Genomic DNA, 288,358 nt, shown 5'->3' on the forward strand with positions numbered 1-288,358 from the left:
TGCAACTTAAAATTTAGATTTTTTATTTTTGTTAAAGATTACTCAATTCAGGGTTATGTGCTCTGAAATTGAAATCAATATCAGAGATTCTGTTTAGGTTATAATTTTTTTATTATAATTGAATACAGTTCACAGGTGTTTGAAACACCTACAACATACAACACCACTGCCAGAGATTAGACTTTTGACTCAAAATCAGATAGTTATAGATATAACCCTTGTGAAAGTGTCCCCATGTGACACATTTTCCTCCACTTTTAAGAAAAAGTCCTCAGTTTCTGTCTGAGGCAGCTGGATTTTGGTTTGTGTTTGTATGGCTGAAGCATTTTGAATTAATCTGATGACACCAAAAAATTGTTTTTCATTGTAATGCATTATGGGATTATTATTAGTATCATGCAAAAACTTCAAAGGCCAACAGTGGCCTATTTATACTCTGATTATTCAAGAAGGTCTTATGAAAAGTAGCACTGAAGGAGGACAGGACTTATTGCCATGACCTGATTACAGATAGCAGCAGATGCAGATTTCATAGACTTTTAATTAAAGTCACATATTTTGGTGCAGACAGATGTTGAATCATACAAGGGATTGGAAATGGATGCACACTTGCTCATGGTGTTCAAAACAGAGGCAAGAGTTTGATGTATTGTTCATTTACATGCAGTGCAGACAACCACAAAAATAAAGTGATGACACTAACAGGATTCAGCACATGCTTAGTAAAATTATCTTTCTCCGCCAAGTTGCAGAAGCAATTGTTGCACTTTTTAAGATGGTAAAAAAGTTATTAAGTAAAAGTTATAATACATTATGAACATTATTTCAATACAGTATCTGCTTGAATGTTCTTCTTACAGTATGAGCTGATCAATATATTTTAATAAGAAGTGTTTAACAATTGTCAAATAATTTGGTCACACTTAGTCTTTGATTTAAACACAAATTATTCCTGACAGGTAAAATAATTAGTTCCATATAAAAAGTATATACCATATAAATATATTTTTTTATATTATATAACAAATCAGTAGAATTAAAAAGTAATGATGTCATCAATTTGAGGTGTGCTCTTGTAATCAAGTTTTCCATGATGTAAATATTACCAAATTATTACCAAAAGATGTCTGTAAGTAGTCTGTAAATTATGAATTAATATGTAAAAAAATATATATATATATTTCTGTCTGCCATCGACTGACTATTTTATGATCTGAAGATTCAGGACAAAGTTCTCTTTGTCATGATTAATTCATCATGGCTTCAGTTACAAGGCACTCAAGTTTAGCAACAAAATTTAGGTCAGACAAGAAGGAAATGTCTAAAAACCAAATGACCACATGTTCCCAAACCTTCTTTAGAACATGGAGGTGTCATTTAATTATTCATAAACGCTTTGAAACTTTAAAACAATCCATTAATCCATTCATACATTTTCAAAACTCAAAACAGCCAGTGTGAGTTCAACTGGAAATGTAGATGCCAATAAGCTTTCTTTTATGACAATATCTCAACAAAAGTAGGGTAAACCACAAGCCTCTGCTCGACCCTTCTCTGGTTTTAGCCTTTAGACTGAGAAGTTAAAACCCTACGTCACCAGGGAGAACGTTGTAAATCTGCAAGCTTTCTACTGCTGCAGAATACCCATAACTCAGGGTAAGTGTTCATTCATCAAACCGTTCAATTAATAACCTTCACTGAGAGCATAGCAGGGATTAATCAAGATCCCTTGCTGCCAAATGATCTTACCACTCTCACGCAAAACACTGGAGGAATTTCAAAGATATTCCAATTTGAAATTGGGAATATCACTCTTTATCTGTGGATTTTCCCATGCACTCAATCTTTCTGGCATGTGGTCTTGCTGGAATCCATGGTGATGAAAAATTGGAAGTCTACACCATAGTCTCAGGCTCAGAGGCTGTGATGGTACTAGGTCATCTTTGCATTTTCTCTTGATTCAATCTGAAAGCACAATCAGGACACAGCTAGAGTGGCTGCCTGGACGATCTGAGGGAATCAAAGCTTTTATGGACCACTCTTGAAAGGAATGATTCCTAAAAGACTGCTTGGGGACAATGCAACCGTAATATCTTCTGGAACACCATATAAATGAAAGGAAAGCCAAAAAGTCCAAGGCTTTGAGATTCAATTACCTTCAAAGATGGAGTCTATTTCCTCAAAGGCCATTTTCAAGGCCTCTGAGAGAGATGGAGAGAAAGAGATAACAAGGCAAGGGATTGCCCCTACTCTAAAGCCCAGTGAGCTGCTATGCTACATAGGCAAGAATAAATGGGGGTTCACACTGACAGCAATTTGCAGCAGCAGAGCAATCTGAAGTCAATTATTTTCAGTGAGTGTTTACATCATTACCAGCAACATAATGGACACCCACTCTAAGTGATGCAACAGAACAGGTTTTTCACAGTCATGGAATCCTGGAAATATCAAGAAATATCAATATATTTTTAAATTGTGATTTTTTTTATTCTACTTCTGATAAAGTCACGGAAAAGGCATTGGAATTTCTGTACCGAATATACATTTTTCTGTTTTTGCTCAGGTCTAAAATATTGAATGCAAAATAAAAATATTTAAGGGCAAATAAAAATATATATTTATTAAAAAAAATTATAAATCCTTATAGCAAATTGATGCAAAAGTCATAGATATTTATTGGTTAAAGGCAATGGCGATTTCTTTAACCTCCTGAGACCCGAGCGTGACTGCTGGGTGAATTTCCGATTTTCCTTTTTGATTTGTAGCAAGTAGCACTAAATAAACATGCAAAAAAAAACAACAATTCTAGATCAAATCGTTTTCCTAAAATTGGTGGCAACATATGTGGACAGCAGGACTAAGTTGTGAAAGTTTTAATAAAACCAAGCTATAGAAAGTCAGAAATGTTAAGATCAAATTGTTTATTATGTTTCCAGGAGTGTTTTTTATTATTCATTTTTTTAGACATTACAGACATTACATTATAAATTAGCATAATTAATTCTGATTCAAAGTAATGGCCATCCATCACTGCCAAGTAAAGCATGTTAAAATAAAATTATACATTATAAATTCTGAATCTAAGGACTGATTATCATTGTCCCATGTCTTAAGTGGTCCAAACATTGTTGAGTGGTCCAAACATCATCTGCAGCCTGAAACTGAACTTATGATAGGAAATTTGGATTTAATGCACATTGCTGCATTGAGAGCTATAGGATGCTCCTATGCTCCCTATTTAGTGTATAACTTAACCTCCATTATGCTGTCTGTCTGCACTGGTCTCAGAACAGATCGAAATGCACCTTAGTTTCATCATAGCGCCATATAAAGCCTCTGAAAGTAAAAGTTTTCAGCTTTTGGGTGAACCCATTGATTTTCAATGGATTTTTAATGATAATGCATAGTAAAATTAGGATTTCTAAGAAAAAAATATGCTACAGTACACATCAGTGTACATTGTGTTTAAATGGACATTGTATTTACATTATAGCGTTTTGCTATAAATTGCTTGAATAAAAAATCAGATGAAGAGACTAACCTTTTGACTCAAACAGGTTTTGGTGTAAAAACATATTTATGTTTCTTACGAGATGTAGTTTTGTTGGTGTTTCTCCCAAACACAAACTCTGCTGTGGTTGGTGCAATGTTGTTTTGTCACATGACCCTTTACTGACGATACAGAGTCTCCTGAACTGAGATCATTCAGTTTAAATTAATTTAAATTATACGTTGCATAAAGTGAATCCAAAATACAATGTTCACGCATCTGTACGTGGATTTGCACAAGGTTAAGACTGCACGGGAAGCACAGCTTCCCCTAAAAAAAATTATCATATATGGCATAATTATCTCAATATTTTAGCAAATAAAAGTCTAAAATAACACACATCGCATTTATGCTATTTCTTTAGGTAATGTAATCCACATTTTTCTACATGAATATCTTCTTCTGTGTTTGAAATGTAAAAGCTCTGCGTACTTCGGCAGGTGGAAATATCAGATGCAGATGCAATTATTCACTATCTGTTGTAACATATTTTGTATAGCTTTCTAATCTTAATTTATGTCCAACTGGCATTTAAAATTTCTGGACAAAGTTGTGCAGTGCTTAACTTACTTCATCAGCCGTCTTAGATGGATTTTTTTCACTGTCGCAATGTATAAAGTGATTGATTTCTTTGCACAGGATACAATGGATGTTGCTTTAGATTTTGGGCAAAACATGGTATAAGATGGTAAACATGATCTTAGAAGCAGCCATTCAAGCTGCCTTCCATTTGGGCCAGCCTTCAAGTTGGGAGAGCTCCTATGATGCTTTTAAATGCTGTCTTCATAGGCAGATCACTAGGTTTTGGAACAAAGCAATTGTCTGCCAGCACACTAACCCCATCCTCTTTTTCTCAGAAACATATAAATGTCAGTCAGCTTTTGAGTGCAGATATGAAAACATTATCTGAGAGTGAACAGAGCCCATTCCAAACATATCAGTGGATTACTGCATGGGTCTGTTTATGTGGTCACCACACATACAGTACATTGTTGTGCTTGGCACTTTAATTAAACTGATTGCTTTCGGGGAAAACTGGAGTTTTTTTCTGCAACTGACATGTACTAAATCAGACAAATTTACTGTTAGCGGCAAACGTGAGCTCATCAAACTGAGTGGACACAGATGCTGAACATGTGACCGGATATTAAGAAAGTCATTCATTTCATTTAGAAAGAAGAGAGCCATGACAGCTTTCACACAAACACACTGACAGGAAACCATGCATGAAAATTACACAAACACAAGAAATGAACAAAAAATGAAATTCATTGTATTGAAATCCACCTCGTTATCTCAAAGTCTCAAGAAACAAGGGGTCCGCTAAATTTTATAGAATGTGATTGCATTAATATTTAGGATTTGAAAGATAGGAAATAAATGTTATATATAACATAATTAAATGTAGGCTAATAATATTTCATATTAATACTAAATTCCCAATACTAATACAATACTGATATGCATACTCAAACTCTACCAGACAGTACCACTTTTAAAATTTCGATTAATTTCTAAACTAAAAATGCACCTTATGTAGTAACATCTAAATTAACATGTTGTATTACAAAGCTCTTTTGAAAACTTCATTCTGATTTGTCTATTGTAGCATGCTGAGATCAAATATTTTAATATAATGACTACTATATGGCATAACTGACCATTTTTCTGGACACCCTATTTATTAGTGGCATTTTCATGTCTCTTGTATAACACTGCAGTCTAATTTTTTTTACAGAGTGATGATTTGCAATAGGAGTAAATAGCATATGCCACACAGTGTGGCTATTTGCTCTCAAATAGTCTGGTTGAAAAAGAAATTGAAGACAAAACCGACCACTTAGTGTTTCACCAATGTTGTTGTGTTTAAAGAAGGTATAAACGTGCTTTTGGTAACACTTTCTATGAAGTCATATTTATAATGAATTTTAAAGGCATTATAATGCATCAATAATGTCTCATAATACTCATTATAATATGTTATAACTTCTCATAAATAACTGTAACCACAATTATAATATATAATAATAATAAATATAGCTGCAAGTAGCAATCATCAGGGTCCAAGCACATGTGAAGAAATAACCAAAATTATCCAGTCCATGGCAAATTATTTATGTATTTTAATGTTACTAGGGTGTCTGTGGTGCTCTCTGTGGTGGTGTATGTTAGTATTTCAATACAGTGCAAACAGCATCTAACACTATTTGCACTTAGTACAAAGAAGAGGCTTTTTGTTTCTACGTCTGTATAATTATTTTCTTTACTTGCTAAGTAGCCATTTAATTAGCAGGACAATTTACTGTCATCTGGTCATTAGTGCAAAATAAAACCCTGGCTGTACATGATCCCTTACTTACTCGTCAAAATCTTTTTTTGTTACTTATTCTTCACTGTCCCTTATTCAAAAAGTGAAAATGTTACTTAGTATGACTGAATCAACCTCACTTACTTTGGTTACACCAACAAAATCATTTTTAAAAGTAAGGTAGAAATTGCTCTAAGTTTACAGCTGCACATTTTAAAATGTTTTACACTGTAATCTCAAGTTTTTAAGTGTACAGATTCATCACCCCATGCTTTCTGATGTTTTATTAACCTGTTTTTTCCAGCTTGAATTTGGATGACAGCGGGACTCATAATAATGAGCAAACATCAGTTTGGAAGCCAAACAGCTGAGGGTCTGACAGGATTATTTCCAAATGGCAAACTAGGTTTTGCACTAATTATCCTTGAGAGATTAGAAGGTGTGCATGGTGCATTTATTTTAATGTCAGATGAGTAACAACCAAACCTCTCTTTACTGCACCCACCCCCAGCAGTGCAGTTTGGGAACTAAAGTGAGTTCCGACACCATCAGACATACCTGCCATAACCAACGGGCACATCAATCATCCGGCACACACATGTCATTGTTTAAATTGGGTTATTTAAATTCATTAAATACTGCAAAAACGTGAACTGCCAACATTATTAGACTTGCAGAAGATGTTGCTGCAGTGGTCTGTTTCTAATGGCAATGGATTTCAAATTTTTTAAAGCAGTGCAAGGAAATTCTGCTCACACGCTGTTTGTGTCCACTAACTGAATGAGTGATGAGTTAGTTGAGAAGGAAATTAAAGAATAATATTTGAAGAGATCATAGTTTTGTGTGCACAGGACTTAATTAAGTCCAAGCAAACAGTTGGCTACAGCCATTGTGATGTAGAGGTGAGTTTTCAAACATGTAATTCTTTGTAGTGTGTTATAAACATATTACCCAAAGATTAAAAATGGGACTGTGTGAAATAAGGATTGTAAAAATTATTTTAAACAACATTTTGAAACAGAGATCAAACAGTCAGACCACATCCACACTAATCCATTTTCATGAACTCTGTTTTTAGTTTCCTAACGTTGTTGTTTTCTGAAGTGTGCAATAATACAGAGCTTTTACGAAAGTCTCCTTATTCGTTGGAGGAAAACGCATCAACTGCATGAACCAATGTCACTGATTTAAGAAGCATGAAATGACTTTTACAATTCGTATTCTTAAGTATTTTTAACTGTAAACAAAAGTAAAATAATTATAAGCAAATATTTCTTTGACATGTTAACGTTAAGACCATCATGAGAGAAATGTCTGCTGGGATTTTGTACAGAGAAATCGTATTACTTTCCGACCTCTCGTGCCATTCTTCTGTTGTACGTTTCTCTGGATGTAAGACGCTGGTTAAAGAGGACAATAAACTGCTGACCCAAATTTCCAGCAAAAATAGCTCAGAATCTCTAGCGAAGCCACGCATGGGACTCCTGGATTGCATTAGTGTTTGAAGCATGTTACAGTTATCAAATGACTCAGTACAACAGAGAGTAATACTGCCAGGCACTGTGCAATTAAATGTTCTGTTCATTTGAAAAACCCTGCTGTTTAAGAGAAGCTAAATTAACTTTGGAGAATAATATTTTTTATAATTTGTCCACACAATGATTGTTATGTAAAAACAGATATGTAGAGTTAGCTCTTTCCATTTAATAACAAAACTGATTATTATTCAGGTTCAAATACAATTCATGGCTATTTTTGAAATGGAATACTAGTGTACTGCTTGCTTACCACACTGTATATGCCATTCAATGCACTATTATAGTTTTAGCATGTCAAGGGGTTGCTAGGTTGTTCTGGGTTGTTGTTTCCTGTCACAAGTAAAAGAGCCCACGCCCAAGTCGCTACGGTACTTTGATCTCTAGATATGGTTCTTTGCCTTTTAAAATATATTTGTTTGGCTGTCATAAGTCCATTAGTGTTAATAGGTGTTAATAGCACACCTCTCCTCAACAAGCTGCACAAAATAACATATCAAAGCCTAACCCTAACCCTAACACTAACCCTGTCCCAACCCTTACCATAATCTCAGTAGCAGCAAATGTGAATCTTTTGAGAATTTTGCAAATCAACATGTAGATACACAATAATTACATTGTATTGTATGCATTTTAATGCTAGTACATAGTAGTTAAAGACACCAAATATAAAGTGGAACCAGTAATATTAATTGTGACGTTTACATTAGCAAGGACCACTAATTACACCAAAAAGAGCTGACAAATGAAACCACACAATGGGGTATGAGTACACAGACTAATTGAAAAACAAGGAACAGGTGTTGATTATCAGATGATGTATGCAACAAGAAAAATACACTGTTGTGATGCAAACATATTACAAAACCAAAACACATTCTGGACTACTCCTGACTCCAGTTAATTATTAAAAGCATTTCAGAGAAAATAATTCACAGTTTAAGTTTCAGCATGAACTTTTCATCCTCTTAAGGCATACAGCTCCTTCAGCTGTTGCCGACCACAATTCACTTCAAACATATCTGCAGTTTGCTCCAATGTTGCTAACACCAGCTCTCATCTTACTGCACTGACACGTCCAGCTCTTTCACACAGATGCGATCCCAGAATATAACTCTGCTCCATCCAGGACACACTACAGCACTTGCATACTGACACCAAACACAGACAGGGAGACCAAAGTGCTGCTACATGAGTCTGATTTTACCTCATTCCTCTCTGAGACAGAATATATATATATATATATTTTACAAGAGCATTAAGATCCTAATGGATGCCAACAATGTTTCACCCTTTCATCTGTCATGTACAGAAATGTCCATGACTTGTCTAACACCATGTCCACACTGCAATTGAGCAACGCAACAAATCCATGATTTGTAACACTGCTGACAATCAATGGAGCTGACATTTTTTTATGGCACACAACATTTTAGCAGACTGTGTTGCCTGTCCAGACTGAAAGTTAAAATTATGTGTGATGCGAAGACATTGCAGCCAAACAGAATATATTCAATATTTAATATATAGATATTTGTAGTGGGATTTTTATCCAATGGCATTTCATTTTGGTAGTGCTTACCTGCATGAGCAATACAAATAAATGAACAAAGTGACCGACAAAATGTATTTTTGCTCGTCATTTCTCTCTGAGGCAGCTGGTTAGGATACACATTAAAGGAATGTTCCAGGTTCAATACAAGTTATGCTCAATCAACAGCATTGGTGGCAGAATGTTGATTATGACCAAAAATAGACTTGACCCTCATTTGTTTATGAGGGGAGTGGTGGTGGCGTAGTGGGCTAAAGCACATAACTGTTAATCAGAAGGTCGCTAGTTCAATCCCCACAGCCACCACCATTGTGTCCTTGAGCAAGGCACTTAACTCCAGGTTGCTCCGGGGGGATTGTCCCTGTAAGTCGCTTTGGATAAATGTAAATATAAAAAGCAAAAACACACTTACTAAACTTATCTGTGTAAAGTTATATTCAATATAACAATTTTGTTGTCATGACAACATAAAGCATGTCATCTGTAATCTGGTAAAAGCCATAACACCAGTAAATCTCTGATTTGATCATACTAAAATCATGTTAACATGTATAACGTACACATCTTGTGACTTTACTAGTGAAACGGTGTGTATTTTAATGTTTAGGATTGGCCCCATTCACTTCAATTGCAAGTGTGATTTTTGCTTCATTAAAACGTAAACAAGGAACAATTCAAAATAATTTTAAGTGGTAATCAACATTATGCCACAATTGTTGTCGATTGAGTTTAACTTGTATTGAAACTGTAATATTCCTTTAACAGTGTAAATAGCATGGTTGATTATAATGGGACAATTCTAGTTTTGTTGTCCAATTTTCTCTCAATGTAGACGGGGAGCAAGAATCTGTCCAGTGGATAATTGTGATATGAGAGACATGAAACTAGCATAGCTATGATGTAAATCAGTTGCCTGGGACAACAGTCAATTACAAAATGTAACAGTCATTAAATTGCAATTGACAAATCAGAACCAATTATTACAGAGAGCCATATAATAATAATTGTTTTTATACAATATACAAATACAATAATTCTTCATGCACCAATTATGTAGCATCACACATGATATTAACCATTTTTGAGGTTGACATGAGCATCATGACATGAACATTGCTTAGTGGTCTAACCGTTGGGAAAGAGAGAGAAAGACAACGAGAGGTCCAGACTAGATAGTGTGATTGAGTGCCGAATTTGTCACCCTGTAACTGATCTGTCTCAGACACATTGAGAGGGTCTGGCTCCAGCACAGGACAAGAAGTCACCTTGAGTTTCCAGCACAGCTGCACTGGAGAACGAACTGTGAACAAAAGACTGAGACAATGGAACATATGATTATCCATAATACAAACCAGACAAAGTATTGATAAATGAATCAGTAAAATTCTTCTTTTGCATTGCAACAACCGTGCTGCATCACTCTACAACAATCCTAATCAATAAATGCAATTATACTGTCTGATGTTCAGGATGTTTGGGCACCTCTGAGAGCTTTGCATTTTTAAAGAGTATTGTAGGTGTTTTGAGTGGGTAAGAGTAGATATTGACTTGTGTAGGGTGTGTTGAATTGGCGCTGACTTAAAGGAGTGCTCCCTGAATGACAAACACTGTAAAGTAGATGGTCAGCAAAAATGCACTGATTCAGTTGGACACACACACACACACATACATACATACACACACACACACTGGTGCGGCTATCCTTATGAGGACTCTCCATAGACATAATGATTTTTATACTGTACGAACTATAGATTCTATCCCCTAAACCTAACACAACCCCAAACCTAACCCTCACAGAAAACATTCTGCATTTTGACATTTTCAAAAAACACTGTTTAGTAAGTTTTTAAGAGATTTGAATTATTGGGACACTATAAATTTCCTCATAAAACACATTTATAGCATAATACCCTTGTTATTACCAAATTGTAATCTAAACAATTGTCCTCGTAAACCACCCAAACCTGCCCACACACACAAATACACACACACACACAAACACACACTGCTGGTATGAGGCAGTCCTTCAAAAGCACATGACCAAGAACACAGACCAATCACAGCGAGCTGGAGAGAGCGGGGCGGAGTTAGAGAGAAATTCTGCCCTTTTTTACTTATAAGTTCAGAAGTTGTAGTTACAAGATTATGTGCATTCAAAGGTTTTTCAGCTTGATTTCAAGAAGATTATAAGACAGCGGTAGGCATGTCATAAAATATCGATATATCGATTACTGATAGGCACATCATTTTATCAATATATTTTTGAGGCATCACTATTTAAACATTAGCTGGCATTTAAATTAGAAGCCTCATTTGCATGCTCTCCAGTTCACTCAGTTGGGCTTCTGTTTAACAGTCTGGCATAATAGTTTTGGGAGACCACAAGAGGGTGATATAACATTTAATGAAGCAGATTGCAAGAACTGCTGAATTTCACGACACAAGCTCTTTGCACGAGACACATGCAAGGGTTCCTAGGTTTTGTACTAAGAATGAAGATGTGATGGGTTTTGAGTTAGTGCTTGTGACTAGATTGTAACACAAACTGAACCAGTAAACGGTATGAACTTTGAACTGTCTTCTTGGCATGACACAATGAGTAACGTTTGGGCCTGAACGACCTCTTGCTGGTACCGATATGAAGAACTTGACCTAAGGGCTGCCTCATTTGGAACGTTTTTGATCAAACTACCAGGACTCATTGGCGTGAAGCAACATATAATAGGCTGCCACTGGTGATAGACACTGGTACAGTTTGGGCCTGACTTCACCAGAAACTGGAGTCGTATTTCCGAATTCATAAAATAGGCACGTAGTATAACACTGTTCATGACTGGAGGTTTTATGGAAACGATAGGTAAAGAATTTTGTTATTTTCTATTTTTTAACGAATGAAAACTTTTGGTATCATCATCAAAATGTTAGGTATTTGATGTATCAAGTCATACAAGCTTCAAACTGAGAGTAAACAACCAAAAACCTAATCTAATAAGTTGTTGATATTTAACCGGTCTGACTTTCTGGTGCCAGTAAATGAGTAGAACTCTTCATAAGAACAAAACAATCTGATCAGTGGGGAACAGATCGGGTGTCCGGTCAAATTCGACCTTCGAAACTTGGGTGGGACACGTTTTGTACTTTTATTGTAAGAACCATAAATGGTTTAGGTAGACTGCACTTTGTTGGGCAGCCATGGCTCAAGATTGGTAAAAATGAAGTGTAGGATACAGCAGACAATAGCGTTGTGGTTTATGCAGGAGTCTTCAATTCAACAGAGCTGAAACTTTTGGTATAAAGCTAATATTTCAAAACTATTCCCACAAAACTATGTTACTTCAGTGGAAATCACTTCTAAAAGCATCTCCAACTTCCAAATGCACCTGAGAAGCTCTTTGATTTTCATCAAAATAGAAGGAATAGCATCGAAAATGCAAGAATATCCATCAGGTTTTCGGATGAAACGGTGCGTAGATCATCGAAAACAATGGTGGAATGTTTGAATCGATCGATACGGAATCGAATTCGGCATTCTATCAAAGCTATAATGGAATCATCAAAATGGACTACTCGATATACATCTGATGACTGATAGCGGTATAAACATATGTACGTGAACTAATGACTAACATTTCTATGCATGTGCAGACACAGGAATAGATTCAGGGGCCGAGCTCTGGCTTACAAAGGCCGGCAGTCCACAGTTATGAACAAGTTCTGGAACTGAGCCCAGAGCTATACCTTTTTGAAGCCTCCTAGTATCGAAATGGACTCAGAGATCATGGGCTGCATTTTTAAAAAGCCCTCTTTCCAGACTCGCTTCGTAACACTGACCTATTCCATACTGTTTTAACATTAGCTATTGTTCCCCAACATTTTCATGCAAGAGTGTTGGTATAAGCAAGGTTTTATCTTTCACTGAGAAAATCCGGTCTGGTCAGCTGGTGCAGAAATCTCCAGCGCGTTGTGGGAAAGATACACTCGATGGCTTTACAGGCGCTCCGTATTGAACCAGTTGACCGATACGAAATCTTTGCTATGAACCACGAAGATAATGAACCGTTTCGGGCTGCTGCGGGGCCACGGCTTTTCTTTGCCAAGGGCGCCGCGGCAGCTGTTAAACTGAAACCGATTGACGCTTCCTTTTCCCAACTGGACAATGAAATCCTTCGACCACCTGCTCATTGCTTTGCCCGCCGTTTTAAGCAGCCGTAGATACGCTGCCACATCGCTGGCGGTATGTAGGCCGATGGTACCACCGCGCATACCTCTGCCTTTGAATATCGACCTGTAGATATATTTGATACAGGCGTTCAGGCCTCCGTCATCATCCCGAAACGGTATCAATGATTTGTTTGACCTGGTTTCAAGCTGTACCAAAAAAACAAAACGCTGTTTGCATCAAAGCAATACAGTACATCCACCAGGGCTTACAGAGCTGGCATTGCCACTACCACCGCCAGTATGCCGGAACGCAAACGCGCTGCGGGGCAAATTCCGTATCGCAGCCGGGCAGCTGGGCAGCCTAACTTAATAAGGATGAATACTACATTATCCATAAAACTTCCAGCCGCGCCAACGACCGTATTCCAGGCACCATTCCCAGGCCTGCAAACCGGCTTTGTTCTCTACGGTATTTTTTAGTAATTTCTTCGAGCGAACTGCCTCCTCTTTATCGCGCGCACCCATCTCCGGGCTTACCAGCCGTACCCTGCGTTCGCAACGACACCAGCCTCCAGCGGCGCTGGCCAGCAGCGCACCATGCATTTCTTTTTAAAACGCTCTGTTGCCGAAACACGAACAACACTGACTTCCGTAATGCGGTGGCAAAATGATGCATTTCAACGATAAGGCCAGGGGCGACCCGCGCTTTTATGCATCAAAACACGGCAAAATTGTATATTTTCAGGAGAACTCTCATGTTTCGCCACTTTCAAAGTAAACATGACTCCTTCAACACCCGCGGGCTGACAACATTTTAGCTACATTTTTGCGCTTTCCTGCTGCGCATTCGCATTTTTGTGCCGCTTCCTTCGTCACCACAATTTCGCTTCGCATACAGCAGGCCTCAGCGCTTCGTATACTTTGGGCTCGAACAGTCACATGGAATAGAAAATCAAATAGCATCTTTCCTTTCCTGCACTCCCTACTTGGCTTTTCTGAATCTTGGTATCCTTTCCACAGGCTTTGCTCCTTTAGTCAAATTAGATTTTATTTTCATCTCTAAAGTTGAGATAAATAAGAAAGTATTCATTGCAAGCTCTTCGTAACTTTGGATATGAAGTCATCAAGCTTGCTGCTCTATGTGTCCTAAGCCTATTCAACTTCATCCCACTTCATCCACTTCAACTTCTAATTCTTAGTAATTTTCCTTTAAATCCATCTTATTGATCCATAAACTAAATTCCTTTTCTTTAAAAGCCTTTAATCTCCTTCTTCTCCCTAAAAGTACTTCCTTCATCAGTAACATTTAATAAGGTTTCATTTATTATATGTTTATTTCATCACAATTTTCACTCAAATTTTAGATTCCTTTTGTTTAAAATTCTTCATTTCTTCATTGTAATGTTTATGGTAAACTTGGTTGTATTCCATTATAATATTCTAGTTCTATTCCACTACAAAATGCATTTCGTTTGCATGAAACAACAACTTTTAAAATAATTTTACTTTTCTATATCGACTACCAACCTCTTTAGATCTGAAATAGAATGAAACTGTATCCGATATAACTCCTTTAACATTCGAATCTAATTTTCTTCGCACTTCATTTGTTTCGTTAGATAGCTCAGAACAAACTAATCTTGGGTGATAAACAGAAGCTATAGATGGCTGTTTTATCATCAACTAGTCAAAAACATATTTTGTTCTTTGTTAACTTGGATGTTTGTTCGGACAAAAGTGGTAATTGGTATGGAATAAGCTTTAACTGTCAGAAGGTCATGGACATTTTATTTTCACCATTATTCGTAGAATAGAATATCGGACATTCTGAAGTTGTCTGTATTAAGTGCAAATTTTTGGATAAAAGATGCTATGATATATTAAATAACATTGGTGTTAGAAACTCTGTTCAAGTAGCATTTTTTAATACATAAAATAGAACAAAACAAATCTAAATTTTACAAGCAAATGGCCTTATAAAAAGACATTTCCTTATTGTCAGTACAAAATGTAAACCTTTCATGGTTCCAACTTTAAATTTTCAAGCATAACCGAACATCAGCTTACTATAATCATAAGAAACTTCGTTTGATAAATGAGCCAAGTATGGCTGAGGAGCTTGCTGGGGAACATGAAGAACATAAAATGTTTCGGAGGGGGAGCCTTATTTTGTTGTTTTATGTCAAGTAAATGTGAGAAAGTTCAGGAGTATTTTCTAAGAAAAAGATCAAGAATTCCAAAGCTTTCAAATGAGTACCTCCTGCTCTGACTGTATTTGTGACTTTGCTATCTATTTGTAACGGACTTGTGGTGGGTCATAAGGAATCATTAAAACATGACTTTTAATCTTGGATTTAATGTTAATTTCGATATGTTTTCAAATCAATGGACATGAACTTTGTTATCATTTAGTTAATGAACCTTATTGAATGGTGTATTGTAATTATCCCAAGCATTAACAAGATTCTTCGTACTTTCTTAAACGTATGTTGTTCGTTGTGTGCGGTTTGTGTTTAATGGGCTAGATTTGTATAGTTAACGATATCCTCGATGACTAAAACAACTCTAATCAACAAAAGAAAAAGCATATTGAAAATCCCTGATTTTCTCCATAAGATATTTTATTTCAAATTGTTTGGTGCTGTGACATATGACATTCAAACATGTTTGCAACATTTAAAACAGTGCTGTTTGGAATGCATTTGTAGGTTTGGTGCATAAGTATTTTTCTGTCTTTGTGCAATTGGGCATTTGTCTGATGATCTAAACATTTCAACTTTCAATTCAAATCTGACCATCTAAAAAGAATCTGTTGTTCAAGATTTGTTCTAGTAAAAGTTCAAGATTTTAGATAAAGGTCTGCCAGTATAAAATTCAGCAAGTTAGGTCAGGATTTATCAAAGCATGGCTAAAAGACTCAAGAATGTTTATTTCTTTATTCTATTTGAAGCTTCTCTATTCTTTCGACTGTTATTCAGAGGCATTTCTATTAAGAGCAAAAGTAAAAGTAGCAGCTTCGCTTTAGAAGGTATTCATTTTGTCACTCAGACTTTAAACTTTTTATTCAAAATGTCCTACTTTTACAATTCTACTGTTTTCTGTTTATTTTCGACTTCCTTCATTAGTGTTTTTTATTTTATGACAAACTGGACTAATTCTTGAGAAATACTTATTCGACTCGCCTTCATGGCTTCTCTTATCAATCCTGTATTTCGTGAACTGTTTCGAGCTTCATTCGTTTTTGTATACTGGTTTTCTTTCTTTTCTGTGTTTTAGGTATAAGAAGGTTAGTTTGGTTTGGTAGCGTTTCTTGCTTTGTTATGAAATTGTGGCATCATATGTTTAAATTGGCTAATAAAGTCCTAAATAGCTATTTTCTCAACAACTCACTACTATTTTCCAATTCTCAAACAAAATACTCAAAGACATATTTCATACCTGGTTTCTTTTACGTACTAATACCTTCAAATAGACTTTGCTTTTCTTTTATCAGGGTTGTTAAAGTCAAAGAGACAGTGATCATTTTCTAGATAAATCTCCACTAAAGTCTAGACACAAGAACAGGACTGGAGAACATTCTTGGCATCCAGCGTTTATGCGACATTATAATGGAAGCAATACTTGTGCTAAACTTTCATTTATTTGAAAACAATGATTTATTTTTTATTCCATAGATTCATAAAATTCATTGTCAGTTATTCATTCAATATACCAAAACTTGCTCAAATTTTCATTTTCATCATAGCCTCGTGAGTCCACCTTTCCCCTGTATACCTGTATATCCCAGAACTCAATTTACTTCTTGTTGAGTAAAAATGTTCTAGCATTTTCCATTCTTTTGTCAAACTGATTCAAACGTAGTTATTCAAATAAATTAGCATATTCTTGCAGTGAAGTATACGTACTTTTATATTGAGTATCCTTTACTAGTAAAGCCGCTATTACTGTTGTTTGATGATTGCATCCTCAAGGTTTGCGTTTGGGGTTGGGGTGTGGACGAAGGATGTTCAAACGAATGATGCACTCAAATGGAATCTTTTCTTCCACCTCATGCACTATCATTTGTGGACATGGACATTCATGGACTTCATCGTTGTGGTATTTGGCTGGGTTGGACCATGGACATGAATTCGATCCATTCGTAGATTCAAGAATACCTGGTTTGGGTTGGGGTTTGGATGGGGTTTAAGGGACATGATCTAGGTTAAGCAGATATGAGAATAGATACAGAATGTGATAAAATCTATCTTGTTGTATCGGTTAGGTGATTTGGAACACCTAATATAAAGTCGTTCGAATGTTTTGCATTTGTCGCATTCATAGAACGCTATGAGATTGCCTGTTTGAGGTGCGCCTCAATCATCCAGTCGATTTGATCGAGTTTAGTACCGATGAAAGAGTATTTAATAATGGTTTCTTCAGAACTTTAGTACTGGTTTCGGATGGATCTGTTTTATAGACTTTGGACAAAGACAATAACAATGCCTTTGAAATCTGCAAGGTATAAAGGCGCGTAACAGATATAGCACCAGGCGTTGATTTAAACTACCGTCTTTTCAAATCAACTGGTGACTGGCATCTTTTTGAAACCGACTTTCGTAGAACTGTAGGATAAAGTGATCGACAGAACTTGTAAATGATACTCTTGACTCTCTCTTCGTTCGGTTCTCAATTCGTGGTTGATCTCTTTTCCTCCTCATCGTTCAATGCTCTGCCTTTCTCCTTTGTACCGTGATGTCTTTGAACCGGGAATATCGCATCAATAAAAGCACAATTTTACCGGCGAAATATTCCTGATGACATCATTCGACATGGAATAAACGATATAGAACACTATTGCAGGATCACGATACAAAGTCGATCACGGAACTGATATCTTTCCTCAATCAACGAAATAGTTTGGGGCGGTGCCTTGTTGATCGAGCTTTTCAAATCATTTGCATAATCGATGATGACTTCGATGACCTCATCGAAACGATATCGCGCGAAATAGAATTGATCGAGCGACAATCATGACAGAACGGAATCTTTCGTCCTCGAACGTGGGAGAAGTACTGAAACCTTCACGATGTTTGACAGAGAACGCGGGACATCATGGATCTGAATGGAATGGAATGCTGGAACTTTCTTCGTAAAATCACTGCATGAGGACTAGCATTTGCTAGGATGGAGCTTTATTGATACGTAGAAGGTTTTCTGGACAGGATATTAAGTTAGAATGGTATGGAATGAGCATTCAGGCTTTCGGACATCCTTGGTAGTTTTATCCGTTCAGGGGACTGCAGGACTGGGGATAGGGTGGGGCATAGCAAGCCTCCGGACAGAACATATCAAGGTTAAAAGAACTTTAAAATATAAAAATGCACCTAAAGACACCTGCATTTTGTTTTAGCTATTCATTGTGCTGCGTTTAGCATTTGTAGTGCAAGTACGCGTTCGGTTTGTACGCCCCATAACTTGTTTTAAAAACTTAAGGTTTGCGAAATGTTTCAAAGCATAATAAAAACAGATGGAGGCAAGGTCGTGTCCCGTATGAACGGCCCCTTATGCATCTAATGCAATTTCTGTTTAATTCCATTATGCCCCATCTAGTTTTTTTTAACTCAAGTCTATTTAATGTGTGATATAGGCAACCTTTGGGGTGTAAAATCTGCTACCATCTACAGAAAATGTTTCAAAGGGTAAATAAAAGTATACTAAAAAAAAATTATTAACATAAACCGTCCCACTAGTTGCTTATTTAAAAGGATAAATCACACAAAAATTTTAATTATTTTATCATTTACTCACGCTATCCCAGATGTGTGTGACTTACTTTTTTTCTGCAGAACACAAAGAATTTTAGAAAAAAATATCTCAGCTCTGTTGGTCCATACAATGCAGTGAATGGTGGCCAGAAATTTGAATGTCCAAAAAGCACATAAAGGCAGCATAAAAGTAATCCAGAGGTGTTCCATGGTTAAATCCATGTCTTCTGAAGCGATATGACAGATGTGTGTGTGAAACAGATCAATACAACAGTCTTTTTTTTACTATAAATCTCAACTTCCACATTCTTTTGTTTCTGGTGATTCACATTCTTTGTGCATATCGCCACACATATCATAAAGCTTCTTATGATATGGATGTAACTACTGGAGTCATATGGATTACTTTTATGTTTCCTTTATTTGCTTTTTGGACCTCTGAATTTCTGGCAAGCATTCACTTGCATTGTATGGACCTACAGAGCAGAGATATTCTTTTAAAAATCCTTGTTTTTGTTCTGCAGAAGAAAGTAAGTCATATACATCTGGGATGGGATGAGGGAGAGTAAATGAGAGATTTTTAATTTTGGGGTGAACTATCCATTTAAATACGCTCCAGATATTACTTTACATTATACCGCTATCTCCTGGCTGATTCAGGTTACTACAGGTATTTCAGTCCACAGAAATATACGATGGCATGGAAACATTACATTTTAGCAGTCACAGTGAAGGTCCTCAGAAATGGCAACAAATGTTTTTATTAAAAAAAAATAAAAAAAAAAAGGTGTGATGTTAATCTGACAGAAACACCTATTACATACACACTTTTGATTCTTAACAGCACACCAACATGACCCAAAAATCAAGCAACAAATTAGATTCCTAGAGTGGAACTAAAAGCATCAAAGTAACTTCAAAACAATGACATATTTGCATAACTTGGAACCTTTTAGATTTTTTTATTTCTAAACTAAACTACTCTCAAAGATGACAAATAAAACAGAAAATGAACAGGGTGGTCATCAACATGGAACTTTGCTCTCTCAAGTTACCATGTAAGTTTCAACCAGACATTAGAATTCCACATCAGATCTTAAAACCACTCCAGTTCAGCTTCTCTTGTTTAGCTCACAGTTTTCTTATCACCGTTTTCAACTATTTTTCGTTTCTTCTCATCTACTTGAGGTTTGAAAACATTTGCTCTGTAAAACTTCAGTTCTTTTATGCTCTCCTGGATGTCTTCCAGTGCTCTGAAAATTCAAATAGACGCGTTATTCTTGCAGTAGACAAAACAGCACTTTGTTATGTTTAAATATTTTGGTGTTTCTTCAACTATGGGTACTTCTAGTCCCAGCGGTTGACTTTAAAACATTAAAACTGTCTTGAAACATTTTAAACGGCCTTCATCTTTTATAAGTGCTACTTTTAGAAATGCTTTTTGTGTGTAGATGTTTTTGTTTTGTCCATGTCCCAGACTTTTGATCTTAAAATATGAAACTCCATCATAAAAATATAAGTGATTACATTTAAAAGTTATGATAATCCAGACAAAGTGTGAAATAATAATGAAACCATTTCAAAATTTAGGGGTTTCAAAATTACCCTTTTCAATAGTGCAAAAAAAAAAAAAGAAAAAAAGAAAGAAATAATAATAATAAAAAAAACTTTAAATGTATCTGTTTCTCACTACACCTATTATATCACTTCTGAAAATATAGATTTAACCACTGGAGTCTAATTGATTACTTTTGTGCTGACTTTGTGCTTTTTGGACATTCAAAGTTCTGAACACCATTAACTTGCATTGAAAATACCTACAGTGTGGAGATATTCCTCAAAAAATCTGTTTGTATTCAGCAGAAGAAAGAAAGTCAAACACATCTGGAATGGCATGAGGGTGAGTAAATGATGAGAACATTTTCATTTTGGGTGAACCATCCCTTTAAAGGATATATATGTTTACAATGTGGTGGCTTTTACGTAAAAATGTCATAAATAAAATAAAGACAGAACTCTCTTGTGATACATGTATGTATAATTTTGGACAAATTAAATAAAATTATTGGGAGCATAAAAAGTGTGAATTGATTTCCCTCAAAGGCTACAAGGCCAGATGTGCCCATATAGTTGACGAAACACCCATTTACATTAAAATAACTATTTCAATGCTTAATTTGGTAGCATTTAATACAGCAGGAAAACCAAAGTTCTGACCTGTGTGATGCTTTTTTCTGTGGCGCGAGCTTGTACTCTTCTGGAAACCATCGTCTAGGCAACGAAAAGAAAAAAAAACATGAATAATTACCATTAAAAATGACAGGTTGAGTAATCATTTTAATGAACTGAAGACCTGGAGTGCTGGATAAGTCACAGTGTGACTAGCCTATTTAAGTTTAAGCTCTGTTCTGCTGAAAACAGTCACAGTGCTGCATGGTGAGGCATGTCTACAGACTTCCATGCAAGAACAGCGGTCATTCAGTCATCTGATTAAACTCGAAAGGATAATATTTAGCATCCACACCACTGACCCCAGCGGCAATCCTGCATAACGAACCTGCACAGCTCTTTAATGGTGCTCACGTCTATGATGCGATAGTGCAGGTGGCGCATGAACTGTGGCATGTACTTATCCAGAAACTTCTTATCAGCGTGAACGGAGTTTCCTGTGGATGAAGCAGCACACAAACTCTCTGAGCTCTGTTTTACACAACATGCATTTGAATTAAAAATGTTAATCTTTCATCATTTACTCACCCTCATGCAATCCCAGATGTGTATGACTTTTTTCTTCTGCTGAACACAAATGAAGATTTTTTTTAAATAATATCTCAGCTCTGTAGGTCCATACGATGCAAGTGAATGCTGGCCAGAACTTCAAAGGTCAAAAAAGTATATAATGGCAGGATAAAAGTAATCCATAAGATTCCAGGGGTTACATCCATATCTTCAGATGTGATATGATAGGTGTGGGTAAGAAACAGATCAACATTTAAGTTATGTTTACTATAAATCTCCACTTTCACTTTCTTCTTTTGTTTTTGGCAATTCACATTCTTTGTGCATATCACCACCTACTGGGCAAAGAGGAGAATTCATAGTAAAAAAAAAATAAATATTGATCTGTTTCTCACCCACACCTATCATATAGTTTCCGAAAATATAGTTTTTTAAAAATGTAACCACTGGATTCTTATGGATTAATTTATATGCTGCCTTTATGTGCTTTTTGGAACTTCAAAGTTCTGGCCACCGTTCACTTGCATTGTATGGACCTACAGAGCACAGATATTCTTCAAAGAAACTTTGTTTGTGTTCAGCAGAATGAAGAAACTCAAACACATCTGGGATGGCATGAGGGTGAGCGAATCAGAGAATTTTCATCTTTAGGTGAACTATCCCTTTAATACCGGCCATAAATTATAACAATAAATTACATAAAGATGGTTATAGGGAGTGGGCCAATGAAAATCCTTACAAACTTGATAGTCAGAATAAATTTACATCCAAATGGTAATTTTGCAGCCAAACAGAATTACAAAAATAAACACTGTTGCACATGCATTACAGATGCAAGACTTGTGAAACAGACCTGCGTTATGGTACAGATAGCGTTACCTGCAAGAGGACACTGTCCTGGTGGCATGTGCTGTCTGATAAAAGACAGGAACTCATACTCTGCCTGCTGCAGGGTGATGGTACTGTCCCGCACAGCCTTAGTCAACCCTGACTGACACAACACAGAAAAATAATCAGACAATACCTATTCATCCATGGGCTTGTACAATAAACACACAGCATGTGTGTCAATCTGTGCTGTTCTGGACTCACCTCTCCATGATGCTCTTTGCACCAGTCTGACATGCTGTCAAGCAGCTCGTCTGGTTGATTGATTATCAGATTTGGCCCCTTAACAACAACAACAACAACATGCATACAGCAATGTTAACAAGATATTTCACCCAAAAATGATTTTCTTTCCTTTCCAAATTGTATTCACTGACATAACGTTGTTGCAAACTCGCCCACCTCTGCGATGATGTTCAGATCAGAATCTGTGATGATGCAGGCCATCTCAATAATCTCATCCTTCTCAATGTCCAGCCCTGTCATCTAAAATAGGAAGATTAGTAAAGACATGCCATGTCAGTCCCAGAACTGCACAATCACTGTGTGCAGACATCAGCTCTCAGAGGGGGTGTGAAATGACTGATGGAACCTTTCCCCAAATATTTATTTGCTAAGTGTTTCTGGATAAAATACCTGTGTTGGATAGATCCAAGGTCTCACATGTTATAAATGCCAAATATTTAACAAACTAGGCTGTGAGCACAAGTGCAAAAGCTTGTAAACAAGCAAGTCAGCTGGACATGAACTAGTGTAATCCAAAGTAGATTTGATTAACACATAAAATATTCCAAAATCGAATTATCTCAGAACTAACCCTAAATCAGTATGATATATTTTTAGATATGTGAACAAATGCTAACTCATCTAGCAGGATACAAAACTGCAGTAAACCACCGTTCTCTATCATATAAGGCTGTTGATGTTTGTCTCCCCCCCCCCCTTTTTTTGTCATATAACTACTGGAGTTCTTTTAAAACAACAGCTTGCTTTTAATGTACTAGAAACGTTAGCAGTTAAACATGTAAAAATGACAAATGTGTCACCCTCCTTTCTGACATCAGAAGTGTAACTTGCGTTGGCGATGTTGTTTACCTCCAAATCCACCCAGACCATCCGCTGCGCCATGGGCTCAGACATTTTCCTGCTGTCTGATCGTTTTGACATTAAACCCCTGACGAGCACAGAGGTACATGAACTGAAAAAAGACGAGCTGTGGGCTGCGGACACAAGTGGGTGTAGTTTCGTCAACTGTGATGACACGCCGACTCGACTCAGGACTCTGAATCCAATAATACACGCCGAACTCCACATGTGTGCCCGCATACTGCCGTCTTCCGAGCATAAGTGTCGTAAATACCAGTAAGGGGTGACAGTGGCGGCAGGTGAGCGGTAGAATTATTCAAGCAGTACAAGAAAAGTCTTTTTTTTTTTTTTTTAAATGTTTATTACAAACTCTCGTGGAGACAACAACAACAAAAACAGGCAAGGCGTCAACACAATGCAGATTGACAATGAAAAAATAAATAAATAAAAATAAATAAACAAAAATAAGGCATTGTTCTCAAATAAATAATGTGTTACAGGATCAAAAAACATTTCAGCAGCATAACAAATAGCTTCTACAGTCTTTGGAACGCTCCCGTGAGGCTATTTCCAGTCATGCCAGTACAGCTCTTATCTACTTGAAAAACGAAATCTCAAAAAAGGTTGGTCAAGATTACAATAAAAGAACATATTCCAAATCAGAAATAAATACTGGACAATTCTGGACTCATAAATTGTTATTCTTTACCTCATATTACACTAAAAAACTATTTTTTTCCCGGCTTGTATAACTAATGCGCATGCGCGTTCTAGTGTTGATTAATAGGTGATGTCTGTATCTAAAAGGTGACTGGCTCTTTAACCTGTAAGGCGGGACTTCATTTCCAGAGGTTCCCGGTTGAGCGTTCCAGTTTTTTCCCCTTCGTTTTAATAGAAGTGGCCCGTCTCTGCTTAATCGCTTTATCGGATTAAAACGTCATGATTTTACCACAGTAACCATATTTCAGCTACAGTATTTGTAGTAAAACCACAGTAACCACAATTTTTTTTTTTTATAGTAACCATTTTGTATCCTGCACATATATATATAGGTAATAATAATAGGTTTGGGGGGTTTTAATATATATATATATCTATATATATATATATACACACACATATGTGGTTACTTTTTGGTTATGGTTACATTTTGTGGTTACCATGGCTTTACTACAAATATCATAGTATGCAGACGTCCCAAGTCTCCCGGAAGTTCCGGGAGTCTCCCGCGTATTGATAGCGGCTCCCTGATGCCCGCAAATTAGTTAAAATCTCCCGGAATCAAGAGCGAGCGAGAAAGAGCGGTTAGACTGTGCTCCAAACCGTGTAGCGCGCACGGCAGAGAGGGAGAGAGCGAGAGACCTTGCGTGTGTGTGTGCTTGTGTGCATCAAGAAGTGAAGACAGAGAGCATCCTGATTGGCCTGTTTCGGGATACCTCCCTGAAATGACTTTTTGCAGGTTGGGATGCCTGAGTATGTAAACCCTGAATTTTTGCAAGGGATGGATATTTCTATTGCGAGGGGATGCAGTGCAATGCTTTGACAGTTCTTTATTTCAATATGCATGCCAATAGCTTGAATTGAAACAATTATAATAATTTTGTTTGTGTGTGTGTGTGTGATCATTATATTTGTATTATTAATTATGATTTTTTTTCCACACAGCATACGGACAAAATATCTGCTATCAACAGATAAAAGTGTCTGCAATATGCATAAATCTACATGTTTACAGCTTGAATGCAGTGACATTCATAGGTCAGGAGATGGCGTAGATGGACCATCACTGGCGTTGAGGAACTCCTGTAACCCAATTGTTAAATTAGAGTCTCAAACATGTAGATGTGTATTTTATTTGAAACATCGAAATAAAAAGGTCTAAAGTTTAGCCTTCGGTCTAATTTACTATTTAATGAGCTTATCTTCATATACAATGTTGTCATTGTGGGATATCGCTTCATGTTTATGCACAGCAATATAGTCCCAAATAATTAAATAGAATGTTTATCTTAATGCCTGGTGTATATCATTTGGAGTGCAGTTCAACTTTCATGTTCAAATCAAGCGAAATAGTGACCTAATCAATTCTGTAGTGGCTATTGAGTATGTTGTGGATATGAAATCTCAATTCTAACACTAATAGCAAGACAGGACCGTAAACATCATATTTCAGGCGTGACACAGATAAGAATTTAATGGCTTACATTCACCCTGTGAAGTAATCTGTGTGATAAAAGCCAGCAGAATCCTTCAGACCAGACCCTGACGGGAAATAAGGGCTCGATACAGCTAAATAGAGAGAGATGGAGAGAGAACAAGGCTGGAGATGTTTTCTTGCCCCTAACTCTCTTGATGGCTGAAGTCTAATAAAGGCAGGAGAGTAATTAGTACTGATGCAACACCGCTGATCACCTCCCTTACCATCTGATGGCACTGGAGTAATGCAGCAGGGGAAAGGGCTTATGACAGGCTTCATTATTATTATTTTTTATTATCAATTATTAAGTGCAATTAATACTGTACTCTTAAAAATACTGTACTGTCTTCAAGGGCGTAGATTTGTCTTGAAAATTGTGGGGGGGTTGCCTGTTGGTTTTTATGATTGGGGTGTTACCTACCCCCATCCCCCTGGAATCTACACCCGACTGTCTTTATAAGTGAGCTAAGTTAAATATACTTTGAAACAAAAAAAATGATGAAATTGTGAGTAACCGGTGTTCAGGGTGAGATAGTCCCTCCACCCTCTGGATATTGACATCTTTTATTCAATTGAAGAACATTAACGTCCTGAACTCACATTTGAACGCTGTACAAACACCTCTTTGAATATCTCTAATATGATAAAGAGATTTGCTCTATAACCAACACTTTTAAGAAGTCAGAGGAATGTGTTCTTTTGTAAAGTCACAACAACACACATATTTCTAAAGTCTGTGAGGCAGTTTACAGTTTGTACACATCTGGGAGTTTATTCTGCAAGTCGATTTCGTTGAACCTCTATTGAATGTGTTTTTAATCAGTTAAAAGTTACATTAGATTAGTTCAAGGAACAGTCCTTTTATTATTTTGTCAAGGATTGCTTAAATTCTGTGATTAATTATGCACCCTCATGTCTTTTAAAGTGATTACTTCATTACTTCTGCTAAACCCAAACTAAGATTTTTCAAATATTATTTCAGCTCTGTAGGTCCATTCAATGCAAGTTGATGGTGGTCAGAACTTTGAAGGTCCAAAAAGCATAAAAGTAATCCATATGACATTGGTTAAATCTGTCTTTAGAAGCGTGTGGGTGAGATATGTAACATTCAAGTTCCTTTTTAGTGTAAATCTTTACTTTCACTTTCTCATTCTTAAAGTGAAAGTGTAGATTTATATATGTTTTTATATATAAAATTGATCTGTTTCTCACAAAAAAAGTGATCGCATCGCTTCAGAAGACAACATTTAAACAACAGAGTTGCATGGATTACTTTTATGCTAAATTTTACATTTTGTTGTCATGTGATAAAATAGAAAATAAAAAGAGGACCCTTTCTAAACCCAATAATGCAATTATTTTAAAAAATCAGATATTATGACATTTTTATTAAAAGGCACATTTTGTTAAGGTTAAATTGAGAAATCGTCTTGATAGTTATGATTAAAAAAAAACTTTAAAAGCATTTTTTTTTGTTTGTTTGTTTTTTTTTTTAATTAATGATTAAGTTGTGCAAACTCATGAATTAAAGGTGCAAGAAAAAACTAGATTTTAATTAAAAAAAGATTTAGCCAAACTTATTTCTCAATGACCCATAAATACATACAAATTATAATTGCAGAATTAATGTTTTGGTTAGTATTAAGTTTCATTTACAATAAGTTTGTATTGTTTAACATTAGTTAACTAGTTAACATGAACTAATAATGAACAGCACTTATTAATCTTGGTTAATGTTACTTTTAACATAGCGTAATATGTTATTATAATTCAAAGTTGTACATGTTAGCATAAGCTAATGCATACTAAACTAACATTAATTAACAATGAACAATTACATTTTTATAAATGAACACAAACCAATGTTGTGGTGGAGGTGGGGGGTTGCTTGGTTTTCATTTTCATGGCCAAAGATTGTTGAATGGGGGTCGCTATACTGGATCAATGGCTCATGTGCACTGTCCCCATTGGCCAAGTCGGTAATCCATCCCTGTGGGCACAAGAAGAAAAGATTAATAAATGCTGTAAAAGTATTGTTTATTGTTAGTTCATGTTAACTAATGTAGGTAATGTTAATGAATACAACCCTTTTGTTAAGTGTTACAGAAATAATGGTTGAAAATTATTATTATAAAAACATGAAATATACAGTAGGAAATATGCCCTTGACAAAGTTTAAGGCAGCACCAAAGCAGCATCAGAGCCAGCATATTTTGCTCTTTACAAAGAATTTGGAGCCTGTTCAGAGCAGCCTTTACTCAGATGCCTCTATTTCTTTAAACCCCATCTGCTTAATGAAAAATGCAAATGTTAGCAGTGTTCGCGATTCTACAAGAGTCGTGAAAGCCATGTTGAAAAAATGACCTGACCCATGTCCGACATCCTTGGAAGATGTCTGGGGTTGAGCCATGTCATTACACTCAAAGTGTACAGAGCTCAAAGTGATAATACAGCAAATGGATTTAAGCACTTGAAAGCTACTAGTGCATGTCCTAATGCATCCGTCACTTGTGAACTTCCACCAGATAAGAGGAAAGAACTGCTCGCTCCAGCCATAAAGTGGACAGACTAATGCAGCTGGGCGTCTGATATCATCCACAGCACAGATCAGCTCAACCACAAACTGCTACTGTCGCGAGCCACACAAGCGTTTATCAAAACTACAAAGAATTTAGTTTAAAAGCATTTTTTTCCTTTTGGATAAATACCTTAAGTTCTTGATTTTGAACTTTTCATTGAGAGGTCTCTGTTGACCCTGATGATTCGACCACAACTTATTTCTAAAATTGGAAATATTCGACAGGTCTGAAGTCTGAAGTGCTTTCCGCTTCAACAAATACAAGGTGCAAGGTCACTGAAACCCATTAAAACTGTAAGAAAACAACCTGAAATGATTGATTTTCAGAGCATCAGATCCCTGCACCTTACTGTAAGGTGTAATTGCAAGAGTGTTTGTGTGAGCCGAGTCTTACAAGGAGGGCATGTGTGTCATGTTATGTTTTTGAGGTTATTGGTTGATCTTTTATCTTTAAAGGGTTTTGCAGGAATAGTATTTATGCTGCATTTCAGGTGTATCTTTTTATATATGAGTCAGTTGAGTTTCTTCACTTTCATTAAAAGGGATAGTTCACCTGTACTTGTCGGTAATTCCGCAGAATGTTGTTGGTTTCAGGGAACATGAACATTCAGAAGCAACATGTCTATCTTCTGCAGTGTAATTAGATTACTGTACTAATTACTCCATCTGAAAAGTAATTGCATTACTTATTACTAAACTTTCTAAAACCCTTATCAATCTCGACCAGATGAAAAATATAAGGATAGACATGTAACTGTTCTTTAATTCTTTCAAAGAAATAATATAAAATTGAATAAATTATTCGTGAACTGGCCAAAGAATTTAAGGGGGCTGCATTTAATTAGAAAACATGTATTTTAACTAGGGCTGTCAGTCGATACATTTTTTTAATCAAATTAATTACATGGTGTCCCCATGAATTAATCGCATATACAAATATTTGCTGAGAAACCCCCTCATATAACAATAACTCAATATATAATGATTATACATATTTATATCAATATATAATTATACATAGCTATCTTTAAATATTGTAAAAATGATATATATATATATATATATAAATAAAAAAAATCAGATAATTAAAATGCTTTACATTCCTGTAGCAGACGAGTTAATCATTGATAAGACAATATAAAAAGTGGCTTTAGAATACAATGTATTGTTTACTACCATATTATTGATCATAAGTCAATCATTGTCATACAGTTCACAGCAATCCATTTCACAAGTGAATTTGTCAATCAGTTGGAGATTTATTATGAGGGCTTGTTTAAGGACCCGTCAATTTACACCTTCATCAGACATCGAGTGTGTTGCGTTATAAACATAAAATGGTTAGGTCACTGTGTCAAGTTAAATATAGTTTAATACTCAATCTTTAAACACATCTTGAGATCCCTTAGTTCTTGAGATCCCTCAGCTGAAATTTCACTTACTGCCCTCTGGAGTAAACAGGTGGTACTACAAGCTTGCATTCTCAGGAATCTTCCTTATTGTGGTCTGGGGGCAAGCGATTAATTGCGTACATTTTTTAACGCGTTATTTAAAAAACAAATTAATCACACTGAATTAATGTATTAATTCAACAGCCCTAATTTTAACATAAGACATTACATTTTGATTTTAAATTCACTATTGTTTTATATAGAATTGTTCTGAAACTGTACTTAAATTACTGAAAAATTAAGAGTAATCATGTACTTTACTTTTTCAATGGAAAAAGTTATTTAATTACAGTAATTAATTACTTAGTAATGCATTACACCCAACACTGTTGTGGTGACATTTTTGCAAAATGAGATTGCATGGTTCATGACAAATTTCGCAGAAGTTCTGATGTGAAATGTCCTCTCTGTGGCGCTAAAAGCAAGTTAAATATTCCAAACGGAGGATGTTTTTAAAGTTAATGCTCTATCAAGTTTTAAAGCTGAAGCACTGTATGTCATTTCTGCGACACTAGCATCTGCGACACTGAATGGAACTGTGAAAAATAAACAATGTTTGCAAAACAGCTTCCTGAATGCGCCTTTTGTCTGCAGTTGTTCAAAAAGTTAGAAAGCCCCGGCCCCAACAACGAATGCCATTGGTTGCATAATGTTGTTGGAGCAGGTCAGTCAAAACAAACAGGAATTTTTATAGCGCCACAGAGACACAGTGCTTACCGTTTGTGAGAAAATGTACTTATGAATGGCTTACTTATACGTAGTTGTCTATGCATATTAAACTGGGATAAAATTATTTTAACACTGAAAAATTTACATGAGCTTTAAATTAACAAAACATACCTCCCTACGCTAAACCTAAACATAAACCTAACCAATAGTGCATTAACATTAAATGTGAGATGAAAAACAGAATAGCTAAATTGACCACATTCATTTTGAGGTGATTCTACAGTATGACATTTTTGACTCACATGTTGACCTTTGCAGTGCAAGTGAGCTATCACGCAATGTAGCGCCTTACGAGTCATGCACTGTTGTAAAAGTGTTTTATTGTCATAAAATTGCATTTTATAAGAATCAGGACGAAAAGTACGTGTTTATGAACTGAAAATCTGCCGTCTATTGTGATTTGTGTGAATGTGAATAAAAGACGTTGTTGTAGCACCTCTAGTGTTCATTTCACCTGGAAACTGATGCATTACATACAATTAGACAAGTAAAAATCATTTTGCAAAAATGTTGGTATAGTAATGTGATTCTATAAGACCAGGTTGCAAAATTGTATTGCAGACTTAGTCAATCTAAGGACAGTGACAGACATTGTTGAGATGTTTTCTGAAACTCTAGAGGAAGCAGATCTTTTTCTCAAGAGAAAAAGCTGAAAAGATGGAGACTTTTTGCTGTCTGAGTGAAACAACTGAAAACTAAAGAGATCTCAATTGGGATTTATTTTTCTCTTTTATGGGTTTGCTTAGTTTATTTAGTACTCTATAATATCTATGGCTCCAAATCTCACAGACATGGACTAAAAGCAACCAAACTCAAATTTTGATGGGGTCTTTAAAAATAAATAGATATGAAACCTTATGAAAGGATTCCTGATAAGCTGTTTTCTATTCAGAGGGAGTGAATCTATTGTGCCCAGGGAATCCTAAACGAAACTGTGTTATTTTCCGAACCGAGATAAGGAGAGGGATCAAGAGATCATGTCACGCTTAGTTTTTTTTTTTGGTCTTGAAGGTCAAATCATATTCTGTCTAATCACTCATCCGGTAGTCATCCGCTCTGATTGCTGTCCCAGAGGTAAGGGCAGGTCTTCTCACGAAATCTGCACATTCCCAAATATCAGAGCGGAATTATGTGTTTGGTTTAGCTGGATGCCATCACCTGAATGGAAATGAGCTCTTTTGATTGGAGGAAAAATGCTTGAAGGGGAAAACAAATGGAATTAACTTTGAACACATACACACCCACACCTTTACAAATGTGAACTGTGATATGCATATCTTAAATAAAAGTTATGTCAATCGATTACAAACAATTACATGATATACTCATTACGTAACAAAATTAATCAAAATGAATCACACAGAGTGAACACTTGCTGAGAAAAGCCCTGAAAAGAAGATTTCACTGTGAACACTTCACTCTGCGAACACAGGGGGCAGTGGTTAAAACATCAATCCACTGCCCCAGTGGCTGGAGCAGGTAACGGTTTTTAACAAATGGGCATGTGTGAGCTACAGTTTCTGGGTGAAATGACAACAGAGGGGCACCAAAAGCGAGTTGTAGAGCAAGTTGTTTTAAGCTGTAACTTGTTTAATATAGTGAAGAGGAATGCATATTTTATTAACTCTACCCTCCTACCCAAACCCTAAACCTAACCCTAACCGTCAGTGGAGTACAAATGTAATCTTATTGGGAAAACTTCCGAATCACGCTCATCATCGATTATGCAAACACGATTGCTTGACCGTGGTAACCGACAAAATGTGCTATGAGTAACACCACAGGAAAAGGTAAAATCATTTGAATTCATGCAAAGACGTCTAATGGGAGATGACACTTGTGAGTAACTCGGCAGAATGGGGTCGATGCATAATTGTACTAAATTATGTATTTACATTAAATTAGAGCAGAACACTTGACATCGATTATACCTCTGTGTTGTCTGGAAATAATTCCTCTCTTCCTCACAGCAGTATGGTTATAAAGGCCATTGTGAAAACAGTAGATGCAGGTTTATGTTGCTCATCTTCATCTGAGCAAGTCTGTGGTGTTTCCTGGGAAACACAAATATCCAGTCTGATAAATTGCTCATTGGCCCTGTGTGAGACCTGTCAATGCAAAAATACCTGACTGAATATTGCTTAAAGACAGCGTACAAGCGTGAAGTTTTCTTCTTCAATGAAATGGTCTTGGAGCATTTTGGGAATTGGTTCATAACCAAAACATCCTATTCAAGACGGTTTAATCCAGAAAAAAATAAATTATAATATTAATTCAACAATTTTGTTTTGTTTTGTTTTATGATCTTTCGATTCGACCCCTGCATCTGCTACATTTTCCATTAAAGAACAAACCGTATACCTGGGGAAATGTTATAGTAAAAAATAGTACTTAAAAATGTTGTTTGCCTAAAAATGTTTTGCCTTCAGATGTCTAAAAGTTTGGAATGAATAATAAAATACACTGTTAGTAAGTAATAAGAGGCCCCACACAACTCAGAACCACAGATTTCCACAGAATTCAAGCAATAACAATAAAACTGGTCTTACTATACCTACATTTTTGTGATATTTTGCAGTAGTTTTCTGGTGAAATGAACACTAGAGGTGCTGACATTTATTCCCTTTACACAAATCAAGAGTAAAATGGCAGATTATAAAGTTAATAAAATACATACTTTACGCTTTGTTCCTCACATAATACTGTCGTATGTCACCTAAAGTGCCACATTTGCTTTTATGACACTATCAGTTAGGTTTAGATATAAGGTTTATTGTAGGGGGTCGGTTTTGTTGATCTACAACTCGATAGCGCATTAGACTTAAAAACCTCTGTGTGGGTGACAATTTAAAGCATGTTTAGCATCTCACAGTGGACATTTCACCTTGGAACTGCCACAATACCTGTAAGGAACCATGCAATGTCATTTTGCAAACATATCGCCACAGTAGCATCATTTTAATGAGATTAGACCCCTTTTGTTTTTGTTTATTACATTTTGTGGTTAATTTTATATTGATTTCCATTACCAAAAAGTGGTACTCTAAGCTCTGTTTAATGGTTTTAATATTTTAAAATATTTTAATTACTGCTGTCAGTTGATCATTTTTTTAAATTGCAGTTAAGCACGATTAATCGCAGGTTTTGCAAGTGCTGAAATTTGACTCTATACTTCTTTTCCTGTCAAAATGCATTTATTTCCTTCTTAGGAAAGAAAACAAAACAAATGTAATGATTATTCTTTATTAAAAATGTTCAAACAAAGTCTTCTACAGTATAAAGATAGAAATGCACTACAATAGTGCCAATGGATGTAACATTAAATGTTTCCCAAAGTGTAAAGAACTAGTCCCTTATAGGTTGTGTATTCATTGCAATGCACATTAAATCTCTTAAACCCTCGTTCTCCACAATATTAATTGACTAGCAGGCTGTGGCTACCATTTTGGATATAGAATTCACAAGATTTGCATCAGGGAGTCAGGTGCCAATTTTAACTCCACATGAAAAGCGCTGCACAAAGTGGTCGTGTCAGGAATGGCATACTACCCATACTACTCTCTGCTTCTGTTATATCTATGAATAACGAGTAGTGTGGCAGTATGCCATTCCAAAAACAACCAACGGCTTTGTTCTGCTTTAAGCGCTGGCTCTGCCCACGTAATGATACTTCATCTGAATTGTCCTGTAATCATTAGCTGACTCTTCGAAAGCTCAGAAGCAACAGGCAGAAAGTTGTAATGATATGAACTTTGATCGGGGCGTCAACAGATCCTCTACGGGAGAACTCCAACAATATGCGCAGCGTTCCCTTTTCAGTGCCATAGATTGTGTTTCGATTGTAGATTATTTGAAGGTTTGATGTGCTTCTATGGTAAAATTCAGATACCAAGGACACCAAGTACTTTATTTTGGTCACAATTCCCATTTCGGTTTGTTTTGTAAAAGGTCCTTTCTCCATAACTTGATCATTGGCACAGATTCGCTGTTGTGTTTCATCAGGTTATATCAGTGTAATGTCCTTGCCGGACACATTGCAAATGTTCTGCCCTATTCCAACCAGTGTTCAGGACATACACAGAGCTGAATAAAATGTCAGAATCTAATGTGAAAATTGGGAAATGCGTTAATTGCATTTAAATGAATGTGTTATTTGCATGCGTTTACACATTCATTTTGACAGCTCAAATTTTACATTCTAATTCCCCAAACATAGCATTGACAATGTGTGGAAAAGTCTGCAGATTCCATCTGGGTCTTGTAATTTGCAAATGCATTTATCCATGACTCACTTCATACAGAGTACATGGCTCGAACCAGCAACCTTCCAGTTGCCAGCCCTCTGCTTTGGCCAACGTTTAGTCGTATTACACACTTTAATGCACAGGACATGCTAACAATGCCATCATGGGTTTGGTTCCCAGGGAACACACACTAACATGTACTGTGAATGCATTCCTAATCTTGAATGTGTCTCCTTAATTCATAATCATATTTGTAATACAGAAACAACAGTATTTAGTCCAACTAAATATTTTATATTGGAATGCTCGCAGGGACCCTTAGAAACACTTATAAAAGATACTGATGACTGTCATCAGTGTCAATCAGTGGTTAATTTTAACAGGTTAACTGAAACAAGCCACATATACAAACAAATTGAATCTGGATCAGGCTTCTGAACTCTATTATACTGGGTAATTTTATCAATTACCTCAAACTGCAGTCATCAATTTGCAGCCTTGATAACGAGTTTGATTAATTTTGTGCTTCCAAATATCTGATTAAAAATCAATTTGAGACTTATTATTTTATATGCCTTTTTTAGAAGTGCTGTAGCTATTTGCACAGTGTGGCAACCGTTCAACCAATATTTGGCAATAAATGCTGGCAGCCTGAATAATTATCTTTTTCAAAGAATTCAGTTTGAAGCCAAGAGTTCATCTTTGCGGACAATGAGGACATTTTCACCTCAGTCCATTAAAAAAAATATAACCCATGAATAAACCTCTCATTCTTAGAGGCATTCCTCTCACCCTATGCTTTTAAAAGCTAAACTGTCAATTTAAAAGGCTCCTTACCCTTCACTTTGATTATAATGGATAATATATATATATATATATATATATATATAAACTGCAAATGCACAGAATAAATTGAGATTTTTTTTAAAGACAGTGTGATTTGATGCTCTGTGTCTATCATGTCGGGGTTTATATTTGCAGTTATAGACATCTATGTTTCAGTTTGACAACTTCAAAATAGTCCATGTAAATCCCTCATCAGAAATGCAACTTTTTAACATGCTGAAGAACTGGATTAGCATGCAAAGATCTTTGTATGCCACCCATGTGCGGTTGTGTTCGGTCAACGCCGGCCTTTTCCAAATGTCAATAAGCATGCAGTGGTTTATCTTTAAATCTAGATTTCAAGAGCCCTCTGCCAATAACAGCTGTTGATGGAGCGCCTGCACGTGTACTTTCTCAATGGCTTATAATTTACGCAGAACATAAAACAGAAAAACAGACTTTGGCTGATCTGTGGGTCAGCAGTATCAGAGCACATGTCAGAGATGTAATTGAGACCTTAAAGAATGAGATCAATGTCTTATATAATTTCCCATATACAAAAGCCAGTGTATTTCTCCACCCAGTGTTAAGTGTAATCCAATTTCAAAGTAATTAGTTACTGTAACCTAATTACTTTGTAGTAAACAGGTAGTGTAATGCATTCAATCTGTTATTCTTGTAAGAGTAACAAGTCATTGTGAAGGAGAAATGTGAGGTGCTGAGTGTATGACTTGTGTGAGAGATGAACAAGGAAGAAATATAAACATTATTTTGAATTTGTCGAGCTGAAAAGTGTTTTAGAAAGTAACATAAAAGTAAAGTAATTAGAAATGTGATTACTTTTCAATGAAGTAATTAGTCAAATAAACTGATTACAATTTTAGATAAATAATCTGTAGTGGATTACTATTTTTAAGTAATTTACCCAAAACCGTCTCCACGTTTGCATTTTTTTTTTCTTCTAATTTTAGCCAGCTCAAAGCTGTGTAATAATATTCATATTTATATCACTATTACTATTGCTGATACTTTTTAAAAGAATGAGTAAACCCCTAACCTGGAGTATTAAACTGCTTCAGACACAAATGAGAGCATTTCCACCTCACATTTTCTTCCAAAATGGAAATGTCAAAACCTAGTTTGTTACGCTGTTGCTCAATTTGTTATTATGAGTTATTTAACTTTAGAAGGTGAAGGCAAAAACACACTTATTCTCTCTCTCTCTCTTTCTCCTTTTTGAAAATGCTAATAAAGTCAACCTAATTAGTCTGTGATTGTGCAATCATGAACAATTATTGGACCATCCTCATGTGCATAATACAAATGACAATTAATTACAGATGGTAATTGTCAGCGTTTGGTTATCAAGCAGGTTTCATGCTGCGAGGTACATCAGACCTCATCATGAGAGAAAGTTGGGGATTTGTAGCTCAGCCACTTGCATAACATGCGATCTAGCCGTTCGTTAAGGGGGTGTTTAGTTGTGTGAGCTCTTTAAACTTCCTTTGTTTTTGTCGTTGAAATTTGTGGTTCTATTTAATAATACTTTTTTAATATTTGACTCGTATGCTAGTATTAGGTTTGTCCCAAGGGAAAGAAAATTTGAATTTAAATCTCATAATAGGAATTATATAGTCAAAGAAACACCAGCAGAAAAAGTGGAGATGTTTAGCAAAAGATTTATGTAAAGAGGAAAAAGGCAGTAAAACACTTCTTTAAAGGAATAGTTCACCTAAAAATGAAAATTCTCTCATCATTTATTCACTCTTATGCCATCCCAGATGTGTATGACTTTCTTTCTTCTGCAGAACACAAATTAAGATTCTTAGAAGAATATTTCAGCTCTGTTGGGCTTTTTAATTCAAGTAAATGTTAGCTAAAACTTTGAGGGTCCAAAAAGCACAAAGGCAGCATAATAGTAATCCATACGACTCAAGTGATAAAATGAATATCTTCTGATGCGATATTATAGGTGTGGGTGAGAAACAGATTCATATTTTAGTCCCTTTTTTACCATAAATCTCCACTTTCACTTTTACATTCTTCTTTTGTTGTTGGCAATTCGCATTCTTTGTGCATATTGCCAACTACTGGGCAGGAAGGAGAATTTATAAGTAAAAAGGACTTAAATATTGATCCGTTTTCTCACCCACACCTATCATATCAGTTCCGAAGACATGCATTTAACAACTGGACTTGGATGAAATACTTCTATGCTGCCTTTATGTGCTTTTTCAAACTTCAAAGTTCTGGCCAACATTTGCTTGCATTGTATGGATCTACAGAGCTGAGACAGATTTTAGATGATTTTTTTTTTGTGTTCAGCAGAAGAAAGAACGTCATACACATCGGGGATGGCGTGATAATGAGTACACTATTCCTTAGAAAAGAGAGGAAAAAACATTCATATTTTTCAAGTTCAATTAGTTGATCCACATCTGATGGAGTGAATCAACCCATAAAACAATCACCACACCAGCAGAACTTTGGTTAAACCTGCTTTGAAGCATCAATGACGCAGGTCTGAGATTGAGAGAAACAGATATTTTATTGATCATAAAGACAAAACAAAAAAGAGAACACAGGATTCCCAATACTTAGAATGGCATCATAGAAAGACAAACCCTCTTAAAAGCCTATGAAATGAAGTTCTTCAGGAAAGTGAACCAATTAATAGCCAGTTGTACAAAAACATCTGTGTATACACCATTATGTTCATTATCTGAATAATGATCAATCCATGAAAGATGCTTTATGCTGAAATGAATAACTCAATTATGAGCAATTTTTGCTGTGTAGAAAGGCTGGACGGGGGATATGTGTGATTCTTCAGGTCGAGAGAACAATGAGAGCTGAAAGAGAAAAATTGACGTGCATATTGATTTGCGAGGGACCCCTGGAGACCTCCGAGACAAAATGTCAGAAGTTAGTTTGCCATCGACCAGTTCAACTGGCTCTCATATTAATTACAAAAGGCAAATAGTTAAAGCAATACTGAGCGTGTCCATCATCCTAAATGTCCCGGTAAAAGCAGGAGCAAAATTATTAGCCCATGTACTGTCTGTATGTGTTTCCTTGTCTTTGCATGACGTACAAAATGTGGAACATTCCAATTACCCAAAAGTACATCGCGAGGTAACTTCACAGTATATTCATACAATTTATGATATGAAATTCCACATCATAGAGACTGCATGTGTTATCTCCCTTTGATGTCCAAAGGGCGCTTCAAACAGCATATGGAACAAGTGTACATCAATATATCATTTCACAGGAAGTGGACAGGTAAATGCAAACATCAGCCATTGTGCACTACATGAGTACTACACATAGTTTGGCTAAAATAAACATGGTGAAAAGAGTAAGAACCTCAGGTCTTACATTTATATTCAGTTTAATTAACTTCAGGAGTGGTTATTCCTGATTAATGACTAATAAGACATTAGTCATTAATCTTATAGTTACAGGCCCTTAACATTTACTTAGTTGAATCATTTTAAACCATGTCTTGCACTGCACACAAATAAGTAATATTTCCATTATATTCATGCTGTTAGCCAGAGGGGAACTGGCCCCCACAGTGAGTCTGGTTTCTCCCAAGGTTATTTTTCTCCATTATCAACATCTTATGGAGTTTTGTGTTCCTTGCCACAGTCGCCTTCAGCTAAATACAATTATTATTTAATTACTTATTTTTATACACAATTAACAATAGTTTTTTAGCAAACTACACAATGATGACTCAATACAAATGACTTGACCTTACTTACTAGGCATATGTGACCATATGTGCCTGTTGCAATGCCATTCGCATGACCATGGGTTACAATTCCACTCCACAGATGGCCACCTTTTCCCATTCTTTTGGATAATCCAAAGACTGAATTCTGTGTTCTACTGAATGCTCTCTTGATTCTAGATCATGCCGTGTTTTAGTGGCGATAATGCAAATTATTCGCATTTTATATGTAACACCGAGAATCCTTTATTGAATGGACACATACTTACACCGATCAGCCACAACATTAAAACCACCTGCCTAATATTGTGCAGGTCCCCCTCGTGCTGCCAAAACAGCACCAACCCGCATCTTAGAACAGCAATCTGAGATGATATTCTTCTCACCACAATTGTACAGAATGGTTATCTGAGTTACCGTAGACGTTGTGCGGATGTTGTTGGATGCCTTGTTCATGAGAGAGGTCAACAGAGAACGGCCAGACTGGTTCGAACTGACAAAGTCTCCAGTAATTCAGATAACCGCTCTGTATAATTGTGGTGAGAAGAATATCATCTCAGAATGCTGTTCTAAGATGCGGGTTGGTGCTGTTTTGGTGGCACAAGGGGGACCTACACAATATTAGGCAGGTGGTTTTAATGTTGTGGCTGATCGGTGTATAAGCAAAGGCCCCGCTTCTTTGCTCATCCTTTATTTTATTTTATTTTTTACGGAAATGATGAATGAACTGAGCAAAGTGCTTCTGTCAACTGATCTGTCTCTTTTTTCCCCTGTTCTTTCAGAGCTCCACAATGTTTCTATTTGCCAGCTCTCAAAAGGTTAAGCAGGAAAGTCAAGCATTCTCGTTTGACAGCTCCTACGCTACCAGCGGCTCAGAGGTCCCTTAACCTCGTTCAGTGCGGTTTAGTGCAGTGATGATCTTGAAGAAATCAGCTTATTCTACTGTCATGTGATGCTTTCTAGCACTCCTCAGAACTAAAGGTTGCATTGTGAATAATTTTTTCTTTCCAAATCGCAACTTCCTCTCACCATATGTGTTGCTCAGAAAAACAACATGTCTGTCGACGTGAGCAATTTCATATCTATTCTTTCTTAATATGTTTTTTTTTTTGTGCTTATAATTACGTTGTGCTATTTTTGAGCAGCAGGTTAATTCTAAATGACAGTTTATTGGTTCATTAGATGCAGAAAAAATTAAACGTTTTGTACTTAATCTTCAAGATGTTCTTGAAAATGAACAATCAGGCAGACAAACAATACATCCCAAATTTCATTTCCTGTATGGTGAGGCCCCCAGACACAGCACATCGTTCATATGAAGAGTGCAGATAAATGTCTCACGCAGCGTCTGGATGAAGCAGAGGTTTGGATAGATGTTTCATCATGCATTCAGAGGCTTGAATCATTTTCCTGCAGGTGTTTCTTTCGAGCGCAGAATGAGGAATGATGACGTTTATTTAGGGCTTCATATGTCATATATCCGAGCCTTGCCGCATGCTGTGATCATCAGTTTCGGAGTGATATAAATGTGTATAGTTTTATTTTAATTTACATAAACATCTCAGTCTCTGCTGTAAACTTTGTCATCATGAGTGCTCCCATAGATCTGAACTGCCTGGTTGAGTAGCATATTCAGTTTTGTAGATACAGTTGGCAACGTGTCATATACTGAAGGCGTGGTTTAATTTTGGGGAATACAAAACTTGGTTTACATAGTTACCCACTAATGTTAATGGCATAAAATGAAGAGAATTATCCAATAGATTTGCCAGTTAAAAATAATAAAAAAAACAAAAAACAAAACTATTTCAAATAAAAGAAACCCAGGATCTTTTTTTAAGCAATTATACAATAGAATTGGCAGTTTTTAAGAAAAAATAATACAAAACAAAACAAACAAAAACCACACCCTCCCAAAAACAAAATCAATTTAAATAAATAAATAAATCCCGAACCAATAAACAAAACAAAATACCCCCCCCCCCCCCAAAAAAAAGCCCTACATATATATATATAAGAAGGCAATTTAGCAACAAGATGATAATAGACACAAGTCTTAAGCAAGTCCAAAGTGCAAAAAAAAACACACACTTTTTTTTAATATATTTTGCTAAATCTATTGGGTATTTTTCTTTGTTTCCCCCCAAAACTGAATGGATATATACAGAATGGAGTAGAACAAAAATGTATGTTGTTATTCTATCACGCAATATTAGAGACTATTTTAAAGTACGGTATTATAAGCTGGTATGGTAACCTGACAGTACAATCAAAATCACAGATCGCTCGTCAAGTAAAGACAGCTATGAAGATTATGGGGTTAAAAACGACCTGCCCCCCCAGAAAATCTATGAGCAGTCGGTTATCAGACAGGCACAAAAAATAGTTTCTGACTCGACTCATATCCTCCATCTAGAATTTCAGCTTTTACACTCTGGCAGAAGATTTAGAGTTCCTAAATGTAGGTTAAACCGTTATAAAAATTATTTCGTACCTTTGTCCATTAAGCTTATTAACGCTAATATGTAGTGTGAGTAATATGTAAATTGTGTATTTTGTAGGCTAGATAGAGTGTGCAACACATAAGTTGTGTATATTAGGGGTGCTAATAGTGTGCAGTATGACAATTGTGTATCATATAGGCCATGTGGAATATATCAGTTGTGTATTTTATGGGGACTATAGAGTGTGCAGTATGACAATTGCGCATTTTATGGGCCTTGTGCCAATGGAAGGGTTAATGTGTTTACTACTATACATATGTACCTACTAAATGTATATGAGAGAACGTTCGGGAGAAGTATGTGTTGAGGAAATGTTGTGAACTGTCTTGTGTTGTCTCTGTAAAGCTACGGAATGGACAGTGTCCAAAACAAATTTCCCTTCGGGGACAATAAAGTATATCTTAATCTTAATCTTAAGAAGCTGGGTAAAATGGGTGGGTAACCTATGAAATCCGGGTAAAATAGGTGGGTGGGGAGACTGTATCTATGACCACCAATGCTGACAAGCAGAAGAATCAACCCTATGTTGGCAGTGTCGATATAAAGTTATAGGGGCCAGCTAAAATGTTGCATGTTGTGTGGATTGGTGTAAATTGAAGCATTAAGCTGCCATCACTTCTGGTCCTGTGCAAAATCAATAGATGCATCCTGAAAGTGGCTGCAGAAGTAATTTACTCACCGCTGGTCACAACAGATAGGCAAATTGTGTTTCAGCACTCTGAGCTCCACCGAACGCAGGCAACTGAGGAATGTGCTGATGAAGCTTTTTCCAAATAGCTGCACTTACGAAGTGTGTGACTCGACTTTCGATTAAGATGGCAAAGCTGGAAGCAACAGGGACTGTAATTTAATCCAGTGCAAACACGAGGCTCTGTACCTAAAGTAAGATCATCCTTTGAAGTCCATTTAGTTTCAAGATGAAGCCGTCGCGGTCGGACCAACCTTTAAAAGCCAAGATGATGGATTAAACCCACAGTATATCTCATTTGTATAAAGATGCTTGGAGGGTTTGTGAAATATCACTAATGCTATTGCGGGGAGATTATATCAGAGTAGGTTTGCATTTCCCTGAACCTGTATGCAGTTTTATTCAAGGGTGGTTTATTCAGGAAATTACACTCAAAATAGGGGATGAACTTAGCAGCTATGTGTGGTGTATTTATTATGTTTTAATGAGACAAGCATTTTACATTTTGCAAGTCCACTTAAAGTATTAATGTCAAGGTTTGTTCCACCAAAGACAAATTATCGTAATTTAGTTTTACATCACCATTTTTTCACATTTATAATCAGTCGGTATGTTAACACGGACAATCATACTGCTTTCAGATTTCTGAAAAGACTGTTTTGTAGCTTTGTTTCTTTAAATGGAGGGGAGATGTGTTGTCAATGGTACACAGGGTCCTAAATGTCAGACAATAAAGTGACAAACAACTACCATGTATATCTGAGCTTTTGTTCTTACCTATCGTGACTGCGTTGAACAAAATGAGATTTTGCTGATCACTTGGTTTCTATTTCTGTGGCGTTGTGCTGTGTACAGGTAGCACCACTCACAGTGAAATCCAGTTAGTCCAGAATCCCACTCCACATAGCTGTTTTTTTAAACAACAAATGTGTTCACAGTGACTGTAACTGTATTATATTGTGCAGGATTGTTGATTTTTCAATGTCCACAAACAAATGACATGTCACTGGAAACTTGCCACCTCGTAAAGAGACATTGTTAGAGCATGTCCACATAGTACAAACAAGCCAGATCATGTTTTCCAAGATATGTCCCCCTTCAAAGGGGTATTTCATCCAAAAATTTAAATTATGTCATAATTTACTTACCCTAATGTCATTCCGAACAATGTTCTTGCATGAACGATGTGCCACTATGAACAAGCTTTTCTCATAGCACTCATGATCATGCAATTAGGAGTGCATTAATGTACCTAGGAGCCCATGGGCTAACCTTTCTGGGGAGCCCCATGCCAGTCGTCCAATGGTAGGGTGGAACTCTTATTCTATGAACATGCTCTACATGGACGGTTTTCATTGCTGAGAACCATCTCAGTGTTTACAACGGCATCTCCTGCTGGGCGCGTTCAGATGCGTTACTCGCACAAACGTCGACGGGGGATAATGGGGTGGTGGATGCTGTGAAAGGGGCCGCCCCGGGCTCATAACAAGTATTAATGCGCCCCTGCATGTAATATACGTCAATATTTTCATTGAAAAATCAAAACCTTCTGCCATAAGAAGACTTTGTAATATTACGAACAGATTACTTTTATGATACTTTTGGGAACTTTTTTAAGCTTTAAAGTGAGTTAACAGGGTATTCATAAAAAAAAAAATATTCAGCATGATAAAATAAGTTATTCAGGTTTGGACCGACATGAGGGTGAGTATGATAGAATTTTCACTTTGGGGTGAACTATTCCTTTAAATAAAGCATTAGTAAAACTTACATAACATATTCATCTTCAAGCATTAATGTTTCATCATCAGTTTGGTTAGTGGGTGTGTTTAAAATGACGAGTGATCTGGTTTGACAGGAAGTCCTGAATGAAAAAGCACACAAAGGAACAAACAGAGGTGCTGCCTCAGCTTTAATGACCAAAGAAGCTCATTCCCACACACTGTTTTATTCAACACTTATTTTGTAATCATGATTATTTGATCAGTGTAATTGCTCTGATGCACTGCTAAAGTTAAATGTTTCACTCGAAAATTCTGCAGGCTCAGACACCAACGAGAGGCACTTCCTGCAGCAATTAAAGGTGTAAACGTTTACGCCAGACATTCGGGGGTGGGGTTGCCGGAAAGAGAAGCTTACTTAAAACAGTAAGCATACACATATGGTAGCTTCAAAATGAACATGCCATCAGAAAGAAGAGGAAAAAAATTACGAATACTCTTCAACAAACATTCATTCTCCCACCAGAATGTGGGATTGATGAGCACAGATGTATAGAAAAACAACAACAACAACAACAACATCATATAGCTGGAGGTAAAAGGTCGCTTATTAACCGCATTACATACAAAACTCATTTATTAACCATGGGGAGTTGGAATGACAAGATCACATTTAATAAGCATTAAATAAGTGAAAATCAAATAAAACATTCAGATCTACATTCTGGTCTCTGTCATGTAAACACTATGCTGTCCATGTTAGCAAAGCTTATAAAGAGCTTTCCACACATGCAGTTTGGCTGTGTGTGATTTTACACACTCACAATGCATAACAAAAATGACAAAGCATGAAATCGGAATGACGAGTGATATCATAAGGAAAGAGATGTAATTAAAAAAAACAGTTTAGAGCACACAAGTGAAATATATCTTACAGAGTCTTTAGAAAAATCACAGAATGATCATTTTCCGCAGCGGCCTCCAGAGCATAATTCATCCTCGTTAAAATCTTTTTATCAGCAGAGAAACACTGCGGTTGGCATTGAACAGACACCATTGTGCTTTGGGCCACAGTAGAAGAACTACAAGAAGGCCCAAGTTTGGCTCCTCATAAAAAATGTATATAACCCTCAAGTTTGTCATCGAATCTGAGTGCCAGGTGCTGTATCCCAGAGAGCATTCTGGCTGCGTGGAAAAGATTAGATCAGCTCACTGTGATAGTCCATGGCAATTGTGTGGACGGACTTCAGATTGTCATGTTATGAAACAACATACAAGATCTTTTTCCTTTTTTTCTGTTTTCCATTTTTCAAGCTTTCAAAAGTTCTTTCACAAAGTTACTTATCAAAATATACAGAAAAATGGTTGATTGTGTGTTGAGATTTTGGCGTTGTCTTTCCAAGTTTAGGACGCTTGAATTTCAACAGTGTACATAGAACAGAGCACGAATGAAGCATAAAGCATAGATGACTCACCGTAAGTGTTTGTCCAAATGTATGTACGACTTTCAAAAAAGTGGTTGGCATTCATTCCTAACCCTCTGTGGGGTTAAACATGTGTCTGCATTCGTTTCTGCAGCGGTCGGGTCAGGTCCGAATTCTGCAACGATGATTGCGAATAGTGGGATGAAGAAGATGCCGAGGCTTTGCTGGCTTTGTCGAACTGCACGTATCCATCAGGCTTGCTACAGCTGCTGATGCTGCTGTCACACTGCGTGTCCTGGAATGAGCTGGAATCACTGAGCGATCCTCTCTGGAATTCTCTCTCGCACAGCTCGATGGAGCTACTGCCCATTCCCAGCACGAAACGTTGGCTGTAGTCATAGAGGCGGTTGGGTCCTGCACCCAAGGTGTTGTAAAGGTTGGTGTAAGACATGCCGGTGGGTACGCGATGTTTTCCGAGGGTCGCCGTGGCGGGGTTCCGGACCTCAGCATTCTGATTGGCTGTCAGAGATATGGTTGGGGTTTGCTGTTCCTTGAAGGAGTTGACGCTGTAGTATCCGTTGGTTGGATCCTTTGAGGCATAAGAGACATAATTAAGACATTAAATTTGTAAACACAGCCTGTAAACAAATAAAATAATTAAAAACACAATAATTAACATAACAGAACCTAGGTCACTGTCAGAAGTGTATAGAAACAATGTACAAATTCTTTGTTAAAGCTACAATATTTAACTTTTGGCCCTCTAGCAGTTTAAAAATAAAACTGCATGGGTCTTGCGGAAGAACAGTGTTTTGGTAATGACGTAAGTTGTGTTTTGGATCTGCTCCTTTGCGTAGATGAATGTGGTTTGAGGCACCGGTGTACACATGGCTCACACATCGTCCAATAAGAGGCAACACCTCGCAACAACACAATGATGAGCCAAGCAGCAGGATTTTAATACATATGGCATGCAGTTAGTGTATTTTACAGTTAGTGGTGGTTCGGGACAATATTTAATGAAAATGAAGATACATTTGCATAGCGATCCCAAGTCTAATTCTAGCTGAAGGCTGTAGGATACAGAAGATGGGTGTAACCATAACAACGGGGAAAGATGACCAATCAGATGAAAGGGGAATTTCAGTGCCACTCAAATGTGCGTATCAAATATTCAAAGTGTAAATAAATTTTTTAAACACTGAAGGAAAACAAAAATGTACCACTTTAAGTCAATAAAATGTGATTACCATTTATATTAAACCAAGGTTCCATGTCTATGAATCAGTAATGACCAGATATTTTTATAAAAATGAAATACTGCACAATAAACTGTTAGTTTAGTAATAGTGAATTCATCTCCCAAAGAGGTCATTTAATCATTTAACACATCAAATGAATCTCTCTTTTTGTTCCTTATTGTTTCTGGACATTTTCCTGCATGTATTTACAAAGCTTTTGTCACCTAATTAATCTGTTTATCTGAAGTCTGTTAGCACTATAATTCAAACAAGCACCATTTGCATAACAACGATTATCACTTTTAAAATATTACCGGACAGCTTTAAACATCGTGAGCTTTGATTTAAAAGCAAAAAGATAGGGAAAAAGAGAAAGGAAACAGATTTTTTTCTCATGCATTTGTAAGCTCTAAAAAGCCAAGGTCAAGTTCAGCTCACACTAATTATAGGCAGCGTGACATGGAAATTAGGGAACAGACTGATAACTGTCCCACGCTAAGAAGATTACATGGTTTAGCAGTGTGAAACAGTCATCTCCAGCATAAACATTCAAATCCTGTTATCAGCTAATTAAATGGGCCTTGACGATTCATGTCGGCATTAAATATACGAAATAATCGCCATAAAATTCACTCACATTTTATTTTTGGCCAATATATATATATATATATATATATATATATATATATATATATAAAACATCTCTCTTTTTTCCAATCCTAGCATCCTTGTAGGAGCATTGAGGTGAAATAACTCAAGGATTTCAGAAAAAAGAGCAGCGCAGTGTTTGCTTTCACTGCTGTCAGAGTCAAGGCCGCTCCTCTCTGAATCATAAATGTGGACCAAATGGATTAATCATACAAGATGGAATTGAATATTTCAAGTTTGACAGACACTGGAAGTTCGTCTCATGAGATTTATCATTGCAGGTATGGTTGACTGGAGAAAACACAATGTTAGGGTGGTGCATGGTGATGCTATTTTGGTCACCAAGTTTCTTTGATGTTCTGATATGTAGATATGGCTTGGGACCCGTCTTCAATGTCTTCAAAGTCTATGGGATTTTTTCATCCGCTAGGCCAAAAATTCCTTAGAAAAGAACAGTAGACCTCTCCTCAACAATCTGAACGATTTGAGGTTTGAGTTTTAAGATGAGTTACACACCACGTTTATCGAAAATTATCTAATCCTAAATATGAACAATAGTAGCTAATAGTGATGTTTTCCTTGGCAAGCACCACTCATGATAGATGGCGCTTTTTGCCTAAAACCTGCAATTTATAACAAATGATCCTAATGAGTCCTTAAAACATTGTGCTTTTAAAATGATCTAAAATGCTGCAGTAGTAATTTTTCCCTTGAAAGATCAGATTTTACAAGTACTTGAAAAGTTTGAATATTTCTGAGACAAAATGTCTAGACTGAAGTCTAGCCAAATGGTTTTCATTAAACGAATAAGCATGCATATTCAACCAAAGCGAGCCCATTACTTCTCAATTACTAGGGAATATAATGAAAACTTGGACTCTGTGGATCTGACATGCAGTCAGTCAGTTTGACAACATGTCCATTTATGAGCATTTCTATAATGGACTCTGTGTAAAAAAAAAAATCAAAGGATCGCAAATGAAAGGAATTCCTTAAAACTCACGTCCGAGAGTAAGTGTTCCCACAACTCTGGATTATTAGATTTTCTTGGATTACGCGGCTGTTCTATCAAATCTGTTTTTTATGAGTGTGATGGAGAAATTACTCTCTGGGGTTCTTTAATGGTGACAGATGCAAGTCCTGCAGAGCCCCCCCACCCCCATCTCTCTGTTCATCACCTTAATGTGTTGTAGCTCTCTTTCCTCCTCCTGCAGGACCTCCAACTGTTTCAGCACCGACTCCTGCTGAAATTCTCCTCTCTCCATCTAAGAAGAAAGAGATGACGAGATGATACAGTAGGCTTTTGTGGACCACAAGTGAGTGTTATTGATTTCAGCCTATATACATGTAGAATTCAGCGTCAATTAAACATAAACTCCCTGTAAGATCAGATCTGATCTGAACCTTGTCAGAGTTCAAGGATGCAACAATGCTGCAGTGTGCTTTGAGTGCAGCAAGCAGAGATGGAAAGGAAGAGAGAAAGATGGAGAGATACTGCCATGTCTTGCGTCTTTAGGAGTATTTCATTGTAACATCCTTCCCTACCACAGCACTGCAACCTCAAGTGAGAGACCCTGTTTACACTTGACATTAGATGGACAGTTCACTCAAAATAAAAAGTCTGTCATTATTTACTCACCCTCAAGTCATTCATACCTGTATGACTTACAGTCAGGTCCATAAATATTGGGACATCGACACAATTCTAATCTTTTTGGCTCTATACACCACCACAATGGATTTGAAATGAAACGAACAAGATGTGCTTTAACTGCAGACTTTCAGCTTTAATTTGAGGGTATTTACATCCAAATCAGGTGAACAGTGTAGGAATTACAACAGATTATATATGTGCCTCCCAGTTTTTAAGGGACCAAAAGTAAGTGAGTTGATATCAGGCCTACTGAGAATCTTCTGTTAAATCTTTGGATAAAAATTCATGTTTGGCTAACTAAGTTGTAACCATTGTGCCCTAAAAAATGTTTGCATGTTATTTGAATAGGCGCTCCTTCAATGTAGTCTGGGATGCATCAGGATGCATTAGTGTTTACACAACAAATGCAATGTGGCCATTTGAGTCCCTGTCCAAAGCTAAAGGTGGTTTGAGTGATCGGACCACAATGCATCTCCAAGATGCTTTGGATCCCATTTACACCTATATTTAGGGCAGTCCACTTGGGATCAGAGCACTCAAGATGGATGTTAATACAAAATGTAAAAGGGGTTAGAGACGGGGTGGTCAAGAGTGCAAACTCACCATCATTTGCTTCATATTGCTGTGATCTTCTGGTTCTCTGGCTGTGTTATGGTCCTTATGGACAATCTCCACTCGGATGTCGTTTTTAGCTGCTGTGACCCCTTTGAGATCTGCTGAAAAATTTCTGATTAGCTATGGTCACAGTGTACCCATTCACACACACACATAAACGGAAACCTTGCTTTGGCCGAACGCAACACGCATGTCCACTTTTCCAGATTCTGGCTGCTAATTTGAAAGGGGTGAGATAAGTGCACAAGGGGCTTACTTTCACTTTTTAACGTGCCAGAGAGCTCTCGCTGCCGAGAAGAGAGGGACACAGGAAGTGATGACATCACCAGGTGCATGTCCTCTGTGGTGCACGGTCACAACATGCAAAGAAAGAAGTATCAATGGTTAAAAATGAGGTCTTTATAGTCTTGACCAGTTAAGTCTTGCTAAATGGCTGCTTCTGGTAAAGAGCAGAAGCTCACAGTTAATGGGGCCAATCATTTCTGTTTGATATTTGCAAAGCAAAGATAAGAGAATAAAGACCTCAGATAAACTCCCTCAGATGTGTGTGAGGTGCTAATGTGCTTTTATCATACAGTGTTGGGAAAGAAACTACATGTAATTTGAAAGTGGTTCAGCTACAGTCAAGTTACAAAAAAAACAAAAATCTATTATAAATTTACATTAATTTCTAACTAAACTATTAAAACTAAATTCACATAACATAATCGGAAACATTGTGATAAATAGCAGTATTTAGCTATTATTATTAATTTCTTAAAAATATATACATATTTTAAAATGTTGCGCAAGGACTTCTGGGAACACTTATTAAACCTACCCCTAACCTAACAGTAACCCTAACTGACTTTTCGGAACACTAATATTTACACAAACAGTGAATTGTGTGTGTGTGTGTGTGTGTGTGTGTGTGTGTTTGTGTTTTTTAAACTGGCATATTTAAATCAACCATCCAAACTGATTTGCTAAAACCAATTTGACTTCTAAATGCTACTTGAGAGAGAGACATTCTAGGAGAGTAATGTAAACAATGCCTGTGTTTATACATGCATTGTCATTTTTAAATAATTTTGATGAGGAAAATAAATTAATAAATAAAAACATCACATCCAAACCACATCCACTATTTGTTTCAAACACCCTTCGACTAGCCGAGTTTTACCAGGTACTGGTAGAAGTACCTGGAAGTACCTAGAAGTACCTGGTAGACATGTCTCCTGTCACTAAAAGAATACTTTAACGTAACAAAAATGTCAGTACATTTTGTCATAATTGTTAAGCAAACTAAAAAAAGCCTGATCACCCAGTAAATATCAATTAGCCTTTAATAGCGCCACCACTTTTAGTTAGTTACTCCCCAACACAGCTAAAGTTGTGTTGCATAGCGCAATACAGAATTACAAGTTTAGTGTAAAATCAGCGGGTGTCTCTGTGGACATGCGGGGTGAGTTGCTTCTGTGGTTTGTCTCTGTTGAAACAACTAGCTCTCTTACTTCTCTGCAGTCGAGCACAGCAAAAAGCCCCCAGGGTCCCAATGAGGACGATGAGAGCCAGAAAAGCTCCCACTGCAATCCCGATGATGACGGCCAAGCGCAAAGACCCTGAGGAAAACACAGAACCAATGGGATCATCACACATTTGGTGACAGTACGTAGAACCTGTGCAACATTCAGAGTGCAGATGTGGAGCCTGTTTGTCACTTGAGGAGACATAATGAAGTCATGTTCTGAGAGCCTTCAATTAAATCCTACGGGGATGTGCTGACCTCTTTGTATAACTCAGCTTTGCACATTGGGAGTCAGCTTTACTAGAGGAAAATGGGCCAGTATTTGAATAAAAAATATCATCTAACTTCATTTAAATATTTCAAAGAAACCATAAAGGCAAGTAAAAGGATTAAGGGCTGTTTAAATTAGATTACAAATGGAAGTTCTGAAATATGTCGGAATACCATTACAGTTTTTCTGAATTGCTAAAACACTAAACCTCATTCTCTGAACCAAATCCTCAGTGGCCTAAACCCTTTTGTCTAATCAATCATTCTTTTTGCAAAACTCGTAACATTGTTACTCACTAAAACTGTGATGCATTGTGATGCACTTGTGTTGCAAAACGGTAAACATGGGCAGCAAAAGTTAAACACAACTACAACACAATTGTCATTGTTTACACACAATGACTCAAAATTGTTCACACTTGTTTATAATTATGTGAAAACGAGATGTTGAGGCAGAATGAATCTCTCATTGACTTTTATTTTGCAGTTGAACATAATTTTTTAGTTTACTGTAATATGTTTTTCATTTAGAGTGTTCTTTGGGGTTTTGCAGTTGGACTACTACATTTATACAGTATGAAAGTGCTGAATATACAGACATTTAATACTGTATTACTTGTAGTACTTACAGTGTACAATATATTCACTGTACCTCTGTAAATTGTGATTACTATACTTTCTTTTGACAGTAATAGCAAAATGCGCTTACTATATACAATACAGTTTTTACCAATTGTTTACACACTAAAATTGGAACTTGAAACGCAACCACCAAAATCAGAAACTCATGTACCAAATCTCTAAACCAAGTCTGCAAAATTGCAAGCACAATTCCTTCTTTACACTCAGTTTTCAATACTATATCACACTTTTGCAAAATACTACACATAGTTCTCTATATTGGGCACAACATTCAGAATTAAAATCTCTTTAGTACCTTTGGAAAGCAATGTAAATCACAATGCCAAGCTCTATACACCAATTGGCAACACCCACTCCTCACAGAAATCAGAGCTTTAGCACTATAAAAGGCCACAGATGAGCTCTCCTGTTTTGGATGAAAATGGAAGTCAATGGTGACGCAAGAGCTAGAGCTGCAGGAGTGAGAGTAAGATGAGGACGATGAAGGACAGTTGTCTCAGATGAGATCAGGGCCACATTGGTTGACCATGTACTCAACCATGCATTGAGTATGAGGGAGGGCTGGTCAGAGAGTTCAGCCCAACCTGAGCCGCTACACGGTTGCATCTATCATACCTACATTCAGAAATAAGAAACGGTAAGTTACCTACCATCTACACTATGCTCTTTATGTATGCATACTGTAGTATACTGCAGTCTGACATATCAGTAGGCCTATGTTACTAAGTGACTGTTGGCCAATGTTACAGTAATTTCATTTTATATTGAAATAAAAGAGATTATTTTAGCTTACTGCAACCAATCATATCATATTTGTGGAATTTGTGGAATATTTGGAGGAAGACCAGCTATTCACACTAGAACAGAAGACCGCTATTGTGAAAATGGTGGTGGCAAACAATACCATTAGACAACGAGAAATTCAGAACCACATAATTTCAGACAACACAATATTCAATAACATTAACCAGCTGGGCTTGTCTATACATGACCGGGTATTACAGCGCAACCAAATCTGGATGAAACAGGTCTACAGGGTGCCATTTGAGTGAAACTCAGGGAGGGTTTAAGATCAGTGCAATGAATATGTACAAGTAAGTACTATACTATACTTTACTATCATATAAGCACTGTATAGACGCATTATAGTACTGTACTCCAGTGTATTGTGCCTAGCTATATTCACTGCACTAAATCTATTTCACATATTGTCTTGTTCTAGTCTTGGAGCTGGATGCTACTGCAATTCAGCACACTGATGAGGCTGGCTTCAACCTAGCCAAAATAAGGGGACAGGGATGGAACATTATTGGCCACCATGCCATTGTGAATGTCCCTGGACAGCGTGGTGGGAATATCACCATGTGTGCAGCCTTTAGCCAGCAAGGCGTCCTCCATCACCATGCCAACCTTGGTCCCTACAACACCGCCCTTCTCATCACATTCCTCGACACACTAAATGGCATCCTCATTCCAGCCGAGCAGAGGGGTGGACCAGAGCAGCCCGGGTATGATGTAATCTGGGACAACGTGAGTTTCCACTGGGCTGCTCTGGTCCACAACTGGTTTATCGACCACCCACAATTTATTGTTCTATACCTCCCACCATATTACCCATTCCTAAACCCAATTTAATATTTGTTTTTGGCATGGCGATGGAAGGTGTATGACCGCCATCCCCTTGCATGCATGTTTCTTCTCTATGCAATGGAGGATGCATGTGGTGAAGTTGATGTGAGGGCTTTCGGCTGCTGGATCCATCACATCCGCCAGAATATTCTTTCCCCACTGTTTAGCCAGGAAGAACATCGATTATGATGTAGATGAGTTGCTGTGTACCAAAATAGGAGGCAGGATGCAGCCTAATTTCTCTTTTCTTACATTTTGCATGTGCTTTTGTTCTGAGTTTTGAGAGCCACTTTCATTTTTATTTTGTACAGAAAACCCTATCTTAATGAATGTGTTATGTTCAAAAATACTGCATTTTGGAAATAAATGACAATGTTTTTGTTACCGTATTGCATTTGTGTGTGTTTATGGATATATGTGTAGGTATACATTACTGTAACAATTTTTACAACCAGCTACAGTGTAACACTGACAATGCAAAAGGCATAAACCTACTGTGATATTCTTTGTTCTTAGTTTTGTGTATAGCACATCAGTGTGTTGTTGGTTGGTAGACAGATCTATTCATACGACACATGTGTGTGTCATTTTGATGCAAAAAAAACATTTTAGAAAGAGATTTATCGATTGCTAACACATAACAATTGGTAGTGCAAGCCACTCATGAAACCATTTTGCTAATTCCCAGCAGAGACCATGCATCCCAGTCCATAAACAATATTTACCCTTTTTGCCACATTTCTCTTGTCCATTCGCATTTCTTTGCATAAGTATAAACACATCTCTCACTTTAAGACACAATTTTCACCATGTTGTCATTTAGAAAACACTACCTTTCAATAAGTAAACTCAAACCATCGCAACTCAAACACCCTTAACAAACAATTGTCCATGTATAAGCACTAACGACCAAAATTACTCAAGCAATCAGGAGATTGGAATGAATAAAAAGGGCAACAGGTAAGCTCACCTGTGTTTTGGAATCATGGATGCAAACATCAGAGAACGAGGCAGGGGAATGGTAAGAATGAGAGGATGTGGACAAGGGTGAGGCAGGGGAAGAGGAAGAAGAACAACAATCTCAAATGAGATCCGTGCTACTCTAGTGGACCATGTTGTTGTACAGTACATGGTATGACAATGAGGGATGCTGGGCTGAGAGTACAGCCAAACCTGAGCCGTTTCAGACTGAAAACAGGGATGAAAACAGGTACAGTACAATAATATGAAGTAGTACCTTTCTGTACTACACATACCATGAAAATATGCATTACAGCAGCAGAAGCAGACAATACAAGAAAATTACATTTAGTTGAGGATTCATATGGTCAATAATGTTCGACAATGTCAAATACTGTTTGAAGAATTGAAAGATGTTGATGTTGGTGGTAGACCAAGCATTTTTTCTGAGGCCCAAGTCAACGCTATCGTGAACATGGTTGTGGTAAACAACCTCATATGCCTCAGAGAAATCCAGGCAAGGATTATTGAAGACAATGACATTTTCCAAAATATAGAGAGAGTCAGCATTTCAACAATTGATCGCATCCTTCGACTCACCATATGTGCACGAAACAAGTGTACTGAGTTCCATTTGAGAGGAACACAGACAGCGTAAAAGATCTGTGTTTACAACATGTCCAGGTATGTGTTTACTTGTATTCCATAATTTGTGTGTAAATATCAACTATTGTACTGTGTAGGTAGATAACTTGCATGTTGTTTTCTTGGCTTACTGTAACAATACTGGATTGGCTGAAATTTCATAAAGTCAATACTCCAGCTTGATGCCAGTGACACCTTACATGAGTTCATCTTTGTGGATGAGGCAGGATACAACCAAAAATGCAAAGATGAAGAGGGTGCAACATTATTGGCCAATGTGCTCTTGTGGATGTCCCTAGCCAGCGTGTGGGTAATGCTACACTTTGTGCAATCATGGACTCCTTCACCGCCATGCTAATCTTGGCCCATATAACACACAACATCTTCTGACTTTTCTGGATGGCCAATGGGAAGCTCTTTCCAACATGCCCAGAGAGAAGTGCAGCCTTGTTATGTTGTTGTTTGGGACAATGTACGTTTCCACCATGCTGTTCTGGTACGGAACTTGTTCACGAATGATCCAAGATTCACAAATGTGTTCCTCCCACCATACTCCTCTTTCCTCAATCCGATAGAGGAGTTCTTCTCAGCATGGCGGTGTAAGGTCTAGGACAAAAATGCCTATGTACAGAACAACCTTCTCCAAGCCATGGAGGAAGCTTGTGGGGACATTGATGTGTAGACCAGTCAGGGATGGTTCAGGGCATTCCAGGGCATTTTCCCTCTGCTGTTTGGCTAGGGAAAACAGAGCCTGATGATAAATCTCAGGCCTGACCCTGGTCGGAGACAGGATGCTGACCCAGAATGCACTGTTATTGCTATTACAGTACTGTAGCATACTCTAAACCTCTTACCTAAGTGAAAATGCTCTGTTTCTTTCCTTGTTTTCTTAGACTTCTTTGTTTTCCTCAAATTCCATTTTGGCGAATTTGTGTTTGTGACTTATTGTACATTACTGTGACCACTAAAGTGACAAGCATGATTGTTCAACAAGCAATCGCAGTACTGTACTGCAGAATGTTTGAATGGAAAATAAACATCCTGTAAGAAGTACATTTGTAGTATTTGTGTGATTGTATGATTCACATCGTGTCAAACTCATGTTTCGAGTAGAACATATCTGAAATTCAAGGACACGTTATAATGATTGGTTCATGAAAACCTTTTTATAATAGTTTTTTCAATTCCTCCCAGAAGTGTGTAAAGGGTATTAAGAAGGTTGATTGTATTTGATGGTTTTGTGTAATTTGAATGCAAAGTTTGGTTTCTATGAAAGATAAGTTTGATTTTGTCAGAAGGGTCAGGGGTTTTGTGAATGCAATTTGAAGATGTGGTTTTGTGTTTACATTTGTGAGAAAATGGGTGTTTTTCTTGGTTATTTGGAGGATATGATGTTCCAAGCTTCTTGGAGAACTTGCCACAGTTCTTCTATCTATTTAGGCTGTCTCAATTGTCTCTTCATGTAATCCCAGACTGACTCAATGATGTCAAGATACAGGCTCTGTGGGGGCCACATTAACTGCTCCATGTTCTTCTTCTATCGAATTCCATTTGGAATGGGAATACTGAAATCTTAAATTGATATTTCCTACTCATACATGAAAAGCAGAATATATAAAATTACTGTTTGAAGACAAATGTTTTTTGTGAAAAATATAAAGCACATAAGACTTTTGTGCTTTAAGGACTGCTTTACATTATTTACATGTGAGAGTGATGAACAAATATGGAGTAATGTGAAACTTAACTTAATATAACTTACATAAAATAATAACATTTCTCATAACATAAGATTTTGTTAATTCACAAGACATTAGTAAAAAAAAACAAGCACCCACTCCAGGCACACATGCATAACTTGAGTTTTTACCTTGTTCCTTGAGGCGAATGATCTCTGTGTCGGAGCCGAAACTGTTCCATGCGGTGCAGTTGTAGATGGTTTGGAAATCAGTAGGGACGATGTTGCTCATTGTGAGGGTTGAGATGACACCTTCTTCTGTGCTCACAGTCTCCACTGTATAACGGCCTGATGTTCCTGATTCCAGCACGGTCTCCTTCCATGACCATGCCTGCAGAACACACACAGAGTGAATCAATCCACAGAAAATAAACCCAAATACACAAACGACAAATTCTGTTTTAATAGAGCTTTAATGATTTAGAAGATATGTTCAATGCTTTTAATTCTAAACACATTAAACCTGTCTCGTGGCTCTTTGCAGAGTCAAATATTTGCACATTTTAACGGTTTGTTATTAATCACCTAAATAGATAGACGGTTGTCTCGTGTAGCTAGAAATTAAGTGTGGTCTACATTATCTGGTCCATTTAAAAAAGGAAGGGACAATTTGACCAACATGTACAGTGACCAGACACATGTATGTTTTTACATAACAAAGCCAAATAAACAGTTTTATTATGTTGCTCTCTAGAATACTTTATAATAATAGGTTAATCGTGACATTGTGTGGTCAAACCTTTTACTGTATTTTGGTATTACGACCACTAAACAGTATAATCGCTTGTAGTCCCAGTCTGCAGTCTCTTCTCACATAATAAAATAATAGTATTAAAACTAATAAATTAAACTCAAATCAATATTTCATCTCCATTTATATATTTATTTAGTAAGCCGCTGTGTAATAAGTAAGATGTACAGGCAACCATCATTACTGCAAAGCATACACCTTCAGGGTGATATAAGACCCCTCTGCTTCATGTCAGGGTCCTGATCACCCTGTCTAGTTTTTTATTTTGCAAAAATAAGCGACTGACTGTATCTTATCCCTTACATATTCAAAATATAGCCCAATATAGCCTACAGTTATATTCAACAATATACTGTTTACTTGCCGCTAAGCGTCTCACACAAAACTCATGAATATCTTTCTAAGATTCAATGCCATAAACCTTTGAAAACTTGGCAAATCCAACCATTTGGAAGTGCTTGCTTTAGCAGCCTGGTGCCTTGTAAACATGACTTTGATTTCCAGCAGATTGACAAACACCCTGACCCCTGTAAACTGTATAAAGACTGCCAATCAAATTAAAGATTGCAATTTTTAGCTTATTACATGTTTCTGTGCAATATGACCTAGATAGTCTATAGTCTAACAGACAGATAGATATGGACTCACGATTCGGTCTGGTGGTGGGGTGCTGCGGATGAAACACTTGATCTGGCCTTTCTCCCCATACAGAGCCTGCTGGGTCTGTGTGCTGGAGATGGTGGGAGGCCCTAAAACAAACAACAGATTCTTAAGCTTCCTGCCTAACTGCTGAACCACCAGCACATCAGCACTGTACCCATCCACACAGACATTCGCCCTGAGAACAGAGGTGACAGGACATTTAGCTCCTGCTTTCATTATCTCCTGTCTGTAGGGAATCCACAAACTACCACAGACTACTGCAGGGGTCTGTGGAGTGATATAAAATGTACAGACATTTCTTGCAGTGGCCTCAAAAGTTAAGGGTAGCTCAATACTGCAACACATACTTATATATGAATGAATGCAGTGATTAAATACCAAATTGTCACCATGTAATTATCAAACTGTAATTCTCTATTTGAGAAAAAAAAAAAAAAAAAAAAAACTCATTTGTTACTTTTTTAATTTATGGTTGAATATACAAATTTCGTCATTATATAGTGTTGCTAAGAATTTTATATTAGGGGTCCCTGAAAGGCTGAAAGTCTGGGTGGGGGGTCTCTTAAGTTTGACAACCCCTGTCTTATCTGGTTTGTTTTATTTTCTACTGTATCTTGAGATGATGGATGAGGCATGTCGGTGTGACATTTTATGGCTCACATTTTCTTCTTTTCATACCACATGATTTGTTTTCAAACATAGACACACTGTAATCATTTTCTATCTCAGTATTTTTGTCTAGTTTTCCAGTAAAAAATATCTAAACAAACATCCTTAAAACAACATACTCTTAAATCAAAAGCAAAAAGACACAAGATATTAAGAGGTGAGTTCACTAAACATTAGCACCACTTTTGTGTATTATTTCAACACAAAAACCTGCATCTTATTCACGACCACCCACAATCAGCTCTGAAATAGAGCTGTGTCTTGTGTATTTAAATTAAGTCAATGTCATTCCTTTCTGCACAAACAAGTCTCCTTTCTATGTAAATTAGGTTCATTAGGTTCCTGTTCCTCTGATGCATCCTCAGGTATATAGCACTCAGAACTCAGAATTGGAAATTGTATTCAGCACAGATTTTGTAGTCAACGTTTCCTAATCTGTAAATATTTTTTTTAAAGGGATAGTTCACCCAAAAATCTAAATTCCCTCATTTACTCACCCTCATGCAATTTAAGATGTGTATGACTTTCTTTCTTCTGCTGAACACTAATAAAGATTTTTAGAAGAATATTTCAGCTCTTTACTTTTGTCCATACAATGCAAGTGAATCGTGAGCAGTCAAAAATCACATACAAGGCAGTATAAAAGTAACCCATATGACTCCAGTGGTTAAATATTCAGAAGCGATATAACTGGTGTGGGTGAGAAACAAGTCAATATTTCAGTTGTTTTTTTTTACTATAAATCTCTACTTTCACTTTTATATTCAGAAAGTGAAAGTGGAGATTTATAGTAAAAGGGATTGAAATATTGATCACCACAGTGATTGCATCACTTCAGAAGACATATATTAAACCACTGGAGTCATATGGATTTGAAAGCTTCAAAGTTCTGGCCACCATTCACTTGCATTGAAAGGACCTAAATAGCTGAGATATTCTTCTAAAATCTTTGTTTGTGTTCAGCAGAAGAAAGTCATTCACATCTGGGATGACATGATAGTGAGTAAATGATGAGAGAATTTCGTTTTTGGGTGAACTATCCTTTTAAATGAAATGGAAGCTAAACCAGTGCAGACAGCGCATGTACATAACCAGCACTTTTACCAATACATTTTTTGTGAAGTCATTTGCAGTGCATTTGCACAGAGGACAAACAAACAAACCTTTTTCCTCTGCTTCTAATTCAGCACATGCAGTATATGACTGGGTAGAGTATTTGGACTCAACTTCATTATTTCACAAATAATTAAGAGAGAAAGCAAAAGAGTGAAAGAGACATAGATAAAATCATAATAAACAATAACTTTTCCATTTTCCTTCCGCAGCAGATTGCAGTTCATTATGTTTCTCTACACGACAACAGATTTTTATTTTAATTGGAATTCGGAGGTCTCTATGTGTTAGTACCATCTCATCAATTAGAGATCCCAGCAGCGTGCAGAAGTCTTCTGTACACACTGCAGCTCCATCTCTCTAGAGAGAGGAAGACAATGCTCTTGCTTTCCCCGCCACCTTCTTAATCACCCACACGTTCAAAGGCTGCAGTCGGGCAGAGGGGTGGGACGAGTTTCCGTGCTCTTCCAGCGGCAGTCTGTTCAGATCGTGTCCTCTGGGGGAGCCAAACAAATCTGACAGGGGATCATGGCCGTAAATGAGGGCTGTAATTAAACAGCTTTATCTCTCAGCCTCAGACGGGAAATGAGTGGAGAGAAGAGAGAGCGGGATGTGAAGACTGAACTGCATGAGGAGAGCACTGTCTCACATCTCACTCCGTGCTAGGGTCGCAAGGAAGCTCTGCTCCTACAAGAGGGTAAAAGAGGGAGGCCCGTTCATCTGCTGTGATGCATCTGAACTGAGTGTGTTGCGTTTCTCTGGGTTTTTGGAGATGAGGGTGCAGAAATTGGAGAATTATTTTAACAAGTTTAAAAACACTTTTTAATAGCAAATACAATCAGATAATATTTTATATTAAATATGTGTGTGAAGTGATATATTTTATTTTGTTTTTCCTCTAATATCTTATATTTGAGCTCAAGTACACTCTTCACTGAAAATTGTATCTTCTTGGTAAACAAGTCCTCAAACTTAAAAAACAAACAAACAAACATTAGTGGCAGAATTGTTCATTGTGGTAGGAATGACATCACAACTGAAAGGCAGTCATAATTTGTGCAAAAATGTATAAAAATTAAATTTTCACAAAAAATATAAAAATAGTTTTATTTTATTAATAGTCTAGATTATCATGAAATAATCATAATTCTAATATATATATATATATATATATATATATATATATATATATATATATATATAAATAAATTAAATATGATATAATATATGATATAATATATTATATTTATATATATATATGATATAATGCCCGGTACAAAATTAAACAATACAATTTATAGCTTAAAACATTTGAAAAGTGGCAAAAAAAAAACAAAACAATACAAAAATCGTTGAAGGCATGGTAAAAGGTTTCCAGTTTTAAAGTGAAAAATGTAAAAAAAAACATCATTTTAAAAAGAAAACAAGTTTGAAAGCATCTTTTACTCAGATGAGGGGTCAGGAGCAGCAAAGAAATTGGAGAGATATCGATCTGTTTCCACAAGGAAGCTCCTTCATGCACGTCTGTAAGGGGCCTCGTTATCAAAGAAACAAAATCGTGAGTGTTTATCAGAGAGACGCTCTTGTAGCCTAATGGACACTAATGTGATTATTCATTTATGATCTATTTTAATATCAGTAATCTTATTTCCAATTCATCATCTGCCTAATCCGCCTCATTTCTGGTTTTAAAGCACTAATGTGTCTCTTCTTTCAAGTCATGTCGGAATGACTGTATTTACGAGATGAGCGCACATGAATGCTATCATAATGGTGTTATTACCAGTGGGAATAACGGCATTTTTTTTACAGAATAGAAAAAAAGCTTTCCAGAAAATCCTACTAATTTAGCTGGTTAATGATTTAACAGGCTTGCTTGACAAAATACAGTTCCTATTCTCTGCAGCAGCACGAAAAAGATAAAATACACCCACAAAGCATCAATTACACACCTAATGCACATTTTAGTGCTAAAAAAGCTTCCTGTCTTTGTCTGGATATAAAAAGGAGAGCATGAAATTGCCTAGCGTGTTCATTAAATTCATACCAAAATAACACGTCAGCCTGTAATTTCGATTTCCAAACTCGTAAGCAGGAACTTACCATGAGGACTTGATGGCAGCCTTAGCCCTCTGCATATTTGCATACATTTGTATACTTTTTAAGAGGACACTGTATTGTATACAAGGAGATGAGGAGACACAAACTCACACATCATATCTCTACTTTCAACCACCACAACAGAAGAAACTGAAGATTAAGAATTCATTGAGCATTGAACAGGCTTATTGCCTCACAGGAGCAGGCCAGTGTTATTGCAAAGCCCTGAGGACTGAAAAGTTTTCATCAAAACAAATAGATATACCATACAGGGCCCCATAACACTTTTTCATGAGCTACTCTAGAAAGAGACTAACCTAACCTATGCAGCAGGACAAAGACAAACAACAAAAACACATCAGTCTATATGTACATACAGACTTAGTTAGTAAATTATTTAAGGCACCCAGAAAGCACCATGAATTTTTTTATTACATTTCAGGGCAAGATAATTCATGAAGCGAGGGGGTTAATCAATATGCCCATATTGATTCAGAAACCAGCTAGAGTCCTTCAAGCAAATCACACGGCTGCATGTGCCCCAGAGTTTGTTATCTATCATCAAGCGAGAAGAAATGATGAGTGCGATATCAAGATCATCTCTCCTGATTACGGTGCCTATATCTCTGAGGGCCATAGAGCATATTTCGCTTACTGTAAAGCTAAACAGTGCTGAAAACATCCCTTTTAGCCCAAGTGAAATGTGGCCTGATCCTGCATTTGAGAACTTCTTCCAGCTCTTGTGAGTCAAAGCAATCAAAGCTCAAAGCAAATGAGAGTTTCTTTGAAGAGTCCAGTTCAGACTGGCAGATGTAATATAAAAAAAGTGTTTTAAAGTATTTACCATTGACAGTCAGAGTCACTTCCTTCTCTCCCACTCCCACACGTGGCACCACAGCTCGACACACGTATTTCCCAGCATCCTCTTGTCTAACTGTCTTCAGTGTCAAGGTGTTCTCATTGCTTAGAACCTGCAAGGTAACAGATGTTTGAAAAAGAGCAATGCCACAGTCAGAGATAACTTTGTCAACATCATTAAAAAGTTTTGTTTCTTTCCTTTCTTGGTACAGTGATTAAGATGATCCGCATCCGTAATTAACCATCACTATAGTAACATGCATGCATGAACACAGTATATGTAGTTTTTGAAATCAGCTTGACATCACAAATGAAGATGTGAGATCTTAACAGATGACGACTCAAAAACAATGTGCTCAACTGAGGGTCATTAGCATTCGAAACTGAACTACCACAGATGCTCTCCTCATCAGAAACAGTTTTGTCATTTGTTCATCAGATATAGTCATCACATCCAGATGGAGAAATTACTAAAACTCTATAAGTTCATCAGGTTTATGAGTAGAGTAGTGCAAAAAACATACGACTCCATGGCCCCTTTTCATCCAAACAATGGTGAGGGAAGGATTTCCAATCCAAGCACAGCTAAACACAGCATCAGAACCCCGGTCCACTTGCAGGCTCTGAGGTTCAGCGGCCAGACGTGGCCCAACTACAGCACAAAAACATAAACACATGAATGTTTTTGCCCACATTTAAAAGGTAAGTTGACCCAAAAAATGGAAACTGTCATCTATACTTTCCCTCATATAGTCTAAACCTGTATGAATGTATTTCTTCCATCAAACACAAAAGAAGAAGTTAAGCAGAATGTACAAGCAGCTATTTTCTATATATTTAAAGGTAAAGGTGAAGTGGAATTACAAAAATAAAGTATGTTTTCAAACAACCTTTGCCAACACCCCTTAGACTCATCACGCCCTTTCGCACTCTCTGAATCCCTATGAAAAAATATCCTAAATAAAAGGTGATAAACGCCTAACAGTGTAATGAAAAAGACTACTATAACATATACACACCGGACAGAAAGCGTGGCAGAGCATTCGGGTTGTCCGATAACATGGATTGAATGGCAGCTGGGTGTGCAGGGCAGCGGATCCACCACATGTGGTAGGATGGTTCTTCTGGAAACTAGTAAGCTTAACAAAAGCACCATTTCTGACCATTTCAGCACCCTAGGTGAGATCTGTAGGCGAATCTAATTTTATTTTCCTCTGTGCACGTCTGCCATGGATGTTCATATTCCCCAAGCTGGACAGCTAGTTCAAGTAGCCCCGCCCCAAACTCATGATATAGATTGAGCTAGAAAGGGATGGGTGGGGCTGAGCGGGTCGTTTAAAATATAAACATCAATGTTTTGATAGTGCCTGGGAGGCTCGGTGTTTATACTTTTGGGGAAGGTAAACCCATGAATGGCTTACTTATAATTGTCAATGAATAATTAACTGGGATAGTAGAACGTATTTTCACATTAAAAAGTTAATTGGAATTGACACTGTCAATTTCCATAAATGACATCAATGTACAAAAAAAGTAGTTAATATGACTTCTAAAGTCTTCTAAAGCCATGAAATAAGTGAAGAATAGACGGAAATGTACATCTTTAGGCACAGCAAATTTCCCTCCCAGCTGTGCTTTTTCTTTTTTTTTTTTTTGAGCTAGAAAACATCTGACCTCATTTAATTCCATTATATGGAAAAGCATGAACATTCTTAAAAAATATATTTTGTTTTCAATGGAAAAAGTAATAATAAGGATTTGGAATGACATGAGGGTGAGTAAAAGATGACAGAATTTTCATTTTTGGTTTGTCAAGGAAATGGAACACATATCAACACTTTTTAGCAGTAGATGAGAAGGTAAACTCACAGTGAACATCCACATTACGGCTGATGTTGGTGCTGCCCAGGGCATTGATGACCTCACAGGATACTGGCTCTGTGAAGAAGGAATGATCCACCAGCACCTCATAAGTGTCTCCCGTTGTGTCCATGATAATATTGCCCCCCTTCGCCCATCTAATTATCCATTTGAGACAAAAACAGAGAAAGAAAAAGACAAACCCTTATGGACATTGCCAAGGCTTGTTTGTGTAGATCTGCTCTAAAGATCAAAGGCTTTAGGAAAGACAAATGACTGAGCTCATGCCTTATTTGCATGATGTACTAAAACAACAAAAGCATCCTTCAGAGTGTACATAATTGTCAGTCGTTTTTTATATATATATATATTTTTTATGCCTTTTCATTTTCGTGCTGTCCACAGACAATGTCTTGTTCAGCGAAAGAATAACAGAAACACATTAAGAGGTTTTTAGATGCTGCCTCTGTTATTGGCACCCTTTGATGCTGCCGTCATAATAGTGAAATGCAAAGAGGAGAGAGAGAAACCGTGGACAACGCCATTTCTCTCTCTCCTCTTTGTGAACTGGTTTGACCGATTTGAACTGAACCAACCTACTCAAAAAAACTATTTGTTCACAAATCGAACATCATTATGGGTTGTGAGCTAGTTTTACTGTACACAAAAGCAATATCTAGCCAATTAAATATTGTTATGACACAGATGTGTATAATAAAAAGACAATTTTACTAGTTATGACTTTCATTCTTTAATAACAACAAAAAGAAAATGGGCCACCATAAGCCATGAAACTTGGAATCAGAATAATCTAATTTTTTTTTTAAAACAAATCAGTTTCCTCAATCAAATCTAACCCGTCCACTTAAACACTTATGGTTATTCCTGGGCAACCAAGAACCAATAACAGCCCTTCTAACATGACGTAAGAACATACATTTTAAGTTGGTCAGAGATGGAGAGGGACGCACATGTTGTGTGTGCATCCTTGTTTTGTTTGCTGCAAAGCACTTTTATATTATGTTTGAGTTATGTTCTGTCATTAGCAAGTTTTACTTTGCTGTTCAGCCGGTACCTGCCTCCTCCTTGCCAATCCTGTACCTGGGGCAGCGTCTCCTCCCAGAGATGGGAGGGGGGTTTAGTCAGACTGGTAGCACCTAAGCCTGGGTGCCAATCAGGCAGGGGAGGAGAAGGGCGTGGCCGGGCCATGATGGTGAATGGCCGGCGCTGAATCAGATGATCAAAAGGGAGAGCGAGATGTAAAACCGCATATTAATATTATTATTATTATTATTTTTATTTTTATTTTTTTTGGAGATGGTGGTAGTAGGGATGGTGGTATTGATATTATAAAACCATTTATATTCCTAGTAAATATAAAGGACCTGGGCCAGGCAGCTGTTCTAGGTGCTGTTGGTGGGTCCGACTGGCACATCTTGTCGACATGGTCATTAGTAACACTAGTAACATGCCCATGCCCCCAATCCCTTCCATCATGCAAAATAAATAGGGTGGACGGATATCTGGGCTGGATGTGGTGTATCTGGCTAGGGAGCTAACCAGTGCACACCAGGGTCTAAGCCACAGATTACCAAAGAAAAAAACAAAGAACAGAAAAAACAAGGGAAAGAAAAAGGGGGAAAAAAAAGGAAAGAAAGAGAGGGAAAAAGGAAGAAAAAAAGGAAAAAAAGGGGGGGAAAAGGGAAAAGAAAGGGAAGAAAAAAGAAAAGAAAAGGGAATTTTTTTTTTTTTTTTAAAAAACAAAAAAAACAAAGGGGCAACCAAACTTGACTTATGTCCTGTCAGGTCACAACCAGACTAGGTGAGCTTGGTCTGGAGGTGCCTGTTATGGTGCCCCATCTTACTCTGCGGAGGAAGACTCAGCGAAACATAGAGGCGTAACTGTTGGGGTTGGGTGTCGCTGACGGTGGGGGGGGGTCTATGTCGGGGAGGTCTGTTGGTTGTGCTCACCGGCAGCGGTAGAATGGCTCCCAGCCCTAGAGAATAGTGTATATTCACAATAATTGTATTTACTGATCTATATGTATTATTATAATTACTATTATTATTATTATAAATACAGTGCTACCACTACTCCTACTACTCCTATTATTATCATGAATGCTGTTTGTTGCCACTGCTACCATTACTATCGCTACTATTTTTATCTTTGTTATAATTATTATTATTAGTACGAATACTGCCTCTACTTCTACTACAATTCTATTACAATTACTATGAATATCTCAATATTGCTTCTATCTAAATCTCTAAAATATCCCATTGCTTAAACTTACCAATGTACCTGCATACATCACTAGATTGATATATTTATATTTAGCTCTTTTGTTTTGTCGTTGTTTTGTTTACTTTGTGTGTGCTCCATGTACGTCTTTCTTTCTTTTGTATGTGTATATAATTCACAGATTTTTTATCTTGTATAAACTACAATGTTTTGTTAACTTGCAATAAAAAAATAAAAAAAAAACAGAGGGAGAGCGAGATAAAGGGGAGCTGGAGGCATCAGTTCGAGAGAGAGAGATTCACGCAGCCACACTGTATGTGTGACTATGATTATTTATGTTTGTTTTAAGTTAATTTTGACATTAAAACTTTATGTTAACTGTTCAGCCAGTTCCCGCCTCCTTCTTGCCCATCCTTATACTGTTACACTCAATTTAAAAAAAAAATGACATTACAATATTTTAGGACAGAGCCAAAGTCTTTCTAGCAAGTCAGTCCACTGGCGGCTATCTTTAGTACAATCACAGGAATCTATTTCCATTGATTTGCTCTTTTACCTGTAAGGCGGGACTTCCTTTCTACATCTGATGACCATTTTAATAGAAGTGGCCCGTCTCTGCTAAATAGTCTCTGGCAGAGCATAACTAGAAAAATATATACATTTTACTATAGAAATTTGACCTTTTATGTATCTTATGTATCTTTACTTTTCCAGGCCTTAAAAAAAAAACACAACACAATTGAAACATTTGATGATATTTCCAAGTTTTCCATAACTATGAACCCCTAACAATGGACACATGCCAGACCCAACTTGCATCACCAGCATGTGTCGAGCACATGTGCTAACCAATAACCCACAGCTCTGAAACAAATGTTCTTTTTTTGTAGAGTTCCTTTGTGTTTCTTTGGGAATTTAACCTTCTATGTGAACTCAAACACATGAGAGAGATCCGTACACAGGTCACAGGTCTGGTGGCTTCACCTGTCCATCACAGGAAATATGTCTGACCAGCTCAGAAAACCAGTGAGAATGAAAAATGAGGCTGAAGAAAAGAAAAACTCTGTCAGTTTCTATCTGTGGAGATAGACAGACAGCAATCTCATACATATGTATGGTTTGTACACGTGAAGCTAATCCAGTGGCAATTGATTACCCATCAAAAGCATCTAAAATGAAGCGATAACTCAGGATCACAGCAGGTCTGTCACCTCATCGCAGATTCAAACGAACACCAGAAAAGGGCTTATTACATCATGTTAGGAAATTCAATTTCATCAATTACGATTATGCCAATAGTCAGCGTAAGCTGTTTATGACATTAGTTTAATCCTGTATTTGGTGCTAAAATAGGAAAAAGCAGTGAACAATTTCCATGGATCTTTGACATTCAAACTGATTAAATGCTGCACTTTAATTTAATTAAGACCCAGAGCAGTTGGATAAATTACAGCATCCTCTTGCCAGGGACGTCTTCTACAATACTTTTTTTTATGGTTTACGTTTAGACAGAAAGCGTTATGTAATGTTATAGAGCTATGGCAACTTTATCTTAAGAAAACACTGTAACATAAACACAAATAAAACATCACTGGATGTCATTCAAACCCAAGCCAGAAAGACAAATGCAAACACTCTCAAACCTGTCTCTGGATCTGCAATACAAACAAAGATCAAATCCATGTATCTCTGTTGTATATTCGATTTCCTTTGCATTATTCAGCAACAATAGTATGTATGTACAAAGGCTAGAACAAAAAAGCATACACAAAACCCCTTTGAAGGTGTAAGGCAGTACAACACCCATGGAAAAGAAATTGCTTGTTTTTGTAAGATGTGGCAGGAGGCCTGCCTGTAATCTACCACATTTGAAATTAAAATGCTGGGTGGTATGAATCGTCTCCACAATACAAGCAATCAGCCACATGGACTCTGATGCCCGCCGATGCCAAGCTGCAAACCCACATGTTCACATGAAATGTTCCACACGCCCAGCAGAGCGTCTTCCATCAGACACTTCAGAGGTGACAAATGAGGATAAGACAAGACAAATCACCTATGCCAGAACAAAGCCGGCAACACCAGTGCTGTCAGAAAGCCCCTGGAGGAACAAGAAGCACATACTTATTCACAGGCAGAGAACCGACGTGTCTGATTCCATCCATTCTCACCCCACTTTTTTGCTCTCAGATTTAAAGAAGAAAACAAACATTCATGGGCTTAATGGAGATATTCTATCTCTTTCACACACTGAAAATAGACTCTTCTCCTCTTTTAACTTTCTCTATTTTATTTCAAGGTTTTACTTTATTATTTGAGTGCAATGGCATTTTTTGAATGCTGTATGATGGCTTCACAATTTAGGGCGTTATTGTGGTGGAAAAAGATCTAGGTTTAGCCTAAATGAAAGGCTGAGTCCTTTCAAATGAAAGAGTAGAAGTCTTTATGATTTCACTGTCACTTCGAATTTCACCCACACTAAATCACATTCTCTGCCTCCTGGGACAAATTCAATGCTTTTCTTCATTGAGTCCAGTTCACTTTCATCATATACACAGTTGACAGAGCATCCTCAAGGAATTTAAATACATTACATGCTGCTATAGACCGACGTATCATCCAATATTTGGCGAATTAGATTATCGACATCACGTTGGTAGCTACACCTAATTAGCTAATTAACCAATTAAGCTTTACGTTGCTCTTGTGTCAGTTCCAAAATCTACCAACAGCCAATGGATAACAAAACATTTGCCATCAGGCCAAATGTTCTCATTATGTGTGTGCAAAAATAATGTATTATATATACAGTTTAAACCATCATCATAAAATCATGAAAATACACTAAACATACTCTATTTTTTTTTTACTTTTAGAAAGAATGTACTAAATCCATTTAGCCAGCACGGTTGAGAACAGTAGGTAAATGTGCTGAAAAAATCCGGGCCAAATACGGATCATTATCATACCTTGCTAAAATATGCTCAAGTGGAAATGCAACTGGAACATTATTCACGTGAGCCATTTGGCTCATTGATGGAAAAGCATTTATTGTTCTTTTAATACAAACAAATTTGTGTATATCTCATTTGCTATTTTTGCATTGTATTAGCCTTCAAATCATATAGACAGCAGGGTCCAAAAATATCTGAAACCACATTGAAAACAAAACCCTGAAATTAGCAAGGGTTTTAGAAGTAAAATAAGTGTGTTATTTAGGAGGGTTTCTGTTATGTTAAGGTTTGGGGGGTTACCATTATGGTAAATAGTGGAGTTTAAGTTAATTTTGACATTAAAACTTTATGTTGACTGTTCAGCCAGTTCCCACCTCCTCCTTGCCCATCCTTATACTGTTACACTCAATTTAAAAAAAAAATACATTACACTATTTTAGAGCAGAGACAAAGTCTTTCTAGCAAGTCAGTCCACTGGCGGCCATCTTTAGTACAATCACAGGAATCTATTTCCATTGATTGGCTCTTTTACCTGTAAGGCGGGTTTAGGTTGAGGACAGGTGCAATTTAAGGTTGTTGTATAGTATATTGCTTTACCTGATGAGCAATTACTGTGCTAATCAAAGCGTATTCTTTCCAATTAGCATGCATTCAGCATTTTAGCATTCACTGAACTAGCTTGTTCTAGCTAGTGGTAGCTAGTTAGGTTCTCACTACTTGAAGTATTTAAGTTAGGGTTAGAAGTAAAAGAAAGGAGTCAAATTTAAAGTCAAGTAAATATCATTAAAATATTTGAGTTAGCTTATTCAATAATTCAGGTCAAGAGCATTAAACCTGCATGTATAGCATAAAACCAAAATCTAGAAGTCTATTAACTTAAACTAGAGAGTTTATTAACATAAAAAAATATATATAACTGATTGTCTCAAATTTCTTGAGTTCTGCTAACTAACAGAATAATTAAAATGAACAAAAATATAAATTTTTAATCTTCCTCTAACAACTATCATATTTACAAGTTTTTAGGATTGTTTCCCTTTCGTACACATTATGGATGAGAAATAATTACAAACAAAATCTATTTTAAAGTCTGAAAATAAGCTTTGACTTCATAAATGTATGATCGTCCTTACTGACTTGAGGGACTTCAGAAGATAATATCATTTGAAATGGAAAACTTTGAATCAAATTAGAAACTGTCTAATTAAAATCTAAAATAGAAGCCTTTTCACAAGTTCTCTCAGACTTTTGGACCCCTCTATATATATCGACAAAATATCTCCATTGATCATTGAAAAACTCATATCGGTCAACCACTAATAACATGGAGTTGTGAGGTTTACTGATGATACAAGATCACATGATGCCAGACTCCATTTGACATACAATAGCTCTCAGAAACTATGAAAACTCATGAATGAAAAATATTCAAGGTCTTAAATGGCCATCATGACCACCAAACTAAAGGCTTTATTTCTGCTAATTAATTTACAGCCTCACTAACTGCATTTAAAATGCCACAGGAGGACAGTGATGGGTTTTATTTCTACAAGTGTCTACATGGCTACATTTTGTCTTACGTAAAAAAAGACACCAAAGTTAAAATAATTTCCAAATTTATGTAACATGAATAAAATATTGACTCGTGAAAATAATCCTTCCTCTTTCTAGTGTGGCAACTCTAATCCTCTCGCAGGGACGGTGTAATGCCCACAGGAAATCTCTCGCAATCAGTAATGACTTTCTTCGTAATTAGTTGGTCGTCTGTGTTCCTGCAGTGTGAATTCAAATACTGCGTTTCTCTAGAGCAAGTCTCTGTGTGGAGAGTTTTCCTATACTTGATTGATGGTTTCACAACATTACATTTGGCCAAGGATCTGGGGTACACAGAGCATGACCTGATGTTCTTCCGAAGCCTGCTACAGTGGGTCGGGGGCACAGAAGACAAACAGAGTCTCTTCTGAGCTTCTGAGATCCTTTGCCCAGCTGGCTGAGGGCACAGGTGGAAGGCTCTGGTGTGTGATGGTCTGCGCTTCTTTAGACCTCTGCTTCATAAATAATACATGAAAATCTGATGGGGGGGGGATCATCTCTCAGTCCACACTCATTAAAAACAAAGTGTCAGAGTGATGGTATGTACAGTATGATACTGTCTTTCACTATATGAGTTCCTCATAAGAAAGATCATGGAAATGATCAAGAGATGATCATAGAATTAATTTACTGGCGGGATATGTCCCCATCACTTTTATCCCTTGGATGATTTTGTCCCCACAACTTTATTAAATATCTTGCATTAGGGTTATATCTAATGCAAAAAAAATCTCCAATTTTTGAGCAGTAGTTTAATGGTATTATATTGAGGTATTATATCTGGCGTTGGAATTTCTTTTATTTTTGTATTATTATTTTATGTTTGCTGAGTGGTTGTTGCAGATTGCTGTCCAGTAAAATCACAAAACAAATTCAAACAAACATGTTTTTGCTACTGATATACATCCACTGATGTACAGTGGCATTTATTGGTTTATTTAATAATTTAAGCTCTGAAGGTCTTTTGAAAGATTTCCTGTTTCAGTGGCATTCCCAAAATTAAAGTTCCCCTTCTGTCGCTCTCTCCACGTTGTGTCGGAGAAGCGACACAAGGGGTCTCTCTTGAGCGCCGATATTCACCTCTGATCTATTGAAAAGGGCCAATGGGAGTTGGCAGTCAGTATTTGCATACCCCGCCCCCGGACATACGGGTATTTAAGCGGGGCAAATACGGGAGTTCATTCAGAAAATTTCTTCGGAGCCGATGGTCTGTCTGCAGTTGCTGCGAGTTTACACACCACTATACAACGTTCCTGTTTCCTCTGACGATCCGCATGCTGTTGGATCTTGACGGCGCACAACAGCGGCTTTCTCCTTCACTTTGCACGGCGTGCATTGTTGCCCCTGAGCGCTTCGACAGCACAGACACACATACACACTGTGTATATTAAAAGAGTTATTTTCCTTAAAAGAGTAAATTTCTCTAAAAGAGCAAACACAGCGGCGTTGAATGTCCTTTTCAGGACACGTCTTTCTGAAGATGCCTTTCTGCCCCTGTGTAGTTTTTGGAGGCGGTGATTTCTCCCCACCTCTGACGGTCATAAAAACCGCCTGGCGTACCTGGGTTGCGAAACACGCAGGCAGCGTTTTTTATGAATGGTCTATGTTTTCAGTACGAAAACATAGCCATGACAGCATTGCGGTCGTAGGCTTTCTCTTGTAGTGAGAGAGAGCCGCTTCAGCCGCCCCCCGCGCCTCGCCTCCTTCCCACGGGATTGAGGCAGGCGCCGCGGGTGATGAAAACGATCTGGGGTCAATGACGGGCTGCGTTTCGCCGGGTGAACCCCCTTGAAACCCCCCGCCTCCCCGGCACGCTTGCTGTTTTCCGTCCGGGCTCGGGATGAGCATGCTCTCCAATGGGTTATGTTTTCAGCCTGAGAACATAGCTGCAGCAGCGTTGCGATCTCTGCTTTCTGTTGAGGAAGAAAGCCACTTCAGCCGCCCTCCGCTCCTTCCTACGGGATTGACGCAGGTGCCGCGAGCGATGAAGATGATCCCGGGATAATGGTGGGCTGCGTTTCGCCGGGTAAAAACCGCTCAAATCCCCTCGCACGCTTGCTTGCTCCCCTCACGAGCTCGGGATAAGCGCGGTCCGCCTAACGGCCGGCCGCCCAGTCCCTGGAGCTCCCGGACATTGGATGACGACATCACCGCTGCATCGGAGAGCGTCACAGCGGCATCGGATGTGGATAACTTGCCTGGGCCGCCACCTACGGGTCTGCTTGCCCAGTCTGAGCCTGACGCACGGAGATCCGCTATGCTTCCCCGGGCTTGATGATTCACGGGCTGGTGCGCCGCCCACAGCCGCGCCCCCCCGTTCCTTCCCGGACGTGCACGACGAGCTGAGCAAGCCAAGCTTCCTCGCTCCTCCGCTCTCACTACCCTCGGCGGTAGAACGGTCCGAGACCGCTCCCCCCCTGCATGCCATGGCCCCTCCCTGCAAGTCCACCGGGCCAAGGCACTTCAAGATTTGCACTTGGGTAGTCCTGTTCTTGACGTGCTGCAGGAACTGCACTCGGACAGGCGATGTCCACCCTCGTGGTCCAGAAACATAACAAATGGACTGGATCTGGTCGTAGTACAGGAGGTAGACAAAGCACGCTTTCTCAAAACTCTCCAGTCTCCCAGCTCCATTCGGCGACACCACCTGACGACTCCACCCAGCAGTCCTCAGTGGTGAAGAAACAGACGGAGGCCAGGTCACACGTCCTGCCCTGCCGCAAACCTGCCGCCAGGGGCCATGCCCTGTCTGCTCGCCGAGGGCGTCCTCCTGCGGCTTTCAAGGAAGAAAGGAAGTGATGCTCCTTCTCAACGAACGAGAGCGGGCCTAGCTCTCAGCCCCGCGTTGAGCTCCCCGCAGAAAGAGGACGCCCCCTCGTCTCACGGACCCCCTCGAGGACCCGGAAGGCTCCCAGGCGCTCCTGAGACGACTGACCCAGAGACCGAGACGTTAGCTCCGGAGGTGGTAAGACCTCTCCGTTCCCCGGCGGAGGGCCGGGAGGAGAATCCTTTGTTTTTACATTTTTCACATTCTCAATAATAGAGCTATTTCCTTTGCCTCTGGGTCACCTGGCCTGCAAATGCCGTTTTCACGGCAATCTGCTTTCAGATTACGACAGTCCCGGTACACCGGACGCGGCGATCCCGCCTTCCGTCTGCCCATGACTGTCCCCCGGCCGGCCAGTTCAGACGAGTCCAGAGGACGCCAGCATCAGACCTCCTCCTCAGTCACGAACCCGCCCCCTGCCGGGTGCGCGGAGCAAGGTAAGTGCTTTGAGTCTATTCTCAGCACCTCAGCCTCAGGCCGCAACGAAGCCGCCCGACGCTGCATTACCTGTTCCGCCCCGCTGCGAGGCCCCGCCGGGTACGTCCAAAATACTCGTCCCTTTGGTGCCCCTAGTGTAGAGCTGGGAAGCGTGGCTTTCGCTTCCCAACGCATCACGCTGGCTGCACCGGACCATTCGACTCGGTTACGCAATTCAGTTTGCCCGGCTCCCGCCCCCCTTCAGGGGCGCCCACGGAAATCACGACCCTCTTAGCCAAGGGCGCGGTAGAGCCCGTCCCTCCAACCGAAATGAGGAAGGGTTTCTACAGCCCTTAGTTCAATGTACCCAAGAAAGGTGGCGGCTTACGACCAATCCTGGACTTGCGAGTTTTCAATCGGGCCTTGTTAAAACTCCCGTTCAAAATGCTCACGCACAGAAATATTCTGGCTGGCGTTCAGCATCTAGATTGGTTCGCAGCGGTAGACCTGAAGGACGCGTACTTCCACGTCTCAATTCTGCCACGACACCGACCCTTCTTACGGTTCGCGTTCGACGGCCAGGCGTTCCAGTACAAAGTCCTCCCCTTCGGCCTGTCTCTGTCCCCTCGCATCTTTACGAAAGTCGCAGAGGCGGCCCTTGCCCTGCTACGAGTAGCCGGCATCCGCATTTCTCAACTACCTCGACGACTGGCTCATCCTAGCACACTCTCGAGAGTTACTATGCACACACAGAGACCAGGTGCTCCGGCACCTCAGCCGCTTGGGGCTTCAGGTCAACTGGGAAAAGAGCAAGCTCACTCCGGTTCAGAGCATCTCTTTTCTCGGGTTGGAGTTAGACTCAGTCTCAATGACAGCACGTCTCACGAGCGAGCGTGCTCAGTCGGTGCTGGACTGCCTCGCTTACGGACGCGCTATCACGACAACGCCTGCCTGGCGGGGAGTGGAGGCTTCACCCCCAGTCAGTCCAGCTGATTTGGGAATGGTTCGGCAAGGCCCAGGTAGACCTGTTTGCCTCCCAGGAAACCTCCCACTGCCCGCTCTGGTACGCCCTAACAGAGGCTCCCCTCGGGACAGACGCGCTGGCACACAGCTGGCCCTCGGGGCTGCGCAAGTACGCATTTCCCCCAGTGAGCCTTCTTGCACCGGTGCTGTGCAAGGTCAGGGAGGACGAGGAGCAAGTCACGTTAGTGGCCCCCTACTGGCCCACTCGGACTTGGTTCTCGGAACTCAGGCTTCTCGCGACAGCTCCTCCCTGGCGAATTCCCTGAGAAAGGACCTCCTCTCTCAGGGGCCGGGCACGCTCTGGCACCCGCGCCCAGACCTCTGGAACCTCCACGTCTGGTCCCTGGACGGGACGCGGAAGAGCTAGCCGGCTTACCGGCGACCGCTGTGAATACAATCAACCAAGCCAGAGCCCCTTCTACCAGGCACCTTCACGCCCTAAAGTGCCGCTTGTTTGCTGATTGGTGTTCTTCCCAAACTGAAGACCCACAGAGATGCGCTATCAAGTCAGTGCTCCTGTTCCTACAGGAGAGGCTGGACAGGAGGCTGTCCCCGTCCACCCTCAAGGTGTATGTTGCCGCCATTGCCGCCCACCACGATCCTGTAGACGGCAAGTCTTTGGGCAAGCACGACCTGATCCTCAGGTTCCTGAGAGGCGCCCGGAGGTTGAATCCCTCCCGGCCAGGCCTAGTTCCCTCCTGGGATCTCTCGGTAGTCTTGGCAGGACTCCAGAGACCTCCCTTCGAGCCGCTTGAATCAATTGGACTCAGGGCCCTCTCTCTTAAGACGGCCCTGCTGATTGCGCTCGCCTCCATCAAGAGGGTCGGGGACCTGCAAGCGTTATCTGTCAGCGACACTTGCCTGGAGTTCGGTCCAGCAGATACGTCTGTGATCCTAAGACCACGACCGGGCTATGTGCCCAAGGTTCCTACCAAACCATTCCGAGATCAGGTAGTGAACCTGCAAGCGCTGCCCCGGGAGGACACTTCGTTGCTGTGTCCAGTGCGCGCCCTGCGCATTTACCTGGACCGCACACAGAGCACCAGACGCTCTGAGCAGCTCTTTGTCTGCTTTGGGTGACGGCAGAAAGGGAATGCCGTCTCCAAACAGAGGCTCGCCCACTGGGTTGTCGACGCCATCACACTGGCTTATCACACCCAGGCCGTGCCCCTACCCTTGCGGGTCCGAGCTCACTCAACAAGGGGTGTTGCATCCTCGTGGACACTGGCAAGGGCACCTCCCTAGCAGACATCTGTAGAGCCGCGGGTTGGGGAACACCCAACACCTTCGCAAGGTTTTACAACCTCCGCGTTGAGTCGGTTGCGTCTCGTGTTTTCTCAGGTCCGAGCCCGTAGAACTCGGTAACACGTAGACCGACTGGCCGGGTGGATCGCTTGCGCCCAGCGCCCTTTTCCTGATGTCAAGGTAAAGTAGTGCGCCTTCTTCCCAGGGCGCCCCACTCCGAGTCGGGCCCCTGGTCGATTCCTCCCCAGCCCTCCGGGTCCGCGGTTAAGCGGAGGAACTCGCCGACCCAAGCCACTGCGGGTATGGCTACCCTATACCGGTATAGGTGCTCCACAGGTAAGGCCTCCTGCTCGGACTCCCCCTGTGTGTAATTCCACGGTTCTGTCCCCTTACGAGCGGACCCCCGTGTCTCCCTTAGGCAGTTACAGCTGCCTCGGTCGCCGTGCTGTAGCAACTCCCCCTTTCGAGGCTGGATCTACCACTGCACCATACTTTCCACACGAGCCCTAAGACGGCCGTGTGACGTGTCTACCACTTTTCCTCCCCAAGAAAAAGGGCAGGTGTGGTCTCCGCAGGGTCTGGGTAAGACCCCCTTCCCTATATGCGTGTAAGGGCCCCGGCCGTGATTGCTCTATGCGAGAAACATAGAGAGAAAAGAGGCCCAGCCAGGCTGGCCCGTTCCCATGTTGGCAAACATCGCCTTGTTCCCCTCCCAGGGTAACTAGAAGGATTCCGATGTTCTTATGGGGCATTGGGGAAGGGTACGTGCAGCCAGGTACAGACGATGCGCGGCACTGGATGAAATCCCTGCCTGCCTCTGTATCGGCGGTTCACGTACACGGTTCAGCGCATGGCAAGATTGGAATGGGTCCCCTAGTGTCGCTTCTCCGACACAACGTGGAGAGAGCGACAGAAGGGGAACGTTTGGTTACGTATGTAACCTCTGTTCCCCGAGGGAGGGAACAACACGTTGTGTCTTTCCTCCGCCATGTCGCTGAACCGAGCCACTGTTGTGGCTGGACCATTTCCGGCTCCTCAGAAAAATCCTGAATGAACTCCCGTATTTGCCCCGCTTAAATACCTGTATGTCCAGGGGCGGGGTATGCAAATACTGACTGCCAACTCCCATTGGCCCTTTTCAATAGATCAGAGGTGAATATCAGCGCTCAAGAGAGACCCCTAGTGTCGCTTCTCCGACACAACGTGTCGTTCCCTCCCTCGGGGAACGGAGGTTACATATGTAACCAAACGGCTTCTAACTTGAAAAAAACATCATCAACAACATAAAAGGGACAAGTGTTTGGTATCACTGTAAAGAAAACTTTTCACACTTTATAATGATATAGATTGTGATACATTATGAGACTCTCAGCCTAAGAAACTGCTGAAAAATAAATAAAACGTGAGCCAAATTATTTTAAATGATATATCTCTGGGTGTAAATAAGGTGGCTATGAAAAACTGCTTTTGTTTTGTCAATCATGTCAACTGTAAATGAGAAAAATGTTGTTAATATGACAAAGCATCAAAAGTTATAACATTACAAAAATAATTTATCATAGTATCCAAAAAGTCTCCAAGTGTCCAAAAGCCTCTCTACACAAAAAAACATAATAACTGTTGGGGAGAGACAAACTAACACTATTTAGTTTTGTTAAGTTTGTGTAAATGCACTTGGGATTCAAAGGAAATGTCTTTTTTCACATTAATTAGACACATGTCTGGTACAAATATGTGGACTTGTTTCATGAATACAGCGTATATTTTTTTCGTCATCTACCTAGAAAAAAGAAAGTGATAGGCGGGGCACACTGTAGCAGCTGAGGGGTACATTGTAACTTAACCTGCCCATTATGACAGTTTAAAATCCCCCTCTAACAACTATCTGATCTAATTAAAATGAATAGAAGATAAACTAAAATATTATGTCAATATAAGCCATTTATTAACTATAATAATATAAAAATAGCAATAATTCTGACACTTGACGATAAATACACAACAAAGCCACAGCATTGGCTGGAATAATGCATGGATTAATCTGACACATGCACGCACGCACGCACACACACACACACCTGACTGCATGGAATTGCATATAGTTTGTTGTAACTGGGGCACATTGCAACCCAGCAAAGGAAGAGTCAAGATTGCAGTTATTAATATTTTGACAATTTCTTTTTTCTCACAGGCCAATCCGAGCTTAAAGTGTAAAACAAAAATGTATATTAAAGTGTATTAAAATTAGAGACTGTATAGAATGAGACAGGTCTATGCTATAATTTTTAATGGGAAAAATGATAACGCTGAATATTGCGTCTCTTGAAAATGAAAGTCCCACCTTACATTTAAAAGAGCATATCACATTTATTGATAGATACATCACTCATCAGCTTTCATCGAGAAGGTGCATGTGCATTAGTTGGGCCAGCTTGAAATTTAACGGGGGTTTTTAAGTGATCTGAACTAAAGAAGCACAATTTATGATACAGTTTTTGTAACATTTTATAGCTGATATGAAACAAGTTTAAGTCAAAATTTGATCGTAATTTTGACTAACCAGTTTGGTGATTTTGGTCTTTCCCCATTCAAGTAGATAAGAACTGTATCCATGAAAAGTCCTGCAAGCTTCACGGAGGCATTACGAACATGGTCGATGAGTGATCTGACTTGTTTTAAAGCCACTTTGATTAAAACCCTGCACCCCTTGAATTCAAAGTAAATATGTTCCCACTAGACCAGCAGGTCAAATGAATAGAAGAAGTTACAGTTTTAAATAGAAGTTAATTTGAGCCCTTGAATTGGTCAACAAGAATTGCTCCATCAAATCACTGTGTAATGAGAACTGTGTAATGAGATACTCAATGTGCTATTGAAATTGCTATTTAACTGCCTTTTCTGTAATGTTATTAATAAATCATTTACATTTCAGTTTTGACATGGAAATGAAAAAAAACTATAAACCAGGGCTACTCAACTTCGGAAAGGTCAGGGGCCACAAAGCTAGATTCCCGTACCCTTGACAGAAGCACTCTTGCTTTTTATGTTTATTTATAGGTTAACATGTTTTATGAAATATGGTGGAATGTTAGTTAAATGATTAAATTCTCTCATTTACTCACCCTCATGCCATCCCAGATGTGTATAACTTTCTTTATTCTGCTGAAGACACATGATTATTTAGAAAAAAATATCTCAACTCTGTGGATTAGAGACTGATCAATATTTAAGTCCTTGGTTTTTACTATAAATCTCCACTGGAGATTTATAGTAAAAATTACTTAAATATTGATCTTTTTCTCATCCACTCCTATCATATCACTTCTGAAGACATGGATTTAGCCCCTGGAGTCTTATTGATTTCTTTTATGTTGCTTTTCAAAGTTCTGGCCACCATTCACTTTCATTGTATGAACTGAGCTGAGATATTCATCTAAAAATCTTTATTTGTGTTCAGCAGAAGAAAGTTATACACATCTGAGATGGCATGAGGGATTGATGAAACATAAGGGGTGTAACGGTTCTATTTTCTGATATAGATCAGTTCTGTTGTCACTGCGATTGTCAACTTACAAACACTATGAGTGTTCAACATCACATACATCAGAGATGTGTTTAAAAACAAGAGCTATATATCCAAAATTAGCACCAAAAGTCCTCAAGTGATAAGTCATGAAGATTTGTTCACCCCTCATTAGCTTTTTGCGCCGAAGTAGATCACTAAAAAGCATTTGCGTGAAGGAGTCTCAACACCGTCACTTCAGGAACACTGTTCTTTTTTCCTGTAAATACTGTTGTCTTGATGAGTACATATCCCTGATGAACTACTCAAGAGATTGGTCAGATTTGCAGCATGTTTTTTTTGCTGCTGATAAAAATATTTCGGATGATGATATCATAACGCGGGCCAAAAAAGATCACTCGAGGGCCGCTTGCGCCCCATGTGTTGAGTAGCGCTGCTATAAACCATACTATGAACCTGATTTCCGTAACAATATATTGCAAAGATTACTTTTCAAAAGTGAGTAATTTATGTTGTAGAACAAATCTTCCATGTATGTTCAAGTAATGTTTACCACAGACCTTATTTTACTTATAAGTTCAAATACCCCATTATAAAAACCCATAGGAAAATCTCAAGGGAACCCATGGCGAATAAACTTCCGGATTCACCTACAAACTGACATCATGGCTGAACAGCTCTATGATATATGTCTACCTTAATTTAGCAGCATAACTATTCAAACCTTTCTATATTTAAATTATTTAATGTTCATTTATAACATTATTCTTTGTGTTATATTACCCTTACATTCATTTCAAATAAAGTAAGCATTAAAACTAGTCAGCACTGTTGCAATAGGGTTTCAAATATATATGCTGATGATCCAACTTTCCCTTTTTTCCCCCGTTTTGGAAAGTCATGAAAATGTAATCATGGGCTGTTTCATCTACTATTTGAGCAAATGTGAATGCAAAAATAATATTAGCTACGGTCTCCTGTGTACCTCAATAGAACTTTACCTCGCTATACAGTAGTTCCATATTCATGAACTAAGCCTTTGACATGTTGTGAAGTCACAACCAGCATGTCCCCATGACACCCACAACGATGATGATTTCCTGTCAAATACCTTGCCAAACTCCTAAATGTAAAAGCACAGGCTTAAGGAAAAACACCTGTAAGGATGTTGCATGTGTAATTTCACACGTGTGTTTTGTGTGATTTTGGAACATTTCACAGATGCTTCTAAAGTATTCATAACGTGCAAATGTCAAGTCTCAGGTGTTATTTTCATCAGATCATGTGAATAAATAACAACAAATTAATTTTATATTTTCACATGCATTCGTGATTAGCATGTGTTCACATGTGAAATTCATGTGGTTTTTCTGTGAAGGTATGTTGTGTACAAAACCAAAAGCACCAGTGACTGTATACAATCTGGAGAGAGAAATAATGAGACACTGGCAAAGAAAAGCATTGTTATGGCCTGTGTGTGTGTGTCTGTGTGTGTGTGTTCTCACCTATAATGAGTGACAGGAGGATTCGCTTTAGCGGCACAGTGGAACTTGACCAGATTGCCTTCCAGAACAGGCTGCGGTTCCACAGAGAGGTTCACCAGTGGGAAATCTGCAGGAGTAGAGGGGCCGGTCAACTTCATCATCCCAGAGAATGTCTCAAAACCCTCATTAATAAACATTCGCCCGTAAGATTAATTGCAGATTAAAGAACAAACTAAAAATAAACTCTAAAAGTGGGAACGACTTGATTATTCTTTTTCTCGGTAATGGGAGCTACTTTGCATTAAGATTAATTGGAGCTGTAACTCAGCTTCTAATTGCTGAATTAGAATTTAAACAACTTTTAAAATGATTAAAGAGAGTTTTTGGCAATATGAACAATACGACTGATTACACAAATTAAACAAACAGCAGCCGAATTTACATTAAAAAAAGCAAAAGCAAAAATGTAACCATAGACCTTGTACCAAGCTGTTTCAAAGACAATTACATTTTATTTATTTATCACTGGAATTCTCTTTGTTCTAAAAATCCCTCCTTCATTGTTTGAAATTAATTAACTTTTTTTTTTATTTTTCTGGAGTGCATGTATAAGTTGTATCAAAGCTATCCTACCTTCAAAAATATTTTAGATGTTTTTTCCTTTCCTTTTTTATCTAAGAGAAGACACAGTTTCTGTTGCTTTCATTCACTCTTTTTCAATAATCAGAACCCAAACCTCAACAGGCAGAACGGACTGACAGCAGACAAACAGAAAGTGACAGCAGACAGACAGGCACTGACACACTTCGAACTGAAGCAACTGTCTCAGGGAGCAGATTGTGTTGTGCGTTTGGACACAGGGCATGTTGGACATTAACTAGGCTAGCGATAGAAACATCAGCACCATACCGACAAATAACAGTTATTCCAGACAGCAGTACTTCCTCCTGCTGCCCCCAAATCCTCAAACTTTAATATGAGAAACGCTCCTACAATCTGCCCCAGTCCTGTCACAGTGGACATATCTGTCACCTCCCACAGGTCTGAATGTGATTAGAGGCCTCTGGAAAGCCCAGACACAGCGCTGGTTCTGATTTCTCATTAGCAGTCTGCTCCCGTCATTCGGCAAACTTATTTGTACCTGGGACAGATGTTTCATTCATAATGCCTTATGGTGTGGGACTAGTCATTTAATACTAACCTGCAGGCTTTTTGAAATACGCCGAAAAGAAATATTGACATTTTCAAATGTATTAAAGAAACAATAACAACAATGAAGAGTGAGCAGTTAACAAAACAAGAAACTTAGCTGTCTGGATTCTTATGAAAACATACCAGAGCCTCAGATGGTACAGAATCAACATCGATTTGTGGTCATTCATTTTAAATAAAGTTTGCTCAGGATGTGGTATCACTGGGATTTGGAGTGGTTTCTAAGGTTTCAATAATGTTCTGCTGATCAATCATGTTTCAGTGCATTTTAGGAAACACATACACTGAATAGATTTTACGATTTCATTATTATGTTTCTGAAAACTTGTTTCAGTAGTTTGTATAGCAGTAGTTTGAAGAGGTCAACTTATTTGGCTTGCTGTCCGTATACTGGAGGACTCGGAGCTCGAGACTCGACTCGAGTCCTGATTACCTTCCAGGACTTTACTTATTTAGATAAATGATGTATCTAGAGAACAGGTGCAGATGGGGTGGAGGAGGGATATCAGGAGAATTGTCACCGGAAGCAGATAAGCAGCAGCTTATATACGTCTACTCACAGGCCGTGATTTATCAGATTAAAATTAACACGCTCCTCCTGAACCTCTGCTAATTAACTCCATTTAGAAAGATTCAACCATGTTTCAGTTTTTTTTTTAGGAAATGCATTCACTGAATAGGGTTTACGAAAGTACAATTATGTTCCTGAAAAATATTTTATCAAAATCTTAAGAGCAACATGCAGGTATAATATGCTGAATAGGTTTTACGATTTCACAATACAATGTTTCTGAAAAATGTGTTTCTCATGTAAAGGTGCATTTTTATTTTTTTTACAGATGTTTAGATATTTTTACTGGAAAACAAGACTAAAATACAGATTTTACCCCTAATTGCATACCTTGGGTCTTTAGAGACTCGGGACATAATTTCACCTCCTGTAACACATAAATAGTGTTAAACAAAAACATGGCAAAATTTCAACAAAAAAATCAATTGAAAATAAATAATAATAATTATTTTTATTATGGTTTAAGTACCAAAAGTGTATAGGGTCATATAGACCCCTAGCTATGTAATAGTGTAGTTTACATTTTTTTCACTTCCATAAATTATATTTTGTATGATTATTTCATATCTATAAGTAAATATATTTCTTTGTTTATTACAAGAGAAATTAGTACTATATTCGTACATATAAATACTATATCACATTTTTTTGTGCAACAATGGTGAATTATCTTTATGCCATCTTCATGTACACATACATATTACACATTCTATTTCTTGCTCAAGGTAGCACTGATGTTTCAGCGATTAAGTTGATTTACATTTGATATTGCTATTTGATTTGATTTGTTGCATTATCTCTTTGACATATGAAAAATAAAACGTCAAAATATATCATAATATATTTTATTTAATTATTTTCTAATTGTCTTGAAAGTATTTTTAAAATGTTACACTATCTGAGAATTTTGTAGATCTATTTTTGATAGATATACGTGCCGGGTCTCTAAAGACCCGAATATGTAAGAGTGTTTGGTGAGATTCCCATGCATTAAAGGGTTAAGAAAATATCTTTTTTTGCAGTGAAGAATTGCCTGAAAATATGCATCTGAAATGAAAAATTTTAAGAGGCATGTCTCTTTTTTAAGGTTTATATATCTAATGCAGTTAATTCATATTTCTGTGTGTTTCACGAAATACAAATGCTGAATGAGATTTTACAATCTTACAGTTAGTCTTCAGAACTACATGCAAATATGCATATGAAAAGCAAACTTGTTAAGAAAGAAGCACGTCCTCCAAATGTAGAGGCATGCATCTAGTTTGAAGAGAGGACTCAAGGGGCGATGCAAGTGAGTGTTTCCTTGAGTTTGATAAAGCACCTACTGTCAGTTTCCTTTGTCTGGAGTGAGCATGCTTGCCGACAGGAGCTCACGAGAGGCCCCCAGACACAACTGCATGTTTGTATGTGGTCATTAATTATTCCTAATAAACAACATTGTTTCAATCCTGCTCTTATTTACAAGGCAATTACTGTTAGAAGTGGCAAGCCACTCTCCTCTCCTGGGTACTAATTCTTAAAAGAAACCGCTACGCAGAGGCCCAGAAGCTAACAGCATGAAGGATCTTTACGCCACGTTAGAGCAAAGGAGTCAGATAATGGTGGCGATATCAATGCCTTCAGATCCAGGCAATCAGAAGCAGTAAGTGAAGAACATTAGCAAACTGTATGATAAAGCCAACTATCAAGAGTCATGTTTGAGTTTTAAGAGGGAAAACAACTGAAAGGGGCTGAAATAAAGTGTGCAATGGATTGATGTGGGTTGCTAGCTGATGCATGCCTTGAGAACACTTTTATGAAATATGAAACATGTTGTTTAATGGGGAACTTTTAATTACTGAATGTGGTATAGAGGCTGTGATGACCTTTAAAGAGAGAACAAGGGAATGGAAGAAGGAGAGCGCTGGAGATGTGAATGTCAACACATCGCAGATTAATTTTTGTATCTAGTCATGAAGATTGGTTGAGCGTCCTTATCGAAAATAGTGTTGTGTGAAGAGGAGCTGCCACAGAACTTCTCAAATTTCCATTACACACCATCATAAAGTCATTTTTTTAAAAGTGCACTTTCATGGAAATAATCAATTTAATCTTGAATGGAACTCTCAGAGGGTGTCCAACTAATTAAAAAGTAGCACCCATATCAATGAGGAACTTCATCCGAGCGATACATACCCTTAACTCTGGCACACCAGACACTGAAAGACCATCTGCTCAGGGCCAAACTGATTAAAGAAATTCACATCCACCAGTTTCCCTGCTGAACAGACCAGCTAAGGTCAGCATGACATTCCGCGATAGACAAGATTGCTTTATGTTGAACAGTCAAAAGGCTTGGCCATGAAGTTTGGGCATTTTCAGGCAAGCATGCGCTAAGTCTAAGCAAAAGTGGGTTTGGCAAAATTTAGCACACATATCGCTAACGAGCTGCGTCAAGAGCAATATAACTCTGAGGTTCTTCTCCGGCACTGTCTCCCAATGTTAGGCATATTTCTTTGACAGTTACAAGCTCCTTTTATATGCATTGGAAAATGTGGTTCTGTCATAATTTGGATTTATGCTCTGTTAAATTATTAACAGTGATTGTATCGGAATACACTTGATTTAGAAAAATTTTATTAATTGAAACAGGGACAAATTTAATTATTTCTTAATTAAAATTACAGCAAGTGAAATCTCCAAACTACAAATGTAGAAACTAAGTTTGGACTTTGCGATGAGATAAGACATGCTTTTGAAACATCTTAATGCATTCAACTATTTCTCAGGAAAACAGCAAAATGTGCTTTGCACCACTTTATTTACATACAATACTCCTACAGTTTGCGTGCATACACCAACAGATAGCGCAAATACTCCCACCAATGCCCACTTGCATTTGCGCTGGTACGAAAAGTGCACTTTTGGATAATACATAGTACACGATCATGGCCCATAGCGCTGCATTTTGTGCACACACGAAAATAGAGCCCTATAAGTGATTTAAAGCAAACCACACTCAGACTACTTCCTGAGATTGTCTGCGCTTGGTTCGCTTTAAAAGGGTCTGAGTTTGTTAGGATAGTTCTTTAGAACCAAAATTCTTTAGAACCACTCTCAGACACCTGAAACAAACACTTGGTCTGGTGCAGCTGGTTGACCAAGGAAGTCATGCTGATTAAGATACTTAAAAAAGCTTGTTGGGTACACAAGCATCCCATGTTGGAGACCAGCTTCCAAAACATAACATATGCTGGTGACCAACATATGCTGCCTTTACAGCAGGGTTTTGTGGCCCACAATTATCCAGACCAAAATTATCATCAAATGTTTGGTTGTTGTGTATGAAAACAGCCCAAGTGGACATTGAGTGGTTGGTGATATTCTCACCAGGTCAGGAAAGACGAAAACCTCACAGAGTGAATTTGGTTTTGGTCCTGATAAATAGGCTAGTGCTTTCACAACCAAGAACTTATAAATGATTAGAAGCAAATGTTTCCTGTCTAGAATGAAGAGACGGGCCAGTGCAACTCTTTACGCTTATTTAGGTCATCAGTGACTCATATGCCAACAGATCAGTGCTGTCTATTTGCCGTACACTTTAGGCAGAACGTAAAAACTTCAGACGAAATTGAATCGTATGAATTTTTCATTCTGATGATGAACTCATTCAGCTCTTTCACATTGCCTTATTTGATCAAACCTGCAGGTTTATGACTGTTGTTGTTGGGCAATTACCTACAGAGAAGGATAAATGGAAAAACAGAATGTGAATTTAAAGATATAATGAGAGTGGTTTTGTTAAATAATCTCTCTGAAGAATGGAAAATAAGTACCACTCAGCACATTTGCATAAACTTTGCTCCACAGCGAGCATTCTCGACTGCCAGATCTCGCACAAACTATGCTCCATCATGGCATCTCACCCAACAGCTGCCCGTCATGAATATTGATGTTGTGGCGTGTCAGACAAGCGCCCCTCGTGACAGTTTGAGGTCTCCGTAGGCAGCTGTGGCCCAAAGGTTCTAGCACCTCTCTACTCTTAGACATCACTTATTTACCCAGCACATGTTCTTCCAGCATGGGGCCTGCAACGAAGTCAACACTTCACTGAACTGCTTCCTCGTGTTAGGCCTGCCACATCTCAAAAGACCACATACGCAAAACGGCGCGAGCTCAGGTTAGGCGTGCTCACACTCAGTGTGAATTATTCTGATAAAGACGGTTAAAGGCAAGTTTAAGTAAGCTACAGGAAGCAAACCCTGAATCTTGAGCTAAATCAATCATGACAGCAGCAGTTGACATATTCGTGGTATTTCATTGACTTACAAGTAGGAGAGCAGAAATAATCTTAAAACGTTTGTAGATGTACAAATAGAGGGATGATTTTCCTTTTTGTAATCATGGTTAATTATTTAAATAAATTAAAAGTGGATTTTATTGGCTCTCACAGATGGAAAACATCCAAGTTGACCAACCAGAGGTTTTAGTGGAATCCAGGGGAGAAAGAGGCTTACAGTAAAACTCTTCTATTGTTTTGCAAGACAAAATTATTTGGGACGAGTTCGGTGGTGCAAAAAAAACCTTTTACGGTGTGATTTTGAGCTCCATTGTGCTGAGGCACATTCCTTTTGGGCAATAAAATAGAATTTATGAACTTGAAGAAAGAAGCTGTCAGAACTCATGGATCTTTGAATATTATACATTTTCTGGCTTCTTAGTCAGAATTAATATCTTTCAACACATGAGAGAGTTGAAGGAATGCCTTTGTTCACGATGCATATTATTGTCAGAAATATTCCATCAAATGTTCTAATCTTCTCACTGAATTAGTTAAGGCCTTTCTTGTTAGCACTTTCGGATACATTTTTGACAGTAAGGCTTATGACTGATATACATAAAATTAAACAACACGCTGTTTACCAGTAGAGGAGGAACAGGTCGTGTTCAATTCTCACAATGTTTAATACCTAACAATAAGCATCCACAATGCCCGGCTTAATGCTTAAAAACGCTCCCCATACACAGTGTGCAGAAAATCTGTCACTTACAAATTTCACAATTCCGGCTCCAAGACAAAAAGAGAGACGAAAAAACAAAACAAAAACAAAAATTGTATCAAATCTTGTGTGTCTGTGTAGTGAAGTATGACATGTGCTCAGACATCAGATTGCATGTGTACACAACGGCTGTTTGGATAAAGAAAACAGGACAGCACATAGCGGATTTTCACGTGTGAATAATTTATCTACACAGACAGGAAAACACAAGAACTGCACAGAACAGAATGAAGGTCGAAGAATTTGGATGGAAAGGTAAGCTTGAGTGTGTTTGGCACTAATTTTGTTTAAACAGAAGCTCAGTCGGTGGAAGAATTGCAAAGCCCACACTCACGTTGAATGTCGATGGTGATTGTGGCCTCCTTGCCATTGGGCGCCGCTTTGTTGGAAGCACGGCAGGTGATCTGTTGTCCGCTTTCAATGTTGGAGGCAGAGATGTGGAGCGTGCTGATCGTGCTTTCTCTTCTACCATCTCGCAGCAGTGTCTAAGAATAAAAAAAGGCCACCATGAGCATTAAAGTGTCTTGAGGACAGCATTCCCCAATGGATATTAACACAGGGCTCAACAATAAGTATGGTCCACCGGACCAGGGCCATTGTGAGCGATGTTTCGAGCCAGTTGATGGAACTTTCACTGCCCTAGTACTGCATTAAAAATTATATATTTGTTAAACATGTAAATGTATTTTAACCTCTTCAACTCTGCAGACTTGCTATGTCACAAAAAGGTTTAATCTTCAAGTCTCCGAATACACAAGTCAGACACATGTGTTACTTTGGAAAGCTTAGAATCTGAACTTTTCATAGATAACCATAACTTCTGCATTTGTTACATAAAATCGCAAATCAGTGACACCTAGAGCTCATGTGGTGAAATATGAATATAAAAGTATTTCAAATAGCACTCAAATAGACAAAACAAATCAAATGAAAGCTCCCATTCTCAGGAATGCAATTGTATAGTTTATTTTGTTGCCCTAACACAGTTTGAAAGATTTCCAAAAGAATCACAAAGTGAAATATGATATCTGTAAGATCAAATACAAACGTCTCTTTTATGCACTGATCACTGCTGCTGTAAGCCTCAAATAGCAAAAAAAAATTACATCTGCTTTTACCTTGGGCAGTTAAAAAAAATACATGAAAAATAGCAATTCTTTACTTATCTGTGAGCTTTCTTGTGTGAATAATCCAAAATTATATCTTAGATCTTCAGAACAAAATTTGCAGGAAAGGCATGCAAACAAATCATCAGAAATATATGTTATCGACTGATGATCATTGCAAAGGGGAGGATCTCAGCTTTCTAATTATCCAAAGCGACTTACAGTGCATTTATTACAGGGACAATCCCCCTGGAGCAACCTGGAGTTAAGTGCCTTGCTCAAGGACACAATGGTGGTGGCTGTGGGGATCAAACCAGCGACCTTCTGATTATCAGTTATGTGCTTTAGCCCACTACGCCACCACCACTCCAATGGGTTAAAATGCGTTAGAGCGCCACCTACATCGGCATTTTGTGATGGAAGGTGATAGAGAGACCAAAATTCTAGTACTTGCTGTCATCTATTGGAATAACATTTTTAATTGACTAACTTTTGGCAATTAGTCCACAGTATCTGTTAATGGTAAGCTTTTAAACTGAGTGTGAAAATTGGAGTTGAAAAAGTTAATGCCTTGCAAACTTTAATTTTTAGCATTACCAAGCTTGCTAACATAAATGAGGTTGTCAAAATTGCAAGAATATTTAGTGATAGTCTTGGAAGCATGTTACATCAATATTTATGGTGATATTACCTATACTTCCACACTCTGATATTCAAGTTATTGTAGAGACACACTGTTTATTCAGAAAAGATTATTAAAAAATTGGTACAGATATTTGAAGGATATTGACTTCATCTAAAACACCCGTCTGCCTCACAGCTATAACATATTCTCTAGCAAAATTAATCAAATAACGCAATAAAAGAGTGTTCAAAGTGGAGCTCAAGTCCTGGAGAAAAACTTCAAGAAAATGAAAAATTCAAATATCTCATGCTTTTATCATCTGACATTTTTCTAACAGCTGATTGTGTTATGATGAGAAAAGGTTATCTAGTTATTAAACATTCAGTATTTCAGTTATAAATCAAAGTTTAGGCACAAAATCTAGTTTTAAAAAAAACGATGTACGGTGTTCAGGATTTTTACAATACTGTTTGTATTTGAACAACAGATTTCTCTCTTTAATATGTTGCTAGTATTTACTGGCATGACTTTAAAGATGTGAATAAATTAGTTCTTATCCATCTCATGCAGGTACTTGATCATCTCAGAAGCATTTAAAAGAGTCTCCAAAGCTCAGAACAGATCTGAAAGCAGTGCTTCTGTTGAAAAACAGCTAACCTGTCTAGCTTGCTTGTGTCTAAATTAGGCCTGGTTAATTAATGAAGGGACTCTCTAAGGTGGGTGCTGAGGGGTTCGTCTTACTCGAAATGAGCAGATTACACTCTCCAATCCCGGTACGAGCGGTTCTTTAAACACATTTCCTGCTCTCTGAATTGCCTCCCCAAAGCTGACATACTGAGCAAATTTTTAAGGAACACATTTATAATGGAGTATTGGAATGTCTATCCATTATGACATATTTAAAGCACTGCATTAGAGCTCCACTTTGTCTTAAAGACTAAATAAAAAATGAGTCCTCGCCTACCATTAATTTGACAGATTTGAGAGCATGCAGTTAGGCTGAGTGCAGGACTTCATGATAAACTTTTACTGTTACATGTAAAAAAAAAAAAGGTGAATGCGTGGCTGAAGATATTGCATATTGAAAAAAACTGAAGCCCAAAAAATGTGTTACTGTATATAAACAGTATGTTGTAGGGGCATTTGAATATTCTAATCTAATATCACAGGCATGTTCAAACATTCAATCAAAGCATTCAAGTCAAAGTTTCTGGGTATCACTTGTGCATTTGAATGTATGGTTTACATAACAAAATATTTCAGACAATATTTTTGGGTAGCACATGCATATTTGAATTAAAACGTTCACAAAAGCATTTTTCAACGTTCAAATCAAAAGTTTAACCCTTCAGGCTCTGAAAGTGTTTTTAAAGATTTCCTGTTTCAGTGGCATACCCAAAATGAAAGGCTTATATCTTAAAAAAAAAAAAGCAGGGCAAAGTGTTTGGTATAATTGTAAAGAGAGCTTTTTAATTATATAGATTATGAAACATTCTGAGACTCTCAGTCTAAGAAACTGCTGAAAAATCACAGGAACAATTGAGCCTACAATTTACTTTTGTTCTTATTTTTCTGATTTGACATTTTATATCTCTGTGTGTGAATAAGGTGGCTTCGTTCGTATTTTTTTGTTCCTAATCATGCCATCTATATCTGAGAAAAAATTTGTGTTGATACGACAAAGTAATCAAAAGTTATAGCATTACAAAAATGATTTATCCATGTGTCCAAAAGCCTCTCCAAAAAATTAAACGTAATAATTGTACGTAAGAACTAAATACACATGCAAAAACAACAATGACTAAAGGTTGCCATAGCATGCAGGCATGATTTTAGTAATGAGTTTTAGGGCATTACTGATGCGTTTGAATTAAAAAAACATTTGAGAAAGAATTTTTGGGCATCATAGGCAATTTGTCTTGAATAGTTCGCAAAAGCATGTCTGTAAATCACAAATATGTCTAGTTTGAGTTTTTGGTGTTTTACTGGCACGTTTTGGGATGTCAACTTTTGAGACCTAATTTTTGGACATCAAAAATTTGTGTGAATCAAAAAACATTTGCTAGCTTTTTTGGGCATCATGGGTGCATTTGAACATTGAAATCAAAACATCAGAGAAAGTGTATTGGAGCATCACAGGAGCTTTTAAATATTCAAATTGAATGTAAAACATTCACAATAGCATTTTTGGGCATCAAAGGTGTGTTCGAACATTCTAACTGTAAATCATTTTTAAGCAACAATTGAACAAAAATATAGTGTTCGAACTGAATCAAAAACATCACAGGCATGTTCGAATTTTTTATCAAAACGTTCAAAACATTCAAGAAGTGTTTTTGAGCATCACATATGTGTTGAAATGTTCAAATTGAATATAAATGTTCACTACTACATTTTTGGATATCACAGACGTGTTCAAACATTCAGAATGAAACATTTGAGAAAGCATATTTGGGCATCATAGGCACATTTAAACATTTGAATCAACATTAAAGGTTTTAGACATTGTTTTTGAGCATAACAGAAGAGTTTGATTTGAAAACATTTAAAACAGCATTATTGGACATCACAGCCATGTTCGAACATTTAAATCGAAACAACTGAGAAAGCATTTTTGGACATCCCCGGCTTGATTGAATGCTTGAACACACCAAATGATGCACAAAAATTATGCTCATAAGATTTTGATAGAGCCATTGGTTCTGTCATGGTTCAGTATTGTGTTCTGTTGGTGTACAAAGGCTAACAGAAGCAGAGGATGTCCATACCTTTGTGTACGCCACACTGTTCAGCACCTCTCCGTTACGGACCCAGATGATGGAGGCGGCTGGTTTGGCATTGTCAGCATGGCAGGTGAGGTTTAGCGAGTCCCCGGAACGCAAGCTCACCACAGGAGCACCGCTTATCACAGGGTCATCAGGAGGAACTGAAAATCAAAATCAGACAAAAGTAAATTATTTGGACAAACAATGTAAAATACTATAGTAAAAGAAAGAAAGAGCAATAGAAGGATGAGTCAAAAAACAGGTTCCTGAATAGCACTGATTGCACTACTCTCTTAAAGCAGCACTGATCAGCCTGGTTCTCAATCAGATTCTGCTAAATTATTGATTGGGCACTCAGCTCATTAGGGAGCATATCTGGGGCAAGTCTAAATCTAAGCAGCTGGTACATCCTGAGCGCTCCAGAGAGACAGTAATAGAGAAAAAGAGAGGGCAGCAAGTGGTGAGAAGAGAAGGGATTGTATGAAAATGCCAGAACGGACCAGTTGGGGACCGCTTGTTGATTTGGAAGGTCCCAGAGTTGCTGACTTCATTACAAGGGAAGCTGAGACCCCATTACACATAACTTACTGATTAGACTTTGGCAAGCATTTATTGTAGCTGAGATCAGATTCCACAAACAAGTTTGAGCAACTAGGTGCTTTAAGATGGCATGGTAACAGCAAAGTTAAAGGGATAATTCACCCACAAATAAAAAAATAGTTCATCATTTACTCACTCTTATGTTGTTCCAATCAACAGTAAGACTTTCTGTCTTCTGTGGATGTTGGGCAGAATGTCTTTTTAACATCACCTTCTTTGTTCCATGGAAAAAAGAATGTCACATGGGTTTGGAACAACTGGGATGATGCATTTTCCTTTTTGGGTGCAAAATTATACTTATATAATTTACTCACCCTCAAGGCATCTCAGATGTGCATGACTTTCTTCTGCTGGTCACCATTCACTTGCATTGAACGGACTTACAGAGCTGAGATATTCTTCTAAAAATCTTTGTTTGTGTTCAACAGAAGAAAGAAAGTCATACATATCTGGGCTGGCATGAATGTGAATAAATGATGAGAGAATGTTTTAGGACTGAAATTCCACTGTGAGGTCTGCAGTGCAAAGGGACTGTTCTTCCCATGTCCATTTATACCCATGTTATCTGAACAGTTATTTTGAGGACTTCACACTCTCTGCTGGAAATCTTCTCTTCAGATCTCTCCGTGTAGCACATCAGACTGTTGAGATTTGGCCTTGTTCTCGGTGACAGTCTCCAAGTTAAGACCTGTGTGATTTGTTAGCTGGTATTTCCTCTCTGGAACCAATCAAGTCTCCCTCTGGCTTGAAAAAGTATGCAGCTCTCAGAGTGAAACATCTTGGTTACTGATGTAATCTCTATTCCCTGATGGAGGGAATGAGACATTGTGTCAATGTAGTGACACTAGGGGTTCACTCTTGAGAGCCGCAATCACCTTTGCTTTATTCAGAAAAGGCCAGTGAAAAATGGTGAGTGGAATTTGCATGCCGCTCTCCACCCCAGACATACGGGTATAAAAGGAGATGGCGTGCACCACTCATTCAGATAGCACACATTATCACCTCGAAAGGGGAAAGGCGCTAATGCAAGCAATACACCAGACCAGCTGCCCGGCCTACCTGTTGTTACCCCGTAACACTCGGGTCGAAACCAGTTCAATGCACAGGTTGTAGAACCTCGCAAAGGTATTGAGTGCTTGCAGGTTCACCACCTGATCACGAAAGGGAGTGATGGGAACTTTGGGCACGTAAGCGGGGTCAAAGAGGTCTCAAGATCACGAGAGAGTGAGCCGGGCCGAACTCCAGGCATTCGCTGCAGACAGAGAGCACTTGCAGGTCCCCAACCATCTTGAAAGAGGTGAGCGCCACCAGGAGGGCCATCTTCAGTGACAGAATGCTGAGCTCGGCCTGCTCCAGGGAATCAAAGGGGGCTCTCTGTAGGGTAGGTAGGACCACAGAGAGATCCGCAGAGGGAATAAGGCACGGCCTAGGAGGATTAAATCTCCTCGCACCCTTGAGGAACCTGGTGATCAGGTCTTGCTGCCGTGAGGGTCTCCCATGCAGCCACGTACACATTCAGGGTGCAGGGAGACAGCCATCTCTCCAGCCCCTCCTGTAGGAAGGACAACACAGATCTTACCACGCATCTCTGTGAACCTGTGAACCGGAGTGAGTAGGTCCTGCCTCAGGGGAATGTGCCAGGGAGGGGCTACTGCTAGAAGCATTAGGTCTGAGAACCAAGACTGGTTGGGCCAGTATGGCGCAACCATCAGGACTTGCTGCCCATCCTCCTTGACTTTGCACAATGTCTGTGCACAGAGGCTCACTGGGGGAAATGCATACCTGTGCAGCCCCCAAGGACAGCTGTGCACCAAGGTATCCGTGCTGAGGGGAGCCTCGAACAGGGACTACCAAAGTGGGGGCAATGAGAGGACTCTCGGGAGGCAAACAGGTTCACCTGCACCTCCTTGAATCTCTCCCAAATCTGCTGGACCACGTGGGGTGGAGTGTCCACTCTCCGCGGAGCGTTACCTGTCATGATTGTGTATCCGCTGTATGATTGAGGATGCCTGGGAGGTGAGTGGCTCACAGAGACTTCAACGTCTGCTGACTCCAAAGGAGAAGGTGGTGGGTGAGTTGTGACATGCGACGTGAGCATATGCCACCCTGGCGGTTTATGTATGCCACGGTCGCTGTGTTGTCAGTCAGGACCAACACATGCTTGCCCTGAATCAACAGCCGAAGCCTCCGCAGGGCCAGCTATACTTCCAGAAACTCTAGGCAGTTGATGTGCCATTGCAGACGGGACCCTGTCCAGAGCCCCGATACAGCCTGCCCGTTGCACATGGCGCCCCAGCCCGAATTTGAGACATCAGTCATGACCACGACGCGTCTCGATACCTGCTCTAAGGGAACCCCTGCCCATAGAAATTCTGACCGAGAGCTGAAAGTATGGTGGCACCGTGGCATGATAGTCACACACTGGGTGCTGAGGCGCCATGCCCTCCTCGGGACTCGAGTATGTAGCCAGTGTTTGGAGCGGTCTCAAATGAATCAACCCGAAGGGGAGTACTGCCGCCGAGGATGCCTCTGAAATAGTTTCAACGGCATTGCTACTCTCCACCTGAAGGACTTCAGGCAGGCCAGCACCGACTGTGCACACTCGTACATAAGCTCTTGAAGCAGCCCTAGTGGCTTTCTGCTTCATGAAGATGGAAGAGAGCCACAACTGCAGCTTTCTCATGGGCATGTTCTCATAGTGAGAAAATGACCCCTTCACAAAAGCTGCCTTGGCGTGCTGTGCCCAAGCCCTCGAGAGATTTCGTAACCATCCGGTGGGGAGAGATAACGGTCACACTCAGTAGCACAAAGGCGAAAGGACATCTTTAAAAAGACGCCAATCATTTGTGCAAGCTCTTTTAGAGAAAATATACTCTTTTGAATATACTCTTTTTACACCTTTTGACTCAGCCGCCGAACCACCCAGGGGAAGCACAACACTCGACTGTGCGAGGGTGACCATTGAAAAGTGACATAATTCCAGCAGCAATAACGAAGTGATGGGATGAACACACAGGTGCGCTCAGCTCCGAAGAACAAGTCTAAATGAGTGGTGCGCACCATCTCCTTTAATACCCATATATCCGTGGCGGAGAGCGGCATTCTCCAATTTTCATTGGCCTTTTGTAAAAAAGTAAAGGTGATAGGGGCTCTCAAGAGCGAACCCCTAGTGTCACTACATCGACATAATGTTGAGTGAGTGACAGACAGGGAAGAATAGTTTTTCCCTTATGACTCTGTGTATAAAGGCCACATCCACATCTAGTTGTTGGCACAGTTTAGAGAGAGAGAAAAACAGAGAGAGAGTGGAAGAGATTAGATAGAGAGATATACAAAGAAAAGCATGAAGAAAAATGAAAAATAGAAAACTGATTTGGTCTGTCGTGATGGAAAATTAAATCTATTTAACTGAGCACAGACACATGGGCAGCTGAAATATTTTAAATAGGTATAAATAACAAACTAAATTTTTTATTATTTTGTTTTTGAGTGGTAGGCCTACTTCCATTGAAAAAGTTTTCACCACAATGATATGTGTTGTGGGTGATTTCAAGGGCATTGCTTTTCATGTGTCAAGTTTTCTGATTGTTTTTTAGCATGTTGAGGTTGTTAGGGTATTTTCTTAGTGGTTGCTATTGGACCAAGTCTTAGGCCTTAGTCTTGAAAGATTGATTTTGCTATGTTTATCCACATTGCCAGTGACATTGGAATGGCGTTATCTTCCACTGAAAACTGAGACTTTTGAAAATTATCTTTAGTTGACCACATACTCAAAAAACAATGATGTTAGGAAATGAAAAATAGTTTTATACATAAAATGTATTTGTGTGGATGTAGCCTTAAAGCCTACCCCAAACCTTTATAATATTTTTGTCCCTAACATGTTTCAGGTCCCTCCCTTGTTTCATTGTTTGTCAGGCAAAAATCTAAGTCTGATTGCTCCTTGACATGCTGCATGATTTGAGGTATCATTCACATCCATAGCACAAAAATTCTGGGACGAGTTACATGCCAAAGTTTAATACTAAGGATTAGGGTTTTGTTCAATAGTAACAGTGATGCTTGCCTTAACAAACGCCACCAATAAATAAGGTCCAATGAAATGTGAGACCTCTATTGCTGCATTTAAATTAGTGTCGGAAAATTCAAAGTACTTCCATCCACTCAGAATCCACTCTCATTTCCAGGAGCAATTAAAGTCATATTCCTTTTCCCATCTGGACATCAAAGTTATCCTTAACGGGTTGTTTTTTTTATGTCTAAGTGCTTTGTGTGTTTAGAGCAAGAACTCATTTCAAGTGATACAAACAGAGCTTACAATTGCATGCTGGGATTGTTTTCCAGGACTGACAGACCAGAGGCTAAGTGTATGCAAATAAGCAAAACATTTAAGTCAATCAGTCTGTCTGCTCAAGTTGCAGTTATTGATGGCATTGAATTAGAGAAACAGACAGAGAGAGAGTGAGAGAGAAAGAAAGTTTCCTAAGCATGCATTGCAGCCAAACCTTCACGTCCTCGAATTCTGGAAAGCTAAGTCGCAATATATTATGGTGTGAATTCACACACTGGCATTTTCAAGCAGCTTTGGACGGCATCCCGTGACTCTCCATGTGGCGCCGATCCTAGATGGTTCATACTTTGCTTTTGAGTGCCAGAGACTGTCATAACCATGTTAAATCTTCTCCTGACCAGCATGTTTGCAAATATGCCCTGGTGAAACAGTTCCAAGCTCAAGTCTTAACACGGGCAATCATCTTCTTTGTCCTGAGCTGGGCAACCCTATGGATTAATCATCCTGGTGTAATGTTCAGAGTGGGCGAAACTCTCACACGGAGCCTAACGAACAGCCAGCACAGAATTACTTCTGTCTTGGCTCTCTTGATACAACGGGCCCGTGAGACACCTCAAGTCATTCGGCATGTGGAGGGAGAAAAATGGAGCAATTTCATTTTGGAAACGAGAGAAAGGACATTTTGGGAGATGTGACCTATTTTGTAATATACCTGGACTTGGTCTCGCATCTGGAGATGTGTCTCTCTCTTTTGGACTTTCTCTTTCTCCCTCGCTGTCTTCCTCTCTCAGGAATTGGTAGCACAGTGGATTAATCCCTTTCATCATAAATTCAGTTTATGTACCACACAGCAGCACACAGCCTTTAGCAATTATCCTTTCTCTTTTGCTTCTTTTCAGGTGTATTAACTAAAAATACTCACAGAGGCTGATAAAGCCCCTTTTGAACAGGAACAGAACAGGGCTGCTGGCACATTGCATGAGTCTGTGTTTGTAGCTTGCTAGCCTGCTTAGCATTGCTTATTCTTACATATTCATGCTCATCATTTTATCCTTTGCCGTTTTACTGCATGCTTTGTGTTTTTCCCCTTTTCTACTGTTTCAAATGAATGCTTTTTACTGCGTGCACCCGTTTCTCGCTTTTTTCTTTTCTTTTCTACATCTCACGTCTCGACTGCATGCATTCATTTTCTCTACTGTGTTTTAAACTGATTATTTCATCTCAAACGATCTGCTGATTAGGAACTATATCAAACCACATCAAGAACCCTCAAACCCTCGCCACTCAAGAACAACCACAACAACAACAAACACTTACGGTAAGTCATGTTATTTCTTCCTGCATTGCATCCCACATGTTCACATGTGATAAATGTAAGGAATGGGTCAGGCTGATGGAGAAGATTAATGAGTTAGAGACATGCATCCGAATGCTAGTGGAGGTCAGTGAGAAAGAGAAGCTGGTAGATACTCTTTCGGATGCGGGTACTACAGCGAGCAACACACACACACACACACACACACACACACACACACACACACACACACACACACACACACACTTTGATTCCGGCTGTAGAGCCCCCGCAGCAGGGCATTTGGTTGACGTCGCAGCGACATACACGCTCAGCAAAGCGACACCACTCAAGTGCTGGCTAAATCTAAATGTAGATTTTCTAAAATTGATATTCATATCGGCACAAATGATGTCCGGCTTCGCCATTCGGAGATCACTAAAGATAATAATAAAGTTAAGAGGTGTGTGAACTTGCAAAAATGATGTCAGACACTGTAATATGCTCTAGCCCCCTCCCTGTTCATCGTGGTGATGAGGTTTATAGTATATTTGTGTTACTGAATGGCTGGATGTCTGTGTGGTGTCCAGAGAATAGCATAGGATAAATAGACAGTTGGAAGAGTTTTTGGGGTAGACCTGACTTGCTAAAGACAGATGAACTCCATCCCTCAAGGGAAGGACCCTCTCTCCTCTCTTGTAATTTGGCTCATAGTCTTAATAGTGATAGCATTTGAGGTAGCATGCTATTTTTCACACCACAATTGTACAGAGTGGTTATCTGAGTTACGAAGACTTTGTCAGTTCAAACCAGTCTGCATAAAAGTCTCAGGAGATCAGCAGTAACAGAAAATACTCAAATCAGCACATCTGGCACCAACAATCATCTATGCGATTATCTAATCAGCCAATCGTGTGGCAGTAGTGCAGTGCATAAAATCATTCAGATATGGGTCAGGAGCTTCAGTTAATGTTCACATTAACCATCAGAATGGGGAAAAATTTGATCTCAGTGATTTGGACCGTAGCATGATTGTTGGTGCCAAATTGGCTGGTTTGAGTATATCTGTAACAGCTAATCTACTGGGATTTTTACATACAACAGTCTCTAGAATTTACTCATAATGGTGCCAAAAACAAAAAAATATCCAGTAAGAGGAAGTTTTGTGGATGGAAATGCCTTGTTGATTAGGGAGATCAACAGAAAATGGCCAGACTGGTTTGAACTGACAAAGTCTACGGTAACTATTGTGGTGAGAAGAATAACATATCAGAATGCTATTCTGAGATGCGGGTTGGTGCTGTTTTGGTGTCACAAGGGTGACCTACACAATATTAGGCAGGTGGATTTAATGTTATGGCTGATTGGTGTAGATCACCCAGGTCGTACTCTGGTTTCCTTGTTGAATTTGCAAATTTTCTATCAGATCTAGTAGTTAATGTAGATCGAGCTTTAATTAATTTAATTTAATGGAGTGGTGGTGGCGTAGTGGGCTAAAGCACATAACTGTTAATCAGAAGGTCTCTGGTTTGATCCCCACAGCCACCACCATTGTGTCCTTGAGCAAGGCACTTAACTCCAGGTTGCTCTGGGGGGATTGTCCCTGTAATAAGTGCACTGTAAGTCGCTTTGGATAAAAGCGTCTGCCAAATACATAAATGTAAATAAATGTAAATGTAATTGTTGGTGATTTGAACATTCAAATAGATAATGAAAATTACACATTGAGATTACCATTTATCGATATTCTCAACTCCCTTGGAGTCAGACAGAATGTGACAGGACCAACTCATTGCCATAATCATACGCTATATTTAATTCTGTCATATGTATAGTTGATACTATAGAAATTCTACCGCAGAGCAATGATATCTCAGATCATTACCTCATGCTCTCAAGAGAGCAGCTTGGAAAATGGAGCACAAGTGGAAGAACACAAATTAGAGGTATTTTATGGTGCATGGAAGGAAAGTGTCTAGCTACAGGTCAGCATATTTTAGCAAACTCATAGAAATTAACCAAAACAATCCTAGGTGTTTATTCAGTACTGTGGCTAAATTGGTTAGGAATAAAGCATCGACTGCACCAGATATTCCGTCGCAGCACAATAGTAATGACTTAGTAATGACATTATGTTAGATCCAATACCAACTAAGCTCTTAAAAGAGGTATTCCCTGTAATTCCAGAACCTATCCTTAATATTATTAACTCTTGGGAAATAGGAGTTATCAAACTGCTTATTAAGAAGCCACAGCTTGATCCTGGAGAATTGTCTAATTACTGACCAATTCAAATTTACCATTTATGTCAAAAATACTAGAAAAGGTAGTGTCCATCCAACTATGTTCTTTTCTACAGGGAATTGGTATATGAACAATTTCAGTCAGAATTTAGGCCCCATCACAGTACAGAGACTGCACTTATCAGAGTTACAAATTACTTGCTCTTATCATCTGATCGTGATTGGACTTCTCTTCTAGTGCTTTTAGATCTTAGTGCTGCCTTTGACATGATAGATCACGACATTCTCTTGAATAGGCTGGAGAATTATGTTGGCATTAGTGCACTTGCATTAGCATGGTTTAGGTCCTATTTATCAGGCTGCTACCACGTTGTATGAATAAACGAGGAATTGTCAAATCAAGCAAACGTTAAGCATGGAGTGATACAGGGATCAGTTTTAGGGACTCTGCTTTTCACCTTATACATGCTTCCCCTGGGAGATATTATAAGGAATCATGAATATGTTTCCACTGTTATGCCGATGATACCCAACACTATATTTCTTCTAAAAGAGTGTACGGATGCTAAAGACCTGGTGCTCACATGTGGTTTGAGGTAGTGATAATAGCTTCTTGACGGGACGCCGCCACCATACTCCGGGAGGTTAAGTACCTCAAAGTATTGTATTGTATTGTAAGTATGGGGAATTACCTTGAGATACCGTAGTATATTGTTTTATTATAGTATTTGACAACTGGAAGTTGTTTGAATTGTGCGCGGAGAAGAATACAGATTAGTAAGTTATATTCATATTGAGAATTTCCACGACAAAAGATTTCATCAGCCAACTAACAATGGACAATGCATCTTTGTGAACCTCTGCAGTCAATCCAGGATGGACTTCAAAGATATTAGTCATTAATCTTAAAGTTTTTTTTTTTTTAAACACTGGACATTAACGCTTTCTTAATATACAAATTTTAAACCATGACTTGCACTGCACACACATAAATAATATTGACATTATATTAATTTTGTTTAGCCAGAGAGGAACTGGCCCCCACAGTGAGTCTGGTTTCTCCCAAGGTTATTTTTCTCCATTTACCAACATCTAATGGAGTTTTGTGTTCCTTGCCACAGTCACCTTTAGCTTGCACACAAGGGTTCTAAATACAATTATTAATTATTAAATTTTGATACACAATTTACAATCATATTTAATGAAACTACACAATGATCACATTAAGACTTTAAGACTTTCACATTAAGATTTTTCAATTCTGAATAGTTTGCTCTGTTTAAGGTGTTGAACAGAAACTCCTCAAATGAGATTTTAAGATACTTTAAATACATAGTTTTCACCAAAATTCTGAAAGCCTATTCTCACGAAAACAAAATGCAGTCAATAGAGAGTTCCCAGGCAGTTATTGCCATCTTTGACTGATGAACATGTTTTAATTACATTTTCCTTTAATATTGAGGTGTTACACAAAGCTTCCGACAGCACATCAGACATTCCAGAGTCACTGAGACAAGCAGATAGATTTATTTCTTAATTTCAGTTGCTTTTAATAACACCAGACTTGTCATTTCACATTAATACGTGCTAATTAAGATATTGATATTGCTGTGTATTTTAGCTAAAGCTGTGTTAATAGGGGAGATGAATAGTTCCCTATTACACCTTAGGTTCAATGTATTTGTTCTTTGATTATGACAAGAATAGTGAGCATAAATAAATAAATGGATGTCAGCTTGATGAGCTTTAAACACAGGGTGCCATTATTGACACAAGCACTGAATTGACAACGAAAGATTTTACCCACTTCTGCTCGAGATCCTTTAAAAGCATCTCTGGGAGAGAAAGGGATGTCACAGAGACATCTGATGTTCCGAAGCAGGAGTAATCATGGGAGGAAGCCAAAGAATCAGAGCATGTTCAAAGATGACACGCCTGTTTTGGACTTTTGGCCAAATCAGAACCTGACTCTTGCGCCTGATGCACTGTAGGAGATCTTAAGTATAGGAAGGGCCTGTCACAATGCAATTTTCACTTTCCTGATATTCATGATTTGGCAACTTGACCCCATCTATATTTGTATTCATATGTAAAGTGCAGTTCTAGCACACATTTAAAGTGATAGTTCACCCAAAAATTACATTATTTACTCACCCTCATGGTTTTCCAAACCCATATGACTTTCTTCCATGGAACATAAGAGAAGGCAGAAGGTTAGGAACTGACAGCCTCGGAGACCTTTCACTGCATCTAATTTTCCATAAAATGGAAGTGAATGGTGACTGAGAGTCATTCTAGCTAAGAAAGAATGTCAGATGCTTTCAGAACAACATGAGTGTGAGTAAATTATGAGTTTTCATTGTAAGGTGAACTATCACTTTAACAACACTACAAATACAGTACTAATGAATACTGAGAAATTTTGTCAAAATGTTGTCATCAAATGTTTAAAAATTAAATAAAAAATAAGTAAAAAATTTAATTTTGTATAATTTATATCAATTAAGTGATTTTATACAGAACACAATCCAAAATACAACATTGGAGTTATTTTTGTCAAATAAAATGCTGCATAACAGAGCATCACAGATGTGAGATATTGCTTTAATATAATAATTACTATTGATTTATAATTATTATTATTATTTGTACTATTACAGTTAATATTAAATAACTATACAGTAGTGATATATTTCTATCATACTTTTCCCCTTAATTAAATGTAGCTTTAATTTTAGCAGAGCTTTTATTTTGAAGTGTTTCTGTGTTGTTATGACCAAGGAGTTCTGACATTGTGATGGTAGCTTTTCACTTTGGAAAAGCCAGTGGCTACACGATTCAAAGTGATTATTAAACTGCAAAAGGCTGCTATTTAATTAAATAAATATGTAGTCTCTATGTGCCTTGCACTAAAAAAGGAATTAGCACACTGCCTGCTGTCATGCTTTACAAACAGAGCATGTGATGGTCATGGTGGTGTTTTTCGTGTATGAGCCAAAGAGCTCTAAATGTACGAGAACTTTGTGTCTCAACTGTATGTCAGCACAACACCAGCTCCACACATTCACAAGCACTCACATTTAAATCACTGCACATGCAAACTATATATTTACCTTATTAAATCACAGCTTTTGCTGTTTAATAATTTCACTAGTACATGATAGGACGTGATTTTAATTTGTGTGCTGAATGTTCACGTAATGACATTCATACATCATATTAAATAGTTTTTTGTTATCAGAGCATTTTTAATAACATAAGTACAAGTACATGAGCACGGTATAGGACCCCTAAAGGGACATCCCTAAAAAAGGGGGTTTTGCACCTTCATCATGTTAATGAGAATTTTCACTCTCCTTTCATTATAGCTGTGACACAGAACCATGATGTACCTGTCTGTGAATTCTCATCTCTCTGAGATGCAGATGTTGCTACATGCTTGCCGACTATTCAACAAAGTGTGACGCTCAAAATGAGGACCAGCTGTTGCAAACTTCAATAAATTTTTTAACCTTCATAACGCTAACTGTATTTGGAGACAGCAGGTGATCATTCTTTGCACGTCTCTCTTTCATTTAAAAACAGAGACAACTACGTGATGAGGAAAAAAGAGAATAACAGAGAAAGAATGGCATTTGGCTGTTATTCAGGTCAAGCCCTGCATCTGTGAACTCCACATTTTCAATTTCTTCACAGCATTGTTTGCTCTTTCCATCCCAAATCTGGCTGTGATGTGCCTCTTTGCGCAAGCATTGACATTAACATGAGGAGACGGTAGGCGTATTTGGACAGGGTTGAGGGAGTTAGCTTGCTGCGAAAGGCCGAGAACCTTCGAAAAAAACAAAAAACAAAAAGACAACATGAAGTCTTTCCTTTGACTTTAATTCTAGTTTTCTGTGAATCTGGTGATGATCCTCTGACGGGTGGTTTATCCACGAAGAGGAGGATCAGAACAGCCTCTTCTCTTTGGAAGAATACAAGTAATTGCCGTCCCCTCTCATTAGGACTGATGTCTCCCTCTGGGACAGGTTAACATGGCTTGTTTAACACACATTTAAGGCAAAGGATAACATCTTGTACAAAGCTTCAATCCACTGGTTTTTCTCCAATGACTAGTCTGAGAAGTCCAGATTTAGAACTAATTAATGTGAAGTGACTGGACAATTAGACTCCAAGAGGTGTGAAAAAACAAAACTTGAAAATGAGTTTTCAATTGGTCAAGAATGCAAACTTCTGTAATGTTTCTTACAATTCAGATTTATTATGTAAGCTTTTACTACACCAGAGATTTTCACTAAATATGCATATGCTTCCTTTGAGTTTTATGAATTATTTACATATGCAGAGAAAGCATGTTAATATTTGTCATCCAGGCACTTGAAGTGGGACAGAATTACAATAAAAGGGCTTTTATGTGTTGGGCTATAAAAAAAAACATTATTCCAAAGCAATAGGCATTAGTCAGAGAAGGCGGCATATTTAATTTTACACCAACAAAAACAAGGCTGTGAGATATAGTAAAGTTGTAAAAACAAATTGTGTTAAGTTGTACTGTATTGTACCTTGGTGTTGATCATCCTATCCATAAAACACTAGCACAAAAATGGTCAATCATAGTTTGTTGTGACAGTTGATGTGAATGAAGAATGATTTTTTACAATCAATTTACGCAGAAATTAATCGCAATGAATGTTTCAATTAACATAACGATGATTTTACAATCAATTTTCACAGAAATTCGTCGCATTGAATGTGTCAACTCAAATAAGAATGATTTTATGATCAATTTACAGAGAAATTCATCACATTGAAAGTTTAAACTCATGTAAGAATGATTTTACAATCAATTTACACAGAAAGTTGACGCATTAAGTGTGTCAATTTATGTAATAATGATTTACCCTTAAGAATGGACAGTTGGTTGGTCTGAAGGAAGGAAGGAAGGAAAAGAAAAGAAAGAAAAAGAAAGTCTTTAATTAAGCCAGAGAGCAGCCAAATCTTATAAGCCTATTTAGCTCAGAGCAGAAGACAATGTGCAGAACAAATGCTGTGAGCTTACAGAAACACTGCAGTGGCTCTTTTTAAACAATAGTGACCTTTGGAAGTGTCTGGGGTTCCTCCCCATGGTTCACTGACTGAATTCCTACACCATTTGCTCTCTCTTGTTTCTCAGCTTGGCTTTAGGGGAATTCCTTGGATCTAATTAGCCTCAGGGGTCCCTCTTCAGCAATGTGTACCTACACCACCTCATGTCTTATTCAGTAGCCTGGCCACAACAAAGCAAACTGGGTTACCCCACAACTCTCATATGGGGGTTCAATTTTCAAATGTCAATCCGACAGGTCAGCTGCCTCCCACTGCTGTCACCTCAGCGGGGTTGACCTAGAGTTATTACACATCCGAAAATGAGCAGGATTGTTTGAGAGCCTTATTGTGAGGCTGTGCGACTTGAAAGAGAATAAGAAATGATGAGCATGAGCTTTGCCAGTGCTCTGTGGGGAACTGGAGAAAGTATTTAATAGACACTGGCGTAACTGCGACCATGACTCAAGACCCAGATATATGAATGCATCATAGCGGCACCCTGGATTTGAGCCTAAACAGCAAGCTTCAAAGACAAAGTCAGGAAAAAGCTTCTCCAGCCATTTTTCTCCGTAAGTGACAAACAGGTTTGAGACTTCACAGGCAAGGCACCCAAGCAGGTTATAAGCAAGTTATTAAGAAAGAAAGAAAGAAAATAGAAGGTTGCGTCTGACTGTGGTTACGCTCCGTTGTCCCACGGGAGGGAAGTGACGGGATTGACGGTGACAGAGTCCCTACATGAGGTTCATTACCTCTCTCAGGAGCCGCTTGCGGTTTTGTATGCAACTTTTCAGAAGTAAGCCAGTTTGTGTGGGATTACATGTCAGGCTAATGGCTCTGCCCTAGGGAGCATGATGATTTGTCTCTGCTGCCACCAAACCAGTAAAAAATAAAAACAAATGAGCAGCCTCTCATCTACAATTAATCATTTTAATGGACCTCGAATCGCCGGAATCTTAGATTGGCTTTAAGTGTCTAGACTCAGATTACTGGTTTAAAATGCTGTTACTTTGAGGCCAGTATAATGAACTATATGGAATATATCATAGTTTTAACAAAGGAAGGAGAGAGATCAATAATGATAATCAGGCTGAGTTGGGCTGCCCAGGAGCTAAGCTGACGCAATGCGTTTGTGTCAGGGACTACATCGATCGCAAACATTTCTAATGTGTCTTATTAAAGCTGATTAGCTCTGATTTCAGAATTTCACACATTTATCTGACTCAGACATTGAACTTTGTTCTTGTCTACATTCACGGTATTTCAGAAGCAATGCTTTTTCTCGCTTTCTCTTTCTATAGCTCACACTTTATTCTATACTATCAGTGCTTGAATGCATTGAATGAATTTTAGTTAAAGTATTTATTGATTTGTCTGACTGTCAGCCGGTTCATCCTTTCATCCATCAATCTTTCCACTCTCTTTAAAATAAAGGCTCCATTCAGAACTAAAAATGTTTTACAAGGCTGATGCCACAGGAGAACCTTTTAAAGTTCAACAAATAACATTTCATTTTCTGTTTCTTTAGAATGTCATCTACAGTATGCATTCCTGTTTCTATGCATTCATCCATCCATCCTGATTTCTTTGAAAGTTGTGTTATTGAGAAAGACTGACCTAAAACAGTGAGCCGAGCAGGTCTTGATCTGCTACCGACTTGGATGGCTTGACACTCAAAGCTGCCGTCATCGGTCAGTTCTGTCCTCTGAATCAATAGGTGATATTCCCCTTTGCTGTGGTCCCCAATTACATCATAGCGTGGATATCCTGAAACACAAGCGCTTAGATTAAACAATTATATTCCTGGCAGATGTGTTCTTATCAAAGCAACATAAAATAAGCTACATACAGTCACCTCAAAAAGTATATGGAAACTTAAAAATATATAAGAACATCATTGCATTAGATAAGCACAGATCAAACCTTATACCATGGTCTGTTCGAATACTCAATTCTGATTGGCTGGAATGCGTGCGGTTCAAACAGTTGAATGCACGGGTAGTTCCAGTCAGTTTAAATCACCATTCAATATTTATGTGCTGTTTGTAACTCTAGCCACATAACATTACAGAGCAAGCAGAGTGAGCTATAGCAATTCAAAATATTTCGAACCACTTACATTAACATAGCTTATATAATGGAATTCAGCTTGTTTTGCATGGTGGGTGAGACAGTGAAATTAGGACCTATTAAATTTGTCTTTTGCTGTCCAGCAAGGCGATGCAAGACAATTTAAACTGTAATGTATTGTGTATGTTACTACCATCTACCTTGAGTATGAAGGCTTGGCCCACCTGCCTCGGAAGCTTTGGGAGGGGGAAGATAAACGAGAACGGCCAGAGACTGCTCGAGCTCTTGTGCCACCACGGCCTGTGTGTGACCAACACCTTCTTCAAGTGTAAAGAGATCCACCAGGTGTCATGGAGGCACCCCCGATCCCGCCACTGGCACCAGCTTGACCTGGTCATCACCAGAAGAGCGGATATTGGTTGCGTCCTCCTCACCCGCAGTTACCACAGTGCCGACTGCGATACGGACCATGCCCTCGTAGCAAGCAAGGTGCGCACTACACCCAAAAGGTTGTACCACTCCAAGAAGAAGGGTCGCCCACGCATAAATGCCTGCTGCGCCAGCAATCCTGAGAAAACCCAGCAGTTCATCAGCAGGTTGGAACACGCCCTCAGCGAGGAGTGTCAGCAGATGACACCATCGACTCCAAGTGGCTCCGCCTCAGCGACGCTGGTTTACAACGCCGCCATTACCGCCTCACGGGAAGAAGGAGCGGAAAAATGTCGACTGGTACGAGGCACACTGGGAAGAAATGGAGCCCGTGACTGAGGCAAAAGGAAAGCCCTTCTGGCCTACAAGGCCAATCCAAGCCCTAGTATCTTACAATCCCTCCGGACTGCCAGGAACAAAGCCCAGCAGACCGCCCGCCACTGCGCCAACACCTACTGGCTAGACCTCTGCAGCAGCATACAAAGAGCTGCCGAGACAGGAAACGCAAGAGGGATGTACGAGGGCATCAAGAAGGCAACAGGCCCAACCCCCTCCAAGACCGCCCCCCTCAAGTCCAAGACGGGAGAGGTTATCACCGACCAGGAAAAGCAGATGAAGCGATGGACGGAGCACTACCTTGAGCTATACGCAACGCTGAACGTGGTGACTGACACGGCTCTCAACGCCATCCCAGACCTACCAGTCATGGAGGAGCTAGATACCCCACCAACCATGGACGAGCTCAGCAAAGCCATCGACTGCCTTGCCTGCAGGAAGGCCAGGGAGCGATGGAATCCCTCCCGAGGTTCTAAAGAGCGGAAACCAGCCCTGCTAAAACCACTTCACGACCTCCTCTGTCTCTGCTGGGAACAGGGCTACATCCCCCAGGACATGCGAGACACTAACATTGTCACCTTGTACAAGAACAAGGGAGACCGTAGTGACTGCAACAACTACCGGGCATCTCCCTCCTCAGCATTGTAGGCAAAGTGTTAGCCAGCGTCGCTCTGGCCCGCCTGCAGACCCTCGCCTCCAGCGTCTACCCCGAGTCCCAGTGCGGCTTCAGGGATGGCCGATCAACAGTAGACATGATCTTCTCACTACGCCAGCTGCAGGAGAAGTGTCAGGAGCAGCATATGCCACTCTACATCGCCTTCATCGACCTCACAAAGGCGTTTGATCTGGTCAGCAGAAGCGGACTCTTCAGGTTGCTGCAGAAGATTGGTTGCCCCCGCACCTGCTTGCAGTGGTCACGTCCTTCCACGAGAATATGCACAGCACAGTATGCTACAACGGCGCAACATCCGAAGCCTTCCCAGTCAGCAGTGGAGTGAAACAAGGCTGCGTCCTTGCGCCCACACTCTTTGGTATCTTCTTCTCCATGCTCCTTCAATACGCCATCAAAGACTGCAGCGAGGGTGTCTACATCCGCACTAGGTCGGACGGCAAGCTCTACAACATAGCCCGTCTCCGTGCCAAGACCAAAGTCACAGAGGTACTCATTCGTGAGATGCTCTTCGCTGATGACGCAGCCTTGACTTCACACACGGCAGACGGACTCCAGCAGCTTGTCAACTGCCTCTCACACGCCTGCAAGGAGTTTGGATTGACCATCAGCCTGAAGAAGACCAACGTCATGATGCAGGGAGCAGAGACCCTCCAAACACCGCCATCGACGGGTACAGCCTGGACGTTGTTGAGAACTTCACGTACCTTGGGTCCACGATCTCAAGTTCGTTATCCATCGACCCTGAGATCAACAGCAGAATCGCCAAGGCAGCCGCAGTCATGGCCAAGTTAAATCAGCGAGTGTGGAACAACTCTAGCCTCACTGAGACGACCAGACTGCGCGTGTACCAAGCCTGCGTGCTCAGTACGCTCCTTTATGGCAGCGAGTCATGGACCACCTACGTAAGGCACAAGAAGAAACTCAACAGCTTCCACATGCGGTGCCTGCGTCGCATACTGCATATCAAGTGGCAGGACAAGATCCCCAACACCGAGGTGCTGGAACGAGCCAACATGAGCAGTTTGTATGCAACGCTCAGCGAAAGACGGCTGCGGTGGCTTGGGCATGTCAGGAGGATGGACGCAGGCCGCATCCCCAAAGACCTCCTCTACGGCGAGCTGGCTGAAGGCACCAGAACCACAGGGCTCCCAAATTGCGCTTCAAAGACGTCTGCAAAAGGACTTGAAGCAATGCGGCATTGCCCCCAGTGCATGGGAGAGACTGGCTGATGATCGCTCCGCTTGGCGACAAGCAGTCCGGCAGGTAACAATCAAAGCAGAAGCGGCACGAAACGACACTGCCGTGGCAAAGAGAGCTAGGCGGAAGCAGCGGCAACAGCAGCCTGACCAGCCATCCCCCTTCTCCTGCGCCCAGTGCGGCAAGGACTGCCACTCTAGAATTGGTCTGTACAGCCATTCCCGGCGGTGCAGATAGACGCACCGAGCTACACCATCGTCTCCCGAGACGGACGGTTGCCGACGACGACTACCATCTACCATCTCTCAGGACCTGAAGTGGACACCCACATAGACTCCATTGTGAAGAAGGCTCAAGAGGGTTGGGGAACTGTAAGCATTCTTTGTCAGCGAAACATGCCTGGAGTTCGGTCCGGAAGACTCTCACGTGATCCTGAGACCCCGACCGAGCTATTTGCCCAAGGTTACCATGACCCCTTTTAGGGATCAGGTGGTGCGCCTGCAAGCACTGCCCCAGGAGGAGGCAGACCCAGCCTTATCATGTGGAGTGGCGGTGGCGTAGTGGCTAAAGCACAGGGCTGTTAATCAAAAGGTCGCTGGTTCTAACCCCACGGCCACCACCATTGTGTCCTTGAGCAAGGCACTTAACTCCAGGTTGCTCTGGGGGGATGACCCCTTTTAGGGATTGTCCCTGTAATAAGTGCACTGTAAGTTGCTTTGGATAAAAGCGTCTGCCAAATGCATAAATGTAAATGTAAGTGTATGTGCAAAGCAGTGTGTGCTTTGCACATCTACTTGGATTGAGCTTTAGATGCTCTGAGCAGCTCTTTGTCTGCTTTGGTGGACAGCGGAAAGCGGAACGCTTTCTGCAAACAGAGGCTTGCCCAATGGATCGTGGATGCCATCACATTGGCCTACCAGACCCAGGCCGTGCTCACCCCGGGTTCTAGCACACTCTACAAGGAGTGTGGTATCCTCAAGGGCACTGGCCAATGGCACCTCTCTAGTAGACATCTATAGTGCAGCGGGCTGGGCAATACCCAATACCTTTGCGAGATTTTCCAATATCCATAGCCGGTTTCGTTCCATGTTCTTTCAGGTACAAACAGGTAGAGTTTGGTAATACTGAACAGCTGGCCGGGTGTATCGTTTAACCTCCCATGAGGCTGAAAATGTGTGCTTTTACCCACAGTCGAGTTCACGAAGTCGTGGACCCCCTAGCCCAGTGGCTCACGAATTCAGAGGAGGAGTTTGCAATTGCCTGTAATTGCCGCGACATGGCATAATTGTTAAGATCATAAGGCCCATTACACCTATGTTTTACACTTATTCCCCATATTAAAAATATAATATGTAACGTCGTACATAATCAGAAGATTTAAGTGGGTCCTGACAACTTTATTATTGGAATACTACCTTCATTACTAAGAAATAAAATACAGCAAAAGACTTCCAGCCTTAAAGCAGATTACATGGACAAATCAGAGTCCACACAAATGCAAGGATGGAGTTGAGAGAAATAATATAAAGAATGAATACGAGGATGGAATTAAATATATTAGATGGGGAGATCAATAATATATAATATTAAGAACCTTAAATTTGAACAAAGATGGGAACTGCTTAAAGAAGTCATTATTTATTGCATGACTGAAATCAGGTCTTTTAGACTGTGATATGTCCTGTGACAAACAAGTTTGGCTAATATGCTAAGATTTTGAGAAAACTCGGTAACTACAAAATCCACATCCAAATAATTAGATGGATGGACGTACGGACAGATGGATAAATGGAAATTAATGTCATGTCAGCACCAAATGTTATTTTCTTGGCAATAACAGAGTAGTTTAAAGCATAATTACAAAAAAAATATTTCATAGCACTATAAAAAGATGTAAATATAAGAGATGTAAGATGCAAGGTGAAGACAGCATCTCTCAGCGACATGAACATACAACGAGAGACAGAAACACGCGTCCCAAAAAACACTGTCTCCAACCACTGTCGCGAGCAGTAACAATTGGCTAATATTGTATGGGATGGTACTTCACAATTCCGGTCCAGTTTTTCTCGAACACCCAAAGCGTGATTTTGGGGAGCTGAGTTGGAGGGAGATATTTGATGAGTGGGAAGAGGGTGCCTGTGGTACATTAACAGAAGCCACAGATAGTCACTGCTAGAGACACTACCAGGCTTTTTTATGGGCACTTAAATGTATGCATTGCACAAAACTATCTCTTATTACCGTTCTCACTCACATGATGTCCCTGACGCTCTGGTTTGCAGTAGCTGCTTCTTGAGAGAGTCATTGCTTTCGGCCAATGACAAAAATAGAAAACGACTACACATATCTGGTGCTATTTTGTGATTGGTTGGAATAGTCTACAGCCCACCCTCAGTGTTTGCAACACACATCCCACCCCAAATTGCTTTTAACCAAATGCACAAATAGTACAAATTTAATATTTTATTTAATGCTTTCTTTGCCAATCGCTTGATTAGGTTGGCAAAACTCATATTTTGCCAATCCTGCCCATGCCTACATCTGGCCTAGATTGTGTATATGACTCTTTTCTCTGCAAGCAACTAAAAATACCGAACCCATTGGCTTGCAAACAAGAAAACTGTTTAAGACAATTATTTACACTCATTGTCTGGAACAAAATTATTAAATTAGTATGCTGTTGGGGGCTTAGTACTATTTGTGCTAATGTTTTGTTCTATTTCTATTGTAGTTGAATAAATGTGACAATATTTCACTTCACAATAAGAGACTGAAATATGTATATGTATATTTAAAGATAACTATGTATAATTATTTCATCATTATATATTGAATTATTGTTATATGAGGGGCTTTCTCAGCAAATATTTGTATATGCGATTAATCGTGATTAATTAATCGAGACACCATGTAATTAATTTGATTACACAATTTTAATCGATTGACAGCCCTAATTTGAACATAAAATGTTTTATCACTGATCAAACTGCTACACAATACAAAGCACACTGTAAATGTGTTTTATGCCTATTTAAAAAGACTGTAGAATAGCTTTAAGCTGCAATTTAAACAAGGAAGCAGATTAAAGTCAAAGTAATTATTGATTCAGTTTAAAATGTTTACTCTGCTGTCGAAGGATTTGCACATCTTTGCAAAGCGCCACACAATCAGAAAAATATTCTTATTAAACACATGACATCCTGCGTGACACAAGCAGAAGTCTTAAAAGAGGTTTTCCAGAGGGCACTGATCCATAAAAGCATTACACAGCATTATTAACAGAAACATAGAAAGGAAAACATGATTTTCTTTTTTTTTTTAAACAAGTTCAATGTGCCATGTAGACAAAGCAAAGCACAAAGCAAAGTATACCAATGCCATTCATTGAATCAAAGCAACAAAAAAAGGCAGTTCAGACATTGGTATTGATGTTGTAACCATGAGCATATACTGTATTAACTTATGACCGCTTGTTTATATATAAACGCCTATTCAGAATTTAGTATTCAGCCAACACTTATGAATGATAGTCTGAAATTACAAGAAATGAGTCAATCAAAGCAGATGTTACTTACATATATATGTCTTAAAGGTACAGTAGCAAAAAGGACCTATTTATACGCAACTGTGACATGAAAAATTGTTAGGACATTTTGTATATCGCGTGCTGTCTAGAGTAGTCCACAATGATCCACGTATTTATACCAGTCCCCTGCCTGCACTTTCAGTTTATTGAACCCTTTTAAAGCATTTAATTACCTTATTTGGCATAACTGTTTCATTATGTTCTTTCCATGGTGTTGACTCATTTTGAGGATTTGTTTGAGGAGTGTTTTTTATGCGAGTGAGATGAGTAAAGAACAATGCTGCATATTTATTTGCACATGCATTTTGCTACGAGCAACTTATGTTTTTATAATGTCTGGATTAATGCCTGGATAATATAATACACGGTACAGTGATATTAATACACGTGGAATAATGCACAATAAGAACAACAGTAGGCTATAGTATAAAATAGGATTCATAATATTAAAATAAATATAAAATAAAACACTGGCTCACGGTCTTTTCTTTATTTAAATTAATAATAATTTACTTAGTTATATTGTCCTTGCAATAAAAATAGCAGTGTGCATAAAGCAATTCATTTGTCTATAGTAAAATATTGCATGTAACGATTCTAACCATGTGATATTCTACTACGAACTTAGTGCAAACCAACTGCTGAACTTCGCTGCTATTTTTAATGCCATGAGAATATAACAAACACAGTGATATACATTTTAAATAATGTACATTAAGACAAAAAAATCATAAGATGACTTTTAAAAAACAGACCGTAGTAATGTTTGCTGTACAAAGGGTTCATGAACTGTAATTATTAATTAAGTATTACATTTTTAGAGCTGTGTATCAGCTGCACATCCAATGCCGGTGTTTGCTGGTTAGTGCCACTAACATGCTGGATTGAGGAGCTGCAGTGACTCTTTGAAAAATTATCTCTTTCTTTGGACTTGGTGTAAACAGGCCTTATGAGTCAGAGAAAGAGTGAAAAATAGTTGTATGAAAGGCAATCACAAATGTTTTTGGTGCAAGAAACCTTATAACAAGTGTACTTCAGGGGAAAAATGAAATGCAACAAAAGTGTAGAATATGGCCTCTTTAATAAATTATGTATGATGCTGTTGCAACCAGCGAAATTGCCACATGATACTCTACACAAGACATATGTCTCATTTTCTGTTAATCTGCAAGTATCTGCAGACAGATCGCAGCCCCGAGCACATTTCAATCCGAACATGATCTTGTAAACAGTTATCATGTCATGTCTGTGAAACTCCAGTGATCCTTTATTTTAAATACTGAGTTTGGTTGTCCTGTGCTTTCTGGTAAAAAAGCCTATATTAGGAATCTATAGTGTCATTACTGCCTTCAGATTCCTGCCACTGGATCTTCTTTTGCCTTTTATTTAAGAGCTGTTTTCATTAGGGATTATTGAGGCATACAGGCGCCTCAATAAAGCACTGATGAATTCCCCAATATGCGTGACTGGGCGGCTACAGACAATGGCTGTCAATTAGAAGAAACAATGTGAAATGACCCTATTAAAGGTAATGAATCCCACAAAAATGGATTTGGCTTCATGTCGGATCAATAGCTGCTGCAATAGAGAGCTGGAACGTAGATTTATCACACGCAAGAAGACTGTGGGCCTCTCACTGATGCTCCAGTGGATGGAAAGACGATTGAAACTGATGGTTAAAAGGAGGCAGATCAAAGCTCTGAATGAGTGGATGTGAAACCCAAAGGGGAGGAATACACTGATGGGCATCCTAATCAAGCTTTATGTTCACTTTAATATCTCTGACATGAGATCTGTCATCTTTCAAGCTCAGGGGATACGTACAGTACCCTTAAATATATAGATACAGTATCTATGTTTCATTATTTGTGAATTCTGGTGTTTTGCAGGTTCATACAAGTGCGTAATTTTGTCAACGTGAAACTACAGGTGATAAAATATAAGACTGGTTTCCCAAATTGTGTTATGGATTTACATAATATTAGTGAGATAATGACTCAAAAAAATCCTTGAATTGCTTTAAACATGAAACAATTTGCTAATGGTTTAACATGGAAAGGGCTGCTCTGAACATATTGATGAAGGCTGATAGCGTCACGGTTCTACAGCAAAACAGAAACATATTCCAATCTTTTCATTTTGGCAACCGCTATGAAGCAAGATTTTGCTTAATGACCAGTTGCGACTACTTGTTTAAGCGATAGTTCATAAAATGAAATTGAAAATTCTGTAATAATTTACTGTTCCAAACCCAAACATGATTTTCTTTCTTCTGTGGAACAGAAAACGAGAGCATCAGTCACCATTCACTTTTATTTTATTGAAAAGAGATGCACTGAAAGTGAATGGTGACTGAGGTTACCATTCTGCTAAACATATTTTGTGTTACAGGGAAGAGAAAATGTCAAATGGGTTTGGAATGATGAGAAGGTGATCACAAAAATAAAATTTTGGGGTGAAATATCACTTTAAGTATCAGAGGTCTGTCCTCAACTATACGGTGGAAGCGAGAAGCAAGCAAGAATTTGTTGAATTTACAAAAGCCTCTGTTGGTTAAATATGAAATGTATTTTGATGGAGAAATGATGTCTCCATCATGATATGATGTTTGTCCATACAATGCAAGTCAATGGTGACCAAATCTTCAAGCTCCGAAAAGGACATAAATGCAGCATAAAAGTAATATATATACAACTCCAGTGGTTTAATCCATGTCTTCTGAAGTAATATGATCGGTTTGGGGTAAAACAGATCAAAATATAACTCCTTTTCCACTAAACATCTTTACACCAGCAGTCTCCTTGGCAACCATGATTTCAGGCTCGATCAGTATTACCTTTATGCTTCCTTTACATCCTTTTTGGAGCTTGAAAATTTGGTCACCACAACAAACTTTGTTTGTGTTCCGCAAAAGAAAGAAAGACGTATGATTTTGAGACCTTATAAGGTTGAGTATATGATAAGAGAATTATAATTTTTGTGAGAACTATTCCTTTACTTAAAGGTTCTTTAGGAAACCAAAAATGGTTCTTCATGGCAGTACTGTGAATACCGTTTATTGGAACCTTTATTTTTTAGAGTGATGCACAATGATATTCATGAGTCCCTGGATGCTAATTAATGCTCAGGTAAAAAGAGTAATTTTTTCACACTTAAAACAATGGTTTTATACACACAAAGCCAAAGCTGCCCTGTGTACTGCTGGCTGATCAAGTCAATGATTTAGAGCGAAAGCGGCAACATTTCCAATCTTAAATGCTTTTATAAGTGTTATTTTCACAATCATTTTTGAAGCAAGACTTCACTGCATGTCCAGTTCCCACTGCTGGTTAAGTACCAGAGCTCTGTACTTGAATATACCATGGTACAATGATGTCCAGGAGTCTCTTGACACCTATAAATGCTCAGAGAAAGAAAAGTCCTCAGAGGCTCAATTAAAGTCCATGACTAAATGCAGCCTAGGGCAAGGGCTAAACATGACTAACTTGTGGAAAAACCAATGTCCACAATGAAATTCCTTCTTTGGTAAGGTATAGGCTATATTTTAAATTGCATATCACAAGAGGACTAAATGAGGCTGCAGCTACAGATTGATCTTCAAATATTAAGTGTTTGTTTCTAGAGACATACGTGAATGCAATCAGCAACCATTGTTAGCAATAATGACCCCTGGATCCAGCAATTATGAGTAACGTTAGCTAAACAGGATTTGATCACTGCACTTTGAATAAGGTTCTACTACAAAATCCTTGAATTGCTCTTTCATAATCCTTCGTTACACAATAAATATTTCTTAGAGCTAATAAGTTCAACTTCGAGCAAATTGAGGCGAATTTGGAAGCAACATTGAACAAACAGAAGCTTGAGGGAGGAATGTGCAATGAATTTAAAAAAGATACAAGTTTGTTTTGCATTTTTTCTTTAATCTAATGCTCTACTGCAAAAACACACACATTTATAAACACACATACACAAAATGTGGCTCAGGACAGCATACTAAAGACAGCAAGTTTGGTCATCATTTTTCTTAGTTTTAGAACATTTCAATTTGTTTGCACAAATTAATTTGTACATCTCATCATTTGACTGTAAAACAGCTGCACTTGCAGCATGTCTCTCTGGGGTTCTGTGGATGATGAAGTGTTTGCCTTAATTAATGATAGAAATGCAATTAATTCTCAGTTGTAGTTTTGCTTTGCTCAGTCTGATGCTACTTTTGACAGGCACTTTCTGAAGCAACCACGAAAACCTTCAAACAATCAAGAAAAGTTAGTGGAAAAAAATGGCAAGGCTGCTTGGTAAGAAAATGTCAGGGGATGCATTCACAACCTGACAGAATGGCTATTGTGCTCAAATTTATAGCGCCTTACATGAGAAAAGACCAAAGATGTGTCATCTGAGATATACAGCGTTGCTGTAATGATACCAACAGATCCAGTCGACACAAGCCTGTTGCGAGCAGCAAAAGTATCTGTGGTATTGAATGTACACTTCATATAGAGCCAAACAAAATGTACATAAAGGAATATTCCAGGTTCAATACAAGTTAAGCTCAATCGACAGCATTTGTGACGTAATGCTGATTTCCTTTTCTTTAAAAAAGCAAAAATCGAAGTTACAATGAGGCACTTACAATGTGTCACGGTTTCGTGTCACCCGCACCATGTTTCGTATCACCTGCACTGTGTTTCGCGTCATCTGCACCATGTTTCGTGTTGTCCGCCCCGTGTTTTCTGTTTCACCCGTCACTAGTCACTTTCCATGTCACGCTCCCTGGTTGTCCGCCCGTGTTTTCTGTTTTACCGTTCACGCTCCCTGTCATGTCTTCCTTGTTGTCCGCCCGTGTTTCACTGTCTCTGTGAAAACTACACTTCCCTTCTTCCCGTCGTTTCCGGCCCTGTCTGCGTGTTATTGTCCGCACCTGTTCGTCATTTTGTTATCATCGTGTCTGTCCATTTAAACCCCGCTGTTTTCCCCTTCCGCTGTCGATCGTTGACGTTACATGTTCTGTGTTAACCTCTCTCCCTGCTGCTCTTGTTCCCAGCTCTCAGCCCGTTCGAGGATTTCCCTACCCTTCGTGTATGGTCGCTGTCCGCACTCCTCCTGTATGTTATCCAGCATTTTAGTTTCCTTTTCCCATCGTGGACCTTTTATTTTCCCCAGTGTTCGTGTTATTATAAATAAAGACCGCTTTTGGATCCACACCTCCCGTCTGCCTTCCCCTCCTTCCACACAATCGTTACACAATGGGAGTGAATGGGACCAATTTCCTTTAAAGTTTAAAGACATAAATGTGACGCTCAAAATTTTATAAAAGCACTTACATTAATTCTTCTGTTAAAACTTGTTTAATTATGAGCTGTCTTAATCTTAATTTTATTGGTTGTTTTAGGGTACACAGCGTTACATCATCATGGCAACAAAGTTGTAAAATTGGATATAACTTTCACACGCATATTGTTTACATCTTGTTGAAATTCTTTTGAAACAAATTCTTTTGAGGTAAGTGCCTCACTGTAACCCAGATTTTTGCAATTTTTAAAGAAAAGGAGGGACAAGTTAAAATAAATTGTGGTAATAAACATTTTTGTGAGTGTGCAAACTGCAAACAAATTGGTCATTATGCTAAAATGTTTCAATACCACCTCTTAACTAAGCACAAAGTCCAAATTCAGATCATGCATATGCAGTTTGGAGATTTCACCAGCAGGTGGTAATCAGGCACGTCGCTAAGTCAAAACTCAAGGCCCAAGCACCGCATGACTATAGTCCAGCCCCTAATGTTTTTTGGGGGAATTGCAGATGTCTGAGTGGAACTGAAGCAGGAGTTAAGTAGGTGTTGGTTATTGCATTGGTTTTCCTGCTAAATTAATTATATGCATCTGTCGTTTGGTGCTTTATACGCACTAAATATGCTTCCTCATCTGAAGCTCAATTCTAGTCTGGTTTTTGTGTGAGTGTTGCGCGAGCCATCACAAAAGCATTCGCGTGATGCTGCAGTTATACTTTTGCCTGTACACTTGCGTGAACAGCTCTCGACGGCAACAAGACATTTATACTTGACGAGTACCGCAGTTGAACTCTACTCCAGATGAAAACCAAGCTTGATGGGCACTGCTCTCTCTCTGGAGCGCGCTTCGTCTGGGCTTCCCTCGATACCTCGGTGCTTACCACAAAACTATTGCAACCCATTTGATTTCTACTCAGAATTGTCTAGTTAAAATGCCGTGGAGGACATCTAACATCTGAAATGGCTAAACAGCACTGACGAGGTAAAGATTAAAGAAAGTAGCCTAACCACAGTTATAAGCAGTCTTCCATGGTCTTACCTATGCTTATGGAAATGCACTGTAAATATAAGGGACAGTAAAAGGGTTTTAAAGTCTGGACCTCCAAAATATATTCTAGTCTCGTAACTAATCTCATATAAAAAAAGGTGTTATTGAAATGTAGTTTGATTACATATATAGATTGAAGTAAAAGGCCTATGTCAAATTCAAAATGTTAAAAATACTTCAATTAAAAAATGTATATTTATTTTTATTTAATTATTTATTATTTAATTTTCCATCTGTTGTTGAGATTGATTTTTAAGTCACTGCAAAAGGGGCTTGAGGAAGAAGTTGGAGAGAGTAAATAGTTTGGATTTAGTATAATTTTTTGACCACTTTGTTAATTTTATTTTATATTTTTCATATATATTTTCATTTGAAATGTAATTTGAATTTAGAAATATTTTTGGTTAAATGTTTTCATGTTTCAATAAATAAATTTTTCAAAATCAAAAAATCTTAGAAGTGAAGTGCATGCCAATACAATCACTGTTAATACAAGCCTTGATTTGTCAGTAGACGAAAATGATTAATAATACTTACAATCTCTTTAAGTTAATGGAACATACATCCAAATTCTGATGAGAATCACATTTTCCATGCATATAAAAGAAGCGTTTCATTGTCATATAAATATGCACAAAATAACATAATTTTCGATTCTTGTAATTAGTGTTAATTTCGTTAACGAAAACGATGATGAAAAATGTTTGTCGACAACCTTTTTTTCCATGACTAACATGAGAAAATGACGAAATGGCACCGAAGTCATTAAACACTAACTGTAACTATATCAACAAGCAATAGTTGACGGAAAAATACGTGACTAAAATGTAGTTTCAAAAATTAAGTCTTTACCAAGATCTCTCTTTATTTCCGTCGAAAAAAGAGGACAAAATATTATAGTCTTTTTTTTCTAAATTACAATCCAAATATCCTGTTCATTGGATGGCATGAGCAGCAGTTTCCTTTCCTGTGCTGCGCACGGCATATCAGGAGTAAACAAGCACAGTGAGGAGTACCTTTCAATTAGTTTACAGAAAGCTAACGTTCATTAAATAATGACAGCAACAGTTGGACTTGGGATAAAGAGAAGATGATATGAAGGCTAACCGCAAGAAATTGAGGTAGGTTAACGTCTTGGTGGTAATGTTAGGTTGCTCTTTAAGCTATATTAAGACAACTATATTAGACAACTTAATAAGCTATAATAAGACAAGGCGGTGGTGTTACATTATGAAGCCTGTGTTTTATAACTAAAACGAACTCATTAAGCTAATAGGCTAGCAAATTGTTATGAAGGAGCTGAAAATAAGCGGCAGTATAGGATTGAGTATAGACCAATGACTTATGTATTTGGTGACAATGCTGTTTATTTGTCCTTCACATTACCATCAAAATTAGTTTGATTTGGCATCAAAATTAAATTGAATATGTTATAAAAATTGCCTACAAAAACATTCCCCAAAAAAGGTGTCTGCAGTAATATGCCTGCATAACCTGCATAAAGTACTTTGTGAGTATAATACCACCTAGTTTTGATTGTGTAGAGTTTTCTTTTCTGGGATACTCAGGGTTTGTGTTATTAAATCATAGTTAAAATCATAGCAATGATTTACTTATAGTGCAACAGAACTCTTGGATTTCTTGATGTTGCATCTGTCTAAATGTGACTCAATGTGACAAAAATATGACTAGAATTTCAACAGTTTTCATTGACTAAAACTAGACTAATATACTGAGGGTTTTCTTTGACCAAGATAAGACTAAAATGCCCAGAATTTTAATCAACAAAAAAAAAAACAGGATACGGTTGATTAGATATGATAATAACTAACAAGGACATTTGACACACCACTAAGATTAAATAAAAGAATAGCTGACAAAATGAACACTACTTGTAATTCATTGCATACAGCCCATTTACACAAGGCCTACTCACTTATGAAGTTGCTGTCTTTGCACTTGACACTTGGCACTTGCGGGCGATTTCGCCAAAGCCACTTTCACCTAGACCTGCGTTTCTCAACGGGGGCGGTACCGCCCCCTAGGGGGCGTTTGGACAGTGTTGGGGGGCGGTGTGAACGAGGCAGCAGAGAGGGGGGCGCTCAGGCACAAATGGGGGCGTTACTCAGAGGTACTCAACAGGCGGCCTGCGCAAAAATCTTTTCAGCTCTTCTCCTTAGCCTATGTCTTTGTCTTGCTCGGATTACTGCTGCCACTTCACCAGGAGGATATGCCAGGAGAGCCGCTTCCTAAGTTACACATGCTTTTAAGAGGCGGAGAATTTTCAGTGCAAAATAGAGGCACGCTTTCACCGGCTTTTTCTGTACATAACGCAGAATACATTGACCGTAATGACCGTAATTAATAAAAAAAAAGTGGCTGTTTTTGACGTTGTTTTTTCTTCAGTTCAGTTCAGGTGGCCGAGCTGTTGTCGTCTTTGTTCGTCATTTGAAATCAAATGACCGTTTGTAGGCTATTCAAATTTGAAGCCTAGTATATATTGCCTAATTGAGTGCTTGTGAGCGACCGCTGCTTTTTCATTGGCCATTTAGGTTAGTTACGTTATTGTTCACGTGATTGGTTCATCTTAAAAAAATGTGTGTGTGAGCCTGAATTTGTTTGAATTTCTAAATACATTTGCAATACCTTTCAAACAATCCATGTGTTTTTGCATTTTTTTCCAACTCAATATTACTCAACTTGAGGCTTTTACATGTAGTTTAAATACAATAAGAAACTTCTGTTTCAGTTTTTTTTTTTTTTTTTAAGAGGACCATGAAGAAGTCAGGGGGGCGTTTGTTCAAAAAAGGTTTAGACTTACCACATATTTACACGAAAATACCAAAAAGTCACGGCCATGCACACTAACTTCACTCTTTTGACTTAAAGCATTGACTGTGCTTAATGATAGCTCTCTTAAAATAGGGTCATATGCCACAAATGCTCGATTGAGATTAACTGTGTATTGAACCAAGAATATTCCTTTAAAGCTATAATTCACCCAAATATTGTCATCCTATAATCACCCTCCTGTTGTTCCAATGGAAAAAATGTTGCAATGACAGTGAACGGTGACTTAGGCTAACATTCTACCAAAACATCTCCCTTTGTTTCACATACGGAAGAAACCAAGTCATATGGGTTTGGAACAACATGTGACATCATTTTCATTTTTAGCCCTTGAAGGCAGCATAAGCTCATACCTGACAGGTCTCGGTTGACCCCCAGTGCGAGACCATCTTTGACCCAGAGCACCACACCATGATATCCAGTAATGGAGCACGGCAGGGTCACGGGCTGCCCGGCAACAACCACCAGATCATGAGGCTGCTGGACAAACACAACACAGGTTCCTAAAACAGAGAGAGAGATAGAGAGAGAAAGAAAGAAAGGAAGGTCACAATTATAAATCATCAAATACAATTTGTCAGTGCTCGCTGCCACTGCCAAAGGAATAAAAAAAAACACTTTTTTACTTGAGGATCATTATTATGAGCCTAGTAAATCTATTCAAACTCCAGAACTCACTTTGAAGAATAAATCTATAAATTTTAGTTTTATATCACTCTGAACCTTAATAAAGTGCACTGACACACCGCAGTGCGAGTGCAGGTGTCTCGCAGTTAGAAAAGCTGAACATGACAATGCTGAGATCCACAAGACTGCAGCATCGGCACCATAAATCAGCTCTTGGCTGAAGCTCCTCAAACTCTCCTCTCACTCCAGAAACTAAGCTTAGCAGGCAAAATAACTTTCCCCTCACCAAACTCTCACCATGTGAGATGACAGGCTTGGTGGCACTCTGGAATGGCCACATCCAGATGGCTGTTCACCTTGAAGTGTAATATAGTAAACTGCAAATGAAAAAGCACCCTGAAGGCAAGCAGTCTTCAATACGGGAGGTGAAAGGGATGTGTTACCTTTCTCATTAAATTGCAGTGCGAGACGTGCAGAGCTATTTTTTGACGTTTGGATAAATGGCATAAGAGAGTCAATAGAAAGCGAATATGCATTTCTGAAAGAATATATTCACTAAAGATTCCTGAGAAATAAACATCTCACCCTTTCAACACGCCGCTTCCCCTCACCTTTTTTTGTCGTTTAATGTGAAAACAGTTGAGACATCAGAGAAATGGAGGAGCCTCATGCATCTCTGGAGACCACTTTGGAGTTTGTCTTAAATTCAATAAAGTGCACCTCTGCTAGGAGCAGCTTTCATAAATAGCGCTTGGCCTTCCACTGATGTGGCAGGATTACTGTGGGACAGCGCTGTAAAATGGCGGTGATGCCGAACAACTCCTTGTTGTCTAATCAAGGCATTCTGAGTTAACACCTCTCATTCTCACATTTTATCTTAGTTCCCTCAGCACAAAACATTGCCATATAGTTTCTTTTTGTTCTTCTGTCCTTGCCGAAGATGTGTGGGGTTTTTCTAGCCTAACACAGATTATAATTTTATTACTCAAAGGTTGTTTTTTACAGCTTCGAAGACTTAATAGTGTTCTCAGTTATGTCATTAAAGTATCAACTTTGTCTCTTACGTTTCTCCTAAAATTCTTTAGGAGAAATACGTTTAAAAAATGACATTAATAAGTTGATTGTTGTCATACAGTAACAGTTTAGAATTATAATTTGAATACAGAAAGAACAGTCCTGATTGGTCTTGGATGAATATTAGATGATAAATGTTTGATTACATGATGAAAACTGATTATACAGCTAAAGTATGTAACTTTTTCAGTTTTAAAATACTTTCTTCTATCCAATTGGTAAATTTTCTCAAAAACTGTAAGCACTGTCTTCTGTGGCTCTATGAAAACTGCTCTGTTTGTTTTGAGGAACCCACTTAGACACGCCTCCACAATGCTCCTCAATCAATGGCATGATTTGGGTGTGGGTCTATCACTTTGTTTGATCAATGGCAGACAGGGGTTGTATTCAGAAAGCGTCTTTTTTTGCAATTCCGTTTGGTGGCACTAGTGGTGCAGAAATTACATACTTCAGCTTTAAATTTCAGACAGAAAATCAAACATGTTTGGATTAGCATGAGAGTAGGTAAATGTTAACAGAATTTTCACTTTGGGGTTAACTATTCCTTTAATAAACATTGGGAGTCACAGAGAGTCAAGAACATATCCTGTGTTTCCTGTTATTGGCCAGATCAGTGTGTTTTTGAGTGATCTTCAGAGTTGCCCTGGCATTTCAAACACTTATGAGACTGATAAAGCACAATGATGAAATGTCAGCATCAGCCCTCCTGCCACACAGTAATAAAAAACTGTGAAAACTGGCAAACTTCACTAAATGTTTACAATAGAAATGAGAGGGAATGTAAATGTTACAGGACTACAAGAACTTCTAAAAATGGAAGTGTTTAGAAATGTCTTACGCCACTGATGCATCTGAATATTGGAATAGTGTAACATATTTTACAAAGATTCATCACCTCTGATGTTTAGACTCTACCACATACAAGAATCCTTTAAGAAATCACAACTAATGATCAAACATTCGATGTATCCCAATGATAACATTTCCTTTTCAAATACATTGTTATTTTCTATTATTGATGGTCAGCACATTTATATTAACACTTAGCATGTTTACATGTGTAACGGTAGCCTGCTGGTACGTGATAGCTGTGCAGTGTGTAAACCTTACTCTCCTGACCTTAAGAGTGAGGCTAGAGGCCATGGCTTTATAGCCTCCTTGCTAGCGCATCCGACTCCCATGCTATGGATCGCTGGTTTGAATCCTGCTCGGGGCAGGTTGAGTAGGACCGATGACACTGGTGCCATGACCCGAATGGGAGTGAGGTTTAGTTGGGTGAGTGTAATGGTAGCCAGTTGGTAAGTGATTGCTGTGCAGTGTGAAAACCTCACTCTCCTGGCCTTAAGAGATGCACTAGTGACCAAGGCTAGAGGTAGGTGTGCAGTGCAGTGTACAGTGTAGTCTGTAAATTGAGTAAATCTTCACTTTAACAACTGAAAATCACATGTGTTGCCAATTGAAAGTAAAAGTGGAGATTTAGAGTAAAAAAGGACTTAAATATTGATATGTTTCTTATCTACACCTATCATATCGCTTCTGAAGACATGGATTTACCTACTGGAGTCTTGTGGATTACTTTTATGGTGCTTTAATCTGCATTTTGGACTTCAGATTTCTGGCCACCATTCACTTGCATTAAAAGGACCAACAGAGCAGAGATATGCTTCTAAAAATCTTTGTTTTCCGCAGAAGAAAAAGAGTCATTCACATCTGGGATGGCATAAGGGTGAGTAATTTTTTGTGAAATATCCCTTTAATTACTGTATTAACAATTGGTAAGACTTTAGAAAGGCTGCGTTAATAATCTAGTCTAAAATAATGGCAAACAATGGTTAACATTATGTTTCTTGTCTGTACATCGTTTCGTTAGAATACCTACTAATACTTAAAAATTATAACATGCACCGATGGATCTTGCACAATAAGACAAGGAATGTTCACTTTGACTTCATGTTGACTTAAAGTGCACTTTTTATGTGAATTGTCCAAATCAAAGGGAATTTTCAAGACCTACACATGATCATTGATCAATTACATGTTCTTCTTAGGAATGATAGATGTAAATAAAGAAATGCACCACTGAAATAAATGTATCATCTTCAGCTGAGGCATCACAGCATCGTTTTGTTTGAGACGCAGCAGATGTGCTTCATGTAAGCAGACCAATATCCACAGCAGGGGCTCTGGAAACCATGGACACCTCTAATGAGAGCCACAAATAGATAAATAAATCCAATCATTACATTCAGAGGTTTGGCGCATGCCCTCACAGTGGGTAAAGCACCCCAAGTCAAATCTAGACAAATGAATTTTGTTATTGGATTCCTGCAGGTCCATTTCCTGGACACAGATTTAAATATCACTTCCAGACGATGTAAATTCCAACTGTAACAAAGGGAGAGAAAAACAGCACGCAGGTAGGTCATTGAACTCTCTCGGACGAAAGAAGCTGAGAGAGAATAAATGTGAGAGAAACACGAATGGGAAGTTATTTACAAGATCAACATCCAAAATTGATTGGGTTTATTGTGTTAAAGCTTTTTAAAAGCTACCACAAGTGTTACCCAAACATGCACTTATTTGACAAGAATACAAGTTTGGTGCAGTACATGCCAAGGTGTGATCTTAGGTGTTTTGTTTGAAATTCTGATTTGCCAGGGTATCATTCTGAAATGTGTAAATTATTTGACTTGTGGAAGTGAAACATCTCTTTAAGATCTCTTCCATAAGGCACAGTTGATCAGTTTCCCAGTGGTAAAGATTGGATTTACTATTGGTGAACTACAATGAACAGTGGTACATTCCTAAACTAACATTAACCAAGATTAATAAATGCTGTAAAAGATATTGTTTAATACATAATGAATTTACTAATGTTAACAAATAGAAACTTTTCCGTCTAGACTTGGGTACGTCAACAGGAAAGTTGTTTCAGGGGTGAATAAATATTTGCCTTTTAATTAAAGATTATGAAAACAAACTGCTTTCTTTTTCTTTTCGATAATGTACACTGATAAATAATGCACAATAATGTCAGGGACATTTTTTGAAGAAAGTAAATAAATTAAACTAAAGAGTGATTTGATTTTGCACCATTTCAGACGTCAGTATTGCATCCATTCTACAAACTAATTTGGATTTTATGAGGTGGATTTAGCCACTGTCTGAATATGTTACCTGTGGAAGAGCAGAAGCAGCTTTATTTAACTGTGGCTGTGGAAGCTAAAGGGTCAGCTGAGAGGAGCAAAATGCCTGCAGTAAACAGTGTCAGCAATTTATGCCTGAGTGCTGCTGATGCTACAGCTCATTAAAAAAATGGCCCTCTAGCATCCTTACCTCCTCCAGAGAGAACCAGACAGAGAGCGAGAGACAGAGAGAGAAATGGAAAAGCCGTTTGTGCAAGAGGCAATCAGCTCTGTTGTCTTGTTGTCAAAGGCCTACTTTACCATAGTGCTTTAGAAGTGTTTATAAACTACATGGCATAAGCCTCTATATCGGTTTGGTGAAATTGTTCAAACTGTTATTCTTCCAACCTTCTCCTGCCTTACATCAATCTGAGATGAAAGAAGCAGCAACCTGAGGTACAAGAAAAAAATGTGCAGTGGTAAAATGGCTCATGATTGAGGATTATACCGCCATCACTAAAAATAACCATCCAGAACAGACGAATCTCTAAGTGCAATCCTGAGCAGAAAAAAATTAACAAATAAATAAATATCACACAGAGGCATTATATTAAAGTTTGACTAACAAATAGCTGATCTGTTGTCCTCCTTGGAGTATCTGACAAAAATAAGACTGCAACTTGTTCCACCAAATACAGGTACATTCCTTGAAAGATTGGGAGTAGTTTTGTCAAAACATTATTCTGTGCAAAAATGTACTTGCTTTCCAAGAGTGACTGGCCTGGCCCTCTGCAATCTAAGCAAAAGACATCTTGCACGACAGAAGTGGAACATGAATTGCTTTGATTTCTGGATTGATTTCTCAACTGAGTCTTCAAAACTCACAAATTCAAAACTGAGCTGTTAGCCAAGAGAAATCAGAGGGCCTCCAATTCCACCCAGACCTCTTTGCTCTTAAAAAGATGGACATGGTCTGAATCTTGCAACCACAAAATCCAAACACTAAATAAGTTCAACTCCCAGGACCTGAATTGCGCTCTTCTTGCATGTCTTGAATTTGCTGATTGAAATAAACATGATTTTGCACCAGAGAGGGTGTATTTATTGATCTTCATTATGTGTTTCTATGATTGCTGAATAAGCTTTTTTCCCTAACACACCTGTACTTCAAAGTGTAAAAAAAAACTAAAAGGACACAAAGAATAATGATGCCAAACTACTTGATCTTTTTTCCTGGCTCAAGTTAATTGTGGCCTCATTAGAATGGGTTTTCAAATGTTGATACTGTACACACACTAAAGGTTGAGGGTCATTATAATAGTAAGTCAGTAACTATGGGTATTGTTATAGGAAAAGTTGTTTTTGAATTAAACATGTCTCATGAGGTCAGTTAACATTCTGATGGAGCTGCTGAAATACTCCTATTCGATTTTATAAAAAGACTTCAAAAAGAGCGCATCAATTATGAAAATCAGACTGGACACTGATCAACAACACATTGGAGCCTTCTGTTAAAAATCTAAAATATTTCTACAATGGATAGACAATCTAATGTAACAGGCTGGTCCATGTGGAGGGAAGTTATTAGTGAGAAGAGATGATTTCTTATTAGGGGTTTTGATTAGATGTTTTGAAGATGATCAACTCTGTCAGGGATGGGTGCATTTCATTTCCTTCTTTAGAAAATCCCAAAAACATAGACCTTATCACGCCTATCTAGAGATAAAAAATGCAAGAAACAGCTGAGAAACAGTCCACGTATCTGAAACTAAAATAATGCACTAGTTTTCTTGACTGATATATCAATTCAGCTTCTAGACAGAGTTACAGTTTAAAATCAACATGAAACTAATTTTACTTCTTTAATCTTACAGTATGTATTTCCAATTGAAACATGATATCTTGATTTTATCCATCAGAAATTTTAGGGATAGTTCACCCAAAGATTCATTGAGCATGCTTACATGCACACCAATATGTTGATTTCTCCCAAAAATCAGCTTTTTTTATCCCCTTTTCTCCCAGTTTGGAATGTCTAATTCCCACTACTTAGTAGGTCCTCGTGGTGGCATGGTTACTCACCTAAATCCAGGTGGCAGCGGACAAGTCTCAGTTGCCTCCACTTCTGAGACAGTCAATCCGTGCATCTTATCACGTGGCTCATTGGGCATGACACCACAGAGACTCACAATATGTGAAGGCTCATGCTACTCTCCGCGATCCACGCAGAACTTACCATGCACTACATTGAGAGCGAGAACCACTAATCATTACAAAGGGGAGGTTACCCCATGTGACTCTACCCTACCTAGCAACCGGGACAATTTGGTTGCTTAGGAGACCTGGCTGGAGTCACTCAGCATGCCCTGGAGTCAAACTTGCGACTCAAGGGGTAGTAGACAGCGTCAATACTTGCTGAGCTACCCAGGCCCCCTAAAAAAATCAGCTTATGAAAAAAAATATGACAAAGCAAGAAAACCGTGTTTATATGAGATTTGAAACAATAGTGTTATTTTCTGTTTTTGACATCAAACCATGAAGAGACATGCTCTCAACAGATACGCACATTGAATTAGCTGGTGAGAGCACTAGTAAAGGTGTATACACACCACATGAAATCGGCTTATTAAGCATAATCAGTGTAAGAACGTGCATGTGAATGCGCTCATTGACTTTCTCTGAAAATATGATTCATATTACTTTTTTCTGTGAAATATGATAGAAAATGTTAGGCAGAATTTTTGCCTCAGTCATTATTCACTTTCATTTAGGGCTGGGCAATATGCAAAAAAATATTTTCATGATATTTGAATTAAAAAAATATCCCTATTACACTGTCAACCCCCCTGCTGAGTGTCGGTGAATATTTTTGCTTTATTTGATTTTGCTTTAAAAATGTAATTAATTTATTGAAACATTTCTAAATTCAAATTGTCCTTTAAACTAAATGAAAAGTGTCGAATAAAATAACGAAGTGATAAAAAATATATAACCACCTCCTCAAATCCAAACATTTACCCCCTGCAAGAGCCCCATTTGTCATCACAAATGTATCTGACTATGACATATAAAATGTCTCAAATGCAAAGTCCTGCTCCCCGTTTTTGTTAAATTTTGGGTCAGGAATACGTAAGATTAAGTAAGTAAAATGGGTTGCAAACAGTATTTAATGTCTAAAGTGTAATATGGGGTTGCAACAAAAAATTATACAAATAAATTGCATTTTAACTTGCACCAATAAATCATGCACAACAAGACCAGGAATGTGCATTAAGAAAGTAAATAGGGTCAATTTATATCATGCTGCCTTTAAATATAAAGATCAAAACAGGTGCTTCTGAACATCAAAGAGCACAAAACTAGACCAGGGTCTAAATTACAAATTGTAATCACCAACATTATGGTAATTTGTGAAGCATTCATGAATGCAAATCTCAAACCAAACCACCAGGTAAATGAGTAATTCCGCTCGAGGAGTTAATGATTGTGTTTTGTGACATTTATTTTATCCTTATTTTCAGTGTTTTTTTTTTATACGAGTTTTAGCATATGCACAGTGCGATTATGTGCCAGTCTTAGAGGTAACAGTGTTTTTGTTGGGCCGCAGTGGAGTTCCAACTGCTTTGTGTAGAATAAACTAGAGGCCTCCTGCACTCCTGGCTGATTCAGCCACCCCCTCTGGCCTGCAGGGCTGCCCGGAGCGATAATCCTGCTGCCTGACACTAAAAGAGCTTCATGGATTCTGTACCCTTTACCACCGGCTCTAGATTCACTCATAGAGCTCTAAAGCAGCCACAAAGACACACCCATGCATACATGAGTGTTTGCTGGCTCAGACACGTGCACACTTGCCCGCTGGCACACATGGACACAAAATGAATTTAACATGTGGCCTCAAATGGTGATTTATTCTTTACAAAGTTGATAATTGTTCTTAAATTGTAAAGGAGATGAGGTGAAAAGTGGGTGTGTTGAAATCCTAAAGGAACTCAAGGATTTTTTAGGGCAAAGCAGAGGCTGGCAATTGTCACACTATGACAAGCAATAATTGCAGTTATAACATTGCCGCCCAGCCAATTCGTTGAAAAGAGTCATGGTGTTTCATTCTCTTTAGCACTGGTGTACGAGCCCTGGTCCCGCAGAGGCAGGGCAGACCTAGATCCAACACGGCTAATTACTGTGGGGACCTGGGACCACAAACTCAGAGGAACTGCCTCACCTTAAAGCAGCTGTGGAAACTTGTGCATTTCCAGTGGACACCAACTCCTAATAAAACACCAAATTGTCTGACAAGCAATTTATCAAAGCACCTTTATGTCCACAATTACTCACCGTGTGACACCTCGGCCTCATATTGCATTAACACATGGCTTTATACCAAGCTGCAGCTCACGGGATTTTGGAATCACTGAATTGAGTCAATAAAATGGTGTTAAGATAAAATGCTAAATTTCCGGGAATTTGACAATTGGAATTAAAAGAATGACAATTATTGAAATTCAAATTGCGATATGGCCAAGTATTATTATTATTAAACTGCAAAAGGATGCAATGGTCTGATGGACGGGAGCATTACAGCAATTCATTTTGAATGGACAACTGTCAAATGCACACAGGAACTCAAATGCACACAGGAAGGACTTCCCTAAGTTTTCCACCACAATAACAGCTTGATTCAACTGGATGCGTGAAACTGAGGACACGATGACCAAAATGTATTAGTACTGTAAACATGTAGAAAAATGTTATATTACTATTAATAACACCAATTTACCATTAATTTGTGTTATATTAAATATTATTATTTTATTTATTAAATATTGTAATAATATAACTTATTATTATTATATTTAAGCAATTTTACACTAGCAAGAATGTACAGAGTCTCAGCACTCTGTAATTCAGCCATAACAACCTTGTGCAACAGGTAATCACAGGTGCCGAACTTTCTTTGACCAAAAAGTACTGCAATGTTTTGTTATTGTTTATGTTAATTATGGAATTTAAGAAAAATATTCCTACAGAATCCACAGAGCAGCCAAGCACCACACACATTTCAATGACTCTAACTCATCATGCTGGGCTGCATCTTGATTTGACAAATCCAGTGCATGTTATTGCCCCAGAACCCACGCACACCTACTGTAGCATGTGATTCGCATTCCAATGTGTCCAACGTCCCCACCTGCCGGCCCACCACTTATGACGGGCAAGTCACACTGGATAACTTCAGCTCCGTGAAGCTTTGCTGCCTAGAGGTTGAATTCTACTCGAGCTCAAGATCTGCAACGCAACATTCATGAATGGGTGAATTACAGTACCGACAGTGTTCTCACTGCTACGTCTCTCCTGCAGAACTAATGGAGCTAATCTGCGGTCCAAAGGTCGAATCAGGGAAGATTACAGTGTAGTCGTGAACTGACAGGCTGACCTTATCATGACTAATGCCCTCGCGAAGGATGAGGCTATCAACACCTGGCTCTAACAGCATGCGTTTACCTTAGTGTTATAGCAGCAGAGGGATATCTGAGGTATTTATACAGCAAAGTGTGAATTTTTACGATAAGATTTGCAAGCAAACACACATACATGCACCTCCAGGCGAGTTCTAAGGACATTGCATCTTCATTAATTTCAAGGGAAAGGGGAATTAAAGCAACGGTTGTGTAATGAACTTAAAACCACCCTGAAATGCTCTGTTTTGGGAGCACTTTTCCACTTGTAAAAAATGTGAGCCGCAAAAAGCAAGGCAGCTCAAATGTCAGTGGGGGCCGCAGTGGCAGGTTAAGTAATGTTTCCCTTGCAGCTAAAACAGACAGGCTGTGACACTGCCGCAGTTCTTCTGTACCCACCTGGCCCGGGCAGATCCATAACCCTGTGTCTAATGGAAATGTCAGAAGTACTGTTTGAGCTGCAGTCACGCGCCCCTCCCAAGGCGCACACACATGCGACAGGCCATGTCATAACCATACTACCCTCTCTCTGACAGACTATGCTTGGCAGTGGCCCTGGCTTTCCCTCAGTAAACAATCCCCAACAATGTGGAAAGGGAGACCACCCACTGTGAAAACAACCGGGGATTGGGACTTGATTTATGTTGCGACTCAAAAAAGCGTCTGTCTCTGAAACCACACTCAGGTGCGAGTGTGGTTATAAAGACAACCCAAAACAGCATATGCAACACATATAATTTCTGTAGTGTGATGTATTTTCAAGTGAAACAGAATATTAAGGAAATATAGTAGGGTGGGAATTTTAGCAATCTTGATTTCATTAGATTGTGATAGGGGGATGATACACGTTAATCTATGATATTTTTAGGTTATTTTGTCCCCCACCCACAAAGACTTGGTTACAACTTTGGAAAGGAAAAGTCATTTCAGGGGAGGAGCAAGTTAATCCATTTTGATGAGATATTATGAAAACTACAATTTTAAAAATCATTATTTCATTTATGTATGGATTGTTTTTCCAAATGTGGAAATCTTTAAATGTCCCCAAAGGGAACTTTTGTCCAATCTCTCTCTCTCTCTCTCTCTCTCTCTCTCTGCTCTCTCTCTCTCTCTCTCTCTCACTATTCACTTTTACTGTATAGAAAAAGATGCAATGGAAGTCAGTGGTGACTGAGGCTAATATTCAGCCTCACATCTCCTAATACAGGTTTGAAGTAAAATTAGTTTGACTGAATGATTTAATTTAAAATTTTTAATTTCTGGGTGGAATATCCCTTTAAAGATGCCCTTGGTCTTTTTGTGCATGAATCATCAGTACACATTATTGCAAAGAAAAAACATATTTTCTGTTATGATTAGGTTTAGGGTGTAGGTTAGAATTAGTTTTAGAGGTTGACCAATAGTGGGTTTTGCCTACTAAATATAAGTGCCTAACTAAATATAACTTTTGATAACTAAAGTGGGAAAACAGGCCAGGAAAACAATAGTTTTTCAAATTTATAATATGAATAAAAATGTTCCACTTAATATAAAACAGTGCTGAACTTAAGCATTTCTCTCACACTGGAACCTTCTTCAAAGTCTGAAATGAATGAAAATATGAATTACTGACAGTAATAATAGTGTGTATTGTATACAAACTGTTAGAAACTATCTTAGAAGACCAGGAGACTCAGGTAAAGCTTTAGTAGGATTCTTTATTGTAGAAGATCAGGAGCATTAGTCTACATGTCAGAAGTAGCAGTCTTACGCTGCAGTCATCAAGTCTGACTTAAGGAGGAATCCATTATATTTTATAGGCATTCAAGGGGCAGTACTTCCAGGTGGTTACAAAGCTTTCAGGTGAAACCAAAGCATCCAATGAGAAGAGTTCTACTAGCCCTAATCCAATGAGAATAACAATATCACTCTGATGTTATATGAAAGACCTGATCTTATAGTGACACTTAAATTTGCAATTCCACAATACTGTGGCTTTTCAATATTTTAAACCCACTAATGAATGTCCATCTCTTTAAATAGCCTAGTAACGTTGCACAACAAACTCAATGCAGAATCAGTGATTGTTTTTATTTAAACTCTAGAGGGTGTCGTTATATTGTTGAACCCTCCAGCACCTGTCACGGAGAAATGAAACCAAAAATAACTGTCGGAAACTATCTGAGTTATGGAAAAAATCCAGCTATCGGCCCAGATTAATCGGTAAATATGATATATCGGTCGACCTCTATTGTTTATAGCAGTTGTTCTCAAACTGGGGGGTTTGAGAGTTTGAAAAGGGTCGTGAACACATAGGCTGTGTCTCGTTTGGAAGGCTGCGCGTCCTCATGATGTCTAATTTGTCGGCCTCTTACGTCATCGAGGCGGTCTCATATCAGAAAAGCAAGTAGGACACTTCGAATGCAGCCTTCGAATGTGATCCTCTTTCATGGAAATTCAGAGGATGCATGAGGTGTATCTTTCGTGGGAACTCACAACCCACAATTCTTTGATTCAACGGAAATATCAAAAGAATTACGCCAAATTGCCCACAAATATGATGTTCAAATGCAAGGAATGTTAATTCCCAAGTTGAAGTGCCTCAGTAGGTGGGTGCAGAGTATATAACATGTATAATTATATTAATATATTATTAAAATAAAGCATTAGACTAAAAGTACACCTGTAAAATATATTTTCTTTTCTCTTTACATCATTATAACTCCCCTAAAATGTACGTCATGCATTCCCTTCCAGAGGGACTTTGTTCCCTTCTCACTCAAAGCACTCGCACTTGTTAAAGAGTGGTGTGCTGTCATGGTAACCATGTTACGTTCCGTTTCTGTTTGTCCTACAAAGGCCGTCTCGTTTAAAAGAGGCTTGTTTAAAGGAGGACACTCTTTATACTGCAGCCTTCAAAGGACGCATCCTACCTAGCACGCAGCCTTCGAAATGAGACACAGCCTTAAACTCTCATAGAGCACTTTATTAGGAACACCTGCAAAGCTACTTATTTATGCAATTATCTAACCAGCCAATCATGTGGCAGCAGTGCAAATTCATAAACTCATGCAGATGCAGATCAGGAGCTTCAGTTAATGTTAAAATAAGTGATTTCGACCGTTGCATGATTGTTGGTGCCAGACAGACTGGTTTGAGTATTTCTGTAACTGCTGATCTCTTGAGATTATCATGCACAGTCTCTAGAATTTACTCAGAATGGTGCCAAAAAAAAAAAAAAAAACATCCAGTGAGCACAGTTCTAAGTATGAACATAAATACTTAAATGAACATTTTACTACAAAATGTAATAAAATTTGTTTTGGAATCATTAATTAATGTTTAAAAAAATTATTATAAGGACGCACATGTCCACGATTCTTGTAATTTTAAAAATAACACACGTTGTTTGTGTGGTTGCCCAGGGGTGATGCCAGTACATGTAGAGCCTCTCTTGGGGGCCTGACTAATATAAGTTTGAGAACCCCTGGGTTATAAAAATTATAGTTAACTTAATATAAAATCAATATAAGTTTTACATAGCTGAGCAAATGTGCATTTGTGTGTGTGTGTGTGTGCGTGTGTGTGTGTGTGTGTGTGTGTGTGTGTGTGTGTGTGTGTGTGTGTGTGTGTATTTATACCAGGTGATTCAGAGAGAGGGACAGCTAAAATTACAGTTCAGAACTGCGTCCAATTGCCATCAGGAACTATGTTATTCAGCAATTAGAAACACATATTTCAGCAATTAGCTGAAACTCAACAGGCCAGCCACTAATCACAGCAGTCAGCTTTAACTTTTTCTTATATTGGGTTGAAAATAACATTGCAAAAAAAGAAAAAAAAAAATAGGGTGGGAGCAAAGTTTTTTTATTTTAACTGGTTTTACTTCTCAATGTCAAACTTTCCCATTGCAAAGCTCATGGGATGTTGAGCTGCAGGTTTTCTGTGGCCCTATAGCTGCTGGATGACTTTGTTGCATGAGATCAGTTCTTGGCATATGTTCTAGCTGAACATATGTCACAATCTTGTCATTGTAGTCTTAGTTACTTTAATGCTGGTTCTGCTCTGTCACCAGTGTGTTACTGAAGCTGTTTGGCTTTACCAGTTCAGATATCTGCTAGAGGATTTGACTGGAGCCTTTCCAAATGAGGGAATAAAACCTTTGGACCCGAGTAATGGACTAACTGGCAGGAGGAGAAGAATCAGATTTGACAGATTAACGGCCAAATGATTGTTTGTGGCATGCATGTTATTAAATAATTGTGTAGTTGATGATGGAATATCTCGGAGATGCTCGAGATGTTTAATGCAACTTCAGCCTGGTGCAACATAAAATCTACTATCCTGTGCTTTAAAACATAAAATGTATTTAAAGACGTCAAGGCTATTTTCATTCACCACGCTTCTTAAATAGTCATAAAATAGCTGGATTAACTATTCTGCTAAATGTACCATATCTTCTACGTATGTGCAAATGCAATGACTATTGCTACACACACTACAAACCAAAATGTCATTACAATTTTGATGCTGGAAATGATCTTCAACCTACTGTCCAATTTGACAACATCATACCCCACAATGTACTGTAGCTAGCAAGTTAACTAAATTAAGATTATAGATTTTTGATTCCCATGTCACATATGCTTACAAGTAAACAGTGTGGTGGAATTGCATCAGTTCTTATTGCATCCTAACATTGTACATGCTAGAACCAGTAAAGATCATGATGGGTAAAAAAATTAAATTTAAAGATTTTCTGATTATCTTGATTCAATTTCTGAATTCTTACATGATTACTTTATACTTCTGTTCAAAACTTAGAGCACTAATTTCTTCATTTGTATCATTGATTTTTTGTTTTTATTTCTTCTATTGCTTGATAATTCTTTCTTTGTTCATACAGATTTATTGTTTACATTAATAATTACTTTGTACTGTTTGATTAAATTAGTTAGTATTTTGATGTGGTATTGAAATTAGTATTGAGAATCATCAAACTGCTTTCATATATAAGCTAAATTAATATTATAAATTAAATATACCAAACTTATTTAGAATATAATAAAATAGAATCAGAATTATGGCAAAGGCTGTATTTAAGTAATAAATGTCCAATAATTTTTGTGGAAGTGAATATAGAAACACACACACATACATACATACAATTGTGTCAATACAAGTTCTCTCTCTCAGGGCTTCTTCAACCTTAGAGCAGTCTGAAACAAGGCATCTGGTGAATAGGGGTGCACCAACCAATACTGACGTTTTGAAAAGGATCGGATATTGGTCAGACGAGCCCGATCCAAATCCTATACTGTCTGTTAGTCATGTTCGTTACTGTCAAGCTCCAAAAATGGCATAAAAGAACCATTAAAACACCATTGAAGTAGTTCATATAACTCATGCATTTTATTCAAAGCCACTTGAAGATGTGCAATAGCCATGTGGATCACAAAAGGCTGTGTTTAATAAATTAAAGTAAATATATCAAATGAGCACACAGTGTCAACACAATAGCGCTGCTCTGTTGACACATGTGGCTATATTTAGTCTTCACGTGGTAAGCAATATTTAAGCATTACTCAAAAACAATATCTCAGATGTAGATGCTCAATAGTTCAGTTCACTTATAATAAGCATTTAGAATGGCACTGGATGTGCATTTTACCAGAATTTGAATAAGAAGCAAATTAAACTACATTGAACTTGCCTACAAACAGACACATACAGGACTTCCTGAAGAGTTCAGAATGTCAAAATAAAAGCCCAAGGGTTTTAAAGTTAAAGGTGCATGATTGAGAAATATTACTGTTATATTTAAATTCTAAAAGTCACTTATAATAGTTATAATAATGATGATAATAATAATTTAAGATTATTATATATAGACTGGAATTATTGTTAATTTTGCTGCTACACTATCCAGTAGATTGGTTAAAAGTAAAGATTTTCTTTAAGGAATAGTTCACCCAAAAATGAAAATTTGCTGACAATTTACTCACCCCAAGATGTATCTGAGTTTCTTTATTAATCTAAACAGAATTTAAGATGTTTAGGATTTCATTTCAGGCCTCCTCCTTTAAATAATGCAAGTGAATGTACTCAATTTTTTGACGGTCCTACATGCATATTTAGGGTGCATCAAAATAATCCACATGACTCCAGTCGACAAATAAAGTTCTTCTGAACCCAAACGATTGATTATTTTTAGAAACAAAACAATATTTATATACATTTTAACTACAAATGCATGCACATATGAGAGGGAAGATGTAAGCTTGTTGGTAAAGTCATGCATCACGTGGAGGATGAGGCAGGAAGCGCATCATTGTTTACAAGAGAAGGAGCGCTGTATAAAAGTTGAATTGTCTTTGCTGTAGATTTGTATTTGTATAAGTGTATTATTCAAAATGGTTGATGGCGTGTGTATCCTGGATGCTTCAACCTTCAGAAACCCCAAAGAAAATGCACGGCAGGAAAAATATTAACTTTTCATCGATTGCCTATACATTATCATGAGCGAACAAAGCTCTAGCTTATCGCGCTGGACCTGGATATCAGTACACCCCTACATACTCTCAAATATTGGAGGGTGTGCAACGAAAATTTTACACCTGAGGATTTCAGACCATCGAAAGAAACAAAGGGTAGATATTTGATTTCATCTGCTGTGCCCATACTTTTTTTCCACTCAGATACGTAAGAAAACGCCAACTTCACTCCACTTCACTGTCAAGTCTCACATAAAGGACTCGCAGTGTTTATATACCTGTCTGTATTTGCTCTTGATCTTTGTCGATATCTGATGAGTGCTTACACTGCTGTTTGGCTTTTACCTCTTCTGCAGTTTGTGAAGCTTCTCTTCTGTGATATAACCTGTGCCATTGATCTCACTGTGTAAACCCTGTAAATCCTGTGAATCTCAGTAAATGCTCTCACACTTGGTTTCAATAACTACAACTTGTGTGGCTTGAATTCCTGACAGTCATATAGCCTATATATTTCTGCCAAAAAAAAAACACAAGTAGATAATGCAACGACATTGCTCTGAAATTAAGGATGGTTATTTACAGCAGTAATATTTTTTTTTATTATTATTATTATTTGGAAATTATTTATTTTATATTGTTTTGAAAATGTTTTGGACTGTTTTGGTTTGTGAGCGGCACTTGGTCTGTGGTCTGTGCAAGTTTCTCTTGTAAACAATGACGTGCTTCCTGCCTTCTCCACGGGATGCATGACTTTACCAACAAGCTTACGTCATCCCTCTTTATGAGGCGTCACAGAGATGTATGGAAGCGAACATTTGTAGTTAAAAAGTATATAAGTAATGTTTTGTTTGAAAATATAATCAATCGTTTTGGTTCAGAAGTCATGTAGACTATTTTGATGCACCCTAAATATGCATTTTGGACGTCAAATTTTTTTACATTTTGAGTAAATTCACTTTCATTGTTTAAAGGAGGAGGCTTGAAATGAAATCCTAACAATCTCAAATTATGTTCTGATGAATAAAGAAACTCGGATGGCCTGATGGTGAGTAAATTATTAGAAAATGTTCATTACAAAACTATTTATATTGAAATAATGTGTAGTTAGAGGTTTGTGTTTCTTTACATATTACAGAGGACCCCCAATTAGTTCCACATATGAATGTAAATATATTCTAAACTGTTTATAAAAAATAAAAAAAACACTGGTATCGGATCGGTATCGGACAATATTGAGATTTCAGATATCAGATCGGAAGAGAAAAAGTTGTATCGGTGCATCCCTACTGGTGAACTGTGGCTACATCACCTTGGACTGCATTAACAATACTGACAACAGAGCTGTTCAGGTTGTAGTCCAAAAACCCGGAAGAGAATCAGCTTTCATGAGCCATGGGTTTCTCAGGATTTTCCTATATGTTTTCATAATGGCAGTTTTGGATTTATAAGTAAAATAAGGTCTGTTGTAAACATTACTTGAAGATACTTCTACAACCTCTACTTCTATTGTACTACCTACAAATTTAAGCCACACTGAAGCAACATACTCAAAATAAAAACAACAACAAAAAAAAACTTCATGTTTGAGGTATGACTGTGTCTAATTTATGTTGTGGAACAAAACGTCTAAGTATCTTCAAGTAATGTTTAACACAGACCTTATTTTACTCATAAATCCAAAACTGCCATTTTAAAATCCCATATGAAAATTCCCAAGGGAACCCATGGCAATTTAGCCTTCAGGGTTCACCTTCAAATGGACGTCATGACAGAACAGCTCTATACACACAGGAATCATAAGGATTATGATATCATATGAGCTTTCGAGTGTTTTAAATGGACTAAATGGAGTGTCAGAGAGGGGCCAGCCCTTGTGCTTAACAGCCTCTCCATTTGTCCGTCAAATACTTGAAGTGAAAGCTTGGTACGATGGGCAATCTTCAAACAAAATTCATTGACATGGCCCTTTGTCGTCAGACAACATGACCACGATTTTCTTAAGGTGCCAGATGTGAAATATCAGGAGTGTTTGCGCAGGATTATGGACTTTTGATGATCGATTATTAATAGTCAGGCTATTGTCATGGTTGAGCGCTGTTTAAAGAGTCACTCCTTCCAGTGATCAGGGCCAAAGCAAGATTTGGCATGTTAAAGCTTGTGTTGTGTGCACAAATGTTCTCAAAATAGGTTCTCATTTAATTAACCCCATAATATAGTAAACATGATGGAGGTTAAAGGTTTGGGGTGGCAAATACAAGAAGAAATATAGCTGCAGGAATCCATTATGGGGCCAAGAACCAGCATGGCAACCAATAAACACAACCCAAAGATCTCGTAAAGCAAGCACAGATCACATCACACAAGGACAACAACTTTCCATTCTAGAGTTAATTTTGCTATCTATTATACTACTCGGCCACAAAGTTGCCAGTCAACAAAGGGACATACCGAACTTAGCTGAATTACAGCGCCGAGCACAGCTGTTACCATGATCAACTTTATATTCATGTAACTTTTCAACATAGGGGAAGCAAAAAGTTTGCTTGGGGAAAAGCCCAGCAACCATTCAGTAACCAGAATTCAAAATCTTTGATATGACATTACACCATGGTAAGCACAACACATTGCATGAATATCACACAATATGATACAAAGCAACCCCACACTACTTCACAAGTCACCAAAAAAGTTAGAGAAACAGAAATTTTTCACAGGTGCTAAAAAGACATACCAATCTAAGAGTCAGAAGGTTTTGAATGAAAATGTATTTAAAATGGTGCTATGCTGATATGGCTGATCTCAAACACAACAGAAAGAAAGATTAAACCAGTCATGATGTATTTCATAATTACAAATTTTTCCCATTGCCTTAAGCTGGTCTCCATACAAGCAACCTTTCAATCAGCAAAGCACACAGGCATAGTGCACCTTACCGCTGGGCCAGAGATATACCAAGCTGAGAGTCAGAGAGTCATTCAAAATGGTGGAGAGCCTAATATCAAACAGCAGAATGAAGAGGAAGGTCCGGTTCCAGGGCGCCGTACCTGCCAAAGAGAACCGGTGGCCTGCGGTCGTGATAACGACAGCTGGGGAGACCGGAAATAGAGCCCATGGGCTGAGGAAACTGCTCTTTTGTTTTTTTAAATGTGGGTACCGCAGCCCATTGGGCATGCGGCGAAATAAAAAAAACAAAAAAACAAGGATTCTCCACCCGACCCTCCGGCGGGGGAGGGAGTGGTATGCTTACCAGCTCCCATAGTGCAGTTTCCTGATTCCCGGGGCTGCCCGTCTCAGGGGTGCTTTGAATCCTTCTTGTGGTTCTTGGCCGTGAGGCGGGTGGCGTCGCAGTCCTGCGGGTAGCTCCGCGCCGGGCCGGCCCCGAGGGGCGGGCTGTGGCTGGGCTGGTGTCAGTGTTGGCACCTCAGGAGGACGCACTGGGCGACGGAGTGCGGGGTCTGTGGCTCTGCCTGGGCAGGATGTGCTGTATGGCCTCTGTCTGCTTCCTCACTGTTGAGAACTGCCAGGCAAAGTCTCCAACGGTGACGCCAAACAGCCCATGGGGGCGTCAAGGAAACACACCTTGTCAGCCTCTCGCGACTTGACCAGGTTGAGCCAGAGGTGGCGTTCCTGGACCACCAGCGTGGACATCGCCTGCCCGAGAGCCCGCGCCGTGACCTTCGTTGCCCGGATGGCGAAGCCGGTCACCGAGAATAGCTCCTGCGTTAGACCCGGGTCAGGACTACCCTCTTGTAGTTCGGTGAGTGCCTTGGTGCACCTGCAGGAGTACCATGGCATGCAAGGCGGAGGCGGCGTGTCCAGCGGCGCTGTAGGCCTTAGCCGTCAGGGACGACGTCAGCCTACAGGCCCTGGACGGGAGTCTTGAAAAAGATGCTTTCCGTTTGCACCACTCTTTTAGAGAAAATACACTCTTTTTGTGTGTTTTATATATATAGAGAGAGAGAGGTATATATAAATATATATATAAACTAAGTTATTCACTCCATAAACTTCTTGCTTTTTCTGCTGCTGAAGCACCCAGGGGTGTGTGCTCAGCACAACGTAGTGTGCAAGGGGGAGGACCGCTGGAAAGCGTCGTAGATCCAACAGCGTGTAGAGATGAATGGAGGCGGCAGAGGAGCTCTGTGACTTGCTCGCTCGGCTCCTAAGAAGATATCTGATGTGTGTTTGCAGTGTCACTCCTTTTATACCCGTATGTCCGGGGGAGTGGCATGCAAATTCCACACGCCAATTTCCATTGGTCTTTTCTCAAGATCAGAGATGTCTGGGCTCCGCAGGAGCGACCCCTAGTGTCAACTCATCAACACAACGTTGAGTGAGTGAGTGATAGGGAACTTTGCATTTGCCCTTAGACCATGGTCCTCATGAAGCATGCCAAGTTTCGTTTCGATAGGATAAAGTGTTGCTGAGATACAGCCTCAAATACATTTTCACATTGACCTTATTAACTTTGTGATGCCGTAACTTTTAAACTTTCTTTTTATTATAATTTTGTGCGGCTTGTTCTAGAGATTATTTTGAGCCATTGTTTGGAAAAATCGTACAAAGTTTGAAAGACATGAAACTTTTAATCTGTAAACATCATTATCCAAGGTGGCAACTACTGTTTGGGGTAATTAATTTGAAATATTAAGAGGAGAGAAATCAGAAGTAAAAAAAAAAATTCTAGGAGAAACAGTGGGCTGATTGTGGCACTATGGAATTTGGGGACTTGGTGGTCAAGGCTGTGGTGGCTTGGTGGTCAAGGATTGGGTTACTGACCTGAAGGTTAGGGGTTCAAGCCCCAACACTGCCATGATGCCACTGTTGGGCCCTTGAGCAAGGCCCTTTTCCCCATCTGCTCCAGGGGCACCATACCATCTCTGACCCCAGCTTAGATGGGATTTGCGAAAACTTTTATTCAGTTATTTTGTTTTTAGGGGTAGTGGTGGCTCAGCGGTTGAGGCTCTGGGTTACTGACCAGAAGGTCGGGGTTCAGGCCCCAGCACCACCAAAATGGCACTGTTGGGCCCTTGACCAAGACCCTTAACCCTATCTGCTCCAGGGGCGCCGTATCATGGCTGACCCTGCACTCTGACTCCAGCTTAGCTGGGATATGTGAAACTAATACATTTCACTGTATATATGAAAAAAACTGTGTGTATAATGTGTGACCAAAATAAACTATTCATGATCACCATATCAGTGTGCCAAATTTCATAATTTTCCTACAACGGATCTATGGGCTGCCATAGACTCCAATTGGGGAGGAATAATAATAATTATAATACTAACAGATACAATAGAGGCTACGCACATTTGGTGCTTGGCCCATAACTAATAATAATAATACTAATGAAAACAATCAGAGAAGAACAGATGGCTTAGAAAGATGGAGAGAAAAGAGAGTGAGAGATGTACAAAATGTTCTCTTCTTGTGTGCCAGCTGCCACAACTGCCAACTCTATAAAAATACCTTTGATATAATCATTAGTTCAAATAGCTTTATTACTTCTGAAACGAATGGTGATTAAAATTCTTCAAAGCTTTGAATCTTGTGTATCCTGTGATTTGTATAAACAGGGTATATGCAGGAATCTTGAAGTTAATTTTAATACCTTTTCAAGACTTTTTCAAGAACTTCTCAATATTTTTTAATACCTCACCGCCACTTCAAGCTGTAACCATTTACATCTGTGATACTTTTAACTTAACAGTTTTAGTTTGTGATAAAGACTATAGACCACTCTGATACAAAAAAAAATCAAATAGGCTGGGATAGTAAATCAAAGCAAAGTTTATTAAAAAACAAAAAAACTTTGCTCCACCCTCAACAACAATCATGCTGACATGTGCCTCAGTTCTTCTGATTTTGTTCCCAGCAGCTTCTCAGTTTGGACCAATTCGTTCCGTTTTTCTTTACTACGTCTTCTGAGGATGTTGGACTTCGTGATCAGTTGTGCCATTAATGTCCCAGATTTCCCCTCTGCCGTTTGAGTTCAGTGAATGGTGTTTCTCCGCTGTGTGGAGACACCACAACACCTCAGCACGCAGTGTTGCTGTGCCGCCCAGAGCCACTCTGATGTCGGCTGCAGAAGATGAGGAAGCAGAGACAGCCCGGTCGTAGCTGTAGCTTCAGGTGCGACTGCCGGTGGTGTAACGACGTTGGCACTAGGTTGTGGTGGTGCAACGCGATTACCACAGAAGCTAGCGATGGAGAGCTGCCGCTCTCGGCGGCTAGCAGCGGCTTTGTGGCTAGCACAACACATGTGGGACTTTAACGAGTTAATGCCCATTGACACAATACTTATTTTTTTCTTGCATAATGTACAATATGCCTCCCTGACATTCCCCTCGACTGGCTGCAGCCACTCTTTGAAGTCCGGCATTTCCATCCAGGACGCTGCAAATTTGCACTTCCCCATTCTGTTCATGAGTTCACCAACCTTCTCTTAAAACATTTCTGTGCGTTGTAATACGCACTGGGAACGCCAGAGCGTACATTGTGCTTTTGAACTTCCGCCCGCCTGCCCGCTCTGGTGCTCTCAGAGGCAATTTACGAACACACCCACAATAGCCTAGTTTTATGTACCTGTTCGTTTTTTTAATAAAAATGACTAAATTCACACACTTTTACTATGTTTTTGGGACTCAAACTGTTGGACAGATAATTCAGAAAAAATACTTTCAAAATGTAAGACTTTATAAAGCAGTGATAAGACTTTTTAATACTTTTTAAGGGTCTTAATTTTCCCAAAATTGATTTATCACCTTTTAATACTTTTCAAGACCCCGCGGATACCCTGATAAAATATACAAAAGTCAGTAGCATCTAAAGCATCTCTGAAATTAGCCCAAGCTCTTTCGAGTGGTCGACAAAACAAGTGTTACATTAAAAAAACTGAAAACAAAACTTCAAGGCTTAAAACTCATTTTTAAAATAACTCTCAGATAGTCATGGGTGAACGGAGTTATTTTTCAAGGCCTGCGTGTCAGCTGACAGTTCTGAGAGATGCTAAATGCTTTTTTCCCAAAGTATTATTGAGGTAATCTTAGAGGTTGGGAAATGGAGATCATCTGTCAGTCAGGAGGGTACCATTTTTAGGTCTAAACCGACACGCGTCGTTCATTTTCCTCCGTGTTGTGTCATATCTGAAGATTCTGGACGTGTGAGGTAATGGATTGATTTCAGGATCAATCTGATCCCTGGAGTTCAGTCGCAAACCAGTAGATGCACGAAAAGACAGGCTTTCATTTGACTTCCTGCTTGTGGTGAGACTTCATGAAATGAACATTACTTTGGTGCAGTATCACCTGGGATTTGGACCTCTACCCCTGTGACAGCTGAAAATACAGGCATGACTGATCACAAGCACATTTTGTACTTTGGATGCTGGTGCTCAGTATGAGATTCTGGTGTGCTAGTGTCCACCCCAGGATTCTTAAAGGAATGTGTGGGGTTCATTAAAAGCTAAGCTTAATTAACAGCATTTGTGGCATAATTTTCATTACCACAAAAAAAATGATTTAGTCTCATCCCTCGTTTATAAAAATAATTATGGTTACAGTAAGGCACAAGGGCGTAACGAAGTGAATAGAGCCAGTCCATAAATGTTTAAATACACAGTTTTAATATAAATTATAGCCACGAGACATAAACAATGGGCCTCATTCGTGAAACATGAGCAGAACATTTTTGTGTGTAAATCCTTCATAGCTATTCTGATTAAAATTCTCGGATTCATTACAACACAAGTTTTCGTATTTTCATAACGTTAGTTGAACTAAAATCTTCAACTAAGTACTAAATCTACACCTGCTCCCGACTATGTGTGTAAGACAACCAAACGTGTTGTGTTCTTTCAGGCAAACTGTCACGACTACATTTTGATAGAAGTGAAATTAAACAAGCTATCAAAAATAACTAATAATTAAATTAGTAAAATTAACCTTAAAAAATAACAAATTCTAAAAAATTCATATTTTTAAACCATAGCCTATACTTATTTAGAAGTGTTTCTTTACTGCTCAATGTACAATTTTTTTCCCCAACTCCGCTTATCGTTTTTCCAGCAGAGGTGCTTGATTTTTTTCTTGATTTTTCATTACTGGTTGGACAGGTTTTTTTTTTTTGTTTGTTTGTTTTTTTTGCTTTATGAGCTCTATAATTTACTTTTCATAATATAGTATAGGCATTGGTAAATTGCGTTCAGTTGATAACATATGGTCAATGCTAATGCTGTTTAAACCATAAATTAACACAACGTGCGGGCAGGTGTGTACACAATACAATTGGGGAAAAATAGAAAAAGCATGCACACTGTAGTATAGCTTGCAAATCTATAATATTTTACAGCATTTCGGTCAAAGATCTTTTTCAAACATTCTATTAATTTCTCTGAAGATTTTTCCAGTTGCAAGTAGCCTATAACTCTTTTACTATCATGATTTACACAAAGAAGTTTCACAAATTATTCTAGCAATGCGCTGCAAACTGAACCAGAGAAGGTTAATGGTGGTGGACATCCTTCTGCCAGCATGACCTGAACATTTTTTACACTCTTTTTACATTTCACATTTGACTGACTTCTTGAAAAGTTTTAATTCAGAAAATACCATCATATGATATCAAAAACATGCAATGAAAGTAAGTCTTCACTTCATTTGAGACACTATTGTGCTTGCTAAATCAAGATGTTACGATGTGAATGCACTTCATTAATAAAAATGATTTCATTACCGTTCCACATAGATGTTAAAAGTATTTACTTGTGAGTCTGGTGCCTACCTTATATGGCATTTTCATGGCCGTAGATTATGATAATTGTCAATGAATGTGCACACGCCCTCTATTTACGAATGTTTGGAATTCAGGAACATACTAACAAATCTGGGGAGTACAAAGCGTTTGAGAATCCGGCGGAAATTTTTAGTAAAGGACCTATAGAAGCGGGCAATAAGATGGTTCAGTGTCTTTTCCTGCCCTAAGTGACCCACCATCGGATTATAATGATTGTATACACTGATACCTATAGCTGTCAGAAAATACTCAAAACAGACACAAGAATCATATCTATCAACCAAAAATAATTTACTATTGAGCAGTAGCTGTCAGAGTCACATTGGATCATGTTTGTATCCGTGACCGCAATACTTTTGATGGGGGTTTGATCCCATACACATGTTTTTGATTATTGCCTGTGAGTTCAGATTACAATATTCAACTTCAGGTTTTTTTATCTTACAAGTTTTCCAGTCAGATTTGTGGGTGTAAATTTCAACTTATGTGTAAAAATATTTAATGCACACGTTCTCAAATTCAGATCAACAAGCTCTCAAGTTTAGCAACAGTTTTTACCTTCACGTCTTTCAATTTTATCATTGTTTCTGCCTGCAATAATCTGTGCTACTCAACTATAGATAAGATCTCAAAGATAAGATAGGTAAGATCTTCTTAGCTTGCTGCACCAGACATAACAGATGGCATAAAGCAAATCTTTCAACTGGACCTTGATGTGCCCTATAACAGATCCTGTGAGATGAGGCCTTCATTACTTTTTTTAAAGAAAAGCATCACCTTGGTTTGATTAAAAGACTTAAGCAAACTCATAGGGTAACGGGAGCAATCATTTTAAAGCTGCAATTATTTTCTCCTCGCAAACCAAAGCTTAAAAGCTGTTATTTTATTAGGATTCTGTTTAATTACCCTCAGATCTAAATTCCACAAGGTTTCCCCATTCATTCAAGCAATTAGGATTACAGATCAGGAGGAAATGTAATCTATAGACGGAATGGATGACATATTTTCACCTAGCCATTAGTTTGCTCTCTCCTATGCAGTGTCACAATAAAGCACAATGATAAAACCTTGTGACTTGGTTTAAACTCTGCCGTTTACATGACATGGTGAATGGGACTCATTTATGTTGTCCTGACAGCCAATCAGATGCTAACACATGCACACAATGAAGATCTGAAATCTTCTACATAAAATTAATAGAAGTATAGAAATAAGGGCTGGAAACCGAGAATCTTATTCAGAACCGGTTCCATTTATAAAAAATAATAGAACAAAATTATTTTCATGACTATTAGTTCAATTACTGGTTCTCCTGTGGCTGCATCTGAAAGCTTAGGCAGCTGACTTGCTACCTATTGAGTAAACGCATTACCCGATAGTGTTTTGAATGAATGGAACTCTTAAGAAAACTGTTCTCAGAACAGTTTGAAAGGCACCTTATTTTCATCCTACCTCTGTACACAGCCTCAGAAGGCAATATTTTCCAGATTTTAGATGCAGCCCAGTGTAGTCCGATTCCTGAACAAATGACTCTTATGAGTTGGTTCTTTTGAATCTACAGTGTGACACATACAGCACGACCAGTGGAGCGCTATTCACGAACAAATAACAAATAATCCAGCATTCGGAAGCAGCCCAGTGTAGACCAATTCCTGAAAAAATGACTTATGAGCCTTTTTCTTTTTAATCTGTATAGCCAAACATACCATGCTACTGTACCTCCTGAACAAATGACTCCAGAACAAATGATAAGCCACATATTTTTAGTGAATAAAAACCTTACTTAACTGCAAGTCCAACTCGACTGTTATGTGTACTTAAACCAGAGTATCTACTAGATGGATGTTAAAATGACAATGTGATGTTAAAGATACAAATTATGAGTTTTGTTGTAATTAGTGGTATTTTATATAAAAAAAATATAATAATGAATAAAATATCTCAATTAGGCTGTGCAAACACTATGATGCTAAGGGCAGTAAGTCCAAAATTAATTGAATTTATTATTTCCAAATATTTCTTCCTCAAACGGACTTAAAAATCATTTTTGGAATAGTTAAGGAACAGGATTGTTAATAGAAATTGGAATCGGAATTGTAAAATTCTTTACAGTTCCTATCCTCTCAAAAAAGATCTGATCTTCGCATGTAAACAAACACAGAAGACCTGAATTCCGGAAAAGTCTTCATACTTGTAAATCATGAACCCATGTCAAACTACGAGTGAAGACCGGTGGCGCAAACCCTTGAAAAGGGACAGACATGAGGAGTCACGTTAATTTGAAATTACTGATACGTGAAGAACATGGTAGCCTGCGTGTGTGATATCAGAGAGCACATGACACACGTGTAAGAGTGCCGCCCAGGGTCAGCGGCTCACTGGAGGCAGGAAGTAACTAGTTGCTGTGCGAGTGTGTCAGAGGTCTGACAGATTCATTTGGACAGGAGAGCATGAGCGCTGCCACACAGCATTAGACTCAGGGCAGGGGAGTGCGGCGCACGGGAAGCCCACACAGAGAGGCAATCACAGATATAATACTGCATCCCTCTCTTTCTCTGTTTCTCTCTTTCTATCACTCTCTCTCTCTGGGGGGTCAGCAAGACGCTGCAGGGAGAGTCTGTCAGTACGATTCAGTCTTTGAAGCCTCTGTCGAGAGAGAGAACATACAGTAAGAAAGACGGACATGGAGACTTTCAGAGCGTTGGCAGCAGGAAATGGTTAAGCAGAGCACTGAAGTGTTGCACAAGAAAATTAGTAAGGTAATGATGGTTAAAGAGTGCAAACCCCTGTGACTTTCTTTCTTCTGTATAACACAAAATAAGATGTTAGGCAGAATTTTATCCTCAGTCTTCCATTGAATTTTTTCTATAAGAGAATGGTGACTGAGGCTAACATTCTACCTAACATCTTCTTTTGTGTTCCACTGAAGGAAGAAAGTCCTAAAGGGTTTGGCACAACAAGAGGTCTTTAATAATGACAGAATTATCATTTTTGGGTGAACTATCCCACTACAATTCTCTAAAACGACCTTTACTTTTGCACAAAACAAGAAAAATAATAATCTGTCATATTGGATTGGTGCATTTCAACTGGGGGTACCGGCAAAAGGCAAGTCTCAGGGTCCCCTGTCACAATCTGTCACCAGAATTACTTTGAGTGCTCTGCAGAAACCGTAGGTTTCATACAAAAGAAAGGCTAAAATGGAAATCAAAATGTTCTCCACATATACAGTACTTTCGTGCATTTCATATTAAACGAAAGCAGGACTTTGATCTTATATCATCTTCGATATAATATTATTATCATGGGAGCATGAATAAACATGAGCAGGTAAATGTGTAGATAAGATATTGCTCTAGATGTGATCAGTGACATTTCCTGCACTGATGCAAAGCATTTTAAATGTAGCATCCTGTCATGACCTGATTTCATTTAAGAGCATTAGAATTAAGGAGCATTCATTATATTGCAGCATTTGATCAACTTTTCTTGTAAACAACACAAATAAACCGAGATAGACGCCTCAAGAGTACGTTTAAACTCAATATGTGTGCAGGCAAGCACATTCGTATGTTACGTTCAATATTTAGCAGTTGGAAGATGAAGAGGAAGGCTGTGCATTCATGTGAATGTTGCCACAGGCGAAGTTAAAGAAACAAGAAGTTAAAGGCCCTTTCACATGCATTAAATGGTGTGAAGCACAAGCTACAGAGTTAGCCACAGCACTGCATCGTGCATTGGTTAAGCCTTCCAAAACGATGCTTAAAGTTCAAACAATTTCAACTGTTATTGTTTTCCAGTGACCTTTCGAATGCAGCCAAAGATTTTTTGAAAATTTGCATCTCGACAGTTGTTTCGGACTGTTGCTTTACATGGTGTGCGCTTAGTTAAGGACCTGATTTATGCTACTAAGATAATCAAAAATCAAAATAAGGTGGAAGACAAACTGATCCTGTGATTATCAAGACAAATCAAGTTGTACGACACAGCCCGAGACCCAGAAACACATGTTCAAACAGGTCCTTTTTTCTTACTGTGATCTATCAAAGCATTTAACAGGAGTTTTATCTGATTTAAACTCAAATGGACCAGTGTTTGCTACACTGAAGTCAACTATAGTGGGAAAACGTCTATGAGATACATGGGAGACTAGGTATGTGACAGCATTGAATATGGTATATCATGGTAATTAACGTGCACAATATTGTTTCATTTTGACGTGTGCCAAATGAATGGGCCTTTATCAGACTGATCTCACAGTGAATGCGACAATAGTAGTTGGAAAGTTCTTAAGCTCAAATTGATCTTTGCTTACCAAAATTTGAAGCACTGCCCACAGTGGCTGAAGCTGGAAGTTTTGTTCAACCTATGGGCACATGCAAACTCCATTTTTTGGATGAAATGTCCACAGAGTTGCGCCAAAGTGAGTTATAAAGCAAGTTGGATTTTTATTTGTAAAAGAACAGGAATAAATATTTTCCCTAACTCAAACCCCAACCCTTAACCTTACTATCAGTGCAGTAAAAATGTAAATTAGAGGGAAAATGTAACCTTTGAGTTGCACTTCTTCTTGCTTTGAGAATGCAGTTACTTCCTGGTAACCATGGGTTCAGAACCCATGTCTCTAAGGTTGCTCAAGCAATGCACTATCATAGGAAAATTTGTTCATGCTTGAATTTAATGGTTTCGGCTGAGTAGGGATGATTTCAGAGTTCATGAACTTTCAGAAGCAACTTGTTGATTTCCTGATCATGTTGCCTTTACCGTATCTAAGTGAAGAAATTATAATGAGCCTCATCACTGGAGAACCTTGCAGGGTGCTGTATGAACAGTATGTCAATTGGTGTTGTCCATTGCCAAAGTTCTTAGTGCTTCGCTGTGGGGAAGTAGACAGTGGTCAAGTTGCTTCTCAGTGAAGTGATACAGGCAGGATGGGCCAACAGTACAATAAGAATGCTCACAGAATGACGTAGAACCACTAAGCTTTGTGTTGATTTGTTGTCTGATTAGTTCTGACAGGAGCAAAGGGACCTACAGAAATGAAAGAGGTACTATAGAAGTTTGAGCACACGCTCAATGCTCTGGGGGTGACAGGCTGCGACAGGGGAATGGAACTGGTGTGGGGGGGAGCAGGTGAAGGAACCCAGGGGATTTCCTCATGGCTCAGATGACAAAGGTTCCTGTATGCCGGTGACCAAGTTCAAATTCAGTCTCTTGCGCAGCCCAAAACATTACCTTCCTCTGTACTGCAGAGGAAAACTCTCAGAACCTGCTCATTATGTAAAGGCAGTTTATGGTTTTATGCAATTTCGGTTAATTTAGAGATAGCAGAACCTTTGGTATTATGCAGGACAGCAGATTTGCTGACTGAACACAGACTTTCCCAGCTACATTAACATGGAAATGTGAGACAAACAGCCGGAGCGTGGCACGGTTAATTGGATCGAATGCTGAAGGAATGGGCCCTCCTCCCTGGGGCCTCAACAGTGCTGAGATTCACTTTCAGGCCCGGCTGAGGCATTCCAAAGCAGCAACGTCAATTTACATCACAAATCAGGTGTCATGCCAGGTTACAGCCAATGCTTGATGGACCTCTACTGTGCTATGGGCCTTTTAACTCTCTCTGGTTCCCCAGTGCCTGCGGCCTTTGCTCTGTGGACTGAGGGGAAATAAAGTCTGGCTGAGAATAGACGCTGAAGCTCAGCTCTCCAGAACACAGTCAAAGCTTGTCCGAAACAGAACAACTTTAGCAAAAATCAGTCTCTCTGACTGTGGATGTATTTCAACAAAATGAGTTGAATATTGATTATTTTTATTCCAAAGAGTATAAATGAGGTCTGTAACCAAGCACAAGCAAAGAAACAATCTGGATCCAGAACATTCTATAGAGGGTGTAATTGAGCAAAAAGAAGAGGTTTTGTTTCCAGGCATTATTTCACAGGTAAGTTATTTCATAGACAAATTGCTTGTGATATGAGAAAAAAAAATGCAAATGTAATTGAAACTATAAAGTACCTGCAGAGCTACAGGGCTTTGAACTCCCACAAATACCTCAATTCCCTTTTTTAATGGCATAATCCCACCGCAGAGGATTTTGAACACAAGCAAGAAAAGCTTCAAATAGCTATGAAAAACTAGGCTATGAGTCACTGAGAGAAATAGAGTTGGAGAATGAACGCTTAATGCTGGTATACAAAAAGTCTTAACAATGCTGTAAACAATGATGGTATAACTTTTTTCTCTTTAGGTGGAACATTTCAAACTGTGATCATGTTGACAGTTTGTTAAATAACGAGTTTTCAATTTGACAACTCATATGATAACCAATCAGGTCAAGATAATAACTAAATGTTTAGTCAATATGAAACGCTTTCGCAATCCATTTAACTTCTATAATGTGACATACTTTTGAGGGAAATGGAATATTTAATGATAAAAATGTATTAGGAAATTATTTAATTGGGAACTGATTGGATCACAGCACCCTCTTCTGATGAAGAATTTCAATGTTTCCCAAATGTTTCTGCTTCTTATTCGAATATATTATTATTTAAATTGAAGAAAGAATGTGATATGGGCTTGGAACAACACGAGGAAGAAAAATGATGACAGAATTTTTCTTCTTTAAATTACTGTGTTACCGAATGGCAAGGTTTTTAGAAAGCCTGCATACTTGCAAAAGTAGCTTAAAAAATGCTTAAATAGTTATTTTGCTATTGGTTAACATTCTTTTTCTTGCCCATGTGGCTTATATCGATGCACTAAGCTTATATTATCACAGAGATGAAACACACCAACTTTAAACCTTAAATTTTGCATTGTAACCCAGCATTACACAAAAACTTCCATATTAGTGTTTACATATTTTCACAACTGCATTAGCATCTTTTATGTTAATTTGCATTTTGTTGACTTGAAAAGTGCAAACAATGCATCAACTCATTTTGATGAAATTCTTTATTTCTGGCGAAGGTATTCAGGCATTTGTGCTCTGCAATTTGAATGCAAACAGGTCCCCTTTCAGTTCTCATTATTGCTGAATATGACGATCACCGCAATCAGCCAAATAATCAGAAGACAGGTTCAGAACGTAGATTTGATTTCAATCTAGCCTTTTTTATTTATTTTTATTTATCTATTTATTTTGCACGTGTGAGCTATCCTGTCAAGGGGTAAAAAAAAAGCAGCATGTCACAAACAGCTGAGTTTAACTCCAGACTAAAGTGAAATCTCCAAACACATCACAAATGTTTCTTAGTTGTGCAGAACAGACTGTAGAGATGTCTAACAATTACAATCAAACTTTCACAATCAACAGTGCTGAAACATTTATTTAAAAAATCTTAGCATGTGATCAAATGCAATTGTCAGTGCAAAATGATCTTCACATTTTAACTGGATTGCAAAAGAAAAACAATAGCAAGCAGCCCTTCCTGATTAGATTTATTCTTTTTGACTTTCACTTGACAAAAATGATAATCAATGCAAAAAGTGAGAGATATTTTGCTCTAGGGTCTGTGATTTTTCTTTAATTTGCTCATATTAATTAACCATGCAAACACACAAATTATTTCAATTGAGCAAAACCATGAAATGGAAGATAATGGAATATCATTTTTCAGAAACAACTAAAATGATCTAATGAGAAATGTTTCAGCTGAGTGCGCTACGGCTACGGTTCCCCGACAAAAGCGATCAATGCGTTTTAGCACATGTGAAGTACAGAGCTGATAATGCTGTAGCATGAAACGTGAGATGGATCGATACTTGTGTGGAAGCACATTACTGTAATGAAACAATCCTTTTATTAAACCTTGCTGTGAAAAAATTATCATTTACATTTATTGATTAGAGTCTTGTTGCAATCAAGCCGTCATACAAATCAGTGTTTAAAAACGAGTGAAATATGAACCCCATATTCTGAGATGAAAATGTCCTGGCTGAGTGAGCAGCATCTTTATGTCTGGGAGATTAAACTTGATTGTGTAAGAAACCCTGTATTTGTATGATTAAGAGCAGCATGTGTATTATCTTTCTGCAGTTTATGTATTTAATGATTTTGGCAACTTAAACGTATATACACAGCAAATCATATCCTACAATAACACCTTTAAAATGGAGATGGAAAAGATTTGCCAAAAAATTTACTATTTGTAAATGTAGTACAATTTGATGAAACTTCCGCATCTGATATTTTCTCTGTAAGAAAAGCTGTATGGCAGTTTTTTCACAAATCGTTAGTTTTAAACTGAAACGTGGGGAAACTTCTGCGAATAAAGCACTGAGGAATGTTTCTTTGAATTCCTACAATGGTTAAACAAACATCTAATTCTGAATTTGAACAAGCTGAAGTTAACTATGCTAAGAAAAAACGTCTGTAATTAGAAATTATGGCATGTCATGGACAAGAATGATTAAAGATTTGACTGAACAAATATGCCCACTTCCTGTCCTTCAAAACTCAATACTCTTTCAGTCACTCTTTCAGTCTCCAAGAACATTGAACAATGGTCCACAAACAGACGTGGATTATGATTTTCCCGAGCACTGTGTGTATCGTCGCGATGGTTTGCCAAAGACTCCAGTAAATTTATCTCAAAACATGTTGAGCATAATATTTACAACAATGAGCAAAATAAAATAAACTCCATAGTAACCTGGAATCCAACCGATTTAAGTAATTTTGCTGTCACCGGTTTTGATGCCTCAGTACTGAATATAAGTAATTTACCATTTCGACCAGCCAGGAACCTGTTCCGACATCTAATGGCTGTATTACTAAAGGACTTTCAGATGTGGGTTGATGTTATAATTACAGTACTCTCTGACTATCTAATCTCTGACTTTATTTTACAAAGATTTATTCTGAGCAAGAGTTACTGTAAGCTTTTATTTCTGTCATTAATGGGAGGTAGTTAGTCGATTTGGAGACCATAAAAGCGATTTTGTTCATGTTTCTTTGGGTTTACATTTGGACAAGTTCCTAACACTGCTAATAATAAAAAAAAAGATTTATGTGGTGCTCTTAAAGGGGACATATCATGGAGACTGGATTTCTTTTTCTCTTTTTAAATAAAATTTTTTTAATGATGTCTGCAGAACACAAACGAAGATTTTTAGAAGAATTTCTCAGATCTGTAGGTCCATACAATGCAAGTGAATGGTGACCTAACATTTTGAAGCTCCAGTTACCACATAAATGCCGCAAAAAGGTAATCCATAAGACCAAAAACACCAGTTTTGGTTGTGAAGAGACCAAATATAACTCTGTGGCAGGGTGGAGGGCAGGGCAGGGTTGTGATGCTGCACACCCGGCCCCTAATCAGGCTAATTAAGCCTCAGAGAGGGATAAAGGCCGACCGAGGACGGCAGTGCTAGAGAGACAGAGAATTACAGACAGCTGTCCGACACCTGTGTGTGTGTGTGTTTGTCTTTGTGGTTCAATTTTAGATTAAACTATTATTTATGTTGTCAAGCCGGTTCTCGCCTCCTCCTTTTCATTAATCCCTTTACACTGGTGCCGAATCCCGGAAAGGAGGATGCGTTGTAATGGAGTTCTCGCCGCTACTATTCACCCGAAAGGAGCAGCGCGCCATCCGGCCCAGCTGCCTAGAAGCGGAAGAACGACCGCCGACCGCGAGGGGAGGAGGGGCTCCCAACCAACCGCCTGGAGCAGTTACCGCTACCGTCCACCAAAAACGCGGCGGAGCGTTCTATCCACCAGTGGCCGAAGGACTGCCTCTGATCCACCCAGGGAGGCGCGGCTGTCGTCCGGTAGAGGGTGGAGGAGTAAAAGAGTCAGGGAAAGAGGGGGGAATGTACATCATGTCGGGGGCTCCCCGGCAAGAGTGAACGATGGAGGAATGTGGCAGGGCGGAGGGCGGGCCAGGTCGTGATGCTGCACACTCAGCCCCTAATCAGGCTAATCAAGCCTCCGAAAGGGATAAAGACCGACCGAGGACGGCAGTGCGAGAGAGAGAGAGAGATTTATGGACAGCTGTTTTATATTAAAATATTATTTATATTGTCAAGCCGGTACTCGCCTCCTCCTTTACATCTCTTTACAAACTAATTTTTTACAGTATATCTTGCCATTGCAGTCTCTAGGCACTAGGGTTATCTCAATATCATAATCATATCTTACGATACTATACCAGCTAAAGTATCACAATATCAAGAAGCATCATGATACCACACAACAGTGTGTTAATTCTTAACACCATTTGTCATAGCAAAAGTGGTTCTAAGAACTAGCCATTCCACTTGTTGCTGCGGAAGTGGTGAAAATAACTGATGGATGAATTGGGAGAAGGGTCAAATGGACTAACTTGTTACCTAATACATTCTTAGTTTGACGTAAAAAAATGAAATAATAATCTTCACCACATTAAAACGGCTTTAAACTTTATTCCATTATTTATGTGATTATTTAATTGTTGGTAACATAAAATATAGATAATGTAACAATGAAAAAAATTGTTTTGAGCAGCTATTTCATTATTATAACTGATTCAGCCTGGTATCCTGGTAAAGACCATCGTGAGTGCAGATTATACACAAAAAAAAAGATACACACACACACACACACACACACAAACACATACATCGGTTTGATCGCACGGCTCAGGGACATGATCTAATCATAAGTGCAAACTTTGAAATGTTACCGACACCAAGCATTTTGTTAGGAATTCCTTGTCTTGTTTCACTGTTGCCCTTTGTCTGCCACCTTTGCATTCCTTAGTTTTCACTTTTGTCTTTTAGTTAGCCTTCGTGTTCACTTGTCATTGTTTAGAACTACACTTCCCAGAATCCACCTGCCATCATCACTGCCATTTTGTTCATTGTTTTCACCTGTGTCTCATTCAGTCATCACTCACTGTGTATTTAAGCCCTGCTTTTTGTTCACTCCTTGTCGTTCGTTGAATGTTGTTAGCCTGGTGTGTGTGTGTGTGTGTGTGTGTGTGTGTGTGTGTGTGTGTGTGTGTGTGTGTGTGTGTGTGTGTGTGTGTGTGTGTGTGTGTGTGTGTGTGTGTGTGTGTGTGTGTGTGTGTGTGTGTGTGTGTGTGTGTGTGTGTGTGTGTGTGTGTGTGTGTGTGTGTGTGTGTGTGTGTGTGTGTGTGTGTGTGTGTGTGTTCCCTGCCCGTGTTTTCTATGTTATGTTTATTTCCCCATTGAGGGTTTTCCTTTGTTTTTTGCCTGTTTGTTTATGTAATAAAGTTAAACTGCAACTGGATCCGCATCTCCTCGTCTGCCTTTGCTGCTCGTTCATAACAGAACGAACGAACCACACTATGGATCCAGCGGTTCAACGAGCAAACTTCCACCTGCTCTGCTTGAAGCAAGAAGACCGCCCTATAGAGGACCACATCCGCGACTTCCTTAAGCTGGCGGGTATCTCGGATTTCCCGGACTCCTCTCTGGTGGTCTTCTTCAGGCGCAATCTGCACCCCACACTTAAGGAGCGGCTGCCACAGGTGACGCATGGCTGGACTCTCCGCGACTTCCTGGTGGCGACCCTACTGGTGTGCGACTCACCGTCCACAGTGGGTTCTCTTCAGCCACCCCCGGCGCCCCCTGTAACACCAACTCCACCTGTCAACGAGGTCACCCTCACGTCAGTCGCCTTCCAGGAGCCAGCGCGGCCCTCTTCGTCTGCCCGGAGGAGGGAGAGAAGACGGGCTTCCGCCTTCCGGCCCTCGCCTGCCCCGGTCTGCGAGCCAGAGCCCTCGCCTGCCCCGGTCTGCGAGCCAGAGCCCTCGCCTGCCCCGGTCTGCGAGCCAGAGCCCTCGCCTGCCCCGGTCTGCGAGCCAGAGCCCTCGTCAGCTACGGTCAGCGAGCCAGAGCCCTCGCCTGCCCTGGTCAGCGAACCACAGCCCTCGTCAGCCACGGTCAGCGAACCCAAGCCAGCGCATGCCACGGTCAGCGAACCCAAGCCAGCGCATGCCACGGTCAGTGAGCCAGCGCCTGTCGCTTCAGAGGTCAGTGAGCCAGCGCCTGTAGCCTCGACCGCCCCTGAGCCAGCGCCTGTAGCCTCGACCGCCCCTGAGCCAGCGCCTGTAGCCTCGACCGCCCCTGAGCCAGCGCCTGTAGCCTCGACCGCCCCTGAGCCAGCGCCTGTAGCCTCGATCGCCCCTGAGCCAGCGCCTGTAGCCTCGACCGCCCCAGCGCCAGCAGCCGTGACCGTCCAAGAGCCAGCGCCAGCAGCCGTGACCGTCCAAGAGCCAGCGCCAGCAGCCGTGACGTCCAAGAGCCAGTACCCGAGCTTTCCAGAGCTCCGCCCTCCGAGCTTTCCAGAGCTCCGCCTTCCGAGCTTCCTGAGCTTCCCCGAGCTCCGCCCTCCGAGCTTCCCCGAGCTCCGCCCTCCGAGCTTCCCCGAGCTCCGCCCTCCGAGCTTCCCAGAGCTCCACCTTCTGAGCCTCCCGAGCTTTCCAGAGCTCCGCCTCCCGAGCTTTCCAGAGCTCCGCCTTCCGAGCCTCCCGAGCTTTCCAGAGCTCCGCCTCCCGAGCTTTCCAGAGCTCCGCCTCCCGAGCTTTCCAGAGCTCCGCCTCCCGAGCTTTCCAGAGCTCCGCCTCCCGAGCTTTCCAGAGCTCAGCCTCTCGAGCCTTCCAGGGCTCCGCCTCTCGAGCCTCCCAGAGCTCCACCTCTCGAGTCTTCCAGGGCTCCTCTTGAGCCTTCTAGGGCTCCGCCTCTCAAGTCTCCCGAGCCTCCCAGTGCTCCGCCTCTCAAGCCTCTCGAGCCTCCCAGGGCTCCGCCTCCCAGGGCTCCATCTCTGAAGTCTCTCGAGTCTGCCAGGGCTCCTCCTCCCAAGATTCCCAGGGCTCCGCCTCTCGAGCCTCCCTCTGCTCTGCCTCCTGAGCCTCCCACGGCTCCGCCCCCTGAGCCTCCCAAGCTTTCCATGGTTCCTCCTCCCTCTGCTCTGCCTCCTGAGCCTCCCACGGCTCCGCCCCCTGAGCCTCCCGAGCTTTCCATGGTTCCTCCTCCCTCGGCTCTGCCTCCTGAGCCTCCCATGGCTCCGCCCCCTGAGGCCTCTGAGCCTCCAGAGCCTCCCTCAGCTCCGCCTCCAGAGCCTCCCTCGGCTCCGCCTCCTGAGCCTCCTACAGCTCCGCCCTCAGAGCCTCCTGAGCCTCCTACAGCTCCGCCCTCAGAGCCTCCCGAGCCTCCTGCGGCTCCGCCTCCCGAGCCTCCTGCGGCTCCGCCGCCAGAGTCTTCCAGGTCACCGCCTTTAGGGCCTCCTCCCAGGCCTCCTGACCCGGTCCCTGTCCTGTGGCCTCCTCCCAGGCCTCCTGACCCGGTCCCTGTCCTGTGGCCTCCTCCCAGGCCTTCTGACCCTGTTCCCGTCCTGTGGCCTCCTCCCAGGCCTCCTGACCCAGTCCCTGTCCTGTGGCCTCCTCCCAGGCCTCCTGACCCAGTCCCTGTCCTGTGGCCTCCTCCCAGGCCTCCTGACCCAGTCCCTGTCCTGTGGCCTCCTCCCAGGCCTCCTGACCCAGTCCCTGTCCTGTGGCCTCCTCCCAGGCCTCCTGACCCTGTTCCCGTCCTGTGGCCTCTGCCCAGGCCCCCTGACCCAGTCCCTGTCCAGCGGCCTCCTCCCAGGTTCCCCAAACCTGTCCTTGCCCGGTGGCCAGCTCCCTGACCACCTGAACTTGTCCTTGCCCTTTGTGCCCCCTTGGACTTCCTGCCTGCCCTTTGTGCCCCCTTGGACTTCCTGTCTGTCCTCTGTGCCCCCTTGGACTTCCTGCCTGTCCTCTGTGCCCCCTTGGACTTCCTGCCTGTCCTCTGTGCCCCCTTGGACTTCCTGCCTGCCCTTTGTGCCCCCTTGGACTTCCTGCCTGCCCTCTGTGCCCCCTGGACTGTCTATCTGCCCCTCGTTGCCCCCTGGACTGCCTGTCTGCCCGTTGTTGCTCCCTTGGTCTGTCTGCCCACCTCAAGCTCCCCCCCCCCAGTTTGTTTTGTTTTATGTTACTTTGATCGTCTGGAATCCAATCCTGGGGGGGGGGCTATGTTAGGAATTCCTTGTCTTGTTTCACTGTTGCCCTTTGTCTGCCACCTTTGCATTCCTTAGTTTTCACTTTTGTCTTTTGGTTAGCCTTCGTGTTCACTTGTCATTGTTTAGAACTACACTTCCCAGAATCCACCTGCCATCATCACTGCCATTTTGTTCATTGTTTTCACCTGTGTCTCATTCAGTCATCACTCACTGTGTATTTAAGCCCTGCTTTTTGTTCACTCCTTGTCGTTCGTTGAATGTTGTTAGCCTTGTGTGTGTGTTCCCTGCCCGTGTTTTCTATGTTATGTTTATTTCCCCATTGAGGGTTTTCCTTTGTGTTTTGCCTATTTGTTTATGTAATAAAGTTGAACTGCAACTGGATCCGCATCTCCTCGTCTGCCTTCGCTGCTCGTTCATAACACATTTGTACTTGTATTTTTTATTTACGAGTGCAACATAAAATTTTTCAGAGAAACTGTAAATCTGTAAATGTTAAGATAAAGCATTTAGGTTCAATTAAGTGGCACTAACCACTGTGTATTCTGCAGAGGCAGTGGGATGTGTCCGAAAGTTTTAATAAGGTTGCTGGTGTTTCCCCCTTTGGCTTGAAATCTCTGTCGACATCCACAGCAGATGGGTTTTCCTGGTCTCATCAGCCAAAACCCAAAATAATTCCACATCTCACTCTCCAAAGTTTTACATAAATCAATATTATCCATTAGGAGACACAACTGCCAAATTAACTCGTTGGGATTCAGATGTGTGTGTTTCAGTGTTATTATAGTTTTGGATTTCCTTAGATGATTATAAATAATTTCTTAACTAATCTTTTGGAAGTAAACAACAAGGGATAGTTCATCCCAAAAAATGATATTCTCATATTTACTCATGCCATCCCAGATGTGTCTGGCATTTTTTCTTCTGCAGAACACAAAGTACAATTTTTAGAAGAATACCTCAGCTCTGTAATTCCATACAGTGCAAGTCATCACAGTACAAAACCTTGGAGCCTAAATGTAGCATCCTTTTTTAATGTAAATATTGACATCAGCAGTCTCATTATCATTATCTTTCCTGTAGACTGCAATTGCAAGGCTTATAGTGAAAAAGGAGTAACATTTTGGTCTGTTCTTACCCAAAACGATTAGATTTCTTCAGAAGACATGAATTAAACTACTTAAGGATTACTTTAAGTTGTCTTTATGTGCTTTATAGAGCTTCAAAGCTTTGGACCCTGTTAACTTGTGTTGTTTGGACCTACAGAGATGAGATATTCTTATAATATCTCAAAAGAAAGTTAAACACATGTTAAAAGCATGAAAATGAGTAATTAATAAGAGAATTTACATTTTTGGCCAGTGTCTTTTTTTCTTTACCTTTTTGAAGTTTTAAATTGATGATTTTAACTTTGGGATATGTGGCAGAGCTCATTTCAAAGAAAAGAAAATAATGATAATGGTAAAGAAAATAACAGAAATTTGAGGTGTAATGTTTGTAAATGTTACATAATGATTTATAATGTAAAAGTGCTAAAAAATATAAAACATGTATTCTAAATCTCTTCTGGGATTTGGTCAAAAGAGGGTCTTCAAAAGTTCTACTATATGGTGTAAAAACGTCTGAGTACTGCCCTCTTCAGGTTGAACGGTGGCTACTGCAGTTGAATTTTCCTATTGGCTGTTTGCGGTACTTCGTGATGTAAGCGGTGAGAGCTGACGTAAGCAGGTTCCAGCTCACCACGCCCTTGGTACGAGCTAGACACTGACCCCATTCTCCCTTACACGGCTGCTTCGCTAGCATCGTCGGATGCCGATCGCGATGCGGGAGTTAAAACCGCAGTTTGAGCCAGCGGCTCGAATTGATATGGCTCCGGCCCTGTGTCCACAGGCAATTCACCCTCCTCCACTTCAGGTGAAGGTGGGGGAGAAAAGTCCTCGACTTCAAAAGACCGCTCCGTGGCAAAGCTACTTGCGTCACTCCAGTCACTCTCCATTTTAGAGTCTGACAGCAGCTGTCAATTAATCCGTCACTACGGGTCTCAGGTGCACGTAGTGACGGACCTTTAAGAAAAGGTATTTTAACTTTGTTTTAGTTTATTTTCAAGTAATTTTTTAATGAAAATGTTTTAGTTAGTTTTTATTTTAGTTTTCGTTAACTATAATAACACTGGTGTGTTTGAAGCATGGGAAAACCAAATTCTAAACAGCATAACTTGTATTGTATTTAAAACTCCAAACTTTATTTGAACAAAGCAACATTTCAATCTGTTACGTCTTTATCAGGCAAAATAATTACATTTGTTGCATTTTGTCCTGCATCTGTACCTAACTTCAGAATATGGCCTGAGCTTTTTTGGTGTTCCAATGAAGAAAGAATGTTGTATGGTTTTAAAATTACATGAGGGTGAGTAAATGATTACAGAATTGAAATGTTTGGGTGAACTGTCCCTTTAACCAAAACAGTAACAAAAACAGCCCATTTAATTATTAGGGTCAGAGAGAGAGTGTGGAAATCTGTCATGTAAAACTAAATTCCAGACTTTTTGGTGCAAGAAACCATGTCACACTTTTACCTTAGAGGAACAAAAATGCTGAATTAAAATCTTGAGAATGCTGAAATGTTAAAATGTTTTTTTTTTTTTTAGTTTTGCTTTAACAATAAGAGTATTATTCTTACTACAAAACCTGAGAAATGTGGTTTCAAAATAATGTATTGTTCAGAGCTTTTTCAACAAAGCTTGAGAGTGACCCTCACTTTGAGCAAGCCATCTTCAGTTTACACACATATGCATAACCAAAAAAAGGCAAAAAAGCTTCTGTCTGAAAGCTTTCTGAGTGCTCTTCCATTTTCCGACTTACGGTCTGGCAAATCTCAGGTGTGTTGCAGATGAGTAGAGAGGAGCTTTGTGTAGACAACAGCCGACCTCAGCATCAATAACAAGCGTGTGTCTCTGTGGCCTGCCGTCAGCACCGCCTGCCCCTCCTTCTCCTCCCTGGAGAGAGACGGAAACACCCCAGCAACATCTGACAGCTTCATCAGAGTTGCTGCACACCTGTCAGGGCCGCTGAGTTTGCACACTCGCCCCCGTTGCCCATTATCATAGAGCACTAGCAGCCAGCCTCTGAACCACAGTGCAATCACACACACACACACACACACACACACACACACACACACACACACACACACACAGTTACCTCACACAGACATCCTAATTACCTCACACCACCTCAGCCTGGAGAAATTACTTATTGACTCCAACCTGAAGGTTATATGATGGGCTGTTATAATGGGCGGAAGAGTTTGATACAGGGACGTGCTCTCACACCCATGACAAGAAATCCAATACAGCTTTAATTTTATTATCTCATATTTGCATAATGATTGCTCGGCAGTGTAATATCGCTCTGACTGTGCCTGTATTTAAATGCATAATTATTTGTTTTTGTTTTGCAGGTTCTTCAACGAATCAGCTGAAAGTTGATCTTGTTACTGGCAAGTCCTTGTTTTTGTGGAATTATGCAAATAGCTTAAAAAGTTTTAGTGAAAAGACAGTGAAAGTTTCTTTATGTAAAATGCTGCATACATGAGTTATGCAATTAGCATTTTCATGAGCACCGATTTGGTTTGTCTCATGAATATGAAATTAGCAACATACTTCACATGTCATTGCGTTACCAAACACTAGTACATTTTAACTAACCAACCATAAAATAATGGCCATAAACGCAGCTGAGTGTAAACTCGATCTCAGCAAAACTCTCCGGTATTAAAAAGTCTGTGTATAAACATGACCTTCGTTCAGGCGGCTCAAATGAGTTTTGAGAGCTATATTGGATATGAACAGGTAATGGGCCTCTTCATTAGTCCTCCAGAGTGAAATGAGCAGAAGAATCGTGGAAGCCTTTACCTCTTTATCTCGGAGCTCTGCCTGTGATTATTCTCCTATTAAAATCCCTGCAATTGTTACCTGATTTTACAGTGCGTTACAGATTTGTATTGAACAAGGAATAATTAGTTTTGCTTCTAAGATTTAACATTCTGCAGCAGAGAGTGTTTTCACTGAAAAATGCAGCAGTGCTCAGTGCATCATAACGATCTATCCATTTATTAGGGATATCATAAAATATTGGTATATAGTTTATTAATCGGCACATTATTTTATAGATATATTTTTGAGGGATCCATCTATTTAAATTAGCTGACATTTAAATTATGAGCTTAATTTGTGTGCTTTCCAATTTACTCAATTGAGTAATTGTGTAATAGTGTTGGGAGACCACAAGAGGGCAACATAAAATTTACTGAAGCCAGGTCATGGGTAGGAAACACACAGAAGACGAGCTGATGCGGCACAGCAGAAGGCAGTTCAAAGTTACAAAGATTTTTGTACTTCAACAAAAAACGAAGTGGCATTGATGAGTTTGCAGGTGAGTGTATGAAACGGGTGTAATTGCGCAAACTGAAATGGTGATGTATATTTTGCCATTTCTCTATATGTAGCCTTGAATAGGGCTTTCATTCAAGCTGTCAAACCACAAAATTACATACTTGTAACTGAAAATACATTGTGTTGGCTATATAAAAGATACATATAAACAATATTCAATACTATGATGGTTAGAGTAAATAATGTTTTGATATAGATTTGGGCCGAATTTATTGGAAAACAATTTGACTGCCAAAGTGATGTGGCACTGCAGAGTTTCTGACGTTGAGCGTTGGTGGTGTGCAAGTACCTTCGTAGAAAATAATTGTTTCGAATTGTAGAACACCAAGTGTCAGAAAAATGCATCCGATGTTTGGGTAATTTACCCTGCTGCTCACACACTGCCAAAGTTGTGTTGAGAAATATATTTGGAAAGACAAAAGACTATTGTGCAATGGGCAGACCTGTTTATATCTGAAAAACTATATGTAGGGAAAATCTTCCAATTATCGATGAGTGAAAAAGGCATCGATCCCAAGCCTACAATTTATCAAAACAAACATACTCAGAATACTGACAGTTTCAGATTTTTTTTCATGCATCATATTTTTATTATTTCCATTTATGTGGTTACAGACAAATGATATAGAACAGTGAAATCGATGACAAAATTCACTTCTCTACCTTGCCTGCACTCGACTCCGGTCTCTCACAAGAAATGGATGATGTGTACTTCATCATCTTCACTCCTATTGGTTGTCGGCGCTGCGCTGATCTCTTGACACGCCCACACCCTGTAGTTAACATCGCTGTCATTCATGTCACTGGAAGTCGCCAGCTATCATTGAATACGAATGGTCTCTTTGTGGCTGTGAGTCACTGGCAATGTGAACAGGGCTTAACATCTCCATTCGGAAACATGAGGGTGTTACGCTTGAGTAATGAGGCTGACGAGGAGATGCGGATCCAAACGCAGTTGAACTTTATTTAACTGAATAACAGGGCAAAACACAAAGCAACAACCCACGATGGGGAAATGAAACATAAACTGAATGAGCTGACCAAGGTTGACACGAACAGGGAACTCGGGAAGGAAAGAAACATCAGGTTAAACATCAAACGACGATTGACAAAGACTGAACAAAGACACGGGGTATAAATACACAGACAGGGAAAAAGGGACCAATGAAAGAACAGAACTCAAACAAGATAACAATGTGATTAACAGAAACCAAAGGCAAATTAACAAGGGCAGGTGAAAACAATGAACAGAGGAAAACACGAACGCTAACAAAGAGACTATGGAATTACATAAGGGACTAAAGTGAAAACTGAGAAATGCAAAAGTGACAACAAATGGTAAACAAAAGGGCAACAGAGAAACAAGACAGGGTAATCGTTACATAGCCCCCCCTTTAAAGATCGGATTCCAGACGATCCTAACAAACACACAACAAAAGACAAAAGTCCATAAGAACAACATGAGGGCACCAGGGGCAAACAGACAGTACAAGTGGGCACATAGGTAGACAGGCAGACCAGGGGGGAACACTGGGCAGGCAGGAAATCCGGGGGCAGACAGGCAGACCAGGGGGGGCACAAGAACAAGGAGGCAGTCCGAGGGGCACAGAGGGCAGGCAGGAAGTCCGGGGGGGGCCACGAGGGGAAATGAGACAGTCCACGAGGGCGAAAGGGAGATGCGACAGTCCACGGGGGCACAAAGGGAGATGAGACAGTCCACGGGGGCACAAGGGACAACCAGGCAGTCCATGGGGGCACAAAGGGACAGGTTTGGGAGGCCGGGGTGGTATCGACCGGGCGGGGACAGGTTTCAGTGGTCTGGGAGCTGGCCACAGGGCAAGGACAGGTTTGGGGGACCAGGGAGGAGGCCAATGGACAGGGACTGGGTCAGGAGGCCTGGGGGATGGCCTCAGGATGGGAACAGGGTCAGGAGGCCTGGGGGAAGGCCTCAGGACGGGAACAGGGTCAGGAGACCTGGGTGGAGGCCACCGGACAGGGACTGGGTCGGGGGGCCTGGGAAGAGGCCACGGGACTGAGGCTGGCAGAGCCGTGTGAGGCGGAGCCAAGGAGGACTTCGGAGGCGGAGCCATAGAAGACTTAGGAGGCGGCGCCAAAGGAGGCTTAGGCAGGGCCATGGCAGACTCAGGTGGTAAGGCCTTGGGCAGATCAGGAGGCGGAACAGAGTTGGGCGGAGCCAAGGGAGGCGGAGCCGAAGGTGGCGAGGGCGATGAAGGCTCTGAAGACGGAGCCAATGGAGGCTTCGGAGGCGGAGCCGGGAGAGGCTCGGGAGGCCCAGGAGGTTGAGCTGAGAGAGGCTCAGGAGGCGGAGCCGAGGTAGGCGGCTCCGTGGGAGGCTCTAGGAGCGGAGACCAGGAAGACTCTGGAGTCTCTGGGGGTAGAGACGTAGGAGGCTCTGGGGGTGGAGCCGCCAAAGGCTTGAGTGGCTTGAGAGGCGGTGCCGGAGAAGGCTCGGGAGGCAGAGCCATAGGGGGCTCTGAGGGCGGTGCCGTCGAAGGCTTGAGTGGCTCGAGCGGCGGAGCCGTAGGAGGCTCGGGAGGCGGTGCCATCGAAGGCTTGAGTGGCTCGAGAGGGGATGCCGGAGGAGTCTCGGGAGGCGGAGCCATAGGAGGCTCGGGAGGCTCTGAGGGCGGAGCCGTCGAAGGCTTGAGTGGCTCGAGAGGCAGAGCCGTAGGAGGCTCAAGAGGCTCTGGGGGCGGAGCCGTCAAAGGCTTGAGTGGATCGAGAGGCGGAGCAATCGGAGGCTCTGGAGGCGGAGCCGTAGGAGGCCCCGTAGGCGGAGCTGCAGGAGGCTCGAGAGGCTCTGGGGGTGGAGCCGTAGGAGGCTCAAGAGGCTCTGGGGGAGGAGCCGTAGGAGACTCGGGGGGCGGAGCCCTGGAAGGCTCGAGAGGTTCAGGAGGTGGAGCCCTGGGAGGCTCGAGAGGTTCGAGGGGTGGAGTCCTGGGAGGCTCAAGAGGCTTGAGGGGCGGAGCCCTGACAGGCTCAAGAGGCTTGAGGGGCGGAGCCCTGGCAGGCTCGAGAGGCGGAGTTCTGGAAAGCTTGGGAGGCTTGAGAGACGGAGTCCTGGAAGACTCGAGAGACTTGAGGGGCGGAGCCCTGGTAGGCTCAAGAGGGTTGAGAGGCGGAGCCCTGGAAGGCTCGAGAGGCTTGAGAGGCGGGGCTCTGGGAAGCTCGGAGGGCGGAGCTCTGGAAAGCTCAGGAGGCTTGAGAGACGGAGCCCTGGAAGACTCGAGAGACTTGAGGGGCGGAGCCCTGGTAGGCTCAGAGAGGGCTTGAGAGGCGGAGCCCTGGAAGGCTCAAGAGGCTTGAGAGGCGGAGCCTGGAAGCTCTGGGAAGCTCGGGAGGGCTGGAAGCTCTGGAAAGCTCAGGAGGCTTGAGAGACGGAGCCCTGGAAGACTCGAGAGACTTGAGAGGCGGAGCCCTAGGAGGCTCGAGAGGCTTGAGGGGCGGACCCCTGGTAGGCTCGAGAGGCGGAGCCCTGGAAGGCTCGAGAGGCTTGAGAGGCGGAGCTCTGGAAGGCTCGAGAGGCGGAGCTCTGGAAAGCTCGGGAGGCGGAGCTCTGGAAAGCTCGGGAGGCGGAGCTCTGGAAAGCTCGGGAGGCGGAGCTCTGGAAAGCTCGGGAAACTCGGGAGGCGGAGCTCTGGAAAGCTCGGAAACTCGGAAGGCGGAGCTCTGGAAAAGCTCGGGAAACTCGGATGGCTGAGCTCTGGAATGCTCGGAAACTTCGGATGGCTGAGCTCTGGAAAGCTCGGGAAACTTCGGATGGCTGAGCTCTGGAAAGCTCGGGAAACTCGGATGGCGGAGCTCTGGAAAGCTCGGGAAACTCCGGATGGCTGAGCTCTGGAAAGCTCGGAAACTCGGATGGCTGAGCTCTGGAAAGCTCGGGAGGAGGAGCCCTGGAAGGCTCGAGAGACTTGAGAGACTTGAGAGACTTGGGAGGCGGAACCCTAGGGGGCTCGAGAGGCGCTGGCTCTGGCACTGGCTCTTGGACGGTCATGGCTACTGGCACTGGCTCTTGGACAGTCAAGGCTTCTGGCACTGGCTCTTGGACGGTCACGGCTACTGGCACTGGCTCTTGGACGGTCACGGCTACTGGCACTGGCTCTTGGACGGTCGTGGCTTTGGGCACTGGCTCTTGGACGGTCATGGCTACTGGCACTGGCTCAGGGACGGTCGAGGCCACAGGCGCTGGCTCAGGGACGGTCGAGGCTACAGGCGCTGGCTCAGGGACGGTCGAGGCTACAGGCTGGCTCAGGGACGGTCGAGGCTACAGCGCTGGCTCAGGGACGGTCGAGGCTACAGGCGCTGGCTCAGGGACGGTCGAGGCTACAGGCGCTGGCTCAGGGACGGTCGAGGCTACAGGCGCTGGCTCAGGGACGGTCGAGGCTACAGGCACTGGCTCAGGGACGGTCGAGGCTACAGGCACTGGCTCATTGACGTTTGAGGCTTGCGGCACTGGCTCATTGACGGTTGAGGCTAGCGGCACTGGCTCATTGATGGTTGAGGCTAGCGGCACTGGCTCACTGACGTCTGAGGCTACAGGCTCTGGCTGGGTTACCGTGGTTGACGAGGATTCGGGCTCGCTCACGGTGACATGCGTGGGCTCTAGCTCGCTCACCGTGACATGCGTGGGCTCTAGTTCGCTCACCGTGACATGCGTGGGCTCTAGCTCGCAGACCGGGGCAGGCGTGGGTCGGGAGGCGGAAGCCTGTCTTCTCCTCCTCCTCCGGGCGGACAAAGTGGACTGTGCAGGTTCAAGGGGAGCCACTGTCATGGGGGGTTGCTCGCTGACAGGTGAGGCTGGTGTGACAGGGTGCGGTGAGCTGCACGCTAGTAGGGTCATCTCCAGGTAGTCGCGGAGAGTGCTGCCGGGCGTTGCCTGTGGCACCCGCTCCCTCAGCGAGGGATTTAAGCTGTCCCTGAAAAAGATCATCAGTGCAGAGTCCGGGAAGTCAGTAGCATTCGCCAGGAGGAGGAAGTAGTGAGCATGGTCTACAAGTGGGTAGTGCTCTTGCTGCAAGTTGAGCAGCCGACATTTGGCCCGAATAGCTGCTGGATCCATGTGTGGTCAATCGTTCTGTTACGCTTGAGTAATGAGGCTGACGAGGAGATGCGGATCCAAACGCAGTTGAACTTTATTTAACTGAATAACAGGGCAAAACACAAAGCAACAACCCACGATGGGGAAATGAAACATAAACTGAATGAGCTGACCAAGGTTGACACGAACAGGGAACTCGGGAAGGAAAGAAACATCAGGTTAAACATCAAACGACGATTGACAAAGACTGAACAAAGACACGGGGTATAAATACACAGACAGGGAAAAAGGGACCAATGAAAGAACAGAACTCAAACAAGATAACAATGTGATTAACAGAAACCAAAGGCAAATTAACAAGGGCAGGTGAAAACAATGAACAGAGGAAAACACGAACGCTAACAAAGAGACTATGGAATTACATAAGGGACTAAAGTGAAAACTGAGAAATGCAAAAGTGACAACAAATGGTAAACAAAAGGGCAACAGAGAAACAAGACAGGGTAATCGTTACAGAGGGTGAGTAAATGGTGACAGAATTTTCATTTCTGAATGAACTACCTGGACAAGGTACTGAGCTGGACAAAAGAGATAGACAAATAACAATGTAGCAATTTTTTATTATTATTTCACTCAGTATTGGGCTCGTCTGACTGTTCTGTAAGAAGGCCAGCATGATCCCAAAGACAACATGAATATTTTTTTCAGTTTCGTTCCTTCCTTCATTTCCACTGTCACCACTTTCCTTAAACAACATCCAATTACGCCCCCACACAACACTTCATCCACGAAAATCCATCTGCCAAACCAACACATGCGCTTGGGCTTCAGATCCAATAATGAATGTTCGGTTGGGCTCCATATATATACAGGTTCAAAATGGAATTAAACATTTTGTGTGCCATCATCACAACAAACAGCATTCGAACTGATCTAGCACACATTTTATTGTAAAATTTACTCTGCAAGTATTTTAATAGGTTCTCGCTGCACAAGGCACTTAAATGCCGACATGGATATGAGTCCTTTCTCACCAAGGTTTTGGATGGTGTTCAGGATGTTTTATCAGCCTGAACAACCCTGGAAATCCTTTGATATATGCAGGATTTTAAGGTCAGCACAACTGTGCGGGGGGATTAGGCTGGATCCAACACATCCATTTTGGGTCAACAGTGCCAAAATCCTAATGAGCATCCTGTTGCTGCCAGCAGGACATTTGGACTGGGGCTGAATCCAGCGCTATTATTGAGGATGTAAAAAAAAGGCTAGATTCCAACTTGCCAATGTTTGTGTTGTTCTTTCTGTTTGGGTGCACCTGCTTCAGCATTGTGCTCTGATTGGAAAGCATCAATTCACACTTTTGAACACACACAAGCACTGGCTCCAGAAGACTGCTCCCTTGGTCAGCACACTGCGGGGTGATGAAGGTAAACACAGACAGAAGTGTGACCTGCCCAAAGCAGCTGCTATTAGCCTGCACTAGGAGTCAAACGTAGACCCCCCGCCTGCCAAGCAGTCAAGAGCTCCCACCACCCAGACAGCTGAATCCTGGCAGCCATGGCAAAGCTAGCATTACAACAGCAGCTGGGTCCATGAATGGTTGCAATTACAGCCATAAAGATGTTTAATTAACAGATTGCTATCACCCTAAGCTAAAGACTTGCCCTCTCCACCCCTTGTCCCACCGACTTCAACCTCAGAGCTGTGAGCGGCTCAGGTTGTGTCGCACTTAACAGAACACACATTTGAGATTAAAATATTAATATTTGAGATTATAATAACTGTAAGGCGATTCCTACATGAGGTGAGTGTAACATGCTCAATTGGATCCACATATCATCTTCGCTTACATTAATAATATTCCCAAGAACGATCATACACACACACACACACACACACACACACACTTTTATCTCCATCTCCACAAAAATGCCCATGTGAAGAACCGGGCATTCATGGAAAACAAAGTAGTTTGCTGCCTCTGATGTACCGAGTTCAATATAAGTTAAGCTCAATCAACAGCATTTGTGACCTAATGTTTATTACAACAGAAAATCATTTTGATACATCCCTCTATTTTTTCTTTTCTTTTTTTGAAAAGCACAAATTGCAGGTACAGTGAGGCACTTAGAATGGAAGTGAATGGGGCCAATATTAAAATACTCACTGTTTCAAAAATATAGACACAAAATGTAAAAATGATACATGTTAATGTGATTTTAGTGTGATAAAGTAACCTTATTGGTGTAAAGTTATTTCCAATATTATAATGTCATTGTCATGACGATGTAACAGCTGTAAGCAATTTTACAAAACTAAAAAAACTAAGAACTGAAATGTTATCACACCAAAATCATGTTAACATGTATACTGTTTCTGTCTTGTGGCTGTACCATTTGTATATTGGTGTGTATTCAAATTTTTATGGAATTACTATTCTACCATTGGATTATCCCACACTTGGGCTGCTTCATCTCAATTCTGCCCAAAACAGGAATCAAATGCTTCATTAAAACCATAAAAACTCTAAAATAATGAAGAGCCTATCAGTAAAAAAAAAATGGCCTGATGCTTTCAGAAGAACTGTGCTTTCATGAAAGTTCAATTCTCAGCCTTTCTGTACAACTTCATACATTTTTTCAACTTGAATGTACACTCGTTTCAGGACGTGTTTAGTGATGAACTAGAAGCAAAAAGAGTTCTGATTATTCCAACAATTTCCTTTTTTAAAGCTTCATTTATCCACCACGCGCAGCCCCTGTGGACCAAAGCATTTGAAACGAAGACAATTATAGTCTCATTTCCTTTCTTACATGCCGAAAGGGAGACAGATCTTCACTCTAAATGGGCAGTGGTCTCTTAAATTTCTCTTAAAATATCCAGGCTGGGACATCATAATACAAGAGCGGTGAGAAAGAGGCAGAGAGAGACACAGAGCGCATGTCCCCTCAGCATTTGGCACATGTCCACAGCTTATCAGACGAGCTATTTCATTGAATCTAGAATTTCTAATTGCATACGTCCACTGTGAAGCTGATCCATTATAGTGTTCTTTCAGTGAATGGACGGGGGGAGCGGGAGCACTTTTAACGTGAATACCCACAATGCTTCAATGACAGACCAGCCACAACTCCTGTTTACAGCTGACCCCTTCTGATAGTGACCTGGGTCCAGCAGGAACGGAGATGAGTACATACTCTGCATGTCTCTCTTCAGTTAATTACAACACACAAGTTTTTTGTGTCAGTATTTGTATGCTATCCACATTACTGGTTTGCACCACCGACAGATCTCACTGGGAGCAAAAAGCTCAAAGCTGACTGATTTTTAGTTGTGCAACTAGTTTAGATGTGTAGTTTAGATGAGGTGAAATGTGATCTTGTCACAATAGCATTTGTATTTCATGCAGATGAAGATTTTGGATGCCGTAAGGTTTATGGCTGTATAAACAGAATCATTTATCAACATATCGCAATTGTTTTTTTCAAGATATTGCATCTATTCTTGCATCAATATTTTTCCACTCATGTATAAATTAAGGGATAGTTCACTCAAAAATAAAAGTTATGTCATTTTTTTATTCACCATCATGTTGTTCCATACCCATACTACTTTCTTTTGGAACCCAAAAAGAGTTATAGGAAGAATGACAGTGTCAGCCACCATTCTTTTATTGTATGTTATTCTTTCATTGAAATCATCTGCTTATTCTCTGCGTATGACGTCAAAATATAAGTGCTAAGCTCACACCACATGCATTGGTGTTTACATGCAATGTGAAATTGTACCGAAATTATTATTTTTTTTTATTTTGGCGTTAAGGAATATTACGAGTTCAATGCAAGTTAAGCTTAATCAACAGCATTTGTAGCATTATGTTTATGACCACAAAAATGACTTTAGTCTGTGATAAAATTGCTTGGTTTTCTGTGTAAAGTTATATCAAAGTCTTTCTAGCAAGTCAGTCCATTCTCGGCCATCTTTGGAACACTCTCGGGAGGCTATTTCAAGTCATGTCAGTGCAGCTCCTGTCTACTTGAATACCGAAATCTCAAAAACAGTTGGTCAAGATTACGATCAACGAACATATTTCAAATCAGCAATAAAATCTGACAATACTGGCATCATAAATTGCGATTCCTTACCTCATATTAAGTGGAGTGGTGGTGGTGTAGTTGTAACCCGCACAAGAAGAGACAGTCACAATGTCGAGTAAAACTGCTTTATTTGCAGAGAAGGAAAAAGTACAAAAAGGGCAAATCCAGAGAAAAGTAGTCAAGGGGAGCGTAAGGTCGAAGCCGGGGAATCAGAGTATGTCAAAGGGGCAAATCCACAGAAGAGTAGTCAAGGGGAGCGTAAGGTCGAAGCCGGGGAATCAGAATATATATGGACGTAACAAGCGAGTTGAAAAGACAGGGGAAGCTAGGGGAACATTAGAGCTGGCAAAGCGAAGGGGTAAACTAAACAATAACCAACAAGTGTGGAGAGAAAGGGCAGCGTATATATAGGGGAAAACGAACAGTGCAGGTGAAGCTAATAATCTAGTGATGGGAGCGAGTGCGGGTGAAACTAATACTCTGGTGATTGGGAGCGAGCGTGAGAGCTAGAGGGGGCGGGGTGAACTTGAGGATCAGAGTTCGTTACAGTAGTGGGCTAAAGCACATAACTGTTAATCAGAAGGTTGCTGGTTAGATCCTCACAGCCACAACCATTGTGTCCTTGAGCAAGGCACTTAACTCCAGGTTGCTCCGGGGGGATTGTCCCTGTAATAATGGCTTTGGATAAAAGCGTCCGCTAAATGCATAAATGTAAATGTAAGCTAAAAAAACTACATTTTCCTGGCTTGTATAGAATGAACATTCTAGAGTTGATTGACAGGTGATGTATTGATCTAAAAGGTGACTGGCTCTGTTACCTGTAAGGCAGGACTTCCTTTCTGCGTCCATTGATCATTGGGTGCTCAGAGCTCCTTGGCTGAGCATTCCAATTTCTCCCATTCATTTTAATAGAAGTGGCCTATCTCTGCTAAATAATCTCTGGTTCCCCTTCTGTCGCTCTCTCCACGTTGTGTCGGAGAAGCGACACTAGGGGTCTCTCTTGAGTGCCGATATTCACCTCTGATCTTATTGAAAAGGGCCAATGGGAGTTGGCAGTCAGTATTTGCATACCCCGCCCTCGGACATACAGGTATTTAAGCGGGGTATGCAAATACTGACTGCCAACTCCCATTGGCCCTTTTCAATAAGATCAGAGGTGAATATCGGCACTCACGGCGTGCATTGTTGCCCCTGAGTGCTTCGACAGGGCAGACACGTACACACACACACTGTGTATAAAAAGAGTTTTTACTAAAAGAGTAATTTTCTCTAAAAGAGCAAACACAGCGGCGTTGAATGTCCTTTTAAGGACGCGTCTTTTTCAAGATGCCTTTCCGCCCCTGTGTCGTTCCTGGATGCGGTAGAGTGCTCTCTGCTTCAGACGGCCACAGGCGCTGTCTCGTGTGTTTGGGCCGCAATCACACCGAGGCGGCGTTTGTGGATGGTTCATGTTCTCACTGCGAGAACATGACCATGACCACGTTGCGGTCGCGGCTTGCTTTCAACAGAAAGCAAGCCACCCCAGCTGCACCCCGCATTACTCCTTCTTCCCACGGATTAAGGACGGTGCGGTTCGCGCTGGGGGCGATTTGGGGGCGGCAGCGGGTGCCGTTTCGCCGGGTAACCCCCCTCGAACCTCCCGTTCCCCGACACGCTCGCTGGTCTCCGTCCACGCTCGCGGCGATAGCGGCTCACCTCACGGCCCGGCTGTCTATCCTCCCGAGTCCGAAGCAGATGAGCTCGCCGCTGCATCAGACAGTGCGGTGTCTGATGCCGAGGACTCCCCTGGACTGCCGCCTTCGGGCCAGCAGGCCCAGGCTGAGGCCGACGCTCAGATGTCCGACATGCTTGCCCGGGCCGCTTTGAGCGTGGGGTTGGACTGGAACCCTCCATCCTCCCCACAGCCTTCTCGGTTGGATGATTGGTTCCTGGGGCAGCGCGCCGTTCGCGGCCTCGCATCCCCCCGGTCCCTTTCTTCCCGGAGGTGCATGATGAGCTGACGTCTACGTGGAGAGCCCCACTCTCCGCTCGTCTAGGTGCCACCCGCTCCACTCTCTCCACCCTCGACGGCGGAGAGCGCCACGGGTACGACGCGATTCCCCAGGTTGATAGGGCAGTTGCGCACCATCTATGCCCCGGTAGCCCTACCTCCTGGCGGGGTCGCCCGTACTCCCATCCAAGCCCTGTAGGACAACATCCTCGCTAACGCGAAGGCCTACACTACGGCTGGACGCGCTGCCTCCGCCCTGCATGCGATGGCCCTCCTGCAAGTCCACCAGGCCAAAGCTCTCAGAAACATGCACGGGGTGGACCTGATCCTGATGTGCTGCAGGAACTGCGCTCAGCGACCGACCTCGCCCTGAGAGCGACGAAGGCCACAGCGCAGGCACTCGGACAGACGATGGCCACCCTAGTGGTCCAGGAACGCCATCTTTGGCTCAACCTGGTCGAGATGCGTGAGGCTGACAAAAACCGCTTCCTGGACGCACCTGTCTCCCAAATTGGCCTTTTCGGTGACACCGTCGAGGACTTCGCCCAACAGTACTCCGCGGTGAAGAAGCAGACGGAGGCCATTTCGCACATCATGCCCCGCCGCAGACCTGCCGCTACGGGCCCTGCCCCGTCTGCCCGCCGAGGGCGTCCCCCTGCGAGGAAACCAGCTCCTGCTCCACCTCAACCCGGGCCCAGCTCTCAGCCCCAGCGTCGAGCACTCCGCAGGCGGCGCACGCCCCCTGTCTCACGAAACCCCTCCAGGACCCGGAAGGCTCTCAAGCGTTCCTGAGACAGCCGACCCAGAGCCAAAGACGTTAGCTCCGGAGGTGGTAAGACCGCTCCGTCCCCCGGTGGAGGGCCGGGAGGAGAATCCTTTGTTTTTTCATTTGCCACACCCCCTGACGGGGGCTGTGGTACCCACATTCTCAATAAAAGAGCTATTTCCTTTGCCTCTGGGTCACCTGGCCCGCAAATGCCGTTTTCACGGCAATGTGCTTTCAGATCACAACAGTCCCGGTACACCGGACGCGCTGCCCACGACTGTCCCCCGGCCGGCCGGTTCAGACGAGTCCAGAGGACGCCAACATCAGACCTCCTCCTCAGTCAAGAACCCGCCCCCTGCCGGGCGCGCGGAGCAAGGTAAGTGCTTTGAGTCTATTCTCAGCACCTCAGCCTCAGGCCGCAACAAAGCCGCCCGACGCTGCATTACCTGTTCCGCCCCGCTGCGAGGCCCCGCCGGGTACGTCCAAAATACTCGTCCCTTTGGTGCCCCTAGCGCAGAGCTGGGAAGTGTGGCTTTCGCTTCCCAACGCATCACGCTGGCTGCACCGGACCATTCGACTCGGTTACGCAATTTAGTTTGCCCGGCTCCCACCCCCCCTTCAGGGGCGTCCGCTTTTCCGCAGTACACGGCGAGCATGGCAGTTCCCTGCGCGCGGAAATCGCGACCCTCTTAGCCAAGAGCCCGTCCCTCCAACCGAAATGAGGAAGGGTTTCTACAGCCCTTACTTCATTGTACCCAAGAAAGGTGGCAGCTTATGACCAATCCTGGACTTGCGAGTTTTCAATCGGGCCTTGTTAAAACTCCCGTTCAAAATGCTCACGCAGAGAAATATTCTGGCTGGCATTCAGCATCTAGATTGGTTCGCAGCGGTGGACCTGAAGGACGCATACTTCCACGTCTCAATTCTGCCACGACACCGACCCTTCTTATGGTTCGCGTTCGACGGCCAGGCGTTTCAGTACAAAGTCCTCCCCTTCAGCCTGTCTCTGTCCCCTCGCGTCTTCACGAAAGTCGCAGAGGCGGCCCTTGCCCCGCTACGAGTAGCCGGCATCCGCATTCTCAACTACCTCGACGACTGGCTGATCCTAGCACACTCTCGAGAGTTACTATGCACACACAGAGACCAGGTGCTCCGGCACCTCAGCCGCTTGGGGCTTCAGGTCAACTGGGAAACAAGCAAGCTCACTCCGGTTCAGAGCATCTCTTTTCTCGGGTTGGAGTTAGACTCAGTCTCAATGACAGCACGTCTCACGAGCGAGCGTGCTCAGTCGGTGCTGGACTGCCTCGCTTCCTTCAAGCCAGGCAAAGTGGTCCCTCTAAAACTTTTCCAGAGGCTCCTGGGGCATATGGCGTCCTCCGCGGCGGTCGCGCCGCTGGGGTTGATGCACATGAGACCACTCCAGCACTGGCTCCAGACTCGAGTCCCGAGACAAGCATGGCACCGCGGCACGCATCGGGTAAGGATCACCCCCGCCTGCCTCAAAACACTCCGACCCTGGACAGACCTCTGCTTTTTACGGGCAGGAGTGCCCCTGCAGCAGGTGTCCCGACGTGTCCTGGTCACAACCGACGCCTCCCGGTCCTGCGTTGGCACATCAATTGCCTGGAGTTGCTGACCGTCCTTCTTGCTCTCAGGAAGTTCCTCCCGTTAGCTCGGGACAAACATGTCCTCGTGAGATCAGACAGAACCACGGTGGTGGCGTACATAAATCGCCAAGGCGGCGTACGCTCCCGCCACATGTCACAACTCGACTCAAGTCGCTGCGTGCCACTCACATCCCCGGCAAGCTCAACGTCGTAGCGGACGCGCTATCACGACAACGCCTGCCCGGCGGGGAGTGGAGGCTTCACCCCCAGTCGGTCCAGCTGATTTGGGAACGGTTTGGCAAGGCCCAGGTAGACATGTTCGCCGCCCAGGAAACCTCCCACTGCCCGCTCTGGTACGCCCTAACAGAGGCTCCCCTCGGGACAGACGCAGCTGGCACACAGCTGGCCCTCGGGGCTGCGCAAGTACGCATTTCCCCCAGTGAGCCTTCTTGCACCGGTGCTGTGCAAGGTCAGGGAGGACGAGGAGCAAGTCACGTTGGTGGCCCCCTACTGGCCCACTCGGACTTGGTTCTCGGAACTCAGGCTCCTCGCGACAGCTCCTCCCTGGTGAATTCCCCTGAGAAAGGACCTCCTCTCTCAGGGACGGGGCACGCTCTGGCACCCGCGCCCAGACCTCTGGAACCTCCACGTCTGGTCCCTGGACGGGACGCGGAAGAGCTAGCCGGCTTACCGGCGACCGTTGTGAATACCGTCAACCAAGCCAGAGCCCCCTCTACCAGGCACCTTTACGCCCTAAAGTGGCGCTTGTTCGCAGATTGGTGTTCTTCCCGAGCCGAAGACCCGCAGAGATGCGCGATTAGGTCAGTGCTTCTGTTCCTACAGGAGAGGCTGGACAGGAGGCTGTCCTCATCCACCCTCAAGGTGTATGTTGCCGCTATCACCGCCCACCACGATCCTGTAGACGGCAAGTCTTTGGGTAAGCACGACCTGATCCTCAGGTTCCTGAGAGGCGCCCGGAGGTTGAATCACTCCCGGCCAGGCCTAGTTCCCTCCTGGGATCTCTCGGTAGTCTTGGCAGGACTCCAGAGACCTCCCTTTGAGCCACTCGAATCAGTTGGACTCAGGGCCCTCTCTCTTAAGACGGCCCTGCTGATCGCGCTCGCCTCCATTAAGAGGGTCGGGGACCTGCAAGTGTTCTCTGTCAGCGACACTTGCCTGGAGTTCGGTCCAGCAGATACGTCTGTGATCCTAAGACCGCGACCGGGCTATGTGTCCAAGGTTCCTACCACACCATTCCGAGATCAGGTAGTGAACCTGCAAGCGCTGCCCCGGGAGGAGGCAGACCCAGCCCTTTCGTTGCTGTGTCCAGTGCGCGCCCTGCGCATTTACCTGGACCGCACACAGAGCACCAGACGCTCTGAGCAGCTCTTTGTCTGCTTTGGGGGACGGCAGAAAGGGAATGCCGTCTCCAAGCAGAGGCTCGCCCACTGGGTTGTCGATGCCATCACACTGGCTTATCACACCCAGACCGTGCCCCTACCCTTGCGGGTCCGAGCTCACTCAACAAGGGGTGTTGCGTCCTCATGGGCACTGGCCAAGGGCACCTCCCTAGCAGACATCTGTAGAGCCGCGGGTTGGGCAACACCCAACATCTTCGCAAGGTTTTACAACCTCAGCGTTGAGTCGGTTGCGTCTCGTGTTTTCTCAGGTCTGAGCCCGTAGAACTCGGTAACACGTAGACCGACCAGCCGGGTGGATCGCTTGCGCCCAGCGCCCTTTTCCTGACGTCAAGGTAAAGTAGTGCGCCTTCTTCCCAGGGCGCCCCACTCCGAGTCGGGCCCCTGGTCGATTCCTCCCCAGCCCTCCGGGTCCGCGGTTCAGCGGAGGAACTCGCCGACCCAAGCCACTGCGGGTACCCTGATGGCTACCCTGTACTGGTATAGGTGCTCCACAGGTAAGGCCTCCTGCTCAGACTCCCCCTGTGTGTAATTCCATGGTTCTGTCCCCTTACGAGCGGACCCCCGTGTCTCCCTTAGGCAGTTACAGCTGCCTCGGTCGCCGTGCTGTAGCAACTCCCCCCTTTCGAGGCTGGATCTACCACCGCACCATACTTTCCACACGAGCCCTAAACGGCCGTGTGACATGTCTACCACTTTTCCTCCCCAAGAAAAAGGGCAGGTGTGGTCTCCGCAGGGTCTGGGTAAGACCCCCTTCCCTATATGCGTGTAAGGGCCCCGGCCGTGATTGCTCTATGCGAGAAACATAGAGAGAAAAGATGCCCAGCCAGGCTGGCCCGTTCCCATGTTGGCAAACATCGCCTTGTTCCCCTCCCAGGGTAACTAGAAGGACTCCGATGTTCTTATGGGGCATTGGGGAAGGGTACGTGCAGCCAGGTACAGACGATGCGTGGCACTGGATGAAATCCCTGCCCGCCTCTGTATCGGCGGTCCACGTACAAGGTTCAGCACATGGCAAGATTGGAATGGGTCCCCTAGTGTCGCTTCTCCGACACAACGTGGAGAGAGCGACAGAAGGGGAACGTTTGGTTACGTATGTAACCTCCGTTCCTCGAGGGAGGGAACGACACGTTGTGTCTTTCCTCCGCCATGTCGCTGAACCGAGCCACTGTTGTGGCCGGACCATTTCCGGCTCCTCAGAAAAATCCTGAATGAACTCCCGTATTTGCCCCGCTTAAATACCCGTATGTCCGGGGGCGGGGTATGCAAATACTGACTGCCAACTCCCATTGGCCCTTTTCAATAAGATCAGAGGTGAATATCGGCGCTCAAGAGAGACCCCTAGTGTCGCTTCTCCGACACAACGTGTCGTTCCCTCCCTCGGGGAACGGAGGTTACATACGTAAACAAACGTTATATCCAATTTTACAACTTTGTTTCAATGATAACGTAACGCAGCAAACCCTAAAATGGCTGTAAAAATGACATTTTAAACAACTTACAGCTCAAATAATACACAATTTTTAACAGAAGGATTAATGCAAGTACTTTTATTAAATTACAAGTTTCTAATTTCTGCCTTTAACCCTCCAAAAAGTGGCCCCATTCACTTCTATTGTAAGTGCTTAATTTAACTTTTTTTGTTGTGGTAAGCAATATTATGCCACAAATCCTGTCGATTGAGCTTAACTTTTATTGAACCCCGAATATTACTTTAAACCGTTTATGAACTTACCCTGATAAAGGAAAGCTGTTTCAGGCGTTTACATTAGCACACACGTTGTCGGCTTGTTAAGCATAATCAGTCTAAGATCATGCATGTAAACGTAAATGTGCAAATTGAGATGCATTGCAACGCACTGAATCATGACATATATATCATGCTTATTAAGTAGTTTGCATTATCCATCTCTAGAAAACTTCAGAGAATGTCAGGTGCTGTCATAGCAGAGGCTAGTGCACATTTCTCATACAGTATGTGATCACTGTTCTGTCTTGACGTAACTGACGTAACTGTGCAAAATGTTTGACAATTCACATCTGTTCTGTTTACAAATGCTGCCACTGTGCATTCTGCAGTGAGCATGAATGGATCTGTGTAGGTATGTTTGCAGATACTGTCAGTCCTGGAAACATCAGAGTTCAAGGATTCATGTATCTACTAGGATTGTACCAGTGTGGTTGACCAACTATTGACTAGTCGATAACTGCAGTCGACTACTAACATTAATATTTTTAGTGGTGGTGGAGGTTTTAATGGGAGATGCAATTCTCAAATAAATTAAGGGATGCAACTTCTTGGAGAATGTTTTTGCTGTGCTTAACAGTGAAAAGCTGTCAACACAGTAAAACCCTCTGCAAGAAGTTTCGTCTGCTAATGTCTTTTTATATGCTGCTGTTAGAGTAAAGCGTGAATCATTTCGATACATTTCAAGACAATCACTGTCGGACATTAAATCCTCTGCTGTGAGCAATACTCCCATATTTGTGAGGTGATGTGGAGAGATTCAAATCTTTTGCTGAGTCTGTTTGATTGTGAACTAGATGTGTAGATATTATCTAGCAGTTCTGTGCACTTGAATGTGCAGCGGGTATCGTACTCAGGTTACGTTGAAGCATGTGATTCTGCGTTCAGGATATGCATAAGCGGTTTTGTGCTTTTCTATATTGGAGCCTATCTTATTACTTATAAGATCTACAAGTAATAAGACCTACAAAGGTCTTACTTTGATATTTGTTTATGCAATATGAGGTTTTTTAGTTATTTAGCCTATTTATTTGTTAAATATCCATTCGTTACCATCGAATTGCTGCACTTTGCATCCGTATATCCCTGAAACGCATCTGGTCTGGGTTACGTAAACTTAACGGAGCCTACTTATACATGATCCTTAACACCGACTACTCATTCAAACAACCGATCGACTAGTCGATTATAAATATTGGTGGTTTTGCACATCCCTAGTACCAACACATTCATGCACACGTTCACCATCAGCACCTGGCATTAGCTTGAGATGCTGGCCAGCACATAGCAAAGAGATGGCAAGATACAAGGTTCAAATTCCCTCACGGCTGAAGTCACAGCTCAAGACGAATAGAGCAGGGTTTTTTCCCTACAATTCCCAGTGTTTATTAATGCTGTGTAGCTTTTTCCACACGAGTGACAGTGATTGCTCCCACTCATTTCTGTTTTAATGAGGATATGGAGAAACAGGGAGACCGCAGCACAACTGTCAGTCAACGACCCGTCAGGGTGGCATGATCACACTCCCGCTGGTTGGCAGCTGACGGCAACAGTGGGGGGAGGGCATGTTAGTTCTCTCTGCACTGTCCTGGGTGGAAGGTTGTCTTTGGCTGGGTCACAGTCCCCACATCACCATGGCTCATTAATAAATCCCTCCCTTCCCTGTCAGCCTCATCATGTAAGCTGCTCCATCCATGAGAATGTTGATCCCCTGAAAGGCTCAGTCTCTTTGACATCAGATTGTACGTCAGAATGAGACCTTATGAACCCTGCAATTGCTTAAAAGGACTCTCTAATGAAGCACTCTTCAATAAATTGTGTTATAATTGAGACAGCCTCAATAACAGAGCTGGATTTCTAATTAAATGTTCTAAATATTTAATCAACCTGAATTAAAATGACTAATCATCTTGTTTTGCACTGGGTTTTGATGAAACAAACAGCTCCAAAACCTGAGGAAAATGAAAACCTGTCAGACTGATATTTGGAGGATAGTCTCTGACTGCTTTTTATATGTCTCTCACCTGGTTCTCTAAAATACTCACTGTTTCACAAGTATACCCACAAGACGTAAACAATATGGGTGTTAACATGATTTTAGTGTGATAAAATCGCTTACTAACAGTTTCTGTGTAAAGTTATATATATCCAATTTTACAACTTCATTGTCATGAAACACCATAAAACCTAAAAGCCTAAAGCGACCATAAAAACGATGATTTGAACAACTTTTTAACGCACAACAAATAATACACAAGTTTCAATAGAAGAATAAATGTAAGTGCTTTTATAAAATTATAAGCTTAAAACTCTACAAAATTGGCCCTATTCACTTCCATTGTAAGTGCCTCACTGTAATCAAAATTTTTGCTTTTTTTTTTAAGAAAAGAAGGGACAAGTTGAAATAATGTTTTGCAGTGAGCAACAATATGCCTCAAATGCTGCCAAATGAGCTTAACTTGTATAAAAACTGGAATTTTCCTTTAATAAGTTTTTTGTGTTCCACAGTAGAAAGTAATACAGGTTTGGAACAACATGTGGATGAGTAAATGATGACATATTTTTTAGGTTAACAATCTTGGGTTAAGTCTCCTGAGGCTTCCACTTTCGATTTGATCAGATGGGGGAAATCATACGTTTTTCGAATGTGGATTTTTCTAAAGCAACATATGTATGCATTACTGTAGATGCTGTGCTAAGAAATGAAAATATGACAAAATATCTTCCTCTGCTTTAGACACATTATAAACCAAATTATAAACCTCTAAAATAAACACAGAGCGGTAAACATACCTGAGAAATTGCTTAGACATAATACGCATTGTGTGGCGAAGGCGCTGTTCATTAGAAAACTCTTGTAAAACGTTCTCATCCTACCCATGTTCTTTCATGCAGAAAATGAATCTATGTAGCAACTGCAGAGAATCATAAACACATTGGGGTAGCCCTTCCTCCTGCTCTCTCCCATTGGTAAACAGAGTTGCACACAAGAAACAAATGCACACTCTTACACAAACATGCACACCTGGACGGGCTGCACAGTAGCGCACAGCTCTCTATGTTGCATCTGTGCATAATTAAGGGCCAGACGTTATTAACTAGTGCCACTTTATCCATGCACACACAAAGACTGTCAATAACGGCTAATTCCGTTTGCCGTCTCTGTCTAAGCAGCATATGGTTTTAATAACAGAAAGTGGCTCTGAGAGAGTGGACAAACTCCGATCATTTGAAAAGGGAAAGAAAGTGTATGGGAAATGAAGAGGGAGAGACTCAGCGGGGTGGGCGGAATCGGTTTTATTACAGCCCTTTGTTTGTGCGTTCATCTGCATTCTGGAGACAAACTCCTATTAAGTCCATCAGATGCAAATGAGCAGGGAGACAGACACACTGCCACAGCAATACAGTCAGAGCAGCCTTTGGCTCCTGCTCTGTGCATTTAACCTGCTTCAGTGCATTTTCATTAGCAGACATGGCTCGGCTCTACCTCCCCCCGCTCCAAACAACACCCTGCAGAATTAGAAAACTCTGAAATGAGCTGGAACATTACACTCTTCTGATACTTTTGAGTCCTTTTGTCTCAGACGCAAGGCTCTTTTAAAAAAAGATGGGAGCTAGTCACATTATTACAGACTAAGAATACCTCTGGGTGGCAAAAGGAGAATGTTTTGTGATATATAAATCTATATATATATATTATATATTATATTTTTTTTTGTTTTTGTTTTAATAAGTGTGATCAGTCTCATGCAGGTGAGCCGGTCAAGTGAGAAAGTATAATGACATACTCAAGGCTTCTTCCTGCTGGTCTTGTCCTGTTCTATACGGTTATTTGTGTAAAATCCACTGGGAATAAATTAGCTTTTTATGTTGTGTGATTGCACAAATGTGTACAGAATGGTGAGCTATATTTCACTTAAAATGACTAAACTCAAAATTGAGTGCCTGCTTATCAGCTGGAGGAGTTTATATGCTTTGGACTGCAGATGAGAAAGAACAAATCTACTTTCAACCAGTATAACTACTAAAGTCACTACCAATAGGAGAGAACAGGATAACTTTCAGATATTTATGTTAATGATATTCTGGGTTTAATTCAAGTTAAGGTCAATCAACAGCATTTGTAGCATAATGCTGATCAGCACAAAAGTTAATTAAGACTTGGCCTACCTTTAAAAAAATTGTGTTACAGTGAGGCACTTACACAGGAAGTGAATGGGGCCAATCCGTACAGTCGTATTGTTCAAACACAGTAGTTTTCAGTTACCAGTGCCATTGTAGAAATTCACTATGCACAGTAAAAGAGGATTAATTTAATCCATGAATGAAAGTGTCCATTAACAGGGAAGTTACTGAGATTAAGCTGGTAGTATTCAGATGGTCATGTCCATGTAGAATAAAATAGCTTTTATAAGGTTACCGATATGACTGAACACTTCATCTCACATGAGTGGTCATGATTATATACATATACTTCAAAATTACTATTAATTTGTATAGAAGTAAAAAAAATTAAATGAGGAAGAAATGTATTGAGTGAAACTTTTCCTTGTTTTCAGTGTGATAAAATTGCTTACCTTTTCTGTGTAAATTTGTTGTAAACCCTAAAATGACTATTATAACAACAGTTTAAACAACTTTACATCTAAAATAATACACACGTAAAATATAAGCTTCATATTTCTGCCTTTAACCCTAAAAAGTTGGCCCCATTCACTTCCATTGTAAATTCCCAAATGTTTGCTTCATGTTTAAAGAAAAGGAGGGACAAGTCGAAATATTTTTTTTGTGGTAATTAACATTATGCCACAAATGCTGTCGATTGAGCTGAACTTCAAAATAATATTCGTTTAAGGAAGTAAACGTTACATCATCCATGGAACACAAAAAGGAAGTTAGGCAGAATGTTAGGAACTGATGGCCTTATTGCACTTTTCCACTGCACGTTACATTTTGACTCAACTCGACTCTACTCGCTTTCCTTTTCTGAGATTGCTTTTTCACTGCGTTTAGTGCCGCCTCAACGTAGGTAGTTGCACCACCTCTACTGCCGTGACATCAGCTTAAACGCAACACAAACATTACTGACCGTAAACAATAACACGATCGCTAGATGTTAGCTGCTAGCTCATTGTGCTGCATAAAGCAGTTGTTGCATGGGGATTTTACACAAGTGTAACAGTTAAATTAGCCTGGTTGTTTCAGAAGCAAGATTTCTAGTAGCTGGTCAACTAAATAAAGTGAAGCTTTCGTGAGTATAGAGTTAACGTACCATCCTCCATCGTGGACTCCAACAACACCGTGGCTGAGTCCTCTCCCTTCCAATGCTTGCCGGTCTAGATAGCGTCCATTTGGTCGAACCACTTCTACTTTTCCTTGATGGTTCTGTAGTCACTTTTAAAAAAAAAATTACTTTTTCCTACACTGTTGGTAGGTCCGGTGGTAGCCGTGTGCCGCCAACAGCTGAGACACTTCCTGAAAGACTTTTCGCAAACGAGAGGAACGTCTGCACCTCGTTTATTGACCACGGCGTGGTTTTGCGCACAACCATTTCTTTTTCCAATTCGAAATTTGCATGAACAAATGATACTGCTATAGCTGTGGCTAACTTTAAAACTAGCGTGTTGATGTTCCGTGTTGCAAATCCAGTGTTGCTGGTAGTGACGATTCTCTCTGACCAATCAGTGATCTGCAGGGTTTTGACGTCACATTTAGTATCGGCTTGGCTCGCTTGGAAACTTGACCGAGGTGGTACTAAAAAAGTACCAGGTACCAGGCACTATTCACAGTGGAAAACCCCGAAAAAGCGAGCAGAGTCGAGTCGAGTTGTACCATGTAGTGGAAAAGCCCCATAAGCCCTTTAAGCTGCCTTTTTGGGTGGTAACTTGCGGTCCAAACAGCTGTACACTGTAAACAGTCCCGAAGGTGGGAAAGCGCTTAAAATGACCAAAATGCACATGCCTTGTTTCAGTTATGAGAGCAAAGATAGAGAATAAGAGAAAACAAAGACTGATGTTATAGATAAATCTGATAAAGAAAGAGTGTGAAAATCAAGAACGGCTTTTGGAAGTGTTAGAGTGAAAATGTGTTATTTTGCTAATCATAAGGCAAAATTAGCCTCTCTTGGGTTTGCAAAAGTCAGTGGGTAAAAATAAGCAATGCAAAGATAAGATGAAAAGGGATCATTAATCTAACCCCACCTCCAGCCTTTGTGATACAATTGTGCTCTCATTAGGCTGTGATTGAACAAACCTTAGTTAACAAGCTCTAACTCTCTGCCTCTTAAAAAAGCAAACGGCAACAAAAAAAACAGCAGAATTACTGCTAGTAACAAGCCTGTTTTACGTGCAAAGAGCTGAACTGTCTGAAATGAAAAATTGCACAAGTTTCCACCACTTTCCTGCAGCTGTTTGTTAATGATGTGGATGATAACAGACTCAGAAAACATAATCACACAAAAACGACAGGCATGCACCAGTCGCCTTGATGCCAAACGCAAACGCTATGACTAGTTTAACCAGGAGAAGCCTGGGGTTTGAACACGAATGGGTTGAACCAAAGAAATATCCAATGGCCAAACACGCTGCTTCACTGCATTAGGCTATTTGAAGGGTTAAATATAGGGCAAAAACATCAATCTAGATTTATTTATTTTATTGATTCTAAAGCTTTATTGGTACTAAACACTTTGGATGTGTATGAACGAATAGTGGACTAGTCCGTCTTATGGAAGTTTTGTATAATAAGCCAGGATTAGGGTCCCCCAGACATCTATCAACAACATTAAAGAGGCGTTCACGTAAAAACATTCTTAAATTAGAAAAAAAGCTGTACAGAGCATAACAGAATCTAAAAGATGCCAGTAGACTCATTTAGAAAGTTTAACTTTATAACTTGACACATACATTTTAAAACGCTGAAGGTGTGAGGCATTGGGGAAAAAAGTGATTTGTAGTGCAGTGGCCAAGGACTTCCATTTGCATGTGGCACAGACCAATTAAAATATTTTGGAGACTGACAGCAAATGTCTGGAAATGTACCGTAGAAGCCAGTGGATTTGAAAAAGAGGTGCTTTGGTGGATGTTGCGGCATTAAAAATGCAGCTTCTTAAGAGATGTTTTAGTGTGTTGACAGTTCAACAATTACTGTCACTGTAAGCACACTAAAGCAAAGCATGCTGTCAGAATGCTAAACATGTGTTTGAGAAAATACACTCACTGAACACTTTACACTATGTTCCTAATAAAGTGCTAGACCTGGTCTTCTGCTGTTGTAGCCCATCTGCTTTAAGGTTCGATGTGTTACGCATTCTAAGATGCTATTCTGCTCACTACAATTCTACAGAGTGGTTATTTGAGTTACTGTAGCTCTTCGAACCAGTCTGGCCATTCTCCATTGACATCTCTCATCAACAAGGCGTTTCAGTCCGCAGCACTGCAGCACTGCTGCATATGCTGCCACACCATTTGTTGATTAGATAATTGCATGAATAAGAAGGTGTACAGGTGTTCCTAATAAAGTACCTCAGTGAGTTTACATTCCCTATAAAGCACCATGACTGCAAAATATTAAAGCTAAGAAATAATAATGTTTAAAAAGATCTAGACTCACTGTCCGACTCTTACTAATCAACAACCTAGTTGTTCCCTACAAAACACAGCCTATAAAAAACCTGCAGTACTGTAAGTGTATTATTTAGTCATTTAAAGGGGTCATAAACTCAAAATACAGAAAAGACACATGTAATCTTAGAACTGGATGGAAAGTGGAAGGAATACAGGAGCAATTGAACAGTAAAATGGAAAAGATTTTAAAAACATAAAACAAAACTCTTCTGACTATGCTATACAACCTTGCCATCATTTTCTGACAATGCACATCTTAAATGTCCTTGCTTTTGGGAAACAACCAGTTAAAGCTGCTTTAGAGTGTTGTCTATGGACACATGTCTCCTCGTCTGCCTCGTTAATCATTCGTGACAGAACGATCGACCCACCCATGGATCCAGCAGTCCAACGTGCGAACTACCACCTGCTCTGCTTAAAGCAAGAGGACCGCCCCATTGAAGACCACATCCACGATTTCCTGAACCTGGCGAGTGTCTCAGACTTCCCGGACTCAGCCTTGGTGGCCTTCTTTAGGGGCAATCTGAACGCGGCGCTGTGGGAGCGGTTGCCACAGGCAACGCACGCCTGGATGCTCTGCGACTTCCTGGAGGCGACCCTACTAGTTTGCGGCTCACAGCTCACCGTGGGCGTCGTAGGGGAGGACCCTACCCCTCCACCCACTGTGGAGACCCTTCAGCTGTCCGGGGCTCCCCCTGTCACACCTACCCCGGTCTGCAAGCCAGAGCCCACACCTGCCCCGGTCTGCGAGCCAGAACCCACGCCTGCCCCGGTCTGCAAGCCAGGGCCCACGCCTGTCACAGTGAGCGAGCCAGCGGCCACGCATGTCACAGTGAGCGAGCCAGCAGCCACGCATGTCACAGTGAGCGAGCCAGCAGCCACGCATGTCACAGTGAGCGAGCCAGCGGCCACGTATGTCACAGTGAGCGAGCCAGCGGCCATGTATGTCACAGTGAGCGAACCAGCGCCTACGGCCTCTACCATCAGCAGGCCTGAGTCCTCATCAACCACGGCCAGCGAGCCTGAACCAATTCTACAGAGTGGTTATCTGAGTTACTGCAGCTCTTCGAACCAGTTTGGCCATTCTCCATTGACATCTCTCATCAACAAGGCGTTTCAGTCCGCAGCACTGCAGCACTGCTGCATATGCTGCCACACCATTTGTTGATTAGATAATTGCATGAATAAGAAGGTGTACAGGTGTTCCTAATAAAGTACCTCAGTGAGTTTACATTCCCTATAAAGCACCATGACTGCAAAATATTAAAGCTAAGAAATAATAAAGTTTAAAAAGATCTAGACTCACTGTCCGACTCTTACTAATCAACAACCTAGTTGTTCCCTACAAAACACAGCCTATAAAAAACCTGCAGTACTGTAAGTGTATTATTTAGTCATTTAAAGGGGTCATAAACTCAAAATACAGAAAAGACACATGTAATCTTAGAACTGGATGGAAAGTGGAAGGAATACAGGAGCAATTGAACAGTAAAATGGAAAAGATTTTAAAAACAAAAAACAAAACTCTTCTGACTATGCTATACAACCTTGCCATCATTTTCTGACAATGCACATCTTAAATGTCCTTGCTTTTGGGAAACAACCAGTTAAAGCTGCTTTAGAGTGTTGTCTATGGACAGGCAGAGCGAGCAGCCACCCACACACCTCAGTACACACTCTGTGAAGTGTTCGGATGCAGCAGCAGCAGCACCGGGGGAGGGGAGATGCTTTCCACACGCTTTACTGCCTCTCTCGAGAAGTTTTGTCTTGATTTTCCTTTTATCTGATGACCTTCGCACAGCAGATTCCAAAGCCTTCCAAAAACAGAAATCTTTGTTCTTCAACAATGACGTTACAGGTTTACTGAAGCCAGTTTGAAGAGAACTTTTCTGTGGGCTGGCAATGGCAACAAAGGGCGTGTTTTCAAAAATGTGGCTCAAATTTAAAGCACCATGCCACACAATCTACTGTCATTTCACATATATTTCTGCTTGATAACGATTGATTTTCCTCCGTTTTATTTACCGATTGCCAGCGTCTCTCTCTTTCTCTCCTTGCCTTCCTAGTTTCTATTTGAAAAGTACATACATACCGTAAATTGGATTTAAAAAAAAGGTCAAAGTTAGAGCAGAGGACTGGTCACAATACATGCCTGTGGAATCAAAATAAACCACTGATCTTTGAATGACAGATTGTTTACAGATTGCTGGAAGCTAAATAACACGCATTATTGGCTGTCAGCAACATAACCAAATTCAATAAATTGCTTTTACAGAAAGGTCCACTAAATTATGTCTTCTTCGAGAAATTCAAACAACAGCGTGGAATGTCATAAGTCACATACAAGAAAAGCAAACATGTACAGTTGTTAAAAGTGTGTGTCGCACATGTCGAATCACACTTCTCAACTCTGGATCTTTAAATAGCTTAAATGAAGTTTCCTTCCTTAACTTTGAATGTAAACATGTTTAACAAACATCAGTATGCAGGTCAGAATATTCTGTGACGTGTAACCGCAGGAGAATTTAGGCCCACCAATGCAGCACCGTAGCATGACAATCAGCATTACAAATTGTCTAGTAATAATCATCTGGTGTTTTAGTCTGTTTCAGAATGAGATGCAGTTTTGTGGTGATGAATTCAAAAAAGAATATTACACAAACAAATAATGTAGCCTCCGAAACAAAAACACTCCAAAGACCATCTCTCATTTTGATGCCCTTCTGTGTGGGGAAAAATGTGTATCCTGGATTAATCAAAACGAGTTATTGTATGAAGATGGGCACCCTATTTCTGTGAGCCGGAAAAAGCCAATCAGAAGGCAGTGAGCTGTGGGCTTCATTCATTTTGTGGAGACTGACACGTTAGTGGCAGTCAGGGAGAGGGGCTCACTTCATAAATCAAACCTGACAACTCCCTCTGCATGGACGTCAAGCATAACTTTTATTTCTCCATTTCTGCACGACACAAGCCCGTCGGAATGAACATCATCATCGCAGATGGACCGTCATCTAGAGTTCTCCACTGTCTTCAGTGATTCTAATGGTCGGACAGCTTTCTGGACTTCATTATAATCACCATTAGAATTAATTAAAATAGAACATACATAGATCTGATTGATAAAATGTTTTTGATAGCACTGTAATAGTGTATGCACATACTCTGCCCACTTGAATTCTGCTTCTAATGAGCAAAATCTAATTTACTTACTGAGTTGTTTGGAACTGTGTATTGATTTTCATACATCTCACATAGTATTGTGGATGCATGGTGCAGTGCGCATTATTAGACTCCAACAATCAAACGGTGTTGTTTTTCCCAAGGTTCATGTATCAAACCAGAAGGGCAACGATGAAATCAGCAAAGCAATTACCCACACAGATGTTTAACTGCAGAAAAATTAAAGCAATGTTAATCAAGCATTAAACGTTTACAAATGCTCCCGAACCTATACAGCTGAATTCTTCTGTTTAACTTTAGAGAGAAACAAGTTTTCATGTCAATGAGATTGTACTGTATTGCTTTAATGCTTAAAAGAACAATGAAATGCTGATGTTTCTGCAATAACTGATATATATATATATATATATATATATATATATATATATGAGTGTGTGTGTGTGTGTGTGTGTGTATTATTATTGATTTACTTTATATTGATTTGTAGTCTTTTTTTGTCATAGTCTAAACTAGAATTGTCACTATACCAACATTTCAGTAGTTGGTACCAATAAGTGAAGTTACTGTTTACAAACAAACGCACCACTCTGCCCCTTCCAGATTCTTTTAGTATCCCAGAAAAAAACTGCTGTCTATGGGCGCTTCACTCAAATTGTGCTGAAACTTTCCAAAAAGTACTGTTTTTGGGGTTGAAACACCCATTTCCCTTAGATTATTGGAGATTATGGCTTCTTTAAATTTAAAAAAAGGGAAAACTCAGGATTTTACATAAATTATGATTTTCATGTTCACCGTCATTGTTATCGCGTCTGCTCTATTAGACACAATTGACCCTCCAGCAGCTGTTGGTTGATATGAACTTTTTTTACGAGGAAATCGTGCAAACTCTAATCGCAAACGGCTGTTTTTAATTTCCAAATGTTATGGTTACCCTGTCTTGTTTCACTGTTGCCCTCTTGTTTTCCATCTTGTCACTTTTGCACTTCTTAGTTTTCACTTTAGTCCCTTATGTAACTCCATAGTCCTCTGTTAGCGTTCGTGTTCCCTGTCATTGTTTTCACCTGCCCTCATTAGTTTGCCGTTTGCTTCTGTTAATCACCTTATTATCTTGTTTGAGTTCTGTTCGTTCATTGGCCCCTTTTTCCCTTGTTTATGTATTTATACCCCGTGTCTTTGTCCAGTCTTCGTCGATCGTTGTTTGATGTTGTCTTGGCGTGTGCTTCTCTCCCTAGTTCCCTGTTCGTGTCTACCTTGGTCAGCTTCTTCAGGTTATGTTTCTTTTCCCCATCGTGGGTTGTTCATTTTGTGTTTTCTTATTCAATAAAATTCAAACTGCGTTTGGATCCGCATCTCCTCGTCTGCCTCGTTAATCATTCGTGACAGAACGATCGACCCACCCATGGATCCAGCAGTCCAACGTGCAAACTACCACCTGCTCTGCTTAAAGCAAGAGGACCGCCCCATTGAAGACCACATCCACGATTTCCTGAACCTGGCGAGTGTCTCAGACTTCCCGGACTCAGCCTTGGTGGCCTTCTTTAGGGGCAATCTGAACGCGGCACTGAGGGAGCGGTTGCCACAGGCAACGCACGCCTGGACGCTCTGCGACTTCCTGGAGGCGACCCTACTAGTTTGCGGCTCACAGCTCACCGTGGGCGTCGTAGGGGAGGACCCTACCCCTCCACCCACTGTGGAGACCCTTCAGCTGTCCGGGGCTCCCCCTGTCACACCTACCCCGGTCTGCAAGCCAGAGCCCACGCCTGCCCCGGTCTGCGAGCCAGAACCCACGCCTGCCCCGGTCTGCAAGCCAGGGCCCACGCCTGTCACAGTGAGCGAGCCAGCGGCCACGCATGTCACAGTGAGCGAGCCAGCAGCCACGCATGTCACAGTGAGCGAGCCAGCAGCCACGCATGTCACAGTGAGCGAGCCAGCGGCCACGTATGTCACAGTGAGCGAGCCAGCGGCCATGTATGTCACAGTGAGCGAACCAGCGCCTACGGCCTCTACCATCAGCAGGCCTGAGTCCTCGTCAACCACGGCCAGCGAGCCTGAACCCACGCTGACCAGGAACAGCATCCCAGCCTCGCCAGTCGCATCAGCCCGGAGGAAGAGGAGAAAGGGAGTGGTCTCTGTGCTCCAGCCTCCGCCTGCCGCAGCCCCATGCCCTAAACCCCCCTTGACTCTGCCCTCAGCGCCCGGCGAACCTAAGCCGGCACATACCACGGTAACCCAGCCAGAGCCTGTAGCCTCAGACGTCAGTGAGCCAGTGCCGTTAGCCTCAAACGTCAGTGAGCCAGTGCCGTTAGCCTCAAACGTCAATGAGCCAGTGCCGCTAGCCTCAAACGTCAATGAGCCAGCGCCTGTAGCCTCAGATGTCCCTGAGCCAGCGCCTGTAGCCTCGACCGTCCCTGAGCCAGCGCCTGTTGCCTCGACTGTCCCTGAGCCAGCGCCTGTAGCCTCGACCGTCCCTGAGCCAGCGCCTGTGGCCTCGACCGTCCAAGAGCCAGTGCCTAAAGCCATGACCGTCCAAGAGCCAGTGCCTAAAGCCATGACCGTCCAAGAGCCAGTGCCAGTAGCCGTGACCGTCCAAGAGCCAGTGCCAGTAGCCGTGACCGTCCAAGAGCCAGTGCCAGTAGCCATGACCGTCCACGAGCCAGTGCCGGTAGCCACGACCGTCCAAGAGCCAGTGCCAGTAGCCATGACCGTCCAAGAGCCAGCACCAGAAGCCTCGATCGTCCAAGAGCCAGCACCTCCCGAGCCTTCCAGGGCTCCTCCTCTCGAGCCTACCAGGGCTCCGCCTCCCAAGTCTCTCAAGTCTCTCGAGTCTTCCAGGGCTCCTCCTCCCGAGCTTTCCAGAGCTCCGCCTTCCGAGTTTCCCGAGCTTTCCAGAGCTCCGCCATCCGAGTTTCCCGAGCTTTCCAGAGCTCCGCCATCCGAGTTTCCCGAGCTTTCCAGAGCTCCACCTTCCGAGTTTCCTGAGCTTTCCAGAGCTCCGCCATCCGAGTTTCCCGAGCCTTCCAGAGCTCCGCCGTCCGAATTTCCCGAGCTTTCCAGAGCTCCGCCCTCCGAGCTTCCCAGAGCTCCACCTCTCAAGTCTCTCGAGTCTTCCAGGGCTCCGCCTCTCAAGCCTCCCAAGCTTTCCAGAGCTCCGCCCTCCGATCTTACCAGGGCTCCACCTCTCAAGCCCCTCGAGCCTTCCAGGGCTCCGCCTCTCAAGTCTCTCGAGTCTTCCAGGGCTCCGTCTCTCAAGCCTCCCAAGCTTTCCAGAGCTCCGCCCTCTGAGCTTCCCAGAGCTCCGCCTCTCAAGCCTCTCGAGCCTGCCAGGGCTCCGCCTCCCGAACCTGCCAGGGCTCCGCCCCTCAAGCCTCTCGAGCCTGCCAGGGCTCCGCCCCTCAAGCCTCTCGAGCCTCCCAGGGCTCCGCCTCTCAAGTCTCTCGAGTCTTCCAGGGCTCCGTCTCTCAAGCCTCTCGAGCCTCCCAGGGCTCCGCCTCTCGAACCTCTCGAGCCTTCCAGGGCTCCGCCTTCCAGGCCTCTCGAGCCACCCAGGGCTCCGCCTCTCGAGCCTTCCAGGGCTCCGTCCCCAGAGCCTCTTGAGTCCCCTACGGCTCCGCCCCCAGAGCCTCCTACGGCTCCGCCTCCCGATCCACTCAAGACTTCGACGGCTCCGCCCCCAGAGCCTCTTGAGCCTCCTACGGCTCTGCCCCCAGAGCCTCTCGAGCCTCCTGCAGCTCCGCCTCCGGGGCCTCCTGCGGCTCCGCCTCCCGATCCACTCAAGCCTTCGACGGCTCCGCCCCAGAGGAGACACCATTCAGCACTTTTGGTGTCATCATTCGTGACACCAAAGTGCTGTCCCTGTGAAAGATATGAGGTCAGTTGGTCAGATATGATCTAATGATGATCTTATATAATCAAGACCACCATATATAATATAACTGGGAATACAGAAACCCGTCAGAATTATTTCATCTTAAAATTTCACGATTCTCGATCCGAATTTTTATACCACAGCAAAACAGGTTAATATGCTATTAAACAAGTTTTTTTGCCCTATTTAAAAAGTTAAATAGCAATGTAAATATAAAATTAAAACAACTGTGTGTTTCCTTCGTGTTTTTCAATCAAGTACAGAAAACATTGCTGTACATGGAAAAAAAGTGGTGTTTTTTTTTTTTTCAAGTAGGGCCCTAAGAAACATTATTTTTTCTCCAAATCTTTTATTTTCCTTTTTTTTCTAAATTATTTTTTACATTTTAATTCAACTTCAGCAACAACTGATTTTCAACACACCATTGTAATTTTTTTTATCAAAGAAATTGCTTCAGTAAAGAGCATATTTTAAATACAACATTGGTCTTATTTTTGTCAAATAATTATAAGCACATTATAAATGAAAACATTGATAAAAACTTTTATTTAGAACAACAGCACTCTTGCTTGTTAGATATTGCTTAAATATTCGTTTGTATTATTTTTATTGGGAAAAAATATTTAAGTGAATATTACATTGTACTATACAGTTTTAACATTTCTGTCGCAAGTTGAATAAAGATTTTATTTTGACATGAAGGCTTTTCACTTTGTATGTGTTTTTGACAGATAAGCAGTTGTTTAAATGGCACAGTGTAAATATTCAAGCCCTAAATGCTGTGATTTAATTAAATAAACACAGTCTGTAGGTACTACCTGTTTCACAGTGAATAAGCACTCTATTCTGTCCTCTGTCCTCTGCTGTGATGCTCATAATGCGGTTATTTTGGCATATGAGCTGATTCACACATTCACTATAAAGCGCACAGACAGTACATATATTTAATTCAAATTTAACTAGGATCATGATATTAATTTGATTAATTGTGCATTAATTGTTTCCACAAACCATTCTTGTGTCAGTCAGAAAGCACTTGGATTGGAGCTTAGTATTTCCAGTACTGCAAACACAAGTGTTGTAACATCTTTTTTATTTTAGTATCGAAAGCACCGGTATTTTTGACATCCCTAGTCTAAACCCAGCAGCATTACTACCAACCTTGCTTAGAGTTATGGGATTGAGTGTCCAGTGTGTGGAGTTGGTGCAGATTATTTTGTCTGCAGTGCAGAAGAGATCATGCGTCTGAAGGAATTCCTCACCTTTCATTTAGATCAGTGCATTTTTGGCAGCCCCTAAGAAAATTACACTTCTCCATTCCAGCTTTTCAGTCATTCAAAGCCACAGAGCTGGATTACAGAGTACAACAGAATAGATAATTGACCATAAAAATATTCTTTCATCTTAATGTGAATCAAAGAAAAAATACAAGAGGGTCATTTTCTCCGATATTATTGAGATACTTATGTTCACTTAGAGAAATATACCCAATGATTCACAGGTCCATCACATACAAGAAAAAACATTGTTTTCATTGAAACAAAGTACACTGAATATCAGAAGCAAAACAGGATGCGATGAAGAATACGCCAGACAAAATGTACACAATTTAGCTGTCAGCACATTTATGTACCAAGACAAACTAAAAGAATATGCACTTCATATATCATTGTCAACAACGATTCCTGCTAGGATCAAGCACACTGAAGTAAACAAACAAAATACACTGAAAGAACTTGTTAAAACAAATTAAATGAATCTAATTTTCTTGTTTGAGCTGCGTGACAAACATAATTGCACTTAAAGTGAAAAAACGCAGCGTGAATTTTAAATGCTCTTAAATGTCTCAAGCATTAAAAACATTCCTATCTATCTATCTATCTATCTATCTATCTATCTATCTATCTATCTATCTATCTATCTATCTATCTATCTATCTATCTATCTATCTATCTATCCGTCCATCCGTCCGTCTGTCTGTCTGTCTATCTATCTATCTGTCTGTCCATCCATCCATCCATCCATCCATTCATCTATCCATCTATCTATATGGATTTAATGCTTTCAGGGTTCAGATTTGATAGCTTCTTTCTCAAAACACATAATGAATAGCTACTCAAAGCCTTCAACATTTGGGGTCCACAATGATTTTGTCTCCCTGAAATACTCAATGCATCATTATTGAAGAAAGGCTTCTTTCTGATCCAACATGTTTTCCTTTTCCCTGTCAGTGCTTTGGCTTTTGCTAATTGATACCCCGTTGAGACTACGTGCCTAAAAAGTTCAGCCTTTCTTTCTGTGGACAAATTGCCCAATCTGTCCAAAAAGGTCAAACTCCTACCTAGAATCCCAGCTTGACTGTTTTTACAGATTGTAAGATGATGTAAGTATATCATGGTGTGTTCAGTTTCTATGATATCAGGAGTGTATTAATACTTTGAGTCAGTAGGTGGATATACTGGCATCTGCAGTTCAATATGAATGCAGGAAACACTGGCAAAGAAAATTTGTATTGTTCGTTTTCATGCTTTATTTGAGGCCCTTCAAAAATAGCCTATTTATACTATTCATACTATATGTCAAATTTTATGCCATTACAGCATGCTTACTAACATATTTATTTGAAGAAAAAATAATTAACTAACTTTAAACATGTCTCTCTCTGCACACATACGCACACACACACTCGCTGAAAATGAGACAAGTGTAAGACATGTTAAAATCAATTATCATTGTATGTCATTAGATAAGACCTCTCATAAACCCCAACTGCATGGCGAACAGCCAGCTGCTCGCCGCATCAGTCCATCACAAATTATCTACTATTACTTCCCGGGAAGGTAAGAATGTTTTGTTTTTTTTGGTCATAAATGTAATTCCTTACACAATCACAAATAGCATAACTATTTGTCAACCAACTGAAATCAGTGGGGAAAAAAACTTAAAAAGAATGAAAGCATCCAGAGGGAATGAATCTTCATGAGAGACATCATCTTTCAGAAAAAAGTAAGGTAACTGCCAGTGTTGGGAAGGGCAATTCCATCATTATGGATGTGACATTTGCAGTGAAAATTTGAAATTTAACTTCATATATAAAGTACTTTTGTGTAAAATCATAGACCCCCACAGATAGTCCATACATAAGAAAAGTTTAAGTCAAGAAAAGATCATTGTTTCCAGTTCAGATCGAGAAATTAGCTTCCGTTACGAATGTGACAAAAATTAACACAAATTTGTGTAAGACCACACACTTTGTAAAAACTCCATAAATAATAATAGCTACAAAATACAGAAAGGTTGGCACTCCAAAGAACATGCTATTTTCATTGTCGTTTTCACATAAATGGGGAAAATACGGCATTACGGACATTACATCTTTTCGTTATGGACGTGACAGTTCAGAAAGGAGCACTTACAGCATGAGGGGAAACCATCTAAAATGCTTTGAAATCTGCAGACTTCGAGACATATTACATTATAAAACTCATCAAGGTTGCATGATGAATTGTAATAAGTCCAAATCGAATCCAGAGGTGGGTAGTAACACGCTACATTTACTCCATTACATTTAATTGAGTACCTTTGGGAGGGGGTGGGATTACTTTAAGAGTAGGTTTAAAATTGGGTCATTTTTACTCTCACTCAAGTCAATTTATTTTGAACGAGACGTTGTGTCGATGTAGTGACACTAGGGGTCGCTCTTGGGAGCCCCAAACACCTCCAATCTTTGAGAAAAGGCCAATGAGAATTGGCAAGTGGAAGCAAGATGTGCCAGCCACGGATGTTTCTCTCTGTTTTCTCTCCACAGAGTATTAGATTCGGCTGTGGCCATCTATTACTATTATACACATCAGGGAAGGTGTTCTTTTCCTTTCCTGTTCTTTCACAGGGAAAAGACCCCGCGGAGACCACATCCTGCCAAAAGGGGAGGTAACATGTGGTAATACGACACGTGGGCTCACCCACCGCACATGGAAGAGGCGCGGTGGTAGGTCTGGCCTCGAAGGGGAGGAGCTCTAAAAACAAAGCGACCGGGGCAGAGAAAGCCCTGCCCAAAGGAGATGCGGGTCTGCTGACAGGGAGACCATACCATGGAAAATACATCACAGGGGGTTACCGGAGTAGTCAGCACCTGTGGAGCACCTATCACAGTACAGGGCATACTAGTACCCATAGTCTGGCTGTGAACTCCTCCGCTGAATTTGCAAACCACAGGGCTAGGGAGGAAGGCATCCAGGGTTCACAGGTTTGTGAACTCACATGGGAAAGAAGTGCATGTCTTCACCTCATGGAGGGGAAAGGTTCTGTACGCAAGCGGTATACCAGGCCAGCTGACCCGTAACCTTACCTGTTCATACCTGAAAATTCACAGGATGAAAACGGCTCAACCCAGAGACCAAAAAGTCTCGAAGGTATTGGGTGTTGCCCAGCCCGCTGCCTTTCAGATGTCTTCTAGAGAGGTGCCTCCGGCCAGTGCCCACAAGGATGCCAGGCACCTCGTAGAGTGTACTCGTATTCCCAAAGGGGTGGGCACAGCCTGGCCTGGAATGACAGCATGATGGCGTTCATGATCCAGTGGGCAAGCCTCTGTTTGAAGACAGTGTTCCCTTTCCGCCAAAGCAGTTAAAGAACAGCTCTGGGTGCGATCCAAATAGGTGTGCAAAGCATGTACCGGATATAGCAACGATAAGGCTGGGTCTGCCTCCTCCAGGTCAGCTAAAGGGGCCGTGGGAACCTTGGGCACATAGCACGGTCGGGGTCTCAGGATCATGTGAGAATCTACTGGACCGAACTCCAGACAAGTGTCACTGAGAGAGAACGCTTGCGGTTTCCCAACCCTCTTGATGGAGGTGAGCGCAATCAGGAGGGACATCTTTAAGGAGAGGGCTTTCAGCTCGACTGACTCTAGCGGCTCAAACGGGGCTCTATGAAGGCCCAGGAGGACCACGGAGAGATTCCATGAGGGGAACAGGCATGGCCTAGGAGGATTCAGCCTCCGGGTGCCTCTGAGGAACATGATGATCAGGTTGTGCTTCCTCAAGGACTTACCATCCACCATGTCATGGTGCACCGCTATAGTAGCCACATACACCTTCAAGGTGGATTGAGACAGCCACCCCTTCAGCCTCTCCCGCAGGAAGGAAAGCACTGATTGACTGTGCATCTCCCTTGGGAAGAACACCAATTTGCGAACAAATGCCACTTCAGGACAAAAAGCTGCTTCGTAGAGGGAGCTTTGGCCGAGTGACCTTGTCTACCACTGCCAGTGGAAGGCCACTTAAATCTTCCATGGCCCGTCGAGGGGCCAGACATGGAGATTCCAGAGGTCTGAGTGCAGTTGCCAGATTGTGCCCCATCCCTGAGAGAGGAGGTCCTTCCTCAGGCGAATTTGCCAGGGAGGCAAACTCACTGCATGAGTACTCTTTTAATTGGATACTTACTCGAGTAATTATTTATGTTAGTTCTTTTATATATATATTTTTATATAATATATTTTTCAAGTAATTGTACTTTTACTTGAGTACTGTTTTTGGCATATCCACCACTGATCTAATCACCATACAGACAATAGGTACATATAAAGGTTTTTGCACTACTTCAAGTTCAAAGTTTGCAGGTTTGCAACTGCGCAAACTTAAAGATTAGAAAGGGTGATTAGAAATTATGCCATTTTTTTATAAATACTTTTTGATTTAAAAACAACCTTAAAGTCTTCAAAAAATAGCATACACAATGTATCTTCTAGTCTAGGCTAAAGTCAATAATATATGTCCCTTGATAATGATTTGGGTTGAATTTAATGAAAACATATGTTAGTGGAAACAGATTTTTTTCAGCCACCAAAGTTGTAACTGGACGATGCATCCAGTGTGTGAACCCCCTTTATTCATAATTTAATGTTGTTAAACCTACCCTAAAAATTTTTTATTTACACTAGAAAATGCAAAGAAAATGTAGCCTATTAAAGGGACCAATAGCCTATTAAAGGGACCAATATCCTTTTAAATACATAACTATCAGTTGATATAATTTATTTTTGCAAGTAGTATTTATGTGCACAAAAACAAAGGATCTAGGAACTAGGGTGATACTTTAAAACTGGAACAGATATGTGTAAAGTAAATATGACTATTTGTTTGGTTGTACAGCTGTACTAATTCAATGTGACAAAAATCATCGTCGTATTATTTTGTTGCTACACCTCTACCTGTATGAAAAAGTAGCTCATAACTACACCGTTTTAACAATTAAGCTACTGTCACACTACTGCAAATGTAGTTAAGTTAGAATCATTATGACTTTTAATTAGTTACTCCCCACTGGTCCGGTAACAATTGTAACAACAGCTAAACAACACAACACAAAAACCGCTCTGAAAAAAATTTAGGCATTCCTCTCTACACAGCGATTACCATCAGCATAATTTATTATGCCACATTACAATGCAATTAGGCTGAATTTTAAAGAGGGGGAGGAGAATTCTCACAACCCATCAGAGTCCTGCATTGTGGAACTTTCATGTTAGTGAGTTGATACAGAAGAACAGTGGTGTGTAACTATATTTTTTCGGGAAGTTGGTTGTGTTTGTTGCTAAGAATGTTAATGTGAATCATCTAACAAGCCTGTTGTTGCTGGGGTGCGCGGTGCGTGTCAGGCCAACCAGCAGAGGTTAACATAGCTTGGCTAATGAGCCTCGACCAACATAAGCACAAATGAAGGGGCAGATTCTATCGAATTCATGATGGAGTTATTGAATAGCACGCAGTGGCAGAACATCACGTCTGAGAGCGTCGAGCAGTCAGGGTAAATTGAACTGATGTCACATCTAGTCTGAAAACAAACTAACTTGTGAAAAAGCAATATTATGGTTTTAAAAAGTCTTCCACTTATCTGGAACATTGATTATGGCAGACATTACTGGACATTAGAGAACAACATTTCTACAGCAGTAAGCAAAACACTGGGTGAGCAGAACCGCTCATGTCTCACTACTGACTGTGAGTATCTGAGCTCTGAGCTAGTATTACCAACTCATGTATTTCAAGCTGTTTAACACAGTGGTTGAAGAGGCCATATTCTACACTTTTGTAGCATTTAATATTTTTCCTGAAGTCTATTTATAATGTTAGAAGGTTTCATGCACCAAAAATGGTAATAATTTGTTTAGCTTTTTTTGTTACTGTACATTTAACCTTTGGTCTATAGAAGACCATTAAAAGATGGTTTAAGGAAGTGACGTCTTTTTGTTCCTTGAACATTTCCTGCTAGTTGTTGAACTCAGACTACATGCCAAATGGGATAAAACAGCCTCCGAAGGGCACTTCGAAGGGAGAAAAATCTTGATAGTAATGCTGTGAGATCGCTTCAAATTGAATTTACAGTAAAAATGGCTTCAATGTGTGAGATCTAAATTACCCCTATTTTTGAGCCCCACACCTTTTAGTTTTTCAAAGATCTCACAGTGGATGATAAAGTCTTCAAAAGGAATAGGACTGATCATTTCTGAAAGGAACACACCCTCATTCGAAAACAACAGTGGGAGGCACTTCATTCGTAGTGATTTTAACACAATTAATGTTTAACACAATTGTCATAAAATGCCATTATTAAAATGAGGATCATGTTGTTCGGTGGCTGGATGATCCCTGTTTCCCTGGAACTAATGTAAAATTAAAGTGTTTCGAACTCCGAAAAAGCAACGACAAACGGACACATGAACCGCTTCAGTGAAGCGAGACGGCTCGATGGATATGTGCAGTACTAACTGTAGAACACATATTATCTCTGGTAGGTCAACAAAAACTTTGCCAAATAATTGTAAGTTTGAGAGGTAAAAATGAAGCACTTCAAGTAATTTACTTTCCATTTAATCATTTTGCAGACGTTTTTATCCAGAAGAAAGAGACAAGAACAGTATTTTATCAGAGCTGCACATATTTTAGCCGCAGGAGGAAGCCCTCGGCGAGCAGACGGGGCTTGGCCCATGGTGGCTGGTCTGCGGAGGGGCAGGATGTGTGAGATGACCTCCGTCTGCTTTTTCACCGCGGAGAACTGCTAGGCGAAGTCCTCGACGGTGTCGCCGAAGAGGCCGAACTGGGAGACAGGGGCGTCGAGAAAGCGTGTCTTGTCCATCTCGCGCATCTCGACCAAGTTCAGCCACAGATGACGTTCCTGAACCACAAGTGTGGCCATCGCCTGCCCGAGTGACTGCGCTGTGGCCTTTGTGGCCCTGAGGGCGAGGTCGTTCACTGACGCAGTTCCTGTAGCACGTCAGGATCAGGACTACCCTCGTGCAGATCTTTGAGTGCCTTGGCCTGGTGGACTTGCAGGAGGGCCATGGCATGCAGGGCGGAAGAGGCCTGTTCGGTGGCACTGTAGGCTTTGGCGGCCAATGACGATGTCATCCTACAGGCCTTGGAGGGGAGCACTGGGCGACCCAACCAGGTGGTGGCGTTCTTGGGGCATAGGTGGATCCACCCTGTGTACCTGTGGGCCGCTCCGCCGTAGAGGGTAGTGAGTGCGGATGAGCGAGGGGCTTTGTGACGAGTGGAGAGGGGTGCTCTCCATGCAGTCGTCAGCTCATCATGCACCTCGGGGAAGAAATGGACCGGGGGGGTGGGGGGGGGCGTGGCTGTGAGCGGCACGCAGGCGGAAAGGCATCTTTATAAAGACGCGTCCTGAAAAGGACGTTCAACGCCGTTGTGTATTGCTCTTTTAGAGGAAAATACTCTTTTAGGGAAAATCACTCTTTTAACAAAACACTCTTTTAGTTTTGCACTGTCGAAGCGCCCAGGGGCAAACTGCACTGCCGTGCAGAGAAGGAGAAAGCTGCTGAAGTGTGCCGTAGATCCAACAGCAGTATCGCTCAGAGGTAGAGGAAAAGGTGGGTGACTCGATGGTCGTACACGACCATCGGCTCTGAAGAAAATTTCTGAATGAAACAGATGCATTTCCCCGCCTTTATACCCATATGTCCGGGGGCGGGACATGCAAATTCTGTCTGCCAACTTCTCATTGGCCTTTTTCATAGTTCAGAGGTATATTCGGCGCTCAAGAGAGACCCCTAGTGTCGCTTCTTCGACACAACGTCGAAGTGAGCGACAGACGCGGAACAACTAGTAATTTTAATGATTCTAGCAAAGTTATGTTTGACATGAGCAGGGCTTATTTAAAATTTTAAATTACATAAATTCTCAAAAAATTACACAAAATGACATTTTATATTCTGCATCTGGCTTAAAAGGACAGGCATAGGTCCTTAAAAAATCTATTACTGTAAAATGAATCAGTTCAGAGGAGCTACAGTACATAAGCAAAAGACAGCTGACACTTACATTTAGCTGATGAAGTCTTTGATATACACTTTTAATATGACAAAAGTTCAGTGTTGAAATATTCTCTTTTAAGCTGATTTTTCAGAGCCGTGAGGATCAAAGAAAGATGAGCTTCATGTTCACTGTAATTAGGAAGAAGCTCAGCGGAGCTCTCTGTCACCTGTGACTAATGAAACAGCCCTTAAATATGGGCAAAGCACAGGACTAATTTCGTGGGCGGCCAACTATGACCCCGTAACTGCTTAACTCACTGTGAAATAAGATGTGGCTCCCATAAAACGAACGTGTTCTTTTTGCCTAGCTAAAGAAATGCTTTGAGAAAGTGGTTTGTTTCTGTAATTTGAAGTGTGACCTTATGTGCCACCCTGTGCTCCTCTCTTAAAAAAACTCTTTGGCTTTTGGATGTGAAATGCTCTTGACGTCCGACATGGCCAAAGAGTCATTCATCTTAGAGTTTGAGGCTATAGAAAGTTTTCTTCAGCCTAGTTTGCAACAACCAAGTAAATTATGCAAGAGTTAGCGTGGAGAGCAGTGGAGTGTGGAGTGACTAACCTTTTAATAGTAGTTTTCACTTTTTGGCCATCAATAGGACTGTGGTGCATTCAGAATTCAACTGTGCTGAAATCTATTTATTTTCAGAATATCAAAATTTATGCATGCATGAATGTGATTATGAAAATCAAGATAAGAGGTAGTGATGGCAAGAGACACCAATACATCAACTCTTCTTCCAAGCTGACACACAGAAAATCTAAACCAGAGCTACAAAACAGTACTTTATGAACAACAAACAACAATTTCCATAGCCAGTGCACACAATGAAATTACAATGAGAATTTGTTATCAAAAGGTCAGTGTTTAATATGACAATAAATAATTACATTCACCATTCTGTGATACTGAATTGTCTTGAAACTCCAAGAATCAGAAACAAAAGGAAATGTGAAGCTACAGTGAAACAATATGAAGTCAATATGTACAGTGAACAATGCAAAGTCAATATATGTACAGACAGTATGAGAGGCCATACGTTTGTTTGTTGTAGGCTCAAGCATCATTGACTCCTTTCACCAACCACAACCAAGAAGTTGTTTATTAAAGTGCTTTAATTTCTCAAATTAAATCTTGAATTTCCATGTAGATGTGAAGGTCATGTAGTGCAAAACATCCTGCGATTTTCACTAAAAATAAATTAACAGACATATGATGTAGGACAAGTCGGAGTAAGTGGTGCATGCTTTCAACACATGTAAATGAGGAGATGAAGAGGCTCTTCAAGCAGAACAAACTAGGACAGTCTCAAAATTCATTCAAAGAGGGTCACTTATTTATGCAAGCTGCACCATGATAAAAGCTTCAACAAGAGGACCAGATGCATCAAAAGATGCAGGAAGATTTGATATGTGGGACTCAAGAGGCCTGAGGAACAGAGCGCAAGATTAACCTGATATAAGTACAGTAATAAAGTCAAAATAATTAATACAGAGGAAAGGTATTAGCTTGTGTTGGGACACACTTATATTGTGCGTTGACTTATCCAATTTATTTATTTTTTATTTATTTGTTTATTGCCAATAGAAAGCTGCCTTCAGACAAGAAGACATTTTTCTAGAAATGTCAAAGGTTTGCTTTGTCTAACTGCTATTTGTGCATGCTAATTATTTGATCTGACAACCCCCGGCATTAATCACAAGCCAACGCTACTATTATGATCGGCTGATGCTAATTCAAATTCATTTCCAGTTTTGTACGTCTGCCTCTGAACTTTACATCTGACCTTCCCGACCTCAGTGAGAGACAGTCAGCGGCACTGGGCAAGCCATGACATGTGTCAACGGAAGTTTATTAGAAAAAAAACATTTCAAAATCATTTCATTGAAAATCAGCAGAGATGCTAATGAAAACCTTCTCTTGGGAATAGTAGATTGAAGGTTCTGAAAGCCATTAACTGACTGTCCTCGACCAAAGAGTGCATCCATAAACCAGGCTCAGCCCCCACGCCACCTATTTACTGTACACATTTTTGTTGGAGACCACTTTATGCTGAAAACTGAGATATGATCCTTGCACTTTATTATATCTCTAAGGGACAAATTTCTGCATCTCTTAATCAAGCAACCACAGGAGCCGAATATTCTCCTATTCACTGGAGAGTGGAGTTTCAAAACATAACTCTACATTCTGCCGGCAGGCGAAGCCAGAAGCTGTTTTACAAACAGGCAGCATGCTTAATATTCATGGCTCTTGGGAAGCTCTAGGAAAAGATAAAGTGAAATGTCAAAGGGTAATGAATGCCCAGAACAGCACTACACAGAGGTGAGGAATCTCATGGAACTTCAACATATACCTCAAACTTTATGGAGAACATTCTGTTTCTGTTGTGGTCAAGATGGTGAGAGAAATCCAGGAATGCAGGCACAGAGTTGACGTATGGATGTAAGTGTTTCTACATTATGGTTAGCATCATAAAAGCAAGTAAACTTGCAGTACATTAACAGTCCTATATCAAAATAACAGAAAAGAAAACCATTTTTAGTCAAGCTTATATCCATAAGAGAATCCTGGACTCTTGAAAAATATAGCCAGCCCTAGGCGGTTTGGAATTGAAACTGATTTTCTCCAAAAGTTTAGTTTTCAATCTGTATATATCTTTATAAATGGACATTAAGTTTGGTGAGAACCATAACTGTGAAGCTGGGGGAAAAACTTTACACATATCTGCCTTTGCACCCATCTTGCATAGTCATGCCACATGCAGAGTATCATTTATTTTAGTGTTACACTACAACACCCAATCACTCCAGCTTAATAATAGTTACTCTAGAATCACTCTACACTCCTCTAATGGCAGGGGTTTACCAGACACCTAAAAAGACCAAGAAAAACAAAACAGGTAGAATAAATATTTTTAAACTGGAATGTGACTAATGCCTGCCTATCTACTGAGAACAGCACAAACAAAGAGCAAAACAAAGAACAAAGATTAGCCGAAGCATTCTGACCATGGTGGGCATTGTTATGTAGTCATCTTGGCAAACCAATATATTAATTCCTCTGTGAGTACAAGCTTAACATGGTTGTAGGACAAAAGGGTTGTGTCTTCATCTGTCCTTGTTACATCCAGCTGGAATCAATACTCTGTTCATCTTGAATGCTTTTCTACACATATTAGACAGAGAATTCCTCAGGCAAACAGAAAGATACATGTATCATCAGACAGGGATTTTTATGTGGGAGGGAAGGGGAGGGGAGAGGAGAGGAGAGGAAAAAGAAAGACAGAACAGGGAAGGAAAAGAGAGTAAAGGAAAGGAAAAGAATGAGGAAAAAGAAGAGGAAATACAGAACAGAAAAGGAAAGCAAAGGAATAGAAAAAAAGAAATAGAAAAGAAAGGAGAGGAGAGGAGAGGAGAGGAGCGGAGAGGAGAGGAGAGGAGAGGAGAGGACAGGGTGATGGTGATGGTAGTCACATCAGAAGAGCGTGTGGCAGATTGTGAGGATTTAAGGATTTTAGAGGAAGGATTGCAAGCTGTGCGTGGGGATCTGTGAGGAGACTGAGACCAGATGGTTGTGATTCTGGCACAATTATCCCCCTCTATTGTTACTGATCTCCATCATTCTGTCTCTCCCTGCTCATCTCTGCTTCTGCCAACAGCCCAGAGTCACTTAAAGTAAAAATCTTTAAAGAGACTAAACATTAAAGGATGAACAGCACATGAGTGTGTGTGTGTGTGTGCCTGAACTTTAATCTATTGATATCCAGTGGTGTAACAACAGCATGAAAGTCTAAATTCATTGGTCATTTAGAAGATACAGTACTTGGTAGTGGTGAAATGGCATAGAAAATCTAATAAATTAAGAACTAAAAGACAACATTTAATTTCATTGTGACATATTTACAAAGAAATAATGTAGTGCGGTCCTTGATTTTAACCTTCAGGATTTTATAATATTACTTTCTGAAAAGTAATTTCAGAGGCAGATTATTTTATTTATTTAGATAGAGATGATGAAATTATTAGTTTTTAGTATAACATGCACTGATAAAAATGTGCACAATAAGACCAAGGACATTTATAAAAGGCATTGTTCCCCCAAAAATGATAATTATATCATCATTAACTGACCCTCATTTTGTCCTAAACCGTATTCCATTCTTGACATGTTGTTGTCTTTCGTGGAACACAAAGGGAAAATGTTAGTCTCAGTCACTATTCACTTTTATAGCATCTTTTCTTTATACATGTTTCTTTATAAGCTAACATTCTGCCAAAAAATATTATTTTGTGTTCCATGGAAGAAGGAAAGCAATACGGGTTTGGAACAACATCAAGTGTAAATGATGACAAAAATATATATATATTTTTTTGTGAATTATCCCTTTAAAAAAGTAGATTGTGTCATTGTTAATTTCATGTTTTCTCAGCAGAATGATGCATGCAGACGCAGTCGGCCAAATGTAGACCTTGTTAAACCTGAGAGATCCACACCCAACATTTCTTCTGAACAGATTTTCCCTGCATCGGCATTTGTTGCTCCTGTGAGAGATGGGTCTAAGGACTACACAGATCAAAATATATGCTGAAATGATTGAGTTCGACTATTTAAAAAAAGGCATTCTTGCTGCCTGCAGACTCGTGTTTCTCAACAAGACTTGAGTTTGTGAGGCCTCTTGTTTCATTCTTTAATGTCATCATCCACTTTTACAGCTGCCATCACTTTGTGTTATTTATGTTTTGTTTTTTTCAGGTAAAGCAGACATCATTTTAGTGATTCCATTCAGAGAGTAACCTTCTAGCATCAAGCGCTGCTGTTCCCAAGGGCTTCAATGAAATATCACAATAACACATAACACAGGGGGCAATGGGAGTATGGGATGTGTAAACAGGCAGTTTTCAGCAGGAGCTAATGTCAATGTAAAAATAGAGCATGACAGCGTGAGGGCTTTTTTCTCCATCTAATATGAGTTGGGCTCTTTGAAGTGCTCTGATTTAGAGGAACCTGAGGCAGTTCATTGTAATTATTTAACACTTAGGCCCACCAGACTTCAGTCGACTATGTATTTTTCATGTTTTCACGACAAATTGCAATGCAAAATCTGTGGATAAAAAAAGACACAGAGAGGCTAATTTATTTGAGTATCTTTTCTCCCCTTATGTTATAGCCTAATTCAACATGTTTATTCTTCAAGTCAATGTAATTTTTTGCTTTTTGTATATTCTAAAAGCATGGTGCATGGTATCTGCCTCATATTGATGTCTTTTCTCCATCAACAAGGTTGCAACAAGAAAATACTGTAGAGCGACTTATCAATAATATCCATAAGTTCAGCCCAAATTCAACTCGAATAGTAGTAGTAGTCTGTTTAAAGCACCGAGTTTTATGATTTGTTGAAAAGAGATATTCTTATTGTTTTATAATGTAATACAAAGTGCTATGAACTAATATAAAGTACACAATTCAGCAATCAGTTAGTGTGAAACACTTTCAGTCTTCACTGAAGATTTTATTTACAAGCCACTGAAAATTCTTGACATGCCCAAAGACTTTTGTTTGGCGCACAGCATTCTGCTTTCCCACAGCCAGTTTTACATTTCACACTTTTGCTGACTCGCTTTCATGCCCCAGCAATCAGAGCCAAAGTTCAAAACAGCACATGTCCAGAATGTCTGACGCAGCTATATGAGTGACACGGCTTGTCTTTTCCAACTGGCTGGAAAACAGTGCCCAGGAGAAAAGGCGAGAGCTCGCAATGTTTCAGGGAAGTGTGTGACATTGTCAAAAGCTGCGAGTCCTTCTGAAGGCCAAAACCCTCTCGTCTACACCTAACTTGATGAGATTGCTCATATGTGTGATAGAAAATGAATCAAATCATCACAGTTGCAAACTCAGACTACCTGCTGTCTTGTACTAATAGCACAGATCAGAAAAATGCCCAATACAATCTTATATCTAGTAGGGTCTGGAGGCATGCTCCCCTGTGAGGTTTTTTTTTTTTTTTTTTGCAAAAACAACACCAACGCATTTCTGGTGACTTTGGGAGACGCATTTTATTCTCAAGTATGAGTAGCATTCATGTAACTACTGGCTAAAAGCATTTCTTCCAGTAACCGTTCAGAACAAATGCATTCTCATGCTAATAAAAAGCAGAACCCAGGTGTCTCAAGACGCGTTTTTATCAGTTGAAGTTCTTTTAAACTTGACACAGCATCTAAAAATGCAGCGCTCCTGTGAGAGATGCTAAAACACAGTGAAACGTGACGTAGTTGTCAAAAGACATCTAGCGAATGTTTACATGGAAAACGATTGAAAAACAGAACGTGCAAGCGCAGACATGTTCGGTTTGAACAGCCCTTTGTTCACATGACACAACACTAGCTAAAGTTTCTCAAAGTTACCTCTCAAAAAGACAGCCTTTTGTTTCAGTTGATTGTAGGTAAATTTCCACATTATCCAGCGCTGTTTGTTCTCTGTATTCATAAAAATCCCGATACTGTTTTACTGTGTGAGAAACCGCCCCAAATGACTCGCTCTGAAGGAATTGTACTGAATAACAAATCAATTCAGATCGTTTTGCAAGCCTCTTTGACCAATTAATTGAAAAGAACCAACTAGTTCTTTCAAAAAGCCTACAGAAATACAGGACACATTTCATGATTGATTAAATATTCTGAGAATAAGACTAAGTTCGGAATGGCATACTATCCATACTACTCTTACTACTGCTGCCATATATGAAACAGTAAGAGTAGTATGGTAGTATGCCATTCCGAACTTTGCCTTAATGTTTCTCAGGTCGGTCAGTGCACTCATGTTGTGCACAGTGCGTATGGCCATACAGCTGCAGGGATCAATGGCACAGGTTATTCAGAATGAGACTGGCAGATTTCTTTAGAAATCTGATTGGATGAGCAGCTTTCAGAGATATTTTAAAACAGCTAAGTTTTAAAATATCTTCAAGCCATCTTGGTTCAGAAATAATTTTTCCATTTTCCATAGGGATTTAATAAAATCCTTTATAAAAGAGTTCTAAGCACCTTTAATTAAAAATTTTGTTAAAAGTGTTTTTCTTAAAAGTGCTAAAAGATCCATCAGAGATGTACTGGGACTAAATATCAGCCCAGAACAGGGCAATGGTTCCACCAAATGAAAATATTAGCTAATAATTCTGCTTAATGAAAATTAGGATTATATTCCCCCATAGCATTATTATTTATAATATTGAGCATTATATATAGTAGATTAATATGGCACATTATCATTAAACCTAAGTAAACATTCATTTTCTCTCACGCAGTTAGAGCAGGTCACTTTGGCGCTTCAAACGGGCATTCGATCCCTCGCATTTTAGTTTTCGCAGTTTCAGCCGGACTTATCGCACAACACCTGTGGCTGATAGTATGAATCATATTTTAGAGCTCCTTCTGAGCTCCCATCTACACAATGCGCATCATCACATTTCTGAACCGCAATGTACAATATTGTGCCGATGGACGAACAACATCACGATGTAGAGCCACCATCGTGATGCCACGCCCCCTTTTGCGAGTCTTGCTAGTGTGACTCACTAATCCTAGTCTCTTCTATAGTTAACCTAAAAACTTTGCAAGGATTGCTCTGTAAATTAAATTGAGAATATAACTAATGCATATGCTATTTTAAATACTGTAGTATATGCCAGAGACGTGACGTGTGAAAATACCGTGTCAGGCAGTCTACACAAATATTGATCTTGACATTGTTAGCTTCTTGTCTTTTTTTTACATGTCTTACACTGTACATTTAGATTAAAATATTTTATGTTGTAGGCTACAAGAAAATAGCCTTTATTAATTAATTATTAGTAGTTGTAGTGTCTCAGAAAATCTTGCTCATTGTCACATAGCTCTTGTATACACTGAAGCGTCAGTTTAAGATAAACCCAGACCAGCGAACGTCAAATAACTTTTGTCTGGTTAATACTTTTAAAGAAAAATTTCCTTGGCCATAAATCCATAATGTCAAATCAAATGAAAGAAACAAGGTGAATATGAATAACACACATTTATTAAAACATAGAAGAACAACAAATAAAACGGGAACAACACTCAGACCGAAACTCGGCATTAACATTTCACTTATAATTAGCAGCACAATTAACTTCAGCACAGGCTACAAAATAAATTGTGTTATTGAAATATTGTAAAGTGGTCATATGAACTACACAAATGAACGTTTAAAAAGTAATATGCAAAATCGAATAGCTCCGCAACGGATGGCGAAAAATGCGTAAAGAAGTCTAATATCTTTCACCACAGACCATGTTTAAATTTCGATGTTTCTGGCCAGAAATACCAACATATTCACTTTATCTGGTTTTAATAAGCTGCGGATCGGAGTAACTACACTACCCGCTGTGCTGAAGACCCGCTCTGATGGAGTACTGGTAGCACATATGCACAGATATTTCCGTGCTAATCTTGCCATGAACGGAAACCTTTTGTCGTTCGTTTTCCACCAAGTCAGCGGGTCCTCTTCCCCATCAATGGCCATTTCCTGCAGGTACATGGTCATTTCTGCCTCGACCTTTTGCTCATCAGTGAGCGTGGCTGTGGCTACTCTCTTCGCAAGAAGGCTGCCCAAAGACGACTTTTTTTTCTTAAGCGCGGTGGCGGCGCCGGCATCTCCCTCTTCTCCAGCATCATGTAAGGGACCTGGTGTTGGACTTGGAAGCGACAGAGCAATCTCTCTCAAAGATATATTAAAATAAAAAGTGCTTAAAAGTGCACAACTCTTCTTAAGTGGAAGAAATATTTTTCCCACTTACGTGCAACCTATTGGAAAGCGCGGATGAGTCAGTTGGGATAGTAAAATAACGAAATTATAGTTTTTAAGTGGAAAATAGTATTTATGTAAAGAGATATATTAAAATAAAAAGTGCACAACTCTTCTTAAGTGAAAGCTAAAAAAAAAAAATGCTTCACGTGTCGTGCAACCTACTGATAAAGCGCCGACGAGTCATTAGTTGGGTTAGTAAAATAACGAAATTATAATTTTTCATATAATTTTTTTAAATTATATGAAATTATATAATCCGCCCCGCCCCACCGACGATATCATCGTCCATCGCAATGTTTTACTGTCAACATCGTCAACTGCCAATTTAGGGGATATCGCCCAACCCTACATTACACCTCTATTAAAAATATGGAAAAAATCTAAAGTTGCTGATTATAGTTATTGATTATATATTGATTAAGTATATAATCAATACATTAAAGTATATTGCTAAATATTCAGATATATACAAATATATCAGTTATTTGAGAGTGTTTGGAGACTGACTTGATTACATAATTCACAATGCGTCATGGAAATGGGCTGTCGCCAAGTTGCTAAAAACCATTAAAATGGCAAAGACCCTACAGTTAGGCTAATGATCTTGCTTGATAGTATTTATATTTTTATATTTATATTTATGCATTTGGCAGACACTTCTATCCAAAGTGACTTACAGTGCACTTATTACAGGGACAATCCCCCCGGAGCAACCTGGAGTTAAGTGCCTTGCTCAAGGACACAATGGTGATGGCTGTGGGGATCGAACCTACAACCTTCTGATTACCAGTTCAGTGCTTTAGTCCACTACGCCACCACCACTCCTGGTGGTAATGACAGACTTGACATAACAATTAATGCTCTTGGTACTCTTCGTACTTGTCTCCTCCTTTTTCATTATAATTGTCAGAAATCCAACATATGCACTTTTTTGTAAGGCATACTGGTGATGTGTCAGGACAAGAAGAGATCTGTTAATGCAAAAAGCAGCACCGAAGTGAAGTCAACCACTGGGTTTGCCCTATAGTATTAAAGAGCTCTGGGGAAATCTCAGAGCAGTGTGGCAGCTCAACAATCCCACTACTCCTTTATTAATGATGCAGTAATTTTGTCATGACTATAGAGAAAAAAAAAAAAAAAGGGATAATTTACCTAAAACTGAAAATTCTGTCATCATTCACTTTACCAGTATTTTTTTCCAAACTCATATGACTTCCTACATTGTTAGACAGAATGCTACAGTCACCATTTGATTCATTGAATCTTCTTCCCATACTGTACAATGAAAGTGAATGGTGACTGAGGGTTACATTCTACCCAATGACTCATTTTGTGTTCCTGCAAACTGAATTAGTTGTTTTTGGCTTACATTTGCTTTTTGAGTGAAACTAATGCGGCTGACTAAAACTATCTTACTCTTCTCACATTGGTACTCATGTGGGCTACAAGAGTTCGAATCGAATCTGATCCAGTCCCTTCCCCACTACCCCAACTAAAACAATAAAAGTGGCAAAAAGATAAAAAACACAGTTGGAAAAAAAACCCACTAATCTATCTCTGAACACAAACCAGGATTAAGCGTGTGTGTGAGAGAAAGAGAAATTGTGTGGTAATGACCATCCTGCCCTATAATTCAGCAATTAAGCCATTCTCTTGCAGTATCTCAGGCAAGAAAGAGAAAGCCATTCAGTGCAGGCGGGTTACAGAAAGAGCAGCAGCACCGTCAGTAAGGAGTCAATGCTTCACCCCTGCGCTCCTCTTTAATCTGCCAAACAAACAGCAAGTCAATATACAGCACAGTCTCATAAAGAGAGATTAGAAGGGCATGAATTATGACAGGAAAAGGAGGTAATGCGGAATGAGTGTGAGACTGCCTGCATTTTACAGAGAGAGAGAGATTTTCAAATCGCCAACCATGCATCCCAATTCGCACCCTTTCTGCCTTAAATAGTATCCAAGATTAGTGTCCCCAACCAAGTGTCCCAAATCAAATAAGAGTAAATAAGTTGAAATATGTGTATTAAAGTTGCCTGGATAGTCTCTTATTTCTGGTAGATTTTCAAGTATGGATCCATGAACTCTTTTTCGGCTAATATTGCCCACAATCTCTTGCTCGACAGAAGAGAATATGGCCATTCGCCTTAGAACCAGAACTGTCAAATATGAAAAACTACAAACGTGTCGTTGAGGCAGATGGCGCTCCATCAATTTATAAATGTTTTGAACACTGTGAAAAGAAACTACTTTGTTCTCGTTGTAGGATGAAGATGCGGATTGGCTCAATAATTTGTGAACTATCTGCTGCTCCATTTACACAGGGAATAGAAAATGGTTATTAATCATCATTATCATCTTCCCATCAACTGTATTTGGGCAGTCACACTAGGCTATGAACATGAAATTAGATTTCAGACAACGGAACGAACCAGGACATGATGTCACACGGAAGGGGTTCTGTGTAAGAAAATAATACATCACAAATAACAAACAATATTCCATTTTAAATGTTAAAATGTGTTGTCTACTCATTTTCCTGCAACAATTAAACACGCAGCATTGAAATATGTATTCTTTGTATTGATCCAAGAGGTCAGTGTTTGACATTTAGATCTTCTTTTGGTCAAGCATCTTCTCTTCATACAAATTCACAGTTCAGAATTCACCAAGCTTGAACTTTGGTATGCAGCATAGTACAACATTTCTAGGTATGATCTTGTGTCTCCCGCATTTGGATGCATTTGAATGTCCAAAGGGGGCCTTTGGTGATAGTATGTCCCAATATTCGCACACTTTTTTCCTTCAAACTAAAAGTATTCACTTTTCCATCACACATTTAGTTTAAGTAGGTGAACTGGAATGCTATACTGGAAGCCCTGAATGACATGTGATTCCCAAAGACATTTGTCTGTCAATGATTTCAAAGGAAGCATATGTCTGAGCCTTTCTGTCACATCAAATTGCTTCAAATTTAAATGTCTTGACAGGCTTGGTATTTCCAGAGGAGGGGGAAGCGAGGCTATCTGCCTTGAGGCCACACAGTGTTGTCCAGACGGTGAGGGCGAGTTTGACATCCAGGGCTTTAACTATATGTTTTTGAATCTTCTTCCATCGTAAATGCACAATTTTTCAGACAGTCCAGTCAACACTTGGATGGACACTCTCTCTCTCTCTCGCTCTCTCTCGCTCTGTCTTTCTTTCTCTAAGAGCTTCGATTCACATCAGTTCCCTTAACCACAGGAGATTTTTTTCCCTTCAGCTTGACCCGTGACAACTGACAAGCTAAATTAAATGTTGTCTCCACTCTTTTTTCGCACCTATGCCAACATTCTTACTCTTTCACGCCCCTAAAAGCCGGGAGTATGTGTGTGAGCACACAAACAGGTCTCTGGTGTCCTCTTGCTATCTGGCATTAAAAACCCATCACTGAGTAGAGCCATATCTTCTTGTTTGCCCTCTGCAGGTGCTGTAGTTCTATCACTGGCCTCCGTCTCAAAGACCCTCTGGACACTAGCGGTATTAAAATGACACAGAGTTTCTAAAGGATCCTGAGTTTGTCCTACTTACATCACAGGCAACTGAAGGAAACTTCTCTGGGGTCCAAAACAACCATGCCATGGGCCCAAGTCCCACGCATCTGCCTCTGAGCTGTGACCTTCTCATTTCAGTTCTGGACAGTAGTTTGTAAAAAGTAACAATATTTCCCGACTACACTTTACACTACATTAAAGATGCTTAAACGGTTATCTGTGCCTTTATAAACTCACGTTTAGATAACTGATTCTCTCTTTACTTGTTACACACTTCATTGTTTAAAACTTGTTCAAAACTCTAATTCTGTATTTTCTTTCTTTTCACATTTTATTGGATTTAGTTTATATTATTATTTCTTTGTCATGTTTTTTTTTTTATTCATTTGACATTATTTTATCACAACGTGAACTGCATGCTGATTAATAGAATTCACCCAAAATTACTCACTCTTATGTCATCTCAAGCATAAAGGTAATTCAAAAGACTCCATTGTTTTAATCTGTCTTCTTGATCAGGCAGACGGTCAGGAGACCAGGTAGATCACAGCAGATCAGGAGGATGGCCAGGAGACCACCACAGGTTAGGGACTGGAACGGGAGGCCTGGTTTACATCCACAGAGCTGAAACAGGGTCAGGAGGCCTGAGTAGTGACCACAGACTAGAGACTGGAGCCGTGGAAGACTCTGAGGGGCGGAGCCGTGGAAGGCGGAGCCGTTGGAAGCTCAAGGGGTGAAGCCGCGGTAGGTGGAGTGTGGCAGGTGGAGCCGTGGGAGGCTCAAAGGGTGAAGCCATGGAAGGCGGAGCGTGGGAGGCTTGAGGGTTGGAGCCTTGGAAGGCGGAGCCGTAGAAGGCTCAAGGGGCGAAGCTATGGAAGGCGAGCCGTGAGTCCGGAGCCCATGACTGGGAAATGACCTAAATGGTCGTGAACATGAGTAGAGTCTCGGGAGCAACCTCTGTGGTCGTGGGCATGGTCTGTGACTCGGGAACGACCTCTGTGGTCGAAGGCTCTGGGGTGTATGAGGCTGGCAACGCAGGCTCTGAAACAGATGAGGCTGGCAACGCAGGCTCTGGGACGGCCGAGGCTGGCAACAATGGCTCTGGGACGGATGAGGCTGGCAACGCAGGCTCTGGGATGGATGAAGCTTCAAGCTCATTGGCTGTGGCAGGCATGGGTGTTGGCTCGTTGGCCGTGGCAGGTGTGGGCGTTGGCTCATTGGCCGTGGCAGGCGTGGCCATTGGCTCGTTGGCCGTGCCAGGCATGGGTGTTGGCTCATTGGCCGTGGCAGGCGTGGCCGTTGGCTCATCGGCCATGGCAAGCAGGAGTACTGAAAAGCTGTGAGGAAGGGTCTTCGTGACCCTACACACCATCATCAGTGGTGGATAATTCAACTTGGAGACAATGGCCAAGAAGGGTTTCAAGCAGGGAGTCACAAAAGGTAAGGTTATTACATGGCGTGGAACCAACTTAGACTTAATTGGAACATGTTGTGGAGCAGACTCAGACTTGACTAGAACATAGCATGGAGCAGACTCAAACTTGACAGGAACATGGAGTGGAGCAGGCAGAGGCATTGCTGTGACATGGCATGGAGCAGGCTGAGGAGTTGCTGTGACATGGCATGGAGCAGGCTGAGGCGTGGCTGTGACATGGCATGGAGCAGGCTGAGGCGTGGCTGTGACATGGCATGGAGCAGGCTGAGGCGTGGCTGTGACATGGCATGGAGCAGGCTGAGGGGTGGCTGTGACATGGCATGAAGCAGGCTGAGGCGTGGCTGTGACATAGCATGGAGCATACTGAGGCTTGGCTGTGACATGGCATGGAGCAGATTCGCTGAAGCAAATGTCTCTAATATCAACTCAACATATTCTTCCCACATGTAGTCTCCGGTCGCCGGCAACTCCCTCCACTACTGTGCAATGAGACCGATAGAGTACTTGGACTTCAGGGTAGAATCGGAAAAGTCTGTGCACTTGGCAAGGACAAAAAACAGAAGGGAATATTCTGGGATGGGTAAGTTCACTCTGGTCAGCCGAATGTAGGGTCCTGCTAAATCCATTTTGGTGGGTCAGATGTTCTGTTACAAAGAGGAAGGTCACAGGAGCAGGATCTAAAAGCAGCTTAAAGTATTTAATAAAGTAAACAAAGTACAGATTTACAGGGTAAACACAGGAACAAAAGAAACATCCAAAATGAGAAAAACACAGGAACAGAGAAAACATGCACGATGGGAAAGGGTCAAGAACAGGTGGTCAAAGCAAACTGACAAGGACAAAGCAAACAACAGGGAATTAAATACACAGGTAACAAGGTGAATGAAAAACAGGTGAGAAACAATGGGGAACAGCTGGGGGTGATCAGAGCAGGGAATTATGGGAAGTGTAGTCCGGGGGTGATGACAGAGGCAAAACTCAGGGCAGACAACAGTGAATTATAACACTTCTGAAGCAATCCAATAATTTTTTTCTTGAAAACCAAGGCCGGTGCTGGGCAAATTGATGCCCTACGCAGAATTCCGTGATAATCTGACATCGTGAGAGCAAGCTCCGAGGTGATAATCTGTGTTCTGCAAGACGTGACTGTTATTGGGTCCTTAAATAACGAATAACATAAGAGTAATGGGAATTTTTATTTGTCGTTGTGGTTCATTCACAGTGTCACGCCTGAGATGATAAAAGAAGAAACACAGAATCTTAAAGGTCTTTCTTCATATGAGGGGCTCAGTGGTTTAATTGTAGAGCCTTAAAATAAGGTGTGAAAGTGAAGTATTTTGGATAGAATAATTTACTATTGCATACAGACCCTAAAACAGACAATTAATCATCATAGTCTCAATTATTTGTATAAAAAAGAATCAACAGCCAAATTTCATAATCGTGACATCTTTAGATTAAACCAAACTTTACATTTGTCCACCCGTTTCCACTGATATTTTCCACTTCCGTTCTGTACCACAGTTTGAAAATCCTGGTCTAGAGTTTTACAAAAGAACATATTCAAACTTGGTCTGTTATGCAGGGTCATTGATGTCAATCCTGTTTTATTGTCATTGAATAACATTACAAGATTATCTTTGAATGAAAACTTAAAGGGGTCATGACATGAGAAACCAAATTTGCCTTGATCTTTTGGTATATAAGAGGTCTTTGTATCATTAAAACGTCCTGCAAGTTTAATATTTTAAGACGTCCTCCCCATTCTAAACGAATCATTTATTTAATCAAGCTCAAAATACAGCTCGTTCTGGATTCATGGTTAGAAGTGACGTGTCGGTTAGAAGTGACGTAACAGCGTTTGCATATGACCGCCTCCAGCACAAGATAACTATGCTTTAAGCGCAAGACAGCTACGCTCATTTCGTATCGCCGTGCGCCTCGCAAGTGTTCAGTCGATGGACAGCGAGCTTTGACAGAGACTACTTGTGCACAGGAAAATTACGATGCCACACAGATGTGCTGTTCCTGGCTGTGGTCAAACAAAACCTCTGAATAAGCTGCCGAAAGATCCAGACGTCAAGGAAAAATGGATGCAGTTTATTTTTTGCGGACGTCCCAGTCACGGCAGTGTTAACTTAAGCGTTTGTTCTGTACATTTTAAGGATGACTGTTTTGAGAACAAATCTCAATATGATGCTGGCTTTGCCAGAAAACTGTTGCTCAAAGATAAGTCCGTGCCGACTATTCTGGGAACAACGACGACGCAAACTGTAAGTAATCTATTTTAAACTTTAAACTACTTTTTAAAGCGCAATTTCATTCATTATGAATAATCACAGTGTTTTTACTTAGTTTACTTGCATATTGTTCTGGCTGGGAGCGTCAATAATTGATACATAGGCACTGACGTTAGCCAATCATAACAGTGGGCGTTAACACTGAAGTCTTAAATGGAAAACGCCCCCAAAACAGACTGTTTGAATCAGAGGATGAGAAACAGGGTGGGAAAAGGTCATAAATCACTAGATTTTAAAAGTTTTTCTTAAAAAAAAATATATTAATACTATAATTGCACCTAAGGGAACATAATAATACAATAAAAAAACCCATGTCATGACCCCTTTAAAGTTCAGTCAGGTCCAGTGACGTGCACAGACCTCAGCAGGGGCAGGGGCGAAAGGATATGGACAGTGTGTGAAGAGAAATCTGCCGTCAAGGGCACCTTTAGATTTGTGAACTAAAGGGGCAGGGGCTTTCTCCCATGTAGCCCCCATTCTGTGCACCTCATTGGTCTGGACCAGCACACTACCAGTTTGTATAAAACTATATTGCATACATTGTACAAAAGTGCAACCTCTGAGCAGTGTGCTCACACTCCTGAAATAATGTTTGTATCTTAAAACTTTTTTTATGCATTTTTGTGCAAATGAGAGTAAAATAATGAGCTTGAAAAACAGAAGGTGTAAGTCTTCATGTACTCAGTAAGGAATGTGTTTCTGTATTTTTCAGCTCAATATGACATCGGGAGTGATGACAGATATATGATAATATTTTCCCTGAGAGAAGATGCATGAAATGAAAGTCCAAAACTGTGAACAACAATCTAATGGACTCTCAGGGTTTTATTTGTTGTTCAGTATGTTTTCACACCTTTAGTCCCATTTATAGGAAACATTTGAGTGTAGAAAACTGAAGCCATCAGTCTTGTCTCTCTACTTTCTTTTCTGCAACCATCTTTACCTCCCAGATGATAATTTACACCAGAATCCCATTAGGGATGTTTGAACACAGCAGTCCGTCGTTGTTATTTACCAAACTTGCTCCCGTCATCTAAAGCACAGCAGAGGCTGAAGTTGGACCATTAGGACCAGGACGTGGAACCCCAAGGGCCAGAAACAGGACCACATGCCTGGTACAACCACACAGCTCAGCAATACGCTCCATTCAGCTGACCAACAAATGAATTCAGAAAGAACACATTTATGGGCTGCAAGCAATTAGGAGCTGCAGGGGTTCAGCACTGCCTCTAGTGCACAGAATGCAGCAGCAGGTTAAATCACCCACCCCAAAGTTTCCTGACCAGAAAAAGCTCTGGATTAGTCAGAGCAGAAAAGAGAGTAACCGACATACTCCTCCACCTGAAAAATTTACTTTGCTAGGAGATTGTGCTTCCGAGCTAAGGATGATTTAGCCAGACTCTGAGCAACCTTAACACTGATGCATGTCCCTGAGATGTTCCAAAAATTGCTGATGCTGTAGAAATGAAAATAAATAAATAAAAAGGATATATAGACCATTCCCTCTGATTTAGAAAGTGGTAAGTGCTATGAGGCCACCTACATTAGTTGTATCCTCTGGGACCTTTATATTTAATAAGTGTAGATGGAGTCATACTATTCCGTACGTTTAGAGCATTAAATGCGATTCATACGAGGACCTCTGACTGAGAGCCTGTTAATTATGTATTTATTCCTTATCAGTGCCTATGGGATGAACCTGGCTGCCTAGTTTGGTTGTCTAAAGTGTTTCTTTGTGTAAAACCACTTAAAGTGCCTGAAAATGGCCTTCTTTTGTTTTCTGGTATAATAAATTCATACTTTAAGTGGAAGACAAATAACCACATATAGTCAAGGCTTGATAGTGAATTCACATTAATGCATCATTTCATGCAGATTTTCAGCCAAGACCCTCTGAGATGCACAATAATTTATGGCAAGGTGCATATTATTCATTTTTTTGTCATATCAACATTTTCCTCTCCCAGTTCTTTGGAGAAATCTCTTCAGAAGAGCAGTTAAAGGAGTTTTTAGGAGCCCACAGGGAAACATTTCAGCAGCATTCTGCTGTATATGAAGCTTTGAAGAAAGAATTTTCTTTTCATTTAGCAGAGGTCAGCTGGACTCTGAGATTGTCAATAAATATTGACGTTTCAGGATTACAGCAACACTCTTCGGTTCTCTTCGTTGTTTCTGCTATATAACTATCTGTACACATAAACTTGAGTTATTGTTAATGATCTTGCAGGAAAAATATTAGTTATCTAAATGATGTAGGAGCCTTTTGTCTCACAAAGAATCAAACTCTGTATGTCAAAGTTGAGCTGTGCCTGTCATTGTCTCCCTTTCAACCTCATTTCATCTTTCTCTAGCAATTTAAAACAGGTTTTCAAACAGAAAATGGTGAAATGGTGCTTTCAGTCCTGAGAAGCTGTCAGACTTACTTGTGCCTTATGTTTAGTCTCACTTGCTCTGCTGATCTTAAAGAGATACCATTCGTCAGACGCATCATTTTCAAAGCGCACTTAAGAACATGGGGATATGCCTACTGGCTACTCTTAAACACTGCTCTCCAGATCAGTGTGCATGATGACTTTATGGCTTTTATATGATTACAGCCCAGTCATTATTCATTACACACCCCTCTGTGGTGCCATTATCAGTATTGATAAGGAGAAAATAAACTGCACTTAGCACAAAGATTTTCTGTTTATCAGCCCATTCTCTGCTCAAACCACAGAGCACTGACAGGATCTTAACAGAATCTTGTTTTTGCTCCTGTGTCCTGTGTTGCTCAATTCACTTGCGGGACATATCTGATATTAAAAGAAGCTGGATTCTTTTTTTCTTTTTTTTGGCTCACTCAATGCAGGAGAGTCAATTCACTCAAGCTGCACCATTTAACTCTGGTCTGCAGCCAAGCGGGCGTGCCTGCCGGACGGATGTGTCCGCGCTTCATGTGTGATTTTCTGCGGATGTTTCAGAGCTGTGGATGCTGCTGATTGAATTAGCATTTTCCTATTAAATCACGGCACCACAGCAATTGATGCAGCTATTGAAAACGAGCTCTTCTTAATGCACAGATGGCCTCGAATACTGTTCTGAAAAAAGCATGGCTGAACTACTCTGAACAAAAGTTGCTAAATAGTTCTGTTTAGATTCAAGGTTTAGAGATTAATCAAAGGCAAACACTTAGACAAGTGACTTTGACAAGTGCAAACTGATCTTATCTTTTTAAAGATGTTTAAATTATTCCACAACAATGTCAAGAAAATTCTGTGAATGTGGTGCAGTGGCATGCAGTCAGCCCCTTCAAACCCTTTGAGTGAAATAAATGGAGCTGGAAAATGTATGTATATAAATTATGAAATATTCTTTACCCCATTTATTTAAAATGTATATGCATTTAAGAAATGAATGCATTAATATGCAATAGTATACATCTACAAAAACAATGTAAAAAACTGTAGACTACCTCAAATATCTTCACATTGTTTGTCATGTGCATGACACCCAATCAAAACTGCTTATTGTCGCGCTGTAGCTCCATGTTACTGTGTACCCCTTCACAGAATGTTAATTTGTATTAACAGAGTGACAGAAAATCTGACCAATCAAATGTGTTATTTTCACCTTGGGTGTTGGCCGTAAGTAGTCTGCACCTTCACAGCTTAGAAGAAGAGGGACTTACGTACTGAACATAAATGAGGATATTTTCCTTCCTTCAGCCATACTTGTGTCTCTATCAGGCTAACAGTCAACAGTGGGACATACTACCATTACAGACAGAGCAAGCAGTATTAAAATACATGGATGTTTTTTGTGGACACATTCGAATGACAGAATTTCCTTAAAATAGTCTAATTAAATGTTTCCTGCACTGTTTATGCTGTGGACGCTATTGCGGTGGTAAAATGTTTGCAACAAAACCTACATCCCTACCCTAAACTTTAAGGCTAAACCTAAATTATAGTCTCATAGATAGCAAATGTGACATGAAAAAAGTAATTGTGGAAGCAATCAATTAATTTTATGGAATATCTATGACAATTTGACTCATGTAAATCGCATGCTCTTTGGAACTCTTGCTACGGTTCTTTGAGTACACTCTATTAGTTTAGCTGTACTGCACAATTTGATTGCACATGAACAAGCTTCTAAATGTAGTTGGTTGTATAATGCAGATGATAAAATGTATTGCCTTACAAGTCATGCGCAATAGTGTAGAATGTTTTGATGTCATAAGATAGCATTGTGTGAGGAACAGGCTGAAAAGTAAGTGTTTATGAATAGATAATCTGCTCAGTGGTTAGCACTGTCGCCTCACAGCAAGAAGGTCCCGGGGTTGAGTCCTGGCTACACTGGGCCTTTCTTTGTAGAGTTTGCATGTTCTCCCCAAGTTAGTGTGTTTTTTTTCCAGATGCTCTGGTTTCCCCCACAAAGTCTAAAAACATGCAGGTTAAGTGAATTGGAGACTCTAAAATTTCCCCGTAGGTGTGAGTTAGAGTTCCCCAGCCACTGGGGGTTCATGAAGGGCAAGTCAAATATACAGATCACACACGGTCTGTTGTGACGACCCATAACAGGAGCAGCCAAACAAGAAGTTGTTGTAGACTATCTAGGGTTTCATTTCACCAGGAAACTGCCAAGGTAGGTACAATGAGTCACATAAAAATCATTTTGAAAAAAAAAAATTAAGGTATAGTAGCGTAATTGAATGAGATCAGGTTGAATTAAATAATTAAATATAGCAAAATCTCATGAAAAGATCTTTGTACTGCACAATTTTGATTCAAGTCCGAAGAACTTAGTAGGGAACCAATTTGCTAAAACTTGAATGAGGTTCATACAAGGCTGGAGCACAAGTCAATTAACAACTACATTTATATCCATAAGACCTGACTTTCAAGAACTGCCAAAAGGCATTCGAAGGCTTATGTAAGCCCATAAACCCTCGTTAATTCGCATCGTTTCAGACTGGTGGGAATTAATTTCTTGTTAGTGTAAAATTTTTGCAAACATCACCAAACACAAGAGAACGAAGCTCTATCCAGCTCTATGGAGAGTAAACTTTGGTGTTGTTTGGTGTCTTTCAAAAAGAACATTATTGGAATTCTTTTTTATTTTTTTTTGAAAGGCTTAAAGCAATATGTTCTTTTAGATCTGCCTAGAACGAAGAGGCAACATAGAAAAACATGCTGAGAACAATTATTATAAGCTCCCGTGGTGACTGCTTGCAGTTCCCATCAAAAGATGCCATCAAAGCATTTGGTTTACTAGCACAAAATAATGAAGAAGTATTAACCGTGTCTCACGGGGTTCAGATCACACAACACTCTTGATAGATACCTTCCTCTGTAGCAAAGCATCTTGTGTTCTGAAATTGGTCACTCTGAAGTGCAGTGTCAGCCTTTTATCAGAAAAGTGACCACATAGCAATACGAGGGTTTAGAAGGTAAAGACATGCCAGCCTGTGAAGGACGCATTTTTACGAATGAAAAACATACACAGAATTATCTGAAGGGAAGAGGACAATAACCCCGCCCTCAACTGCTGTTTTTCAGTCAGAAGATTGATTTGCATTTAAATAAGCCAGGCTTATGCTCGTATTGCAGCACTCATCTGCGCTGCAGTAAACAGGCTCTTTTTATAATGCCACCAGACACAGGGCTTCGGGGGAGACAGATCTGCCAATCTATGTGTGCGATTGTCCACGGCCAAAAAGTTCCCGCAGACACCGAAGCCCTTATCAGATCAGTCGTTCAATTCTTCAAAGTGTTTCACGTCCGACAACATAAAAATCCATCTTCTGCACTCCATCCCATGTGAAATTTACCAGGCCCGCATATGTCTATCTCTCAGAGTCTGTCAGGAAGTACAACCTAACAACTGTTTGAAATGCAGAGCAAATATGTGGCGGCGTCACATTGATTCATAGCTGCAATATAGTGAAAGAATAAAATGATGCTGATGTTTTTTCAAACTACCCCCTTCAGCAAATGAGAGCACGAAATAAATGATCAAATGATTGATTGCACAGATAAGAGAAAAAATAAGCTCATATATACACAGATGAACTGCCACCCACACACACAACAGGGACCTTCTCTCACACACACACACACACACACACAGGATTGCTCATATACAAACATGTCAAGAAATAACTTTGTTATTACCTGCTTAGATTATATTAGGCCTGTCAATGATTCAGTGTGGGTGACAGAAGGAAACTTTGGTGGAAGGTGTTAAGTGACATTTAAGAACCTGATGGCCTTCAAGCTTTGATGTGATCTAATTAACCCGGATACAGAAGTAGTAGAGCAGTACTTCCTTTATAATCCATACCTTTAGTCTTGTTATGAGGCTACGGGATGTACGCAAGGTAGAATCACAAATGAAACTGAAAAATGTATTTTCTATGGCCAGTGAGAAATAGCATTTACTGTTTTTTTCTTTTGTTTTATAATGGTTGCCCATGTATCCTGGTCGTAGCTAGCTCTATCTATCTCTGCTGTCTTTCTAAACTGTGATTTTCTCATCACTTATTTATAGACTAATCTGTCTCTGTCTGCCTCCAATCAAATTACATAAAAACAAATAGAGGAGAGAGCATATGGAGGCTGACCCCATCCGCAACGGTCCGAGACGAAGTCAGGAACGCACTCAACCTCATTCCCGATCTGACCCGGCGCGAGTCGAGACAATCCTCTCAGCCGGACAGCAAGAAGGATGAGACCAGCTGGGAGAAAATTGGTGTTTACCTGGCTGCTTCACAGAGTAGATTACACTTAAATATCACATTTTAGGCCAAGCAAAAACCAGCTCTCTTCAAGACCAAGAGCTTAAATGAGGCTTTGAGGCAGTGGAGAGTTCAAAGATGTGTGAAATAAAAGAACGAGGTGGGGGGAAATTTAAGCTTCTCTGAACAGAGAGAGATATAAAGCACTGCATCTCAAATGCCTAGGCAAGCTATCCTTGAAAGAACAACTGAACTCCACAAGTCTGCTTCATGAACATCGGTATTTTCTGAATCTTCAACATGAGGTGAAAAACCACAAGGACTTTAGAGATAATCTTATCATTCCTGGTTTTACTTTTGTAAAGTAATACTTAAGTAAGTGATGCACCTCTTGATCATTCACTGGTATCAACTGATATTTACTTCCTGTGACTCGATCGGTGGTTTCATAATTTGGCCGATCACATAAACCAATCTCATTGGTCGCAAAGGCAGCGGTGCACCTTTAAACCTTCATCATCTTTATTGTGTCATCATGGGTGTTAGGAAATATTGGCCGAATGTTGTGAGACAACAAATTTGATTTGGCAGTTAAAGAAATATTCCACAAAAATACATTTTGACTCCTCTCCTTTCAACTTTCTAGTGCCACCTAGCAGTCTGCGCATGCATCAAGGAGTAGGAAGTGTAATTGAGCTTTAGATCATATGAAAGTGTTAATTTTTACACTCTTTTTTTTTAAATGTCAAGATTTAAAGACGTATTAAATTGTGTTTGTTGTCAGTTTAGGATACTGCATTGCATGTAGATTGTTTTTTACAGAAACAGCATATTCCCAACACAAGTTAAGCAACACAAGTATGACTAGCGTATCGCATAGCTTAATTCAAGTTAAATGGTTCATTCGCTTCATTGTCTGTGTAGATGTATGTTTTAATATTACATATATGTTGTTGACATAGTGATAAATCTCATGTATAAAAAGGATGCTTTTGAGTGAGGTAATTAACCTGTTCTAAAGCAGTTCATTTGGCTGGGGATTAGCATTCAACTCATGCAGATTAAATTTGGAAATCCCCAACATACTGGATTATTAGATTAGATTAATCCATATCTAATATCTTTTTCTATAAACAGATGTTTCTCTAGATGGTTCTTCTTCTGTTTATATCTTGTACTGTTAATATCTTGCAGTATACATTTTTTCTTGTTATATATACGTCAACACTATGCTTTAATTTTTTTCGTCTCATATTTGTTATCATTGACAAAATCAAAAATCTCTTCCTCAATGAACATATTTGTCAGTGACTTCATTGATGAGATTAACTCTGTTGTGCCTAGAGACTGCAATGGCAATATGTACAGTGAAAAAGGAGTTATATGTTGGTCTGTTCTCACCCACAATCAATTAGTTAACTTTAGAAGAATTTATTAATTAAACCACTGGAGTCATATGGATTACTTTTATGCTGCCTTTATGCCTTTTGAAACTTTGGTCACCATTCACTTGCATTGAATAGACCTACAGAGCAGAGATATTCTTCTAAAAATCTTAAATTGTGTTCAGCAGAAGAAAGAAAGTGATACATATCTGGGATGGCATGAGGATGAGTAAATGAAGAGAGAATAAAATTTTTTGGGTGAACAATTCCTTTAAATGAAAGAGGGACTAAATGAATAAAAGGCCCTTTCCCACCTACAGTCTCTGTACTTTTCCCATAGTAAATATCTAGATAAGAACTCTTATGAAGAGTGGCACAGCCGATGAGACGATATGTACAAATGTACCCCCGTAGTGACGTCATCTATTATCGACCATTTTTCTTCTGATGTTGTTGGCACGTGTGATTCAATAGCAACAACAACATCAATAACACTGACAGTGTCACGCTTGAGCAGCGAGGCAGACGAGGAGATGCGGATCTAAACGCAGTTACACTTTATTAAATAAACAAGCAAGAAAAAACACAAAGGAAAACCCTCAATGGGGAAATAAACATAAAACTAGAAAACACAGGCAGGGAACACACACACCAGGCTAACAACATTCAACGAACGACAAGGAGTGAACAAAAAGCAGGGCTTAAATACACAGTGAGTGATGACAGAATGAGACACAGGTGAAAACAATGAACAAAATGGCAGTGATGATGGCAGGTGGATTCTGGGAAGTGTAGTTCTAAACAATGACAAGTGAGACAGTGGAGCTAAACAAGGGACAAAACTATGGAATGCAAAGGTGACAAAAATGGCAGACAGAGGGCAACAGTGAAACAAGACAAGGAATTCCTAACATAGCCCCCCCTCAAGGATCGGATTCCAGACGATCAACAAAACAAAACAAAAAAATGTCCATTGACTGGGGGGGGAGCTTGTGGTGGGCAGACAGACCAAGGGGGCAACGACGGGCAGACAGGCAGTCCAGGGGGCAACGAAGGGTAGACAGGAAGTCCAAGGGGGCACAAAGGGCAGACAGACAGTCCAGGGGGCAACGAGGGGCAGACAGACAGTCCAGGGGGCACAAAAAGCAGGCAGGAAGTCCAAGGGGGCACAGATGGCAGGCAGGAAGTCCAAGGGGGCACAAAGGGCAAGGACAAGTTCAGGTGGTCAGGGAGCTGGCCACCGGGCAAGGACAGGTTTGGGGAACCTGGGAGGAGGCCACTGGACAGGGACTGGGTCAGGGGGCCTGGGCAGAGGCCACAGGACAGGGACCGGGTCAGGAGGCCTGGGAGGAGGCCACAGGACAGGGACTGGGTCAGGAGGCCTGGGAGGAGGCCACTGGACAGGGACTGGGTCAGGGGGCCTGGGCGGAGGCCACAGGACAGGGACCGGGTCAGGAGGCCTGGGAGGAGGCCACAGGACAGGGACAGGAGGCCTGGGAGGAGGCCACAGGACAGGGACTGGGTCAGGAGGCCTGGGAGGAGGCCACAGGACAGGGACCGGGTCAGGAGGCCTGGGGGAAGGCCACAGGATGGGAACAGGGTCAGGAGGCCTGGGAGGAGGCCACAGGACAGGGACAGGGTCAGGAGGCCTGGGAGGAGGCCACAGGACGGGAACAGGGTCAGAAGGTCTGGGAGGAGGCCACAGGTCAGGGACAGGGTCAGGACCCCTGGAAGGAGGCCCTAAAGGCGGTGACCTGCAAGGCTCTGGCGGCGGAGCCACAGGAGGCTCGGGAGGCGGAGCCATAGGAGGCTCGGGAGGCGGAGCCATAGGAGGCGTAGGAAGCTCTGGAGGCGGAGCCGTAGGAGGCTCTGGAGGCGGAGCCGAGGGAGGCTCAGCTGAGGGAGGCTCTGGAGGCTCAGAGGCCTCAGGGGGCGGAGCTGAGGGAGGAGGAACCATGGAAGGCTTGGGAGGCTCAGCTGAGGGAGGCTCTGGAGGCGGAGCCGCAGGAGGCTCTGGAGGCTCAGCTGAGGGAGGCTCGGGAGGCTCAGCTGAGGGAGGCTCGGGAGGCTCAGAGGCCTCAGGGAGCGGAGCCGTGGGAGGCTCAGGAGGCAGAGCCGAGGGAGGAGGAACCATGGAAAGCTCGGGAGGCCCAGGGGACAGAGCCGTGGGAGGCTCAGGAGGCGGAGCAGAGGGAGGCTCAGGAGGCGGAGCAGAGGGAGGCTCAGGAGGCGGAGCCCTGGGAGGCTCGAGAGGAGGAGCCCTGGCAGACTCGAGAGACTTGAGAGATGGAGCCCTGGGAGGCGGAGCCCTAGGAGGCTTGGGAGGAGGATCCCTGGGTGGCTCGGGAGACTTGAGAGGCGGAGCCCTGGAAGGCTCAAGAGGAGCCCTGGAAGACTCGAGAGGCGGAGCCTTGGGAGGCTTGAGAGGCGGAGCCCTGGGAGGCTTGAGAGGCGGAGCCCTGGGAGGCTCGAGAGGCGGAGCCCTGGGAGGCTCGAGGGGCGCAGGCTCTAGGACGGGCATGACCATTGGTGCTGGCTTTTGGTCAGTCCTGGCTATTGGCGTTGGCCCGGGAACGGTTGAGGCTACAGGCGCTGGCTCAGGGACGGTCGAGGCTACAGGCACTGGCTCACTGACCTCTGAGGCGACAGGCACTGGCTGGGTGACCGTGGTATGCGCTGGCTAGGGTTCGCTGACCGTGGCTGACGAGGGCTCTGGCTCGCTGACCGGGGCAGGCGAGGGCTCTGGCTCGCTGGCCGTGGCAGGCGCGGGCTCTGGCTCGCTGGCCGTGGCAGGCGCGGGCTCTGGCTCGCTGGCCGTGGCAGGCGCGGGCTCTGGCTCGCTGGCCGTGGCAGGCGCGGGCTCTGGCTCGCTGGCCGAGGCAGGCGCGGGCTCTGGCTCGCTGGCCGTGGCAGGCGCGGGCTCTGGCTCGCTGGCCGTGGCAGGCGTGGGCTCTGGCTCGCTGGCGGAAACCGGGATCGAGAGAGGTGGTGAGTACTCCCAAGACTAGATCCACATATTCCCTCCACGTGAGGTCTCCGGAGTTCGGCAATCCCCTCAGCTGGTACGTTGGTAGCTCGAGCTGGTAGATGGTTTTCAGGGATGTGTCGTCGAAGCCGGTGTGGATGGCAACAGCGGAAAAGAAGTGGGAGTACTCGCGGATGGTCAACTCCGCCTGGGTCAGTTCCATCAGGTAAGCTGCTAGATCCATATTGGGTCGTTCGTTCTGTCACGCTTGAGCAGCAAGGCAGATGAGGAGATGCGGATCTAAACGCAGTTACACTTTATTAAATAAACAAGCAAGAAAGAAAAAACACAAAGGAAAACCCTCAATGGGGAAATAAACATAAAACTAGAAAACACAGGCAGGGAACACACACACCAGGCTAACAACATTCAACGAACGACAAGGAGTGAACAAAAAGCAGGGCTTAAATACACAGTGAGTGATGACAGAATGAGACACAGGTGAAAACAATGAACAAAATGGCAGCGATGATGGCAGGTGGATTCTGGGAAGTGTAGTTCTAAACAATGACAAGTGAGACAGTGGAGCTAAACAAGGGACAAAACTATGGAATGCAAAGTTGACAAAAATGGCAGACAGAGGGCAACAGTGAAACAAGACAAGGAATTCCTAACAGACAGAGGACGCCAGGGTTCAGAGCTACACTTTTGCTAGGGCTGTTTTATCCAAATTTTGGCTGTATCCAAAAACATAGGCAGCAGTCTTATTGCCTAATAAGTTAATGGTTTAAACAACAGAGTTTCTGGATGAATGGAACTCCTATGGAAACTACCTCCTAATACAGCCTCCAAAGGTTAAATGTTAAAAATGCACTATAAAAATACAGTATTTATCAACAAAACAATTTACAATAAAGGACTTTATATCTCAACATAAATTATTGTATTGAAATACTCACTCACTTACATAAAAAATACATCTTATGCAAATTAACCTCGGAGTAACAGGCAAAAAAATACCTCATTTAAACTAGAATTTGTATATTCAATTACCCACTCTCGATAAACATCTGATTATTTATATCCATTATCCCAGGAAAACAATATATGTAGGAATCCAGAAATCACTTTATTTTCTGTATAGTCACAGAGTACAATGTGATGAAAACTCAAAGCATGTCTAGCGATGAAGCCACACACACACACACACACACACATATATGTGAAACTAATCAAAAATGTCACTTTAACTTATTTTACACATATGGATTATCAGTTTGACACCTCAGTTTGACACTAACTCTGCATCTGAAATCTAATACTGTCAGTGGGTACTGTATTTGATGAAGGACGCACTTCCCGAATATAACAATGAAAATAATCTAATCTGGTTTTGTTAAACAAGCACCATTTAAGCACGAGGAACAATTTTCTTTGAATATATATCACCAAAGTCTTTTAGCAAGTCAATCCAATCAGATGCCATCTTTGGAATGCTCTCGGGCAGGCTAGGCAGCTATTTTTTTGGTAATCAAGTGGCATACAAGTGCAGCTCCTATCTACTTGAACGGGGAAAGACCAAAATTTCCAAAATGGTTGGTCAAGATTATGATCAATGAACATTTTTCAAATCATCAGTAAAATCGGACAACATTGGTATCATAAATTGTGCTTCTTTACCTCAGATTACGCTAAACAAACAATTTTCCTGGCTTGTCTGTGCATGCACATTATTCAGTTGATTGGCAGGTAATGTTTGTATCTAAAAGGCGATTAGCTCTGTAATGTTGGACTTCCTTTTCTACATCCGCAATTTCTCCAATTTATTTTAATAGAAGAGGCCAGTCTCTGCTAAATAGTCTCTGATGTGATTTACAGTTGAGAAAAGCCGTCCAACTCGCAGTTCCCCACCATTCTTTTAAATCAGGCATTTTGAACTCGATTTTTGAGTTTCCAATGTATTATGGGATCGTAAAATGTTCACTCAATCTGCACTTCAGAATATCACTGAAAAAAGTAGGTCATCCCGCTGTCGTCCGATAGAGGGTGGAGGAGTGGCCGAGGAACGTATCGGAGAACTGGCCAGTAAGAGTTTTTTTTTTTTCATCTCTCTCTCTCACTGTCGCTCTGCGTTGGCCTTTTCCCTCTCTTTTAAATTTTAATGTTTTTTTGGAGGGTACTACACTGTTACAGGAAGTACCCCCCATTTTAATTATTTCTGTTTCCCTCCCCTTGTCCCCTCCCTCATCCAGGTAGATGGGGATGACCTGCCGGCAGACTAGGCTTAAAGCACGCCCTCCCCCAGGGAAAGGGGGAGGGCATGCTTTATATATATTAAACTATTATTTATATTGACAAGCCGGTTCTAAATCGATCACTTTACACTATGGTACTTTAACAGGATATTTTATTTAACAGTGACAGTGAGCAGCAAGCTTACACATCGCCAGTTTTAACAGAGCTCCTGATAAATGGTTAAATGACCAGTATCAGGATTGGTATCAGCCAATCATATGACAATATAATCGGTATATGATTTATCAACTATAAAATCCTAATCAGAGCATCCCTTACTTACATATGTGTGAAAAAAGCATAACGTCTTTAATTAACACAAAGAAAAACACTGGTTTCCAGCATTATCATAACGCTACAGCTTTTCTCGAAACTGTTTTGCCAACATAAATGTACATAATACAATCCAAGTCGCTAAAAGACATCTGCACAAAGGCAAAGCTTGCTTGTAAAACAACATCTGAGATGCGTCCACAGTACACGTTTTATGAAAGACAAGCTCTGATTGCAATATAATTGTTAGCAAGCGTTGACAGCATCTTGTATGGCAGAGAGTGGGCTGCACAAAACCATGCAGGGCTACAATGCCCCCATGGCTGCAAACCACAGCTGACAATGCTAATGGTGTTTATGACACTTAAAGAGGAAACATGATGCCTCTGCAGCAATCAGGATGTTGTGGAGTGAGGAGAGGGGCGGGGGGAGTCTAATAAATTCAATATTAGTTCAGTTCAACACAGCGGCTCTGAGATTATTGAAATGTGTGATGTGTGAAGAACAAAGCGAGAGTCCACAGGAGGCATTGCTGATATTAAATCTCGGTGATTCATTCAAAGTGACATTTTAAAAGAAGTGCTTGTTTCTGAACTTGCTACGATGACCAGTCTTTGAGCCAGTCTGCCAGAGGGTCCCTTTTACGGGGTCCTTGGCTGCTCCTTGTTCGGTGAGAGCTATAAGTGGAGTCAGGGCCAAGCGCAAATGAGATTGTCCCCGTCGCTGCAGGGGAAAGATCTTCCGCTCACCCTCACTGCTGGGGAGGCAGCAGGGCTGCAACGCAGATAAAGGGATAAAATTAAGGGTGTCAGATCGCATCGACTTTTCCTCTCCTTCTGTTTCCCTGGACACAGCACTCTGATTTAACTGTCAGGAGATGCTAAATAAACCCAGCGTTCATTTGGAACACAAGAGTTGGCACTGGTTAACAAAGTGAAACAAACATAGACAGTTCCGTTGTGCTCACCTGACAGCATCTCATCTCACCAGAACACGCCTGTCAGAGAAACGAGTATATACTCGGATCAATCTCTCATGTTGCTGACTGAGAGGAGTTGATTATCAATTTAACGTATAGTTTTGTAAACTGTCTATTAAATATTTCTCGGTTTACAGCTGAGGTGAGAGGCTGCAAAGCAACAAACTTTAAGCATGGATGAGAACAGGAGGGGGGCTGCAGTATATCATCAGTGTGTAAACTCGGAAGTTCGGAGCCACTGAAGTGCAACAATGTGTGCATATGGCGTAAACACAACTCTGCAGCAAAAATCCTGTCAGTGTTTCCTCTCGGGTCATAAAAAATGATTTTCAGAGTGATGGCAAAGCACTTCCTCTCAAGACTCATGCGAAGTAGGTAAAGAAAAAAGAACAGAGCCCCGCAAGGCTTAACATCTCGGCACACAGACTCATAAAAAGCAGTAATAAAGCAGAAAGCCTCTTGAGATTTGATGTTCATTCACTCAAGTGTGCATGCGGGAGTAATACCAGAGGCTTTATTGCAAGATTCCGATTCAAATGAGGAGTTTGGCCTATGCTGGACCTTAAATGATAGCGTTTAGGGCTTCGTCTTCAGGTTATTTCAGGCTCACACAATCAAATAACACAGAATCTCAAATGATGGGTTCTGGGAAGGTTCAGAAGTGGCAGTGCTTTAAAAGAAATCTCTAGGCTATACAAGAGATATTTCTATACACCTGAAAAGCTTAGGTCACCAAAGAAGATTGAACAATGGGTCCTTACCTCATTGAAACTCCTAAAACAGCCACAAAGACACACATATAGCATCACCTTTCCTTTGATTTTCTGGCAGATAACAGGTGTAGAAGGATAAAGGGATGGGGTGAATGAGTGATTGGAAAAATGGAGGTATACCAAAGGCATCTCCCCAAAATTGGGGATTAAAATAGAAAGTTATGCTACTATAATTTAAGTAGGCTATAAATAGAAGTTGCCAATGCAAAGTGAAGACTGCACTAAAAAGAGCAATTATCATACAGTTCTGTGTGTGCACACAAAGGTGCTATAAAACAACAGTTTACTCTTGTAAGATGCACCAGTGTGTGTTTGAGTGTCGTTTAGAAGTATTGACATCCATGTCATGTTCATATTAGTAGCACAGTACAGTACAAATCTGGCACAAGCGATGGGAACGACGACCCTCCACATCCACACAGAAATAGCGTATTTTCCTAATCCATAGGATAGAAAGCATTATCATTCATAAATAAACACGTTATAATAAAATCAACCCGGACAAGTTATGTGTGCAGGCAATCTGCGCACTTTTCCCTCCGTCTAAAGTGGCTGACAGGTGAATTTGCATGCATAGTGTCAGTGGACAAACTCTCTTACCGAACCCGAGCAGCCCACAGATCAGCAGCAGCAGTCCGGGTGGCATCGTTGGAGTCGGTGGGAATACCCTCATAGATGTGCAGGCAATGATGCGCACTCACTGCGGTCCTTTTAAAGTTAGGAGCGCTGATTTCTTCTATAGTCTCTTTCTAGGCAATGTTTCGCGTTCCTTTTCTTACAGCCTTTCGTCTTGCTTTAATATATATCAGTCTTGTATGCAGCTCTGCGCAGAGCTTCTCGTCTACAGTGTCTCGCCCCCAGTCTGCGTTCTTTCACTCAGAGCGCATCAGTGTCAGGCTCACCCACTGCGAGCTCCATACTCTCTCACTCTCTCCTTCGCTAACTGGCGGATGAGGCAGCCGAGGAGAGGAGAGCGCTGAAAGGCTTTGCTCCTCCTTCTCCCTCCCCCCGCTGTGGCACTGTTCTCGGACAGTCTGACACAACTATACGTGCATAGTCTGAATGAACGAATTCATTTATATCACAATTCTCAGTTTAAGAAAGGATCACGAATGGTTTGTGGACAGAAATGAAACTGAAGTCGTCAACACGCTGAAGGAAATTAAAGCGTCCTCTGGGGTTCGTGTTTGTGGTTTCAATGTCTACCACAGAATCATTAGCGGACTAGTTTGCAGATCTCACTCACAGGAAAACAAAAAGCTAATTTAAAATAAAACTAGTTCCGTTAAAATATAATCTAACTAGATATCCAAACATGAATAGATGACGTACCATCGCAACTTCTGGTTGTGTTTGCCGCTTAATCTGTTAACGACCGTTACAATTTAAATGGTCCTCGTGAGGCTTGTATTAGACTTAATGGTTTTTCAAAAAAAGAGATAAAAAAGAAAACTAATTAGTTGGGTTAAAAATAACCTAATGTAGCCAACTATTACTAGATATAAGCGTGCCAACTTTGGCTCATGTAAGGATTTTCTTTCAGTTGCTTTACAGTCTAAAAAGAAGACTTTTTTTAGACATGCTGTGGTTTAAAAAATAAGGTAAACCCTAACAAGTTGGGTTAAAAATAACCTAATATAGTAATCCAACTATGGATAGATAAAGAGGTTTGCCATTTTTCGACCATATTAGGAAGCTTCTGTCAGTTACGACAGTTAAAATATAAAGTGTTATCTTGAGACTTGTAATAGACTTACTGGCTGTTCAGAATAAGAAAAACTTAGCTAGCTGCATGGGTTAAAAGATTATCTAACGTAGTAATCTACCTATGGATAGATAAAGAAGCTTGCTATCTTTGGGTCACATTAGGCAGCCTCTGTCAATTACAACCGTTAAAATGTAAATTTTGTTCCCTTGAGACTTGTAGGCTTAGCCACTACCTGTTCAAAATAAGAAAAAAAAAAAGCATTACTAGTTAGGCTAAAAATAAACTTACATAGTAAACTATGGCTAGATAAAGCAATTTGCCATCTTTTGTTCATCATCTTATTTCCGTTATGACCATTTAAATAATCTTTTTTATTTTATGACGTATTTAACTTACTGGCTGTTCAGAATAAGAAAAACCTAACTAGTTTGGTTAAAAATAACCTAACGTAGTAAGCCAACTATAAAAAGATACCAGCTTGCCAACTTTCTCATTTAAAATGTAAACTGTTATCTTGAGACTAGTATTAGACTTATTGGCTGTTCAAAATAAGAAAAAACTAGTTGGGATAAAAATAGCCTGATATATTAGGCCAACTATGATTAGATATCAGCTTGCCAACTTTGGGTCATTATTCAGCTTCTGTCAGTTACAACCATTACAATTAAACATGTCCTTGTGAAACGTATATTTTAACATGCTGATATGAAAACCCTAAATAGTTGGGTTAAAATATAACATAGTAAGTAACTAAATTATGGAAAGATAGCGCAACTCGCTAACTAAGTATGAACTTTGTGTCATACTATGCAGCTTCTGTCATTTACGACCATTACAATTTAATTGTGCTCTTGATACTTGTATTAGACTTGCTGGCCATTCAAAACAAGAAACAAAGTAACTGAAATAAAAAGTAAAAAAGAACCTTACCAGTAGGCCTAGCCTAAGCATGATACATAAAGCACCTTCCCAACTTCAGAACTAACTATCTGTCAGCTTTGAAAAAAGTGCAGACTAGGGAAAATATTTTTTTTTACTGTACTTCATGACTATAGCGGCAAATTATGTAACTGAACATCACATTAAAAAACAAATTGGCTATCGATTGTATACAAATGCATTGCCCAGAGGTCCTTTGTATATCCCACAAAGATTCTGGATTTCATCTTTCCTTTTTGAAATCAAAGCAATTGACTGACAGAGTGTATGTTGGTAAAGCATTTGTGCTACCACCTGTCAGGACATATCAGTAAAACTAGAAGAAACGAACACAAAGCTCCACCATCCTACCTTATATTTGTGCTTTTTTTTATCTTTCCAAATATCTCATATTGTTAGTTTGGTGTTATGTAGTTCTCTTTAAGTGTTTCTAAAACTTTGGGTCTAAAACGTAGACTCTGTATTATACACTGTAAAAAAAAAAAAAAAAAATCTTCATGCTAACTTAAATTTTAAGTTGTTTCAACTTAAGAGTTAAAATTGTTTAAACAGAACATAAAGTAGAAGGAAATATAACTTGTTAAATGAGCGTGATATCTCAAATGTAAAATGTTTCTTCTTTTCTCTCCAATTTGGCATGCCCAATTCCAACTACTTACTAGGTCCTCATCGTGGCACGGTTACACACATCAATCCGGATGGCAGAGGACAAGTGTCAGTTGCCTCCACTTATGAGATAGTCAATCCGTACACCTTATCACGTGGCTTGCTGTGCATGACACCGCGGAGACTCACAACATGTGGAGGCTTATGCTATTCTCCGTGATCCACACACAACTTATCATGCGCCCCATTGAGAGCGAGAACTACTCATCGCAACCACAAGGAGTTTACCCCATGTGACTTTACCCTCCTTAGCAACCGGCCAATTTGGTTGCTTATGCCGAGTTTCACTCTCCGACAGTTTTGTGGAGATCGCTGAGAAAAGCCCGAAATGAAATCAGAGCTCGCTCCTGTGAGCAACAAAAGCTATTTATGAATTATCAAAGACGCGATCTGAGAGAAGCGCTGATTCCAAATCACGCAATGTGAAATGTGTTTTGACTGAATACAACTGCAGCGTTGACCTACAGCCAATGAGAGAGCAAGAAACGGGAAGTTTCAGTTCAGAAAGAGTCCTGATGTACCTGCAACAAAACATCAACTAGCATTGCTGCGGTATCAAGAAAGTCTCATTGGGCTGAAGAAATGGAGGAAAAATTTGTCGAACATTGGCAGGAGCACAGTGCCTATTTGATGTTTCTTTACCAATACAGTGGTGGAGAAAGAGAAGAGTTGGCGAGAAATTGACAATTCTCTTGGACAGTCAGGTAAGCAAATAGGTAAGATTTTTTAGTAAGAGTTACTTTTTCATATTGTAACCAATAAAATATATGATGGCTTTACTCATGTAAAAGTGATTAAAAACATGTCAAAAATGATCATGCATTTCTTTTCGTATCTTGTATCACTTCTTGCGTGTACTCTGTTGTGAAACGTAATTTTGAGTCCAGGCAGAGTTGTCGGGGTTTCGTCAATAGGGAAATGTTTTGTAATGTGTTCACCCCTGTCGCCGATTCCTCATTTGAAAACCCTACGACTTCCATGACAAGTGAGACAGTTGTGTAATATGAATGGTACCACAATCCGACGTCTTTGAAAGCTGTGTAGTGTGTAGGAGGCGTTAGGAGACCTGGCTGGAGTCACTCAGCATGTTCTGAATTCGAACTCATTACTCCAGGGGTGGTAGTTATCATCAATACTCGCTGAGCTACCCAGGCCCCTGAGCATAATGTATTTTTATGTGAACTTGACTTTCTTAGGGCAATCAATTTCATTTTTAATTCAATTCAGACAAAAAATATTTCAATTACTTAAGTTATCACTGATGATAACCATATAAGTAGTTAAGGCTATCCCATTGTCAGAAGTATAATAAACTGCCATTTTATGGGAAAAGGCCACTCCATGATCAGAGAACAATATCTGATAGCTATTACATATTTAGACTTCTCTAATATATTTAGACTTAAGCTTATGAAGCAGACATGCATGGGCCTCAACAATATACACGCAAATCACAATGATGGTGACAATCATAAAACACATTATTAAGTAAAAAGATGAGTTTTGAACTATTGCTAAATGACAAATAACTGAAAGTGACAACAAACAACAACCAACAGCATAAATAAAAGCAACAAACAGTAAAACAGTTTGTGATATGCATAAATCTCTTGATTTATGCATATCACTAGTTCAGCCAACAAAAACTTGGATGAATGAATCAGATGAATCCAGGACAGTTATTATAACTCTTCATTTTAAGTATGATATAAATAAAAGGTAAAATTATATTTTACACAGGATCATTTGAGATAAAATTATTGATTCCCCTTTTGTCCTTCCTATCTTCCTAGTTGTGTATTATAACATTTTTATCGGGAAGACACGCAGGCTTGAGTGTAGTTTAAGATGCCATTTATTTGATAGATGTAAAACGAAAGTAATGTCTCTCTCTTTGGCGTAGGTGCCGTCCGGCGGTCCGAGGTAGTTGTACCCGGAATGTCATGTCCTGCCAGAGATAGGAGGCAGGAGCGAGGAGCCTACCCCCGTGGGACAGGGCTCAACTGGTGGTGGTGGGGTGGTGGAGGTTGCCATGTTAGCACACTGAAACAGCAATGTGATAGGTTGTGAGCGGACTTATAAAGCAATGGCTTACATGCGATTGGCTAGGAATTACCCAGTTAATGATGTGATGATGTACAGCTGCTAGTCTTCCCGCTAGATCTACGCTGCGCTTCCATATATGCCCTACCCATTTACGTATATGCAGCTGCTAATTAAACACCTCCGAAATACACTGATGGTCATCTGTAGCTTAATTAATTTTCTTTTAAGCGGTTTTATAAAATAATGACCATATTTCAGTGGGAAAGCTGCTGCATTTTAGTATGTGCCCCAAGTCTTCCATAAAAGCTTTTTCATTTCTGTACATCCTCAAAAACTGTGATTTCTTCCCAAAACCTAACATTATTCCCTAACTCTATTCTATGCACTGGTACAAATATACATTGGTCTAAAATCATTCTTGTAGTTTATTTGAATGGTTTTAATAGAGGTTGTTGGAATCACATTTGCTCAGGTAGGCTATGTTTTACATATCTCTACAGCATGCAGTACACTATAATAAAACTGTGCTCAGAAGTTCCTCACAATCAAGTGACAACTGTGAATGAATAGTTCTCATCAGACAAAACACATCTCTTTTCCTGCTTCACTTATTTGGTGTCATTCTCTAGAAACTGTGATACATTAGACTTCTGTTCTGACAGACTGTATGTGGCTACATGTTCACCTCTGACTGTGTCTAAATCTCAGTTTAATTACCATGTCATCATGACATACTACGTTTGTTATGGCTTTATCATCAGTGAATATGTCATCATGTTCGCAACATAATGCACAGGCTAATGGATTTCTGAAAATCCTACTGAGAGTTGGTGATACATAGACAGCATTATTTTGGCATTATAGGCATGCTCCCAAAGTGAAGGTGGCTTTGAGTTATAGGTGGTGAAAGTATGCTGTCTTCTGAATATATTATACACAGAAATAGTTTAATGTAATTAAGAAGTAAAAAAGTGCTATTTCATCAAATATTTGAGAGTTCTACATAATTGTTGCTCAGTGTTGTTCTCGGTGGAGTACCAAATATAGTAACTATAGTAACATAATCTGTGAGCATTGGTACTCACAGTTGAGTAACTGTACAGTCGTACAGTTCACATTTGTGTGGAACACCTGTATGTAATGCTGCCTTCAAGAACTCTTGATAAGTTCATACTTAAAAGTTCAAAAGTTGTAATTACAATGTCATGTGCATTCAAGTAATTTTGATCAGAATAATTTTTTAATTTTAAATAATAATAAATAATAAATTTTAATTTTTTTTCTTTTTCATTTCCCCACAAAGTCAGAAAGCATTATTAATGCTAGTACATTTGGTGTGTGATTAATGCCAGATGCGGCGTCAGCCGATTTTGCCGGGGCTTCAGCCCCGAATGTTTTGAGTGTAGCCCCGAATGTATTTTGAAAAGTTAACTGACAAATATTAAACCGGACAATAGCCTATGTAAACCCCTGCAATCATAAGTTGCCTTATTTCATTGTGGTTTGGCTTTGCACATACTGCATACAGCCTGTAAAATAGACATAGGTCTTAAAAATAATCTAGCCTATAGAATATGTTTCTTTGCTGTTGGTAGCCTATGGGCTACTCCGTTTCTTCCTCTCTGTTGAATATGCAGCAGGTAGGGGAGGAGCTAACACAGTCGTTGACATCAACTAACGTTGCTTAGTGGCGAGTTAACAGCAGTTAGCAGGAAAGACAGCAAAAATGAAGCAAATGAGGCTTTGGGGATTTTTCCGAAAGAAGTCAGTGGGTAAGAATTCACTTTTTTTTTTGTCCTTAAAGTCTGAAGATCATCATCTGACTGGCTTTTAACCACAGTAGGCTAAACCTCACTCTCCTGACCTCAAGAGATGCACTAGCGACTGACATTACAGATTTTAACCTTTAGCCTCCTTGTTAGCGCACCCGCCTCCCATGTAGGAGACGTTGGTTCGAGTTCTGTGCCGAGCGTATTTTCCTTATTTATCAGGTGTTGTTTTCGCTAAGGATAACCAATGTGCATTAACATAAAATGTATGTGTGACTTGTTTTGTGATATTATTTTGTAGTAAGTCATTCATGTATTGCTTTAACTTAGGATCTTATACATCATTTTGACTATTTATGTCAAAAAATATACATTATTTATATAAAAAAATCTTTTTTACCTCACTTTACTCACTATAATATAACTCTTTTCTTATAACTTTATGGTAATGTACATGAAAATTCAAGAATCATGATAGATCTTAGGGCAATCCCACTGATCTGCTCTTCCCAATACATTTTCTTCAATGGTATTGGTCTACAATTTGAAATATATAGCACTTGATGAATTAGTTGTTTGAAGCTGATTTGCAATGCGTTATGTGCTATATCTGTTCTTTTGCATCACAGGTGATTCAGGGAGGAGAGAGGATGAGTTAGTCGAGGATAGTACTAGAGTGGAAGATTTAGGAACTGTAGAAACAGGCCCAGCCAGAGCAAAACTCAAAGAATACCCTCTCACCAGCTTTGGACTACAGAGAAGTGGTTGCTAGTGTGAAAATAAAATTGTCTGGGCTAAGCCCCGGATGTCCTTCAATGCTGGAAATGCCTCTGATTAATGCTCTTTCTATGTATTTTATTATTCTCATGCTGTCACATGTAGTTAGGTTGCATGAGCCTTTCGCCTTATAAACCGACGAAGTGAGTAGCACTTTTTGGCTAGCTTTATTGCTTTATTGCATAAGCAGAACACAAAATGCCTAGAAACTCATTTCTACAGTTAAAATTTCTACAATCAAAATTCACAATTAAAATTAATAGCTTGTGTTGATCAATACTGATGAGCATCCACAATTATATTTAATTGACACCCCCATATTGGTAATTGAACATTCTAGGAAATACTGTACTTACTTTAAATAAGATCATTCTGACATGACTTGCAGGCATTATAATTAGCTGTTAACACACTTCCTACCTGCTTATGAAGAGTGTCTCAAATCAATGAAATATTTTATCTGTTTTTTTTTGTTGTATTTTTGTCTGTTGAGAAAGGTGTCCAATTAGGCATTAATCAGCAAGTCAGCTCTATAGGTTTTGGGACACAGCCATGTTTTGTCAATGACAAGTACATGGAATAAATTCTATGTAGCAGTCTCAACCAAGTTTCATGTGACTTTAGATCATCAATAACTGACTATTTGATGTTCATTTGATCAGAATTTAACATTTGGAAATTGAGAAGTGCCTTTCATAAACAGATAACATTCTAATCAGATCATTTGAATTTTAGGCCTATCACACCATAAATAACCCATAATGTCACAATGAGAACATAATCCAGTTAAGTTTATGGCTTAACAAGAAAAAAAATGATATTCTCAAATGAGCCACCTCTTGGCTCTGGTACTTCCAGTTCCAATTTCAGCTGTTCCATGAAATGAGTACATTGTTTATGCATTTAAATAACACTCAGTTTTATATTTTAACAAGACATATGTTTCACATTTAAGTACAGAAGACCTAACAACTAACACAAATGCCCAAGCTTTAACCTCAGCTTTTTTATTTTAGTTTTTAGAGATCTGTCATTGAGAGAAGAACTTCACAAATCCGACTATGAATAGAAACTAATCAAATGAATTCATTTCAACAGAATCTCTTCCAAACATATTTTCAATTAGCTGACCTTCTGTGTCAAGTGAAGTAGTTTGAAGTTAATGTTTTATTTCAGTGCATCATAAGAATGTAGATTAATGGCAAACCTGTGTCTGGCTAATAGAACAAATGAAATATGAGGCTTCAGCAATTGCTTCTGGAAATCATGTGGCAAAAGACAAAACATTTTGTACTTTACCATCTGACATTGGTGATGTATCATTGGTGATGTATCATTGACATGGAACACCAGCCCAAAATCTATGCATAAAAACATTCAAAAACATTCACTTGGGCCAGTAAGAACAACCCAAAATACACAGCAAGCACCCAGAACACCCTAGTACACTCAAAAAAGGATTTTTGCTGCTTGTTCAACTAACTAAAACAAAACAATTCTAGATCACAACTTGATTTTATTGCATTTTATCTTTTTAATTTTGTACAAATTAAAGTTTACTTAATCCACTTGAGCTGGGACTACGTTAATACTTTCTGTGGTGTTAATGTAGCATTGATGAAACCAGGCAGGGGATTTTCTAATTCCTAGCATGCTTTGCGTGGGACATGATAGGGAGAGTAAATGTTTTGATTTGAGAGTTTTTGGGGTTACCATTATGGTGAAGAGTGGAGCTTGTGCTAACAATAAGGAAATGTAAATGTGACATATCTCATTTCAAGCGCATGGAACCACTGTCCAGGAGCCGTTTTTTACCACATACACACAAATATATATATATTTTTAAATGGTTATTGTGGCCAAAACAGGTTTGAGTTAGCATCCAAACCTCCCATATTCTTCAAAGAAATAGTAATTTTCTCTGAAGATGACGGATAGCAATTGTGTTTAATTCAAACATTTTCTGAACAATGTGGACTGATATTGTATTGAATAATTTATCATATATATAATATAGTTTTATCCTCCCATGTAATTTAGCATCCCATTTTCTGTCTTTCATTTATTTATTTTCTGTTCGATAGCCATAAATATGTATTTGAATTGCTACAGTACAAGCATGGAACAATATCAGATAAATTCTCTTAGTCTGAGAAACTTTAATCTCCAGAGCCTGTCCTTATGGGTCCTGAAATCCTTGCAATCGATGAACAACTTAGTAAGGTCTTAGTCAGGTCTTCTAGGGAGATCACTGGAGGAGAGAAGGCACAGTATGTTGTCATTTTCAGGTCAAAGTGCTTAAAATGCCAAACAAATTCTCATTTTCCAGCCAGTCTTGTTTGCATATGCATTAAATTATGTAAACAGCTCGTAGGCTTACCTTGATGAAACAATGACAGTATAATTTATGTAAGCAGAGGTTTTGGGGGGTTGCAATGCCAAGTGCTCATGAATGATTATCAGCTGGTTTTACAGTTTGTCTATATCCCAGTGGACTTCATGTGCTCAGATATTCCATTCTAAGAGAATCATGCTTCACCATTTTGTATGAAATTAAATAAATATATATAATAGAGATAGAGAGATATTTCACATGGATGCACAATGTTGTCTATTTACTAAGTGTGTGTAGCTATTCATGCAGATGGTAGTTTTAATGAGTAAAATGTACCTCCCTAACCTAAAACTTGTTTCGATATCATAACATAGAAGTGTTTCGATATCATAATATAGCAGTGTAATAGAGCGAAAAGTATGTGTTTATAAAGTCAAAATCAGTCTTACTCCTGTGATTTGTGTGAAAGTGAACCAACAGTTGTTGTAGCGACTCTGCTGTTAATTCCTCCTGGAAACTGCAACAAACCGTAGAACGAGAGATGTAAAACTCAGTTTGCAAAACCGTAGTTATAGTAATGTTCATTCTATGAGACTAGGTTGCAGCAGATTTTACATTGGACATCAAGTCACGACCAAACATAGAGGCAAAATTACCATGTATCATACAAAATCAAAAGAATTTCAAAGATGTGAAGCAACCTGCCCATGTTTGGTCCAAAAATGTATGAATAACAGAAACACCATAAATTTGATTGGACCAACACTGTCTCGTGGCAAGTCACAATATTTGGTATGAGAAAGCGAAATCATACAAAATCCTTTGCGATGGCTCGTACAAAAACATACTTCTTTTTCTCCCATATAGAAAAATAATTTAACCACAAATTATGCTATTACGATTTTCCTAAGTTTAACCCCTAAGCCAAACCTAAATCAAACCCTAAACCTAACAATTAATTTAATAGGAAAAATCTTTTGTGTACCACAGGAGAAGGAAAATAATCTGGTTTTGAATGAGATGAGGGAATCGTATTACAGGTTATTGACATACAGTACATCAGTGATTTGTATTGCATAAATTTGGAATGAGTAACCAAATTTGTTCACATATGTATTATTTTTTTAAATAAAGTGTTGGATAGGAGGCTAGCTAAAATCCACTGCCTGTATTGTATCGATTTGAAATTTGGGTAAAGACCCACCAATGCTTTAGGGTACAATACCAACCTACATTCAACTCTGATTTGAATAAAATCTGTTTTTTATTATTTCCATCTGATCCTTACAAACTTTGTGCTTTATTTCCATATGGTTTCTTTTCCCCTATATTTTTCATGTTTTTGTACCCATGGTTATGGCTTAAATACTGAACCACAGAGAATCAGCTAGACTGTTTTCAGTCTGCCAAAATTTGGATCATATTTAAAAGAGTAGTTTTTTAGGGCTTATGATCAAACTTTTAGTGGAATATTTCATTCTGCAAGATGAGACTGTTGACAGGTGTCTTGCTCAATGGATCTCTTGTGATGGGCAAATCTCTCGCCATTTGGATCCTGTCTGCAAGAGATAAATAAAATATCAGTGGATGAATAAAGCGTTAGTAGGCCAGCAGTAATATTTCAGAAGCAGAGTCAAAACAGATGATTGGAGCTGTGTTCACAGAAAAGCGAGGGTGCTGACAGGTCCATTGGAGCCACCGCAGAATGACGGCAATGGGCTCCTGTCTTTGTCTTTACTCTAACGTGATATGAAAAATATTAACTGTTTTTATTCCTTCCCTTTTTTGCTACATGACATTTTGTACCTGTCAACAAGCAAAAGAAGTTCTGGACTATACAAGGTGGTAGTTCTCACACACGAGGGTCTCACAATGTGGTAAAAAGATGGTACAGGAAATTATGCTGCTCTACAAAACACAGTTAATAACATGAATTGTCACTGAGCATGCTAACAGTCATATTGAACTGAGAAAAACACTATTTACATTCAGGTCCTATGTTGCTGGCAAGAGTTACCTTAAAGGGTGACTACGCGATTAATTACACCAAGTGAATAGATTGTTAAACCTTAGGCAAACTGTCTATTCACTTTTGACAATGACTTGTGAACCCTGGGAAATCGCTTTCTCGATTTTTAATTCAGCCACAAGACCAATATGCAAGAAATGGCAAGCTATGTGTGCATGGAATTATAATAAACACTGTTATATTACTCTCACTCCAGTGTTTAACTTAGTCAACTTGATCATGAAATCAGTTGTGAGCGCAGAGTGGGTGTTCGCATTACATGATTATGAATATGATAACGATACTATTCTAAGATTGTGCATCATTTAAGTTAAATATAGAATTGTTTAATGAAGCCATAGCTGTTCTGAGTGACTCCAGTCTGGTCTCATAATTGGCCGGTTGCTAGGATGGGTAGTCATGTTGGGTTAACCTCCTCATGGCCGATATAATGTGGTGGGGCGCATGGTGAGTTGTGCGTGGATGCCGCGGAGAATATCGTGAAGCCTCCACAAGCGCTATGTCTCCATGGTAACATGCTCAACAAACCACGTGATAAGATGCGTGGATTGAGGTGAGTCACTACGCCACCAAAAGGACTTTGAGCGCATTGGGAATTCCAAAAAATTGGGGGAAAAGGGGAGAAAAAAAATTAAGCCATAGCATCATAGCAAAGTGCCTGATTGCAACTGAAGTCATGCATGATTATGGCAATCCATGAACATTTCTACAAAATTTCCTCTGGGATCAATAAAATATCTAATCTATCACATTAAAATTGATATCCCATGGTATGCACATTATGTTGCCAAGAGTTAAAAGGATGTGGCGATATTTTAAATTATAGTTATAATAATATATTATGAGTTCATATCTATAGCTACTATTCAAATGGAGTCATAGGTATGAACTTTGCTATTTGCCGTCAGTGTCTCGGTGGTGTTGTACTATTTTAAAATCCTTTCAGCTGTGATCTTAATTTTCAATCTGTTTATCTCACTCAAAGTCAATCACTAACAAATCACATTTGTATGGGAACTCTAATTCAGTGGCATTCATGATCTCGTAATATACGGTGAGTCATTAAAATATCTTTAAAATGTGAATGGTTTACTCAAGGCTGGTGATCAAGAATCACCGCTCTGACAGGTAAAGCCTGGGTGCAATCAGTGCTTCAAGGAATTAAAGTACTAAATACATTTAAGTCAGACAGAAAAAACTTAAGCAAAAAACAACAACTTTGTTTTCAAAACAGCTTTCTGAATATGCTGTTGCCGTTGGTCAAACAAAGAGGTAGTCCCACCACTGATTCCATTGGTTGAGAAACATTGTTGGGCCAGGTCTAAGCAGGTCGCTCCAAATTATCAGAGCAATTTTCATATTGCAACAGAAACACAGTTTTTATTATTTTCGAGAAAATGAACCTAATGGGCCACTCTATTAAAATGAATGGGAGAAATTGGAACATCCAATGTTTATTTGAAATATGTTCTTTGATCATAATCTTGACCAACCATTTCCCCATTCAAGTACATAGGAGCTGCACTTTCATGACTGGAAAAATCTTCCCGGGAGTGTTCCAGAGACTGCCGCCAGTGGATTGACTTGCTAGAAAGACTTTAAGGCCACATCCACACTAATTTGTTTTCATTTGAAAACGTAGCAAAAGATTTTTCAAACAAAAATGCTTTAGTGTGGACGTTGTGTGGGGCCTTGTGTGGGTTTGTTTACATTTTAATTTCTTTGACAGTTGGAGTTTCAATCATCTTGTCCAGTTTAAAGATTTTTTGTCTCCACATGTTTCAGGAATAAGCTCAGTTAAAGTTGAGCATCCAATTCAAAATAAGTAGTGCAGGTTACAAAAAGATTCCCCTAACACAATTCAATAGGTACAAATAGCTGTTACAAATAGCAATATTTTTAATTTCCACATAAATAGCTTCATTTATGTTGTGTAATTACCATAACAAATGCCTTTAGTTGGTTAAATTGACATTTCAGTTGGATGAAATATGAGATTATTACCTATTACCAGGAAATTAAGTGTAATCAAGGCATTCACCGGGTGAAATGGCATCTTCAAAATTTGTAGTTTGCCTCTGAATTATTGGTGTCACCATCTGAAGTAGTTCTTGAAACTGATTGGGAGCAAACAGAGTAAAATTTTGAAACCTCTGGACATTGTCTATTTGCAGTTCTCTGCATAAATTTAAGTAAGCACCCCATCTCTCATCGCTACAACCAAGGCTTCAACTACAACCTCTTTCGTTTCATTTGTCGTCTTTTCAGGCAAAGAATGACACGTAAAGACATAAGTAAAAGTAAAATTTGGATTGTGGTAAAAGGATCATCCATTTAATTAGGATCATCCATTCTAACGCTCTGTAATGAAGTCTGTTGGTGTCTGTTGGTGCAGTGTGAACATAACCGTTATGTTTCCAACATTCTAAATCCAACAGCCAACTTTAGAATGTTGCCAATTGTCGCCGCTGGTCAGTGTCTGTCGGTGCAGTGTGAACTGGCCTTTAGTCTATAGGATTTGGGGGATTTTGATCAACAAATCAATCAGCTTTTCTGACCTCTTTCGACTTGTGGCTTTCTGCTTAATCAGCAAAGAAAGCAGTGTCTAGTGACACTCAACCATGATGCAAGTGTATCTCAACAAGCCCTCAGTCTCTTATAGCCAAGCAGGAAAGTAATAATACTTCTCCATTAAAGAAAAAGCCAAAGCTTAGGTTGCCGAAAGAAGACATCGCTGTCATTGCCATTGCAGAAGTGGTGAGAATGGCATCGCTCAACACGCTGATACAGATACAAGCTTCAAATCCAGCGTGCCGAAGATAGTGAATGTGTGCTAAGGATAATAATAGAAATTAAGATTCAGAACATATTAATACGCTAGAGCCAACAAACAACAGGTTAACATTGTTCAGCATCAAGTGGATGAGCTTACCAGAAGGATGGTCCAAATGGAGGATTGTAACCGAAGGTCTAACCTGAGACTCATTGGTATGAAGGAAGGTGAGGAAGGAACTGATGCCATTGCCATTTTGAGAGAACATTTGCCAAAATGGATTCCTACATTGGGAAATCGGGACATCCGCGTATCTTCAAGCTGTTGGACTACTTCGACCGTCAGGCTATTCTAAAGAGAGCCAGAGCCATGCCTGTTAAACACGGGGATCGCAACTTCCCTGACTACAGTAGAGAAACAACAGCCAAGAGAATGGATTTCGCACATGTTCGCAAACAGATGACTTCTCTTTGGCTGCAGCCATTTTTGAGGAACCCTGCTCAGTTAAAAATCCGGATCTGTACGTGAGGCAGAAGATTGTCTTCAGAAGAATTTTCATCCACTCCCCACCTGGCAATTGCCGGCTATACCACAACTTATATCGAATAATAGTGAGATTGATGATACCCCACCGCTGTGAGTAGCTGTGTAACTCTATGACAGGTGGGTAATTGAATAAATCGCGTAGGCTACTATAGCGACGTGTATAAAATGGTACTTATTACAGTGACTTTTTCTTCGATAACCAGTTTTCTCTGACCAACTCATTATTAATTATTAGTTTATTTTTTAATATGGGAGATATTGTTGAACGGTTTATTTTTCTATCTCTATGTTGGATGAAATAGCGATGTGTTATTATGTATTTTTGCATTGCTCTCCTGAGCCATATTATTAAATCAGGTTACAGATGTTGTTTTTTTTTGGTGGTTTCAAAACAAGCACTGTAAAGTAATAGCTAGTTCATGCACTTTAAGTAAAACTAAGGGAGTACTTATTATAGCCGAGAGAGATTTGCAGACTGAAGTTGTGGAAAGTGGCAGTGATAGTGACGGGAGATTTGTTTTTGCACTACTCTCTGTTAACTGTGTCAAAATCTGATGGCTAACATTTATGCTCCTAACATTTTCTATGAAAATGTCTTCCCCTGCATTAGCGAGACATTATTGCATTACAGAGATTCTGAGATTTTAATACCACCCTATGTTCACAATTAGACTGCTCTACGGGCTTAGAATCGAAAGGTGTTATTAATGCTATTAGTACAGAGGGGGCTGGGTGGTCACAGATCCCATTGCTATGAATGATGTTTTAAGTCTTATTATAGTAACCTGTATACACCAGACCAACCCACTGACATACAGATGTGTACTTATTTTCTGAAAATTGTAAGTTTACCAACACTACATAATCCACAATAATTAGAATTAGTGCATCCTATAACACTAGAAGAATTTGAAGCTTCAGTGAAATCACTCTCAAGAGGCAATTCGCCCTGTTTAGATGGCATACCTCATGAATTATTTCTGGCTTTATGGGATCAGGTGGGTCCACTGATACAAGGCTCTATGAATTTAGCTATTAATCAGGGATCATTCCATAGGGATGAAAGAAATGCACTTATTACTGTTTTACATTAGAAGGACAAAAATCCACTTGAATGTCCAAGCTATCATCCAATCTAATTATTTGTGGGGGTGTGAAGCTGTATGCCAAGGAATTAGTTACTTGTATGGAGTCGATGATCTGGAAATTAATACATTTTGATCACACTGGGTTTATGAAAGGAAGGGTTGCTTCTGACGATGTAAAAAAAAAAAAAAATCCTACACAGGGTTAATGTGCTCTGTTACTGCTGCATGAAATTCTTGTGCAACAATCGATATTCCTACTTGCGTATCTTTAATTTATTAAGGAATTAAGATCCACTCTAATCTAAATATGATAATTCATGATCATTTTATGAGTTTAAAAAAGAAAACTATGAATGACGTAAAGAGTTTTCTTAATGTCTCTCTACAAGGTAGAGTTCCGACTAATAAAATGAATGTTCTGCCCCAGATTAATTTCTTGTTTTTTTATGATCCCATTAGCACCACCACCTGATTTTATCCCTGACATGCATTCTCTTATGTCACAGTTCATTTGTGAGAATGAAACTCTCCACCTTACAAAGACATAAAATGATAGGTGGCCTAACTCTTCCGAATCTTAATTTCTATTATTATGCTTTTCAAATAAGGCCATTGTATGTATGGAGAGACCAAGATTCTGTGGTCCCTTGCTAGGTTATAGAGGCAGCACACTTATGGCCACATCGGTTACATGATTAGCTTTATATTGGTAGGGACATAGAAGTACTATGTTGAGATATGTGAGCATTATAAGTAATTCTATAGAAGAATGGAAAAAGGTAGAAAAAATGATGGGGAAAATTTGGTATTTCATCAGATATCTGCGCTATGGAATAACTACAACTCCCAATCAGGGGGGAAACCATTTACCTCTTACCAATGGTTCTCTAGGGGAGTTCACACCTTTGGCGATGTCTTCAGTAGTACAGTACTGTACACGTTTGAGGATATTCGGAAGGCATATGACCTTCCAAGCTCTACTTACTTTCTTTATTTGAAACTGTGATGAAGGTATATGGGGTGCCATGGAGTGGGCCGTTATCAGAACACCCTGGAGAGAAGTGGATTGGTCCTGGACAGGGCAGGCAGGGTGGAGTATCATATTAATAATTATTTAATTGACCAGTCCAGTAATAATTTGGCATTTGAAAGGGTATGGGATAGGGAATTTGCCAATGTCAATTTTAAACCTGATTGGCCAATTGTTTTGTCAAATCTAAGCAGCTCTTCAAAAAATTGGCACACCAGCTTATTCATATTAAGTTGATTCACAGGGCATTTGCTATACCTGTTAAATGCTTTAAGATGAAACCGGTGGCAAGTCCTAACTGCACTCATTATCAGGAGCAGACACAAGGTACAACTATTCATATGTTCTGGGAATGTAGCATTATTAGGAATTTCTGGACCCATGTTATGACTATCATTTCTGAACTTCTAGGAATTTATATAAGGCCTACTCCTTGCATTTGTCTCCATAATAATGGCTTGTCTCTATCTCTGAATTTAAATAAATGGAGACATATATAAGCAGGCCTCACTGCTGCAAAAAAGACCATTCTGAAGGGTTGGCTTCATCCCTATACATCCCTAATTCAGTACTGGTTGACCAATTACCAATACATATATGTTATCAATACTTTGTTTTGTCTTTTTTTATTTATTTTTTTTATGTTAATAGTAATGAGTTGGTCCCAAAATAAGTCCATTCAGATGGGTAAAACATTATGGTTATATTTAATCTTGATGCATGTTATTCGCATTGATTATTTAGGGACGCTTGCCTCTCTCTATTTAATGGTAGTATTATTACGATTATTATTCTTAGTTATATCTCTTAAATATTTAGTTTTTCTCTTTTCTCTTTTTTTCCCCTGTGTATACATTTTATTTATTATTTTAATTGCCTGTACAATTATATTTTGTGTGTATATTTGTTTTTTTACCTGTCTTAAAAATAAAAAATAAATAAAAAGAATTTGATAAAAAAAAACTGTTAAAAGAAAACTGTTAATTTGATCAGTTACAAACAACATAGCAACCTGAGTCAGAACAGGCTAAAGGACTGTGCCAGGTTTGGTGGATGTAACAAGAAAGCTCTAGGATGAGTTAGTCAGAACTTTGAGTTTTGGTATTGGGCTAGTTTTGAGCTGTCTTTGTCACACAGACCTGGCAAACCTGATCAGGCTCCACACAGAGGAGCTTACATCCAGTGCTCTCTTGCTATGCACCACTTCTAAACTGATTAGAAGTTCAAACTTGGATCAGTCTCAGGTTTTTCACCTCTTGGCAGCATCAAATATCAACAACCCCCTTTTTCCCCCTGAACTTCTTTATGTCGCTTTTAAAAAGATCTCCACAGCGTATTTGAAGAAGTCATTGCATTCTCTGCACTGGATCTCACAGAGCTCAGCTCTGTGTTTGATGTTTAGATGTCTCTCATTTCAAATCCACAGGGGTTCTGTTGATGTATTTCAATACAGACCAGAAGGGATATACCTCCCCATTGTGCAGATGAGGTGATATTCGGTAATGAAACAGCGTTCCCCAAAGCATGTAAGCATCTATCATCTCTCTAAACTATCTATAAACAATCTAGCAAGCCCTCTGGGTTAAATGACAATCAGTGTAAGCACATTTTATTTAGCCTGAAATCAAAACTGTTAATGCATAATTTATATTAGAAAATGAATTGTATATATAAAATCACAAATGTGTAATAACATTTTATTATGCACAAAACGCAGCATACTGCAGCCTATCTTGATTTACCAAAGAAAGGACATGCTCTTGGATCAACTTGTTAATTCTTGAACAATATTTCTATCAACCAATCAGATTTTAGGGTTAGGTTTAGGGAGCAAGTCATTCTGTATTATTTAGACAGAGCTATCCCTCCGTATTCCCATTTATCTCAAAGGCAATTGCTGTTTAGTGCAGGACCCCAGATACTCGATTGTGAACTCGGCAATATTTGCTCCAATATTTTGAGCCAATCACTTTTGATTTGTTTTTTTATTGTAAAAGTCATGTGACTAATCTAAAAAAAACGGCCTCTCGAAAATATATTACACCATGTTGCTTGCAAAAAAAAAAACTGACAGAAGGAAACATGCAGCAATCCTTGAAATGAACTGGACTAGAAATAAATCAAATATAATAACAAATGAACTGATGCAGTATCTTGTGTTTATGAGTAAACTTATGAGCCATGCAGATCCACAATTTGAATATTTTATTAGTTTTTCCCAAGCATTTATTTTTATTAGTTTTGCCGCTCAAATGTCGGTTTCAATGGAATACAATAGCATGCATAAAATCCCGAAAGACAGGGCATTTAAAAAACCTGCCCAAACAAAAACAGATTTCTCCTCCTCCCTATTCACATATTGCTGCTTATTTTTACTATAAAAACATAACTGGTAATGAATCATGCTCACACTTTTGCTCAGGCCTCGGGCATAAATACAGCTATGCAAAAACTGCACGTGTGTGTGTGTGTGTTATATGCTGTGATTATGATTTGATATTCTAAGCACAAAGTTTCATCTTGTGTTTCATTCAGCATGCAATAATTAAAGCAGCACAATTCACAAATTACTGATTTGATCACTGACGTTTGTTTAGAACCCAGGGAAGACAGAAAGCTTCAAAGGCTTACACAAGTTCAAGCCATCAAACATTTATGAATATATATTAATTGTGGGAAGGCTGGCTAACTATGGGTTTGTATTTTACATGTGGGTTACCCGAGGGGATTTGCATACCCTCTCCTACCTTCTGCTTAAAGGATATTGATTGTTCCCTGGGGAGCTCAGTCTATTTAACCTACTAACCATCTCACTGATAGAAAATATCCTTCTTATTGAGACTCAAAATGCATTATAGTTTTCCAAGGCTTTGGAAGAAAATTTTAGGGTTAGGGTCAACCCTAGTCATCTGAAAAGCTAGATATAGAAAAGATTAAGATGGTCAGGGTGGCACTGATTATATTGTATTCATTTGACCATGATGCAAGTGTTTTATCTGGCAGATGGTTGAATGCATATGTGTGTGTGTAATTTACCGATTGATGCCAGAAGAGTAAATTCTTTGAATAACATTTTTGTAATAATTCTATAATTATTATGAATTCACTTCATATTTTATACTTCATATAAAATTAATATTCTGGGTTAAATACAAGTTAAGCTCAATCGACAATACAGATATGAATGGCATAATGTCGATTACCACAGAACATAATTTCGCTTTAACCCCACTTACAATTGAAGTGAATGTGGCCCATTTCTTGAGGGTTTAAAGGCAGAAATGTGAAGCTTATAATTTTATAAATGCACTTACATTGAGGCTTGTGTTAAAACTTTTGTATTATTTGAGCAGTAAAGTTACAACAAAGTTATTTGTTGTATTTTAACATGCACTTTGTTTACATCTTGTGGCTACACTTCTGAAACAGTGAGTATTTTAACATTTATGGATTAGCCCTATTTAATTCCTGTCACATTCTGCCTCCATCGTTCTCTTCAAGGACTCTTATTTTGAAGTTTTCCACTGCACTACATTTCCCAGAATTCACTGCCCTAATCACTTCCATGTGTTCATCATCATCCTCACCTGCCTTCCATTCCCTCATTAGTTTCCCAATGTATATTTGTACCCTCTAGTTTTGTTCATCATTTGTCAGTCCTTGAAGTGTTACGTTGAGTTTATTGAAGGTTTATGTTGTGCTTACTTTTTGATGTTAAGACTTTGTGTTTGTTCCAGGGTTTGTTTCACTCCTATTGTTGAGTCTTTTGTTTGTTCCACTCCAGCGTCTATAATTAAAGGTTTGAAAGATTCCACTCCTGTGTCTCCTCTCTTCCACTCCAAGAAACCAATGTTACACTTCCATTGTAAGAGCCTCACTCCCTATGTTTCCATCCAAGTTTTAAATTTAATTTGCAAAAACAATGTGTGAATATCCCCATGAAACCATGTTTCCATCCCCTTTGTTCAAAAGAATAAATTCATCACTTCTGGAGAAATTGTAGCCACTGTGACTCTCTTTTATTAATAAAATACTTGTGGTTTAGAGCACACAGAAAAAACACTGTAAAGAACTTTTGCTCATGTCTGGGAGCGACCGCATTTCACACAGTTCTGAGTGTTCTGGGCACACACTATATATGTGCGTTCCTCATTTTGCTCTGTGGATATATATAATATATTTTTCAAAAGTGTCATTAAACATGGTCTTCTGCATAGTTCAAGTTTGTGTTTGGCTTATTTGCTTTTCAAACTTTATGCAGGCTTTACATTTTCCAGACACTTTTAATTCAGGATAACCAGAGCAACATTTCAGTTTTGGACAAGTTATTCAGTCAAATTACTTTTTTGATGCGCATCTTGTTTTCCTAATAAATTCAATAGGAATTTATTCAGTAAATGTGTTTCCATTATAGTATGTGCAATTTTTATCTTGTCAAATAAAACATTTATCCACCTCAAGTGTGCGTTTTTTATGCACATTTTGGGGATTTTATTCAGATCTTGGTGTTTCCATCCAGCAGTTTTTATGCAATATCCCAAAATGTGAATGGAAACCCAGCTACTGTAACCCAAATTTTTGCTTTTTTAAAGAAAAGGAGGGATGGTTCAAATAAAATAAAAATATTTTAATCAATATTATGCCACAAATGCTGTCAATTGAGCTTAATTTGCATTGCCCCCAGAACGTTACTTTAAAAGATTCATATCATGGTCTATATTTTCATTTGTGTGCAAAGCACTTTTGAGAGAATTGACTATATAATAGGATGCAGATGCTGGAATAACCGGAGATGAACCTCAGAAATAATTTGCACTTGGTCCAGCATTTTTGAGCATTGCGCGTGCAATTTCACACAACCCACTTGTGCCTAAACTTACCGTATACTTGCACGAAAATACCAAAACTTCCTGGCCATGCCCATTGACTTTGTGTTTATGACTTAAGGCACTGCTCTTTGCTTAACTCATATTTTTGCAGTTTTAAAACAAAAGGAGGTTAATCAACATTATGCTGATTATATATAAATCCGACTGAGATTAATTTGCTTTGAACCCGGAATGTTCCTTTAAAGGGTTGATATCATACATTTTGTATCACTATATTCTTTTTTCCCGATGTCCATTTATTATGTGTATACATTGAAAAACCTTATAATTTGAATCTACTCATTTGATTGAGTAAACTCATTCCCTCAAATGAATTGAGTAATGATGTTGCCAAAACGTATATAATTAAGTTTGATTAACTTGGTACTCATATAGAATGAACTTAGCTTTTTAGGTTAAGGTAACTAGATGCAAGTATTTTTAACTTAATATTTGCTGTTAAATATTGTTGTTTCATATGTTTTGACTGTAAAAACTCAAAATATTATTATATGACCCCTTTTAACAAAAATGGTGACTAATTGTAGCCTCTAAAAATACTTTCATTAACATTTTTAAATATGTATGTAAAAAAAAAGTTCATGTTCATGTTATTTGTCTACTACCCAACAGTAAATGCAGAATAAAACAGGCTATTAATGAATGAATCTGTCTTTCTCTCTTTCTGCACATCTTATGCCTCTCTCTCTCCTCCGTTCATCCAGAGTTAGTGGCAGTACTTGTTATAGAAGCCGAGTGTCTGCCAGATTGTGTCGCGCCAACTTTCCAGCTCATGGGATCTGGTGAGCGAGTTTTTATCTCCCCTAAACAGACACATCCGACTGCTTCCTGAGGGCTTTATGAAGAGGTATGTGGGTGCGTGTCTACCGAGAAGATTTTAGTTGGAGGTTTTATTTGCAAATTACCTGAATGCTTTCTTTCACAAATTCAATGTCCTGTTACTGAACGGAAGTCTTTTCCCAAATTGGTCACTCACTCACAATGATCTTACATGTATTCAGAATGCTTTTTCAATTCAATTGCTTGTTGTTTTGAACAAATATTGATTCTTGCTTGAAATGTCACTTTGCGTCATCATAACAGTGTTTAAATTAACCTCAAGCATAATGAGTTCCATTTATTTCAACTGTATTTTAAAAACACAGTGGTTATCTGAGGAAAAATGTCCAATGACAAAAATGTCAATAGATCGCAGAATGTATACAATTTGAACTCTGTGGATTCTACAGCATGCAGTCCAAGTCTTACTGAGTTATCAATAGAGTTGAGTTAAAGATACTGCATGCCTAAATGCACCAGAAGTATTTACTGTTGTCTGGGCTTGTTTCACATCAAAAAGAGTCAAGTTTGGGTCTAACTTGTGGCTTGATCCAGCAAAGTAGCTCCTAACCTTTGACTTCCTTTTGGTGATGCACACCCACTTTGGACTCATCAAATATCAATGTGCTAGGCCATCAGGGTCAAGAAACCTTTAAAAAGGAAGGTCTTAAAGTGAAAGAACTTTTTCTGGTCATGATTTGTAAAGGTTTTATGCTGTGTCACAACCCCAACAAACATTAGAAATGTTCTTGCATTAGTGCCTCTCTATTTTTCAATAAACCATGTCATGCAGAGTTTCATTGAGATTATTTCTACATATCAAGCTTGCTGATCACAGTAAGTGTTTTGACCTTGAGATGTTTCTTTCAATCCCACTGACCATTATTAAAACATAATGATGAATCTAATGAAACGAGCACAGAGGCACACTCAAAGCGTTCACAAAAACATTCCTCTCAGGGGCCTCATAATGTAGTGTAGCATTTATCTTCTGATGCTTACATGTTCAAAATCAGCATTAAAAGGAAATCGAAGAGTGAATCAACCTGAAAATAAAATGGAAAGTGTTTAGGGTGAAAAAACAGTCACTTATTAGTCTTGTCGACCAATATAATGCATTTATTAATGACAAAAATGTATGTAATAGACATTGGCCATCTAATTTACTTAAATTAATGGTTTTATTGCCATATTAGTAGGTAGAATTATATCCCATTCTTTAATAGACACATTCAACCATTCAGAAAAATATGCCACTTTAAATTATTTAGCGGTAATTAAATCTACAAGATTGAAGTGAAATAAACAAGAACATCAAAAATACCACACACATAAATGATCATGCAAATAATCATTATAAAATAATTGTTTTTCTGATGGTAAAACAGGGCATATATTTGCAGAGGCCATACCTGATTATGTCTAATATTGTGTGTGTGACTGGACAACTAAAATGAATGTTCAACTTCATTACACAATTTGCTACTAACCATTTTGAAACTCTGAACATATAAACCATGTTTGTTGACTGATTTTCTGTGACCTTGCACACCTAACATACATGTACTCAGAATTTTTATTAGTGTTTGGGCAGGGGCAAAGGCGCACAGACCCACTACAGACTTTTTTCGAATGTTTGCTGATGGGAAATCTTTTGTTGGTGGGAAATCTGTAAAATTCTGTGGAATGGAATCAAAGTTGATCAAATATGTTAAATGGAGCTTCAGTACTATATTATTAGAGGGGTAGATGAAAGCATTACAAATTAGCCAAAATATTTAATAAACAAATCTGCAAGGAAAAAAAAATTATGTATTTGTGAAATGTAAATCTATAAAAAGTGATACATAATGACATTAGTTATGATTTGTCAATAGCTGCACACCATATTGCATGTCTCTCTTTGGCGTAAGCCCCGTCTGGTGGTCCGAAGAATTTGTACTCGGAACCGTCATATCCTGCCAGAGATAGGACGCAGGGGCGAGGAGCCTACCCCAGTGCAGGACGGGACTCAACTGGTGGTGGTGGGGTGGTGGAGGTTGCCTTGTTAGCACACTGAAACAGCAATGTGATAGATTGTGAGCAGACTTAAGCAATGGCTTACATGTGATGTAGATGAAGTGCAGCTGCTAGTCTTCCTGCTAGAACTACGCTGCGCTTACAATTATTTGGCTCAAGTAAATGTAACTTAATTTTATTAAGTAACATTATCTATTTACAAGTAAACTTAATTCATCTGTGATTAAAATCAATGTTTTTATTTGATTATTTAAATTGAGTTATAACACGTTGTTTACAATGTAAGGGACCTTATGACTGGAATCCCGGTTATCCATCTGGCACATTGGATTCTCCTCAGTGCTTCTTAGGCCAGGCTTCCACGGTGTGAGTTCTGACACTCGTGAGGTCGTGAGCCCCTTCACACATTACGAGTCAGTTTATCTGAAAATCATACGGGTGCAATCGGACACAACACAACTTTACGACCTGGCGAATTCCGGAGCAATCGCATTAATTTTCTCGCTAATTATCATTATAAGACATAAAGCCAGATGAGGATATTGCTTTAATTCCTCATAGCTTGCAATTTAGAAATAAAAAGAAGACTGGCATGGGGGCTGCATTAGCTGAAATCTGCCGATAAAAAAAAAAGGATACTTATTACAAATGCTCTCCAACATTTAACAGATTAAGATTTAGAAGGGAGGTTGTGTGATGTAGGATGTGTCCTTCCAATCTGTGTCACAGCTTGCAATGTTGATTTTGAGAAGATCCATGTGTCATGGATCCACTGGACTGCCTGTCTCACGCCACAATCTGCTCCCTCCCCCTCACTCCACACAGCGCTCACTCTCCCTTGAGTTGATCACACGCACTTGCACATCATCATTGATTAATCAAGGACTGCATAAAAACACCACTCTCACACTCAGTAATTTATCTGTTCTCATTGTCAGTGTTTCCCCAGAGACCACGGACTCCCTAGTTTGTTTAGACTTACCTGTAATTATATACTTACATCTAATTGTTCCCCTCGTCAAAGTTTAGTGTTAGTTCATCCTCCGTTTGTTCCCCAGCATTTGGATTCTCCTGTTTCGTTTATGTTTCCTGCAAAGACAAAAAGACTTTGGGAGTTTTCCCTTCATCTGCAAATTGTTATATTTCCCTGTTTGGAGTTTACTCACCTGCTGTTTGTGTCATACCTGTTCCTGGATTGCCTCACTTGTTTGTGAGGCATTCCCTCTGTTAATAAACCTTGTGAATGAGTCATCTCTCTGCCTCCATGAGTTTTTCCATGAAAGAAGAACAGACCAACCATAGAGGACTCAGCAGGTATTCCACAAACACCGACAAGCACAATCAACAAGCGTATGGAGCTGACTGGAGCTATTTAAACAAGGTCTTCCTCTCCCAGAATACACATCTAAGTCCTGTCAACTCATCACCCCAACCACATAATCAGACTCCTACCTCAGATCCATTTACGGAATGGGACTGAACTTTCATTGACACACAGCCCTTCCTTTGCAGATTATGTCCAAGCCACGATGGCCATCCATTACCCCTCGCCATTATCAACACGCGGGACAGGGTTGATCACTCCCATCACCCCCAAGGTAAATCCTATCCCAGCATTCTCCCCTTACACTGTGGATTATGGCGGGAACCCCATGCCACCACTGCCGCCTGTTCCAAAGACCACGGAGCTTACCTCGTTGTTTTCTGCACTATTTTCTAAAGTGTATGATACCCCACTGATGTCGGTATGTTTGACCATGAAGACCATTCCTCATGGATTATCATCAGCCATTATCAGTGCCATGGTTAACAGACCAGTGCCCATGCCTTCCACGGTTAATGAGCCAGCGCCCATGCCTGCCACGGTTAATGAGCCAGTTGCCAGTGCTTGTTGCCTCGACCGTCCCAGAGCCAATGCCTGTAGCCCTGACCATCCCCATAACAATGCTCCCAGCTGTCTGGAAGAAGAGGAGCAGAAGAAGGGCTCTACTCCCCAGTCGCTGCCGGTGTTCACAACCTTGGAAGTTGTTCCCCGGTCACTGCCTGTGCTCACGATCACAGAGGTCATTCCCCTGTCTCTGCCTGTGCTCACGACCATGGAGGCGTTCCCCAGTCGCTGCCAATGCTCACGACCATGGAGGTCATTCCCCAGTCCCTGCCTGTGCTCTCGACCATGGAGGTCAGTTCCCAGTCACTAACGGCTCCTTCATCCAAGCCTGCCATGGCCCCTTGCTCCGAGACTTCCACGGCTCCTTGCTCCGAGCCTTCCACGGCTGTGTTCTTCGATCCTCCCATGGCTTTGTCCTTCCAAGGCTCCACCCCTCAAGCCTCCCACGGCTCCGCCTTCCCTGGCTATGCCCCTCGAGCCTCCCACGGCTCCGCCTCTCGAGGCCGCTTTTCATCCGGAGACTCCTCCAACTGCTTCGCCCACTCTGTCTCCGGACCCATTTCCAGCTCCTCCATTGGGACCTCAAGTCCCTACTCCTGCTGCTTTGCCTCTTGATCCGCCTATGGCTCTGCCCCCTCAGTTTCCATCTCCTGTGGCCAAACTGCCGACCCCGTTCCCTTCCCAGAGCTGCCTCCCATCTGTGGCCACCTCCCAGGCCTCCTGACCCTGTTTCTGCTCTGTGGCAGCCGCCAAGGCCTCCTGACCTTGTCCCTGCACTGTGGCCAACTCCCAGGCCTCCTGACCCTATCCCTGCTCTGTGACCACCGCCCAGGCCTCCAGACCCAGTCCCTGCGCAATGGTCACCTCCCTGGTCTCCTGATCATCCACAGACTCCTCCCTGGCCACCGGATCTTCTGCTAATTTCTCCTGATCATCCTCCTGGATCCTCCTCTGTCATCTCTCCCCTGAGTTGATCACATGCATCTGTGTATCATCAGTGAATAATCAAGGACTGCATTAAAACCCCACTCTCACACTCAGTCATTTGTCTGTTCTCATTGTCAATGTTTCCCCGGAGACTACGAAATCCCTAGGTTGCCTAGACTTACCTGTAAATATATACTTACCTGTTATTGTTCCCCAGCTTTTGGATTCTCCTTTTTCATTTACATTTCCTGCAAAGACCAAAAGGCTTTAGGAGTTTTCCCTTCATCTGCATGTTGTAGTATTTCCATCTTTGGAGTTTACTCACCTGATGTTCGTGTCATACCTGTGTCAGGATTGCCTCACCTGTTTGTTACTCCTCTTGTCCATTCCCTCTGTCAATAAACCCCGCAAACCCGTCTCCGTGAGTTTCTCAGTAACACCGTGAGGTCTTCTGTTCCATTTGAATGTCCTTTAAAGCCTCACATAGCAAAGTTAAAAAATCGTATTAGTCGCTTGATTGACAGTTGTAACTTTCAACCTAGAAGTCTTTTGTTTCACCAGAAACAGCTTGGAGAGTTAAAAAAGTCTTCTTTCACATATCCACTATCATGTGTATATACAATTATAACAGATGCTATATCCCCCAAATGTAGCCCTAGAAGTATGATGACTAAAAATAGACCATGATGGAAATTTTAAAACTCTGTCCATCAGATTGTTTTCTAGCGCAACCCGTATTGCAAAGGATTTGCTTGAAGTGCAGAGAACAGCATGGCATTTCTGTAGAATCATTCCCAGTGATATGGTCATGAATATTTTGAGTAAAACACAGTTTTAACACAACCATTTTCTCCAAATGAGTAAAAGCTTCATGAACACTCATTTTACATAGATCGTGTGAGATGTAACACCTTCTCTTAATTGGTCAGCTTCAGGTTTTTTGCATTTTTACAAATTTTCGAGTGGTCGTGAGCTGCTCGTAAGCCGCTCGGCTCCACTCATAATTTCTCTCACGTGATGCGAGCTGCAACCACACGTGCTCCCATAATTTCCACGCAATCTCTCCCGACTGGAAATAAATTGGTCGGAAGCTTGCATGACAGCCGAAAATCTCACCGTGTACGCCTACCTTTAGTGCACATAAATCTGCACTTTTTTTAAAGTACAATTAAGTAAAGTAAAATGATTTTAATTTAACAGACTGCAAGTTTACCAGAGGTAACACTAATCATCATGGTGACTTCACACAAATCACAACTATCAACCAGCTGCAACAAAACAAAAACAATAGTCATAACAATTAAAACTATATACATTTTTAAATACCAATTATAATGTTTCTACATAAGTTCCCTTGTTTTGACCAAACATACATAATTTATTCAAGCACAAGGGCTTATGGGTATTCCACACACCCACAATTATGTACTTGAAGTCTAGTTTAGTTTAAAGAACATATATTTGAGTTATCATTCCAAAATGTGACATTTCAGGTACTGTTAAATTAGGACTGTTATGATTGTGAGGAAACAGGAGAAGGCAGATGGGAATGTGGATCCAGATGCGGCTTTTATTGGCTGGGAGGCTCGAGAGGCTTGAGGGGCGGAGCCCTGGATGACTCGAGTGCCTTAAGGGGCGGAGCCCTGGGAGGCTCGAGAGGAGCCCTTGGAGGCTCGAGAGACTTGAGAGGCGGAGCCCTGGAAGACTCGAGAGACTGGAGAGGCGGAGCCCTAGGAGGCTCGGGAGGAGGAGCCCTGGAAGGCTCGAGAGACTTGGGAGGCGGAGCCCTGGGAGGCTCGGGAGGAGGAGCCCTGGAAGACTCGAGAGACTTGAGAGGCGGAGCCCTAGGAGGCTCGGGAGAAGGAGCCCTGGAAGACTCGAGAGACGTGGGAGGCGGAGCCCTGGAAGGCTCGAGAGACTTGGGAGGCGGAGCCCTGGGAGGCTCGGGAGGAGGAGCCCTGGAAGACTTGAGAGACTTGAGAGGCGGAGCCCTAGGAGGCTCGGGAGAAGGAGCCCTGGAAGACTCGAGAGACTTGGGAGGCAGAGCCCTGGAAGGCTCGGGAGGAGAAGGAGCCCTGGAAGACTCGAGAGACTTGGGAGGCGGAGCCCTGGAAGGCTCAGGAGGAGGAGGAGCCCTGGAAGACTTGAGAGACTTGAGAGGCGGAGCCCTAGGAGGCTCGAGAGGCGCTGGCTTTTGGACGGACATGGCTACTGGCGCTGGCTCTTGGACGGTCATGGCTACTGGCGCTGGCTCAGGGATGGTCAAGGCTACAGGCGCAGGCTCACTGACATCGGGGGCTAATGGCTCTGGCTGGTTGACCGTGGCTGAAGAGGGCTCAGGCTCGTTGACCGTGGCTGACGAGGGCTCAGGCTCGCTGACCGTGGCGTACGAGGGCTCAGGCTCGCTGACCGTGGCTGACGAGGGCTCAGGCTCGATGACAGGTGGGGCTGGTGTGACAGGGAGCTCCAGGGATGGCTGAGGAGTCTCCACTGTGGGTGGTGAGGTAGGAATCTCCTCAGCGATGCCCACAGTGAGCCGCACACTAGTAGGGTCGCCTCCAGGAAGTCGCAGACACTCCAACCATGCGTTGCCTGTGGCAACAGCTCCCTCAGCGAGGGGTTCAAGTTGTCCCTGAAGAAGACCACCAATGCTGAGTCCGGGAAGTCTGTAAAGTTTGCCAGATGGAGAAAGTCGCGAACGTGGTCCTCTATTGGGCGGTCTTCTTGCTTCAAGCAGAGGAGCTGGTAACTTGCACGTAATGCCGCTGGATCCATTTTTTGGGTCGTTCGTTCTGTTATGATGTGAGGAAACAGGAGAAGGCAGACGGGAATGTGGATCCAGATGCGGCTTTTATTGTAACCAAAAAACAGAATAAACAAAACACAGGAACAAAAGAAAGTCCTCGATGGGAAAAAGGGAAACTAAACACAAGAGGATACGGAGGGCGGAGAACAACAGGGTAACCAGTGAGTATTTTAATGTTAAGAAATTGGCCCACATTCACTTCTATTGTAAGTGACTCACTGGAACACAGATTTTTGCTTTTTTTAAGTAAAGGTAGGCAAGTCAAAGTTCTATTTTGTGCTAATCAATATTATGCCACAAATGCTGTTGATTGAATTTAACTTATATATTCCTTTATGTTGAGTAAATTTGAGATAGCTATTAGTACAGTAATGCAACAAAAAAAAAAACTACAAGTACCTGAATTATGTACTTCTACCAAAATAACAGAGTGGGAAATGTTTGAGCACTCGTATCAAGCACTTCATTGCCCTATGTAGCAGAAGGGGCTGAGTTACCTGGTTGCAATGCTAGTCTTATTTATTTTAAAGCTAGCAGCAACACATATGTCACTTACGTCAGCTGAAACAGTGAATGATTCTGTGTTGTAAAAAACTGTTAGTGTTCCATTTGAGACAATACGTACTTGGAAAATTCATAGACTAGATGACCGAGTGCATAGTATATAGTGTGTAGTGCGTGATTTGAGGCACAGCTAATGTTCCATCTGATAAATAGCCTGACAAAAATTGTTTGAGTAGCCTATTGTTGCTATGGTTGCTTCCACAGGCAAACAGGATTTCTGTTTGTGGGCATCTATTTCCTGTTCGCAAGCATCGATTTAACTTTTGTGTTTACTGAATCATTAGAACCCCCCCCCCTTAATTCCCCCATAACTCTATTTGGCCTTCATGAACATCTTCATTTGTGAGTTTACAGTAGCTCTGTGCTCCAGCAATTCAAATGATGATCAACATACCGAACATCATACAGACACAAATCGTTAATCATAGTATTATACTCTCCCACCTCTTTGAGCGAGAGCTCCTGTGAGTGTGTATTATTTGGCTCCGTCTTAAGCCTCTCTTCCTTCTTTATGGCTCACTGGCTTCTTATAGATTTAACTGAATGTTGTATTAGTCATAGTCAAAGTGCAGAATCCATTTCCCCTCTCTCTAAATAACCAGGCAATGAATGAGCTCTACCACCCATAACGGCTCCAGATCTGCTTCACCTCCATTCTGATGGGGAAAGCGCTCCAGACGCAGAAGTGTTTAATCTCTTTATTATCTTCACAGGAGATTATTTGATAGAAGCAAAGCTATGTCATCTGATACATTTAAGTGTGCATGGTTTACTCACAGTTATGTGATGTATTCTTTTAAGATAAGTCCTCGCAGGATGCTGATGGATGAAGAAAACGTGACTTCAGTGCTTTGTGCAGTGCGATGTCATACATGTCTAATCAATGTCTAATTTTGTGTTTATTATAATTTTACTACAAAATACCATGGTGATACTATGGATACTGTAGTAAAACCATGTAAGGGAAGGTTAGGGTTGTAGTATTTATTTGTACCAGGGTGCAAATAATATCTACCATAAAATAAATGATCAATCAAACATCTAATGCACAAATGTACGGATAAATATAAAAATATCACTAAAGACTACTGTGCGTGTTGGTCCAATGGTATGATTGATGATATGATTAAAAAAATAATCATATAGATAACTTTTTATTTATTTATTTAAATGTAAACTTTTTCTCCCCAATTTGGAATGCCCAATTCCCAATGTGCTCTAAATCCTCGTGGTAGTGTAGTGACTCGCCTCAATCCGGGTGGTGGAGGATGAATTTGAGTTGACTCTGCATCTGAGACATCAATCTCCGGGCAAATTTAGTTGCTTAGAATACCTGGCTGGAGCCACTCAGCCAATGATGATGTTATAGAAGACATTATAGATATTACAGTTTTATCTTCTATTAATGTCTGATCTTCTGTAAAGCTGGTTTGAAATTATATGTTTTGTGAAAGGCCTATACAAATAAAAATGACTTGACTTGACTCAGCACGCCCTGGATTCGAACTCGCTACTCCAGGTGTGGTAGTCAGCATCTTTACTTGCTGAGCTACCCAGGCCCCATATAGATACAATTTTTAATTAAAAGAAGCAAAATTGCTAATGCGTATCAGTGGATTTACTGTATATAAGAAACGCTTAAATTTTTTCATGATTTCACTGGAACGAACATATCGCCTCTACCAGGTATGGCCACTGACTAAAGGGAAATGTAATATTTCTGTCACAGTCTCTGTGAGTTGCCAGCTATTTCCTGTGCGTTTATTTCCGTTTCACCACAAGTCGCTCAGCTGTCATTGAGCAGCCGTGATCAGTGTTGCCGTGGCAACGTTTGCCAGTGGCTGATCGGCTAATCAGCGACAGCTACAGTTTATTTCCTTTCTCCCTATTGAAGCTCCACAGAGATCTCTGACTCTCCTCTCAGGGAGGAGGAGCGGCAGGGTTCTTCTTTGTGAAGAAGAAGGATGGTTCACTCAGACTCTGCATCGATTATTTGGGGCTGAATGATATCAAGGTGAAGAACCGTTATACGTTGCCATTGATGTCTTCAGCCTTCGATCTCATTCAGGGGGTGACTATCTTTACAAAGTTGGACCTACGCAGTGGTTATCACCTTGTCCGGATCAGGGAGAGGGATGAGTGGAACACAGACTTTAACACCTCTAGGGGGCGATTTGAATACTTGGTCATGCCCTTTGGCTTGGCCAATGAACCGGTTGTCTTCCAGGGGCTCGTGAATGATGTGCTTTGAAACACGGTTGATCAGTTTATTTAGATGATATTCTGATCTTCTCCCAGAATATCCAAGACCATGTCTAGCATGTCAGGAGGGTACTCCAGTGGCTGTTAGATAACCTGCTCTTTGTTAAGGCTGAGTAGTGTTTTTCATGCACAGTCTGTACCTGTTGTTCTCATGGATCCCAACAAGGTCAGGGCCATTTCGGATTGGCCAATTCCCGAAGAGTGGTGCATTGGTTTCGGGGTTTTGCCAATTTGTATCAGCGTTTCATCCAGAGCTCTAGCCAGCTCGTTGCGCCTCTGAAGGATCTCACCTGCACCAAAGTTCCTTTTCAGTGGTCACTGCGGGCTCAGTTCCTATTCCTCAAACTTAAGGAGAGTTTTTGCAAGCATTTGCATGGACAAACATCTAAATTACCAGACAGGCATGCTGGGCTTTTTTTTTGTGGCTAATTCGACTTTTTGTTCTCCTATTGTCCAGGTTCTAAAAACATCAAACCCAAAACACTCTTTCACCAATGCCCCGGACAACATTGGGGGTGGGTAGGGTGTCCTGGTAGGTGCAAAAATTGCACTCCAGCCTATGCGATGCAATCATTCCTGTGCAGTGCCCATCAGGCTTGTTTTTTGTTCTGCGATCAGTCCGCACACATGTCCTACAGTGGGGTAATTCGTGCAATGTAGCCTGCCACCCAGGGGGTGATCGCACTCAGTCCCTGATTAGACAAAGATCCTGGTAGCCATCTCTAGCTTCAGCAACCATTAGTTTGTGGCCACTTGCCCCGTTTGTGCTACCAATAAGACCTCCCAGTGTCCTACGGCAGAGCTCCTCCAACCGCTGTCAGTCTCTTCGCTACCCTGGTCTTACATTGCAATGGAATTTGTTATTGGTTTACCCCTGTCTCATGGTAACCCAATCGTTTTGAACATAATGGACTGGTTCTTGAAGGTGGCTCATTTAATTCCCATCCCCATATTACCATCAGCAAGGGAGACAGCGGTTGAGGTCGTTAACCACATCTTTGGGCTCCATGGTTTCCAACAGGGGCCCCAATTTTGGTCAAGGTTTTAACAGCTGGGGCAAAGATGAATCTGTCTTCTGGGATTCATCCCCAGACTAATGGTCAAGCAGAACCAAGACTTTGAGAGGGCACTGCGTTGTGTGGCTTCTCGGAATACCTCATCTTGGAGTTCCGAGCTGGCCTGGGTTGAATATGCCCACAGCTCGTTGCTTCTATCGTCTACGGGCCTATTGCCCTTCCAGTGTTGCCTGGAATATCAGCCACCCTTATTTCCAGACCAGGAACCAGATGTCAATGTTTCCTCTGTCCACGCATTTATTCAGAGGTGTCAACACACCTGGAAACAGGCCAGAGAAGCCCTCTTGAGGACTGGTGTCCATCATAAGACCCAAGCCGACTGACACCAGTCTAGGCCCCCAGATTATGTGTGTTGGCAGAAGGCTTGGTTGTCCACCAAGGACATCCCATTCCGACTCCCATCACATAAACTGGGACATGAATTCATCTGTCCCTTTGCCATCACCAAGGAGCTTAGCCCGGTGGCGGTTCAGCTCAAATTACCCCATCACCTTAAGTATGTCTACCCAGAATTTCATGTTTCTAGAGTTAAACCAGTCATCTGGTCATCTGATCAGCGACAGTTGTGGTTCATTTCCTTTTTCCCTATTTAAGCTCCCCAGTGTGTCATGTCCATTGCAAGATTGTTGTGTTGAGTTTTTTGAGTTACCTCACTATGTCTCGCCTTGGTCTTGTTTCTCTGCTGTACTGTTTCCTCCAGTGTCAGCTTCGGTCAGTTGGATTACTTACCTGTCCTTGGATTGCTCACAATTCTTCGCTGTGTTGGCTGCTCACCTGCATTGCTCTACTTGCGTGGGGGCATCCAGTCTCATCTCACACTCTTACTGCAGTCTGTACCGGTTGACTTCTTCTGTTTGTTCAATGATTAATTTTGCCTCTATTGATAATACATTCTGAACTGTTCCTCTGCATCTTGGGTCCTCCATTACATATGATGACAATTTACTGTAATGTATTTTAAAGGGTTTTTAGGTACACTACAAGTACGAGATGGAATGTTTGTACTGGATCTAACAAAAACTGTACTGGAAAAGCGATGAACTGGGAGCAAACAGTTAATATTTTTCGATGTATTGTCTTTTTAATCGAGAGTGCCGGAATAGCTGTAGACTAACTGAAGATTAGTTTTTCATTTGGCAGAAGCTATTATCTAAAGCAACTAACAGTGCTTTCAAAGCATGCATTCTATTAGTCCTTGAATTCCCAGGGAACTGAACTCAAGACCTTGGTGTTTCTACCACTACTGAACCTAGCTGTTGTCTGTTAAAAAAGGAGGCAGGCGATTTAACATGTCCTGCCCCAATTCCAATGACCTCTCTCATGAAATCCATCCAAGGGTCGAGAGAAATGTCAACTATAAATATACACTCACTGAGCACTTTTTTAGGAACACTATGGTCTTAATAAAGTGCCCAACGTGGTTTTCTGCTGTTGTAGCCCATCTGCCTCAAGGATTGACGTGTTGTGATTTCTGCTCACTACAATTTTACAGAGTGGTTATCTTGAGTTACCGTTGCCTTTCTGTCAGCTTGAACCAGTCTGGCCATTCTCCATTGACCTCTCTCTTCAACAAGGCATTTCCGTTCACAGAACTGCCACTCACTGGATGTTTTTTGTTTTTGGCACCATTCTGAGTAAACTCTAGAGACTGTTGTGCGTGAAAATCCCTGGAGATCAGCAGTTACAGAAATACACAAATCAGCTCGTCAGGTACCAACAATCATGTCACGGTTGATATCACTGAGATCACATTTTTTCCTATTCTTTAATGTCCTCGTTAGCAACATGTTAACGTCGTTTTGTTAGGGCACTTTATTGTGTGGCACGTAAGTATGCCTATATAGACACTAGACAGCTCACCAGGTTTTGGAACACTGCTATAAGTACATTTATCTGGCAAATTTATCTGTCTGAAATAAAAAAAGTAACAGTGAGTTTCTCAGTGAATTTTAGCAATACAGAGTTCAATGTTAAGTATTGCACATTGAATGTTTATCCTATTGAAAGCTTATCATGTAACTTTCTTCCATTACTAAAAGACTGCAGTACTTGAGGACACACTCTTCGACCAAAAATAGTACAGCTAATGAATTAATCTTTGCAACTTTTCCACAGAATGTGGTAGAGGGAACGATTTTCTTGTCTTTCCTGTGTTTCTGATTTGTCTGGTGCTTAAATTCATATGTCATCAGGAATCTGATGCAGGTTTAGGTTGGCTGATCTGGCTTTGAAATTCCAGGCTGAAGGGTTTTAAATGAGATTTCTCACCATATTTGAGACAGTTTGAGTGATTTGTCTATTACGAACAGAGAGGAAATGTAGTGTCCAGTGGGCTGGAAAACTAGAGATTGCAGATGCCTCTGACTAGAAGTGATTGCATGACTTAAAAACTGAATGAATGGATCATGTGACTCCTGCATGTATATTCATTTTGAACCTGCTCTTTATCGCACCAGCATACCCAGTATTCATTTGTAAGACCATATACTTTAATATAAATCCAACAGGAAGTGCTCAAACTGAGGTGAACAGCACCGATCCAAGATGGCAGCTCGTTAAATTTGATGGTGTTGGTCTTCTTGACTTTTTTGTATTGCTTTAGCACTTTTTACATCTCATTTTGCAATGTCAAACCTATTTGGAAGTTGATAGACACCAATGTTTATTTATTTCATTTTATGATTTTGAATTAAATATCCACTACGTCATCGAACTCAAGCCTTCCAACTTGAGCTTGTTTGCGGCCTGATGGAGATGCTGCACTCATTATGACATTAACGTTTCCAAACTTGGGCACATTTGTGAACTAATCTTTGACAACATAGTCAATGTGAGCTCAATCTTGGACTTGGATTTGCTTTGTGGATCAAGTCCTGCTGTTGTTTTTTGGCTGCGACTTCTAACCGGGGCCGAGCGTGTGCGTGATTGCATTTCGGTGGATCGCGTGGGAGCCTTCTGTGGATTGTGCTGTTTCCGGCTGCTCGGGCTGACTCGGCTGGCTGTTACGTTGGGCTGAGAATTTGTGGTGGACTCCGGTTGTGATCTTTGGAGTATTTGCACGTGCTCCTTTGGCCAGCAGATCCAGCTCAACAATCTCGCCGAGACTCCCTTCCTGTGGATCTATGGAGTCCTCCTTCTTGTGACCTATGGATCTCAAATTGACAATGCAGTATGTAACTTTTGAACGTATGACTTTTGGTGGCATTACTTCTTTTGATTTTCAGCCTTGAAAACATCAGTAGCAGGGATGATTCAGTTCTCTTCCATCATGATATTCCTGCAGCTGCAAAGTGGTCAAACTGGACATATATTGGGGCATATACAAATATTCTTGTTTTTAATGAATATCAATTGAAGTTATTTCCTAATTTTGTGTATGAGGATATTATAAGGTATGCATTAACTAATGTGGCCAACTCGGGCGGTGGGCCAGAAAAGAAGGACGAATAACATGCAGACTACGCCACCCTGGGAATTTCACCCAGAGAATAATTGTACTACCTAATGGCAGTGATGTTGATAAAATTAAGGACACACAGGTACGTGTACAATTATGCCAAAGATGACGTTCAATTTTGGAGAAACACCTTTTTATTTCAAACGTTTAAAACCATTTTAAAACACATTCATCTCTCGGGGAAGAGAGCACAGAAAGGAACTAAACAAAAAATGAAAAATATATATATAAATTCAATAATCAGCAACAAAAGAAATCAACCAAAGGAAAATACAACTTTAATCTAATTTGAAATCAAAACAGAAAGAAAAAAACTTCTTAAATCAGCAAAATTATAATATAAAGCCCCAACCCCTTGAGCTATCTTCCAACATCATAAAAACTTTGACCCACATGGAACAAATGGCACCTATTTTTAGCCATGCAGCCTTAATTGCCCAGTAGTTATAATGGCAAAACCAGCACACAGCAATCTGCTCCAGTTGCTGGTACAGTGTTCAATGCATGCGCATGAAACAAACAGCGGTGCAGGCGTACAGCAAACAGCAGCACAGGCATAAAGCAAACAGCAGCAGTGCGGGCAACACGGCGATGCAGGCAAAACAGCAGTGCAGGCAAAACAGCAAGTCCACCAACAGAGGCAAAAACAGCAGCTAGCGACTCACACTGCGTAACTGGCGACGATCTCCCACTAAACCGGCCTCTGTCCAATCAAACAGCATTCACGCATACCCAAGAGGAACAGCAAGTCCGTGTGTTGACTGCGCAGCATAACGAGAGAGATCTCCAGTTGGAGAGCCAGTGTTCAATCAAACAGCATTCACGAATGCCCAAGAGAAACAGCAAGTCCGTTTGTTGACTGCGCAGCATAACGGGAGAGATCTCCAGTTGGAGAGCCAGTGTTCTACAAACATTCAACACATAATAACCATAAAAAGCAAATAATTAAAAACAGAAAATAAATAAGTCCCACGCCAGTTGGCATACATACCAATCAAACAGCATTCACGAATGCCCAAGAGAAACAGCAAGTCCGTTTGTTGACTGCGCAGCATAACGAGAGAGAAATCTCCAGTTGGAGAGCCAGTGTTCTATTAACACAGCATGGCACACGGAAAAGCGACCCGGAACCACAACACACGTTCCGTCATTAACGAGCAAGAGAGGATCTTAGACTTCTCTAATCGCTACATATTTATAGGATGGCGCTTCACACGGGGATTGGCCACAGGTGCACCAGCTCATTACGCGTTAACTAGACCCCGAAGCCGCCGCCAGGCGCCGCCATTTGCGCCATTTAGAATTTCAGCCGCCACCAGCCAATAATTTCGTAAGCCAAATTGAGCCGCCATCTGATAAAGTTTGGCTGAGCCGGCTAGAATTATTTGCATCAAATAATAATTCTATCACATAGAGACATACACACACGAAATATATAAACAATACACGAGATCTATTTTCACACGGGATTCATAACAGCACTGTGCTTGTTGCTACGATACACAGACTCACAGTGAATTGACGACCAATTAAAATTGCTCGTTTTCCGTACAGAAGAAGCGATGCATTTTTTTCTCGCACTGAGGTGAAATGGCGGAAAGAAGCAAGCAAGGTAATTTTTATCTCACTTCTCACATACTTTCCTAATTCCTACTTCCTTTTTTTTTTTAACTTAGGCCTACCCAGACTTTTGTTAAATCTTCAGGGCACGGTTGCACAAACACCTGAATCAGAGATTGATGTTATGAACCAAATATTCTGGAACGGAGAGATTTATAGCACTGAACGTGATATTACTGCAGTAACAAACCACCGTTTCCACATTGCTAATTCACGACGCATGCTTCAGTGTACATTGAAGTGAAATGTGCAAAACTTTGTCCAAAATAATAGGCTACTGATAACAGTGTGTGTTTATATTAAGGCGAGACACGGCAGGCAAAAACATCTTTTTTTTTACTGGTCAATTTTGTGATTTTTGGATATTTGTCTTCAGTAACATGTCTTCTTTCAGACTTGTGGTGAAAAAAAGTCCGAAATACACATTTAGGTCTTTATTTTACTACACTTCGTCTGTTTGCGTCTGTAGATTTCTCATAAATTCAACAAAAGTTTGCATTCTTAATCAACATACTTCTCCGCGATCTCTGCCGTCACGCAGGTAGTGTGCCGGTGGAATGCATGTTTAGTTCCACTGGCCTACTGCTCAATGGCAAACGATCATCACTTGCTCCTTCAAGGTGTAATATGATAAGCTTCATCCATGATAATGCCAAGTTATTGTATACAACTTAGCCTACATACATTTAGCCTAAACACAACACATTGTAGGCTATTTGAAAATGTTTAGTAGCATACAGACTACAAAATAAATATGTACATACGTTGTGAAAGTAAAATCTGGTGTTTTCTTTATTACATTGTATTGCATTTTGTAGAAATATAGTGTAAGCCATGCATTGCTTGGAAATATTGAGATCTAGTAAATCAGTATAACATAGACATCTGTAGACATGAAGTGGCAGCTTCAGCCATTTGCAGCTATGAAAAGTTTGGAGGCTGCAGCAGCCATTTAGGTTTTGGCTGAGCCGGCTAGCCAGCCAATAACTTCATCAGCCAGCCATTATTCTCAAAACAAATGGCTTCGGGCTGTAGCGTTAAGGAGACACCAGCTCATTACGCGTTAACTCATACTGCTACACTAAGAAAGAAAACTACAACATTGTCAATTACTCTTTTAGCTCAAATTCACCTGTTAGAAATGACTTATCAAGTAAAACAGTAAGGCGAGTTTTATAGATCTTATGTTATTGAAATCTGGAAATGTTTTACCAAATCCAGGCCCTTATAATGATGCTACTTTGGATTTTAATGTTCCAGCTGATTTTAAATCTAGATTAGGACTGGGTTTCATTAAAATAAATGTAAGAAGCTTGCTTCCCTAAGTTGGATATGGTGTGTATTTGGGCAAACAACACTGTGAAGCTTTTCCACTAAGGAAGACACGGGAAACAGCGTCGGCTCCAAAGGTAAGATTCTTTTTAATTTTAATTACTATGTACAAGTCAGTATACACTGTGTATCTCTTTCTTTTGTGTTGGCGTCGGGTTTTCTCTCCCCAGGCTCTGTTGCTGCTGCTTTTTATGCCGCTCCCCTCATGCTACTGCAATTAGACACAGGTGTTAGACATAATTTAGCTCAGGTGTGAGCGCCCTTACCGCTTTTCTCTCCCGGACGGGCGCTTGACCACGCCCCCGCTGCCACATACCCCCACCGCCCGACTCAGGCCGGGCGTCATCCGACCTGCCTACCACTCCCCATTTCTGGAGAGAAAGTCAGCGGCAGCCATCTGCACCCCCGGTCTGTGGACCACCTTGAACTTAAAAGGCTGGAGTGCCAGATACCAACGGGTGATCCGGGCGTTAGTATCTTTCATGCGGTGGAGCCACTGCAGTGGGGCATGATCCGAGCAGAGGGTGAAGGCCCGCCCCAGCAGGTAGTATCGGAGGGTGAGGACCGCCCACTTGATGGCCAGACACTCCTTCTCTACGGTGCTGTACTTAGTCTTCCTCAAGGAGAGCTTCCGGCTAATGTACAGCACCGGGCGCTCCTCTCCCTCCACCACCTGCGAGAGTACGGCCCCCAGCCCTCTGTCTGAAGCGTCCATCTGCAAAACAAAAGGGAGAGAGAAGTTAGGTGCATGTAAAAGCGGCCCCCCACAAAGTGCAGCTTTAATCTGTGTAAACGCCTGTTGGCACTGCTCCGACCATTGGACCGGATCTGGAGCCCCCTTTTTAGTGAGGTCAGTCAGCAGGCTGGTGACATCCGAATAATTAGGCACAAATCTTCTGTAATAGCCAGCCAGCCTCAGGAACTGCCTCACCCCCTTTTTGGTCTTGGGTCTAGGGCAAGTCGCAATCGCCGCGGTCTTGTCAATTTGGGGACGCACCTGGCCATGGCCCAAGTGGAACCCCAGATACCGTACCTCCACACGCCCAACCGTGCACTTTTTAGGGTTTGCCGTGAGCCCCGCCCGCCGCAGCGATCTCAGGACGGCCCTCAGATGTTGCATGTGCCGCTGCCAATCATTGCTATAAATGATGATATCGTCTAGATAGTGTCACGATTGAGCAGCAATGCAGACGAGGAGATGCCGATCTAAATGCAGTTACACTTTATTAAATAAACAAGCAAGAAAAAACACAAAGGAAAACCCTCAATGGGGAAATAAACATAAAACTAGAAAACACAGGCAGGGAACACACACCAGGCTAACAACATTCAACGAACAACAAGGGGTGAACAAAAAGCAGGGCTTAAATACACAGTGAGTGATGACTGAATGAGATACAGGTGAAAACAATGAACAAAATGGCAGTGAAGATGGCAGGTGGATTCTGGGAAGTGTAGTTCTAAACAATGACAAGTGAACACGAAGGCTAACCAAAAGACAAAAGTGAAAACTAAGGAATGCAAAGGTGGCAGACAAAGGGCAACAGTGAAACAAGACAAGGAATTCCTAACAGATAGGCAGCGGCGTAAGCCGTATGCGGTCTGAGGATCCTATCCATGAGACGCTGAAACGTGGCTGGTGCCCCGGAAAAACCGAAAGGAAGCGGCACGAATTGGTGTAATCCGAACGGCGTGGTGAAGGCCGTTTTTTCACGGGATATTGGTGTCAAGGGGATCTGCCAATAACCCTTCGTTAGATCCAAGGTCGAATAAAATCGACCCGTACCTAACCGATCGAGCAGTTCATCAACACAGGGCATTGGGTACGCATCAAATTTAGACACCGCGTTGACTTTTCTATAATCCACACAGAAACGTACAGACCCATCGCTCTTGGGAACAAGGACGACCGGGCTGGACCAATCACTGTGGGATTCTTCTATTACTCCCATCTCAAGCATCGCATCCAATTCTTCTCGAACTACTTTCTTTTTATGTTCGGGCAAGCGATAGGGGCGGCAACGTACCACCACGCCCGGCTCGGTCTCGATATGGTGATGTATGATGTTTGTGCGGCCCGGTAGAGGAGAAAACACGTCTGCAAATTCCTTTTGTAATTCGGAAACCTCTTTGGCGCGGTGAGAGGTGGTCTCCACAAGGAACCGGGGAGTCGAGATTGCGGGCTTTGTTTACCTCCGGTCCGAGCTCCGCCCTCTCCGGAACTACCGTTGCCAACGTCACAGAGGCCGCCTCTTCTCTCCACAATTTCAGGAGGTTGAAGTGATATATTTGACGCGTGCCCCCTCTATCGGTACGTTTAACCTCATAATCGAGATCCCCTACTCGTCGTGTGACCTCAAAGGGTCCTTGCCACTTGGCGAGTAATTTAGAGCTCGATGTTGGGAGTAATACAAGCACTTTATCTCCCGGTGCAAATTCCCGTAGCTGAGCACCCCTGTCATACAGCCGGCGTTGCCGTTCTTGAGCCTGGAGCAAATTCTCCTGTGTTAATTTCCCCAGTGTGTGGAGTTTTGCTCTAAGATCAAGAACGTATTGGATTTCATTTTTACTATTAGAAGGTCCCTCCTCCCAAGTTTCGCGGATGACGTCGAGGACCCCGCGTGGGCGTCGCCCGTAGAGCAGCTCAAACGGGGAGAACCCCGTGGAGGCTTGCGGGACCTCTCATACTGCGAACAACAGAGGGTCCAGCCACTTATCCCAATTCCTATCATCTTCGTGTACGAATTTACGAATCATATTTTTGAGCGTCTTATTAAATCTTTCCACCAGTCCATCTGTCTGAGGATGGTACACGCTAGTGCGAATCGACTTAATGCCCAAGAGTTCGTAAAGTTCGCGAAGTGTTCGTGACATAAAAGTAGTGCCTTGGTCGGTGAGGATTTCTTTCGGAACCCCCACCCGGGAGATTATTTTGAAGAGTGCCCCTGCAACACTACGTGCTGAGATGTTGCTCAAAGGCACTGCTTCCGGATATCGCGTTGCGTAATCCATCAGGACCAACACAAAGTGATGTCCGCGTGCCGTCCTTTCTAATGGCCCGACGAGATCCATTCCAATTCTTTCGAAGGGAACCTCGATCAATGGAAGGGGGCGCAAAGGCGCTTTTGGGGTGGCCGGTGGGTTTACGAGCTGACATTCACGGCACGCCGCATGCCACACACCACCTGCGGACGTCGCTGCCAAAACGGGCTATTAGACGGAGAAGTGTCTTTCTTTCCCCTAGGTGACCGGCCATAGGATTATAATGAGCCGCCTGGAAAACCATTTCCCGGCGGCTCTGTGGAATCAACAATTGTGTCACCTCCTCCTTTGTTTGAGCGTCCTGCGTCACTCTGTACAACTGATCTTTAATAAGCGAAAAATATGGATATGAAACGGCGACACCCGGCCGGAGTTGTTGACCATCGATTGCTCTCACTTGGTCAAAAGCGTGCTTAAGGGTTTCATCCCGCGACTGCTCCAAGGGGAAGTCCCCCTCCGGGAATTCCCTGAGAGGAGGGGCGACAACCTCACCCCTTCCCTCGTCATTCGGAGCAGCCGAGGACGGCCCCGGCTCCGCCTCCCCCGCCAAAGCATCGCACATCACACATCTCTTCACTTTCATGCAGGACCCATCCGCACAAACTCCCTCCAATAAATTTATAAAATTCGGCCAATCAGTACCCAAAATTAGCGGATGGGTGAGGCGGGAACTAACCGCTGCCTCCACACTATGGTTTTCTCCCCAGAATTTGATCGCCAAAGTCACCATGGGATACTTGTGAACATCCCCATGCACACACCTCACCCTCACCCATTTAGCTGAGCCCAAAGCCCCAGGTTGAACCAAGCGTTGGTGGATGGTGGTCTGGTTACAGCCGGTATCCAACAAAGCTTGGTATGTACCCCCCTGGATCCTTACCGGAATACGGTACGCTCCAGCCCGATCGGGGGCAGCCGGCGGGACATCGGAGACCCGCACCACCGTCCCTACTTCCATCAGCGGACACTGATCCCGGAAGTGGTCTGGGTCTCCGCACCTCCAGCAGACCGGCCCAGGCGCCACGGCCGCACCTGCAGCTGGCGGAGCCCCCACCTGAGGAGGAGAGCGGCTGAAGGACGGGAAGGGGTAGGCGGGTTCTCCCACGGCCGGGAAGTTGGTCTCACGAACCCTCCACGCCTGCGCGGGGCAGTAACGGACCCTGGGGAGAGAGCAGAGCGAGAGGGAAGAGGGGAGGGGAAAAAAACAGGGGAAGACACAGGGGAAGGGGAGAGAGAGAGAGAGGGCTCATCCGCCCTTGGAATCGCCGCCACGTGGTCCTCCGTGAGTTGTACGGCTTCCTCCAGCGACGCCGGGCGGTGGCACTGGACCCACTCTGCCGTTCTCTTGGGCAAACGCTGAACAAACTGCTCCAGTACCACCTGATCGACCAACCCCTCGATGTCGCGGGCCCCCGCAAGTAGCCACCTCCGACAGGCATCACGGAGCCGCTGGGCGAAAGCGAACGGGCGGTCGGTCTTATCCAATTTCATAGCCCGGAAGAGCTGCCGATTTTCTCCCGGGCTCCGACCAACCCGTTGCAGGATGGCTCTCCTCAGGTCTGCATAGGCCAGGAGGCTTGTTGCCGGCAGCTGTTGCGCCACGAGTTGTGCTTCCCCGGACAAGAGAGGGACTAGACGGGCTGCCCACTGGTCTTGGGGCCACCCCCAAATTTCCACCGTGCGTTCAAACAAATCGATGAACGCCTCTGGATCATCTGCCGGCCCCATCTTCTGTAACGCAGGTGGGGGCAATGTGGTGCGGGTGTCCGGGGTCGCGGCTGCGGCTGGAGCGGCCTCCTGGCTGAGGAGGCTCCGGATGGCGAGCCGGTCCTCTGCTTGAGCCCGCATGATCTCGAAGAACCGACGATCCTTGTCTTGCCGGAGCTCAAGCAGGGATTGTTGGTGGCTCTGATGGAGTGTAGCGAGGGACTGGAGGACTTCCGCCAGCTGGGAGGACTCTATGGGGCGACTCTGTTCCATAACTTGCAGAAAATTTTCCAATTCCCTGGTTTCGGCACCAGTGTGAAGCTTTTCCACTAAGGAAGACACGGGAAACAGCGTCGGCTCCAAAGGTAAGATTCTTTTTAATTTTAATTACTATGTACAAGTCAGTATACACTGTGTATCTCTTTCTTTTGTGTTGGCGTCGGGTTCTCTCTCCCCTTTTCTCATGCTACTGCAATTAGACACAGGTGTTAGACATAATTTAGCTCAGGTGTGAGCGCCCTTACCGCTTTTCTCTCCCGGACGGGCACTTGACCACGCCCCCGCTGCCACAAACACCAATGCAGATGTTATAGTAATATCAGAGACATGGCTTAATAAAACGGTCTCAGACAAAGTCATCGGTTTTCAAAGAAATATTCATTAAAGCTTTGTGCTCTATCAAAAATTCTAGAAAGTCTTATTAGAGAACAGCTGACATGTTATCTTAATACAAATAAAGTTTCATCTAATAATCAATCAGGATTTCACAAAAAATTGTACTACAACCGCTGTCTTGAAAGTTCTAAACAATATTGCGGAATCTCTAGATAAGGGAGGTTACTCTGCATCTCTTTTTATTGATCTATCAAAGGCTTTTGACACAGTGGATCATGAAATACTGTTGCATAGACTTAAAAGTGTTGGTTTATCAAATCACGCTATTTTTGGTTTAGAAATTATTTAAGCGGAAGAATGCAATTTGTACAGATATAAGGTAAACAATCAGAGTCATTAGAGATTGCTAAGGGTGTCCTCCAAGGATCTGTGTTGGGGCCCCTCTTATTTACTATTTAGATAAATAGTCTTGATCATGAAATTCAAAATGTGCAATTTCATAATATGCTGAAGACACTGTACTGCTGATTGACATATATTGTAGTGCTTCCCCTAAGCAGCATAATCTACAATTAATTTTTTACGTCATTCAGTTGTTTTGAATGCTGATAAAATTAAAAATATGTTATTTTCA

The 288,358-nt window shown here is 40.7% G+C and overlaps 2 protein-coding genes across 2 annotated transcripts; both read right to left on the reverse strand.

The window, feature by feature from the left end:
- Positions 1-19,607: 19,607 nt before the first annotated feature.
- On the reverse strand, positions 19,608-23,810 carry smfn (small fragment nuclease). The gene is made up of 7 exons (XM_052117786.1): positions 23,579-23,810; positions 22,886-22,969; positions 22,688-22,765; positions 22,475-22,586; positions 21,414-21,522; positions 21,074-21,127; positions 19,608-20,109 (listed from the first exon to the last, which is right to left on the reverse strand). Exons 1-7 carry the CDS (start codon positions 23,807-23,809, stop codon positions 19,983-19,985), a joined length of 795 nt encoding a protein of 264 aa, XP_051973746.1. The 5' UTR covers position 23,810; the 3' UTR covers positions 19,608-19,982.
- A 20,620-nt stretch (positions 23,811-44,430) lies between these two features.
- On the reverse strand, positions 44,431-241,917 carry kirrel3a (kirre like nephrin family adhesion molecule 3a). Its single transcript, XM_052117515.1, has 16 exons — positions 241,596-241,917; positions 125,207-125,356; positions 108,989-109,138; positions 93,865-94,022; positions 89,700-89,850; positions 82,565-82,670; positions 65,242-65,390; positions 63,897-64,024; positions 63,359-63,485; positions 58,618-58,718; positions 57,351-57,549; positions 51,321-51,428; positions 50,084-50,167; positions 49,816-49,925; positions 48,737-48,823; positions 44,431-46,258 (listed from the first exon to the last, which is right to left on the reverse strand). Exons 1-16 carry the CDS (start codon positions 241,666-241,668, stop codon positions 45,794-45,796), a joined length of 2,346 nt encoding a protein of 781 aa, XP_051973475.1. The 5' UTR covers positions 241,669-241,917; the 3' UTR covers positions 44,431-45,793.
- Between the last annotated feature and the right edge of the window lie 46,441 nt (positions 241,918-288,358).

This window comes from Xyrauchen texanus, chromosome 44, assembly GCF_025860055.1.
Source record: "Xyrauchen texanus isolate HMW12.3.18 chromosome 44, RBS_HiC_50CHRs, whole genome shotgun sequence".
Classification (NCBI taxonomy): Eukaryota; Metazoa; Chordata; class Actinopteri; order Cypriniformes; family Catostomidae; genus Xyrauchen; species Xyrauchen texanus.

Excerpts from the sequence above, each read along its gene's own strand:
- smfn (XM_052117786.1), bottom strand. The coding sequence starts at position 23,809 with ATGCGGGCACACATGTGGAGTTCGGCGTGTATTATTGGATTCAGAGTC. Across the intron at positions 22,970-23,578 it reads TGGTCTGGGTGGATTTGGAG|ATGACAGGGCTGGACATTGA; the intron begins GTAAACAACATC and ends TTCCTATTTTAG. Across the intron at positions 21,128-21,413 it reads ACCATTAAAGAGCTGTGCAG|ACGATGGTTTCCAGAAGAGT; the intron begins GTTCGTTATGCA and ends TTCGTTGCCTAG.
- kirrel3a (XM_052117515.1), bottom strand. The coding sequence starts at position 241,668 with ATGAGGGTATTCCCACCGACTCCAACGATGCCACCCGGACTGCTGCTG. Across the intron at positions 125,357-241,595 it reads CTGTGGGCTGCTCGGGTTCG|GAACCTGTGTTGTGTTTGTC; the intron begins GTAAGAGAGTTT and ends TCTCTGTTTTAG. Across the intron at positions 51,429-57,350 it reads CATTCGCCTCAAGGAACAAG|GGTCTTTGCGCTTGGCCGTC; the intron begins GTAAAAACTCAA and ends TGTTTTCCTCAG.